Below are 248595 nucleotides of genomic sequence, written 5' to 3' on the forward strand. Positions count from 1 at the left end.
AGGACTGAAATACCTGTTTATAATCCAAGTGATAAGGTAACTTCTTTTTATTTTAACAGCCAATACCTTCCACAGTTAACATTACTGAAATTGAAGATCTGCCTGCCCTGTTTTGGGCAACCACAGTCCATTCCCCAGAATCACTGGGTGCTGCAGGGACAATAATCAGTGATTGGGTGCCATCTTCTTTAATGACTACTTTATGGGTGTAGTCATTGACAATTTGCTGGCCTATCAAAAAAATAAGTAAAAGAGAAAAGACGTTAGAATAGTTTTTTTAAATCGTTGGACACACATCTAAGCTTCTTTTTGTGTTTAATGATCTGTGAGCAAAAACATCATATTTACCATCATGAAACCAGAAGGTCTCTGGCATAGGTCTACCCACAACCTTCAAGTCAAATCTGGCAGTTTGTCCTTCTAAACATTTGAAAGAAGCAGGTTTTAACACGAAGACTGGCTTATACAGTCTCTCAAGTTGTGACTCATCTGTTTCCTCCAGCCTACGTCCAGGGGACATTCTTGCAGGGGACATCCGTGCAGGAGACATCCTTGCAGGGGACATCCGTGCAGGAGATATGCGTATAGGAGATCTGCTCACTGAACGTGGAGAGACAGATCTGAAAAACAAAGGCACAACAGAATATGTTTCAGGAGGCATAGAGAAAACTCAGCAAAAGAAGCAAACCTCTTTGTGTCTTGTTCTCTAATGTTATTTTAGAAATTACTTCCTGTATATATTAGAAGGCACCTCAAACTCACTGAGATCCAAAATGTAATACATTCTTATTGCCCCCAAAACTGCATTTTTCATGTGTCTTCAATCTCAGTCAATAGCCAGTCAACACAGCCAGGTACCCAGCCTCAAAATCTGGGAACAATCCTTAATGGTATCTGTCCCTCACCATCTGGATTTAATTAGTCACCAAACCTTTTTGATTTAATTACCAAAACACTTCAATAAATGCTGGTTGGTTAAATAAACCAATGAATAAATTTATGGAAAAAGAAAAATGTACTTCTTTATTCAAGAAGAGGAAAAAAATAGAAATTATACTTGAAGAAATCCAAAACCCTCTCTACACACTGCACCCAGACTGGCTTGGATCAGATTTCAAGTGCTGGCACCACCACCCACAGGGTGGGTGAACTAAGGCAATTTTCATAGGATCGCAGAAACTCAGTGTTCCCACTTCCAAAATAGTAACAATAATCCTTATATTGCAGGGTTGTTGTGCAAATTAGGGATAATGTATACAAAATCAGGTGTTAAATATACAAGAGCTTTTGTTACATCAACTACAACACGGGCAAAATGAATAGTATGCTATACTAATGAAAATGCTGTGCTCATCTTACATAGGGGCAAGAAATAAAAACTCTTGGCAATCATGGATACTGCAAATAGCAAGTTTCTGTGCTATCTCAGCCTTCAATTTTTTTTTTCCTCCACACAGTAGCAATATGCTACTGGGATATTTGAAGTTTTAAACAATTTAAATATTAATCGAGCCAATTTATTATGACTCTTACCTGATTCTGCTCACTGGCTCTGGTGTGGGTATGTAAGTCGGAGCACCAAGTGGTGCAGCAGGCTCCACATACAATTTCCCTGAGCAAATCGCATTTCCTTTAATATTGCTGGCAAATGCAGTATAGATGCCTTCATCTTCTGGAAGAACAACGGGTATGCGCAGACTGGCTCTGCCATCTTGTAGAAAGTCCATTTGGTATCTCTCTCCATGTTTGATGCGCTTGCCATCTTTGTACCATGCAATCTGCAAATAATTTCATGCATGTATGAATAAAATTTAGATAAAATAGCTATATTGTAACTTATTTGTGTCTTTATTGTAGCATGGAGGTAGGATAAATCTTTATGTTTTACCTTGGGTAGCGGATACCCAGACATCTTGCAATGAAATGTAACACCCATCCCCTCAAGAATTCTATAATTCTTGACTCGTAATTCAAATCCTGATTCAATGGCTTCAGATTCAGAAATGTCCACTGCCATTTTTTCTTCTCCATCTTCTTCAAGAAGTTCTTCTAATGTAGTCTTTATTATTCTGTATTCAATTTCTTTAATGAGTCTCTCTTCAAAGGAAGAAATGTGGAATTCCTATGTAGTAAAAAAGATGACAGTTTGTTAAAAAGATATATCCTCATTGATAGAAATTGTCTAAGAGTATTAGTTTCAGAAATAAGGATTGATTCATTTTTAACTGAAAGAAAACTTTAAAAGGCTTTTTCGTTTTTAATCTGCATTACAGTCATCTTTGCCAGTCCATGCTGTAGCATCTTGGGTCGATGGTATTCTAGAAGCATGGGTTACATTTGGGATGTTCATCCTACAGATGAAGGGATCTTGGCAGTAATGAACTTGGTCACGCTAATATTTGGCTTTTCCCGAATATGTATAATCCCTATTTCTAAAGTCATATTTTGTTGCATATATGTAATTCCTATTTTTAAAGTCATATATGCAATATCATGAAGATGAAGGAAATTTGTCAGCCATGAACCTGGACCTACAAGTAGCGGTCTAACCCTGACCCCAGGACTTAAAAATGAAAATATCAAACAAAAGGAGGGGTATCGTAGAGGAAAGTCTCATTTATGAAATGGCTTGCTTGGTCATTATTTTTGTACTCACCTGGTCTTCTACAAAAGTTCTGACCATTACAGTATCTTTGGCCATTTTCTTCCTAATTAAGGCCTGTTCTTTTTCATATTCTTTTTCATACTCAGAGTATAGAAATCCAGGTGCTATTTCTCCAACTTTAGGTTCTTGCACGAATGCAGTCATTTGTGTCTGGTAAAGCATTTCTTGCTGGGACTTCACCAGTGACTCATATTCAGCTGGGGGTTAAGAACATAAGTTACTTTTTAATGTTCTTATGAAAAAGCCTTCATGCCACTGTTCATTCAGGTAAGCCCTACATCAGGGAAAATTGATAACCAAAAGCCAGATTTTCCAAATTTTACTATCAGAGTGCTCATTAAATATTTATTAGATTGAATTTCAAAATCAAACTTACACTAACAAGTCAAAAGAGCCACTACTTAGAGTTGCACTTACCTTCTTCGAGCAAGGAGGCAGATGCAGAAGTTTCTCCATGCTTGTTACGAATAACAATCGTGTATTCTCCAGCATCATCAGCAAAAGTCATCGAAATCACCAGTCTGCACTCACCGGTTTGTTTATTGTAACTCACTTTGTATCTTTAGGGAAATGAACAAACAAAAGTTCAGTCGTAAGTAACCCCTAGGTGAGCAGAATAATCCTTCTGTGGATCCGTGGTATAAAACTCAATGATCCTAAACATATGATAAATTCCCAACATATAATACAAGGTTGTTGAAAATTGAGGAACATGCACAGACATGAGTAATGGGGACCAAATAACTTACAACTTTCATTTTAAATAATGTTCGGATAGTCTTTAAAATAAATAATAGAACATAATACGACTAGAATCAATCATATGGAAATAAGGGGCTTCAGTATTTATGTTAGGAAATGATGAGGTCATTTAAACATTTAAGTGTTTTCTCTTTGTTTATTATTTTGTTCATTTTTTTCATTTGAAGATCAAACTAATAATCAAAACGATAAATTATTTTAAAATATTTCAGTATGAAGCCTCCGGTACACTATATTTCTTCTTATTAAGATATGATAGCAACATATTTAGATTATTGCTCCTTTTTGTTTTCAGTTGCAGGAAATTCAAAGCTAAATTTTATATTAAGTTGCAGAAAATTTATTAGCATAGATTTTCAAGTATAACTAGCTTTCTTCTTCGTTACATGACCCTTATTCTTTTATTTTTTAGTGACTTAATTACTATGTATTTTTACTGAAAGTTGCCTCAGATCTTTTCTGGAAGAATGTGTGTGTGTGTGTATGTGTAAAACTCCACAACACTTTCTCTATTTCACTAGCACTATAAATGAATCAAGCTAGAATATAAAGAAATATATCTTCTATCCACTTTTGTCACATAGCTTTGTTTCTCCATAAGACTTTGTACAAAAATGTGAAAATATCTCAAACACACTAGGAATGCTCCATAATAGAAGAACCTAGATTTGGGGGATGGTGAGATAAGTAAATTCTATTTCTCTCTAGGCTTCATATACATATCATACAAATCACAAAGAACTCTATCATTCAGCCATCAAAATACCTGTATCCACTGGTTAGAGGAACCCCAGATTTTTTCCAGTAGACATGGGGCTTTGGGTTGCCGCCAACTTGGCATTCAAACACAATGCTCCCACCTTCCACCAGTTTCTGGACCACTGGTTTTGTAATAAAGAAAGGAGCGGCAGGTTCTCCGGGTCCTGCTATTTCCTCTGTGATGCTGGTATCAGTCATTACCACGTCTCTTGATTCCACAAAGCTGGAAAGAGAATTCCCTTCACTTAGCTTCTGGATTGCAATTTGCCAATAGTAAAGAGACTGAGAAATCAAAGCTGTCCTAGAACAGAAGCTTGTCAGCAAAAGAATGTCTTACCGTTTCTCTTCTGTGGTAACTTTCTCAGCCACAGCTGTTGTTTCCTTTTCAAACTCTTCTGATGCTAGAAGAAAACAGAAGTTTCTCATTTAAGTTAAGTGACCTCTGCTTAGCATGACAGTTAAGTTGATCCCATAATTTACCCCCCAATCCCAAAAGGGGACACCATTACGAGATGTGCAGGAACCATATTGTGGAAGGAAGTGTCAGGCGAGACTGATGGCATGTGTGGAAGGATGGTGGGCGTGTGGCCACTAACCCTGCACAGCTAGATAGCAGGATGTGCTGACGGTCCCAGCCTCGTTCACAGCACTGCAAGTAAACCGCCCGCTGTCTTCTGCAAAGGCTTCTCGGATCATCAGACGAGCAATTCCGCTCTGGAAGGTTATCTGGAAGTCAATGGAACTTTCTATTTGGTAGTCTTCTCTGTACCACGTCACTTTTGGGGATGGGTATCCAGATATATGGCACTCCAAGGTGACAGATTCACCTTCTATGACAGTCACATTTTTTAAGCCCTGATGAGAGAAGAAAAGGATATATTGGTTTGTGTGCATATTGATTAAACATCTCTATACGTTATAACAAATGTGGGGCTTAGAGCTTTCACATTCTAATTGCCATAAAGTGGTTTTTTAAGATTAGGACTCTAGAAATATTAGTAAAGAGACTCCTTTGGAAGTTAGAATATCCCCAATTTGAAAGAACTGTAAGGTGTTTCCAAGTTCATACGGTGGAACTGTATTCATACCATATAATGGGGCAGTTCAGTACCCTCTGCTGTTCTCACATATTCACATCCTAACAAAGCTTGAAGGCTCAGCAGCAAATGCTGCCTCTTCAACAAAGCTTTCCATGCATCCCTAACTGGAAGTAATCCTTTCTCTGGCTCTTCCCTCTGTTGAGGTGATTATCACCTTCTATATTTTATTATGCCCATTTATGTACATTTTCTCTGACAGTAAGACCAAGATTTCAAAGAGGGCTGGACTGGACTTTCTATCTCTATAGATCTTGCAATAATTTCTTACACATAATGGAAACTCATTAAATCTGTGGAATCCGTGACAGACGGTTGCCCATAGAATTTCCTTTTTCCTTGCCAAGTAGTGTATGGTCTTAAAATTAGTACTTATAAACACAGTAGTGCCATTTTTCAGTTTGAGAAACTGATATTTGCAAACATATATTAAAATTATTTGACTGGATATGCCTATGGTCCAACACAATCAACGTTTTTACTCACCGAGACCAAAGTTGGTGGAGTAACAGGAATTTCAACAGGTGCAGGCACTCTTGCTGCTTCTGTTACCTATGATTGTCACAAAGGATGTTACAAAATGCCCCTGAAGTTAGGGGAAATCTCATAAACTCTTAGCACATTCGAGATAATAAAAATAATTTGAGATAAAGAACTCTGACCTACACCACGCTCAATAAAATTAAGTCTGGGCACGGTAGAGGAGAAAAGCAAGACAATGGCTAACTACTTCCGCAGTACAAACTGGCCAGGTGCTGGCCCTGCTTGGTGGGATGGATGAGGAAACAGCATGCAATCCAGTGACCAACCTTGACTTCACGTCCGTGCAGTACTTCAAAGTGCTCTTCACGGACGGTGGCACCAGCGATGCTCACCCCTACTTCCTTTTTCACTTCAATGCCAGCTTGACTCTTGTAAGTCTCTGGTATGTCAGCAAAGGGGAACTGAGGCGAGGGGGTGGGCTCTGCTCTCACTCTGGTCTCAGCAGGCTTCACCGTGGGTGCCTTCACCGATTTGGTGATCTTCTGAGCAGGAGATGTGGCTGACAACTCTTTTTGTAATGTGGCAATAGCAGTACCGGCTATTGATGCCTATGGACATGACATCAGAAAATAGCGTCACTGAACTGTTATCTGAGTCACCATTCAATAGTGATTTGCCACTAGCATTCCTGGGGTGAGTCTGAGTCTATTTCCTATATGGTGTATTTTTTAATGTTCTCATTATCACTCTTACTGTTAATGAAAAGTCAGTTAGAGACAAGCCAGTTATAAAGCTCATTGTCATTCCTGCCAGTTTGTAAAATGTATTTGAAAATATCTTTCTTAAAGAGTTATACCGAGAGCTCCTTATTTTATGTGCTCTTCATAAAGGGACTGAAGGTCTTCTAAAGCTCAGCTATGAATTTTCACTTAACCATCCCCAAAATACTACAGTGGGAGATTAAAAAAATACCACAGTGGGAAATTCAAAATCGGGAAGTTATTAAAATACTTGGTAAATTCCTAAGAACTATTTTAAAATAGCACATTTAGGTTTTAGCCACAAATCTTTGTGAAAGGTGAAAATGGAGACATTCAGAAAAATATTTTAAAGGCTTCCTTACTGCTTTTATTCTGTTGATTTTTTTCATGGTTATTTGGTTTCAATAGTTATTTGGGATTATCCCAATATAGCTATTAAATGTACCTTACAATTCCTTGAAGGCATGTACGTTTGGATTCTATGTGTATTATAAGAACAATAGTGACTTGAGGGTTATTACTCAAATAATACTCAAATAATACTCAAATACTCAAATTACATGCTTCAATTTGTTAAGGTTTTTACATGTATTGACTTGTCCCAGATGACAGAGCTAATAAAAGGTGGAGCTAGGACACTAATTCAGGGTCGTGTGATTCCACAATTCAACCAACCACCACAAAAGACCACCTCTCCATCTTGCTAAATGGAGTATATGAATATATGATTTCTCAATGTCTGTCTTTATCATTGATATACATTCTCAGTTCTCTGTCACTCTGAAATGTCTCACGGCATAAGGAAAACTAAGCTGTGTCATACACCATCTATTATGAAATGTGAAACAGAAAGAAACCTGCATGGATTTGTGTCTTCTCAGAGGTGTAAGATAACCGCCTGCAACTCTAGGCTTACCCTGCTGGGCAAGTTTCAGAAACCCAACTTTAGGGGCTTCTGAGTCCACCATGAATGCAAATAGACATCACTAAAACGAGACTCACAACAGCCTACACCAAAGATACTCCACGTCACACACTACATACTTATCCCCTTTGAGCGAAACATTTCTTTGTCGTGCTCTTTAACTTCTTACCTCATATCCATGATCTGTCTTAGGAACAGAAATCTTTGAAACGGTAAAGTGAGGGCTTGCTGTGCGGGGGCGTTTATCCACATGGACTAATCTTTCAGTTGTTAGATCTGTAGTTTTCTTGATCTGCATTGAAATGAAACTCAGTGATACCACTGTTCAGCAGACGACCACAGCAGTTCAGCCTGCCTTCCCATATGCAGGGTGAGAAAATTAGTGGGTACAGACTCACCTGTGATGATATCTGCATTCCCATTTGATCAGTAGTTGTGACATGAGTCTCAGAAGGAACCTGGATTACTCTAGGCTTGACTGCTTTAGGGACAACGTGGGGTTCTGAGGCCGGACGCTGGGGATGCTCAGCTACCTTTGTGGCAGAAATGTGCTCCTTGTATCCATATTCCAAAGTAGTCTGCTGAGCATACGATTCTTCAAGATGCGCGGGTGCTCTGGGCTCTCTAACACGGGCCTGGTCTACTGCAGCAACAACTGTTGCTACAGCTTCTGCCTTTTTCCCAACGTCCACCTGGAGACAAGTTTCCAAAATTAATACATAGTAATGTCAAAGTGAGGCTGGGACATCTCCTCTTAGGATCATCAAGAACAGACAAATGCCTAAAGGCATGATAGGCAGATGGCACCCATGTTATACAGCTAAGCTAATGTCTCCCGAAATGTCACTTAGAAATGCATTAGGAACTTAATATTTCATTGATTATTATAGTGTGTAGACATCCAGTTACATACACTCCATATATACCTGCTTAATTAGACTAGATATTAAATCACACAGACACAGCATAGGACAACACAATACATATGTAAAATAGTAAGGAGATTTTGAGTTTTTCTAGTAGTTTGTCTGAGACAAGTGGCCAATTAACATTTGGGAAATCAGAACTTTGGGGCTGGTTATCTTCACTGATATTTTTATTATCTGGTCTATCATTTAGTTTGTTGTTGAGACAGTGAGAGTAATGATAAAAATGCACTCAAATACCGTCGTAGTCCCATCCAGAAAAATCAGTCACTAGAGTTGTACAACTGCATGCAAATCTGAGATAACATGAAAGCTCGTGAACACAGAGTGAGCATATTAATTTGCTTATAATTCCCTAGGGATAAGAATTTTTTAATCTATTAGAATATCTTTCTTAAAACACATGAATGAAGATATTGTGATTAAAATGAAAGTGTTATCATATTTGGATTCAAGAGAACAACCTTTCAGTGTGAAGTTCAACTTTCTTTCATTATTACTGGGAATAATGAAATTTCCTTCGTTATTAAAGTGAATAATAATGAAATTTCTTTCATTATTAAAGTGAAGAAGGAAACAGAAATGTTGTTCTCTCATTTCCATGAATCTGATTAGCATAAATGGGAATACAGTCTGCAGGGATGCTGCTCTTTTAAAGAAAGCGAACTGGCTGATGTGGCTTTACATGTTATGATTCTGTGCAACACTTGGAAACAGTGTACTTGTAACAATCACATTGCCATGTCCATCAGTGCTCTTTGAAAGTAATGCTGGAATATTTTATCAATGTCCAATTTTCTTTTCTGTTGCTGTGAATAGCATTTAGATTGCATCTGAAATGTTTTTCAAGTACTCTACCTGTATATCTGTTAAAATTATTATCTGAGCCATTTAAGATATAAATGAGGGTGTTCTGAGATGGGATTGGGCCTTTAGTGATCATGGGCTTCATCCAGTGCTTCCTTCTAGGAAGCTACAATTTAATCTGCCTCGAAAGATTGAAATGCCATCTTCACTTTAGACTGCCTTTTAGAAGAAGCTGTAAAATAAGTTAGGTTTATTCACCTGTTTATTTGTTTCTTTTTTTAACCATATAGGCCATTAGTTGACTTTAATTTTATAGATGTTTTGAAGTGTGAACATCTTCTACAGACAACACAAATATAGTGGAGTGATTGCATTTACGTTATATCTCATTTGACTCTTTCAACTCACCTACAAGGAGTCAGGTTGAGTTCAGTTTTATTTTAACAGTGAGAAAACTTAGGCTCAAAAAAATTGTCCTTTGCCAACTGAAATATACAAATCTTGTTCTTAATTTAAAACTTATGCAGAAAAAGAATCTTAATTACAATCGAGTCTGTTAAATTGGGGAAGTATCTATGTATTTTTTCCTGAGTTGATGAATATCAAATCCATATGCACATGCCGTTTGGTGGACAACTGCAAATGAGCACTCTATGCTGACAGCTGCTTTGATTTCTCAGCGGACTCTCACATCCCTCATAATTTTGGAACTTAGATAAGCAGAAAGAGGAATAGGAGACCCCAACTCATGCTAATTAAGTGCTGAGAATTAATTTAGGAGACACACAGAAACAGTGTTATTTAATCTGGCTTTTCACGACTAGAAATGCTAACTGTTCCACTGGAGGAATTGGACTGAATCTAATCATCTCTAATGTTTTGTTGATCAGTTAAGCAATTAAATGGAACACTAGGAGCACAATGACTCGCGATGGATGAGAAGTTATGAGAGCTGATGACGAAATGGGATGAAACAATGCTTTTCACCTCCACAGCATCTGTTTTCATCTCCTCATGAAAAAGATGTATTTGTTCTTGCTTAATAGCAAATCCTTCTCTAGTCCTTGGCAGTGTGGCTGGTTCCGTAGATTTTTGAAGTGGTGACTATTAATCTGGGTATAGACATTTTCTCAGCTTCCATTCTTAGCTAATTTTTCTTTTTTGAGGAAGATTAGCCCTGAGCTAACATCTGCCACCAATCCTCCTCTTTTTTGCTGAGGAAGATCAGCCCTGAGCTAACATTGGTGCCCATCTTCCTCTATTTTATATGTGGGACGCCTGCCACAGCATGGCTTTATAAGCAGTGCATAAGTCCACACCCGGGATCTGAACCAGCGAACCCCAGGTCACCAAAGCAGAATGTGTGAACTTAACTGCTATGCCACCGGGCCCGCCTCCATTCTTAACTAATTTTTAACAACAAAAATAAGATAGTCAAATTTATGTGATTCAGAACAAATACAAATTTGAAAATAATCACTCATGAAGTACGTTATATATTGGAATTTCTGTCATTGATGAGATTTCTGAAAGCCTAATATGCCATTCAATATTAGACTTGGGTAAATGTTTAGAAAGTTGATCTTAAATCACGTCTTAGGAAAAAACCCAAAGACGTAAAGATAGAAAACGACAGTGAGGGAAATACAGACAGGACTCAGTCATGACACTAGAGAAATTGAAAAATACTGTATTTCCAAATACTATAGTAGCATTAAAGAATAAAATTAGGTAGACAGCTCATGTGGAGTAAATGACAGGATCATGGGAAGTAGACTAATTCATGTAAATTTCAGAGCCACAGACACTACTAATAAGCTTTTCATGGCTTATGTGTGTTTATTCTGGTTGGTTAATTCCTTCTCTAGATTTTACTGTTGCATCTTGTTTAGCTTTAGTGGGAGGCATTACAGCCTGCACTATAATTTTCTCAGTTTCTTTTCTCATCTGATATTTACAGGGGGAAGAATGATAACTTTCATATGAAGAAAATTATGGGTAATTTCCTGAAATAAGTCCATACTTTACAACGTAATATAGTGAATTTATGACTCCCTAAAAACGTGCGTCTTCGTGACGATAAGATTCATCATTTACTCATACATTTTTTTATGTCATGAAGTATCTTAAAATTAGCCTGCATGCAATTTCAATCGTTAACTTCTGAAGAATTTCGAGACGTTAATAATAAAAAATAGAAAATAATAACGAAGAGATCAATGGGGAAAGGAACATGTAGTAATATTAACAATAAATAATTTGCCTTTTAGTTTCCAATTGTTTTATCACTTAAAAATAAATTGGGTTAATAATGTCTCATAATAAGAAATTCTGAGATTTGGTGTTAATGGATTATAACGGGGATTTCACGCTTGGAGGAGCAATCGTCACCTTTTCTTGGGTAACTTGGATTTGTTCTTGTCTAGTAGCCTTTGCTTCTCTAGTTCTCAGTATTGTTTCTTGTTCTTTGGCTTTAGTAGTTGCAACTGCTATTGTAGACAAGGCAGTTTTCTCAGCTTCCTTTCTCATCTGATTATTACAGTGAAATCAAGGTTTAAATTTACAGGGCTTCAGACACACGTGGTATGACCCTTCCCCCCTCTTAGTGGGGATGCAAAATGAAGTTATTCAGGGTTAACTACATAAAAAAAGTTAACTTTCACTTGGCAATGTTTGCATATACTGATTGGGAATCACAAACTTTAGAAGTGTTAACTATAAAAAAAAATCTCCAGATGATTCCATATATTGTTTTCAAAAATCAGGCTAAAAACGCTAATGTTCATGCAAAGAATAATGGTGAATAAAATGAATTACAAATGTTACAGATTGATGAAAATCAAATGTGCAGATAAAATTAATAGTCAGCAGTCACACATTTCCCACTTTGGTTTTAGTTTGAGATTCAAAAAGGAAAAGAGAGATTAATAATTCATACCACATCATAGTTAATGGTTTACTAGAAATTAGTTTAAAGATGACTGTTTCCCCATCTCAAATATCTGTATTCACCTTTTCCTGAGTTATTTCAACTTGCTCTCTTTTGGTAGTGATGCCTTCTCTAGTTCTTGATACTAAATCTTGTTCTTTCACTTTGGGTGTGGCAACTATGACTTTAGGTATCACTGTTTTCCTAGTTTCTTTCATTATCTGGTCATATGATAAAAAAAGGGGGGAAATGGTCATTAAATTTCATAAAGCCTCTGATAAAAGAAACAAGTCAAAACTGAGAAAGGAAGCAAATTTCTTCCTACTCAAGGGCATTTTAATCACACTTAAATATGTCATTCAAGTTACTTTGATCATTCATACTGTTTCACTGGTAGCAATATAAAAATAAGTCCAGCCTAAAAGAAAAAATATGATTAGCGATAAAAGAACAAAGGATGCATTTCTCTTTCTCACATTATTCTTATTACAATCTATGGAAATTCCAGTGCAGCCATAAATAACATATAATTTTGTCTTTTATCAATTGACTTGTACACTGGAGTCTTCAATAGGAAAATATTAAATACTGAAGTGAATTATAATACCATATTAGTAACAGTTCAAAGAAAATCCAAAAGTTAGGAATGAAAAGTGGCAGTGAAAGCTAGAAAGAGAGGTGGCAAAAGGTTCATGAGAGACTCTGAAGGTTTCTATTTGAGTTATAAGAAAAGGAGGAGGTGAAAAAGTGATGATTAAAACTCATGATGAAAATGTAGGTGGGTTGCAAATGAAATGATACAAGAGTGAATTTCACACCAGCAGCAGGAAGTTGTCACCTTTTCATGAGTTATGTGCATTTGATCTTGTTGTGGGGCAACTTCTTCTTGAGCTCCCAGGATTGCTTCTAGTTTTGTGGACTTTGCAGTGGCAACTACCATCATGGACACAGCTGTCTCAGCTTTCTGTCTTATCTGATTTTCAGAGTAAGATAAAGATTTGAGTTTCAAAAGGCACAAAAGAAATGGCAAGATATCCTTGCAACCTTCTGGACAATACAGAACGCTTAGTGATGAGAGAGAAAATAATCACATTTCCATTTTAAGAGCCTTTATTTGTGTTTAAAACACTGAATTTTGTTTTCCTGATGAATGGGCTTCTTTTCTGCCCACGTGCCCCTTAGCAAATGGTCCTAGAACCTGAAAAGGTCTCATCTTGTTGATACATTAGGGCACCCAGTGATTGGCCACTGGCAAATGGCTGGAAAACTATAGGCAGCTGCACTTGCCAGTCACCAGTATTGCATTGGCAACAAGGATTTCTATGCCTTTGATTATGCCATGTAGGGTTTTTGTGGAGTCAAAGTCTCTCACTCACTATCAGGAGAGGGAAATTCACCTAACAGCTTCTGGCCAGCCCCTTAAGTATATAGTGTTCTCAGTTGGACCTTTTTTAAAAAGTAGCTCTGTGATCAGCAAAGAGCTTGAGATCAAGAGAGGGGAGCACAGATGCCTCCCTGAACATGAAAGAAATCAACATAGATGATTCTTTCCAGACACCTTAAGGCTTGATTTCACACATGGGAAAGAAGTGGGGTTTGATGACATTGAGGTTGTTCCCTCATGGCTCTACAGCACAAAAGGAGCAAATGCTTCTAAGTTACTGTTTATCAACCAGTAATTAGGGCACTTTCTTGAAGAAGTACTGGTCTTCCCCAACATCCAGCATTTCCTCACTTCCCCTTGATTGGAGCGTTCATGGCTGTGTGTGTGTGTGTGTGTCTGTGTGTGCACATGTGCTCACACGTGTGTCTTACAACTATGTAGTTTGTGTGTTACAATGTAAGTGACTGAGGATTCAGCTATGCATGAGAAAGCTGACTGCACCAGTGGGTAACTGGACTGGGGTGATATCTATCCTATTTAAGAATGCTCTAGAAATGTCACAGATGTGCCCCCAAACTGTTCTAATAGATGGACGATCTCACCACAACTGATCAAATGAGTGGAATATTGTGCAATGACAACAGAATTTCCATCATGAAAGAGTTTCAATACTTGACATCGAGAAACCAAAAAGAAAATACACACAAAAGACTCCTCCACTTAGAGGTTTGGGTTATCGGGTGCATGCAGCTGGCTGGAATGTGACATTTGTCAACAAACTACAAGGTATTTACAAAACGGGACTTACCGTTTCTTGAGTTATTTGTTTTTGTTCTTGTTTTTTAGTAATTTCTCCAGTAATTCTAGTTTCTTGTTCTTTGGCTTTAGCTGCAGAAATTACTACTTTTGGTACAAATGCTTTTTCAGTTTCTTTTCTTATCTGAAATCAATGATAAAAACAAAACCTTATTATCTCCTGATCTCTAATGGAAGTGACATAATGTTTGTTAGATATTACAAAATAGGAATTTGAAGAAAGAATATCACTAAATAAAATAAATCATCTCATTTTCATTAATAGGACCATGTTCTTTCTCTGCCTAAACCATAAGTTATGCTGCTTAGAGGAAAAAAATTGGATTCAACACTGTTTGCTTTGAATCAGAGAATTGCCATCTTCTTAGAAAAGACTTCCAATTTTTATAAATGGGTATATGGCAATATTATTCTATGCTACTTCTGTCATCTAAAGGTGATCTTAGAGCATAGGATATTAGAATGAAAGGCCTTAGAAGTAATTTTGTCTGACCCTTTTATCTTTTATGTGGGAAATCAAGTATAGACAATTTACAATCTGCATTTACATGATGTTTTTGCTTTGAAATTTTTCCTAAATATTATGATGGTTTGGAATATCGAGACTTAGTTCTCTAAAATTGAGACACTATGGAGAGAAAATTTTGCACATATCATGGGCAAAATGTTTTCCGAATCTTTAACCACCTGAAGGGTGCTGTGTTTGGATCTGGACCACTAAGGGGTATGTGGCGGGCAGTTTTCCCCATTTGCCTCTTTGCTGTTCTCAGACATCATCACTGAAATTCAGGATCTCAGGGTTGAAAGAGACTTGAAAGTTCATCTTCTCAAACCACCCAACTGACATTGGCTCCCCTGGCCAGCGGTCCTACCAGTTGGCCTTATCTAATCGGTCCCTCAGTGCCTCCAATCACAGGGCTGTCCTTTTCACTTTTTCTGGTCATTTGACCTACAAAGGCCATGCTGTCCATTCCACTTCAGATCCATGTTTGAATGTTCTCCTAAGGCATCAGAGAGCAGTTGCTAAGCTATGTGTAAAGCAATGTGTGTTCAGGGTTCTTTTCCACTCTTCCCTGTTTCTACCTCAGTATATCCTTCTCCTTACTGGCTTTACCTCCCTCATGGTCACGTATTAGTTAGTGCATCCCCAGATCAACATAGATGCGAGTCCTGTTTCTACCCTCAGTACATGTCCACAGAGGTCCCTTTTGTCTACACAAGGGAAGCATTCGGTGACCCTAAGGGACTTCAGTATCCAGTGCCCAGGAATACGCAGATACAAAGGGATCTTATTAGCGTGATAACAACCACTTTGCCCAAGAAACCACACCCTTCACAGTAAACATTATTACATGTGTTGACAGAGGTAATAACCACCACAATTTCACATCGAAAACCATTTTCACCTGTTCGTGAGTTACATGCACCTGCTCTTGTTTTGTCGTAATTACTTCTCTGGTTCTTTTTAATTCTTGTTCCTTCGCTTTATCGGCGGCCACTACTACCTTAGTTACAGCAGTCTTCTCTGCCTCCTTTCTTATCTGATTTTCATGGAGAAAGGAAAGAAATAGGTTAATACACCTTATATAAAAAGTTACAATAGTAAATCAGGGTAAAGACAGAAATGTCACACAAGAGAGGATAAGGAGGAAAGTTAGAATGATTTTAAACTGTAACAAAATCTATTCAAATGTGAGATGGGAAATTATCCTGGATTTATAACACTTTTCAGCCATGAATCAAATGTCACGTTTGTTTTGAGCAAAGTAAAAGCAAAAGCCTTTTGGGGAAGCTTAGAGAAAGGTAATGTCTGCTCTGAATAACGGTTTCCATGCCTGGCTCCTGGTGCCACTGACCTCTGGATTTGCCGGGTCTGGATCTACAGCACTGAGTGCACACGTATCCTTCTTGTTCAGCTGACTTTCCCGGCTCCCCGTTGCCTGACTCGACCCAGGGGCACCTTGATACTTTGAATACCTTGTCTGACCTCCTGCATTGACTTTCTGGTAGTTAACTCTTGCCTGCCTACCTGCCTGACACAGAACAGGTACTTATGGCGTTTACATCTTAAACAGCTTTGGTGTTGCAGACCACTTTTTGCTCAGAAAGTCCTAAAAATCTGAGCCATGTTGGGCTCCATGCTGTCCTCAAAATGGTCTGCGTGTCGGTTCGCCACAGGCTGTGCGCATGCAGAGCCCAGGCTGCACGGCTCGCGCGTACCTGTTCTTGAGCAGGTTGGATGTGCGTGGCAGTCGTGGTTGTCCTCTGAGCAGTCTGCTCTACAGCACTGATAACTGGTTCTCTCACTCTGGCCATATCAACAGCAGCAACAACGGTCGCAACAGCTGCGCTTTTGTCAGTTTCTTGTTTCACCTGGATTAGACACAAAAATACAGTGGAAACTGAGCTACCTAGAGTAAAATAGAGATGTGCATAAGCATTTGTCACTGCCAAGAGAGATATGGTATGTATCATCAAAATCTGTATTTTATGAAAACCTCGCAGATTAGAGTCTTTGTCCCAGTTAAAAATGCTGGGGGCAGCCCAGTTGCTGAGTGGCTAAGGTTCCGTAGGCTCCACTTCAGCAGCCCCGGTTCATGGGTTTGGATCCTGGGTGTGGACCTACTCTGTTCATCAGCCATGCTGTGGAGGCATCCCACATGCAAAGTGGAGGAAGACTGGCACAGATGTTAGCTCTGAGCTAATCTTCCTCAAGTAAAAAAACTAAATAAAAAGAGGAAGACTGGCAAAGGATGTTAGCTCATGGCAAATCTTCCTCACCAAAAAAAAAAAAAAAAGCGCTTTTACAAAGCATGAGCCAAATTTGGTCTTCAGTTTCTGTTATATTCTTGAGTTCATATGCATTTCCCCTCCAGCCTATACAGACTGAGCTTCATGGCAGGATTCTGGTTGGAGAAACGAGATATGAAAGGAAAGAAAATGATACCAGACAGCTCTGACAGTACCTCTGCAGCACCCGTGGCGACAGCACCTGCCGCGAAGGCAGCGCTGACCGACACGCTGGCAGCAGCGCCCGCAGCTCCGCTGATGGTCACTTCCTCCTGGACTCCGTATCTCCCTTCCCATCTCTCCTCTGTCCTGATCTGAGTCGCGCTTGTCACCGTCGTTTCTCTCATCTCAGCCTCAGATGAGGCCACATAGCCCTCTTGCTTCCAAGGAGGAGGCACTTCAGGGCCTTGGGCCAGGGTGGAGGTCTGAGTCTTACGGACGAGCAATGGCGACTTCACAGATCTGATGGGCGACGTGGAGATCCTCCCAGCCGGAGACACGGACCTGAAAGCCAACGGCAGAGGTCAAGAGCGCCAAGGTGAGGAACTCCCCAGGTCACTGGATTTGAAAAATGGAAGCAAAACCTGGAAGTGTTTAACTGAAGGCAGAGTTTTAAAATGTGTGCCTCAAGAACCTATTCAAGGGCCAAATAATGTACTTGAAAGTAATATGTTTTAAAGCTCAGTAAGCCCTTTCCTTACCTGCTCTAACGCTGTAAGAGAATCAGCCTTCATTCTAAGCTGAAGAATTCTGTGCCCTGCCTCACCTTCTCCCATTTACAAAGATCCAGGCAGCAGAAGGTGCTTCCTTAAAATACAGCCAAGCCAGAGAAAAGACATGGCAAATAACTTTCTGCGGACTTCCAGTTCCGGGGGCGGGGGGGGGGGGGGGGGGGGGGGGGGGGGGGGGGTGGCGAGGGCATGTCAAACAGGTATTAATGAAGAAAGGTTTCTGTAATTAAAATGCTTGTGCAACTCTAGACTAAACAAGTTACAGCTTGCTTTCTCCCCGCAGGACTTCCCACTGCCTTCACCATGCCCATACACCTTGCAAATCTCCAGGCTAGAGGAAGCTTGCTCGTTTCTCTTTTTGCAGGACTTTTTTGGGTATAGGCTGCACAACGCACTTTGGAAACTGCCGTGCTAGTCAAGGTGCCGTGAGCTGCTCTTTTTAATTTCCTTTGTATTTGTTTACCCTGACCCTCATCGCACTGTACTCTGGACTTCTTTTAAATATCCTCAGCATTGCTAGCTCATTCGAAACCTGAGGATTCTATAGTTTTTTATTAAATTGATAATGTGGCCTCTTCCAAAATAGTTTTCATTGTTTTTTATGTGCGCCTGAAGTGCAAGAGCATCAGTTGAAGAATCTGGGTGCTAAATCCTGGCATTTATAGCCAATAAAGACAGTTCCTGATCTATAGCAATAATTCTGGGGTTGGTCAACTATCTTAAGAGAAAATTTTTCCTAATTTAATTCTTCATCAATAAAATTTATACATTTTTTCCCTCTAGGTGGCAGTATTGCCTTATCATTGCACTTAACTACTCCAGCCTATAGGAAAATGTGTATAAATGTATTCTGGCACTACATAGAGTATTTAACTTATACTGATCGTAAATGAAATAATTATTCTAATCAATGATCAAGGTACGGTTGATATTTTCTCTAAATTAGAATTTCATGAATATTAACAGTTTCCTGAAGAAATGTTTAATCATTTTCCCGAAGAAGGGTTTTTTGTGGAAATCAATTTACATTTTATAAATGGAGTTGTAATCAAACTAATGGGAGATCTGGGGGAACACGTCTCTACTTTGAAAGTGATTGCCTTAGAAATATAACAAAGAAGAGCTTAGACTCATGTAGGGTCTACACCAACTGAGGAAAAGCGAAAGGACTTGTACTTCCAAGTTTCAACCTGTACCTTGTTCTCGCTGTAGCTAGTAAAGTGGGTTTAATTCAAAAAGAGTTAAAAACATGATTAGCATGACATGAGTGATGAACAGCAGGTTGCAGGTAAGCCCATAACTGTGAAAATCAATTGTAATTTCAGTCATTATAGGAAAGTGCTTATTTCTGCTCTTAGAATAAAAAATAATCACCTGGTCGCAGCTAGATACAATGTACCTTATTCAATGAAATATGTTTGCCTTACTCTATGACAAAAATCAAGATTGAGCCATGAGGCATTTTAGGAAGTAGTCTATCATTATTTTCTCCACTAATTGGTATTTTTATTTCTTAATTATTTTAAAGCAAATTTGAGGGGCTAAGTAATTGGGATTATTACTAATGAACTCTCAGAACTGCTAAGTGGTCAAAACGCTCCGTGGAATCAGGAAAGCTCTGTAATTCTAAACGGTGCGCAGTCTTGGATCGAAAATACGGTCAGGTTGTTACCTCCCCCAGAAATTGAATTTGGCCCGTGTTGTGAGTTCACGGTGTGCAAACTTGGAGGTAGCCTGAGATGGAACATTTTATTTTTTATTTCATAGAAGACATATTTTTAAAACTGAGCTTTTTGCTCAAGGCTTTATGTTAGTTTTTGCCAATACCTTTAACTTTTTAAGTGGCCAATGTAGTAAAGATTGGAAGGTATGTAGCATTTTTTCACATATTTATTGGCTGTTTGCATTGCCTCTTGTATGAAGTGCTTGTCTTCAGTCCATTTTTTTCATTGGTGTTGCTTGTTTTTTTCATTAAAAGTTAATCTGTGGAAGCTTTTTTAATACATTTGGATATTAGTTCTTTGTCCTAAGTGTTGCAAACATCTCCCCCCAGCTCTCCTGTTTGCATTTTGCTTCTATCTGGGGTCTTACCCAGCATCAGCATGTAAGGTTGTGTAGGTTGTGCACGGTTTCTAGGCTTATTCAATTCACATTGTAGCCATTGTGCATTTGTTATAATACTTTTATGGCAGATGCAATGAAATATCTTGAAGAATATGCATCTTTGAAATTTTTCTCAAATGCGCTGTTTGGTTTAACAATGATCTTGCTTTGGCCATATGGAAATTTTTATTTTTATGTAGTTGAATCTGTTAGTCTACTTTTAAAAGTGCTCTTCCACAAATGCTTTCCCACATTTTCTTCACATATTTTTTAGGTTTTTATTTTTTAATTTGTCTCTTTAATCAAGCTGGGATTTATTTTGTGAATGGTGTGAGGGAGAGGCTTATGTTTGTTTTCTTGCAGATGGATAGCTGACTGGCCAGCATTCTTTATTGAGTAAAATACCCTTTTCCCCACCGAAATGAAAGGTGGCTCTGATTAAAAATTGACTTCCCTGTATGCCTGAATGGATTTCTGACTCTGTTCTGCTCCCCTGATACATTTTCTATTCATTTACCAATACCATACTGTTTTGAGTACAGTAAGTCTGAAAACTTTTTAGGTCAACTATCCTCTTATTATTCTTCTTTTAGAAATTCTTCTTGGCAGAGTAGCTTTATCCATATGTTTTTTACTTCATTTACATCGAACAAGAAACACTTTTTTTGTTTACTCCAAATTTTGCACATTTTTCAGTTCATCGCATTAAAAACCTCAGCATGCTAAGCCAAATCCCAAAGTTTCAAATCTGCTAGGATAATTGACTCTTGATTATATAATTTCTGAGCCCTCATGATACATACTCATACTCTAAAATACTCCCATATTAACTAAGCATAGAAATCCATTTTATTTTCTAGATAAAATAACATAGGCATATGCAAAATATTCAGAAGGGTTTACTTATTACTGACTATAGGAACATCTGTATAATTATTTTCTATTTACAAGGCACCTTCAACTAATTATCTGCTGTACCCTCACAGTGCTCCGTGAGATCATTCTTACTGTGATTCTTTTTAAGTAACAAATGACACAACTAAGACCTTAAGCAAATGATTTAACTTCTTTAGCTTCAGTCACCTTCTCGAAAATTATGGCTGATAATTCTCAAGAGGTTGCTGTGAATATTTAATGAGATGGCATACATGGAGAAAGTGATCAATAAAGTAGTGACTATTTTATTATTATAATTATTTCCCTGGACCACACTGTTAGCAAGTGATCAGGCTCATTAACTTGGTGCTTCCAACCCTACATTTTGTCTCTTCTCCTTTCACTGTGCTCTTTCTGGACCTCTAAAGCACATACTTATTAAGTGGCATACGAATAAGAATTCAGAATTTGAGTTTATAAAGTTCTCCAATTTACCTGTAAACAGTGAGGATTGGTGAAAATCTTATTCAGTACCTTTTTGGTTTACCTCCTTTATCACATGCTACGTTTTTTATTGCTTCCCTCTATTTCTCTTCTTATTGGATGAAACCTAATTCAGAAATGCATAATGACTTCATCTCTTCTAAAAGGCTTTACCTGACCGGAGATGGGGTCGGTGCTCGCACATGTCTGACGGGGGAAGGCGAGTGTCTTATCGGCGATGGGGACTGCTGTCGAGCCAACTGTGCTTTGGCAGCAATGGATGGTGGTGTGGGAGACCTTGACTTTGGCTTCGGAGGTATCCTGGGAGGTGTTTTATGTGGCAGCTGTTGCCCATCTACGACCATCTCAACTGTTGCGATTGATCTGGCATCAAAGTGGGCTTCAATCTTCTGTAAAAGATGAAAACAAGCCCAGTTGAGGAGCAGCACTTGGTGAAGCAACGAGCTGAAAGGCTTGAGGACCGACAGGATAGAGAAATACCTTTTCAATCCGGGTTTGTCTTGTTTCTGAAATCTGAGCAGTCGAAACAATTGTCTTTGTCTTTTTAGCGGGTACTACTTCTTCACCTGTGGCAAGGGGAAGATAAATAATTAGCAGGGAGCACGAAGACCCATTTTAAAAGAGATTGTGTTAATTCTGACTACAAAGTCAATAAGATTTTCTAGGTGTCCTGGTGGAGGAAAAGAAAGTTTTGAATTTTGTATGACTATAAATTGGGTTTAAAAATAGAAAATGTTTATTATATAAAAATTTACTTAGAACCTTTAAAAAAATTTCATTATTTGCCAATAATTTGAAAACCTAGATGATTTAATTGAAATACTTTACAGTTTCTTATAGGGTTGATAACTAGAGATTGCTTCAATGATTCTGAGCGCCTGCTTAGAATCTCAGAGACTTTTCTTTTTACGGATGTTGAAAAGCCAGCCCTGATTTGAGCTCTCAGCATCCCTAGGCCTCAGAGGGGAGGCAGGTGCACCCCAGCCCTCCTTCATTCTAAATCGTCCTCCCCCTTTCTCCGTGTTCCTCCGCCTCCAGCACATGCCTTGAACCAGCAATTCGGCAGTCGAAGTAGCTCTTCCAACGCTGTTGGTGGCATTTACTGAATAGGTCCCGGAGTCTTCCGGGTATGCTTCCGCAATCAGTAAGCTGTAGAGTTCGCCTTCTTGTGAAATTTGGAAATCAAGGGAGCTCTGGATTTCGGCTCCGTCCCGGTAGAACTTCACCACAGGTGTAGGGATTCCAGTCACTCTCACTTGGAGTCGCACTTGGCTTCCTTGTCTCACAGTCATGCTCTGCAGCCGTTGAACGAAGTTGGGTGGCGCTGTCTCGGCTGCAGGGGAAAGAAAAGAAAATCAGGACTGCCAGCCAGGGCGCTCCCAGCAGGCTATTTTTAAACAATCACAGCTCCGGTTCCAAAACCAAGGGATGACTCGTCCAACCAAACGTCCTTGACTGTCCTTGAGCCCAGCTCATCCAGCAGATGACAGGGAGAATGGAGCCAGGAGAGTGAAGAAGGCAATCCAGCCATCATATTGTATTTTATTTGCTTTGTTTTGTTGAGCAGTTCCAGGCCACTACTTTTTTTTTTTTTTTTTTAAGAAAAAGCTTCTGGGCTGCCCTGTGGTATAATGGTTAAGTTAGGCACATTCTGGTTCCATGGCCAGGGGTTTGCCGGTTTGGACCCCGGGCAGGAGCTATACCACTGTCAGCCATGCCATAGCCTCCACCCACCTACAAAATAGAGGAAGACTGGCACAGAGTTAGCTCAGGGCTAATCTTCCTCAAGCAAAAAAAGAGGAAGATTGCCAACAGATAGCTCAGGGAGAATCTTCCTCACCAAAAAAAAAAGTCTAGATCTTGTTATAACATTTCTAGAGAATCCTTCTGGCACTTTCTCCCTACCTTACATCTAGCACTATATTAACATGTGAAGGCACCTGTACATATTCTAGTAAGTTGCATTAAAATGAATTCCAATGGTTGGTTTGACGGGTGCACCTGTGACTTACAGAATCATTAAATTGTAATTTAATTTTAAAACCCTAAATTGTCTTCAATTTGATCAGTAGTCAAATAACCGAAATATTTACTTGCATTTAAAATGTTAATCCAAATAATGACATGATTTAATGCTAGTTCCACCACAGAAAAGGGATTTTTTTTTTTTTTGGTTAATTATGTTGAAAGAAATTTTTTATAAGATAAAAGCGAAGGGTAAATGGGATTAATTTTGACATGTCTTTGAGTAATAAACAACAGCAGATGCCATCAACCCTATACATTTTCCATTTCTGAATTTTCTGGATCTATGTTAAAGTTCATACCTGATGTTACCTGATGTGCCTTTTGTTTTTGGTAAAGATGGAGAAAAATGACAGAAGCCACCAAGGTTGGTGATAACTTTTCTGGGGAAACTGTGTCATGCTTTTGAATCAGACAAGCATTTGCTTTTTTCTGTGTAGGTTTACTGTGTAATATTTTTAGGACTGGAAAGTAAATGGAATTATTAAACTTTATAGCCTCGAACAATGTTTCTTAAATGGGTGGTCTGTGGACCACTTGCATCAGACTCATCTAGGTGCTTGTTAAACTGTGAGTTCCTAGAGATAGACATATTTCCTTCCTAGGTTTATAAACAAGGCTCCAAGCCTTGTTACTTGCTCAGAAAGACGATTTTTAATATTTCCTTAATATATTTTTGAGTGCTTAATATGTGTATAGAGGAACTGATTCTCAGCCACTTTTGTGCTGTGTTTTGAGAGGAAAATTAAATTCCACAGGGCAAACAACTTTGCTATCAATTCAGCCTCCGGGGGCCCTTCTCTTGACTTGGAGCTGCATTTGCCTGTGCTCAGTAGCTCTTTGGGAATCCCCTTCCCCAAGTCCTGGAGATGCCTTGGGGGGCAGGGGGCGCAGAGCACAGGCTGCGCCTCCAGCCTACCTGTCACGAGAAGCTCAGCAGTACTAGTCGCTTGTCCAGATCCATTGGTGGCTCTCAGGGAGTATCGTCCACTGTTGGCTTTAGTCACGGCGGGGATCGTCAGTCTAGCGCGGCCATCGCTAAAGGAGATCTGCACGCCGGGCAGAGTGGAAGTGGAAATTGCCTGGCCATCCCTAAACCAGCTCACCTCAGGAACTGGCAAACCTGGAGAACAAAGAGAGTCCATCTTTATGTTTGAACGGGGAGCTGAAAAAGGCCTCTGCTGTGTCCCATTATGTTCACGGCCTTGACCTAACCCATAAAAGCTATCCAGAGTGTTATGCTATTTAAGGTTGGTGAAAACTTGACAGCCAACAATAAAAGTATAAACTCGCAGATCATTAGGAGGGCCTATGGCTTCCTGTCACGGCCTGTGCCTTCCTTTTATCGGGGAGGAAACTGAGGCCCAAAGAGGCTCAATGATTTCTCCAAGGTCCCTCAGCTAGCATGGCACAGAGAGGCCAAGAATTTCCATCTCCTGCCTTTCTGCCCAGGGTTCAATATGAGGCAATTAATAGACATCATTAAAATCATGAAAGGGATTTATAAAAGTGAAGAGCCAAGGAAACTTTGAAGTAAAAAGTGACCATTGTCCTATTTGAAGACAAGCGAAGAGCAAAAGCAGCAAAGAGATCTAAAAGTTCTGCCAACAGGCACAGGAGGACGTCGCACCTCTGTCCCTCCTCTGCGGTTACAGGGACACTGTCTGCCTGAACTCTCCTGCCTTTCGGAGGTGCAATCAGTAACCATGCCAAACCGTGGACAGGCAGTTTCTCATATAACAAGAGACGAAACCAAACCTGGTCTTTCAGAACAACACGTGTGGTTGGAGTTGCAGTTAGAAAAGCCAAATTCTTGTCACTAGCCGTTAATTGCGGACCTAAGAATTACATGTCCATGGTTTGATGTTGTATACATATTACATCTCTGCATTCAGAAGGCATGAGGCGAATTCGGGGCACAGTTTATTTTGCATTTGGCATAAAGACTGGTGATCTATCTCCTTAAACTGAGGAAGTGAAGATAACCAAGAGAAAGTTTCTTTTGTTGTCCTTACATTAGCCGATCTCCCACGGGGGCCAAGGGAATAGTTTATTTGGCTAATTCATGGGTATCAAATATCTTCAGTGGTGTTTTTCTAAGAATTTATCAGCACAAAGTGTGAAGGAACAAGAAGCTGTGAAGAAGCCAGATTCCGCTACTCCACAAGCAGGCAAGATGCCACTGAAGCCGTATAGGTTCTGCTCAGTTCAGAAGTTACTGAGCGTTACAAGATAAGCACGTGAGTTATGTGGAGGTCAGTCAGAGTCTAGCCCGCATGAGAAGAAGGGAATTGGTCTCTATATACATTTACAATAGAAAATGAAGAATGAGTATATGATATTTGTGCAATGTAAAATAAAGTGTTATCCAGTTATGAATAAGATTGGTAATAAAATAGGCAGAAAGCAAAAAGAAACAGAAAGGAAAAGGAAATCTTATTTTATATCTTTATTGTAAGCCTTGAAATAAAAAAAAAAAGAGGAACAATGAACATGGAAGTGCATCAAGCCTGATTTTCAGTTAATCCATATAATCTTACACAGCCAGTTACCATACTGCAGAAGGAGACAATGTTGATTAATAATTTTGAGATTATTTGCAACCTAATTCGTAGATGACCCTCATTTTTTCCGCCTGTTGATAGGTCCCAGAAACCATGCATTTTCAGAAACCATCCCTAAACTGAGTTATGAAGAAGAAAAAGAAAGGAAAAAAGAAATAAAAAAACTTCCTTTTAAATAAAATTCTAGAATCACTGTTTCTAATATATCGACCAGAGAGGCATGTATTATTTTTGTTGTCGTTTCAAAGTGATTGGGAAATCTTTTAATTAACTAGAATCGCTTAATAAAGATTGAAGATCAAACAATAAAATACTTAGGGGTTAGCTCATCACTGACAGTTCTGCCTCTGGGGAAAGTTGGTTGTATTGTTATTTTCCATACAAAACAATGGAGGCTCAGGCGCACAGAGCAGTCAGCCCCAGGCTCCCTGCCCAGCAACTCCGTGGCTGGCCCCTCTTGGGCTGGAGTTCTTGGCTTCCAGTCTGGCTCTGCAGCTGAACCCAAATATAGAATGACCAAATTTGGTCCTACTTAGCAGCTGGATTCTGACAGCAGTTTTAATTCAACGCTAATTATTTTGCCTTGTGGATTTATAAATATGAATAAAACATTTCCAAGCCATTATATTGTCAGATTTTGTCAGTACTCTGTGAATGGTACATCCTTATAATGACCGTTCCATAGACTGGGACCAATTTTACAAAGTGAAAGCAGGTCTTAACTTGGTGTCAAGTCCTGCTGCAAAGTTAACTTGTTGGAGAAGAGGCGAAGAGAACAAAGGAAAGCGTGGACGTGAGAGCTTACCACTAACGTGAGCCTCGAAGGTTGCGGTACTACCCTCCAGTACCACAACGCTCTGTAACGGCTGCGTAAACGTCGGTGCTTGAGTTGCCATCTTTTTAGGCACTCTGAAAAGAAAGAGAAAATAAATTCCAATGTCACCACTCAGGGTCACTCTGGAGCTACTTTGTAGATGGCAGAGACACACATTTCCAAACACATTGCTTCATAAACGATCTGTGGGCCGAGTGATGGGCAAGCCTTCTGTTTTGTGGCTTGAATTTGGACAGTTGGCCTTTGAGTAGACTTGAAGCCTAACAGAGTAGCAAGTCAAAGGGCAAACGGAAAAACATTTAAGCAAGCAGAGCAAGGAATGTACCCTAGTGGACAAAGAGGGAAATTCAGTCTTAACCAAGGTGGGGAATCTGGGAGAAAGCTAGAGAAAGAGAAAGCTGGAGTAAGCTGGGATAGTGAAGAATAATAAAAGACGTGTGAAAAGTGCACGAGGAATCCTTGCATCAGTTCCGTGTTTGAGAGAGAATTATTTGAAAATGTATTTCCTTCCTCCTGGAATTTTTCACTCACTGTATCTGCAGTCATAAAATTGACATGATTCAGGCATTATTACTTTAAGTAATCCAGGTGGCAACTTAAACTAGTCACTGAAACAAAAAATCTCAACCTTGCAATTCCTTTCCTTACTTGAAAAGTTTTGGCAAGCCTTGTTGAATACGCAGACCTTTGGTAGACAGCTTCCAGTGCTTTCTGTTTCTTAATATTCCTTCTTATTGTAACTGCCCAATAAAAGTTGTTACTGCTGAAGTAAATACTTAGAAAAATTTCAGTTTAACTGAGCAGGCCGAAGTTTATTTTAGATCTGAAAGAAAAATTCCGACTTGGATTTTTAATAGGGAACAGTGTGCAAACTCTGAAAGATGGAAGGCTGGTGTGAAATGTAGATGAAGTGACAAGATCTATAATTTCAGAGCATAAATATTCAAAATCAAAGAAATGAATATGAAACTTGCAGTGAAGTCTTTTTGCTCAGTGGAAGAAAGTACTTTGTCCATCAGTTTCAGACAGAAAATGTGAGGAATTTTCTGATGCATAAGTACTTTATTATTCAATGTGACTATTCCACTCTTCTGATTTAAAAAGCAGATTCTCAATCATCAATTGCTTTATTGCTATTTTTCATAAAATTCTCTGTTCACTAGAGCTTTATGGAGCAATAATCTTCCTAATGATAATTCTGTAACTTATTGTAACTTTTTACTTAGTTAAAAAGAAAATGAACAGAATTCTCTGAGATGATAAAATTTATGTTTGGAAAATTCAGATAGTATCCAAAAGTTTTTGTGAAACTTCTGTGAAGAACTCCTTATTGTAGCCTGTTATCTTTAGGATGAATACATTTTTTGTGTTTAACTTTTCCTGTTTACAATCTAGTGCATATTCTAAAAATAGCTGTATTCTTTTACACCGTCTATATATTATATATCTACATATTAATAGGCATTTACAGTTAGTAATCTAATTCTAGGAAGATGGGAAATCAAAGTGTATTTAGAAATAAAAAGTCTCTAAAACTTTATTTCTTATCCTTCTTAGCATCAACATTTATCTCATATCGTATAATTTGATTGTGAGTTGAATTAAAATACATAATGAGATTCTGAGTATTTTAGAAAGCAATTACATAGCTTTATTCCAAGTTCCTAAAGATATTGCAATTAACTAGTCTAAGTTGGTCTTTTATTCCTACTGTCTAGGTAAATTTTGTTGCTTTAGCACTTGCTCTTCAGAGGCCTTTGTCTAATTAGGGCTGAAGGTATGCCTCTAAAATGTCATGTTCCCAAAATAAACTCTCCAGGGTTGACTGACAGCAGGCAAGTGTTCTGTCACTGTCCTGCTACTGATACCTCAGCAGTTGATTCCCTTAAAAAGTCATCAGGGCGTAGCTGATACCACATGCATTTTATCAGAGCTATTCTTGGTGTGTCTCACTTTATCACTGAGTAATATAACCTTGAACATTCTCAACAGACAAAAAGAGTCTCCAAAAGAAACAAACATTTCTATCACCATTTTGGACCGCAACTTTAGCAGTTTTAGACTATTAGATGCATTTAAACAATTTGAAACATTGACTGGGCTGATATGTCCAAGTATTAAACTTTTTAAAGAAAAATGTTGACATCTTTTAAGACAGAATTTAACAAGCAGATTCAAATAATGGATCAGCACCAGCAACAAGTAGACAAACGCTTCTACATAGGCATTTAGCAAACAAAGATAATCAGGAAGCAGAAATCAATAAGGAAGGGACTCTACCAATGAAAAAAGAAAAGATGCTGCTCACCTGATTTCTCAAGAGTGCCCAAAAAGGGTGGGACTAAGCCCAAGGTTGCTTCTGAAACGACGTCCTATCTAGAGTTGGTTTTTTCGACCATCTCCAACATGAATCGGTGAGCCTCTAAACTTAAAAGCAAAACTACACAGTGACTGTGTAGTTTTGCTTTTCTATGCAATCCCTACACCCGAGGCGAGGCTGGGAATGCACGACTGCTCAAGAGCCAGGGTCTGGCCCTGCCCTTATATTTGCCAGATCTGCTGACAGCCCCACATCCTTAGGGCAGGGCCCTGGGTGATTGGCTGTCTTAGGAAAGCATGATGGGAGAGGGGCCTATTTGGTAGTGTCACATACCACCTGTTCTTCTGATTGGCAGTGCTAAATTTAGCACCTCAAAAGAGGCTTTACCAAGGAAATAGAACCGTATTTAAAGAATAGGTCTGTTGAGGCTTAGAGAAGCGCATTTGTTGCCCATGTTAAAAACTGAAAACAGTGCTCTGAGGAGAATCTGTGACAATAGAAGACACTTGGGGGCAGTCATATAAAATAGCCCTAAACCTGAGGGCTCTGCCTTGTGAGTCAGGCCCCGTTCCTGTTCCCTTCTCCCATACAACCAACCAAATGGACCTGTCAATCATGACAACACTTGAGGGAATTTATCTCATGCATAAGACTTCACCTTTGAAGAATCAGTGTCTATAAACCGCAGCATTGAAGAGAGTTCATTTACGCTATCTACATTCTCCAGAATCCACTTGTACTTTGGGGAGAGTTAAGCCAATGTTAATGAGTTAAGTGTTTTTACAGTCTTGCAAGAAACAATGTTGAAAGACAAAGCCCAAACTCTGCTTAGATTTAGTCTATACAGTATAATGATTTCACTTTTTTCAGATTTCATTTTTTCCTGGCTTCAGTATTTGCAAATATGCGTGCACTGTTCCTTAATGAGTAGCCAAGACTTATGTTTAAATCATCCATAGGGTTCTTTTTCCAGGCGCACGAAAGTTGCTTTACTAATCTCTGGAGTTTGCTGTTACTAATGGGAAGTGGTTAGGAGATGATATAGTTGCTATTTTAGGACTAAATTTAATTTCAAGCAAGAGATATTTCAAATACAAAACAGCAAACCAAAAGATTTTTATAATGGTTCATCTGAGAGGTTTGGAAAACCCCGCTAAGAGGGAAGAAAATTGTTTTGTTGATAATGGAAAGAGACTTTTTAAAAATAAAATAGACTAAAAGTTTAACACTTAAGTTAAATTTATTTATGTCTGTAATAAAAATGTTTCCTGTTGTGGAAGAACTTGGTCATGCATTAGATTTTTCAACTTCCTTAATATTTCATATTTTGTAATTATTTATATAGTGATTAATTTATTAACATTAAACAGAGCTAAAGTCTACAGGACAACTGATCTAGTACAATTATATAGACAAGATGATACCATGTATTCATTTAAACATTTGTTTTCTTTACTTAAGTGGTGATATCTGTATTGGTGGCATCATTTTTCCCCTTATAGACTCTATCTGTCATAATCCTGTTTCATTGCTTTACTTAGAAGCAATTAGTTTCATGTTATATATCTTTAAAATATTCCCAATTAGCCTCATGTTACAGGCAAACTGCCAGGCATAAGGCAAAACAAAACTAGAAATGCTGTGTGATCTTTCTGTTTTGAGATGTTCACCAATTGACCTTCTATTTCAAATATTTGTGTTCGTGTGTGTGGTGTGTGTGTGTGTATGTACCTTTTAGGATTCATTTGACTTAATGTGAGGCTTGTTAGTGTCTTGTTACGCTTGTTGGAACTAAAGTCAAACCACTTTAATTCTTATGGAAACTAGAGGGAACGAGTAAATAGAATCTTGACGCTTGTGTCATCTTGACCTGGTGCAACACAGGGAGCTCAAGAGCCAGGAAGATGGACTGTATATTGTAGACATAAGGTCAAGTGTCTGTCCTCCAAAGCTTCCTGTCTATTCACTATTCTGGGACATTTCTAGACTATGCAATATTGTCAAAATCCTTGCCTATTGGTATTTACATCCTTAAATGACGTTAAGAGTTAAGAAAGGAAGGAAGGAAAGAAGAAGGAAGAAAGGAAAGAAGACAGAAGGAAGAAAGGAAGGAAGGGGCCAGTTAGTAAATAATTACTACACAACTCTGGAAAGGAGCCATGTTATTGGATTAGTGAACAGTAGTGGACAGTATGTGATATCATGGTAAGTATTCATTTTAAAATTAAAAATACCTTAGTTGGAATATAGTAAGCTAGCCCAGTGGAAACCAAATACTACTCAGATTTGGGGAGTTTGCTGATGCAGTAAGATCTTAATTTACCACTCAAACATGGGGAGGAGTCCCATAGATAATCCAAAACAGCTGATAATTCAAATATAATGCCTACTTAGTTTGGAATGCATGGTGTGATTCTCTTTTTGAATATCATAGTTAAGGTAATTCAATAAATATTTATTAAGCATATACTCAGTGCTGAATACTGTGCTAAATTATTATAATTCTGGATCCCTTCATTGCTTATTGACTTAACAAATATCTACTGTGTGGTGACTTTGTGCCAGGCGTTGTGCTGGATGTGTCTAGATGGCTAGACAGCGGTGACTGACCAAGCAGGCAGTTATGGTTCCTGCACTCTCAGAGGTCGTGGTCCACATAAACTGCTAATAAATTAGTAATCTATGACTGCAACCTACACTAGGATATGTGTAAGACCGAGGCAGTCACTCATCTACATAGTTGTGGTTAATGTCAGACTGTTTATACTACATAGGACCATTTAACAGAGGAAGGACTTTATTTTATTTATTATGGGGGTTATTTGAGAAATGGGTAGTTTTTAAGGCTAATGTAAGAGTCCTTTCTTAGAGAAAAGAGTAAAATAATGTCTTTTATAATTCGTTAAAAATTTTTTGTGTGCATTCTGACCGTTAAACACTGTTCAGGCACTAGGATTATAACCATGCAGACAGCAAAGATCTCTGACCTCAAGGAGTTTGCATTTCAGTAAATACTGTAATATCCAGAAATATTACATCTATAAAGTCCCTTCCACTCATGGAGTATTTCAAAGCTGAAATATAGGCTCATCACTGAGCTATTTTTACACAAGGAAGTAGAAAAGCAAATTCAGAAAGTGCACAGGGAAGAAAGTGCTGACCCAAACAAACCGTTCTGATGGGTTATTGGCCGTGTTCCTTGACTTACAAAGGCAGGCAAAGCTACACCGGGGGTGTGGGAGGCAGGAAAGTGCTGCTTAAGATTCAAGTGGAGACTTCTCTTTGTTCCATTTTTACATTTACCTCCAGTTACAGCTGCTTTTGTAGTAATATCAAATTAATTGATTTCTACTATTAATTACAGGTGTACTAATGGTCGCTAACACATTTAATGCCACATTAAATACAAAAAGATTATTTTAGATATGTACGATACTTTTACCAAAATAAGAAAGATCAGAAAGTAGGTCTTGCATTTCTCAGTGGCACTGACTCCAGGGGCACGTGGAATTTCACTCCTACCTGACATGGGCTTAGGCAACTCACACAAATCTCTGAGTCTCAGATGAGTCAGCTGTAAATTGGGGATTATAGTATCCACTTCAAAGGGTTATTGGGAAGATTAAATGACAGAATGAACGTGACAATGCCCAGGACAGTGAGAATCTGACACATGGTGGCCACTTACTTTGTTTGCTGCTGCCAAGCATGACACAAAAGAAAATCATTTCTGTGATTATAGTGGTTTGATCAATTATCTAACTATCTGGCTGAACATCCAGTTTAGTGTTTTCTAAGGAATCTTTGAAAAGTTTAAAAGTGAGCCCACAGAAACACATGTCATGTCCTTCTCTGAAAGACCTCAGAAGGTGACATGATATTTGTATGTGGATTAAAGCAAAGCCCAAGAACTACTGGAATCTTAAAGAACAAATAAGCTGGGTTTCTGGAAGCTTGGGAGAGGAAACCATAAACCAGATCAGATCTAACCACCAGCACATGCTCAATGGCAGAGTGATTTTGTTGTCTAACGGTCAGCTTTACACTCACCGAAGGGAGGCTGTCAAACTCATTTTTTCCAGTAACTACGGCAGGCTCAGGACCTAGGGATTAAGGACTCTTCCAAGGCCAAAAATGTGTTTGGGAGCTGAAAAGTAAGTTTTGCTCTGAAATATAGAAAGGAATCTGCAAAAATGAAAAATAATAGATGTTTATCAAATGCCTACAAAAGAAGACATGTCAGCTAGTCAGCTGCATTTATGATTGACGTATTTCAATATGTTTGATAGGTTAAGGGATGGATCCTCCAAAAGTAAAAGAGCCTGTGTGGGACAAAAACCTAAAAATGACCCTGAAGGCAGTTCTACTGTCTCAAAAAACGAAGGTAAGCTTGGAAATTTTTGAAAGACACTTTGAGCCTTAAATAATGGTTTATGTTCATATGGAATTCTGAAGATTTTGTGTGTCTGTTGAAGAGCTTTAGGCCTTTTTACCTCTGTGTTTTGCCCCATCTATTTCAAATTCCTAGGCAAATACCACCACCATCACTCCCATTTCCTCACCTAGTTATAAATATAGAACCCTTTTGAAGCAAGCCCTTACTGTGAAAGCAAAGTGTGGGGTGCTGGATATTTTCTGGTTGTGCCTCCATCCACTACCCACCCCCTTCCATCCTATGCTGTGCCCCTGGGAGGCTGATCCCTAGAGGGGTTCTCCCTTGTCCTCTGGCTTCTGATAGGGCTCAGCCAATGTGAAGTGCTGGTAGGAGCCCTCCTTGCCTGGCTATAGTTTGGCCATGACCTTCCTCTACTTGTGGCCATGCTCCTGGCAGGGACCTCATTCCTACAGGTATTCTATTTGGGTTCCAGTAACTGCTCCTTTCCTGTGTTTTTAACTCGGGCTTTGTGCTGTTGCTATTCCCAGAGATCTTCGCCATCCGCTGTTAGTGTTCATGATCCTACCCACACCTTGTAATATTTCCTTTGCTAAACTCTCTTCAGTTATGCTATTGTGTTGCATGTACTTCTTGCACTGTGACCTGACCTACTTACTTGGAGACGACAATAAAGACTTCTTTCTCTCTTAAACTAAACCGACCTAAGCATTTACCTTCAATGCTAGATAATTGTTTCAATTCCAATAGACTTTTTCCTACCTCTTCTTCCCTACAGTCAGCAGGTATTTTTCACATTAAGTTCAGACTTCTATTTCTTTCCTCCCTCTCTTCTTCTCTCCCTCCTTTATGTCCTTCTCAAGTGATTTTTGAGTGGCTTCCGCGTACCAAGAACTATGGGGATGTAAAAAATGTAACATCCTTCACTTAGATATTAGTTGGAAAGACAAGAGAGCTATGTAACAATGCAAGGAGCAACAATGAAAGGTAAGAGCCAAAATGATTGACAGAGACAAGTGCTCAGGAACCCAGAGGTGGAGAAGAGCAGTGCAGGCTGAACCAAAAGCAGAACTTCTCATGGGGGGATAACTTGGGCTGGGTGTTTTCATTTCATTCGATAAAAGAATTAAGGCATTTCCTCAAAAGCACATAAAATATGATAAAAGAGAAATGGAAATAAGGAATAACTTTCAGAGAAAATAGAAATAAAGTAGAAAACTAAAACCGTGTCAAACAACAACATAAGATCACAAACCAAGAAGGCCACTATATTTGCTATAGTTGGTCTTCAGGTTTGATGGTGAATTTCCTGGAAGTTAAAGAAAAAAGAGAGGCATAATTATTAATATAGAGAGGGAAACATTTCCTTGGGGAAGTTAAATTTTTCTAACACTGAATTTTAAAAATTTATCATGTGCGACTTTGCAGAGGGATCACTGAGTGATTTACAGAACATAAAGTGTTTGACAGTGTATCTATAGCAGGAGTAGTGATCTAATTTGTGTGTTGATATTTTTGATGGAAGTTTTTAACAAAAGTCAAGGGTGTAACACTAAAAGGCAACTCACTAAATTCAACTGAATGAGGGTTTAAGGAAATATAGTCCAAGTTAAAAAAAATAAGGACGAGAGTGGGGCTTCAGCCCTGATCCGTGGGTAGGATGTATAATATCCCAAAGGTCATCAGTAACTGTCACCTCTCTCAGGTGTTCCTTTGATAGGAGTTGAGACTGGAACACAAGATCCTCTGGCTGCGATCCTGGTGTGCTGTGTGTTTGACTGAGGAGTGATTAACAATACCTTTAAGAGTTTTTAACGAAGTTCACGTTCCCTGTTGTAATGCAAAAGCTTCCACATTTTCTCACGGGCATTAACAACAATCACTACTTTATACTTAGCAAGTAATTTATATTTTTGCAAGTAAATCTACTTCCAGTTTGACAATCACGCTCTTGGATTGCAGAATATTGATGTAGACTGGTCCTTAGACACGATGAACGGAGCTTCTCTTTGTAATGGGTAGGAGACAAGCAAACGTCGTGTGGAAGGTCAGCATGAAATGCAAATACTCTCTCTCAGGGTCAGACCCTGCTGCTACAGGAGGAGGCTGAAGGCACCAGCGACACATCGTTTTTCATGAGTTCATGACACCACGGGCTTTGAAGATGAAGCTATGCCATGTGTCAGTGTTAGAAGCAGCCCAGCCAAGCTGACTGCCTCATCCCTCTGTTTCTAAGACTTTTGTCTAGAGACTTCAGGGGATAATATTTGAGCAGGAATAATAGGGGATAATAGTATGAGCAGGAATTACCACTGGAGAAAGAAATTCAAGGGATTAGTCAGTTTAAGCGTTTGATCTTTAAAGTTCTGAGGATCAGAAGGCTGAGCATACTGATAATATAAGTCCAATAGGGTGCAAATTGTTAACATAGTAGGTTCTTAACATTGAAGATTTAACGTTTGTCGGTTTGACACATTGTAACACAATAGAATAACGGCAGTTAATTTTGGGGAAACGCGAACTTGAATCAAGTGTGTAATACAGCTGTGTAGCAGAGCGTCACCTACTAATAATTGAGCCTATAGCAGATCCAAGACACAGGAACGTGTGGTTTTTGTCCTCTACTAGTGCCACATAGAATTACATTAAATGATGAGAAACACTTGCTCGAGGAATTTGTAATAGTAACTATAAACTGGAAACAACTTATAAGTCTACCAATAGGGAGTATTTACATTGATACAATAGACTATTAGGTAGCTCTTAAAAAAAGAATAATAGTGAAAGAGAACTTGCCTTACCAGAAATTACAACTTACTATCAAACTACAGCAATCAAACTGCAAGCTACTGGCAGAGTAATATAAAAACAAATTATTAAGTAGAATAGAGTGTCCAGAAATAGATCCAAGCAAATCTGAGGAATTAATCTGTGATGGTTTAGTTCATAATGGTGCTGGCATAATTGGATATTTATTCAGAAGAAACCACCTCATACCATGTAAAATAAATCCCAAATGGATTAAATATTTAAGAGTAAAAAGAATATAATAAAATATTATAACAATATATAAGAAAATATTTGTGGAAACTCCCAGGTGGGAGAAACTCTCTTAAGAAACATTGGAAACTCAGATGCCATAAGGAAAAGACTGAACAATTTGCCGAGTAAATAAATTTTGGGTGGCACGTTCTACCCTAGTCAAATTCACAAGACTGAGGGAAATATTTGCATGCATATGTCAGCAAAGGATCAAAGGCTTCAAAACATAGAGGTATGAATATAAAGATGCTTATGTTAGCATTGTTTGAAGAGGAAACATTTTGGAAACAACCTGAACATCAATCAATGGGGGAATGGTTGAATGACTTATGGTATGATCATGATATGACTGTTATCCAGAAATTAAAGAAAATGAGTTAGACTCATATATTGCCCAAGAAAGACGGCCATAACAGTAGGTGAAAAAGCAAATTGCAGAATGATATACAAGGTATATTATTCTCAATCACAGCGATCTGTTTATTTCAGTCATAGTTCTTATTTGTTTATTGTTGTGTGTGTGTTTTGCTGTTTTCTTGATTATTGACTGATTCTCCCACTTGGCTATAAATTTCTTAAGCAGTAAAATCTGTTTGGTTGGCCTTTAAATTCCTGATTCCTGGTACAGTGTTGTACAAGATAGAAGATGCTTATTAAATATTTATTTAATGAAAATTCATAGTAAACTTTTGGAATGATACAGAAAAACTGTTGAGTGATTTCCCTTAGGTAGTTGGGCCTAGCCATCTCAAGGCAAGGATGAAAAACTTTTAATTTTCACCTTATACCCATCTGAAGTGTTTGAATTTTCACCATGAGCATATATTACTTTCATTTAAAAAAAAGACTAATTAATTATTATGGTAATGTATCCAAAATCAGTTGTGAAATTAAAAAATAAAATTAAAACTTACAAAATCTAGTTAATAAAAAACGAAACACATTAAAAAAATAAGTTTCTCCATGAAAGACATCCCTTTAAACTGCTATTCTGTGGGTGAAAGTGACCAGGGCGGAAGAGATCTAATCAAGGGAAATCATCTACATGCTGGGGAAAAATGACTGGAAAGAGGCTAGTATCCTGGAGTGTTAGTCATGTTATTTGGGCATAAAGTGAAAAAAAAAATTCAAACACTGACAAAAACCAGTTGCAACCATCACTCACATAAATAAGACAGTTGGGGGCAGGAAATGAGCCTTCTGGAAAAATCTTTCTTTGCGACTGGCTGTGTCTGTCTCCCTTGAACTTGACTTTCCCTTCCCCAAGCCCTCTGGAAACTCTATTCTGTGGTAAACAAACATTCTACATGATCAGTCTTCACAGAGTGCTTCTGCCACCTCCTTGCCTTGGCTCAGATGCAAGTCTTCCCAGAGGATGCTACCTCCCTTGCAGCCTCACCTGGTGGAAACTGCTCAGCGTCCATGCAGCTAAGTGCTGGCTTCCCCTAGTTTCCCAATACTGCCTCTTGGCATTTATTGTTTTACTCATAGACAAAGTCTACTCTTCCTTTGAAGGTAAGGTTCTTTGGCTACCACTTTCTGTTCTTCTCTTCCAGACTTTCAGGTCATTCTTCAACATTCACTGAAGACATCAGCATCAGCACCACTTCAGTAAGCCCTGCTGGAACCCCGAGGGACTCCAACATCCATGTGTAACAACGGTAGAGGAAAATGATGGACAGCACAGCTTCTGAACCAGACACACTTCAGGTCAAATCTCAGATGTGCAAGTTATTAACAGAATGACTGAATTAATCATTGAAGTTTGTTTTTTTCTTTGTAGAAGGAGAATATTCACTTCTTTTTAGTGAGCATTCTCCTTTTCTTTATTTTGTTTTATATTAACTAGATTTTGTAAGTTTTTATTTTATGTTTTAATTTTACAACTGGTTTTTGATACATTATCATAATAATTAACTAGCCTTTGTGGTTTCATAATACAGTATGTAGTAAATGCTCAGTGCGGTGCTTGTTATTTGAATGGCCTCTTCTACCCCTAAGCCACACAGCTCCTGTCCTCCAGGTCTTGAATGGCATTCACTTCTTCCTTCCCACTGCAACATTCTGCCCCTACAGAGATGCTCTGGGTCACACCCTCTCCAGCTCTCTTTTCTGTGGAGTTGCTTCTCTTCTAACAGCAACAGACATGTTGCAGCTGCATCTCCTATAGTCACCATTATCATAGGAAAAGCCTAAACATTTATTTTATAACCATATGTATGCTTATCTTTTCTCCTCCTGTCTCACAAGGAAACAGGTTTATTCTTCTTCAAGGCTAGAACAATATTCTAGATCCTTCCCCTCTTGTCTCTGCCCAGACTTGCACTATTCCATATTACTATGTTTAACTTCTGCTTTCTAGAAACTTCTGCCCCTACCTGTTAAATATATTATGGTCTTCCTTGTCTTAAAAAACAGCAAATAATAATAGACACAAACTTTCCCATTACTCTGCCTTGCCCTCTAGAAGCCACTCCACTTTAGTAGCAGTCTGAATTAATTGGAGATCTGTCTCTATTATGTACCCGCCACTATAGTTGACACATCACTTTTGTTTTCTCATTTAATTTATAGCTGAGCTTATTGCTGTACTATTTCTTCATTTCCAGTCATTTCTGAACCCTCATGTAGCTTCTTTTCCCCTTTTTCTTTTCATGCTACTCACATTAAGTTTTCCAATGACTTTTATCTGTAAGTCCAACAGGCATTGTTTTACTTTCGTGGAACATTTTCAGTTGTCACTTGTTTTTAATTCCTGATGCATCTCTGGCAGGTTGCAATGGGTACTTTAAAAAATAATGCATTTTTTATAATGCATAATAGATTATGATATATTAGAGAACTTCAAATAAAACTCACTAAAAAGAATACTGTTTAGGTTGAATGATTGAAAAGTTAGTGATTTCATAGCACTGCACTTGAACCATTCCTCAGACTGTCTTCCTCTGGCTTTGGATCCTTTTTTTGTTTATTTTTGCTGAGGAAGATTCACCCTGAGGTAACATCTGTTGCCAATTGTCTGCTTTTTTTGTATGTGAGCCACCACCACAGCCTGGCCACTGACAGGTGAGTGGTGTGGGTCCATGCCTGGAAACTGAAATCGGGCCCCCAAAGCAGAGTGTGCCAAACTTAACCACTAGGCCACTGGGGCTGGCGCCTGGCCTTGGATTCTTTAACAAAACTTTCCATCTATGAACAACACTAAGATTTTCATGTGTCCCATCACCTTCACCACTTTCCCTGCTAACATTTGCACTTCCTCTTCCAGCAGCTGTTTCCAAACTTGAATTTCATGGTGCCAATCTCTCTGGAGATGCTCTCCTCATGCATTCCTGACCTGTTCATGAGCAGTTCTTCCTCCTGCCTCTCCTTAAGTGTTGGTTTTTCTCAGGTTCTTGCTCTTACTCTTTGTGCTTTGCTTGTGTTCGCTTATCTACATTCAAGGCTTCAATTACATCTTGATGACTTCAAAACAATATCTCTGGCTCTCTCTTCTCTCGTGAACTCCAGATTCACATTTCACTGTCTACTGGATATCTCCAGGAGAATCTCAAACTCAAAACACCCAGATTGGACTCCTTGTAAATCTATTTCTCTTCTTGATTTTTTCATCTGAGTTAATAATGTCACAATCTATCCAACTTAGAGCACTGGAAGTTGTTCCTAAGTCTCCCTTCTCCCTCATGTCTGGTTCTGAGATGTCATTAATTCTTTTAATTCTATCACCTAACTATATCCTGAAACTTTGTAGTCCTGTTGCACTGCCATCCTCGCTCAGGTCCCTATTTCTTACTTGTGCTATTGAATTTAACTCTTAACTGTTCTTGTCCACCTCCAATATAAACTCCACCCCAAAACCCAAATGAGCACTCCACAATAGAAATTTCACATCACTTCCCTGATTGAAATCTTCAGCAACTCTTAGGGACCCTGCATCACTTAAGATACTGACTGAATTCATCATCCTCCACTCTTGACTTTCTGGCCTCCTGTTTTCGCTGTCCCCAGCCCATTGTCAGCCAGTAAGCACTTCCTAGAACTGTCTAGAACAATGATTGATATATAGTAGGTGCTTACTATGGGCTGAATTGTGTCTCCTCAAATTTATAAGTTGACATTCTAACCCCTAGTACCTCAGAATATGACTGTATTTGGAGATAGAGCCTTTAAAGAGGTAATTAAATTAAAATGAGGTCATTGGGGTGGGCCCTAATCTAATATGACTGGTGTCTTTATAAGAAGAAGAGATTAGGACACAGACACACACATAGGAAAGACCACGTGAAGACATGGGAAGAAGATGGTGATCTGCAAGCCAAGGAATGAAGCTTTAGAAGAAACCAAGCCTCCTGACACCTTGATCTTGAATTTATAGTCCCCAGGACTGTGAGAAAGTAAATTTACCTTGTTTAAGCCACTCAGTTTCTAATACTTTGTTATGGAAGCCCAGCAACCTAATACAGTACTCAATGAAATATTTCTTGAAGAAATGAACAATTTTATCACAAAAAGATATTGTTGACTATTTGGTGATTGACTATCCCTGAAATCCTGCAGCTTGTTTTAAGGAAATGAGAGTGGAGCAGGCTGGAGAAGACAGACCTTCTAACTACAATATTCCGGTATCAAAAGATTGCCCATCTTTGGGCCCTCATTTTGGATTTGTGTTAGATGTTAACTGCACTCTCCTATTAAAAAAACCTAAAGCATTAGCAGTAAAGTTTCACCTTCAGTAAGTTCTTTGCATCTTAGACTGAAGAAATATTTATCATCTGTATGTGAATCTTCATCTCCCCTCCATCGCTGCTGATAGATTGGGGTGTGGCCTGGGGATGTTTGTAGGACCCCAGAGGAGGAAAACAGTATTGTTAACCCTACAGAATCTACACTCATTGGAGGTTAGTGGAGTAGCAAGTATAAGACCTTATGTAGGTTTAAAAACTCCCTAAGTTTTGAAAAAGAACAAAGCAGACCCTGACATCCAAAGGCTGGCTGGGCTCTCACAGCTAGGTCATCTGTTGAACATAAACGATTTCACAGAACAATAACACAAACAGGGCCACTCTTGGGACCACGACAGATCAAGACAAGAACACAACCACTCCATTAGCTTGTCCGAACACAAACATGAACATCGTCCAAGTCACACACATGACCCCAAGATCTCTTCTCCTGGCTCATACGAGTGACTGTTGCTTCTCTACAAGTGTACAGCCTTTACCTCTGTTCATGTTTCCTGCCCTATAGTAAAATGTATTAAGATACCCAAACATAGATTCACCTCTGCCTCCACAAGGCCCTGTGTCCTTAAACATTCTCCAAAGTTACCTAACACAAGCCCAAATCCTATCGTAAGTCATTTCTAATTCCCTGTTACTGAGGTGCCCCGTGGTTTCCCATGGCATGTGGTCTCCTTTGTTGCAGCAAGCAATAAACCAAACACGTTTAACTACGGCTATGCTCCTGGTGGTCTTTGGCTGGAGGACACTGACGTTATATATGTTTACAGACAGTTATATACACAAGTGTAGGTGTGTGCATGCACAACGAAAAGCCAGGGAATATAAATATTAAAATGTTAATAATATTTGTCTCTGGGTGACAGATTATGGGTTAATTTGACATTCTTATTTTTTGCTTATCTATAGTCTCTGGGTTTTCTACAATAAAGATTGTTGCTATGTGTAATAAGAGAAAAATCTATTTAAAATGGAGAAGTGAACTTGTGAGAAATTTCTTATTCTTTAGAAATATTTCTTCAATGTGTTGGAAAAAGACAGAACATTCATGTTCAGACATTATAGCTTTACAAATGAAATTATTAGATAAATCTTATTTTGTTTAAATCATAATCCAAACCACAATTAACAGACACTTTTATAATAGAATGTAACTAGATTTTACTGATTTCACTATAGACACTGTGAGAAAAACACAGCAAAAAATAGGAGGCGATGGCTCACAGTAATTAACATTCTTTAATTCAACTCGTTCTCTGACAATTCCTTCCCCTGCTGTGTCCTTTTGAAAGCCTTTTTCAAGTTGATTAATTCATCAGATTTCAACAGTCAACATCTTTATTCTGCAAGTAGTACCTGAGAAATACACATAAATTAATGTCATGTCTCCAATTTTTTCCTTAACATTTTCTCATATAGAAAGTTCCAAATCTAACTCAATATATTTTTCTTCTTAGCTAATCTATATTCAATGACTCTAGGTCAGTGACCCATATAAGAATAGAAAAATGTGGGGTGGCCCCGTGGCCGAGTGGTTATGTTCATGTGCTCTGCTGCAGCGGCCTAGGGTTTCTCTGGTTCAGATCCTGGGCGTGGACATAGCACCACTCATCAAGCCACGTTGAGGCGGCGTCCCACTTACTACAACTAGAAAGACCCACAAGTAAAATAGACAACTATACACTGGGAGGATTTGGGGAGAAAAAGCAGAAAGGAAGGAAAAAAAAGAAGATTGGCAACAGTTGTCAGCTCAGGTGCCAATCTTTAAAAAAAAAGAAAAGAATAGAAAAATGCGATAATATTCAAATAGGAGTTGGGGGGATGAGGAAGATAGTCCATCTTATTGTTTTCTTGTCTTGAAATTCCTACAAATAGGCATTATCTCCTAAGGACCCTCTATTAAATGAGTTTTTAGAAATGTAAAAGACATAAGCTTTGTACCAAGGTAAGAATAACAAGATTAACTTCATACAGTTCCAAATTAGTGCATCATAATTTCAGAAATAGTGTGAATTCAATTCTACTTGCTAGGTGGACTGGCTATGAGGTTGTGGGTACAAGCAGAAGTCACTCTTCTAGGAAAGCCAGCGAAAGAACTTTGACCCAAAAATATCCAGAACTGAGGGATCTTTAAGTATGGCCCATCCCTTAACCTGGCCAAAGATGGACTATCTTCTCATGGGCCCCAATGCCTTCTCTGAATATAATCCATGACTTTAAAAATTCCTTCTCAGTTCTCAAGAAGTCGGATCTGAGAGCATGCTTCCACTGCTGGAGCATGCATTCTGCTGGAAGAGGGGAAGAAGAGATGAATGAGGTAGGGAAAGATCCTTCTTTTCCAGGCTAAAGCAGGGGAAAGTCCTCAGCCACAGACTTGCTATGGCTGGAAAGTATGAGACTGGGAGTTTGTAGATCTGGGTTCTGTCCTGGTTTTGTTTCCATCCAGTTACGTGATAACCCCTCTGGGTCTATATCTGACAATAGGGGCAAGAACGAGCCTCTTTGAAGAAGACCAGGTAGGGAGGCTGCCTTACCAGGCCAGAGCATGGTGACATTAGTGAAGATAAAAGAAGAGGTCAAATCTGAGATGATTATGAGTTGTTAGGAAATAGAAAACTTGGAGTGAGGGAAATGGATGCAAGGATGGCACCAAGATTTCTGGCTTAAGCAAGTGGGTTGTTAAACGTGCCTTCTACTGAGGTAAGGAGAGAAGCAGGCTTGGATAAAGACAACTTCTGATACAGGGAAAGCTGAGGGTCTAGAGAAAAATTCAACTGGAGGTGCAGGGTAGATAACAGAACCTGGAGCTTATACAGGAGTCTGGACTGGAGATAAATATTTAGAAGCTCTTGGCTCATTTGGTTGGCAGCTGAAACTTTGGCTGTGAATGATCTCTCACTCAGGAAAGCGAGGCCTAGAGGAGAGAACTAGGATGGACAACTGAGGAAGCGCAATGATTAAAGGAGATGTGCAAGAAGATGGAGTGGGAAGAATAACAGGAAATCTCGGCGAGAATACTAGCATGAAAGCCAAGGGAAATTAATATTTAAAGAATGAGGGAGAAATTAATGACTCCAAATGTTGCTGGAATGTGCCATTTGGATTCAGTGTCATTGTTAGCACTAGAGAGATGTTGTTTCCATACAGTGGTGGGGGACAAAAATGGATAAATCTCTTTCAAGAAATTTCTTTTGTGAAGGGAAGGAAAAGATAGAATGGTAACTGGAGGATTCTTCAGGCTCAAAATAGAAACATCCATCAATTCTTCCCAGAGAAGTGTGAAAGATCAGCATTTCTATCTATGAGTGTACATTCCATATTGAATGTCAGGGGCATGCCACTGCATAGCACAAGACACATGGATGTTTGAAGAAATAAGTCTATGCTTTCAAAGACATGTCACTTCATACTTGCTACTGATTGTAGAGAACGAACACTTTAATTGGGTTTTTGGTACTGAGTGAGCAACGATTGAATAAGTGCTGGCTCAATGAAGACCTCCACCGACAGTGAGTGGCAGAGGGTGGGGTGGCAATCTGTTTAAGAGGCAGAGGCAACACTGACGCAGACACCAGAACTCAAAAGTCTGAGAAAGAGGCTTGCTTTCTGAGCACTAGGCTGTTCCTGGATGGTGGACAGGTTTTCAAAGTTACCTTAACGAGACAGAATGGCTTTTAGACCAGAGTAGAATGCAAGGAAAAGAACCACTTCCAACAAGTCATGAACACATTGTCCAGAAATGGAAGGCAAAAAAGGGAGTTACCAAGGCAAACGTTGGCTCTCTCATCCTTCCAGCAACATCTGAAAGGCGGCAGGCAGGGCACAGTCTGAAAGGCCCACGTGTTCAGTGAACCTTGTATTGCGAAGATAAGCTCATCAGGCCACCTGAGTCTAGTGATAATGAATTCAAACTTATCCCTCTAACTCCGTACTCACTGAGCAATCTTTCGGATAGTAATTCGCTTCTCTTGTAGCTTGCTGTAATGATGCTGTAAAATCATATTCACATTTTAAGCAGTGATTAGTTTCAGCAACATGTCGTCTGTCATATTAATGAACGCTGATAAATATAACTACTGATTTCATTTTGTTTATCTTTTGTTTGCAGTTTTTCCCCCTAGCTTTATAAACATAAGTAACTTATATTTAGTTTAATAGTTACTCAAATTTAAGTAATAAAATATTAAAAACAACACAATAAAAATTCTTGGGGCCTGCAGTAATATTTTTCTCTTAAAATAGATTTATTACTAAAGTTTAGAGAAACAGTTTCACAACGGAAAAATCTAGGTGATGCTTAAAACAATCACTTCATTTTATGCCTACGAACCATATTTGGTTAGATTTCACCTTTTGATCACTTCAAAAATTAGTTAGTGGTTTTCTTTTCAGAGCCATTTAAAAAAATTAATAGACTTTTTGGAGAAGTTTTAGGTTTACAGAAATATTGAGCAGCAAGCCCTGAGAGTTCCCATGTATTCCCTTCCCACACAGGTCGCCCCCATTATTCACATCTTGTGTTAGTGGAGTACATTTGTCACAATTGATAAGCCAATATTCCGGACACTGCAGTGTGGAATCAAATCTCCTTTCTGGAGGTGGGAATGTTGGAATTTTGTCTAGCACTAAAAGAGGAAAAGATATTTGAAATTGCTGATATAAGCCAGGCAGATGCAATATTTTAAATGTGTTCCCTTGCAGAAGTGTTTATAAACAACGACAATCTCCTTTTTACTGCAATCTCATCATCCTCTAACATCTAGGATGACCCATAGTTTCACAGACTGAAAAAACAAGAGTAAAAGTAAAACAAAGCCTGATAAAGATAAGTCTTTATCCCAAGACTCTTGAATATGGTCACCTTGTCAAATTCAACTTTCCTCACATGTAACGGGGAGAGGACTCAACAGGAGGACCTCATTCTTAAGCTACCAAATTTCCACGCTCTGTCGGGGATCTGTCGGAGCGAGGGTTTACAAAGTAAAAAGCCACATTCTTGGAGACTATACTATAGGCACAGATTTAAACAGAATTAGTATCAACATTTAGAACTGGACATGAAGGCTGTGATTCAAATAGATTTTATAAAAAATAATATCCTCCACATTTTTTCCCCTATCAAATTCCAGGAGACCGTACACTCCAATCTGATGAATTTCGTGGGCTTTTATTTGATGCATTTGATTGAACGTCACCATTATCATTATACTGGGGGGTGAAATGTCAAAAATTTTAGCTTTCATAACAAATTAAACCTATCTGGGAACCTACCCAGATAGTGGTAATTCATTTAAGGAAAGATAAACTAATAAAGGAAAAAGTTAAATAATGAAGCAACAGTAAAATTGTTTTGCGAAGGGCACATTAATTGCTGGATTTTATTTTCTGAATTTTGCTGAACAAAGCACCGTGTTGGATCCATACTGCGCTAACTTGTGTCTTTAGAATAGTGCTTCCCACCAGGGACGATTTTATGCCAGGGTACATTAGGCAATATCTGGAGACGTCTTTGGTTGTCACTCCTGAGGTTGGGCGTGCTAATGGCGTCCAGTGGGTAGTGGCCAGGGATGCTGCTAAACATTCCACAACGCGCAGGACAGGCCCCACAACAAAGATTTTTCTGGCCCTGAATGTTAATAGTGCTGAGCTTGAGAAACCCTGCCTTAGAGGAATACACGTGGAAACCACATTCTCCTTATCTTGAAGTAACTTTAGTAAGTATATAGATATCCTATAGAATGCTCTCCTCAAACCCAAGCAGAAAGCAGTATCCACATAGAACATGTTCTGCTCAGTTTTCCATATGAGTTGTATATTTGTTAAAAAGCACTTTATTACATTAAAGGACATCCATGGAGTATATTTATTGCATACGTTTATTAAGCATATGCATAAGCATATTCACCAAGTAAAGCACACTATCCTACTTCCCCTTGTTTATCTGATACGTAATAGACATTAAGTCCTGATTTACTGCAGTTTATGTTCTATCACAGGGTGGCTGATTAGAACCATGTAGTTACTTCTGTTTGAAAATATAGCTGCTGCTCTGCCCTCTGGCTCACTTTGAAAATTGGTGGTTCTGAAAGCTTAAGATACTATTTTTACTCTTCTTATTTGGCTCTGACTTGTGTAACTCTGTTCCTGTTTCTCATTTTCCTTGGTTTGGTTACTGTGGTGGAGGATGGTTGTGTGTGTGTGTGTGTGTGTGTGTGTGTTTAGGATGGGGGCAGGGTTGTAATCACTCAGATGAGGCTCAGATAATTTCTTTCAGGATTATCTTTATTCTGAAAACCAGAATTTATAATTTCACAAAATCAAATTTTCCTTTTAGATATATATTCTTAATTAAACATACAGTCTCTTCCTGTGAAAATTTAAAAAACAAAAAAAATGATATCTAAATATGTTGGGTACTAAAAAATATTTTTATCCAGACTTAAGTTCAATTTAGAAGAAAATTATGAAGTGTTCTATTTGTGATTACTCTAGATGCAATAAGAAGATATTTTAAAAAGTGACTAAAACACTGTTGTTTTTCCCTAAAAATGAGAGCTAAAGTAGATCAAAGTGAAATCAAACAATATATTTTAAAGAAAACATTAATTTATATGAACCGTTCAGAAGCAAGCATTAGAAATACGTAAAAGCTTCTTTCAAAAGAGATCATAATAGAAAAATAATTTGACTTCATTTCAACACAATAAAGGCTAAAATTTTTAAATTACCTGCAACTGGTGCTGAGATTTTCTTTAAAGCAGGTTCTGTGTGGGTGGACATGTTGATAATCCTGTTTAGAGTGCCACAGTCTTATGAGGTCTCCTCTCCATGAAGTTCTGCAAGATTCCACATGCTAAATATGTCAAAATGACTTTCTATGTTCTATTATGCCACTGTGCATTTTTATATTCATTCCACACAAAAAGACTGTTCACTAGGATTATGTTTTCCTAAACAATGACAAGAGCTATGCCAACTGACTTTCTCTTTTCTGACACAGGGATAACTTTTTATCAACTACTATACAGTATATTCTCAGTAATTTTATCATTCCACTGAGTCATAGACTGCCAACAGGATTTCTGCATTAAAGGGCCTCGAGCCTGGGACTTTTGGTGGTTGAATAAGAGCCTGTCTGTGTTTGAGTACACCAGGTTTTTGGCTGACTCTCTGGAGTCCTACAGTTACATTTTTCTTTTCTTCTCTGGTCAGTAAAGAGAATATTTTTATGACTGCCGGGGAGTGTACTATCCCCAGCATGGGAAGCTCTTATCTTCTCTGCCTTCTGCCTCCCGGGAAATTTTCTTTAAGTTTTATTCTAAAGCTTGGCTGGCCTCTTGATCGTTTGGCTCCCAAATACCAAGTCCTTGGATATAGCATCTGCCTGTTCTAATGAGAAAACCAAAAATGAACTTGTGTATTTAATACCCCTTAAAGATAAGTGAGAGCTGAAAGCACTTTCAGAGATGGCTTAATTTATATGGTCATTCACAGGCAAGGAACAGAGATTTGAGTTGCCTAAATCCTTAGAGCTCTTCCGTAGCAGAGCTAGGATTAGAATTAGCTAGGATTAGCTCTTCAAAATAGTAACATTCAAGCGAAATAATACAGAATAGCTCGTATCTTTAAAACAAGTGCTCATTTATATATGAATGCAAGATGATTAAAACAGGCTCAAACGCATGCTATATGTTAAATCAGCATTCCATGGGGCCAGCTGGGTGGCGCAGTGGTTAAATGCGCACGTTCCGCTTCGGGGGCCCAGGGTTCGCTGGTTTGGATCCCGGGTGTGGACGTGGCACCACTTATCAAGCCATGCTGTGGCAGGCATCCCACATATAAAGTAGAGGAAGATGGGCACAGATGTTAGCCCAGGGCCGGTCTTCCTCAGAAAAAAGAGGAGGATTGGCAGCAGATGTTAGCTCAGGGCTGATCTTCCTCGAAAAAAAGAAAAAAACCCCCCAGCATTCCATGATTTTAACAAGCATTATTTAAAGATTTCAATTAACTTGTAAAAAGGTACCTGACAACCTCAATGAAAAAGCCTATATTTATCCAATTAAAAGAGGATTCAGATGTCTGTAGTTTTCTCAGAGCAACATCCTTAGAGGGGCTGAGTTTTATCTCATCTACTTTAGTCCAAATGGCAATTCTAGATTAGATATGTAAAGTCACATCCATCACTAAAAAATTAAAAAGAAAGTGAACCTTGGCTATAATTTGTTTATTTCCAGTAATGTATACAGCCAACATCACATAATTTAAATATCAATGATACTCATTTTAAATGTGTGTCATTGTTATCAAAATAACCATATAAACTTTGTATTTGTACTGTATGTGGAGTCAAAACATACTTTCATCCTAATATCATGAACAGCACAGTTTCCTCGGTAATCTCTATTTACACAAATGGTAGGAGTAGATGTTAATAATCTTCTAAAAATTAGATTAGTTGCTTTTATTTCAAAACATTTAAGTGAGAACACTGTAACTCAAGTTTTTAGGTCACTTGAAATAGTATGCTCTGGGAACTCGTATTGCTAAGCTTTCCAAAGGGCATTTGATGTTGGCATTGACTTGTTGGCTATTTATGCTCATTAGTCAGGCCTGGAACTCTGACTATAACTGCAAGTGCTATCTGATTTTTTTCCCCCAAAGGAGTTCTAAATGCAGAGAATATTCTTCTCATTCTGGATAAATCTTGGGCATAGTTTCAGACAAGCGCTATAGCAGTTATAATCTGGCAGACCTGCTTTAGTCCTAGGAGACTTAGTTGGGCAGCAATGTGGGTTTTGAACATGAAAGTTTGCTATTCTTCTGGGACCTATTTTGCAGAGTTCTTAGCAGCATTGCGTACACACAATATATTGTCAAAACTATCCGATTAAACATATGATGCCTAAATTTGAATTCATTTTCAAACAGGACCTCTACAGGTTTCACATTGGTCCATACCACTCTAACTTCTTTTACTGTTTTTACTATAGAAATCTATCAATCCATCTCAGGGTTTCTATGGCAACCAATGTTGACTTCTTCGACTTTGATTCTTACAAATTTGGAGCACAGATGATACCAATTTGAAATTGTTGCATACAAGGCTTGAATTCTTCAAAAACCAAGGTATTCTCTAAAACAATGTTTCTCAAACTTTAATATGCATAAAAATGACTTGAGAATCTTGCTAAAATGCAGATTCTGATTTAGTAGGTCTGGGGTGGAATCTGAGATTCTTCACTTTAAACAAGCTCCTAGGTGGTGCTGATGCTGCTGATCCTCCGTAGCAAGGCTCTAAAAGACACACCAGATAAAATCAAGCAATTGGCTTATAACAACTTATTTTTTAAGATGTGTAGTTCTATAGCAGTTGTGAAAAAATTTTTTTCCTACTTTATATTAACTCTTCACTTAAAAAAAATTGGGTATGAAAGGGAGAGGCTGCCAAATGTGAACACACAATGGAGAAATGTCCCTCTTTTCTGCTCATCTGAAACTTTGCAGGTTGGCTCAAACAGACTAAATCTTAGAGGTTTACATGACAGTGTCTGCATACTAAACTGGAGGAAACTTCTCGGAAGCTAGCCCAGAGATTCTTAGGGTCAGTCCTGGTGGAATGGTCATATAGAGACAGATGAGGATGCCTGAGATGACTTTCTACACCAAGTCTTTGTAAGATTTTCAGAGGACATCCATTATGGATATAGATACAATTAGATGCATCCATATGTGAATTTGCAGATATATAGGGATGTGTATGCATATGTATGTATAGTGTGTGTTTACTTCAAAACAGAGCAGAGAAAGAAGGAGGAGGCTACAATTTTTTTTAAAGCCAACATCACAGAGAAGGACATTAACACACAATCATAACTGGATTTCCGTTTCCTCTTCAGCACTGTAATGGTTCCTAGCCTCCATCCCATTTAATTTCATCGTATTGTTATAGTTATTGCTTGCCATCTTGTCTTTATCATCTCAATTATTTATTGCCTTAGATAATATTTCCTGTTTGTGTCTGACATGGAGTTTCACTTCAGTGAATTTCACCAGCAGAGTTCCATGAGCCTGAAAAATGTTTAATATGGCCATTGGGTAAAATTATTGATGCAGTACACAATTAGCTACTTAGTGCCAGGAAAAACAAATTCTTTATTATGTCACCTCTCCTAAACATTTTCCCATTAAAATTAATGACATGGTGAGAAGGCATAGGAGAAATGAACTCAATAGCTAGTTCCTTTTTTGTGGAGAAAGGATATACCATAGTGAGAAATCAGTACATTTGACTTTAGAAAACTGTCTTCACTTGCTTTGATTACTGTCCTATTATACAAAAGATCACTATTTTGCAATGAGATGTTAAGTAGAAGTATATTTCCTGTTAAATATTAGCCACCATGATAATTTTTCCTCTTGAATTGAAGCAATTGCACTTATTAAGAGCATTTGTGAGTCAATGTTCATACAAGAATAAATAGCCCCTATATGCAAAACGTTGAATGAGATAAACAGATTAAATTTATTACATTTACAAGAATTTAATGCTAAGTTACAGTTTAAAGAACTCCCAGTGGAGCTAAGAAATACGTAAGTAAATTCTATTGTTTCCAGGTGCCCAATAGATATAATATATATTTCATTATCTGCATGTATAAACCACCAGCAATAAAAAAGAAATGAACACACAAAACATTTGTTCCTGCAGTAATCATATATGCTTTAATAACCTTGAGAAATGAGCTGGAAAAATCCATCTTTAAGGACCCACATTCAGTGCTTTATATGGAAAATTCAAATACAATAGCCAATAGATTAAAAAAACAACCCAACAGCTGCTTCTTGACCATGATTTATGATACGGTTATTACATTTAAATAAAAGTAACCTCTAGGCTGTATTTAGAAATAACTCTTTTGATAGCTATCTATGACAAATTTAAATGGATTTATATTTGGAGTTGATATATATTTACATAGATATAAATAGTATTTTCCCTTCTCTGTCAGCTATCTCAGAATCCTGTTTGAAATACACTGATTTTTAAGTTTACATTTTTAAAATTGGAGTTGTGCTGAGTATTTTATCTTATAGAATGCATATAAATATATGTCTGTATTATACATTATACTACTGTTCAAATAAGAAAAGCCTATTTCTTCATTAACTCTTGGTCATCGGTTGCTCATGGCACTGGTACCATCACCATGAGGTGTTTTTCTAACCTGATGACATCATACATCACTTGGGCATTTTATATGTTACCTAATTCCTACAGATAAGAACACTTACTAAGAAATTGGTACATACGCACACCATTTGTATCACCAAGATGCAAAACTTTTGAAATGGTTTTTATTAATTCACAATGTTATTAATGACATGTGACACACTCTATGCTACGTAATTGTGATTAAGCCAACCAACAATTTTATGTTTAAAGAAACTATATAGATTTTCCTAATTCTGAGGTTCTCTGTGAGATGGCACCATCCCTCTAACTGATTGATTTTTCACCTAAGATGAGTTAGAGTCAGATCACAGAAGAATGGGACTCACATGCCAAGAGGACCGGTCCCTGTAACTTGGACTGTGGTCATGACACACACATGTACATTCTGTGAAGCCCGGGTCATTCTTCATGCTTCACTTTGGTGGCCCAGGGTTTCGCAGGCTCAGATCTTGGGCACAGACCTAGCACCACTCATCAAGCCATGCTGAAGCGGCGTCCCACACAGCAGAGCCAGAAGGACCTACAACTAGAATATACAACTATGTAATGGGAGGCTTTGGGGAGAAAAAGGATCAGTAGTGATGACCCTGTCATCATTTCTGATATTGGTAATTTGTGTCCTTTCTCTTTTCTTGGTTAGCTTGTTTAGAGATGTATAATTTTACTGATCTTTTCAAAGAAACAGGTTTTGGTTTAATTTCTTTTCTCTATTATTTTCCTGTTTCCAAGGTCATTTAGTTATATTCTAATTTTTATAATTTCTGCTTGCTATAGGCTTAAATAGCTCTTTTTTTCCCTTAATTTCCTAAAGTGAAAGCTTAGGTTATTGATTTTAGTTCTTTCTTCTTTTCTAAGATATGCATTTAATGCTATAAATTTCTAAGTGCTGATTTTGCTGCATCCCAGACCTTTTATAAGTTGTATTTTTATGTATTTCAAAATATTTAAAAATTTCTCTTGAGATTTATCTTTTGACCCATGTGTTATTTAGAAGTGTGTTGTTTAATTTCCGAATATTTGGAGATTTTCCATTCATCTTTCTGATTTCTATTTTAACCCTATTGTGACCTAAGAACATACTTTGTATGATTATTTTTACTTTAAATTTGTTAAGTAAGGTGTGTTTTATGGCCAAGAATATAGTCCATCTTGGTGAATGCTCCATGTGAACTTAAGAAGAATGTACATTCTGCTGTTGCTGAGTACATTATTCTATAAATGTCAATTAGATATTTAAGTGAGTTCTAAGTGGAAAAAGAGCCTTAGCAGGGAGCCATCTGAATATAGATTGAAAACTTCAAATTATGCAACTATTATTGTTCTGGTTTAAAGAAAAATCAAGTTGGATCAATGTTTTCCAGCTACTCTTATGGTTAAAATAAGTTTCTATTTTACCTGGTTTTTATTGTCTAAATGGAAATATATGCACATCAACATTCTTGTCTTACAATTCTTTCTGTTCCCTTATCCTTTTAGGAGGATAGGATATTGATTTTATGGTATAAAAAAGAAGATCTGAAGAATTGGATTTGCCAGATCCTGGCTTATGCAAATGAAACTGGCATTGAACAGAAGGAAGAGCTATCTGGCCAAACACTCAAACTCCAGAATTAAAGACTTGTTCATCTGGAGGAATGTCATGCATTCAACCTTTACCACTGATGCTTGGGTAGTTCACAATGTTTTACAAACTCTCATCAACACAAGGATTAGTGGTATGAGCATTCAAGGGTCAAGGCCAAATTAGCAGCTTTGTGCTTTCCATTTTGAGGTTGAATTCATACACAGCTGATAACATTCAAATCTCATCTCAAGTGATGAGAGCAGAGAAAATGAATTGTTGTTGCTTTAAGCAGGACACTGTCTCATTTCGTGAATGCAAATGTGTCGCTCTCTGGTGCAGCTCAAGATTCTGCTTATTATAAACCTAAAACAGTCTGCCATGCTTTTTGGTGTTTGCATTGACACATACAATATCAGAGTGCACTAGGAGGAGACATTGTATTTTGTTTCAACTAATTTATTTCGTGGACACACGTAAAACACCATTCGTACAACGGGAATGTCAAAAGCTTCAGATGGCAATTTCTAGTAAGGAATGGTCATGAATAAAATCAAAGTGGAACAAGATGTGATATTTTTTCCTTTCTTCATTTGGAATTCAAATAATCTTAAGTTCTTGGATTTAGCTTTTTTATATTTACATGTATGAATGAAATGCCTGTTTCAAATAAGATCTGTTCACGACCAGGTTACTGAGCCCCAACTATAATAAAATATTGATAATTTGTGTAATCTTCTAAAGAAGTACATAAATCCAGGTTCGGGCAGTTTGGACTTAGTCACTGAGAGTGGAGTGGAGACACCCACTGCTCCACTCACACCTGATGATGATTTATGCCTGATTACCTACACTTTACGTCAAGAACAATGATCCTGGAGGTTGCCTCTTCTCTCAGTATTGTTCTGCCACTAGAGCCAGCATCTATCTTTAAGTTTCAATTTTCAATCAGGGTCTATCCCAGAGGATCTGGAGGGTTTTCATTTAAGTTTTGTTGATTAGATGAGAGTGTTTTATGCATACTTCACAGATAGAAGCTAATCCTGATTGGCTAATGTCCAAAATGAGGACGAACAATCAGGTAACAAACACATCTTTCTCTTTTTACATTCTCCACAACCCTTCTCTCCAAAAAAAAGAAAAAGCAAGCTAGGCTTATCTTTGTTTACCTCTGGCAATTCAAGAAATCTTCCTTGAGTGTGACTATGTCTTAGGTACTGGGAATATAATGATGAAGAGGGCTGTCACAGATCCTGCTGATAAGGATCTCAGGGTCTAGTCAGAGGAGACGGATGCTCAAACATGCAATTCTGATGCTATGTATTAAGGGACATGACATGGGCAGCTCAGGTGTTGACACAGCACATAGCAGAAGCATCTACACTGGACTTGATAGGTCAGAAGGCTTCCTGGGGGAAGTTGTATCTCAAACGGAACTGGAAGGATAAGCAGGAGTTAGGCCAGATGAAGATAAGATAGAATACAGTAAGGGAGTTCCAGGAAGAAAGGACTGCAGAGAAGAAAGAGTGTGATAGAGTAAAGCCCTGAAATTAAATGTTGCTCTGTGGGTGGATCAGAGGAGACACAACAGAGGCTGGAGGCCAGGTACTAAAGGGCCTTGCGTACTACTTGAAGGAATTTAAATTTGAGTGAAGAGTTAGAAGGTTCTTGTAGTAATCTATTTAATCTATTTTAAACCTGTGTCTTGATGGTAAGTGATGGTTAGCATTCCTGAATGAAATTGCTAAATTTTTCATGCTTCTTTTTCTATTTCAGGTATTATAGACTATGCAGAGATTCAAATGTAAGGATTCCTATAGTAAATTTCTCCTGAAGGGGCTGGCTCGAGGCACTGTGATTAAGTTTGTCATGCTCCGCTTCAGCCACCTGGGTTTGTGGGTTTGGATCCCAGGCGCAGACCTATACTGCTCATCAGCCATGCTATTGCAGCAACCCACATATAAGTGGAGGAAGATTGGCACAGTTGTTAGCTCAGGGCTAATCTTCCTCAGCAAAAATAAATAAATGAATAAATAAAGATTCTCTTGGTATTGAGTGTGAAAAAAACCTTACCACTAAATGTTTATACATCCTTTTATTAGAAAAATCAGAAGTGGAAAACTCAATGGTTTTGCTTTTAAGAAGCTAAAAGCACATTTTGTGTTGCACTCCTTCAAGTTGTCAAGTATATATTCTTTTAAATCTTTCTTTTCATTTTCATTTTCTTGTTGTTTTGATATTGCTGTCTAGAATTTTCTCTAGAAGTAAATGAGTAGAAATCATGTATACATCTTAAAATAAAAACATTATTTGAATTTCCTGTTTTTCCTTTTTAACTAATAATCTTAGTTCATACTTCCTTGAAGAGAATTCTTTGATCAAGACAGAAATCTTAGCAAAAAGGAAAATCACACTTAAGTCTTTGAAATTAAAACATAACCAGAAGAATAAAGAATAGCAAATTATTCTTCTCTGCTGCGGGAATTACTAGACAGTCAATCAATAGCCTAGAAAAATAAGGTAGGTAGGTAGGTAGGTAGATAGATAGATAGATAGATAAATGGATGGATGGATGGATGAATGAGTGGATGGATGGATAGATGATAGATATACAGACAGCCACCTGAACTACATGTTGAATATCAGCATAATGCTTTTTCCCAATATTTGAGTCTATATATGTGTGTGTACATATATGTGTGTGTATATATATACATCTTATACTTGCTATATACATCAAATATATCAGGGCTGCATATGCCTTATTTGGTCATATACCATGGATATATGTATATCCCACGCTGCTCCCCAAAGGATTAACATTCACTGGCATGCAACAGGTAAAGCAAACCAGCAGTTCCCATGCCCTAACAACTCCAAACCACAAATTCAACAAAATGGGATAGGAGATCCTACTCAATTAACAAGAAAGAGAAAGAAAGTGGGACGAGAATTTGTTACCTGGTCCTGTCTGCTCTCTTTGGACATGAATAGGTTTTACCCTTTAGCTTCAACATGGGAATTAGGGAAGATATGCAAAATACTTAAAACTGGAAAAAAAGGGTAAGAGAGTTAAGAGACTATGAGTTCCCTAGGATGCTGTACATATAAGCTTATAATAGGTTTCTGTCAAAATTTGGAAGAAAATTTAGAGATTTAATTTTTTAATTAAATTGAATACGCAGCACAAGAAAAAATATGCCAACTTTTTACTCAACCACACACTTGACATCTTCAGATAACATCCAGTAAGCATTTAATATCAACTTAAATATATTACATTTAAATATTTTTATTATTTTTAGACAGTCTTACAGCAACATAATTAACTCAATCTCTTCATCAATAATCTATAATGAATTATTCTTTCAACTAAAGATTTGGCCCTAGCATGACAAGGCTATGTTTAAAACTTAAAAAACAAATGTCTCCTTTATTTATGTTTATTTTTTAAAAGAACCAAAAAGATGATCATCATTTCTGAATAATATGTTTCACAGGAAAGCACAGAGTATTCTTCAATATTACACTGATAATTACAAGAAAAGGATAGAATTCATCTTCTGCCATCTTATTACATACTTTTCCCCCTTAGATCATACTAAATACATCCTCCTAAGTTTAATTTCAAGTCTTTGAAAAGGATATAGTCCTAAGAAATTAGGAAGAAATTTAATCTCCAACTCATAAAACATCATTTTCCCACATGGAATAGTCGGAAATCACACACTAACACCACTCCTTTAATTTAATATTCTAAAGAAACAGCATCTGAAAGAGAAATAGTGGTCAGGAGGCAGTGGTGACAAATTACATGAAACAATATAATTACCCTTAGCCTTCATAGAGTGCTTTCCATTTTTCAGATCTTACAAGATGTGAAATGAAACTCTCAATTGCCCAAGAGGTAGATGATCAACCCATTTTCCAAATAGGAAACTGAGGCATGGGGATGTCCTTCCACAGGCTGCAAAAATGGGCAGCAGCAGAATCAAGATTAGAAACAGGAGGAACCAGTTGCAGTTGTAGATACATGGCTTCCCAAAATATGCCAATGGAATGACAGGAATACTGTCGGTCCATCCCTGCAGCCTGTTCCATCTTGCTCTATGACATGCATAGCTGATGCAAATTTGAAACTTCATTTAAAGTTGATGGCACATCTATTCTCCAACGTGAAACCCATGAGATCAACACGAGGAATGATTATCTACATCGGCATCCTCAGACTCAGGAATGTAGGCTATGTTGAAACTACATAGAATGTATTTCAATAAATGAGATCAAGACATGAAAAACAAAATTAAAGGACAACTAAAGCAATAATGAAAATTACAACTTCAGTTCAAGATTTCTACTGTTATTCTACAAAGAGATGTTTATGAGTACAATTAAAAATAAGTTATCAAACAATTGGATTTGAAATTTAACTTAGTTCTCTACGCTCAGCATGGTCTTAAATTAGGAGGGAATAAATATAGCATAATTTTACTTTTTTATCTAGAACATATCTCTTTTTAGAATACAAAAATGCGTCCTTATTCACTGCTAGTAATTTACCAAGCTCCTCAAATACATTAAAGCACTAAAGAAAATTTGATTATTTCACCAAGCAGTGGTGTTAACCCAACAAGCCATATGGCCAGAATGCAGGTATACTTGGTGGGTGATCGTGCAGGAAAATCAGTATCCGTGTTGTCCTTTAGGCTCACGAGAATGCCGTCCACGAGTGCCAAGCCCACAGTCACTGTGTGAGTAGCCAGTACATTAGGAACACACTAACATAGATGACACACAGCGTTATCCAGTTTATTCTTGTGATTGGCGGCCTGTGGTTACCTGTCACATGGAGGATGACATTGGAAGAGAGAACGCCACTAGAGTTTTGGGCCTGAGCCACATAGAGGCCTGCGTCTGCCTTGCATACCTTCGGAATGGACACCAAATGTCTCGTCTCCTTGTGTAAAACCTGTAAGTGCCCATCTGCAGACAGTTTCTGGCCTTTCTTGTACCTGAAGCAGAGAGTCAGTTTTTAAAGTCAGGACCACTGTTTATTCACATGATTTCCAAGTTCTAATAACCATTGCAAATAGGCCCATTACTGCTGCAATATTCGCTAGTATTAGCAGGAAAATTGTAGCTGCCACAAATTCCAGTGGGGCTGTTTATCCTTCAAGCAGAGGTTGGCAACTGGGGGCCAGTGAAGTTTGATCACCTTGGATCATGTTTTTAAAAAATTGAATTTTTTGACAACGTTAACAATTGGATTATTGCATATGAAAATTCAGATAACCAACTACTCTTAAAAACACCAGACCATCTGGTCACACTGGGCCACCATTTGCTCGTGGCAACAACTATGTAGAGTGTGAAATGGCACCCCCTACTTGGCCTGCGTCATTCTTTCAGCTGCTATGGTACAGCAACTTGTGACTTCCTAGAATCTGTATTGGAGTGAGACTCATCTGGCCCGCCATATTCATTCCATAAGATCCACATGAGAAGACCAGCGAGCTGTTGTAGGGGAAGGTACTTACACAGCATTTCCTGGTAAAATGAGTTCCTTTAATTTTTGTGAATTAATTTCATTAGAAGAAAATGATTTCTAATTATAAAAGGTATTTATGCAATTGGATTATTACTGTTAATGACATGTTTCTAAGTTTCCTATAAACATGAGCACTTAGCTTCATCTTTTTATAAAGCAAATAATTTGTTTATTTTGCATATTCTAGATTCTTGTTTATTTATTTATATCCATGTTCTTCTACATAAGAAGTGATGACAAACCTGAATCATTCTCTGTTGCCATTGTCAAGTGATAATTTTGCATTTTTCTGTGTCGTAAGAACGTATGATTCCCTGATAACTTGCCTATTGCTAATTGAGCAAAATTGTTGTAAATCTGAGGGCAAGATATTTTTCACAATGTTGCAATAGTTCTTCAACGCAATATACTGACCAAGTTATTTGTTGTGTCAACAAAAACAAGAAACACTTCAGACAACATTTTTCTTTGATGTGAACTGATATTTAATAATAAATTAAATATCTTTTAAATTCATAAATATGAAACTCCTGATCTGTAAAAAACATGCAATTGTAAAAACAACAAAATGAAACAAAAGCATGAATGGTGGCACCGTAGCACAAGTGCAGTTTCTTTGAATAATCTGAGAAACCAAAGTTTTCTCATAAATTCTTTAGATAACCGATTCACGCTTCAAGTACCATCAATGGGCACACACGATAATTGAAACTGCTAATTTAACATCTACTGAAATATTATGATAAATAAATGCTATTTTATTTATCTTAAAATATAAAATTGTTTTCTTCTATTTGTAACTTTGCCCTCAAAACTACTTAAGGGTGAAAGAATTTCTAAGTGTTTAAAAGTAACTCACATGTTGAGAAACTTACAACTGTTTTTATAACAACAATAGGTAATTCAAAACCTGTATTCTGCACTTTACTTTTATTAAAACAGATAAGCTTAAAAAATAGTGATGTCTCCAGAGTGAACTCAGACTGTTCACATCTCAGTTATTACACTACCTTTCAAAAATGGACTATTACTCATCACTGGGAGCAACTGTGAAAGAAATATTTTTATTCCATCTCTCACACTGAGGAAATTTATAAAAAGAATTCTTAGTGAAACAAACCAATATTACAAAGGTGGCATGTGTGACTGTTGGGAAGAGGGAAGAGATGAAATAAGTAAATGAAAGAAAAGGGGAAAACCCAAATTCTTATCTTTTTAATTGAATAGGAGATGTTAAACCAAGAAAATGTCATGCTTATGTAGAAATAAACCATAGGAAAGAATTTCAACCCATAATCTTTATAATGTGGAATGTTAAACTGATAAAAACAAAAACAAAGCACAACAAAGTTGCGGTGCTTTTAGAGTTTGTTAAATTATTCTTTTATATAGTTACTTTTTTCTTAAGGGTGTTAGCCATGCTGCTACCAAAATGAGAGTTGGGGGTTTGATGTGAGGTTGAATCATGCAGTGGGGCAGTGTCCTAGAATATTAATAAGCTGTCCCTAAACCTTTAAGTTAGTGCACACAGAACGGTTTGCTCGGGGATCCAATTTGTTTGTGGTTATGGCTTGTCATTATAGGCTACCCACCATGTCAGTGTAGGCTCTGGATATCCTGTTACTTCAACTTCCAAAGTCACTGGAGAACCTTCCATGACAGTGACATTAGACAGGAGCCTGGAGAAATTAGGTGCCTGGCCAGCTAGGCTGACCATGCTGTTCTTTGCTGAGGTACCTTTAATCTCTTCTCGGGGAACCATTTGCCTCTGATAGGCCCAGCTGGGGCCTGATGGAAACCCTAGGTCCGAGAATGCATCCTGGGAAGCATGCAGCCTATCTCGGGTTTTAGTGATGTTATTCTCAGCATGCATCTTCTCCTGTGTTTCTAGCGAACTTCCCTGAGCCTGAGGGTGCTGCTGGAAAGCTCTCCCATGCACTTCACTCGGCATGCTCTCTGGCTGTTTAGCACTGATTTTGCGGAAGCCAGTAGTACTTTTTTCCAGAAATCCTCGGGAGGTTAATGGGAGCTCAGTTTTGACCTGGGGGTACGGTCTCTCAAAATGACTTGAAAATGTTTCTCTGTTATCATTGCAAGCATCAGCAAAAGCAGCAGGTGGTGGAAGACCAGATTCCTGGGCCTCCCCTAGACTGCCGGCCCCTATCTGCATCCTGTGTCTGCTTATATGAAGGCTGAGGGAGGGGCTGGCCTGCTCCTCCACTTCCATGTCAGATGGTGCCAGGGGGGAATCAGGGCTTCCTGGGAGTGGAGGCAAGGAGATGTCATCAGGTGAGACACACTCATATTCTTCTCCTGAAAGTGTGTCTGCAGGCAGGAGCAGGTGTTGGACACTGCTCTCTTTGTCAGGGGACAGCTGCTTCAGGCCCTGGAGAAGTTGACCCTCTCTGGTTCCATTGATGGCCAAAATGTCTGCTAGATGTGCGTGCTCCTTCAAAACAGAAAAGCCAAAGCTCTGAATTAGGCATTGTGTTTTCTTTTTTCAGGTCTCAAACTCAACTCCAGAGAGACAACTTGAGAAATTCTACAGTGAGTTAAAGCTCGGAGCCCTGGCACAAGCATTACGGAACTTGAAACCATTCGTCCGTCTACCCTGGGCAGAGTCCCATCCCATGACTAAGGAATTGGTAAACTGACCTCAGGTCTCTGAGTGAAATGTGATACAGCTTGTGAAACAGAAAAGAGAAGGCCCTAGTTTTCATCTGTGAGGAAGGGGTTGGCCTGGATCAATGTCTTTCAAATCATAATCTGAAGTGTCTCCTTCCACCAGCAAATTCTGCTTGGGTTGATCGCCTATACTCCATGGGAACACATAGCTCCTAACATTGGAGACGCCCTTGTTAGGTGATCTCTCAGATCCTCCTAGAATTACCTCCTCTCCTTTCTCAGGAAAGCCATTCTTTTTTAAAATTTTTATTGTGGTAAAATGTACATGGCATAAAATTTACCACTTTAACCATTTCTAAGTGTATAGTTCATGGCATTAAATATCTTCACATTATTGTGCAACCATCACCATCATCCATCTCCAGAGCTTTCGCACCATTCCAAATGGAAACTCGACCCATTAAACACTAACTCCCCATTCTCCCCTCCCCCTAGCCCCTGGCAACCACCATTCTGCTTTCTGTCTCTATGAATTTGACTACTCTAGGAACCTTATATGGAGAAAGCCATTTGTAATGACTGATTTTGTTTCTTCAAGTCCCTTAGTTTTGTCCTTACATTGAAAAATATTGATTGAGCACCTGTTATATACTAGATAGTGTGTTAGACATGTGAGAGAGGAAACGGTAAGTAAAAGTACAGTCTCTGCCCTCGTGAAGATGACAGCCTAGTGGCAGAGGTAGATATTAATGCAACAATCACACGTTGTGGCCTTTCACAAGAGAACACACTGGGATACAACAGAGGAACACCTGCCGGTTATCCTTCTGCCCCATGTGGAGCATAGGTCATGCTAGGATGCCATGAACAGCCGTACTTCACCTCCTGCTGACACTGATCTAGTGTTCCTCCCCGTTAATCCACATCTATCTCTTGGTTAAGAAGAGGCTCAAATATCCCTCTGGCATAGACTCAAAAGAACACTGAAGCTGAACAGGCTCTCATCTATCCCAACCTGCTTCTTTTATATCTACTTCTTTCTTTGCCTTTCATCAGCATTTTGGGTGCATTTTTACTTAATTAGCAATTACTGGTTTTGGTCCTCTTGCTACTCCTTGCACATAAGAAAGTTACATCTTGCCTTGGCTTTGAGTTCTTCATTTTAGCCCATAGTCCTGCTCCTGACATCCACTTTATAAATGATTTCTGAGAAATAAATGCGTTTTCAGATCGAAGGTTAGAAGCCAAAACAAAACAATGTTATCCCACAGATATGCCGTCCTCCAAGAAAGCATAAACCCAGCTTAGAGAAAGGAGTTTCCTTCAGCCATTTAGTAGAAGTTTAAATTCTGAGTCTAAAAGCTAGAAGTTCTTAAAAGTCCTTCTCATTAAAAAAAAAATTACTAAATAGACACATACCCAGTAAGGCACGCCCCTCCTTCTTTGGGTTTTCCTACTACAGCTCACGCTGCCTCTCTCTCCATTTCTTCCTGAAGGTAGAATGCTTGTTTCCCTTCTCAGAGGGACTTTGATCTGACCTCTCGTCAGTCTAAGAATCTCCTCTATGACATTCTGGCAGCCTCTGTTTGAGCACTTTTCCTGAAAGGGTGCTTTCTTTGAAAAGGATTTTATGCTTTACTTGTATTAAAAATATCTTCCTATATTTAGTCAAGATCTGCCTTCCTGTGGTATTCACCAATGGATCTGAATTGACCTCCTGGAGCAACATAGAAAGATATCCAACTGTTTCCTTTTTTAACAGCCCTTTGACCATTTGGAGAAATTTGGAGAACTGGAACCTCTCAGTCTCTTTCTTTGTACTAAACACCTCCAGGTCTTCTTCTGCCCTGCTCCCAGAACTTTCACCATCCTGGTCACTTTCTTGGAGGTCCCATTCCTCCTGGGCTATCAGCTCCTTCAAAGGAGAACATGGATATTTGTTGATCTGAGGGTCATCCAGGGGCAGGCTACTCTTTAATGACTTCTTTGGGTAACCTATGCCTCTCTAGAGAGGAGCAACGTTTTAAAATTGTCTGAAAATTTGCAGCAAGTTTAGGAGAGAAACTTGGGTAAAAGTCCATGCTAGTCCCCCACTCCTCTCTTCCTCCTGGGGAGGAATTGATGTAGCTATCTGAGGGTTTGGAAGAAGACACTGAGCACCAGCTCTGTCTCTCTGAGGCCCTCTCTGTTGGATCTGCCTTTCACCAAATGGGTACATTCACATTGGTTCTAAGGCATTAAAAATCCAGGTACAGAAAGCCTGTGGTCGTTTAGCTGTGCGCCTAAGTGCCTAGGTAGACAAGTCTATCTAAATCAGAGGGAAATCCACTAGGAAAATCTGAGCCATGTTCTCCCATCCAGCCTTTACTGGTTACTCATTCCTGAGTCCTGTGTGTCACTTTCACATGGTGCCAAACTCAAGAAGGGAATCCAAGGATATAAATTTTTCACTTCCTACAATTCCTAAAATGGAAACAACACAACTAGGTTACTTCTACTGACAATAAGAGATACAGTTTTCTCAAATCTTTTTCTAGGAGCATTTCTACTTATTAATGTTCCCCTCCTAAATATGTTTATGTCCAGGATTTATTTACTTTCCCGATAGAGAGTAATCAGTGGAATCATCATCTCCTTGATCTATACGATATGTTTTCATTGTAGTAATTATATTAATTCTTTTTTTTTTTATAAGACCCACTTGGGACTACTGACTCATACCAAGTTTTTAATCAACTTAAATTTCCCACCTCCTCTGTCCATTAACATTGTTGATAAAAATGTTGAAAACTACGGAGTTTAGGACAAAGTCAGATGTCTCCTCAAGGCAGACTGTCTTCCAGGTTGACATTGATGAACTAGTTAATACTCCTGGGCACAATTATAACCTGACCAAACTCTCATTCAGTTCACATTTCTCCACTTATCTTAAGAGAGATATCATGAGTATGTTTATCAAATGACTTCCTGAAATCACAATAAATTTTGCCTCTGGCACTAGCCTAGAATTACTCATTAAAGAACTATCTCAGAAAACAAAATAAGGTGAGTTCAATACAAGTTTTTCTGAGTAAATCCATGTTGTCTCTTGGGGCTTCTGCCTTTATTCCCAAATGCAAATAAGCTTTCAGTTTTGGGGTCATCATGGAATTTTACAAAATTTCCTTTTGAAACTCACAGAGCTATAGTTTCCTGGGTCTACCTAGATATCCTTGATGAAAATGGTTTCCAAACATTCACATATACCAGCTATTTTTTGTATTTTCCCACCACAAATCCATCTTTGCTATTAGTAGAAATCACATGTGTGTGTGTGTGTGTGTGTGCATGTTTCCAGAAAAGGGTAGTAAATCTATACATCTCAGCACGGACAGGGCATATTTGCATCAGTCTGATGTGTTCTGGGAAAATTGCTGGGAAATTCTGATCTGAATCACCAGAACATAGCTCATTCTCAATTTGTTTCTCTTGCAGCCTTGGCTGCTCTTTGTCTTTTTCATCGATTCTTTTTTCTCTTCCCACCTTGTAGACTTTTGAATGATGTGTGATCTCATCTTTAAGTTATCTAATCTTCTCTATATACTTTTCCTCTCAAAAATCTCACCCACTTTCATATCTAATGATCAATTAACTTTTTTTATTGAGGTATAATTGACATAACATTATATTACTTTCAGGTATACAATGTAATGATTCAATATTTGGATATATTGCAAAGTGAGCACCACAATAAGTTCAGTTAACATTCATCACCATACTTAGCTACAAATTTTTTTTTCTTGTGATGAGAACTTTCAAGATCCACTCTCTAGCTACTTTCAAATATGCAATACAGTATTATTAACTATAGTCACCATGTTGTACATTACATTCCAATGACATTCATTTTAGAACTGGAAATTTATACATTTTAACAATTAACTTTTAATTAATCTTAAATCTATAGCTTCAGATCTTATCTCTGTCAGGATTTCTGGACTTTCATTTCCACTGATGGACATAATCACTTGGATTTACAATCATTGTCATGTAGGCAAACAATGTGATTATCTAGAAGAGAGACTATAATGATATTTTATATCCATTGAACTAAATATGTAGAACCAATTCTCAAAGTATATACAGAGAGGAGCCAACTACGTGCTAAATTTAAGGGACCACCACAAGACTTTACCTTCCCAAATATCTCCACAATAGATAGGCTTATCTTGGGATAAATAAGATTTAATGAAGGTAAGTGGAAAGTGGAGAAAGAAAGCTACTGAGCATGGGACTTGGTCTATGAAGGTGTTTCTGGGGAAGGCCTTTGGAAGAGGCTTGGGGCAGCTAAGGGGTGACTTGGTACTTTTGGGCACTTGGGGTGGAAAAGGTAAAAGAGAAGAGGACAGAAAGATGGTGAGGAAGACTTTATCTCTTTCCCATTTTTTTTCCGAAGCAAGTGTCTCAAGAACGTTCCTCCAACCCCCACCCCACCAGGTGATCAAAATTAGTGGAGGAGGGCCCAGGGACCGTCCTCACTCAGTTTGATAACAGCGATCCACTGAATTGTTTGGTACAAAAGTAGCTCCCTGCTATTGCTTTATTAATCATCATGTAAACAGATGAACAGAAAGAGGCGAAAGGTTTGACCTGGGAATCTGGTATCAGTACAAACCGGCTTACTTATGCGCAGCAGTTCCTTGCAGCTCTCCTTCGGTCTTGTGGAAAAGTTACATGGCTGAAATTCAGGAGAATTGGGCTGCCTGCCCAGTGCTGACACTACTTTCTGTGATTTGGGGAAGGCAACTAATTAATCTTTTTCGGCCTCGGTTTCCTCAACTGTAAAATGAGATTTGATCAGATGATTGTTAAATCCCTTCCAGCACTAGAATTCTGGAACTGTAAATGCTGGCGGCCCAAGCCTTCATCTTCTCCCGAATAGTTTGTGACTTTAGGCGAGGCTCTTCATACTCTGTGCCTCCATCTACTCTTAGGAGTTTTTAGATATTACTATAGATTTAGCTTCGGTGCTCACCTTGGGGATAAAACTCCATCGCTAATCTGTTAGCAGGGCAAGAGGCACTGCATTCACTAAATTGCTTAATTCTACCTGTTGCATTTTTAGGTCAGAAAAATGAGAAGCACTTTACTCTCTCCAGGAGAAAATTCTGTGATGAATATATTCTTGTAATAGTTTAGTGGAATTGCTCTTTCTGACTCAAATAATTTTCCAGAGAAGATCAACACCATTTAAGGGAATCAGAAGTGAACACAGTGATTCCTGGACAAGCTTTTTACGTCGTGCTTCTTGTTATCTGCCCACATGGTGTTTTGGGGAATTATTACATCTGACCTATAATATAAATGATAGAGATAATAGAGGACAAATGTGATCGAGTTGTTTAAAAGTGAAGATTACTGCCACCCTTTCATTTTGCTTTCTGTGCCAATTGCACTGGAATGTATATGCGAAACAACGTCAGCAACAGTTCCTGACAGCTGTAATTGGGGACCTTCACTTCTGTCCTAAATAATTGATGATCTATCATGTCTTTTAATTTGTAGTAAAATAAAAGTGATTTATCAACAAAAGTAAATCTTGCTTTTTATTTAAAGGACTCTATTCCTTTAATTTTCCTTCTAAGAAAAATAAATAAAAGCAAGAAAAACTATTTTTACTAAGTATAAATGAGTTTGTTTTCTTTGGTAGCAATAACATTCATTTCTAAGTAAATGTGTGTGGTTGACAATGCAGAACAATGTGCAGAATTGAAAAACATAATAGGCTGTTGGACTTAGTATCTCTTAGAAATTTAGTTAAGAAAATGGGATGCATTTAATATTATTCTTTATTAAATTGACTAGTCAGTCTCAATCGAGGGTGGTTTTGCTCCCGAGGGGACATTTGGCAATTTCTATAGACATTTTTGGTTGTCACAGTTGGATGAAGGAGGGGTGCTACCGGCATCGTTAGAGGCCAAGAATGATGCTAAACATCCTACAACGCACAGGGCAGCACCCTGCAACAAAGAATTCTCTGGGCCAAAATGTCAATAGAGCTGATGCTGGGAAACTCTGATTTAGACAAATCAGACTAACCAAAGACCATGTGATATAAGACTCACGTCCACACAAGAAGACCAAGGTTTGGTAGCTTTCCTTTGCCTTAGAGAGGAACCCGAGTTTAAAAGTCTCAAGTCCATGCCACAAAAAAAGTCAGCTTGCTTGCTGGTCCTTGCTGCCTGGTGGTCGTATGATTGCACTAGACCTTGACATAGATTTAACCTGTGGAAAAGGACCTATAAAGAAGCTCTGAGAACTGTATTGACTTCAAGGAAAGATAAATCTTTCTCCTTGAGATAACTGCAATAAGTGGGGAGATTTTTTTTTTTTTTTAACTCTCAGGTTATAGGAAGTATTTTTTATTAATTTGGGGGCAGTTGAGAATCACATTGACTCTGCTTGTTCTTTTAGTTCTTTGGGAAAGAGAGAAACATTGGGAGCAGGCGACTTGGCAAAACAAAAAGTCAAGAGCTAATTATAGTCCAGCAGCTATGAATAGATAGTGAGCAATTTATCCTGAAAATCCATAATGATGTGATTTAAATCATGCTTTTGAAATCATGATACATTTACATTTTGTGAGTATTTGTAGGTTTTGTTACATGCTTAATTTATTTGTAACGCATAGGTTTTAAAGTCATTTAAACATTTCTCTAAATAATTTCATATTTATATTTCAGTTGGATTCTATCTTTTAGTACATGTGCCTGGAAATATCCTCTTAGAGGCAGATTCTATGGGAACAAGATACAATCTAATTTCACGTATTAAGGTCTTCCAATGGGTAGTGCAAAAGAACAAAATCACAGCTTGGCGGTATGATAAAGAGGGAGAAGTAAAACCTGAAGTTGGGGTGGAATACAAAAGGACAATGGGAAAGGCAGCTAAAGATGGGGAAAATATAAGTGGTTTAGGGCGAGGCTGTGGTGTTTGAATAGCTGTCCCAGTGCCACTGTGAAATGCTTGGTTCCAGTGTTCAATAGGAGGAGCTCAGAGGGAAATAGCAGGGATAAGAGAAGAAAGACCAAGTAACGGTAGAGAGGAAGTAAGGGATGAGGACACTCACATTGCATTTACATTGGAAGATACAATTCCGATAGATAAGAAGGCTTCAACTCACTTCTTTTTTTGGAATGCACAATGACTCTAACCTCAAAACAAAAGTATGAATAGCTGAGGTTAAATAGTTTTCTTTACCTTATTCCTTTCTTCTTTCAATATTGTCTGCTTATTTCTCACTGGTTCTTTTAGTAGGCCAATACCTTCATCGTGGAAATCTTCCAAAGTCAGATTCATCCTTGTAATGTCTCCCTGCTACACAAAGTGATGGTTAGTGAGAACCTGGGCCAGGAAAGTTGGAAGAACACTGCCAACAATAACCGCTTGGAAGAAAACAGAGGCCACGTGTAACTTTTCAGTAAATGTATTCTACAAGAGACTGAAGTATTCCCATGATGTTCACGTCATGTTCCCTTCAAGTTCACAATTCCCCTCCTTCCTCATTCCTTTTGATGCGGGGTCGGTGAGCTGAGGAGTCGAAAGAAAGATTTCTTGGACTCTCAAGATCTGGCAGTAGTGCTCTTTTATTTAGAGAATAGTGTGGAATAGCATGGGGACAGGGCCCATGGGCAGTCAGAGCTTCTGCTGCTGCTTCTGCTGCCCCCGCTGGCATGGGGACAGGACACACGGGCAGTCAGAGCTCCTGCTGCTGCCCCGAGTTGAGGGTTAGGGCTAAATTTAAGGCATAGGTATGTGAGTCATCTCTTTACAAGACAAAGGAAAGAACATGAAAAAAAGTTAAAATGGTATCAGTGCAGGTGGGGTCTGGTCATTGGGTGATCCCATGACTTTTAGACAAGAATCAAATCGGATTAACTAAAGGTTAGAAAGGTTGGACGCCACCACCCTAAACCAGTTACATGAGATTGCCAGACAGCAACCATCTTAAGTTCTTGCCTTCCCCATTAAGAGCTTCTAGGGACAAGGTTATCTCTCCTCTTCTTCCAGGTACAGAGAGGGAGACACCTTTTACAGATAGAGATTTACCTTACAAATGTAAATGTGTCCCAACAAGGGCAAGTTCCATTCCCCAGAGCCTCCTTCCCTGTCCCAGCCCATCAAAAGCAATCAGCCCAAAACAATCCTGATGCCAAAGAGACATATCCTGGGGTGGCCAATTTCAGGTCCCTACAAGGTCATCCCCCCTTCCTTCACAAACGCAAATGTCTCTCAAAAGGGCAAGCAAAATTCCAGTCCTCGGAGCCTGCTTCTCATCTGTAGTTTTAAAAGTAACCAGCCTAAAATCCTCATCACTTTGATAAAGTTTATTGCCAGTAAATACTGGTTGTTCAAGGGCCTAGCAGGAAAAAAGTCATTGTTACGATAGATAGGATGCACCTCCAGGAGCATTCTCTAGAGAAAGGAACCATTGTGCATGGCAGTTTAAACCATTAGGAGAGTCTGGGGGAGAAGCAATGAGGTAGAAAAGACCAAAGATTCTAGTGGACAACAAAGTAGGAAATCCAGAGAATTCATACAAGCAAAATGTTTCAGAGACTCATGAAAAGTGGAAAGAAATATCGCTGAGTATGGTAAAGAAAAAAAAATAACTGAGAACAAAGGAATGCTTCATGTGGGTGATGATATTTTGTTCCTGTAGTTCATGGGGCTCCATTTTTGTCATGGAAATAGAGGGGATTTGCAAACAGCTGCATAGCCAGTGTCGGGCCGAAAAGACTTCATGAAGGTGAAATGAGCCAGAGGTACACAAAGTGAAAGAACACTGGTTTAGGCTGATGATTATACTGCAAGACAAGATTCTCTATTCCACACGGAACACAGTCATTAGATGGGCCTTAGAGAAACAAGCATGCTCCTCAGTGCACATGCTACACGGACTCAGAGGATTTGGGGAGACACTTACTGGGAAGATTCAGTTTTTAGTCTCAACTCTAAAACTTAGACTGGTTTGTATCACTGGTAAGTTACTCTGCGTTAGTACATGCTTGATACCTAATTCCAAAATGGGAGTGGTTGTGGAAAGAATGCTGGATTTTAAATTATACCTAAGTTCAAATTCCAGATCCACCACTACTCACTTTGGGCCCCAAGCAAAGCATTTTCATCCTCTTTGAACTTTACCTCTAAAACAAAGAAAACAACATTTGCCTTATCATCCTCACAAGGTTATTTGGAAATCACTGAGGTAATACATATGAAAATCCTTTGTAAATCTCGAATTGCTATACAAAAATAGAAAGGATTATTATGACTATTTCAGCCTTGACAGGGATCTCTGGGACTACTTTTTAATAACCCCTGCAAAAGAGAGCCATAGCATCACCTTAAAAACATAAAAACTAGACGTTTGTATTCTCACGCAACCATCTGTAGTGTGTTAGCGAGCATTCTTTCACCAGCTTTTGTTCAGGCTGTAACTCATAAAGGCAATGCTGGTGCCTATTTCTTTTGCCAAAAAAGCCCTTTCTCATTTTTATATTCACCCAAATCAAATCTTTTTGAGCTATTGAACAATCCTTCTTCTCTGTACCAATCCTTTGAGCTTTTCCTACAAATGCCAATACTCTTTCTGGAGAACCTGTTTTAGGCAAAACCCAGTGTTAAATGTTGTGTGGGATGCTAAACTGAGCAGAGCCATAGGGTTTCTTCGAGTGTCATCAAGTAGAGGGGTTGGGATGGGATCAGTAGTTGCATGCGATGACCAGGGTGGGAAAGAACACAGGTGCTGTGGGAGGTCAGAGAAGGGGTGACACAGCTAAGGAAGGAGTCGTGGAGGAGGCAGTACTGAGCTGGGCTCTTAGAGGTGGTCAAATTTAGATAAGCGGAGATAGAAGGTCACGCACGTGAAGTAAAGGTCCAGAAGCAGGAAACTCGGGAGCGTGGGGTAGGAGACCAGGGAAATAGGAACCAACACGGAATGGAGAAACCCGGTGATTTGAAACAGCGATCTGCCTCACAACACTGGAAGGTCTTGAGTCTGAACTCTATTTGGTAAGCAATGGAGAGTTTGTAGTGAAGTGTTTTGAAAGTAAAAATGACATTAGCAGAACTGTGTTTAGGAAGGGTGATCGCTGCAGTGGATAATTAGGAGGCTCTCGACTACTACAAAAAAGAATCCAACTGGTGGACTGGGAATGAGAAGGGGGGGCGTGAAATCCTGACTATGGGGCGGGTAGAAGGAATGGGGAATGAGGAAGTGGGGAGAGGGAGTAAAAACAGCTTTCAGGAAGAATAGCCATGAAGGCGAAAGCTAGAAAGAGATACAACTTTAAGAGAGGATATTTTATTAAGTGGATCTCTCTCCAAGATGTACAACATAAATGGGAGGGATGCTGCGGACAATAGAGAGCAAAGAGTCAGAGGGAGCAGTGATTTTCAGGCTGTGTATTGAAAGTCAGGAGAAGAAACAGATCTTCAAGGGGTGGGGAGGAAATAATAAATGTAGAAAAAGAATATAAGATATATGGCACATGCATACATTACCGGTGGCATTATAATTGTAAAACATTTATGGAAAGCAATTTAACACATACATATTATTCTAATTCCGTGTGTGTGTGTGTATATATATAAGGAACATTAACAACTTCATACCCGTTTACCCAAATCTGCTTTGGAGAATTTACACATAGGTAATAATACAAAAGAAAGAAAAAGAGTTATGCATTAAGATGTTCATAGTAGTGTCATTTAAAATGATAAAAAAAAAAACAAAGTAAAAAAAAATCCAGATCTTTAACCAAATGGAAAAGATAATTTGGTTGGGCATCCATTGATTTAAAAGCTTGACAAACTATTTTGAATGGAATGAGTACTCAAATTTATGGCATGGAAATTCACGCAGAAAAAATGGTTGCTAGAAATATACATAATTCTACTCTGAACTGCAAGCGCACCATTACATCTCAATGACAAGAATGACCACAGCAAGAACGAGGGGTGTCTTCTTAGTCAATACTCGGGCCTACCCTGTAATTAGGTTCCCCTATTTCCTCGATTTTATAGATCAGGAAACTGAGTCTTAGGGAGATTAAGTAATTTATTCAAAATCACAAATCCAATACTTTGAGGAGTTGGTACTCCTCGGTGGTGGCTGTGCTTCACTCTAGAGCCTGTGCTTGCCATTCCCTCCATACTAAATAACCAGTTCTTTCAGCCAGTTGTAAAAACTGCACTAATAAAACCAATTTTCGACCCACAAAGACAAAAGAATACATATATTTCTGTCTTTTAACTGGATTTTGCCTAAGCATGGACATCAACATATTTTCTCTATATTTTTTACCGTCACTTTTTTATTCTATGAAAGATGCATGCTTGGTTTAATATTTGCATGAAGCTAAATGTTCAATGAATATAGTACCTGAAGATTAGTTGTATTTTCTCTAGAGCCATGATTTGGAGGAAAAAAACACCCCTAACACATTACATTCATTATTTATGAACAAAAGCATAAGGCTACTTAATATAGACTTTGCTTTGATTTTAATGGCACACATTTATCCTTTAGGACATGATCCATGAAAATGTAAACGAGACACCTTAATTGTGTTTAGCCCTCATTCCAAGCAATATTTTTCTCTGCAGTGATGGAAAAGAAACAGAATTAATTATCAGAAACACCCAGATAATTATGTTAGAAAGCTGTGAAACAAATGTGCACATTATGTCCCTCGAGAATTTCCATTAGAACATCTTCGCACCAGAAGACACTCAATCAACACATTTTTATTTATATCACTTGAAAATACATATTCTGGGAAGAAGGAATTACCTTCAGTTTTTCTTCAAGCTCTGTTAGAGAGGCACATAATTCAGTAATAGATTCAAGAACCTCCTTGTGTTTTGCCACTATTTTCTCAGCATACTTCTGCCCTTCTTCAAAACCTGGGGAAGAGATGGGACAAAACTATTTTTAAAAGTCAAATCCTAGCAGGAAAAAAAAAAAAAAGCCCAGGCGTTAATTAATCTCCCCAGTGTCTGGTGTAAGGGCTGGTAGATAGTGAGTGCTTAATAAATACTTGCTGAACACATAAATAAATTAATATAGTCTTTTATGGTATTCTAGAAAAATGGTTACATGTGTTGTATCATGTCACTTTTATGTAACCTAAATAATGTTGCTATATTAATACTCTTAAAGCTTCATTCTAATCAGTTTTCTCCTGTTCAGAACATTCAGTGGTTCTTCCCTCCCTAGAAAAGCACACATTCAAGGCCCTCCGTGATATGGTTTCCACCTGCCTCTCCCAAATGTGTGTCACCCTGATTCCCTCACGTATTTCATCTCTGGCCAGACTGACCCAGCAAACTCTTCCTTCAAAATCCCACAGCCACTGAGTATTCTTTCCCGCTCTGGGAATGCCCTCTCCCCTCTCCCTATTTCTGTTCTTAAAACCCCACCCACTCTTCAATGCCAATATCTTTGTGAAAATGTTCTTAACCATTCCCAACTGGATTTTCTCTCTCCCTCTTGGAATAATAATAAAAATATGTGCCATGTAGTGAGTGCTTATGATTTGCCTGGGGCTAAGCACTTTATATGCGCTATCTAATGTCCTTGGGTAGGCTCTATTGGGTTTCACAAATGAGCAACCCGAGGCTCGAAAGAGCCTCTTCAGGTGACCCAGACAATAGCTGGAGGAGACAGGGTTTAAACCCAGGGCTATCACACTCTACAGCTGAGGCTAAACTTCATTGTGCATTATTATGGGCTGAAGTGTGTCCCTCCACAAAATTCATATGTTGAGGTCCCAATCCCCAGTATCTCAGAAGGTAACCATATTTGGAGACAATGTCTTTAAAGAGGTGAGTAAGCTTAAAAGAGGCCATTAGGGTGAGGCCCTAATCCAATGTTACTGGTGCCCCTCTAAGAAGGGGAAGATACACCAGGGGTGCCTGCGCACAGAGGGATGTCTTTGTGAAGAGGCAGCAAGAGAGGGACCAACTGCAGGCCAAGGAGAGAAGCCTCAGGAGAAACCAAGCCTGTCGGCGACTTGATCCTGGACTTCCGGCCTCCAAAACTGTGAGGGAATAAGTTCCTGTTGTTTAAGTTCCCCAGGCTGCGGTATTTTGTTACGGCAGCCCTGGAACACCAGTGCACACATTTTATCCTTCTTCACTGCTTTAACCACATCAAGACTTCTAGGCCTGGACTGTGGATCCTCCAATGAAAGAACTAGGTCTTATTTGTCTTTGTAGCAATCACAGCTCTTAGTACATAATAGGTACTCAAAATTTTTTTGAGATAAATGTATTTGCATTAAAACTTTGGATTCAGTAATGCTTGGGTGGCCTGCAAGAGTTGATATAACATTCCTAAAGTATCTCACTTGAAACAAATTCTTAAAAATGCATAGCTTTGATACTAAACAGATGAAGACACCTGCCATTCATTTATTCCTTCAATGATTCACTTAATCATCAAATATTTGTCAATCACTTAGTAAGCACCAGGAAGCAGTAAACTAACAGGCAAAATCCTTTCCCTCACAGAGCTTACACTCTGGTAAGGAAAGCCAGACAACAGACAAATAACCATACAGCGTGGCAGTTGGTGATCATGGCCAGGAATAGAAAGAAAGCACGATACAGGACCATGCATGATGGGAGGGGAACATGACTTTTATGGTGTCTTTGTGAGTATTTACCATGTCCTGAAATTGAATAGGCACTGAAATAAAGTGATAAAATATACTTCTTTTGCCCTCAAAGTGCTTATGGTCAGTAGAGAAGACAGACAAATGAACAGATAATTATGCTACAGTGTGAAAAGTACAGTAATAGAGAGAAACATATATAATATTATGGGAGCAGAGTGCCTCCAAAATGCTTTAGTGCACTCCTACAGTTACTATAGTAACAATCAGACATCAATTAGATTTCACGAATTTTTCAATCTGTATTTTATTTTTATGTTTCTACCCTTTTCCTTTGGAAAATCATTAGTAATTCATTCTCAATAATTTAATATTAAGTAGTACAGGATATATTGTTCTACAAAAATTGTATGGCTACCCTTGGAGAATACTTCATGTTGCAGGAGAAAATATTTATCTGGTAGCAGCTGTGGGCAGCCAAATGATGCATTTTATAGCAGCTGTTGCTATCCTCTTTCTGGGCTGGATTTGCCTGGTTACTGGGTATTGCTCTTGGCCTCTTAGTTAACAATATTAGGGAATTCATGAAACTTATCCCTTAGCACTCTCAAGGGCCATCATCACCCAAAGGGGCTTCTTAAATGGGGGCCTCCTTTAGATAGAAGGACTTCTCAGGCTGACAACTGTGTTATCTTTCCTAGCCATGGAGAAGAGGAAAGCAGTACCTGTGACACCATAAGTTGAGTTCTCCCATTTATTCTACAGGTGAAAGGAAGGCAAGGATAAAATTTCCAGCTCTCTCTCTTTCTTTCTCTCTTTTTTGGTGAGGGAGATTGGCCTTGAGCTAACAGCCATGCCAATCTTCCTCTATTTTGTATGTGGGATGCCACCGCAGCATGGCTTGATGAGCGGTGTGTAGGTCCGCACCCAGGATCTGAACCCGCAAACCCTGGGCCACGGAAGCGGAGCACACAAACTTAACCACTACGTCACCAGGCCAGCCCCTTCCAGCTCTTTCTTTTATCCACACACTGTAGCCCTCACAGAAATGAGAAAGCTGTAGACTTCGGGCTTAGCTTTATACCTACTTAAAGTTTCATGGGAGTTTTGTATGTTTTTCAAGGAATCACTCTAGTGGAAATTAGATTTTTTGGTCTACAGAAGCTGAGTATTGTTCTAGTTTTATTACCCTGGAGAAGATCAACAGGAATGGGGGAGAAAAGAGACTAGAGAAGGAGGGTTTACACAAGGAAGTTAAGCATCCGCAGGCTTCATCTCCTATGGTCAGAAGTTCCTTCCTCAGTTCCCTGCTGTTAGTTTTGCAGATGTGGGTTCTTATCTTGAGCCTTTTCCGTGAATAGGTTGGTTAGTGAGAATGCTGAGGACTTGCCATGCTCTGCTTCCTGCTAGATTAGTTTCACTATAGGTTTGTTCAATGGCAAATCACCGGGTATCTTAAAAGAGGCCTCACCATATAAGCGCTGAGCGAGGTCGCTGATCTCCTGAATCCTTGCCTCTTGCTGTGGCACTGAGGGTGTGATAAACTTATTGAACTGCTGGTGGAGAATTTCCACGGCTTCCTTTGTCTTGCACTCCGTGGAATATTTTCCAACTCTTACAACTGTGGCACTTGCATCTTCATACCAAAAGTGACACTAAATCAAAATGGGATAAAGTAGGATTAAAGAGACAGCATCCTTCTAAAGTTCTTCATTTTGACCGCCGAAGTATCAAATTTCAATTTCCTCAAACTTTATATTCTTATTAGTTTGACCTTTCTAAGTCCTAACAAAGAAAATATCAAAGCATGATCAAATACTTTTGCACTTGGATATTAGAGTCAGATAAGAAAGTAAAGTAGGGAAATTCGTTAGATATTCCTGCCTTCTTGGATTTGCCTGAAGTCTAATTCCTTAGAGCAGTGTTGCAGACTCACAAGAATAGGCAGTACAAAAAATATACGGCACAGAAAGAATCCAGATATCAGCTAAAGGAAAGAAAAAGGCCCAAACACACAAAATCCTGGCTAATTAACTGAAATCATTAACAATACATGGACAAAGTATTGCCTGATTAACACTCTAATAAAACAAATTCTCTTTGAAAAATGAGATTTAGTCTACGGATTGAGGAAATATCATCTAAAGAATAGCATTTGACCTTTTTTAAATCGAAGGTTAGTCTTATTGTCAAAGCACCGTGGAGAATTGACACAGTTTCTCACTAAGAATAAATAACTGTGGTGGTAGGAATGCGTCTGCTCAAGGCCAGGAGCACTTAAACTGAGTGAGAAATAGAAACACACGACTCTGTTAGGAGCTGGCTTTGAATAAGTGCCACAGAGCTACAGCAAACCCGTATATCAGACATAGAAGAACGAGCATCTTGATCCTCCTTAATGTGGTGTTAAATCTAAAAACTCTACTGCATGGGTGATAAAGAGAGAGGTTTCGTATCTCAGAATAATGGGCTACAAAGAACACTCGAGAACTTCAAGGGTAGAGCTTCTTCAGTAGGAAGTGTGCAAAATAATAACTTTAACTTGTCAAATTTCACATAATTTACGCATACTTTACCATTTATCCTCATTTTTGTACCTGAAAAATCTCAGTATCACCTTTTCTTTCGAAATATTTTCAAATTCTGTGAAATAAATAAGTAATTTTGAGTATTTTAAACAGATATGCAGCAGTGAACATAATTCCATGATGGCTAAACATCTTGAGTCGATGAGGTTATAGGGAAATGAGAAACCCTCACATGTTGCTGTTAAGAGTAAATTAGTAAAATCTTTTCAAAGAGCAATTGGCCAATACAATCAAAACCTTGTAACATTCATCCCCTTTGGTCCAGCAATTCTATTTTAGGACATTTTCCTGAGGAAATAATCATGAAAAAGAGCATGATACATGGATTTAATGACAATAATAGCTAATGCAGTAGTGTTTTAAAGCAGCAGAGTTATTTTTTAAAACAACATTACACATGGATACCATTACAACAAGAAGAGGTTACCTCTTCTATCATCTCCTGGAGATGCTCAGTCAGGTCCAAATTCTTCTTGTAATCTGTCACAACTCTGTCAAACTCTTTTACATGTTTTTGCAAATCCTTCATGGCTTCCAGAAGAACACTAACTTTATTATTTGGATAATTTAATAAAGAAGTTTTATTTTCAACTTTTTCCATTTTCCTTTTTAAAGTCTGTGCAAAAGGAGAAAGTTGTAAATACAACATTCAATTTTTACTTATGAGGCGAGCTAGTGATTTAATATTAAGAGAAAGATTTGGAAAAAAATTTGTAGCTTCCTCCATTATAATGTGTTAAAATCACAATTATTTCAAATGGATTTTCCTCCAGATGGTTTATTGATTCAGCATTTAGCAAACACATAGAAAATTTACCATATACCAGGATCTATTCCAGATTTTAAGACTGATACTATGATAAAGAAAAGACAATGGTCATAAAATTAAGTATTTTGTTGTCCTCAGTAAGCTCGCTGTCTCCTAGGAAAGACACTCAATCTAGCCAGGATGTGGGACAATCTGGATAGGTATAAGGGGCTATGGGAGCAGCAGGGAAAGTTCCTAACATAGGCGAGTACAAGAAAAGGAAGAGAGGTGTACAAAAGGTGTGTGCATGTGTGCCTGCACACGCGTGTTTGTGTGTGTGTTTGTGTGCATTGGGAGGAAGAATGGAACCAAAGAGGCTGGATTCTGGCTCCATTCTGGAGCTGCCTCAAGAGACAAATCAATTTATCATATATTTTACACGAAGAACCCAATTATTATAAAAACGGAAAACTACCTTTTCAGTTCCAATGCTGTAAAAAAGCCCAAGATTTAGGCATCCAAAGTTGACATACAAATGATTTTACAATCATTGTAGTAGTGCACACACACACACACACACACTTTCTCATTACCTGTAATTTTTCACCATACATATCAACTTGTTGAATTTGATATTTAAGAATCTTCAGATTCCGAGCTTTTTCATTTTTCTTAGTGTAATTAAACTTCAAATTGTTGAATTTCTTTTTGATATCTTTGAATGACTCTTTGAGCTGCAGTTCAATAAAAAGAAAGAGGTAATTTCCAAAATGGGAACACTAATATTCACTAGTAATAAATCAAAATATCTAACATTTCAAAATATTCATAATCTTAAAAATGCATTCAGAGTGACTGTCAATAGAAAAAAAGTCTGCGAAGTGAACACATAATGTGAATTTAAACATATCCTCAAAGTATAAGTAATTATAAATTGTTCTCAGTAATTTTTGATTTGTAATTTATAATTAAGATTACAGTTATAGAACATCTTTTGGCCTCTAAGTAAGAACATTTTTATCATATTATACACTATCAACGACTCTAGTTTTCTTATTTGTATTTATTTAACATCGTTTTCCCCATTCACTCTGTTCTCTATGTGCTAATATTTGTCCCAGACCCTCCCATCTCCCAACACTCTGTTAGAGCCATCAGGTACAAATTTATCAAGGCTCCAAGGAGCTGTTCATGTTGCAGAGGTCAATGAAGTGTTTACATTTAAACCACCAAGGACATTAGTGGGGTGGAAGAGGAGACCTAATTTGAGATTTAGCAGGAAAAGGACATTATTTGCCCAAATCCAGCTAAAAATTATCTTTCATGAGCAGTTTTCAGAAGAGATTTACTCTATAGATGTAGGCCATTCGCTTCAGAGGTCCTTCAAAAATGGAAAGTAAAGTGACAGTGTCACCAGTGATGGCATGCTAACTTGTATATAAACAGAGTATATGGCTATACATTGAGAATAGGGTATGCATTATGACAGTATTAAAAAATAGCTTGACTTTACCAGTGAACCAAAATTCTAAGCAGTCCATTTCCATTAAATGCTGCACTTTCTATGCCCTTCTCCATATTCAAGAAGAATAAATATATTGACAGGCAATGCTCTCTTTATATTATCAGCAAAGAGAAGTACAGAGAAAACATAAAATTTCTCAGATTATATGGAAGCATTTAACAGGAAGAAAGAACAATGTCATGGTTGATAAATTTGAGCTATGATAAGAAAAGTCAGAAATACATTAAAATTATTTTCAATGACAGCAAATAAATTATTTGGGAGGGAATAAAGGCTGTGTACATGCTAGATTTTAGACCCATAATGCAGAAAAACATATTTACCCTAGAAAATGTTTGCTTTCTCAAAAGGCTTATTTCAAATTCTGCATGTTATCAAAACAAATCTTTGACCTTATCTTTCACACTTCCTGGAGACAATTATCTGTAAAGCCCTAGCAGACTTGCATCCGTGGAAATTATTACACTGATGCAATTTTTGCATCTGACACACCTCTACTTAATCAGTTTTGTTTATCTTATATAGTAAATAAAATTGTTGAACACTAGTTTTAGGCTACAAACTAAACCTAGCACAGAGACCATATCAAACAGTTAAACTGAAAAATCAGTAACATTCTGAAGGAGTGGAAGGACCTATAGCTTCAAAATTTGAAAACTATTTCACCATTAGAACTCAGGAAAATATTTAAAATAACATATTTAGTGGGCATATTTGTGAAATAACCAATTAATATTTAAATTCTTTGGTATTTGGTGTTTTAATATGTATGTGTTTGATTTTAGAAGGAAAGGACAAATGAGGTCAATTTTATGGGATTCAGATACAAAGGGACTACATCCTTAGTTAGTCACATAAAAGTCTGGCAAGAACTTTCTCCCCGAAGTCATAAGCTGCCATGATAGGTGTAATAACTACCACATCTGAGGAAACCAGAGATTCTTATATTAAAAAACATGTCCTCAATGGGGAGTTATTGTTTAATGAGTACAGAATTTCTGCTTAGGATGTTGAAAAAGTTCTGGAAATGAACGGTAATGATGGTGGTACAACAATGTGAATGTACTTAATATCACTTAACTGCGTCCTTAAAATGGTTAAGATGGTAAATTTTATGTTATGTGAATTTTACTACAATTGAAAATACAATTCTTATTTATTTAATTTATTTTTTTGAGGAAGATTAGCCCTGAGCTAACATCTGCTGCCAATCCTCCTCTCTTTGCTGAGGAGGACTGGCCCTGAGCTAATATCTGTGCCCATCTTCCTCTACTTTATATGTGGGACACCTGCTACAGCATGACTTGACAAGCAGTGCATAGGTCTGCACCCAGGATCCGAACTGGCGATCCCTGGGCCACGGAAGTAGAGCATGTGAACTTAACTGCTGTACCACCAGGCTGGCCCCCAAATACAATTTTTATTTTTAATAAACATAAATAAGAGGTTGGCCCAGTGGCGGAGTGGTTAAGTTCATGTGCTCCGCTTCAGTAGCCGAGGGTTCAGATCCCAGGTATGGACCTACACACCACTCATCAAGCCATGCTGTGGCAGCATCCCACATACAAAATAGAGAAAGACTGGCAACAGATGTTAGCTCAGGGCCAACCTTCCTCACCAATAAATAAATAAATAAAAATAAACATAAATAAAATAAAAGGAAAAAAAAGTCCTGTCATTAACATCTATCCATTGGAAAATGAAATTTTATATTCCTTTTTTCCTTACTGGAACATGGCATATATTATAAACTTCAGACTAGAGAAAGGAAGTGGGGTTCTCTCATCAACCTGATAACCACTGGGTTGCATCTGCTTGTTTAAACGGGAAAGATCAACATCTATTTGAAAACTATGTGATGAACGCAGAAAGGCTGAGATTTAACACTTTAAACCATGAAATTCCAAGTCTACTTTGGATTAAGAAATTTAAGACTGATAAACGATGAGTGAAATTTAATTTCTGTTTGCTTCCGAATGTACGCACTTCTGAAGATGATTTATAAGGCCAAAGAATGTTTTGGTGCTCTGGATATGTGAAATGGAATCAGCTTCTTTCTGACACATGAGCTCCTTTGACCAAGTTGCTGGCACTTACCTCTTTTGGACCCACTGGAAATCCATTTTAAATCCTGTGCCTTTCCCAGCTCAGATTCAGGACTATTGCAGATATGAGTGGAAGGCAGCATGCATGACCTACCTTCAGCAACTGAGGTTTTCAGAAAAATCTAGCCATGCCTAATTTTCTTACCTGTGCATTCCAATCTGAAAACTTAACTTCCTGTCTAATCCCCCCACAACTTGTGATCATGTTTTTAAAGGAACTGAGTGTCATGGTGGCTTGGCTGTGGTATCATTGTTCATGCAGCTGTTTCTAACTTTAGTTAGCTTGTCAACAATGGAGAATGGTGGAGATGGCTAGGACAACTGCTCAACTGGGGCACATAAGCAAAAAAAAAAAAAAAAAGCCACCCAAAGCTTGGGGCAAGATAAGTTTTACCCTATTAGAAACCTTTAAATGTTGTCATAATTCATATTAATAAAATTTCTGAAAGTCTTAAGCAAATGAAGAGAAAGATATTTTTTTCTAAGGAATAGTGTGATTTTCCTGTCTTTCTACTTGCTCGGCTCCTCCACATTTGCTATGGAGTAAGTAGACTAAGTTAGTATAGCTATACTTAGGAAAAAAATTGTTAAGACTTTAAAACTGTAGTTCTTTTGAAACTAGTAGAATGAGCATCTTCACCAAATTTCCCAGGGAGCAGTAAGCCTCTTGCAGGGTTAGGAATGAGCAAAGCCTCTTTGAGACGAAGCAGAAGGGAAAGAGGCTGACAGTGAGGCTGGCTTGCTATTCTTAGTCTTGACGAAGCTGGTTGAGGCAACTTTGGCACAAGAATGAATTACTTGTGAGTCTGTTGCTGGCAAGGCCAATCTACGTGAGGGATATGGGACATTTTAAAACTAAGGAAATGTGTTTAAAACAGAAGCCTTTCATTAGAACTATGGGATATGTTTGGCCAAAAGCAAAAATACAAAACAAGTAGTCTATTTCTCTTAACATACACTTCACGAGCTTCATTTCTTGACCATTACTTTGCCCACTGCAGAAAAAAGCTTTTTAATATTCGTTTCCAGTCACAGAAGGTTGCAATGTTATCACCACCCAAGGATGCCTGAATTTAAAATGATGGGACCTAAAGACTCATAATTTAACCCAAATGATTTGCCACAATTATTAATGGCAGAATACTAAGCCTTAGTGCTGGAGAGACTCCAACACAAGACTTTCTTGACCTCCCTCCATTCAGCAACCACATTGCCATCTTCCTGTACTTAAGGCCAGAATTGTAGCGGCAGAAAGTGGGGCAGCTCTAAAAGAGGTGACAATTGCTCCATTTTAAATTGTAGGTGGCAGCATGTCTCAGTAACAGGTATCTTATCCACTCTGAAAATTCTGTGTGCTCCTAATATATTTAGGTTTTATTTTCTGGATGTGATAACTATGATTTTAAACTTCAGCTCTCTCTATTCTTCAGAAAGAAGAGTCCTGTTGCAGATGTTAAATGCTAAACTTTTAAGAGATTTTAATTCTATGGGATGAACGTTTTCAGAATAAATTATAATCGTTCCTACCTCTTACATATACCATCAAAATGGACCATGGTGGAGCCTGATAATGGGCAGCTATGACTGTGAATTCCCATGGGATTTAACTTGCCCTGGACTTCCAAGTTTCCTGAGGACTTTTGTGTTCTTATGATCTGGCACACAGTAGCTTCATTAATGATATTTGTTGAATACGATAAAAAATTTAGATTTTTTTCTTAAAATGATGAATTAGGGTTATCAATCTGGAAAATAATAATTATCCGTACTATCCCATAGTGCTGCCCTCATTGGGTGTTTTGCCCATTTATACACTCTTTCTCTGCTTCCTTTCCTGCTTGTGGGTGACTGTCCGTGGTCATTTTGTCCACAGCAAAGCACTATATGACATTAGGAGGTTTAATTTTATTAGTTGTAAATGTGTCTATAGCAGCACCATTCGCCTATCCTAATTTACTGCTTCTGATCTTCGTATCCTTAGAACTCAGATGACGGACACACAAATTGACAAAAGAATATGTGGGACTGGAACACAAGACTGACATACGGAATATACATACACTAAGTCTTCTTCTGTTTCCTTCCTGATGGACAAGATGTTGCAACAGTGTAAAAATTTCAGGCTGAAGTAATATAATTATACGAAAGCTTCTGTTTGAAAAATTTATTTTGAGAAAATGGATATCAACCCCATTCTGTCATTACTATTCTTTTCAGCAAAGTAGTTGTTTGTGACCCATAATGAGATTTCAGTTACAAATTTCCACCAACATCAGGTAAATGTAAAGGTAATTTTTTTGGTGAGGTTGAAAGAAGAAAACATGCTCAATATGAACTTATTACATTTCTAAATAAAGACGTGTAAAGAATGAGTAACTAATGACGTTCTGTCATGTAACAAGGCAGAAAATGTCTATAATGCTGTGTATTAACAACTTATTTATATTGCCAGGCAAGAAAATATATAGTGAAATTCAACATTCATGCATACAAATGTATCTTTGTGTGAAATGGATGGAAAAAACCTCAACAAAATCTGGCAGTCTGAAGACTGTGTTTTCTCGTACGTAGAAATGGAGAAAATGAGGTTTTGTAATTTCCTATGTCTTATGTAGTGTATGAAGTTAGAAAATAATAACATTTTACCCAAAGATAATCAAGGCAAATAACCATGGTTCCTCGTCTTTAAGGAAGTATCACATCACATTAAAAAAAAAAAAATCTCATTTAGAACCTCACTTTATTTTTCCTTAAGGCACCGAGTCCTTTTCTAAGGGTCTTTAGTGCAGTTAAAACCACGAACGTTAGTTATGGCATTGCCAAGGAAGTAATTTTGATTCAAATAGTCAAGTGAACTGTGCTATTATATCAGATCATAGAGTTTATAACAGATACGCTAGAAAATAAGGAACAGAAGAGGAAATAGAAAAAGGATATATGTAGCCTCAGACCATGAAGCAGTTGAATCGGCTAAAATATTAAGTAAATAATGAAATATGAGTTTAGCAAGTGACAAGAATGTTGGTGCCCAGCAAAGGTTGGTGCCAAATAAACGAGCCCCTGGCCCGACGCTGACTCCCTGAAACACTACGGGCAGAAACGCTGCAGTCCTGAAGCATATTGCTCAAATGAAAACTGTGCAGATCTCAATTTTCTCATGTGAAAAGTGAAGATGTTGAACTAGACATCCTCCAAAATCTATTTCAACTCAGAGCCCCTGAACTTCCAAGAAGCACTTTAAGCACATTGGAAGCAAAACAATGCGTTTTTTTAAATCAACTTAGACAATCTAATGCTATGCTTGGTCTGGCTCCCTGGTGGCGTATCTGACTTTATGTTATTTATACGGAAAAAAAAAATAGTATAACATGCTGCTTTTATTTTACATAATGTTTCAAGTACCTATACCAAACACTAATAGTGATGATAATAATAATGTCTAGGTGTCAAACATTATTACCACTTGGAATCTGACCATCTGTTTGTGCTCTGATATTCACAATACAAACTAGAACACACATGTTTATTTCACTAAAGGGCACTAAGTCTATGGCCATACCACCCTGAATGTGCCCGATCTTGTCTAAGGGCACTGAAAACATTCTTTCTGATTATTTTCTCATCAGGCTTGTGTTGGAAAGTCCAGGGCGTGTATGATACACTGTGATATGCCTACTATATCTCTACAAGAAAGGAAAGAGAAAAGTAGCAAAGATTTTCAAAGATCCTTTAAATGTGAAACTGTAACTTACATGGAAGATTACTTGGATTTGAAGTAGAAGCAAAAGGGAAGAATAGCTCTGTTAATATTGAAGATCACCTTAAAGTGATATTTGATTCCTAAATCGGACCCGCACGTATCTGTTTGCTCATTCCTATTATGGTACAGACAATCCTGGGGTGTCCCTACTATGACTGGAAGGGATATCTGTTGTCCCAGCCGGCTGGCTCCCAGCACCGCTCATCACGAGGTAGCCTTGTAAATAGAACCACAGTGGGAAGGGCCTGAACAGAGAGACCCAGCTCCGTAAATGCCACAGCTCTGCAGGGAGATGCAAACTGAACCATGGGGAGCTGGGAAGAACCCTTAGCCTGCCTGACTGTGGTTTCAGTAAACATAGTGCCGAACATCACCGCAGGGAGAGAGATTTTTGGCAAGACCAAAGTTTACCCCAAAAAAGGGAGGAAGAAGAAGAAGAAAGAAGATAACTTTGGGAAAGATAGTAAAAAAACTGTTTCCATGGCTGTGAATTCTAATTTTATAGCCTTGGGGAGAATAATGCTCTCTTTAAGATTGTTTTCCTCAACAAGACCTGACTGAAGTGCTTGTACACTTCAGTACAAGGAACGGGGAGAGGCCATTCCACTACAAGAGGGCAGGCTACAGCATGGATTCAACCCCCAATGAATTAACAAGTCTCTAGCTCAAAGTGACTCCCTGGAACACAGACTCTGAGCAGAGACTCTGCAGTCCTGTGGCACACTGCGAAATTGAAAATCGTTACTGGTGTTAGTTCCTGTTTCCCTCCTGAACAGGATGCAAGTGGCCTCTCCTGCTCTCTCCCCTCTCACTTTCCTTCCAGCCACGCTCCCTTCCTGCACTTGCCTGTGGTCTACAGAGTGTGGCCTGCAGGAAGGGGCACTTCAGAACTAGAACACCGTTCAAATTTAGCGTCATTACACTTTAATTCAGGCTCTAAGATTGTTTGATAATATTTGATACTCACTGGGCCTAGATTGTCTAAACAGCATACACAGAACATTAGAGAAGGTTTACCCCTTCGTTTTTCCTCCACTCTCTTTCCTAATGGACTTGTGACTAATAAAATCAGAAACCTTTTGCTCTTAATGGAGACAAATCTGGAATTACGGCAGCTGTGTTCTGCTGTCAGTCAAGAATCAGGACCCTTGTTATGCATATTTGTTTTCCCCCCAGAACAAGCAAGCCTTTGAATGGAAGTTTATCCAGGGCAGGATGGTTGCGGTGCAGGACGTGTCGGGGTGGGGTTCGGGTAGAATTGAGGGAGAGGAGGTGGAATTGCGTGTGTCTGTGTGTGGCCGGGGTGCATGGAGGCTGAGGACTTGCATCTGTTATTCCTTTCTCTCTAGGACGTGTTTTGCAGGAAAAGCCACTCCGTTTGAGTAAATACGAAACCAGCCACTTGACTTTGGTGATAATACTTTGTAGCCTCTGAGGCAAAAAGCCTGCTCCGGTGGCCCTCATCACCTCCGTCAGCATGAGTCAGTGGTACTTAAATAGAATCTCAGCAGCCTGGAGCCGGGCGCAAAGGGACTGTGTCACCCTTTCCGCCCTGATGAGCTGTATCCTCTTGAGCAAATGGCTGCTATAAGGGTTTGGGGGCGGGGGAGGGGCGGGCAGAAAGCAAACCAAAAAACTGGAATATTGCATTTTAGGTTTTTCTATGCATTGACAACATACTGACTCTTCAAAAAATTGGGAGCTTGAGGTTTACTCAAACTTTCTGAGCTCTGAGGCCATTGCTTAGAGCATTAAAGGTCAAGGGTGAAAAAAGTCTCCCGATTCATTGTGTGTATTATGTGCGCGTGCGCATGCGTGCGCGTGTGTGGCCTTTAAGGTACACGCTTTAGGTTCCTAGCGGGTTTTTTGGCAACGTGTCAGTTGTGACCCTTGCACCCCCACCTCGTTTATCTCGTCCCTTGTGGTGCAGTACTCCAAGCTGCAGGTCAGGGTCCTGTCATACTCCTCGGCCTCGGCCCGCCAGCTCACACTGTCCCGCTCAAGGGCGTCCAGCTGCTGCTGTAGGTTCTTCGCGGAAACATTAGAGCAGTTCTAAAAACCAAAGGGAAGCGGAAGTGAGAAGGGAACGGGCAAAACAGCCGCGAGACGAATATGCTATTTACCTGCATTAGGAGATTCACAAAGGACACTTTAAAAAAAAAAAGGCTCCTGATTTCTTTTACCTAAAGCATATGAACATAATGATTTCAGAAAGAAGCCAGACACCCAACAAGATGGGAAAGGCAAAAAGCTGCTACATTTCCCGTCTTGAAACTTCGGTTTTGAAGATTAGCTCATCACACCCAACTCCTCGGAGACACCATTCATTATAAGGTATAATTTTTACTTCAAAAAAGGCATAAAATATGCATTAGAAATATTCGCCTTCTGCACTGTAATTTTCCCGTCAGCTTGAGCTTCACCTCGGGTTCCTTACGCAAGCGCTCCAATCTCGGCTCAGCATGGAGGGCTGCTGAGGCCAAGGCCAGACTTGGATTGGAGAACAATTTACATTATTCGTGCGAAATGAGACTCTTACTTTTTTTTCTTTTTAAACTAATAAAATAAAACTCTTTAAAAAGCAAGCTCCTTCTTGGTAAAAGTTCTATTAACAGCAACAGATATTTTGTATTTCTCTTTCTTTCAGTTAAAAAAAAAACCACTTTAGGTTCGCTACCTTCCGTAAAGTTTGGTGGATATCTTAAATGATCTTTAAAATAAAATTGGCTATATGATTTTATTAAGTTATACATATTGGATAGAATTAACATAATCTTTTCTTTCTTCAAATTAGGAATTTGGAGAAAAATATTTTTTAAAAAATCAGTTAATCCAATGTTACTGCAATTAAAAAATAAAAAAATAAAATAAAATATGAAAAAAATCAGAGCTCGCTGTGCTATTTATGAAAATTTGATCTGGAATTATTTCCTTCTCTTTTAGGCTGCTTTCTTAAGGTCAGCCCAGTGGAATAAAGAGATGGAGTGACTGGTGCCTGGAGCCCTGCGTGGAGCTCCATTCTGGCTTTTATGCATAAAGCAGCTTCTCTGAGATCAGATTCTGCATCTATAAAATGAGAGTCCTAGGCTCCATGGTCTGTCGGATGGATACCCTCCAGATCTGGAATGCTAAACAGCATTGCCCAATTGAAACATAACGTGAGCCATATAAATAATTTTAAATTTTCTAGTAGTCATATTAAGAAGTAAAAAGAAACAGGTAAAATTAATTTCATAATATAGTTCATTGAACCAAATATGTCCAAATATCATTTTAACATGTAACCAAATATAAAAATATTAATAAGGTTTTTTCTCATACTAAGTCTTTGAAATCTGGTGCATATTTCACACTTAGAGCACATCTCAATTGTTTGCTAAATTCCTCTCAGAAATATTTGATCTGTATTTAAATTTCATAGAGTTTACAGTTTTTTTTTTTTAAAGATTTTACTTTTTCCTTTTTCTCCCCAAAGCCCCCCGGTACATAGTTGTATATTCTTCGTTGTGGGTCCTTCTAGTTGTGGCATGTGGGACGCTGCCTCAGCGTGGTTTGATCAGCAGTGTCATGTCCGCGCCCAGGATTCGAACCACCGAAACACTGGGCCGCCTGCAGCGGAGCGCGCGAACTTAACCACTCGACCACGGGGCCAGCCCCTAGAGTTTACAGTTTTAAAAGAAGATTCATTTATCCAAATTATTCCCAACATACTTAAAAGCTTTCCAATAACTATAGTGAGGATCAGTTTTAAATATAAATTAATTAGAGTTAAATAAAATTAAAAGTTTAGTTCCTTAATTGCATTAAGCACATTTTAAAAGTGAAAACCCAGCTGCCATATTGGACAACACGGCTCTACAATTTTATATTTTTCATTAGCGTGAGAATAGGTGTATTAAACAACTTTTATAGTCAGATTTTTTTCTCCTTAATATTTTTCTCTTTTGTTGTAGGTGGTAGAAACTCACCACAAATAACTACCCCAATGATTTAATATTTTTTTTAATGTAACATATGCTAAGCAATCTGCCTGGCTTCTTTCCTATGCTAGCCCACTTCCCAGCTACAATTAGGGATAAATGATGGTGTTCTCAGTTGCTTACAGGCCGCTGCACTGATGAGATGATCTCCACTCCCAGGGAAAGGGCCAATTTATGGAGATGGTCTATATGGGCCTGCTTTTCCCGAGAGCGACTGAGGTAAACCTGGGCATCATGAGCATCATCCACTTCCGTTGGCCGTTCTAGAAACTCCAGTCCTTTTGATTTGATGAGACGTCCCAGCTGGAATTTTGGGCATTCACAGTTAGCATGTTTCATATTTTTATTATGAAAACAGATTTTTTTAAAAGCCTATTTCCTATAATATATGTTACTAGCTGGTCAAAATGCTGCCAAGCCCATTGACAATTATTAGTGTTATAGCTAAATAAGTGTTACAATGCTGCAAATCAACAGGTAAAATTGAGGGACTAATATCATCATTTGTATTAAAGAAGAAAGTACTCTTGTTTTGGTCATGGCCTAAAACCTTAGCAAGATCTAAATGTGAGGTCTGAGTAAAATCAGAGCCTATTTTAAAAGGGTATCAATACATCTCCATTTTCTGTTAATAGACACTAATAACTGTGAAGTTTTTGTAAAAACAACCACCGCCATCAACAACAAATAAATATTTACTGAGCCCTATACGATGTCAGATACTTGAGATACAGAAAAATTGAATTTGTTTTCTTCCGTCAAAGAGCTTACACTCAAGTTGGTGAGAAAAGAGCTATGTTTATCAAAAAGTAATTAGGAATCAAGATGCTAAAAATAACAGCTGTGTGGAATAAGCAATGAGAGTTCTGGGAATTTAGAAGAGAGAGAAATCACTCCAAGTAGGCAGGATTGCTGGAAGCGGGGTCAGGGTTTAGACAGCAGAGAGGAGTTAGAGGCTCAGAGTTAGGAATGTGTGTGCCATCTTTGAGGGACAAAGAAGAGCTCTGTTGAACTGGGACATAAGGGAGGATGGGCATAGTGAGAGAAAAGTTAGAGGCCAGATTGTGGAAAGCTTCTAGTATCAGAATAAGCAATTTGGCCTTTATTACATAATAATTAATATTTAGTTTCATAGTTTAAGACAGAGGGCCTTCCAGACATCCATGACAAGTCTGACCTCTTCCTTTACTTGGTGGAACCGGACTGTCTTGTACAGGATATCTTCGTAATCTCGGATTCTCTCTTTCTGTTTCTGATGGAGGTGAATAAGGTCCTTCAGCTGTTGAGACTTCTCTTTCACAGGGGCTCCTTTGCCACTTAACTCTTCTGATTCTTTTATAATGTACTGAACCTCGTCACTCAGTTGCTAAAAAGTTAGAAGTGGTAAGAGGAATCGAGCTTTTAGAGAGCTTTTTACTTTACAGCTGACTATCTGAAGATCTAAATAACGAATCATTCTGTCATTTGTTAACATATACTTATTGTGAGCCTCCACTCCTGCAACTCCAGCCTTTGTGCTTGATGCTAGGGATATATTATTCCATCCCTATCTACTCAGAAATTTTTAAAAAATTATGAGCAATGCAAAAAAAGTGTTTCAAAGCTAGGTGGTGAAATGGAAAGTTATATATTTCTATGACACACCAAATATTCTAGTCATCTGTTAAATAAAAGTATTTTAGATATTTTATGAAGCCATGATCATCTCTGATATTTAATACGGACTAGAATCAGGTAGTATGGTAAGAACACCATGAGAAGACAATGTAGAAATATGTTGGGGGAATTACTTGTCCTTTGTGATAAAAGAATGATCAGAATGAACCACCAGCTGAGCAGCACAGTAGATATGCTGCTTTAAAATCAATCATCCCAGAATCCACAAATAGCTGTCACATGTAGGGAGGGGTAAACTGCCTTCCTTTTACCCAGCACTGCTCAGATATCCCTTATAGGAATTCAGATCCTGGGGTAGAACTTGCAAAGGGTGGACATCTCAAAGAGGAAGAAGCTATAATTTCAGGAATGGATTTTATATCAAAGATAAAAGTAATGGAAACGACTTAGGCTAAGAAAATAATCTTCAGAAGAATAGCTTAATAAGGTTCTTCAAGCTGAAATCAAGCCTGTGGGCATCAAATATATGCATGTCACAGGGAAAGAGCCAAAGAAGGTTGGGAATGGTCCTCAATTAGAGGAGTTAGGCGCACACACACACACTCGCACATGTGCAGGGGCACGTGCATGTTTGCGCACGCGAAATGCAAATAAACATATAACATAGGGTATATCGAAGAACCTCACATGTAGGCTAACTGAATTTTCTGAGAGTTTAGAGGAAAGAGTTCACTGTGGGTTACAATGGTGTGTGTGTTTTTTGTGTGTAGGGTGGTTATATATTACATCAGTTTTGTCTTAAAGGAATCTAAATTAGATATTCCCTAAATCTTCAATTGTCTGATTCTGGCATTCTCTAAAGCGAACACTAACGAAGTAGTGGCAAACAGAAATGCAGGTATCTTATCTTTGCAACAAAGAACAAGAATCCAGGCAGGAGGATAAAGCAACTGGCTACTATTTTCGGGAGTCGTGTTAGGTGTAGGGGTGGCAGGAGGTGCGGGATATGAAATGCATCTAGCAGTCAGGGGCTGGGAATATGACTTGGTTTTATCTCTGATATCCTGAGGGCTCCCTGAGAGGGAGAATGAGAGAGCACAGCAAAATTCCTGGGAGGGTGGTAGGGGTCTGGGGTGCCAGTGGTTGGGGGCAGTGACATCACAGTGGTGATTTCACACACGGAGGCTAGACTCTCTGTGTCAGAAGTTGCCCATCCTTACTTTGAGATGTTTCCATCTAAAACACGTCTATACCCCTTAAGAAAATACTTAGAGTGAAGACATGATAAATACATTAATAAGGAACTAATTTAATGCAAATTAAGATAATCTAAGATAAGAATATGTTAAAGATATTTTTTAGCCTGAATGTTCATGTGTCACCAAATATAGAACACTGAAGAAAAACAGTAAGAAAAATGTTTTTAAAGTGAATTTTTAGACAAGCAATGCTTTTGTTTAGAAAAATTAGTAATTCACCAGTCTGTGAAAATTAATTAGGTAAACCACAACCAAATAGATTTTAAATTTTTCTTCCATTCACCCAAGTCCATCAATCTATTTCTTCACCTGGAATTGAGGCTTCATTTCATTCCATTTTTTCCGTAGACCTAAAATGGTCTCAAGGTTCCCTCCAAGGTCAAGCGCAGACACAGGCATAAGTGCTTCCTGAAGAAGTTTTAAGCTGTGAGTAGTCTGAAATAAACATTGGATAGTTATGCATATGTATTCCGTGACATCGCCAGCAAATATGATATGATCATTCCAGTGATGATGTGATGTGTCATCAAACTTTTCAATCTCCATGAAAACACTCACCACCTCGGTGATCTTGTGGTTCTAAACTGCTAATGAACAAAAGCACGGGACCTGGGTTTCCTTTACCTTTTTGTTTTTATTGTGGTAAAATATACATGTCAAAATTTACCATTTTAAGTATGCAGTTCAATGGCATTAGTACATTCACACTGGTGTGCAACCATTACCACCATCCACCTCCAGAACTTTTTCATCCTCCCAAACAGAAACTCTGTGCCCATTAAACACTAACTCCTCATTCTCCCTCCCCGCAGGCCCTGGTAATCTCTACTCTGTTTTTTCTGTCTGTGAATTTCATTACTCTAGGCATCTCATATAAGTGGAATCATATAGTATTGATCTTTTTGTGTCTGGGTCCTTTCACTCAGAACAATGTTTTCAGGTTTTCTCCGTGTTGTAGCATCTGTCTGGATTTCATTCCTTTTTAAGGCTGAATAACATCTGGCGCATGCCCTCTCACCTTTCTAAGTTGCTCTTTGAATGCTCCCCACTGTTGTTTCACAGGCTTGCTTGCAGTGGCTTTAAGTTGCCATACCATCCGAAGGCGGCCGAGTTCTTCCCTTTCTGCCTTCTGTCTTTCCATAGTGTTCTCTATAATGTGCACCTCACTTTTCACATTTAATATTTCATTCTCTTTTGCCTGTTAAATTAATAATCCATATTATGGCTTTTCTTTCCCAAGAAGTACAATAGTTTTGCATAAAATGATTCTAGGAGGCAAACTATTGATCACAGCTGAAGCACAGCTCAGTTCTGATACCAAGACAAGGCTGAAAAGGCCGTGAGAGGCTCTCAGAGCCCATATTCTATGCTTGGAAGCTGGTCCAGGATTCTTCAAGACCCCAGTGGTGTTTGAGTCCCCTGCTAGTGTCTGGTTATTTCCTGGGCTTGAGGCATGATTAAGCGCTGGGATCTAGAAGTGGTGAAGTCAAGATTGTTTTAATGCATAAGTTTCGAAGTGTATTGCACTTTTTATTTTAACACCCTCATTAGAATATGTCAAAATCTCAATATCGTGGAATATGAGGGGGTAGCTTGTTTTGGGCCAGTTTTTCTCCTTAAACTATCCCATTGTATATCTTACAATTATTTTAAACTTCCCTAGTGAGCAGTTCCTCAAGTTACTCCCTTTTGTGAGAACTGAATTTTGCGGCTTATATATCTCTATATTTGTACCTCTGTTGTGCACCAGAAGCACAATATCTAAATTCAAAGACCTCTTCTCAACTTTGATATGTTCTGGCTGACTGATTTGAAATCCTTTGAAGAATGGTTTTAAACAAGGGGAAATTCAATTGGAGGATGAAAGATAAGAGAGGTAAAGAGTAAGACCACGTACTTTTTTATGTGCAAACATCAAAAAATGCAGAAGAATATTTGTTTGGCAAAACAGTGGTTTTTACTTTGATGGCCAGCCTTTCTCAATAAATCCTTGAATTTCTAAGGAGGAATTGTACATGGATTTCTATAAGGGCAGTGACAGCTAGGTATCTAAAAGCTAAGGAATCTTTTAGATTGTTGTCAGAAGATAGTATCTTAAATATGTAACAAAATAATTTAAATAATAAGCCATCTTATTTTTAAATTATTTTAAATGACATTAATATTGCACATTTGTATTTTTATCTTAATTTGGACATTCTAAAGTGTTAATTAGTTGCAAAAAGTATAACTGCAAGTGGTAAATGAGATTTCCCCCACGAATTTGGGGATCTAGTAATAAAATGATGTGTTCTGTAATTATGATTAATAAGATGCTACATACTATAAAAGATATTAGACAACTATAGCAAGACCCACAAATACATTTTTTATCTACTAATAAAGCTAGGGTATCATTCATGTATTATTAAGAAACTATTAATCAAAATGTAATATAGGATATAATCTAATGTAAACTTGAAAATTGCAACATGTAAATTACAACTCTAATCAAAATTGGTCTGAGTCGTGTCTAGGAAAGGGAGAACCGTAGGAAGATTGTTTGATATCTAGCTAGCAGGATCCAAGCAGAGTGATTACATATTTGGCAACTTAAGTATTTTGGCCACTCAGGAAGATTGAATAATTTGCTTGAGGTTTGGTTAGTAAACACACTATTCATTCTACTTCTGTATAAGGGCATGGAAAAATGTTCCATAATCTTGTCTAATTCGGGCACTAAATTATCCATTTTCCATTTAGATTCACACACAGTGAATGGTCTTCTGATGTCTTGCTTTCCAGATACTTTGATAACGGGAAGGCAGTATCCTGGAGAGCATTCTTAGTATTCACCACTATAAATCAGTAAATTGGCAGTTTCGTCAAGATGTCTGCCAGATTTCTGGCATAAATTGGTTTCTTTGATTGAGATGATATTTAGATGAACTGAAAAATTTTCAATTTCAGACTTGAAAATATGAACCACAGCAACCCAATCAAGAGTAGAACACTTAACGGAAAATGCCAGCTGGCCTCCTTCTTTTTTAACAACCAAACTGGTTACCACGTTTCAACAATAATGTTTGTTTAAAAGCTTAATGGTCCAAAAGGTAGAAAGAGAATAAAAATTGTGTTTTACTTGCTTTACCAACAATTTCATATCTCCCAATGTCATTGAACCAATAAACTTGACCATTATGTGGACCTTAACTCTTACCAATAAGAAGGAATTTATTTACCATATGACAGTGGTGAGGACCTTGGAATAAAGTGACAATGTTTCTAATACCAAGATAAAAGACTACCAAGGTGTGTAGTAAAACACACACTATTTCTGAGAACTTAAAACAGGCATGTGAATATTATGATAACATAAGTTTATTTAGACATAGATACAAAACATGAGTTGGAATGGGTTCCTTCTGTAGATCTTAAATGAAAATCTGACTGTACAGTCTTCAACCTTCTAAATAAGTAATAAAGGACTTCTGTTCCCGGGTAAGATGGAATAGCCAGTGGTAGAACAGTGCTTCCACTTAGAGCGATTAGAAAAGCTGGATAAAATGCAGAAAGCATCTATTTGAAGGCAGCAGAGGGCTGCTGTGACAATAAGAAGTAAAGAGGCTGAGACTCCAGAGAAGGAAGAACCTGAGCTCACCTGTCACCACTTTTGCCCCAGCCAGGGGCACTTCCCAACTCTGTGCACTGACGGGAGGCTGGTCATTGAGGCTTTGCTGGGGAACAGAGAAACCAACAGAGCTTTTGGCAGACACTTGGGGGGAGGGGGTATCGAGCACATAGCTGATCTTCTTCTAAGGACATTAACAAAATATGCAAGCTGTACAGGGCAGTGGATTAAAAAAAACTAAGCACAAGCCTCTGAAAAGCAGAGTGGAGGTTTTCAGCAGTTTTCCAAGACAAAGATTGGTGTTGGGGACCTGCTGGTGGCGAGATCTCAAAGAATGCACCAAGCTCTAAGCTGAAAACTTTGAGAGCCCAAGATCAGCAGAGTAGACTGAGCCTTGATAGAACCTCACTCCACATTCAACTTCACCAGCTCCTAACTGGCTTAAGTGATCCCACCAACATCCACCTGGGGAAAGAAAATCACACTATCTGGAACTCCTACGATTTTTTATACAAAATGCCTGACATTTGATAAATATTCACTAGTCCTGCCAAGACAGGCCTACATGACTGGAAACCAAGAGAAAAGTATGCAATAAAAACAATTCCAGATCCAGATGTTGGAATTAGCTTACACTTTAAAATGCCCATAATTAAAATGGTCAAGAAAGTATAGGAAAGATGGAGAAGATGGACAAGAAAGAGAATTTCTTCAGCAATATAAATCTAATAAAAAAGAACCAACTGGAAATTTCAGAACTGAAAAATAAAATTTCTGCAATGAAATTACTAATAAAAAAGATAGGCCAATAAACACAGTTTGCGAATATTTGAATGCCCTATGAGTATAAATTAGAGAAGTACACTCATCAAGAGTGGAAAAAGATACACTGAACAAAGTAAAAATGTAAAAGATAGAAAGAGAGATAGATAGCATATGTTCTAAATGTTCCAAGTAGAAAATTATTTTTTACAATAAATCACCTCTATAACTTAAGAACATGGGCAAACTGCTTAGCACGTTTTCTCTGCTGCTTAAGACTATTATCTGTTTCCACATTGATTTAGCAAGAATGGCCTTCAAACAGTAAAGACTGAAACAAAGAAGACAAAGAGGAAATTGTAGTTCAAAGTAGATGAGGATAGTTAGGCAGAATCTAACTCTTCTAAAGGAATTCAGGCTCCAGACTGGGATTAATCACATCTCAGAGAACTGGGAAAACTGCAGATGTCAGTTATCTTTGCAAATCTACAGAAAATAGGAAAACGGCCAGAAAATTAGAGAAAGGAAAATGCCCTGATTTTCAAAAGGGGGAAAAGGATGGCTACATAATTTACAGACTGGTAAGCTTTACATTGAAAACCAGTACGATAAATTCATTGTTGATTAAGCAGCTTGTGAGCACTTTGGAAAGAATGCCTTGATCGCTAGGAGTCAACCTGATTTATGCCAAATTCTACTTATGTAATTGATAGGATACTAGGAGGGTGGACCTTGTTTTGAGCAGTGTCTCCCATGATAGACTTAAGAAAATGGTTGTGAAATATTGGTTGAAGTAAAATACTACTGGGAGCATCCATGAATGTTTAAAAAACTGGTTAACCAACTGATGGCTTAATGGGTTGGTATGTCAACCTGCCCATCAGCCACTTTTATAAAAGATCTAATTGCAGCCATAAGAGGCTTACTTATCAATGTATAGAACTAAACCCGGGAGAGATGGCTAATGTAGTAGGTAGCAGGTTCAAAATTAATTTAACAAGATGGAATCACGAGTGAAGACTAACAAATGACATTAAACAGAAATAAATATAAAGGCCCACATTTGTATGGAAAAGATAAATAGCTGACACAGACATAAGATGAGAGAGACCCAGCTTGGCAGGAATTGCCATAAAAATGTGATGGGAGTTTTATTCCATCACAAGCTTAATATGAACCAGCAAAGTGAAATTCTTAGTAAAAATGTTAACCTAATCTTAGGTCTCGCTAGTAAAGAATGATGTCAACTTTGTTGTACTTTGTTTTGAAGTGATACTTCACTTTTTGGTTACATTTTATGATTGATTCTGAGAAACCATAGAAAATTCTGGGAGGAGGGATCAGGATGGAGAAAGAAATGAAGTTATCTCATAAATGATAGAAAAGATTTCTATGTGTTTAGCTGCAGAAAAGACTCGATTAGACATAGCAACTATTTTCAAAGTTTGAAGGACTTTCATTTGTAAGAGGAATGAAGTAAAAATACTACTTTATTCCCCAGTGTAGCAATAGAGGGTTAGAACAAGAAATGAATACCAATTTGACTTAACATTGAAAAAAAAATATTTCCTAGCAGCTAGAGTTTTCTAACAATGAATTGAGATACTTGAGGTATTGAAAGAGGGGTGGATTAGCCTTCTTTTAAGAATTCTGTAAAGAACTTTATATGCGTCAGAGGTTGATATACGGATTCTAGAACATTTAAAAGATAAATCGACAGCTTAACTTTAGGGTACATTTCTAAATACAATGGAGCTTCACTATAAAAAGATCTGCATAGTAAGAAATTCTTTAAAATGAAGATTCATCCTAGACATTGTCTTAAGCTGCCGGAAATTTTGTAAAGATCTTGATGCACACTCTCAACATAACTCAGAACTTTTGGTTGAACTTCTACTGAGGATTCTATGTAATAAAAACAATGTTGCATTTGGAATATACACACTTTTTCTTGTTAGTAATTAACATAGCCTTCATGTTGTAAACTAACAAGAGGTCTAGAACCAAATAAGCACATAAACGCTAGACTTCAGGACCATTCTAGGTTGAGTGAAGCTAAAAACTTTCTAAGCCAACATTGCTGATTAATAGACAGTTGAGCTTTTGAATTTATGATTTTGACTTTGACAAGTCATCCTTGCAGAAGGGGTGACTCATTTAATGTCATTCTCACCATATTTATTAAATTAAGGAACTCAAGCCCTAGGTCTTGAGTTAAAAAACTCCTCTTTACAAATAGCTGCCACTGCTTCTCAGCTGAGTCAGACCAATGCTTAGCTTTAGCATCATCCTCTTCCTTCTGCAGGTTTCCAGTTTGGTAAAACTCCTTAAGGCTCTGACACTGCTCGTCTACCTACAAAAAGGAGAATATAAATGAACGTTAAGAAGGCTTAGAAACATGTTTAAAGAAAATAACACTGGATTCCAATCAAAGCCTGTGTAAAAATTAAATGGAAACTGCATTTCGGAATTCTTTAAATAATTATCGAATACAGTCAATTTCCTGAAAAGACATGAAAATCTATTTAGGATGTTGACAGACAGGACCTCCACTGGGTACTAAATTGAACTGACAAGTTTATTACCCATAAGACCTACTTACCGTAGCCAAAATCATATTTATGTATTATATATGTGTATGTTTTGCAACTGGGGACAATTTATATCAAACACCGGTGTAGTTCCATTTAAAGCTGAGTTTTATAATTCAGAAGAAAGACATCTATATGTTTATATGCAATCAAGGAATACAAATCAGAAAGAAATGTAAGTCAGTGAAAAAATAATTAGTAGATCACAATTTGCTACTTATCAGTGATAAACCAGAACAAAAGAGTACAAACAATTGCTAATTTTCTGTACAAGTATTCATATTAAACTGCTTCCATGAGTTAATCTTATTGAGCTATCTTACTTCGCCTCCCTAGAATTGTGTTTTCTCATTTGCTAACCGAAGTAAGCAGTACTAGATTATTTTAAATCACTCTCTTTGAAGAGATCTTACATAAAAGCAAATGTGCCTGTGGAACTACAGAGTAACATGTAATTAGGTGATGTGGAAATAGTAGACAATTTTTGACGCAAGTTATTTGCATTTATGCATTTGAATAATGCTTAATGGACAATAGCACAAAACTCAAAGAGCTCACAACTACCAAAAGCAATCTAAATAGGGTGAGAAACTTCAGGAAATGGTTAGTCACTATATTTTACAGATTTTAACATCATTCTTAATTAAATGAACTTAATAGGAGAGCCTACAAATGACACTAAGAAACAGAGTTTTCTCCTCATTGCCCTTATTTCATTTATTCATGCCTCTGTTTTGCTGATGCTTGTTTTCTCAGCCCAGAATGATCTTTCCTCAATTTTCTGTTGCTGCTTATCCTTCACGAGTTAGTTAAATTAACTCAGTAAAAATTAAACATTTATTTCCTTGGGTTCTTAATCATAGTTCTGGGAGAAAGAGAACCATAAGCAGATTATTACAACAAAAGACAAGTATACACACAATGTTGTGGGCACACTGAGGAGGGACCATCGACTCTACATAGAGTAAATAGGGAAGGCCTTCCCACAGGAAGTGGCATTTGATCTGTCTCTTTTAGAATTGTCCAGGGTCAGAGAAAGTAGGAGAAGGGGATCCCAAATGGAAGCACTAACATGTGAAGGCACGAGTTTGAAAACACTGGCTGGTTCAGAGTATGATGAATGATCTTAGCGTGGGTGAAGTTCTTGTTGCACAAGATGAGTGGTGAACTTATTTGTAAAATGTGGGTAATAGTAACCGAATATAGAGGTGTTGTAAGGATTAAATGAAATCAGGAGTGAAAAGCACAGAGCCTGCATGAAACAAGTAATTGTTAAGAGAAGGCTTGAAAAAGACTGAAGCTTCTACCTAGGACTTCTGACAGATGGTGGGGTCATTAATCCAATGCCAAAATACAGAAGGAAAAGCATCTTTGAGGAAAAGATAACCAGTTGTGTTTTGTTCAGTTTTAGGAACCTACAGGATACATAGGTGATTAGAATGATTGGAAGTTGAAGGCATTGGTCTGGAGAGTTTGGGCTGAGGAACAACTTTTGAATTATTAGTGAATTGAAACCATAGATGGGGATGTGATGTTTTGTAGGGAAAGTGTGTAGAATGTGCAAAAGAGAGAATGTGCATATGCAGGTACTCTGTGACACATCATACTTCACGAACAGAGAACTGACTTAGGCAAAGGAGAAGGAACAGATAAAGAAGTAGACAGGATGATTCCATTTACGTGAAATATTCAAATACTGTAAATCTGTCTAGACAGAGAGCAAATCAGTGCTTGCTCAAGGCTGGAGGTGGAAACCAGGATTGACTAAAAGTGTGCACCAAGGCTCTTTTTGGAGTGATGGAAATATATTAAAACTGGGGTACAGTGATGCTTACACAACCCTATAAATATACTAAAAATTACTCCACTCTAAAGTAGGTACATAGCATAAAATTAAGTAAATTATACCTTGGTAAATATGTTCTTTAAAAAAAATCAAAGGAGAGGAAGCCCTGATGGCCTAGTGGTTAAAGTTCAGCACGCCCTGCTTCAGTGGCCTGGGTTCAGTTCCCAGGCGCAGAACCACACCACTCGTCTGTCAGTAGCCATGCTGTGGCAATGGCTCACATAGAAGAACTAGAAGGATTTACAACTAGAATATGTAACTATGTACTGGGGTTTGGGGAAGGAAAGAAAAAAGAGAGAGGAAGACTGGCAACAGATGTTAGCTCAGGATGAATCACTCCCAGAAAAAAAAAAAGTCATAGGAGATGAGAGTAACCAGGTTAAATGTGACAGAGAGATTAACCAGGATGAAGACTGAAAATACACCATTTCATTTGTTAACTAGTAAGTAGCTTACGAGAACATTTTCAGTGGAGTGAGCTAGTGACAAATGGCAGGATTGAAAGGGGAATAAACTAAACAGCAGTGGGATGAGGACTGGAGAGGATGACCAAGTAGAGGCAAGAAATGTCATCTTCCCACTCCAAGAGTCCAGATGTGAAGGGAAGGAAAATTATAGAGTGGTAGCCTTGGTGAGGGCAAGACCATTTGGACATAACTGTAGACCAAAAGGAAGGAAGCGATGGGAAAAAGCAAATCTGAAGTATTAGAGGATGGTTGCTGGTGCTAGATTCTGCATGAAGAAGGAGCATCCTGATTACAGATTAATGCTGGACACGAGTGGGGACTTTATTGGCAACAGTGGAAGATGAGTGAACACGCTATTAGGTTTGAAAGTCGAAGGAAGTCAAGGCAGTTAGGCTCAATGGCCTTGTGTTTTTCAGTCACGTATGAGGTAAGGTTATAAGCTAAGATTTAGGCTTGGAAACTGGGGTAAGATGTTTGGGCACCAACTAGGGAGCATATGGTGGACCCAGCTGAAGCAGAGACTGATACATTCGTAAGAGCGCCAATCAGCACAATTGTATGATTTTCTGCAGAAGCATCTGGAAGCTTGGAAAGAGAAGATGAGTAAACAGTCTTGGGTGGATCTAGTATTGGGAATTGGCAGGGTTAGTCAGGTTGGAAGGCAGAGAGTTGAGGGCATGGAGAGTGGAATGGAAATGTGTAACCATGAGCAGGTGAGGAAAGAAGGAAAGCCTGAGAGAGTAGGAGAGTGACAGATTGAGACCACTGCCAAGATTAGAAGGACAGGAGGCTCTGCCAGGCAGGAAATAGATTTAGTGAAAGCTGGGAAGATTGGAAGGACATGAGGTCCTTCTGAGAAAGTTGTTTGCAAAGCTAAGCTTCCAGCCCTAGAGAGGCTCTTGGTCCCAGAGGCCAGAGTGAGCCGTGGAAGGAGATGCTGAACTAGAAGCCAAGAAGGTACATTTTTGGCAATGAAGACACAGAAAACAAGCACTTCTTTGTACGTTCTCCACCATTTCAAGTTCTTAATAACAATGTTCGTCAACAGGATAATCCCATCAGTTGTAAGACCTCTGCTGAACCATGAGAGTTCAGGGCTACGAATAACTGAAAAAAAGCCAGAAATTACAAAACATGGAGTAAAGATGTGGAAAAGGAGGCAATGGTTTCCTGAGACTCCAGGGTCTGGGCATGGCCTTCCTCTGGAGTGGTGAGAATTCAGAATATTGTACAAGGAGAGCTAACAGAGGAAATGTGTGTAGGCAGGACGGTGGTGGTGGGAGGTAATCGTGAGAGAGTTGGGAAGGTGGGATGAGAAGATGGAATACGAGTGTGCTACCTAACTTTGGCTGGCTTCACCCTTGAGTGGACCCTGCTGGCTCCACCTCCCACTAAATCAGGGCCCCGTCCCTGAAAGGAGAGTGACCTGCATGCACCGAGGTGCACTGGGACCAGAGTTAAATGAGGTGGAATCCTAGCACTTTTCTATTACTGACGTCATCTTTAAGAAGCTGGGACCTCTGAGAGATGAAATCCTAGCCTACTAGAGGGAATTTTATGAATTATCTAGTACAAACCAGTCAAAACAATGCCTCAGAAGAAGCTTTCAGAGGAAGTTTGTTAGAAGTCTTCAAACAAGACAAATCTGAGACTGGACCCAACAGCCAGTAATTTCCACTTCTGTGTATTTTAAATGAATCACACTAATTACTTAGGTGTTCAAAGAGATTCGTGACATTTTAAAATAGAAAATAACTTATTTTTAAATCATTTTCATCTATGTTTAGGATATTGTAAATATTTGTAGGCTGTAGTAAAAAGTACTCCAACACGACTACTTTGCTTATTTGTGTATATATCTATACAGACAATTTGTAATTTTTTTTAGTAAAAGAACTTACTTTTTGAGTCCTTGTGCATTGCTTTGGAGAATAAAGGGCCTATAAGTGAGTACATGTGCGGGGGTGAAGAACATGGATTACCCAAGAGGGCTTCTATCCCCATAGGAAGCTGGAAGATGGGCAGAGGCCACCTTGCCAAAGAAGGTCAGCTTATAGGTACCGTACCTCCTCTGATGACTTTAGAAATGTCACATAAGTTTGCAGGAGTTGTGACCTGGAGCCGATCCTTTCACCGAGTATGTTTAATTCTTCCTCTAGCCATTTCACTTTAGAAGAAAGAGATGCTGCTTCATCAGGTTCAAATTCCTTCTTCTTTGTCATAAGTTTTGCAGCTGCTTCTAATTCATGTGATGTCTCCTATGAAAGCAAAGCACAGGAGGTCAGAAGCCAACAGTGGAATCATGAACATTCACATTTCATTACCTTCTGTACATCCATCTATTACGATTATTACTTGAACTCATACCAAGGCTCTCCTCAATAAAAGAAAGGCACAACTTTCAAAATTTAAAAAAAAGTCATCTTAAAATGAAAACCATCTCAAATTATTCTTTCACTCTATCAGCCACACCTCTTATGTAGAGCCTTCTCTTTTCTGGATCACAAATAGAAGAAAGGTTGTTTGGTATGAAAGGTTGTAAAACAAACTGGCAGAAATTTTACTTAGTTTGAATAAAATAATTATACACGAGAATTGCTCTATGAAACTTAACAATAGCTCTAGCAAATTCTTAAACTAATTTTGTTATATAAGAGATGGCAAATTTATAGAAGTCGTTTACTCATTTTTTAACTTATAAAAAATAACATATCAATTATGCAGTCATTTAAATCTCTCTAGAAGGATTTTAAAACAGGTGTAGGGGAAACACTCCATATGAAGTTTAAACAGCCTAAAGAGTCAGGGAATGTGACTTGCTTAGGGTTGCTCTCCTGTGTTTTCTTTTAAGTGCAATTTCTGGCACATGCAATCGAACTACTGACTACATGGAGGAGCAGGTGCTGTAGGCATCACATAGACAGTTGCCACAGAAAGAGCCGTGTAAAATTTCATGTGAGACCAAGCTAGGAATCAAGCAAAAATGAAAAAAAAAAAGCTTCACTCTCATCTGCAGCAAGAAGGGATTGCTTCCCTGCTTGTGTTTAACATGCTTCCCAAGGACTCCATTGAGTGAAGGCAATTTCAATTTACAAGCGCTGCTTCCAGACAGCACTCTGGGAAGCAGGAAGCAGGGGAGTTTCTTCCTTCTAAAATTTTTTAAATAAGGAAAAAAATTGAATTCAGACATATGGTTTATTTTAAACATTTTAAATAATTAATTAGAAACATCCCATTTAAAAAAATTGGTTTGTCTGTGAGTTTTGGGTGAGGGCGCTGTTTGTGAAGGAGGCCCTTATGGGCTGAGAACCGAGGGGCAGCAGGGCCGGTTACCGCCCACCTGGGCGCCAGGAGAGGGCCTGGCTCACTTTCCGCAACACCTGCTGGGGCAGCCTGGGGCTCAGGGCGGGTTTGGAGCTGCTAGCAGGAATAGTTGAACATAAGTCTCATGTGAAAGGGAGCCAGAGAAGGTGCCAGGGAGATGAGGGGCATTTTCTGTCCCTGGACACTGGGTGTGCCAGCAAGACGGTGTTTTTATTTGCCTCCTGGAATCTTGCTTTAAGGCATGCTTCTTCTGGTAATTTCCTTTTGTAACTTCCTCTAGCAGCAAATCACAAAGAGTCTCAGAGAAGCACTCTCCCTCCCTCCTCTGGCATCCTCAAAGGGGGTTGCCAACATCACCCAGGCAAGGAAAAGGGGCCAAGCGAGTGTTTAATACCAGGCTATAATGCTGAGTTTCAGTGAGCTCAAACGCCCTAATAAATGCACATGTACATATAAATAATTTAGATGCACATACTAGTAGGACTTGTTAAGTCACTATTTGCCACAATACTAATTTAAAATCGCAACCTTCAAGAGAACCAGGATTCAGTTTTATAGCTATTTAGTATAAAGACAATAAACCATATTTACCAAATCCTAACTGTAATAATAATTCTTATTTTGTCTACCTTAGCTTGCATATCTAGTTCCAAATATTTATTCAAAATCTTCTGTAATTCAGAAAGGCTGAAACCAACATCCATTGCATTGGAAAGTATTGGACTGATTTTCTGAATTGACATTTCCACCTTTAGGAATAAAGAACATATTACAATCTTAGTAATATGTATTTGCATATATGCATGCGTATGTGTAAAGAAAATAAATATTACTCTCTATATTCCCATTTTACTTTAAATAGATATATCAATTTTAATCTAAAAATAGTTTTAAGTATTTCAGATTTTATATGTAAGTTAATAATAGATGTAAATTAATAATTTATATGTAAATTAATAACGCTGCTCTTCATAGGAGGCAATACTGCTGACCCACCCACTGAAGGTAAGTGCTTAAAGATACATATTTATTAACAGACATAAATTTTATTAACAGCAGTGAGATAGAAGCAATCATCCATGTCTTCTACGAATTTTATTATCTACGTTACCTAGAAATAATAATGCACTTGATAACACATCAATAGAGATGAATTTATCTGATTAATTCACAATCATCCACTGTAAGTTGAATGGGGCCCAATTTATAGGCACATCACGAAGCAGAGGTCCAAGCCTTGGGTATTAGATCACCTAGGGACTGCTGTATTTAGGGGTGAGGAATCCTAGGGCAGCACCAAACCCTGTCCATGTGATGATAAAACACAGGGACTCGCTTAGGCCATTTAGTTGGTGAACGTAGGGGACTATGATTTGATCTTCAGTACACATGACTCAAAGAATAAAGTGACCTTTAAAGGATTCTATGCCATCCAAGTTACTTCCTTCATCCCCTGGCTCTAACTAGAGTCCATACTTCCCACAGTCAAATTGGCAGTAAGATAAGTAGCAACAGTTGTTTGAGTTCCTACTGTGTTTTCCACCATCACCAAATTAGCTTGAGTCTCAAGCTCTGGGGAATGCGTCACCACAGCTGCCACCATATTTGGAATCTCCCTGGACCCAGGCATCAGACCAAGGCTCAAATTCCCAGGGTTCTGGATCAATAACAGGTGGGGAGGCAATTTAGCTAGAGACATGGTTATTTAATGTCCTGTCCTGTGAAATCTGCCAGTTCTCCTTGTTTAAGTCAGGCATCTAAGTCCATTGTATCAAATGAAAACATCATTGAAATTTCAGACCTAACTTATGCGGCAAGGTTCGTTAGCATTAATGTCATTGAGATATCACTAGTTTTTGCTATATCCCACCTTTAGATAGGTAATTTTTTATTTAGTCAAATAGTAGCTTCCTGGTTTTATTCCTCTTTGAAAATGGGAAATAAAATTCTCCCATACCAAGCTGTTATCCTCACTCTGCAGAGAGAATTCTCATGTGTCCGCTTCTATTCAGAATGACCATGATCGTGTCATTTGTGCCAACCTGGTTCGATAAAGTATGATAATGGCAATTTATTCCTGGACCTCCCAAAACTTATCATTTTGGGTATCTATCTATCTGCAGTCCTCATGTTGTATGGTACCACGTGAGCTGAAACTTGTGCATATTGGAACCATGCATAGAACCATGTAACTCAAGGACACAATCCCAATATGCACATGGTTCAGTTAACACAATTCTGTGGAAAGCAAGGACTGCCTTGGTGTACAGGTGTTCAGGGCTGGGGTGGTTGGTAGGATTACATATCTAGTTTTGGCAACAGGAGGCAGGGATGGCTGATGATCAATAGTAAATTACAACTCTATTCTGTTCAATTATAAAACCTCATGTGGAGCGTAAGAGAAGCCTAAGGAGACACTCCCCGTCCTCCCACCATGCCAACATGCTGCAGTTGCCATACTATCTATTATCACCAAACAAGAAGCTGCATCTCAATAGTAACTTAGGGAGGACACATTTTATGAAATTACCTTCCTGAGGTGGCTATCCACTGAGGCCGTTAATTGCTGTTTCTTAAGAGCAAATTCCTTGTGCGCCGAACACTGTTCCGTCAGATGATCTACTCGTCGCTGAATGCATCTCATCATCTCGTGAATGCCCGTCCCCTGAGAGCTGAAAGGAACAAGCCAGCTGCCCCCATGTAGAAGCGCCAGGAATAAGGAATATTGGAAAACAGAATCTACTCTTTCGTGATAGGAGTGAGTTGAGAAAAGTTATCAAGCTTCAGGCTTTAGGATGATAGAAGTTAAGTAGCTATAGTCCTGGTACAGTAGAGGGCAAAACCAAATCACATTCCTTTGTTTAAGTCAGTCAATCCTGAGGGAAAAGATGAGTTGCGGGTTTTTGTAATCAGGTCTAATCTTCTTTTCTAAAGGTTTACTTTTTAATATTTCTCTGCAATACTTTGAGAACCTTATGGCAAAAAGCACAGTATGTCTGCCAAGAGTTTCCTGTGGGTGTTATTTAAAAGCTTCATTTATCTGAAGATGCTCTTTGAATAGAAATGTAGATCAGCCAATTAACAAAACATTTACTGATCCAATAGGGTAAAATATTTATGTAACACTAAGGACTTTGTTCTCGATGATTACGAATGCTTGAGGCTGTATTCATTCGATGAACACCAACTCATCACCAACAATTAGGAATCTAAAACACTTGCTCATAAAAAAGAAACCAAGCCTCACATTGTCATTTTTCACCTGTGTTGGCCTCAAGAGAAAAAGAGAAGGGACATGACAGCTCAAAAAATGAAAATGCCTTTAAAACAATAAATGAACTTAGACTTGGACCCCACTTGCTCTGGTCTAAAGATACATGGGCAAGTTTCCTAACTGTGTCCAACTTAGGCCTATTAGCAATGCAAAACAATGAAAGAACATTGCCCATGGGATGATCGCTTTTTAACTTTTCAACCTTTCTCTGAGACAGAGCCTGTCCTACTATGGAAGAACTTGAAGTCTTCAATTTCCCATCAGTCATTTCCATCAAATCCTAATAAAGATTAACATGATAACTCTTAAAATTAATTACCCAGAGTTTAAAAAGATCTTGAAACGAGGTACAGATTTCAGTAATTTTCCCTCAAATAATTAATTTATGACTCTGTAAAAATAAATGTAATTAGTAATGAAAGGAGGGCAAGATCCCAAGTGACTGAGAGTTAAAGTAACTTCACAAGAATGACAATGAAGCTGCTAGAGAGGTGAGAGTTCATCATCACCAGCTTGAGGATCCTGTCAAATGCGCATGGGATTCAAGTATGTCCTCTGGGTACCACTGGAGTCCCAGAGAAGTTTAATTGGGGGGAAAAAATGAAACCACTGTGAGAAATCTTGTTTCTGACACACAATGTTCCACAGATGTTACACTTAAAACAATTAGTTTTGCATTTTAATAACTCAGAGACAGTGAAGCGTATAATCAATAAATCAGGGGACTTTTAAAAATAATTCTTATGATATTTAAATCTGCAAATCCTGTAAAAGCAGTGTATCAGTAATAATAATTGTATTTTGACTAGGTTTAGACTTTGAGACATTATATGCTAAAAAGGCACTTAAAAGCCCAGTTGTCTTATATACTATAGGTTCGAAGTGTTCTGTAGAATATGCAAATCTGGAATTAGAAAGATAAATAAAAAAGAAAAAGTGAAGAAGTGAAAAGAAGGTATAGAGAACAAAGTTTGTGAAAGTAAATGGGTAAACATTTTCCAAAAACAATTATTGAGCACTTAGTGTGACAAGGCACCATTTTTAATGTTTTAAGTAGTCTCTTTTCTAATTCTCATAACTACCCTGTGATCTGGGTATAATTGTGATCTCCATTTTGCAGATGAGCCAACTGAGGAGGACAAGGCTCAGTTAATTTGCCTGGGTCACAATTATTAAGTGGCAGAGCCAGGATCTGAACCTGTTCATCTGATCTCAGCGTCCACACTCTTGACACATGACAGTGGGTGGAGGAAATTTGTCCTCTAAAATTTCACTTTCCTTCAGCTGAGTGTTGATGGAAACAGGATTAGTCTGGCCTGCATGCTCTTTTGAAATTGGCTGGCTTGTCCCCATAATGCAATGACTGTCTGTAGCTTACAAAGTGGCCACTAGAGGGGCACGGCACCCCATTCAAATTCATGTCTGAAAGGTCCCTCCAGCACAGGGAACGGGAAATGGCGAAAACAAAACCAAATCAAGCATTCCTTCCAAAAAATATTGCTCTTTAGCAACTTACAATTTTAATTTAGGTGAATCACAACCAACTGAATAGGATCTCTCTCTCTCTCTCTGTCTTTGGAAGGCTCATTCATTTCCAATTTTTCAAAGAGATTCCGTCTCATTTTATGGTGATTTGTGCCTTAGCATGTGTATCAATTGCATTGTAAATTCTTTAAGGCAAAAGACAACAGTCTATTCACTCGTACATCCTCTGCAGCCCTGAGCATATAGCCTTGTAAGTAGTAGATTAATGCATATTTTCAAATTAAATAAAATACTGTTTGATCAATATTTCAGAGGAGAGAAGACATAGATTTAAGGAACAAGAAGAATGTATGCACAGATAGTTATTGCATAAAAACGTCACTCATGACAGTTTCTAATAGTTTTCTAAAGCAATGATGACTTTGCCCTTCGCCCTCCTATAGAAGTTTCAGGCTATCCAAAGACTGCCTAATTTCTTCTTTGGTATGGTTCAGCATTTATAGTTAGGTTGCCTGATGCTTCCCTCCTCTATTAGAAGCCTTAGACAGACAGACTGAATTACCTTGTTCCGCTGTCTATTATTGCCTGTCCACTGTGCACCCCACTCTTACCTGTCGCTTAGACCCCATCCTTACTGCGAGAAGTTCTCAATTATCTTACTTACCCTAGCCAGCTCCTATTTTCCTCTCTCTGGTCCTCAGCCAAATCATCTCTGTCTGATCGGGCATTAATCTCTTCACTCTCCTGATTCCCAGTTGGAATATATCTGTCACACTCCGAAAGCCATGCCACTCCCTCTCCATTCCTTCTTAGTGAAAACCTAATCTGCAGGTCCCAACCAGCCCTAATTCCATCACTTTCAGTTAGAAACTTTAAACACTGATTTCAAACTTTTCCTCTGAACATTCTAAAACATGTATAGCATGCATATTGGCAATTTCCTCGGAGCTTGAAAAGATGGTTTGATCAAAGGAAAAGTATGACCTCACTCTCTGCCAGCAATTCTTACATGAACTGAAAATAAATTAGTAGAATTCCATCAGTCACCCAGGAATGAGTCCTATTACTTCACAGTAATATTAAATAAATGATGGGACAAAAACTGAGGGCGGGTAACAGAAACTTGGTTGAATGACATGCCATCATTTTGTTCTGATTCTGAAGCCACACTGCTAACGTGCTGCCTGATTGAGTGGGAGACTGGCTACCAGTGGACTAACTTCTAGGTCTAACAACATGTTGCTCTATAATTTGCCTTGGAAATACTGATTGACCTCTGGGCTTTCTCTGTAAGAAGGGATTAGATGGTGCCTGTCTGTAATGTGAGCACGAGGTACATCAGAATACTCCTGGAGTTGACTTTGACTTTTCCAAGCATCACAGATACTCAGAAATGACAGACTGAGAAGCCTTCTTCAGACATTTGTTAGAAACTCCACATGGGAGCGTTTTCTCCCCTATGCATTGAGCCAGTAGAGGAGAAAGATGGGGGAAGGAAAATGAGTGACATTTTTTCCCCAACGAGCAGAGACATACCGACTTCTGGCTCAAAAGTAGACTGTTCCATTTGCTGTATGGAAGCAGTTGCTGTATCTTTGCATCTGTTGCAAATTGGGGCTGGGGGAGGGGAGCAAATCCCAATGTTAATGTGTTCTAATGATTCTTTCCAGAGAATGGCAAGTTCCTTTCAAACCTTTCATAAATTACTATTGGCGGCCCATCTGGATTAGGAGCTGAACCAGATGGTAAGCACTTGACAGCTTACTCTATCTCATCAGAAGGAATCAGCTGATCAGAGTCTTCTTTCTGTCTACGGACAAACCATGCTTTGAAAACGAAAATAAAATCTTAGCTTCAGCTTGCTGCTTCTTTTGACAGGGAGGCAAACAGCGCCCCTTCATGTTTATGATTATTTTGGAGGAAACAATGGCTACTCTCTAGTTTTCATCCTTACTTTGAAAAAGAGCCATTGATATTATAGAAATGAAATGCATGTTTTTACAATATTTTTTCTGACTTAAGTTATATACATTGAGACTACATCCCCACCAAACAAATATCACACACACACACACACACACACACACACACACACATCTTTTATATACCATAACAATGAAGAAACAGAAAGCAGTAAGTTGGGCTGGAGCTACAGAGCTCCTAGGTTCTGGTCCAGATGCATGCAGAGAGGGCCACAAGTTCCATTCCTATGAGGCCACAGAGACCAAAACATGTCCTACGTAAAGGGTATCATAGCTAGGATTCTACCTGAAATCAGTAACCAGGATGGGTTTTGCCCTCCTTGTGAAGGGAGGTTTAAAAATGCTATAGACAACTGCTGCTGGACCCAGGCATCAGACACAGCAGGGCAGTCAGGAACCATCCCCAGCCTGGTTTTCCGGCTGCATCTCTGAGAGGCACCGTATCCCCATGGGAGCTTGTGCGACCTGATCAAACAACAGAAGACCGAGTCTGGACTGCCGACCCTGTGAGTTCAAGTGAATGTCATTGCAAAGCTGTCAGGAGGAAAGAGCAAAGACCAGAGAGTGAAGCAAGGAAAAGAAAGATGAAGAAGGCACGTCTCCCGCTCCAGATGAGAGTATCATCTAAAATTTCAGAACACACGAGGAAAATAAATCCTAAGAGAAGATAGGATGTGTAACATCCTAAATTTCAATAATCAAGAAATGAATGCAGTTTATCTGAAAGGAAAATAAGTAGCTCAATCTGAAAATGACTTGAAGATAAATAAGTCTGAGATCATCAGAGAGACAAGGGAAAACATCCGTAAGAACAGAACAAGAAACTCTGAAGCAAAAATAGTCAGAAATAAACCAAAATTGGATGTGAAAAAGAATGAGTTAGAAATCCCAGAAATGAAAACAATATAGTTATAAAAACTAAAAAAAAAAAATGAGTAAAAACAAAAGGAAAATTAACAAAAGAGAAAATTAGTCTGAAGGATTTACAAGAATGTAACACAAAGAGCTAAAGGAATGACAAATATGAAAGACAGTTCAGAGACAGACTGAGAGGCTCCAGCATCCTTCTACTAGGAGTTATGGGAGCAGAGAAAAGACAGGAAAAAACGCTTTTGATATTGGCGTAGAACATTCCACAATGTGTTTGCCCTTAAACTATTCAAATATTTCTCTATTTCCAGAAATATTCGAGTGGTTTTCAGGTTTGCACTATTATAAACAGCACTGTGATGGGCATTTTATTCATCAATGTGTCTACTCACATCTCGCCCCCTCTCTGTTTTGTGTTCTTTTCTCTCTAAGCCCTCCACTCTGAGAGAACTCTGCCTCAGCCACCCGAGGCACAGATTTCTGCCCCTGGAGTCAGGCTTCCCCCGCAGACTCCCCAGTTCCAGACCTTCTGACTCTGGGATCCTCGTGACTTCACAACACATCATCAGCATCACAAATAAATGAACTCATACTGCAATGAGTGACTCTAGATACTTTACAAGAACATAATCTCATTACTTCTAGATTTAATGGAAAGTGTGAACTTTGGGTGCCTTCCACACTAAGAGTTTCAGAATTATAAAAGTCTTAACAATGTTAACAGGCCCAGATAGCAGTTATGACATTTACTCAACCTCTAAAAAGAACAACTTAATATAGACATGAAAATATTTGGAAAGTGGCTGAGTTAACACTGTCATAAGAACTCAACTTTGTAATTTCCTAAATTTCAGTATCTGACATTTACCATCTAAACACATCATCAAACTTTTTTAAAAAAACAGTTATTTTAAGTTCTTAGATGCTTGGTAGAATTCCTATGAAACACAACCACAGATGACTGTATCAGGCAAAAGAAAGTTCCATTTTTGTTTCTTCAGTTTGTTTTGTTGGAGGGTGGGGATTGTTTTCATTTGTTTTCCACTTAAGACCTTTTAAAATATTTTTACTATGATAGAAGCTTTCCTTTAATGTCATACCAGCTCTTTAACATTTCAAATCAAGTCACCTACTATGTAAATGCTAAGAAACATAAAAGAGGTTTCCTACATGGTTGACCTTGAGGGCTGACCTTAAGGTGATGTCGTGGTCTGGCTGAGGAGAGGATGCTGCCACAAGTCAAACAACTAAGGAATGATTCAGAACACCACCGAATGAAAAGTGAAGCCATGAGATAGAGCTGACACATAAAAAAGAATTCAAAAAGTATTGTATGCTAGGTATTGATTCTGTTCATCTTGGTTAGAAGATGTAGATCCTTCACCCACCTTAGATTATCCGATTCAACAATGGTCCTCTCAAGTCTCACTTCTTCACTTGACCTATCCTGATTGCAGGGGCTTGGGATTGTGTCTCCCTTCTCTGAAGAAGTGGGCCACCCACTGTCCCCTTGGCTTTCTCATGCCTAGAGCACTTCCCTTGACATGTCGTTTCCTGACTGGCCATTAGTAAGGTTCTGGAGATTCGGGGCCAGGTTTATATATCTTTGACTGCCCTTGAAGTCCAGTGCTGGTGTGTCATATGAGATGCTTATATGTATATTCAGTAATTTTTAAATAAGCTGAAAGAAAGAAAAATTTTCCAGGGAAGGTGAGAGTTGAGTTGAAACCAGAAGGTAGATGGAGTACATTTTAAGCACAATTGAATAAAAAAAAAAAAATCCATGCTCACTAAGTGGCCAGGCTCCATGTTCTTAATTAAAGTTGAATGAAAAGAGTAGACAGACAGGGAGCTGGCAACCTAACGTAGCGGTTCAGACCTGCATTCCCGTGCTCTACCTCTTCCTACCCTGTGACGGGTAGTAGGGCAGGTTATGAAACATCTCTGTGCCCTAGCTTCCTCATCTGCAAAACAGGGACGATGATAGTGGTGGGACCCATATCACAGGGTGGTTTTGAGGATTAAATTTGCTAATATGTATAAAGCACATAAGTGTTTGCCATTATTGCCAATGAGCATTTGAACATAGTCTAACTTCCACCTAACTCTTTGATCTTGTCTTCTGCCCTTCTCCCCTTGTCACCCTCTTCTCCAGCCACACAATACTTCTTTCTGCTACACCTTTGCCGTTGTTCTGTCAGGTCCACTCATCTCTCAGCTATCTGCATGGTAGCTCCTTCTCCTCAAAGAATTCCTCCCTGGCCACAATGTCTACAATGGTCCCCTCCCCATAGTAATTCTCTATCCCATTTCACTTTTATATTTTTTTCATATACTCATTGCTGCATAAGAAGGTCTCATTTATTGATTTTTTTGTTGGTTGACTGTTTCTTCCTACCAGAATATAAACAGCAGGAGGTCAGACACTTCCCTTATTGCATTAGATGCTTGGGAATACTTGATTTACGAAAGACACTCAATCATATTTTCGGAATGAACAAATGAATGAACTACATTCTGTCCAAAGTTCATCACCATTCATACTATCAACCAAGGGAAGTAGTGGTAGCCAACATAAATGAAAATCATGGAAAGAGAATGCAAAATCCCAATTAACTCCTGTTTTTATTTCTCTGTAAAACGTGAAAATATAAAGAATTAACAGTAAAAAAGTAATAATGTGTTAAATCAAAACAGACAATACTTAAGGTTATACCAAAGCAAAATATTCAGACCGGATGAGGTTTATAAGCTTAAATTCTCCATAACAAGGTAGAATGAAAACCCGTACAGTCTTTTTATACAAGGATAGAAATGGAATCTACACTGGAGCCAGTTTACTTGTAAATCTTAAGTTATTTTTAGCAAACAAGAAAAGGCAAGTGAATACTTCACAGGGAATCCTAGTCTTGTTGGGTGTTTATATGTTTTTGGGTTCTGAATTGGTAGCTACACCGAGAAATAAAAAAGAGCTTCCTTGTTTTTGTCCAATTAGGGAAAACTTCACCCTCACACAAGGTCTCTGACGCAGCACTTCCAATCACCACAGCTTCCTGTGGCTTAATAAATGCAGAATTTTGCTTGGTGGCAGGCCACCTTTGGTCCATCTTTAGACTCAATGCTCAAAGATGATGCCACTCAAGGCCTAGGAAGAGATGAGGGGGCCAGAAGCCAGGAGCTTTCAACTTCGCTATAAGTCTAAGTTCAACCATTATCAGATACTTTTATAGGGAACTTGCATCATAATTAGGTACAAATGAATGCACTAAAATGCTTTTAAAATCAAAGCATTTTAATTCCTTTTTCTTTCTTTCTTTCAGTTATGTGACAAATATTATACTCTGAAAAGATAATAAACTATTTAACAATGACTCAGAATTATCACCCGATTATAGGGAGGAAATAGAAAGGGGAAGAAACATGTAAATAATCATTATTTATTTTGTGAGGCTGCTCCAATCTCTAAGGTGCTTGATTCCAGGATAGAAAAACAGTGTGAATCTGTTTCTAATAGGGTAGTAATTACAGAAAAATAATGACAAACGTCCCAGATTTACTGGGAAGCTTCATCTCAGATAAATGTGAACTTCTCAAGTCCTTTTTTATTGACTAATAGGAAAAAAAAATTAGATCTCAGGGTCTCTGAAATTCTGTCTTCCCCAGTACTAAATTTTGCCTTTTATTACCTTAAGATAAATGTTTATCTGCCGCCTTTCAAATATAACCTTCCCCAGTTAGTGAAAATGAATATGAATTGGTGCAGCTAACTCTGTTGCAGTCATTTAAAACAACCATGTGACTTCATATTTTGCTTTTAAAGCTCTTTGTATAGAAGGTATAAAAATAAGTGAACCATTTTTTTATTGGGTACTCTCTATGTGCCACGAGTGGTGCTATCTCCTTCGATTAAAACAAAAACCTCTATGAAATATATAGCTCCATTTTACAGATGAAGAGACTGGGGTTCAGAGAAGCTAAGTTTAAAAGTCGTGGCATTGTTTGGGCCCTCAGAATGCATGAAATAAAACTCCTTCGATTCTAAGTCTTAAGTTTCTTATCCATGCCAGTTTTCAAATGTCTGATAATAGGAACCTTAGTGGTTTGTGTCCTAGTTGTGTGGCTGGTATTCAGAAGTCTAGGAAGCCATTGTGATGTTCAATAACATGTAATTTGCCCTGTTGAAATTTATGTTCAATTCCATTGCCAGCATTCTAAACTCCACCCTCACTCCAGCAGTGGCTGCAACTTGAAATCCTCTTCTTAGGTTCTGTTTCTTTCCTATGATGGTGACCCAGGTCGTTGAACAGGTGAACCATTAGACGAGGAAGGGAAGCAAGTCCCAAATGGAATGCACAGGATTGAGGTCAGTAGCTATGTGTGGCACTAGTTTGCGACTGAGATTCTAATGCATTTCAATTCAGTTTTTAATGGATTTCTATTCTACATCTACCTTCTGAGTCAAAAATGTCTTTTGCCAAGTCACAATTTCACTTTACCTTCAGCTCCTCCTGCAAAATGGAAACAGTATTGATTTGTAAAATATTGTGAAATCTCAGGGCAACCAAGCACCTTGGAACCACTATGAAAGCTCATATATCTAGGATGTTGCAGAAACCATACTGTCAATTGTTCTTTCAAATCCAGTTAATAACTATTAATTCAAGTTTCTTGAAATGGTTCCTAAGTATTGCTGCTTCCCTTGAGCCCCAGTGTGCAGCCTGAAGAATAGAACTTACAGATGCTCCTTTGAAAAACAATAAATATGTAAAAATTGACTAGAAAGAGCAAAGAAGGAAAACAAGAATGAGACTTACTAAGTAAATAAACACGTCAACTGTTACAAGGTAGATGGCCAAACACAGTCACTAAAACTCTGAAAACAGAATGTAAGATAAGATAAAAGCTCTTCTCTTGTATTTAAATATTAAAAATAAAGCATTACTGATTAGAGCAAACAGGATAAAGTTCAGCAGTAATAAATTGTGACCAGCTTTGCAACTCCAGGAGTTAAGCATCAAAACTGAATTGGGAACTTCAGTTTCTGGCCAAGAAGCAGGGACTGGATTTACCCTCATGCTTCAATGACTAGAAAAATAGACATCGCATAAGAAACAGTGGTTCTCAGACATTGAACGGCAGGGAGCACAGGACAGGCTCCCTGAGAGAAGGGAAATGAAGGAGGTGAGCCTACGATTGCATCAGCTTACTGCCTGGGAGGTAATTTCCAGACCAAAGTTCAAGGAGGTGAAGCTCAAACAGAGCCCAGAGGTTTTGCTGAGTTGAGGAGGCAGAGATCAGACTTTGGGGAGGCCAACGCACATGGAATTTCTGGGGCAGTGTACCAGAGACAGATCTCCAGAGATCTGGGGAGGGGTCTTTGGCTGCCTCCTTATCTGCCCACGCGTGAAAGGAAACTGCCCAAGGCCAGGGAAGGCACCACAAGTAAAGAGTAGCCTGAAAAAAGTAGTATCTGTCTATGCTTTGAGATCCACTTGCTAAACTGACATGGGGCCATTCCCCAATTATAACTGGAGACCTCACCAGTTAGTCATCACATGCTCAGATCAATGTGCAGCATGTAGCCTGAGCCCGGGCACAACAAGTCTAGGCACCCCGCAGCGTATCTTCTGCATGGTCCAAGACAAATATGCATTCTGGAAGACTGGACCTTTAGCGGGGCGGGGGGATGAGGTGCTCTCGTACCCACACCGTGTGACCATGTGGCCAGGCATGGGCACACTGGGGCTCCTGGAGTGGAGAGGAAACATCATTGCCTGATACATGGCATGGAGCTAAAGTAAAGATTAGTAGCTACAATTATTATTGTTGGTTTTTCAAAGGGGACAATCCTTTGCCCTTCTCACTGCCTCCGCTTTTTGGCTCCTGCTGGAAGACCTTGGATGATGTCTAATCTCGGCTTCACATGGTCACATAGCAACCATCACATGCTCTGGTTAAATACCTGTCTGTGTTCAGACTGTCTTCTGAAAAGAAAATGCGCTAAACCAAAAAATACCAAACCAACACTTGTAAATGTGTCTAAAAGAGAGCAAAATGAAGGTTTAAACAGAAATAAAATAATTTTACCACATTTGACCTATTTCATTTTTCTTCAAATTGAATGTCTGAGTTTCAAAAAGGTTGTGGAGGGGCTGGCCCAGTGGCACAGCGGTTAAGTTTGCACGTTCCCCTTTGGTGGCCAGGGGTTCACCGGTTCAGATCCCGGGTGCGGACATGGCGCTGCTTGGCACGCCATGCTGTGGTAGGCGTCCCACATATAAGGTAGAGGAAGATGGGCATGGATGTGAGCTCAGGGCCAGTCTTCCTCAGCAAAAAGAGGAGGATTGGCAGCAGATGTTAGCTCAGGGCTAATCTCCCTCAAAAAAATAAATAAATAAAAAATAAAAAGGTTGTGGTTATGGAAGATAAAAAACTGGGCTCACCCCATTTGCACCAATCTTTTTGTCTCTCTCTGTCAAAGCACAAGCCGTACCTTCATTTCTTCCTAGTCAATAGCTGTCCCACCACCCACTCTATCATCTCCCTTTTGTCTTCTAATCCCTATTCTTTCTCATATGTTCCCACTGCATTCTCTTTTTGTTTCTCAAGGTTCTTCTCTCTCCTCATTCCCATCCAACTCTAAGCTCACACTGATACACTCACCGAATATGCTCATACAAACAATCCACCCTAGCACACTAGTTAAGAGCGTGGGGTCTAGGGTCTGTGCACTTGGATTCAAATTCTGGCTCTGCTACTAACTGGCTGGGTGAACTTTTGCAAGTTACTTAATTTCTCTGTCTCAGTTACTTGTAAAAGGAGAACATTAATAGCATGTGCCTTGTAGGGTTGCTGTGAGGATTAATGCGATAATGCTCCTAAAGCTCTTAGCAAGCACCTGGCACATGGTGAGCTCTCAATTAAAACAAAAAAAGTGAGCTACTATTATCATTATTAATGCCACCTTTTACTTAGGGTTTTGCTTAGGGAGCCACCAAGGTCACAAATGAGAGTTCTGGTGCTTTACTTTTTCCAGAAAGGAAAAAAGGAAAAAGGTAGACTGAAGGCTCATGAATTAAAAGGGAGGAAGAAAGTCCGTGGAGGTGCTGGGATATGAAAAGCACTGAGAACTGAAGCTCTGCTCCTTCTTCTGTCCTTTCTCCCTCCCCTTCTAGAAAACCCATAGAAAGAAGCTCTAGCATCCTGGGGTCCTCAGGCTCAGACTATGGCCTCACTTCTGGATAAGTAATGCTGTATTCAGAATCACTGTTGACCAAAATTCAGCAGATCCCTTTAAGCCATGTTATAATGCAGCAAAACATCAGAAGCAGAAGAAAAATCATGCAACTTATTTTTTAACAGGTTGTGGAAACTGTGACAAAGCTCGTTACACTGAGGAAGAAATAGACTTTACTTACCTGCAGGAGCCTACTTGGCTGATTAAGTCTTGTCCCTTTTGCAAAGCATCAGCTGTGCAGTCTTTAATTTCTCTGTTTAATTCCTCATGCCTCGCTGCCAAGACAGGCAGACTTAAACCCTCTGATTTAAGGAGCTTAAGGTAAGCTTCAACTCTTCCAAGTACATCAAATGCCTGCCAAAGAAAACATACTTTCATTTTCTGCTTTTCTAGTTTAAAATCTACATCAATGTGTACTAGAGATTAAGCCAGCCCGTTCAATTTATTAGTTTGATCATAACCAAAACCAACAATCTTCATCTTAGAAAACAGCTATGTAGTTTTATGGCTCCATTTAGGGAAACCGATCAAAGCTTAGTTCAGCATAGACAAATGTCAACACCGTAAAATTACCAAAATAGTTTACACTGAGAATGTTATCTATAAACCACAGTCATAACGGCACAGAATTTGGAGCCCCAGGTTTATTTTTTGCACATTCCGTACTGTATACAAATAATGAATGAGATATTTTTAAAATATTATGCAGACTCATAATCTGAATATCTGTGATATTCTTAAAGGGAAATTTCCCGACAAATTGCACTTTAAACCTGAAATATTGTAGGGAAATGTTCAAGAAAGTACTAATGTGCTTTTGCCCATTGTCTTTCAGGCATTAGACCTTCTGTCTACTCCATCCAAGGCATCCATCTGTCTACAGAGAAGATTAAAATAGGGTTCTGAAGCAGTACAAAGACTAAGACCAAGGTAATATTTAGCTTCTGACATGCAAAATGGGATTATGCAGAAAAAACACTGCCTTGCAAACCAAGATATTGTCTTGAGAGAAGATTTTTGAATTCCTTTATTTTCTTCCTTTATTGGCAGATCAACAACCAAGCATGAGGGATTAAGCTTATAGAATTAACATAGAGTAGAGAGGAACTATCCCTCTGGTCATGAAGGCTTAGTGGCATTAAGATGGAGTATATGCTATAAAGGCAGTAAAAAAGGACTGTAGTAATATGAGGAAAAGAGAGAGAGAGCAGACTGCAATAGTCTTCATAGGTTTCCTGATAGCGCATCTCAACTTGGGCCTGGAGAACAGGAGATGAGTTAGGTAAGTTGAAGAAATACTGAACAGCAAGGGAACTCTTGCCGTGTTGCCCTTTGGCGCTGTTGGAAGAAGCCACCTTATAGGATGCTCCATACCAGTCTGGAAAACAGTCCTATTCCAGTAAGCTTGACAGAGATATAGTCAGCAGGGGCCTTGAAGTTTAGCCTTCCTGGGTTTTTGAGTTGGAAGCCAGCCAGCTTGGCAGGGGCCCACCGGCTGGAGCAGGAAGACCCCACAGAAGACTTATGAGAAATGAGAGCAGATGATCTTGTGAGAGACCCACTAGTACCACTGAGACCTGAGAGAGACCAGAGGAGTAAGGCTGAGCTGATGCTGAGGGAATAGAGTTTAAGCCAAATGTAGAGACTACAGCCACAGAGCTGTGTGAAAGCATCCACGCCCTTGCACCTGGTGGCCATCTAATGGAGTGTGCTTTGATGGCAGAATTGGAACTGGACAAAATTTGCATATGCAAATAAAATTTCTCAAATACTGTCATATTACTTTTATATTGGCATTCTGTTCTCTCACCAATGTTCCCATGTCTCCTGAATCTGCTCTTTTTATTTACTTAGAATGTTTAAAACAAAATCATTCCCACATATTTAGTAGATGATAGGAAGTGATAATAATAATTACTACAGTTTGATGAGAACTTACTATGGGCTCCTTCTATATTATGTATTTCACAATTACTTTTCATTCAGTCAACAAATATTTTTGAATGTCTGCTGAGTTCCAGGCACATTGTCCTTAATAGCTCTGGGAGGGAGCAAGAAATTATTCCCATTACACGCCTGGGGAAACTGAGTGTCAGAGAGGTGAAATAAATAGCAGAAAGTGATATTTCTACTAAGTGGCAGACTTGGTATTTACACTCAATTTGTCTGGCTCTGATACTCATAAACTGTCATAAACTCTGGGCCCTGGCGCCATGTGGCAAATGATTGCTATGGGAGGCTTAAGAAAAAAGGGGCATTTCCAAGAAGCCTGTAAATCTTTGGTGGAAAAGATGAGATTTTAACACTTATTCTTTGTAAATAAGTATTACCTTTCCTTCTTACAGGTGAGAAACGATATAGAGAAAGTTTGAGCAATTTCTCTTATGCTATATAGGACTATACAAGAAAGATAACTTTATTAAAGAAACTTTGACGCTGAAGAACTCTTCCTTATCTGATCCTTTTTCTTTCCTGTAGTTGGCATCAGAGCCAAAGGCGTCAAGATGCTGATATTAGAAAAGATGATTTAAATTACTTTCTCAATCTTTCTTTAACACAGTGGAACACCGTTTGGCAATAACTACTGTTTCTGGAATTTTGTTTTATATTTTAAATTTTTATTGCTCACTTTAAAGTGGGGTCTGTTGTTAATCGAGGGTTAGTTTTAAAGTTAGCGCCTAAAGCAAAAATCTGGTGTAGTCAAAACTATCATAAACTCCCTTAAATCGTGCTTGAAGTTTAATATATGTGAACTAGTGCTTACAGTAATACATATTCACAGTTAGGATTGCGAGCCACTGAGCTAAAGAAAGAAAGAAAGGGAAAATCTGTATCTAGATGGCAGGACATTCACTTCTTTTTTCCTTTAAGATAATTCTCAAGTTCCTAGTGTGAATGAGGAAAGCATGGAGAATTCCAAAGTGCTTTTTCTCGCCCACAAATTTAACTCCACTCTGTTTTAATATTAAGCCACTATAACCTTAATACCTATCATGTCTGTTGTTTTGAGAAATAAAGAAGAAAAAAGTATGTAAGTAACTAGAGCATGATGGTGGGCGTGTAGTAAGGTTCCAGACAGTATTTTCTGGCTATTACTCTAAATTTTGATTGCTGACACACGTCTTTGAAAAGTCACTGAGAAGAGTGTGGCCACCTGCTGCTTGCCATTCATCCCACTTGGGCCTTCCCTCTTGTGGCCCCACTGAACAGCTGCCACTCTCATATGCTTAGGCATTGGTCTCATCTTCACAGGAGGTAGATTCTAAAGTCATGTGTACATTAAATGCATGTGTGAGGTGACTCCACCCTACTCCTGAATGTTGTCATAAAAGTGTTATTTCCTAACAGCATGGAAATAAACTGAAGGGCTAGTCACTAGATGGAGGAGGTGGTATGTCAAGGTCCTTGATAGCCCATAACTTAAAATCAAAATGGCCAGGGACGGCCCGGTGGCACAGCAGTTAAGTTCGTATGTTCTGCTTCGGCGGTGCGGGGTTCCCTGGTTTGGATCCCGGGTGCGGACATGGCACCACTTGGCATGCCATGCTGTGGTAGGCGTCCCACATATAAAGTGGAGGAAGATGGGCACAGATGTTAGCTCAGGGCCAGTCTTCCTCAGCAAAAAGAGGAGGATTGGCAGCAGTTAGCTCAGGGCAAGTCTTCCTCAAAAAAAAAAAAAAATCAAAATAGCCAAATTTTCTGCCAGAGTGTTTTCTCAAAAAGATCAAAGTGTTAAGAAAACAATTACTTATGAATTGCTCTTTGTACCACCCTTAGTAGAACTATGGTGGTAAGAAGGAAGAAGTGATTTCCTCCCTTCATTAGCTCAACAAATATATTTGCAAAATGCATACTATAAGTAAGTTGGGCTGGATGCTGTCAGAGAGCTTACTCCTTATCCTTAATCCTAACCTAACCCTAGTGGGAATAATCTACAGACGCAGAAATGGTTAAGTTCTTTGATTTTAAGAAGAGTCCTCTTTCAAGATTATATAGTCTGTGATTGTCTGAATCACACGCAAACTCATTTCTCTTATTCCCACGTAGAATTTGATGAGGAATCCATGTGCCAATTCCAGAAATGATCTAAGTATCATTGCTCTCACTTAATCTACTCCCAAAATAGAACTGCGTGCTTCTCTGTTTACCATATCCATAAGGAACTTGATACACTGGATGCAGCCTGGGAAGAATCTCTTTGTCGCACACGTAGTGCAGAGCAGGTTATTTCTGGCCAGAATACGGTGCCCCCATATAAACTCCTTTGGAATCAATGTTTCCCCTTTCTTTTTTCTCTTCACATCTTCCCCTTTCTCCAAATTTTGTACGTGCTGGTCAAATAAAGGTTTTATGATTGGAGGAAAAAACAAGGATATAGGCACAAGGATCGTATTTTCTCCCTCTGGGTTCTAGCTCTTCTTGGCTATTTTGTATTTCACCACTCAGTTCTGAGGTAGATAAGCAGGAGACGAATCAGCTCTTTTTGGCCCTAGTTTGGAAAAGACCAAAGGGTTGCTTGGTTTTTGTTCTTTAAGATGCTAATAAAGATCTTTCTTTTGTCTGAACTTGTTAAGTACAGAATCCAAAGCAGGCTGCACGAAATCAAATAGAGATGGTATCAGGACACGACACATTTTATTCTTCTTGAAATAGCTGTGAGAGTAATAAGTTAAGCAAGAATCATGAGTCATCCCGCATAATTCTTATATTATGCTGTTTCACAAAGATGTTTAAGTAATATTGTTTGTTTCTCGATTAATTAATTTGAAGAGCATCAACATCAAAAAAAAAAAAAAACCAGACCCAAAACACTGCAGAACCTTCAAAATACCCTTTCATGGGGCTGGCCCCGTGGCCGAGTGGTTAAGTTTGTGCGCTCCGCTGCTGGCGGCCCAGTGTTTCGTTGGTTCGAATCCTGGGTGCAGACATGGCACTGCTCATCAAACCACGCTGAGGCGGCATCCCACATACCACAACTAGAGGGACCCACAACGAAGAATATACAACTATGTACTGGGGGGCTTTGGGGAGAAAAAGGAAAAAAATAAAATCTTTAAAAAAAAAAATACCCTTTCATGACTCGCAAGGCTGGAGAATGAGTTTGGCTGGAACCTTTGTAATTACCACGGACACAAGACTGAGCTCAGCTTCTGCTTGGAGCACTGATCTCCACTCCCTGCAGAGACTGGCACTTCCTCCGGGTTCAGGTTTATGAAGACGGAAAGTTTCCGTTGCCCCTCCTAAACATCACCTGAGCTAATTTCTGGAGGCTCGCAGTTTAGTAAACTGCTTCTCAATTCAGGTCCTGCCCAAATCTGCCCAAGCTTTCAAATGCCACAAAGGCCAGGGGCAAAGGGGATGATTTCCAGTTCCCTATGTTTGCTGCCTGCTACTGGTGCTCTGGCTCATTTCTTGCCTCCCCAAGGTGGTGACCGCTGGGACCCGGAACTCCCTCTGTGGTACAAGTGTTACAAGGTGGATTAGTGGTGTTAATGAGGTGTTTAAAATCCTAAGTACCTAAAGCAGGTTTTGCTTTACAAGCTGAAAAGCTGAAAAAACATTGGAAAAGGAGTTCTGGACTGAAAATGGCACGCATCTGAAGCATTTTATCAACAAGGGAATGGAGGAAGTTTATATATCGACCATTCCTTACTTTTTCTGAGAAAAGCCCATCTTAGAAATGGATAAACTAGACCCATACGTAGAACTTTAGCTAGCTAATCACTGTTTATAATTTCTGATTTCTTTTTTTGGTGAGAAAGACTAGCCCTGAGCTAACATCCATGCCAATCTTCCTCTATTTTGTATGTGGGACGCCACCAGAGCATGGCTTGATGAGCAGTGTGTAGGTCCGCGCCCGGGATCTGAACCCAGAACCCCGGGCTGCTGAAGTGGAGTGTGCGAATTTAACCACTACACCACCAGGCTGGCTCCAGTATAATTTCTAGTTTCTTTTATCTAAATTGGCCTAAATGGTTTTAGGATGATCTTGGGAATATTAACATGGAAAATGTTTATTTACAATGTGCAAAGCATTTATTCTTTTCATTTATTCAATAAATATTTGTTGAAATCTATGGAGCGTGTACTCTGCTATGTGCTGGGGATATGGAAATGAACAAAAGCATGTAAGCATGTTAGAGAGGCTGGTGCAGTATTAAATGCATAGATAATGAGAACATAATGGCTAGCACTTAGTGAGTGCTTAGTTGTTCTATGCACGAGTCATGTATGAGCTCATTAAGATAGCTCAATGACTCTGGGAGATACGTATAACTATCATTTTTATTTTATAGATAAAAAAGCCAGATGCACAGGGAAGTTAAGTAACTGCCCAAGGTCATAGAGCTAATAAATGAGACCAGATTCATACCCAGGCAGCCTGGCTCCAAAATCTACTCTATTATTTTAGAAAAGTGTCATCCTAGCAAGTGTTTTTAAATTTTCACTTAATACTCCACAATTCCATTTATTTATTTATACTCCAACTCTACCCTGAAAAGATTTTGTACATTTATCACCAATTGCAAGAACTTTTATTACTGAATAATATTCCCTGAAGTAGATAAGGATTATTAGACCTATTTTAGAAAAAGAGAAAACTCAAGCTCAAAATGTGAATTGATTTGTCATGTGGCCGATCATTTATTCATTCATTAAACTAAATTTTTCGAACACTAGGTGGCATACAAAGATGACTAAGGTATAATCTCTCTATAAGAAGCACAGAGAAATACCATGAAAATAATAAGGAATAAGCAATTAATGCTGCCTGGAGACCTCAGAGGAGGTGATATAGGTGATGACAAATCTCTTTATACAACACTCCTCTCCTCAGATATGACACAGAGACTGAGCTTGAAATTTGCATTCCTTGTGTATGCAAGTAATTAAGCTCTCCTCTTTCAAAATGACCTCATCTCAGTTACCTTGGATCGATATAATCTCTTATGAAAATGTAATATAGTTGGCCTTGAAACTGCACAGTTTCTAATATTTCACTGCTTTGAGTCATTCACATAATTGTTGAGCATTTACTACCTGGAAAGCACTGTTCTAGATGTTCTGGTGAACACAAACTGAAATGGACATGCTTCTCACTCTCAAGGAATTTTAATTTAGCAAAGGAAAGTAAATCTACCAAGAAATACCTATCATACAAGGAAGAATATATTTACTGCCAATGGAGAGATGCAACAGTCTAAAATTGTGCATGGAAGGGAAACCAACTAATGCACTCATGACTCATATTTAGAGGTTAATTGATAGCTTTACTGTGAAAGCTACTCATGAGTGAGTGACAGTAAAATTGAGTGTCTTGATTATAAGACTATTAAATATGGGCTGAGTTGTGGGCTATCATGAGAAATGTAAGATATTAAAGGTATTCCTTGTTTCTGATCATTTTTTCTATTATTTACTAATAATTTTATGCTAATAGTTTAGCCATATTTATCAAATACTTGCTATGGTTTAAACAGTCTTGTCCCTGAGCTCTAAAGCCAAAGATTTCTAAACCATTCTCTCAGAGAGAGCACAAGAGGCGAGTAAATTAAGACATCATCTGCTTCTACAAAAGGAGGCTTGCCTTGTATGACTTTTTCAAATCCTTAATATCTCTGCATATTTAAGGACATGTTCAGCATAAGATAAAAACTTCTTAACAGCTATTCAAGACCCTTCCTGACCTCCCGCCTGTTTTTACCACTTTTGTCTCTCATCACTCTAGGCTTACACCCTACACTCTTGGCAGAATGAATTACCTTAGGTTTCCCAAACATGGCACGACTCTGTACCATCCACCCTTTCCCCAATCCCTTCTTGCCCCAGCCTTCCAACTTTAGCTCAGTGGTTCCCTTCTCTAGAGAAGCCTTCCTTGACACTTTTTCCCTGAGCCGTCTTCTCTGTGTTCCTGAATGCTCTAGCTTCCTCCATCATGGCTTTTCCCACAGCGCACAGCACTTCTGTTTCCTTGTCTCTCCTCTAAACTATTCAGAGGGTCTGGAAGGCAAGGATTATACCTAGCATTGCTTTAGCTCAAGTACCGGTATGATGCATGATAACAGCAGGTATACAACATATTTGCTGAATGCAAATGCGGAAGAAGGGAGGGAGTGAAGGCAAGTTGCTTTAGTTCTTTCTGAGAGAAAGGGAACTTGTTCTGGAAAAGAGAAATCTAAGACAGGCTACTTAAGAATTCTGAAACTGAAAATAATTACACTTTCCTCTGTGTCTAATAACAATTAGCTTAATTTCTTGAATTCATTTATATCACCTCAACAAATTCCTTCTGGATAATATGTTTTAGGTTCTATACTTGGACAGCTTTCTTCTTTCAATTTGTACAATAACTACACCTTTTAATTAATTGTTTCCCATATCTGGGCTAAAATGTATCTATTTTGAAAATGGTACAATAGAGTACATATAAATGAAAAAAAAGTACCAAACTCCATGTTTAATTATTTCGTGTTTTTCTAAAATAATTATGTTGCTGTAGGCATTACTCTTTTGCATCACTGTAAATATTTGAAAAAGCAACATCATCTTTTTAAAAGACATTAAATGTTCAGCAGCGATGGGCGAAGCAGTAGAAGCTATGACAATCGTCACATTTCAAACTGCTTTTGGTGTATTCCTCTGGCTGCCCCAACTTTTGCTCCACCTTTGCTTTTACGCTAACTACCCAAGAACCAGACCGTGTAGATTTGGCCTCGTTCTCCTCCACTGGTTTTCCCCAATCGAATCATGTGCCTGGGGATGGAAAGCATGGGATAGGAAATTTTGACCAATCAACCACGTTTTACAGCTTTGGGTTTGATCATCGTTGTCTTTTAAATACAGGCTCACACTGTTCTTCTCTTGAAACATATTATATATATTTATCTCTGATTCAAACCACATTCCCTCAACAATGATAAATACATTTGAAGTGATCAATGCATATTAACTAGAGCTTCTTTTTTGTGAACATGCTAGAAATATAATAAATAAGATAATCTATAATAATGAAAGATAAAAATTGGGGGGAGATGAAGATGAGTTACTCTAATAGGTGCTTTGTTCATATTTCATGTCATGTCCTCATGACTCTTAGCAACATCTGCTAATTAGAGAAAGTCTTCTCCAATCAGCTATCGTCCAATGTTGACAATCAACCCCTACTTCTATTTGTTGCTAAGTGATTTAGCAAATAGGTTCACCAAACACAGGAGATAACTCTAAAACAAAAACAAAGTATCTCAGGTTCTTGAAATATGTAGCTCAGTCTTCACTTGAATCCAGTGCATCACTAGCGATACCCCTAAGGTCCTGTGGGCTAACATCGCCACCTACTGCTCACTCCAGGTACAAACCGCCACACCCCAAGCCGAAGGCTGTAGACACTCTGGGTAAGAAACAGACTCTTGACCCTTGTATAGTCATCACCCTCTGGTAGGAATAAAAGGTAATCAGTTTCACTCCTGAAGCCACAGAGCAAAGGCAGTGGGGCACTGGTGTCAATGTGGACAATTAGGTGATAATTATATTTTATCAAATTTCACAAATGGGAAATATATTGGCTTTTAGATTTTTGGATGCTGTGTCCTCTCCTATAGCCCCAGCATTTAAAACAGCGCCTGACACATTGTAGTTGCTAAATAAATACTTATTAAATAAATGAATCCCTGACGCAGAAGGGTAATTATTCTCGTGAATTTGCCACATTACTTATCAGCAACTTCAGTAAAAGGAATTATTGTGATTTTTTTCTAATAAATAAGAATATCTCCATCTAGAATTAGTAGAGAGAAAGGAGGGAATGAAAATGAAAAGAAAGGAGGGGAAACGGAGATTTCTATATAATTGCAACAAAAATATCAGAAATGTATGATAAAAATCTGGATGAAAGGAAATGTCTGTGATCTGGAAAACTCCCTAACCACAGTCCATTCTGCAGCCCAGATTATGACATTTATTGCTTTTTATTTTAACAAAATTAAAAAAAAGTAAAAGGCTATTTCTTATGTCATATATTATGCTTTTTAGTGAGTAAACATTCAAGCTGTCACGTTTGCTCATTCATATATGACCCATGACACTAACACATTTTTTCACATGGTATTTGACACAGAAATTGAAGAATATTGACCTAGCTTTAAAAAATGCTGACTTCCTCTTTTTCTCACAGTGCTAACATCCCCAGTTGTGTATGTTGGGAGAGGCTCTGGTGCTCCCACCCATCTTACTGGGATGCCAGGAATACTGGCCCTGACTCTGACCCGTCTTTACCTGGGTCACTTCTCGTGTTAGGTTTGCAGTCAGCAACCTTCGGAGTTGAGGAAACATCTTCCTCTGAGACAAACAGCAGGCTTGCTTACTGTTTGCTATAAAACAACTGATTCCCCAAGTTTAGGATTCCTCTCTTGGAATTCCACCCGCATTGCCTCCTGGGGCTTGGGGAACTGTCGCGACATGCTGACACTCTGGCTATTGCTTTTGCTGTGAGTAACAAAGTTTTTCAAAACTGATTCAGAAGCCATGTGTCTTCTGTGAGCATCAGGAAACTGTGACACATCAGCTAGAACATGTGAAAAGTTAACTCACTAGCTAGAAAGTTGGGTGAAATCCCAGACCCTCACAGTTGTCGGCAGCATGACTTCATCCAGGGATGCGGACATTCACAATTAGGAAAACCCAGTGCACTCAAGGCACAATAAAGGGAATTTTCAAAGGGAAAGTTCAGTGCTTTGAAGATAACTTGATGATGTAAACTGAAAATACCCCTTCACTAATGTAAACAGAACTTTCAGACCAGAAAAAAATATTTTAAGGGATTTTGAAATTATATTAATTTTTAAATCCGGTACTTTAGCCAGGTTTATTTAAGAGTGTTATGCCAAAAACTGGGTAAAGTGGTGAGAATATTGTAAAATTTGGAGAGTCCACAATATAACTTTTTAAAAATACCATTTACAAGTCTTGAGAAGAATTTCCTTCTTTAACTGAAATGGATTTACCCACTAGGTTATTTCATCATTTATTGCTTCTTAATACTAATATAGTAAATAATTTATTTCCAGAGTTATGATTAAACATCCACTTTCGAAACTCTAGCTTCCATTTTTGCTGAGGTAAAAGTATCCATCATCTTTCACGTTGAATTCTTAGATTTGGAGTCGCAAATTATTTCCTTGATGCTTTGAAAAGGAGAAACAACTCTACACCTTTCTAAGTGTCACTTGGCTATCGAGAATGCTATAGTACAGATAAATACAGTAGGGATAAACCCTGAACTTATAAATTGTATGCTATGGCATTCAAAAGATGAAACAGAGGACCTCGAAGTCGAGTCTTTGGGGTTAAGAAATATAATTTCTTACAATTTGATCTGAATTACTGTATGAGTTTGAGAAAGCAACCACTCAGTTCTTCATTTTTTTTATTACTATTGCAAGAGATATCATTCTTTCTCCCTCAAGCTCAGGAATATTGTCAGCAGAAAAACCTCCCTGGCAAGTTACCAAATAATGAGAGCAGAGAAAGCAAGAGCAAGAGAGTGAGAAGGAAAAAGAGAAAAACTCTACGTTTTGCTGGCCTATAAACTATAGGGTTTGAGCTAGAAGTGTCGCTTTTTCACAACATATTCTATAACTGTTTTCCTTAGAAACAGCAATAACTGACTGGCAGATGACCCACTCATTTTGTAGAATGAGGGCGTGATGTAAGTTAAGAAGTTGTTTCTTCAACGACATGATTGTTGAAGAGAAACTTAACTAGCACCCACTGTTGACTAAATTCAACAGCTCTAGCAGTAGGCCAAATCTGTTTCTTCTGTTAAAACAAATAAATCCCAAGCAACAAATAATTTGACATAAATACTACTTTAACATTTTTTACTGTAATTCTGGTACCTCTATTTTGGAATTTTACTATTCATCCTATTCAAGTTTCCCATTAGTAAAGTCCAAAATTAAGTAACTGTTTTGATGTATACCAGGACATTGTATTCAGATTGTTGATGTCGTGGCTTGAAATCACAATATCTCTAGCTTCTGGAGGTTCCTATTCACTTCGTGTCACCTTAAACACATCAATTAAATTTAAGGTATTAAACAATTACAATAGGGCATTTTGAAGGTTTATATTAGATTGGGAAAGGTGGACAAAATTTTCAGGGTAGGTCGCTAGCCTCAGCTACCGAGCTCTACTCAAGCGATGTGAATAAGCGAAGATTACCACCCAGCAGGAGCCGCTAGCTACAATCAATGCGGAAGGAACCAACCAGGGGAAACAGAGCACTTCTCCAGCTTAAGAAGACCTGGAGACAGTCCAGAGCAAGGTTTCCCGTTGGCTGACTTAAAAAGCAAGACCGAGGCAGGGCGGTCAGGGCAAGGCGCGGCTCCTAGCTTTATGGTTTGCATGCAGAAGCCTTGCAATATTCATGAATCTTTACCTGACCAATGAAAGAGGATTAAAAAGTGGGGAAGATTTTTTTGGTAAAACTTTCAAGGGTTTTTTTTAACCTTGATGTATTTTATGATAATTCCCTTCATCGTTGAGAAACACTACAATGTCAGCACAAGTATCACAAACAGACCAATGATGGCTCGAAGACAAAACTCATGGGGGATTTTTTAAAGTGACCTTCTACATGTCAAAACATAGGTCTCTTAGTTTTGAGAACCAAATAATAGCCATGATGGGAATATATTTTAAAAGCTCTTTTTTGCTGCTATCAGTTTTGAAACTCTATGTGGAATCTAGACTTCCGTGACGTGCTCCAGTCTTTTGAAGTGACAGGTCTCTTACTGGTCTGCTCTGATCACCTACAGTTACCAACGTGACCTCACACTGACCTTGTTAGCGCTGTTAAAAAAGTCGTTTGCCTTTTTCAACCAGGTTTTCCTTTCCACCATGAGCCGACCACATTCTTCCTGAAGCTGATTCAGTTTCTGGTTAGAGAGCTGCAGGTGTTCTTTCTCCACATGGTCCTTGGAGAGCAGGATCCCAAGTGCTTCGCTCTTCAGCTTCTCAACAGCCAAATTCCATTCCTACAAGAGATCACTCTCTTCAGTTTATTCTACACAGCCTCCCCTTTGTAATCTCTGAGAAGACTCAGAGAACATGTAGATGTGTTGAACGTATCAGAAACCTGTCATTATATTTTCAAATCATGAAGGAGTAAACGCTACATTCCAGGTTGGAATACCAAGATGTAAATTTAAAAAAAAAAAAGAAGGACACAGAAAAGAGGCTAAGAAGAGAGAGGCGATGATAGTAGAAAGGGGTAGGTTGGCTGGGATGTGTGACAGATAGAGTATCTGGTTGCCCTGAATACAGGTCACTTCCATTTCTGTTAATGCTACCTGAAAACATACCCAAAATACAGTCAACAGTGTTTTTCAGTCTCTGACTCATTTTGACCTATTTTTATTCATTCAAGTATAAACAAGTCTCTCTCTCACAATTCAGTCTCCTTGCCTATATGGGCAAATGTGTACAAGAAAGGAAGGGAAATCTCCTATTTTATGGCTGTTGTTTGTCCATCTGCCTACACTTAGAACTTAAATTAAGACCTGTTGCTCTCCACAAAATTAATAGCTGTTATTGTGCAGCATCCCCTCCTTCCTGACCCCAGTTTCACCTCTCAATGTTTCACTCTTAATGATATACAAACATTTCAGAAAAAGAAAAGAAGTAGCTTTTTACTGTCTGTTGCACGAGGATGAAAAACAGTAAGTAGAGAGGAAATAAAAGTTGGAGTAAATCAAACATATTAACACTCGAAGGGAAATTCAGATTTCTTGCCGAAGAATTGAAGCCAGACCCAGTTGCATAAAATTATGTTTCTCTCTAACATGGCAGTCTTGTTAGTGAATTTTCTGGCACCCATCTCGGCTGAGATTCAGGGGTGAGCATAGGCTGTTTGTTAGAGCATCAGCAATTTAGCACCAAACTTTAAAAATCGCAGTGTGACTCTATCCTGGCTTGTTCCCCAGAGCAAATGTCCTATTATTAAGTTGCATTTGTTATATTATCTTGTACAAAATAAGTATCATTTTAGTGCAATTTACCACTACTATTTTCATTCATTCATTTCACAAGACACACTAAATGCTATGTACCTGGCACCACGCTACGATAGATGTCTTGGGGGAATATAAAGAAAGAATAAAACGTAGTTCTTCTCTTTAACAACACATAAACATCTATTTTATATAGTTTTCATATACCTACATTATTAAATGGATTAAATATATGCTGATACACACACACGCACACACACATAATACGATGGTATTTTAAATAACAATTAGTGGATGTTGAAAGTAGAAATTGTATGCATTATTTTATGGACTCTGTAGAAATTGTTCTAGTATTTGTGCAAGAGAAAAATATTTTGATCAAAGGATGCAAGAGTATGGACTGTAAATTAAGGGATTGGCTTGTTTTTGAGCAGCTGTTATAAGCTTGTGGTTTGTGAGTATAACCCTCACAAACGTAGGTTAGATATTATTATTTTCCCAGTATTTACACAGCCTCTGAGGAGTATGTTACTCAGGATTACATATCCAACAGGTGGCAGAACCAGGACTAATGTACAGGTCTGTATATAATGCTACATTCCAAGGAGTTGAGGTAGAGAGAATACAAAATCTCCAAATTTCTCAGTAGGTGCAAAAACAGTACATATTAGGCAAGAATCTGGGCTACGAGAGTTCTCAAGATCCTTCATTTTTTGAAGAGCTATTTTGCACCACTTTAGGACAGCTAATATGTGCCGTGACGTTCTTTCATAAAGCACTGTAAATATCCCTCCCACTTAAAAACCATTACCTTTACCCCATTAGGAAAGAGCAAATATTTTTAAAGCAGTTAGCACAATTTTTTGCACACAAAATAGGCACTCACTAAATGTTAGCCCCACTTTTCTTCCCATCAGTTTTATCATGGTTCATTAGCACCTCAAAATGTGTTCTTTATTTATGGGAGTTCCTGTTTCCCAGTTTTAAAATAACAATAGTGGCAGGATCCTCCAAAATCAGTGTTATGATCAGTGTTATGTATGGATCAGTATTATGGGATAAACAAAATAAAGCAGGTTTCTTTACTGCAGTACTTCTCAGAATCCTTCATATGTTAATGTGCATTGAGACTCCCAGAGGGAAATGAGTTGTGAAATATTTTGGACAAACTCTTTTGGCCAAGAAACCATTTGTTTGGTGACCATCTCAGGGACCCACGCTCCCGTTAGAACAATGTTAGGAAACATTGTTCCTGTGGCCAAGAGCAGCTGAATCACCTATGAGTTCACCTGTTTTCACAAGTCTTCCCGTTTCTTTCCTTTTTTTTGTTTTGTCTTTATCCCTCCAGCTACCCAGTTAGTCCATTTCCTGTCTTTTATATCCGTTCTCTCATTTTCTGTCTGTTAAGGTCTGTGGGGCATCAATCCTCAATGAACTCAAGTGAAGAGATGCTTAATACACATAGCAGGTAATTCTTCAAAAAATTGGCATTGACCAGAATCTTCTGTGCTCATTAGAGGAAGATTACTTACCACATGAAGAATTTGGGGAAGGCCTGGAAAGCTAGGGGCAAGGAAAATGGAGAGGAAGTTAGGATATGGAGAAATAGGTTACCGCCATTATGAGCTCAGCTGGACAACACTAAGCTCCATCGTGGTCTTGTCTTAACTTCTGCAAGATAGCAGGGGTTGATTCTCCTGTCTATATGGTGGCACTCTGCTGAACACTTACATGTACTATCTCATTTAATCCTCCCACCAACCCTACAAGGTAGGAACTATTGTTACCCCCATTTTACAGATGGGGTGACTGAGGCTGAGTAGGGTGAAGAGCTTGCCCAAGATCTCAACACTAGTAGGTGAAAGAGCCAGAATTCAAACTCGGGTAGTTTGATTCTAGAAACCACTTTCTCAACCAGCATCCCAGCCTCCACTCTTCAGAGAACTGATGGCGTTTTTTATACCACAGAAAGAGTAAACATATTAGCTTAGAATTACAGAGGTGAAACTTCCATAAGGCCTGGATAAGACGAAATGATAAAAGTCTGATATGACCCTGGGATTTTCTGATTTGAAAATCAGAAGCCTCATCATTTCTAAGTGAATACAATGCTATTACATATATAACAGAATTTACAGCCCATACTCAAGCTTAATTTTGCTTAGCGACTAGACCAAAATAATAAAGTTCTTCTCTGTGAATAAGAAGAGAAATATCTGTTTTCTAATAGCGTTCATAAATCTGCCTTTAGCATAAATTGTGCAAACAACATTAAAGAGAGACCTCCGGAGGAGAGCTAAGTCTTTGAAAACCCATTTTAACCTTATACTTCACATTGTGTTGGAAAAAGTGGACTGTGACCTTCCAAGGAAACTGTAGAGGACCATTTTGTGCCTCTTATCTTTTCTTATTCTCCATGCCCAGTTTTCTTAATTAAATTTTCACCTGAACTCTGTGGGTATTAAATGAATGGGTCCATTCAATATTTCTATTCAATCTTCTCAGAAAATTGGTTCTGTTTTCTTTGGGCAATCTATAGGCGCTTTCTATACCATTCTAATGAAATATTTCCCCAGCCATTTTTCTAGGGGATGCTTCCACGATTTTATTTTTAAGGTAAAACTGTCAGAGTCATCTGAATCCATCACGCTATTTAAAAAACGCAGCTGTCATTGTTGTCAAGGCTGGAGGAACCCAATGGAGAAAATCTTGGTCCATTTTCTCGAAGCCATTGCTGACTGCCTGCTAAGTGTTAACCCTCTGGCTGAGTTTCAGTTGCTTTGCAGTAAAATATTTCCAGTACTTACCCCCCCAGCAGAAAGCCAAAGCCTGCCATCTCCTTGGCTTTTCAGTTTGACTGAGATCCGTGCATATCTCTGACCCAATAAATACGCGTGGCGCTGTGTGTCCCTGGGCTCGGGGTGTCGCCACAGGTCACTCCATTATCTTCCTCTTTCCCTCACAGCTGTAACCCTTTTAAACTGGACCTTTCAGTCTTCCGTTTGCTGAGGAAATTGAGCTTCTCTTGGATGCCTTGATTGAAAGGGCACTTTTAAGAGGGTTAGTGCTGATAGACAGAAGGCGAAAATGATTTCTTCTTTCCTTTCTTTTAGGTTTTACAGTCCCAGGTTAGCTCTTCAAATGAAGTTATGGATTGGCATAAAAATTACCCAGCAAGTAGATTCAAAAAGGAAAAATATTAGCTACTCCATTTGCAAGGAAACAATATAATCACAGTATGTTTAGTAAGCTGTTATTCACTTGAAAACTTCCCTGTGGTTGAGGGGATTTAAGGACCCAACACTATGTGGTAAATTATTTTCATTATAAACTTGAATTCAGAAGGTAAGTTTTAGGTGGGAGAAGATGGACAAGCAGCAATAGGAACTGTATTTGTAAACTACTAAGAAAACACCAGTTGTGGAGAGGATTGGCCAAAATCGCGTCTGGCAGAATCGTGTGTGGAGCTCATGGGCAGTTCCCGTCTCACGGCCATTTCCTGGGACAGCTCATTAGCTACAGCTCATTTCTTGTTCAGTGTCTGTGTCTACGGACTCATTTGGTTCAGCGCTGAAGAGAATTAACTCACTGACACAAAAATCATAGAATTTTACATGATTGCATTAACAGATGGTACAAACAAAATAAACCTGGCAATTTTAATCAGAGAATATTTGAAAGTCTGCTTGGAGCAGGAATTTTGTAAGAAGAAATGTTTATGTTTTTGAAGAGTGGCTGTGAGCCCTTGAAAAGCCAAAATGCTCTGATTATATCGAGTGGGACTGCAAACTGAGCTGCAGTTTCCTCTCATGCTCCCTTCCCAGGCACTTCGAGCTGACCTCTACACAAGCAAGGGTCATCCTGGAGAGGTGGGTCTCAACCCGCTCTTGGATGAGTGCCGAGTTCAGTGCCCACAGGCCATTTGAACTTTGCCCTCACTGTGATGCATTTCAGCAAAGCACAGATTGCAGACAGGAAGAACCTGATTTTGTGTGTCACCTGAAGATGAAAAAGCACGACAGTGTTTCACCTCCCAGCCACAAGACAGAGAATCAGAGCCACTGAATCAGGGAGAGGTTCTGAGTAAGAGCGAAAAACTGCAGCTAGAAGTACGCTTTTTATTCCAAACTTAGTAAGTGGTCTCAAGCAGCGCACTTTGCTTTTCGGAGCCTGACTTCCCTGCAGGGCAACGACAGCCACCCCCACTTCATCTAAGCTTCTGCTTCTCTAGTGAATGATCTGTAAATTCAATGACGAACTGGCTAGGCTGCAAATTCCTGGATTTCAGGTCCTACTAAAATTTGGGTGTTTTGCTATATTTTCCCTAAGATAAACCTACCAGGATTGGGACTGATGGTCTATGGTAGAAATGACAGATATCACCAAAGTAATTTTTGAGTAATAGTTGCTGTTTTCTTTTTTCTCAGTCAACTCAAATATTCCAAAAGTCACAGAAAAAATCCTTGGCTTGGAGTTTCTTGATCCCTTATTCTGTTCAGTGCTTGGCCACCAAAGTGTTGCCTGCCATTCAGCTGCAGAGCAGGAGGCTTGTTGCTAATACTGAAGCCAATGGATGTGGGGCAGAACAAATTTTTAGAATCAAATCAAATCATAACAAATTAGACTCATAAGCAAATCTTCAAACTAATGATTAGAGAAGCAATACATTTTTTTTTTTCTTCCTTAGTTCAACATAGTTTTTAGATGAAAATTTAACTACATGGGAAGTTGGGGAGAAATTTTCCCAAGATTTCTGTCTTGTTCTTGTTTTCGTAGATTTCTTGTTCCTCTTACATTTTCTTCCAGTCAATTAAGTAAGGAACAGAGCCAGATTTGGGGGTATTGGTGTTTCCATTTTTAATCAAAATTAATAAAGTCTAGCTGACCAGTGTTCGTCTGATGCAATTTGCTTACAATCAAATTGTGCCACTGGCTGAGTAGGTGGTCCCAGTTTATGTTAATGTCCTGAAAGGATTTACTTTTTAATTTTCTGGAGAATCTGTTGGAGATATGTTCAAGATCTTCGAGATTCAAGATCTCAATTCAATTATGGGGAGAATTATTGGGTTTTGATGTTCACTTCTTGTGAAGATTTCCCTAAATGAAAAAGGTTAAATTGGGAAGGGGGAGATCTATTTATTTTACCCACCAGGACCATCAGACATAAACTAGAACACTGGCTCTTAAATCTAGCTGACTATCAGTATCTCTTGGGAAATTTTTTAAAGCACATACTCTCACACCAACCCCACATCCACTGAATTGTGATTATTATTGGTAAAGTAGAAGAATATGCATTTTTAAAAATCTGCAACATTTTATTTGAACAAACAATAATACTTATAATCAGTCAAATTTTGAAAACACAGGACTAGAATATTCTAAGATGTTTAGTGAATAGATAAAAATAGGCCTACAATAGTTTTCATGTAATCATACCGATAAATGAGAGGAGGGATGAATTAAATAATAAGTGTAGTTTTAACTTTAAAACTTCCAACTACTTTGACTCTGTGAAAATTACATTATGGTATTAATGACACCAAAATCTACAATTTAACTTCAGTTTTACAATTACTTCATTCATTCAATAAGTATTGTGTTGAGCTGTGGAAGACACAATGACAAGTAAACAAAATCTTTACCCTTATAATCTTTAAATGATTAATATACCAATCCTTCATGAGTTTAAAACAGTCCTGGCGCAATGTTGGGTATCGTTAGTCTTACTTCATAAAGAACCAGAAGCATTTCTTTCTACTTTGTATTTTCTTCACATTATTGTGTCAGGCAAAGCTGCTGTTGACTTAAAAGGGAAGTAGAGAGTTTATAAAAAAAAAAAAAAAAAAAGCTGGTAGAAGGTACAAACTGGTCAGGATTTTCTTTCCCAAACCTTTCTATACTGCTATATGATTGTCTAACTTTCCTTGCAAACTTTTTATAACCATATTTACAATACCTATATACTATATCTTTGTTATAGAAAAAACTTCACCTCTAATGGCGTGGAAGAAATTGTCTTCTAACAAAATCCAGTCAATGCTAGAATTTCTTCATCTCATCTCCCTTTGTATAGGCTCTGGTTTTCAGCTAATCACTATGTATATGCACAGGATTATCCTTCTAAACTCAATAATCTGTGAACCAGCAGCAAATCATACTGGGATGGGCACTTTATAATTCCCCTACACTGAATGTAGTATGATCATTATTGTGGTTCAGGCACTATTTAGCACCCCTTAAGAACACCTAACTAATATACTAATACAGAGACCATTGTAACTAAAATGGAAAACAAAACTAATGTTTAGAGGAAGGAGAAATCAATTCTGATTTGGGGAATCATGGAAGCTCTCTTATAGCATCTTCAGTATGGCAAGGAGTTTCAATTGTGAGTATAGAGTGGGAATGGGAGGAAGGCAAGGGGCTTATTCAAGCAAAAGAGACAGCCTGAGCAGGAGCACTGAGGAAAGGGAGTTGGTTATTACCAAGGAGATGTGGAGGATGATTCTGGATCATGAGAGAGATGGGACTAATTTGGGAAAGTAATAAAAGTTTCTCATAGGAAGTGATGTCTAAGCTGAGCTGAGACCTAAAACAAATGGGTGGGAGTTATCTAGGCAAAGAGTGGATGTGGGATGGAGAGTGAAGAGTTGAGTTCATGGGCAAACGTCCAAAAGAAAACTGGTAAGGACCAGATAAGAATGGCCAGCACCGAAGACATCAATTTGTGAGTAACATTCCCTAGAGAGAATTTTTGAAGGCTAAGCACCACTCACTAAAGGTGAGTGTGGCAAAAGAGAATAAGAGAGAGCTAAGGACAAATGGAGGGATGAGCCTGTGCTTGTACCATGTCTAGAGAAGGAAAAGCCCACACCAGAGAAAGACAAATATGTGGGAAAAGAAATCATCACACAAGCCAAACCAGCAGAGTCCTACCAAGAAACGTGCATGACAACCAAATGCAATGCATTATCCTCAATTTGAAGACATCTGAATATGGACTATACAGTAGAAAATACTATGGTATCAATGTTAAATTTATTGGTTGTAATGATTAGGTTAAAGTAATAGAAGAAAGCATCCTTGTTATTAGGATATATGTTGAAATACGTAGGGTGAAAATACATGATGCTCACAACTTATTTTGAAATGTATCTATGCAAATACATATAGAGAGATAGAGAAAGGAAATGTCACAAAATTTTAATAATTGGTAAAGTGTATATGGACATTCCACTGCTGGGTATTTATCCAAAGAACTTGAAAACACAAATGCATAAAGATACGTGCACCCCTATGTTCATCGCAGCCTTATTCACAATAGCCAAGACTTGGAAGCAACCTAGGTGCCCATCAAGGGACGAATGGATAAAGAAGATGTGGTATATGTACACAATGAAATACTACTGAGCCATAAGAAACCATGAAATGCTGCCGTTTGTGACCACATGGATGGACCTTGAGTGTTTTATGCTGAGTGAAATAAGTCAGAGGGAAAAAGTCGAATACCGTATGATCTCATGCATAAGTAGAAGATAAAAACAATGACAGTCACATGGCAACAGAGATTGAATTGGTGGTTACTAGAACAGAAGGAGGAAGGAAGGATGGCAAAAGTGGTGATTAGGCACACGTGTGGTGATGGATTATAATTAGTCTTTGAGTGGTGAATATGATGTAATCTACACAAAATTCGAAATACATTATGATGTACATCTGAAAGCTATATAATGTTATAATCCAATGTTACTGCAATAAAAATAAAAATTAAAAAATTTTTAAATGTAAAAATAATTTTTAAAAAGTTAAGGAAAAAGAGTTAAAGTTAATAACTAATACATAAATAATAATAAAAAGTTAAGGAAAAAGGAAAACTTTTTAAACAAAGAAACTAAAACACTGTCTTTGAAAGTAATCCAAAAGGTCAATCATCTGGGGGACAGTTCAAACAAACACGTCCACACAATGGAATACTCTGTAGCAGTAACAAAGGAATGAGAACACTGCCTGTATACTGATAGGGAAAGATAACCAACTTAAAAAAAGCAAGATGCAGAGCAGTGAGCTTTGTAGGCCGCCAATGAGGTACAGAAGGGAAAAAATAAGGACATATGGTTGCATTTGTTTACATAACATAAAGAAACTTGACAGATAATAAGAAACTAATATCAGTGGTTACTTTTAGCACGATTGAGGAGGATCCGGTACGTGGAAACAGAGATGAAAAAGAAAATTTTTACTACAGGCCTTTTTATGCACTTTTTAAAAATAATGGGACTATACTGGTCAAAAAGTAAATTAAATATATTGAAAAACAAAGAAATGTAATTCACCAAATAAAATAAAAGAGAAAAGCCATATGATAATCTCCATTCTTTTTACTGGAGATCTTATCTAATGTACAATAGAAATGATGAAACCTTACTAGCACTGTTTGTAGATGTATGATTTTTTACATATAAAAACCAGGGGAATCTAAAACAATAATTTAAAACAATAAAAGAGTTCATTGAAGTTGCTATATACAAGATCAACATTAGAGAATCAGTAACATTTCTGCACAGCAACAATAGTCAATTTTGTTTTCTAATAAAAATCCCATTTATAAAAGCAACAAAAATTCTCAGGTAGTCATTCATTCATTTAATCAACAAATTTCACTGGGCAGGCCTATTCTATGGCAAGCTCTTCTAAAGGCATCATCTAGGCCAGTGAACTTAGTAGTGGGTGAGGAGGAAGCTCCAAGGTTAGTGGTGGTCGTGGTGCACCGTGTATTTTATGTTGTTTATAACCAATAAACATAATAACTCTATACGTTATCCAGTTTGTTAGAAGCGTTAAAGCTGTAGAATAAGGACAAGTAAAGCAAGGTAGGGGACTTAAATGGCTCGGTGCAGAAGGGGAGTTGGTATGCAGTGTTAAACATGGTGGTCAGGGTAGGCCTCCTTGAGTAGTGAGATTTGAACAAAGATGGGGAGGGAGTGAGGAAGTGAGCTAAGTGGGTCTCTGGAGAAAGAGCTTTCCACGTAGAGGGCACAGCTCGGGTGAAGCATCTCAGCTGGGAGTTTTCCTCTCTGCTTGCAGGAACAAGGAGACGGCATGGTGGAGCTGAGTGCCAGCAGGAGGAGAAGCAGTAAGAGAGGTGCAGCGGGGCAGAGCAGGAGGGCACGTCAGCAGGGGCTTCATTCTGAGAGAAGTGGGAAGCCAGTGGAGGATTCAGAGCATAGGAGTAACATGATCTCGCTTAACTTAAAAAAACAAAGATGAAACCACTGGGCTGTCATTTGCTAACATGTTCAGGGGAGGAATCCAGGGATGCCAGCTCTGAGACACATGAGGAGGCTACTGCAGTGAGCCAGGCAAAGATGGATGTGGCTCGTTCCACAAGATAGCAGTGGAGATCACGAGAAACAATAAGACTCTGGATCTATTTAGAAGACACAGCCCAGGTGGCTCCCGAAGAGGATGAGGAAGAGGAATCAAAACTCTTTTGATCTGAGTAACTAGAAGGATTGAGTTTGTCCTCAACTGAGATGAGGGACACCAGGTGGAAGAGATTTTGAGAGGGAAGATGAGGAATTCAGCCCGTGATATCCCGTTGAGCCTGTCTCTCTGGACGGGCTGTGCTTAAGCTGCTGAAATCAGTACTCACCTCCCACCTTCACACACACACACTCTCACACACACTCACACACTCACATTCCATTAGCAAATGCTCTCACGGATTCCACCCGGATATGCCCTCAGCCTCTTGGCTGAGAACAGCCTGTTCAACAGGACTATGAAGAAAAGAGGCTTCTTCTTGCCTATGAGGAAATAAGATCCCATATCCAAAGTAGCAAGAAGAAACTAAATACCCTGTGGTTTTCAAATACATTCTTTAATGTGTAGATGTGTGTGTAACATCCACAGCCAGTGGTTCTTCCTGTTCCTGGAATGCAGAAGTAAAACGACGGCAAAGGTCAGGGGACCCTGCACATCCATCCCAGATTGCAGGAAGGCCTCAAAGACATGGTTTGAAGCCCTTAACATATTCAACCCACTCCTTTTTCAAAAGCACTGCATAGAGGCAAGGAAGAAGCGACAGTACTCTTCAAGATGTGAGGGTTTGGGTAGGACATGAATACACAATGGTGACATCAGACACTCTGATCCTGTTAACCGTTTCCCTTTACTGTTTCCTGTGAGAATCCATACAAACGGAGAGGCGTCTAACCCTTTCTGATCACTCCCCAAAGCCGCCTTATGAGCAGTTCCTTTAAGTTTTTCTCAGTCTGGGTTCCCAGGGACTTATCATACATGTGAATGAAAGTTTTGTCTCTTTATCACTTAGCTGGGGAATCTAAAAAAGGATCAAACATAGAAACAGAGGGCTTGGGGGATAGGGAAATGTGGAGAGGTAGGTAAGAGGGTACAAATTTTCACCTATAAAATGAATAAGGTCTGGGGATCTAGTGTATATCAGTAGTGACTATAGTTGATAACACTGTATTGTGTAATTAAAATTTGCTAAGAGAGTAGAACTTAAATGTTCTCACACACACACAGAAAAAGATAAATATGGGAGAGGACAGATGTGTTAATTAAGTAGATGGGGGGAATCCTTTCACAATGTATACATAGATCAAATTATCACGATGTAGACCGTATCTTACACTTTTATGTGTCAATTATACCTCAATGAAGCTGGGGGAAAAAAGAAAAAATTTAAATCTCCAGATTCACAATGCAGTGAATCCGTGTACTACAAACAGCAGGTTTACAAGTATTCCAAACAGCCTGCGCCACCCTTTCTGTGCCTGTATTCCCCATCAATGGCCTAGTTTCATCACAGGTTCAGCCTCTAGGCTGGAGGCGAGACAGGGAGCTTTAGATAGACCCTGTCTGCCCAAAGTACTGACTTCAAAATATTGTGCAGACATCCTAAATGTGCATGCTACTACTCTCTCTGTCTTGCATCTTGGTCAGTTTCTGTTGGGCCCAGTGTTGAATTACATACGAAATTGTGTACAGCTTCTGTCTCTGCTTAGCTTTTCTGACTCAGTGCTAACACTTTACCCTGATTTCACTTTGACAGCACACTCTATTTTCACTCTAATCTTTTCCCTCTTTGGTAACCAAATTATGACCTCAGGCTATGCCTGTAAATAAGGGAAAAGAAGGGAGGAATGCTTTATTGTTAATAGTAGGTGCAACTTAGAGGCAGTGTTGGACTCTGCAAGCACGTCACCTGTCAACACTGCCTGAAATTCCCCTCTTGTGTTTGGGATAATTAACATTCACTTTCAAAAACTAGAGAGGGGTGTCGGGTGGTGGAGAAGAAAGAAAACTAAAAGAAAAACAAAGGTCAAGGATGGTCAAGAAGTTGGCAGACAGTCACACGTTAGTGTGAATCAGATTGCTTTCCTCCTAACACTTGAGAACTGCAGCACTGCATGCATCTTTCATGGAATTTTGACCATTATTTCTCTGTTGCCTAGAATCAAAAGTCTTTCCATACAATTTTGTTTAATCCGTAGTCTTGATGATGATAATCATGCAACAGACAGACTCCTGATTTCCCAGCCAAGCTGAAAGTCACTTTTTAAACAACAGCAATTTAGAAGTCCACCATGTGACTCAGGGCAACATTCTCCTGCCAGCTTCCTTCTCAGTGGAGTTATCCATTGACCCAGAAAACATTAGCTGTGTTTAACTCCTAAGTCCCAGACCCGTCTACGGGGTGCCACAGGACATCCAGAAATGAATAAGCCATGGCCCCTGTTTTTGAGAAATTCACAGCTGTGGGGAAATCCGACATGTGAATGACTGAATCACCACGAAGGATGGAAAAGATACTTTAATAGAGTAGTAGGCAGTACTCTGAGAAAAAGAAGGGAAAGGCAAGTGCTGGAGGGATCAAGAAGCTTCCCAGAGAAAGAATCTTGACCTGCACTGAGCCCCAAGGTCATCTGACTAAGACCTACATAGGTTCAGCCTCTAGGCTGGAGGAGAGACAGGGAGCTTTAGATAGACCCTGTCTGCCCAAAGTACTGACTTCAAAATATTGTGCAGACATCCTAAATGTGCATGCTACTCTCTCTGTCTTGCATCTTGGTCAGTTTCTGTTGGGCCCAGTGTTGAATTACATACGAAATTGTGTACAGCTTCTGTCTCTGCTTAGCTTTTCTGACTCAGTGCTAACACTTTACCCTGATTTCACTTTGACAGCACACTCTATTTTCACTCTAATCTTTTCCCTCTTTGGTAACCAAATTATGACCTCAGGCTATGCCTGTAAATAAGGGAAAAGAAATTCTAAGATGAGGGGACAGAATAAATCAAGACTCAGAGGTGAGAATGTATGTGGTAGGCATGGGAATGATCAATGGTCCAAGGAAGCTTGGATTCAGAAAGACTTACAGGTGGAGCAGGCAGGCAAAGGACAGATCATGGAGGACTTTTAAGGCCACAATAAAGAATTTGTACTTTATTCTGTACCCAAAGGAAATTTCAGGAGATGCTTAAGAGAAAAATGGCCTAGTCTCAGCTTGTCCAAAAGTAACCTTGATGACGTCATCAAGGATTAACTGTAAAATGGAAAGACCAAAGGCCCAGATGCCACTCAGGAATGAGGCAGGAAGATTTATTGTCTTTTTCCTATATTGTCCTATCTTCTCTGTTTCAAGAAGATAATCAGTATATTCTGTGTCCCTTTTGCTTTAATGAATTTATATTAAGACCCAAAGCAGAAGTTACCTGCAAGTCATTTCCCCTCCTGTCTTTTGTAAAATGATTAAGTCCATTGATGACATTTTGATATATGTGGTGAGGGAGAAGGAGATGAAGGTAGGGCCATCAAAAGATGGGGAGATCTGGCCAGATCCGGCAGTAGAGAAAAGCTGGCTGTGAGATGAGGCATGAGGAGGTGCATGGTCCTCTCAGGACAGTGTCATGAGGAAGTGCAAGGCTTCCCTGGAGATGGCCATGTGTTCCCTCCTGGAAGACTGAAAGTTGGGCCAACCTGGGGCCCCAAACAGACACAGAGCAGCAGAGCCTCTGAAATTATAGTCTCCATACAGGCTGAGACGATGATTGTTCCAGAGGGAACCAGAGTGAACTGATGAGTAGAGTGGCTTCCCCAATGCTATGCTACTGTAGGGGCTCAGGAACACTTGTAAAACCCTGGGGAAAGGGAGCGCCAATAATGATGGAGATTGAATGTTCCACCAGTCAGGGGATGAGGGTTCAGAATCAGGCTTATACTGATTAACAAGAAAAGAATTTAAAAAACAAACAAGCAATATTTCATGCAAGTATTGTAGTTTGTAGGCTCAGATTCATATTACTATACAACATAATTGCAATGTTTTAGCCAAAGATTTTGAGAACCCAAACTAAAGTGGTGGGCCTGGGATGAGAAATCGAAAAGGAGATAATGAGGTAAGAATTCACTAAAGCTGAGAGGTGATCTGAAGTGAGGGGAGAGGAAGGATGAGGACTCTAATGTGACTCTGAAGTCTCTAGCCTGGGTAGCTGAAGGACTGCAATGTCTTTAATCAAAAAAGAATATGGGGGAAGGTTTGAAAGGGAAAGTAATGATTTTAGTTAAGTTAGAAGTACTGGAAGAAATCTACATGTAAATCTTGCACAGTAATTTCTAAAAAGAAGCCTGGAGTTGAGAAAAGATATATGGGTTGGAGATTGAAAAAAAAAGTCTAGAAATCATTAAGATAAAAGTGATACTGTCACGATGGGATTAGATAACTCCACGTGAAGAATATATGAAAGGAGAAGAGAAATGAACCAAAGATTAAGCACGACATGCAAAGGGAGGATGGAGGAAGAGATGGCATTGAAAGAGATTTGGAAGGGGCCAGGAGCCATCAGAGAGATGGGAGAGCTAGAGAAAGTGGCATTTGAGAGTCCAAGTGCATAAAGGATTTGTGGGTGGGGAGGCCAGGGAGGCAGGAAATGAAGTACTTGTATTCGTTTCCTAGGACCACTGTACCAAACGATCACGAACGTGGTGGCCTGAACAACAGAGCTTTATTCCCCCTCAGTTCTGGAGGCTGAAGTCTGAAATCAAGGTGTCAACAGTGTTGGTTCCTTCTGAGGGCTGTGAGGGAAGGACCTATTCCGGGCCTCTCTCCTGACCTTGTGGATGACCGTCTTCTCCCTGGGTCTCTTCCTATCATCTTGCCTCTACGTGTGCCTGCCTCTGTGCTCAAATTTCCCCTTTTGTAAGTCATGTTGGATTAAGGTCCATCCTAATGACCTCGTTTTAACTAATTACATCTGCAATAACTCTATTACCAAATAAGATCATGTTCTGAGATACTAGGGGTTAGGACTCCCGCATGGGAACAATGGAGGACACAATTCAACCCATAACAGTAGTCAAAAAAAAAGGGGGAAGAGTGTCTTAAGGGTTGAGCTGCAATGTTTTTGTTTTGGATTTTGTGAGAGACTTAAATGCAATTGAAGGAAGTAGAGGAGTGACTGAAAATGAGGCACGAAGAACGATGAGAGATATGAAATGAAGACAACATGGGAAAGGCGGGGTTTACAACAGTGGATGAAGCCTTAAATTTTGAAAAGAGAGGAACTGGAAGTAAAAGGGAGAAGAGAAGTGAAAAAAAGACAAAAAGCTAGGAGAGAAGAAAAGAGTCAAGCCATTTCACTATGCGTGACCCAGCCACTCTGAGGTTAGGTAAAGCCCGGCTGAGAATTTAAAAAGAGCACAAAAGTTTTGGACTGGTTGTTATGGAGACCGGATCAGAGAATTAACAGATGAAAAAGAAAGGAATTTGTAAGGCCAACTGATAATAGATCATTTTCTTCTTAAATAGATCTAATCAGAAAAATTATGCTAATTGTTTCATCTTCTTTCCAAAGTAGGAAGAAACAGAAAAAATGGATGATTGAGTTTGCTCACAAACAGCCTTGGTCCCTGCTGAACAGTCTGAGGAGGGAAGCCGAGGGGAAAGGGAAGGGGGCTGTGAGGAGAGCAGTTTGGGGTGATGCTGTGGAATCAAGTGTGGCATCAGGAGTGGGAAGCTGAAGGGAAGGCCTTTGGAGAACAGAATGTCAAGGAAATCTAAGCCATGGTATAGAATGTCACCAAAGGGATACTGAAGTAGCACAGGAAAGTTATAAGGATTTAGGGCATGCCTGTGTTAAGTCATAAGAAGATGGCTTCTCAGGTGTCCTGTTCAAGTAGACCCAATTTCACTTGTGATGATGATAACATTACCTTGAGTTATATATTAGTAACTATAAAAAGTCATGCTCTCTGGCAACTTTTACGTAAGGGCTGACAAATGACCAGAAAACAGAATAAGGAGGAGGAGGAAGACAAGGGGAAGGAAAGAAAATAAAAGAATACGTATGAAGAATTTTTGTAAAAGTCACAGCTGAAAAAACAAAAGGAAAAACTTTTTCTAAGCATTTAAACTTAATGAGCTGGTGAAGATTCTGGAAGCAAAGTGACAGCAGGTAGTTTTAAACCTGGTGATCATAGAGTGCAATATTCTTTATTTGCTTTCTTAACTCATCCCCTTCTTAGAAGGGCGTAAACATTTCCGAGGGATGTTTTAAATCAAATTTCCCTTGGAAATGAAAGCACATGGTTCACTAAGCTTTAAATGACCCCGCAAGTTAAGGCTAGAGCAGGGTTACCAATGTGAGGATCTCATCATCTTGTAGATTTTCATGATGCTTGCAGACAAATTCAATACTATTTATATATACTTTGCCTGTTAGCAATAAAATTGTTTCTAATTTATGTTCTGTGAAAAATGACATCTGCTTTTAATTGGGATGTTCATTAAAAAATCACACAAGTAAAACAAATTATTCACTAAAGTGAAGACAGAGGAATTGAAATGCGCCAACGCAGGTGTCTTTACTGTTTAGAGACACACTAAATTTCTGCCTTGAGACATTTCAGATTCAGACCCCAGTTTATTTTTTAAATTAGATGAAACATTATAAAAGAAACAAACTTGGCTTCATTTTATGGATTTTCCTTATAATCATCAGAGATGATGTGAACTGATTTACTGAAGCAATACCTTTTAGAGTGGTTTTACTATTTTTTCACATATCTTCAGTGAGGGAATTTGAGGATGTAATGGAAGTTCAAATAGCAGAATGGACACTTCTTTATACAGGTTAATATGTGTCGCAATGAGAAGAAAATAGCTCAACCATGCTTGTGAAATACTTGGAAAATATTTGGATAACTTAGAAACTATGATTATGTGAACTCTGGGTACTGCTAAACGCCCGCAACCAACCCAAGAGACATATAAGTAGCTCCTTTTGTACTAAATACCTCCTATACGTGCTATTTCTATTTTAAAAAGTAACAATAAGAAAATGGAAATGTTTGTCTTTTGATCTTCAATTACTTGAGTAATGGGTCTAGAAATAAATGCAAACAACAAAAAGAAATCAAGTTCTAAGCTCAGACAATTTTGCACACACCTTAAGAGACTCAAAGCTTTATTTAGATTTACATCTTTGGAACTCTTACAATGACCCAATATTACAACTCTATCACTTAAACTCTCTTTCAATCTTCTGCCATTCTTTTCTTCATAATCTTTGTTACCCAAAGGGTGGTCCAGAGACTGACAGCATCAACATTACATTGGAGCTTGTTAGAAATGCAGACACTCAGGCCCCACCTCCAAGCTGATGAATCAGAATCTGCATTTTAGGATCCCCAGGTAATTCATTAGCACACTAGAGTTTGAGAAGCTCTAGCCTAGAATACACTGAAAGAGTGCCTTTTTATAATTAGACTGAAGAGCAAGAAATAAATGTGCAAAGCATATGGAAAGGGAAATTTGCAGATGATATGATCTTATGTATAGAAAATTCTAAGGAATCCTCAAAAAACTATTGGAACTAATAAATTAATTCAGCAGAATTGCAGGGTACAAGACCAACACACAAAAATCAGTTGTGTTTCTATAGACTAGCAATGAATAATCTGAAAAGGAAATCAAGAAAACAGCTTCATTTACAATAGCATCAAAAAGAATAAAATACTTAGAAATAAGTTTAACCAAGGAGGTACAAGACCCATACACTGAAAATTATAACATTTAAACATTGTTGACAAAAATTAAAGACTTAATAAGTAGAAAGGCATCCTGTGATCATGGATCAGAAAACTTAACATTGTTAAGATGACAATACTCCCCAAGTCATCCACAGATACAATACAATCCCTATCAGAAGCTCAACGGCCTTTTTTGAAGAAACAGAAAAGCGATTCCTAATATGTAGAACTGCAAGGGGCCTGAATAGCCAAAACAATCTTAGAAAAGAACAAAGTTAGAGAACTCACATTTTCGTTTTTCAAAACTTACTACAAAAGCTACAGTAATCAAAACAGTGTGATACTGGTATAAGCACAGAGACATAGATCAATGGAATAGAAGTGAGAGTCCCAAAATAAACCTATACATGCGCGGTCAATTACTTTTGATAATGGTGCCAAGACCATTCAATGGGGAAAGAATAGTCTCTTCAACAAATTGTGCTGGGACAACGGGATATCCATATGTGAAAGAAGGCAGTTTAACCCTTACCGAACATCATATACCAAATTTAACTCAAAAACCTAAATATAAGAGCTAATGCCACAAAATTCTTAGAAAAAAAAAAAATAGAGGTAAATCTTCATGACCTTGGATTTGGCAATGGTTTCATAGACATGACACCAAAAGTACAAGCAACAAAATTAAAAATAGGTATAGTGGACTTCATCAAAATTAAAAACTTTTGTTCATCAAAGGACACTATGGGCACAGGGCTTGAAAAGACCTTTCTTCAAAGAAGACATAGAAATGGCCAACTAGTACACAAAAAGATCTTCAGCATCGCTAGTTATTTAGTTATTAGGGAAAAGCAAATAAAAAATCACAATGAGGTAGCACTTCACACACACAGTAGGATGGCTATAAAAACTTTTTTTTTCAAGATAAAAACAGAAAATAATTTTGGTGGGGGTATGGAAAAATTGAAACCCTTGTACATTGCTGGTGGGAGTATGAAATGATGCAGCTGCTGTGGGAAACATTAGTGATTCTTCAATAAAATAAACATAGGAATATCATATGACCTAGCAATTTGACTCCTAGGTATATACTCAAAAGAATTTAAAACAGTTGTTCAAACAAAAACTTCTACATGAATGTTCATAGCAGCACTATTCACAATAGCCAAAAGGTGGAAACAACCCAAATGTCCATCAACTGATGGATGGATAAACAAAAGGAGGTATATTCATACAATGGAATATTATTCAGCCATAAAAAGGAAGATGTACTAACATCTGCTTCAACATGGATGAACCTTGAAAACATGCCAAGTGAAAGTAACCAGACACAAAAGGTCACTTAACATGTGTTTCCATTTAAATGACATATCCAGGTATTTCCACAGGTAAACCCACAGAGACAGAAAGCAGATTAATGGTTGTCGGGGGAAGGGGAAGAGAAGAATGAATTGACTATTTAACGGATATAGTGTTCCCTTTTAGGTTCACGCAAATGTTCTGGAACTAGATATTGATGATAATTACACATCACTGTGAATATACTAAATGTCTCTAAAGGTAAATTTTATGCCATGTTTGTTTTACCAACATACAAAAAAAAGCCCATGTTACGTCGTACTTGTGTTGTGTGAGGCATTGTGCTAAGTACTGTTGTATGAGAACGCAATTAAATCTCACAACAATTGTATGAATTGCGTGCAATTATTCCCTCTTTCATAAAAGTGGAGACCCAGGTTTAGATATACAAGAAATTTGCTCAAGAGCACATCACAAGTAAGCAGGGACACTGGAATTTAACTCCAGACCATGAGCGTGTACCATTCACTCCACTGCCATATTCGGAGATACAATGTATTGCTGCCTCAAATGGTTTATGAAAATCTGCGTGGTTTAATAACATGCAATCATTAAAAAATATATTTAAAATATGCATTCAAATGGAGACATGTTTATGATATACAGTCATGCACTGCATGACGATGTTTCAGTCAACGGACTGCATATACAATGGTGGTCCCCAAAGATTAGTACCATATAGCCTGCATGTGTAGTAGCCTATACCATCTAGGTTTGTGTAAGTGCACTCTACGATATCCACACAGTGACTAAATCACCTAACAATGCATTTCTCAGAAGGAATCCCTGTCGTTAAGTGATGCATGACTGTAACGCTAATTGGAAAAATCACACTATGAAACAACGCATGCACAATTTTGTATATAAACACACACACATGTAATCTATACCTATATACACACACACACACACAGATTAGGGATACTCCATTTTACATACGTTTTATATTTCCTTCCCACTCCCATACACACCCACACACTATGAGTGATTTTAATTTTCTTTAGTTTTATGTATTTTCTAAATTTTCCAAAATCAGAATGTATTACGTAATCAGGAAAAAAAACAATAAACATATTTTGAAAGAGCCACTTTCATGTAGTGGTTCTATTGATGATAGTTATGCATTTAAATTTTCAAATAAACTTACAAGAGATTCTGCTTTACTTTCTTATCCCATAGTTATAAATATTTTGTAACTTTAAACTTGACTTTTTCCTCTGAATAAAGTTTCTGTGGGAGCTAAGCACTGGTATTTTTTAAAGACCTCCAAATAATATTATTTGAAGGAACTTGAGGCCAAGATCACAAATCCAATTTATGAAATCACTCAGCAACAACGGGAAAACATTTTCAATGACTTGGAAAATCAGATTAGATGATGAATCATGGAAGATGGTTTTAATCTTGAAGCTGAGGAATGTGAATCCTACTATATTAAAACACTGAAGATGAGATTTCTATACACGAGTTTCAGTTTGCTTCTCTCCCAGAACTTCAAAGATTATTGTTAATCAAGGACTTTATAAACTACATATAGTCATCTACGAAAATTAAGGAAAATATGGACATACATGAAATATATGGAAAAAACCTCGAAGTTAGTGCCTTTTAAACTTTACCGTCAATTCAAATCTTCTGGAGGAATTGTTAAAATGCAGATTCTGACCCAATAGGCTTGGAAGTGGAGTCAGAGATTCTGAGTTTCTAACAGCTTCCAGACGCTGCTTCTGCCTGGGAGTTTCACCTTGAACAACAAGGCTATAAGTCTCCTTTGAGTCTTTAAAATGGGAATTAATAACCTCCATCTCAAAAGACATCTTGCCTCACCTAGAGTCACTCTCATTCAAACTGCCAGTAGTTTTCAAAGGGGCTTTCCTGTTTTCAATATCATTTCCTCCCATTCTTATCGTTCACATTGTTTTCAAGGTAATCTTCTAAAATGGAAATCAGTTTAAGCTACTACTCCACTTGGATAGTATCTCATTGTCTGTTGGGTCTCAAACTCAAATGCTTACAGGGACCAGGCACATTGTGTGAATGAGTGAAGCAAAGGTGGGACAGGAGGTAGGTAATGAGGAATGGTGGAGATTGTGGCAAATTGCAGTGCACATACCTTTTCTAAAGAAACAGCTATTACTAGTCTCCAGCCAGGAGTCGTCACTATGTCTATATGGAAAAGTGAGCCAGATATTGCCAGATCTTCCAGCTTTTTAGAAGGAACAGGAAATCTGGGTTTCTTTTTTTCTTTTCTTTTATTTCTTTTCTCAGGAAGATTAGCCCTGAGTTAACATCCATGCCCATCTCCCTCTATTTTATATGTGGGATGCCTGCCACAGCACAGCTTGATAAGCAGCGTGTAGGTCCATGCCCAGGATCCGAACCAGTGAACCTTGGGCCGCTAAAGCAGAGCACGCAAGCTTAACCACTATGCCACCGGGCCAAGCCCTGGATTTCTTGTTTGATAAAAACTCCAACATTTTAAGATTGGCAATTTTTTTTTTTTTTTTTAAATCCTGATGCCCCAAACAAACTACACAGAGTCTCTGGGCATGAGATCCAAATTTGGGCACTTTTTCAAAGCCCCCAGGTGATTCCAGTGTGCACCAACTACAGAGGGCCTGAGCTGAACCAAGGGTTGGAGCTATAGAAGTGAGGGGATTAATAGCCCACCATGATGGTGGTATGAAAATTACTTAAAGTGAAAACATCTGAACTATTAGCAACCACAGAAAGAAAGGTTAGCTCAACTCAAGAAAAGCCCTTTGAAAATACAGCTGCTAGTGACACTTTTCCCAGGGAGTTTCCTGATTGAAAGAAGACTGACCCTTAGCACCAGCAAGTACCAATTTAGCTGCCATAAACCTTCCCACAGGGAAACTTCCAGCCAGGAAGATGACAGACTGCCCATTTCATTAGCATCAAAAGGCCCCGTAGAACCCTCCATGCTCTCCCACTGAGGCCCTAAAAGCCCCTCTTTTGGTTAAGTTGATACACACACAATTTTACTTTGGGTTATTCCTCAGTTTCCCATTATTGGGAGGTCCCATGTGCACATGTGAAAATAAAACTTGTCTTTACTCCCGTTAACTTGTCTCTGTCAGTTAACTTGCAGGCTCTAACCACTGGACCCAAATTAGAAGAGGAAACGTGTTCCTCGCAACAGAAGTACAGGTTGGTTTCTGAAGGCTGTTCTTGTATGAATGTCATTTCTCACGTGTGAAAGAAGGAATGATTATGCCTCCTCAAAGGAGATAATAAGGAAGTGTATATTTACATATTATTTTAATACGTCTTACAACCAACTCTGAACTCCTAAGGTTGAATTCAAGCCTTGGGGCGTCAAGTTGGTACATGACACAATCTAAGAGTATTTAAGGTTCTTAACCAAAATGAGATTTATAATCATCTAGTCTGCTATTTCTTTATTTGTGACATACATAAAAGGAAAATATTTTTCCTATTTAGAAAAGAAGTGTAATTTAATATAATTACTCATAGTCAAAGTTTGTATTAAAAAATCTTTTAGTTCAATTATTTTGACACATTCTGAATAAGATATCACATTTATTAACAGATATGAATGTTGCCATATTTCTTATTTGAACGTATTCCAGTAAGGAATTACAGGCATTTTCAAAGTTTATTTAGAAGGAACTTACTGAGTAGACTAACAAATAATACAGAAAGCTCCTGCTGTTCCATTCAGCCGTGAGGAGCAGAAACACCTACTTCCTCTATGTTACCAGATTACTTATGTGAGTTTCACTAACGAATCCCCAGCTTGAGGCTTATTTCCATGTTCAATCTCCTTTGAAAGGAACATTTCCCCTTCTTAGCCTCATACCCAACCCAAATAAAAGTCCAAAATGTAATATGCTGCTTCCTGTTTAAAGACATAGAAAACTGGATTCCTTCTCCAAGAACAAGGAATGAGATTGTTGAAAAACCACAGATGAAAACTACCGGAACATTTACACCGTGTTCCAATATGGTGGAAAAGAAACAAATTTTTGGAGCCGCTACCAAAATGTGGGTGCTTTCACAAACATTTCCTAATTGAGTTTTCAGAGCTCCTCCTTACAGGTGAGTAAGGTGAGGCCCAGAGAGGTCAAGTGTACCAAAGTTTACAAAGTTGGTGACAGAGCAAGGATTCAAACCTGTTTTTTCCATGTAGATACAACCCATTATAGCATTACAATCTATTTTTAGAAAACATGCTAATCCAGGTGAGAAGAAGTTAGTAAAGATAGCTAAGGAAAATGTCTACCCTGCAAAGGTTGCTAGGTCCCTCCAGAAATCCTAACACTGTAACTAGAAACAGTTCATGGGTGAGTGACCTGGGTCATGACACAGGACCTTGTGTTTAGAAGGGCCCCATGCTTGGTTTAATGCTCTGCTGTTGCTATATTGAAACCTCAATAATTTTTTAAGAAAGACCTCTACATTTTGCACTGAGTCCCAAAATTATGTAGCTGGTCCTTCCTGTAAAGGCCAACAAAGTGAGAGTAATACAGAAAACAGAACCACTCTTGAGGAGCCAAAAGGTAGTTAGGTCTTGTGTCAGGGGCTGTCTGGAATAGAATAAGGTTGGATGCCATAGGCAGGAGACACGCCAGGGAAAACTTTCTAAGTAAGATGCTTGTTCTTCTCACCTCCCTGGTCACTGCTTGTCAACATGCATTTTCAGGGTAGAAAATAGTAGCTCCAGCCCAGTACCAGCCAGAAGGGAGAAACAACATCTGGACAGCACGGGAATTTGACCGGGTGGATAGCTATAAATGAGAGGTAAGCAACTTGACCTGCTCCTCAGTGTGCCCTCTTCAACTCTCCACCATGTGAGCTGGATGGAATATAATCCAGGGAAATGGGTCCTGGAACAAAGCAGAGTCAAGAGCCCAACCAGTGGGAGGTCCTTCAAGGAGTCCCCTCCTTTGTATGTGCCCAAGGTATGGGGGCAAACTGGGAATGATTAGCCCTAATTACAACGGAATCTCTCTGCACTCAGGGACACCCTCCCAACTCACCCAGAAGGGGACAGGTTACAGCACTGGCTGTCATATCTCCCATACCTCACCAGTCAAAGTTGCTGATATGCCAAGAGAATATTAACTTACAGGAAAAAATAACATCTGATGAGCACAAGCAACACACTGAAATACCTAAATCAGAGGAAGCAGAATTAGTACACTGGACAGACCAAAATTTAATACATGAATAAAGTATGCCTTAAGATATAAAGAAAGACTTTAGACAGATGAAACAGGAAAAAAAACAGTTATGAAAAAGAATCATATGAGAAATTGGGCATGAAAAATAGAATAGCTGAAAGAAGAACTCAGCAGGAGGGCCGAATAGCAGAAGGAGAGCTTAGAAGAGTCAGTGAACTAGAAGACCAGGTAGTAGGAAGGGATAAAGAAATGGGAGGCAGTTAGAATTATGAGAGATAGATGTAGAACATCAATATTTATGTAATAGGACTTTCCAAAGTTACACTGCATCTAGGAATTACGTAATGAAGAACACAGAGAACTGTGTAAACTAGATGCAAACAGAGTGGAGGGAAAAAACACAATGAGATCTATGCCTTAGTACCATTTATGTGAACTGAAAACATGTAACTCTGTAGATATTTTAGGAATGGGAATTTGTCTAAAGACACATATTGAACCCATTAGAGTGGGTGTCTGTGAGAATGCGAATGTGAGTAGATAGAATGAAGGGAGAAATAATAAAATAAACCAAGAGAGTGGCCAAGCCAGAGGCCTATGATGAATTAAAGAGTTTGCGTAACTCCATTCTGAGGGCCAAAAGTTTTTTAAAATAAAGAAATAAAGATAATGGATGGATATCTTTTTACAGGCTAAAGGAGGCTAAGTGGTGATCTAAAGTCATCAGAGAATCACAGAAAGAAAGCAAAAGGATATTTCTTTCTTCTTCACAGTTGAAAGGGCTTAATAAACAGACAGGAAGCAAACATCCTTTATATACCAGGCACTGTCCCAGGTGCTGAGAATACCAAATTGAGTAAGATACCGTCTCGACTTTTAAGAAATGTTGTTATTTTCCCAGGCTAGTCCCACTCCTTTTGACCAGCTCCAAAAAGGGGTTTTTACACTCATGCTGCTTTAAATATAACAAGCATAACTGATATTGTAATCTAAATCCCGTCTTCTTTATCGGATCTGAAGGTTAAAGAGAGTTTTGAGGTCACCTAGGTCCACTTTCCATGGCCTCAGGAATCTCTTCTATTTCCAACCTTTGGAAGTTTACTTCCTTGTAATGACCAGGCATTGTTAGCCTTTCTTTCCTATGGAGTGGCTGTGGATAAGTGTTACCTCTGAGACAACCTCCCTTAGTCTCTCTTCTTTGGGTTAAACACTGCTAAGACCTTTAACTCTTGTAACAGACAAACTAGTCTTGATCCTTATTTTGCCCTATTCCGGAACAACCACCCTCTCCTAACCAACTGCTCATACCCAATCCATCTGCTGAAACCACATTCTTATGGAAAGTCATCCTGGATCACCCCCGTACAGAATGCCACGTTATCCCCTGCATTTACACTGATGGGCTCTCTCTCAACCCATATGATTCAGGGACCCCTGCTGCCTTGAATAACCAGTTATCTTGCCATTGGATTAACTCATATCCCAAATTTACGGAAAGCGTTTTAAAAATCTTTTCATCAACAAGTTGTGTTTAAGTATTTATCTCTATTTGGTTGATCCCATCTAAATAGTTACTCAATATTTTGGTAATCTCTAAAGATGGCATTGAGATTGAGGGCTCCCTAGGCAAGCCCATAGTTTGGGAAGAAAATCTTACACCGTAAAGAATGTTTTATGGGAAGTAACAAAACAGGAACTCTCAGCAAAGCAAACGAATACCTTTTTTTTAGAAAATAAATGTATTCTTAAGGGTGATATAGAGAAATAGGTTTCTCTGTCTCGGTTTCCAAAACCATTTCAGGTTGAAAACTGCTTATTGAGTTCATAGGGTAATGCTTAGCTTCTGCGTGAGATCTGCAACTGGTCCCTTAGTGGCTCAGGACCCTGACAGGAAGCAGTCAACTTGTCTGGAACATAATGGTGTTTATCAGGAGTTTGCATCCTTTTTTATATTTACTTGGATATTCATATGGTTTAGCTTCTACATATAATCAAAATGTGCAATCCTGCACTATGAATTCATCCGTATAATGATGTATTTTGCAGCTAACGGATATTAGCTTATGTTGAAAAATATTTATGATAAAGCTGTAAGTGGAAAAAAAAAAGCATGACTAATGCTGTGTTTCTAGGGCTGTGTATGGAAATATTGAAAGGGAATGCATAAAAATATTAATAATGGTTATCTTTGGGTTGAAAAACTCACTTTTATTTTATTTTTCTTATAGTTTTGAAATTTTCTATGATGCATTTTTATATGACAAAATATATATTAAAAATTCATTTCTTAAACTCCTTATGCCTGCAACATAAGGATAATGATGGAAAGAATATCTATGTCTTTACATTTATGCACATCAGAGCCACAAATGTGAACCATAAACTACGATGGAAACTGTGCCCTGCTAGAACTGAGGTTATATGTTCACAAAAATTCTGCTCCAAACTGTCCTCAGGGCTGGGAGAAACCATAATAAGTCTACAGTTACAGTGAAGATAACCCCAAAGTATGTGTCAGTTATTGACTATACCATTTCGTTTATTTGTTTTAAAGGAAGCAACCATCCTATGCAATTCAGGTCACCTCTTGTGCTTAGCACTTAAGGATTTTGGTAGAATTTTCACTGTAAAACTTGAGTTTGACACACAGAATAAATTCTTGCATAACTTCAATGAAAAAAGCCAATTTCCTAAATAGATAAGCCAAATGCTGAAAAATTTTAGAGAACTTAAAAAATCATCGGTCATAGCAGTCTTTTGTAACTGCATCTTTTATCAGTCCAGTAAATGTTCAAACCAAACACTTTGAATACCTGTGTGTACTGTGGTGTTCGAAGAGAAGCAAAAACCTGTTTTAAACAAACAAAAGCATCATGACTCCCACGAGGAGATTTCAGTCTAGACACATGTAACCTAGGCCCCCGCCCGCCCACCTCAAATCTCATCCTCCTGAACATGTAAATATTTATTTGGTTTGTCTTCCATACTTTCAACCATGGTCTAGTAGTGTTGGCCTCTTGTTTTACTGAGCTTCATGACTTAGCTCCAGAAGCTGTTGTTTTGTTCATTATGATTCTAGAAGCCCCGTCAGTGGGCAGTAGTATTGGCCAATGCCATCAGAATCTTTTCTATGTAAATAGTGGATTAGTCAAAGAGCGTTTTTAGTATTCCTCTAAATTACATATAGAAGCATATTCAAGAGGAGTCCATGCATTTTTCAATTATTGTTTAACATGTCTCTTACCTTTGCTTTTATTATCAGTTCCTCGTGCTTACGGATTAGCTCCTCATTGTCTGAAAGTGATGAACCTAGACTTTGTTCCTGTAAATCTCTTATGGTTTTCTGAAACCAACAAGTAACCTAGGTAGGAAGCAACAAAGAAAGATCAAATTTCAAATGATTAGAATAAGTGAGTAAAAATTCAGAAATCTTTCCTTAACCTTTCAAAACTTAAATTCCTTCAATTTCTCTTTGTATCAACTCATCTCATGTATTAAATTAATATGATTGGGTTTCTGTTTTTCCTTCATTTCAATCTCTATGTGCTTAAGAGAAAAAGACAAAATAATCCCCTAAAAGCATGAAAATGATATACAGTTCAGTAGATTACACGGCATGAAGAAAATAATTCAAAATCTCCTAACAAAGAAGAACCAAAATAGATTCCCATGCAGTCTATAAGTCATGCACTCTTTTGGAAAATAAATCTTCTTTCCTGGGTAAGAATAAAAAATCTGAGTATAGTTACACAGACCCAGATGAAGATATTAAAACAGCATATATGGAATTATATTTCTACAATAAAAGACAGTGCAAAAATAATTAATTTGCTGCAATTTCTGGAAATATATATTCGGAAAATAGAGAAGTTATTAAAATTCTGTTGACATTATAAATGGCTAAGGGTTTGACTCACATTCATTTACGCTTGCTTTACAATACATGCTTATACAGTGTTAAAACAACAAACGGTAAAGAACTTGAGAGAAGCTGTACATTTTTAAATGATGATATAAGTTGACATGGGACCAATGACATGTGGCCCCTGGAGGTAGATTCTTTATCCCAATTAAAGGAAAGAGACTTAGATTTTTACTCTCAAACCCTATACAGCACCATCCTCACAAACACGTCACAACTACTGATTCCTAAGAGGCCCCCACATGCCAGACTTTGCTAATTGCTTTTTGTGCATCATCTCTATTTGTCTCGACAACTTCATAACAAGTATGATATCATCATTATAGAGATGAGGAGAGGGTAGCAGCTTAGTCAGGATCATACAGTAAGTGGTAGAATCGGGATTTGTCCTAAAACCTACATTATTCCAAAGTCCGTGCTCTTTCCACTGTACCCTGCTGCCATCCTTGGGTAACTTAAGTCTTACAGCCTTGGTCATCAGGAAGAATTAATTCAAACCTGGAAAATGAATCCCAGAAGCCCATTCAAAATGGTGGGCCTTGCTCAATCATTGCACTGCGTCTTTCTCTAGCCTAGGTTGTCTTGCCTGCTGCAGCCTCAGAATTTCTCTGAACTCCTACAACAGAGAAATGTGTGAAGCGGGTAGCTAAGGAGAGAGCCAGGTTAATCCTGAAGCGCCACATAATAAATGTACACCACAACACACACACACACAACTATACAAAAGTCAAGTTAGAGGTTACCCAGAATAGGAGATTTAATTGCCATTACAGGGCTCATATCACAAAGCTGATTCTGAGATCCAATGGTCCATACCAATCCTTAGTACTCCCAGCATGGAATAGGCAATAAAAAAACGGGGCAAGAGGGTTTCTCCAGCTTTTGGCTAATTGGAAATCTTTGTTAACCAACATTTTAAGCCACTATCAGTGCAAAGGAAAGAATAATGGTGACCCTGTAGCAGTTTTCATGTGAAGCACGCCTCATTTTCTTCAGAATATTTGGTTATCTGCACATAGTACGCACACTAGACAGTCCTCATATCTAAAGCATTGTGTTTATGCATTTGCAATTATTTGAAGATAGTCTGTCTTTCTGGTATCCCAATTAGAACTAGATGATATGTATAATGTGCATATTAGAAGTTATAGACAGTATTTTATCAAGTTATAAAATTTTTTAATTTATTTAATTTTTATAAAAATAATTTCTCACAAAAGATGCAGCGAACCCACATAAAAATACAACCAGAGGGATAACTTAAGGGTTTCATCAAAGAAAAATGGATCATGAATATAACTAACTTTCAGAGTTCATTTATTTTATTAAGTACTGGGAGTGAGTTTTATCTATTCTTAGCTAAAGCAGGAGGAACTCAGAAATCTCAAGAATGCTTTAGTAGGGAAGTTAATATAGAATCAGAGTGAATAAAAATTGGGTATAAACAGGTGTTCACTAATCTCTAAAAACAGGTGAGAAGCCTGGATCCTCAGATAATCCTATTTAATTTTGTGAGTCAAAGACTTGTCATCTAGCACCTGCCAGCAGTTATGAAAGCCAGGAAGGAGTGAGTTGTTTTGATTTTTAAAAGGTATCTGCTGATCTCATCCCCTAGATTTGGCAAATACTATTTCAACTCACAAAGGATACTATTCCTGTGTGGCGATACTCTTTCCCAAAAGAGAATGTAGTTAAAGATCTATCGTGGTATTCTGTATATCCTAACCACATACCTGCCTGATGAAGCCTGCTGATTCTCTAGATCCACACATTTTTACTACCAAACACACCCTGGGAAGAAACATGAACACAAGTCGGCATAAAACTCAGAAGTAAGTAGCTCATCGTGGGAGTGTTACTTCTCATCATGAGGCATTCACACACATGAGCAGCCTCTTAGATCAGATTTACTGTGTGTGCTGTGGGATGCACGCAGAAGAGGCTCCCAGAGTCCTTCTGATGTAAAAGCAAAACATCCTAAATAACTGAGAGATGTCAACCATAATGCTCTGCCATCCAGTAAATCAGTCATTGCGTCCTGCGGGTAGCTACTGCAGACAGCTGCACAGATATTCAAAGAGCACTTTTTTATAAGCGTTTAAATTGTATCAGCTGCTGTCCAAAAGCCTGAGTGATAAGTACGGTAAATGATGCATCAGGACATTTTGTAGAACGTGGTCCCTGCAAAAGGATGATAGCATGAGTCAAGGGTTAGGGGGATGTGGAAAGGAAGGAAGAATAAAAAGCATTCAGAGTATGTGCTGGAAATTGATTCTGGGCAATGATGGATTAAGGTGGAAAATAAGAACATTTTTCCTCTCTTCCCAGTTCCTAGCTTTCAGCTTGACCTCAGTGATGTGTTCATATTCATCCCACCGCTTTGACATGACATGCCAGGTACACAGTACCCAGAGGAGGTAGAATTAAGGTAGAAAATAAGTGGGGCAGATATTTTTGGGGGTGAAGGGGTAACACCTATCAGAAATGAAGGGAGACAGAGAGAAAGGGAAGGGATATCAGCAAAGATGCAAAGAAGGAGCAATCAGGGATGTTCCATGAAAACCAAGAGCTGCCTTGGAAGTTAAAGAGGGGTCAGGAAAACTCAGCCAAATGGTGTAGACCTGCACTGTCCTATCTGGCAGCCACTAACCACACACGGCTATTGAGAACTCAGAATGTGACAAACACACAGTGAGATGTGCTCTAAGTCTAAAATACACAGCAGATTTCATAGACTTAGTATAAAAAATAATGAAAACATCTCATTAAGAATGTTAATATGGATTAAATGTTGAGATACTATTTTAGTTATGTTGGGCTAAACAAACTATATCATTGCTTTTCACTTTTTTACCTGGTTTTTTACTTTTTAAATGTTTATTTTTCACTTTCTTAATGTGGCTACTGGAAAATTTAAAATCACATATGTGGCTTGCATTATATTTTTATTGGATGGTTTTGCAATTCAAGGAAATTCAGAATATCCTTATTTGTTAAATGTAGATCTAAGGACTGAGTTTTAATTAAGAGCAATTTAAAACAGCAGCATCAAAAGAACGGTGGAATGAGACATCAATTGGTAAGCATTAATGGACCCCTGAGTGGGGGTGGGGGAGGGCAGTGGTAAGGAAGTAGAACTGATGACTCTTCCAAAGAAATTTATTAGCTAAGGAAAGGAGGGATCAGATGCTAACTTTAAGGAAAGCAGAGGTAACAAAGAGGCTTCTCCCCACCTCTTTTTTTCCTTTATTTGATTAGATGAGACTTAAGCATTTCTTTGCAGGCACAGGGAACTGAAGATGCATGCAAGAGAGTTGATGCAGGCATCTGCCAGAAAGAGGGGAAAGTCAGAAGGGAGCTCTACTGAAAGTATTAGCTTCGGGCGAGGAAGGACTAGTTTATTCTTGTTGGATAGCCCATCCCTACCTCAACCCCCTGCTGGGAGATAAGAATAAAGTAAGAGAAAGGAACACAACCTTCACAGAGATGTGTCAAGGACTACTCTAGGCAGGTTACAAGTTATCTCATCCAATTTTTATGTGCCTCCTGTGATGGAGATAATTGCTTTTTCAACAGGTGAGGAAACTGAGACCTAAACAGGTTAAGCTACTTGTCTATTTCACACAACCAATAAGAGGAAAGTCCCACAAGTAGAGGCAGAAGTGCCATAGCCAAAATTCACGCTTTGCTGTCTAGTGTTTTTTCTTATCATCATAACCATCTGCAGAACCAAAGGGTCCTGGAAAAGAGAAATGGTTCTTATTAAGATATATTTACAAACATTCTTAAAGTAAAAACCAAAATGCAACACTATAGTTACAGAGCCTGATTCTAACATGGAAGTAGGTCCTGTGTACAACCAGGGAGGTTCAGTGGACATATGGCACTAGAGAGAACGATCAGGCCATCAGGAGTGCCCCAGAGGAAGAGGCTGGCTGCAGGCAGAGGTGCCAGCAGGCACAAACTGAAAATTCCATTTCCCAAATAATATACACCAAAGACAACTAAAACACGGGGAGCGTGACAATGGAAATGCTCTCTGGTGGTAGGATAAACAATGCAGGTGGCAAGAAGCTGAGCTTCTACTGACACTCAAAGCGATGCATCAGACTGCCATAAGCCTTCAGCCTCTTTTTCTGCAATTTGTTCTGCAATCCGAGATCAGATCTTATTTTTTGATCTTTGTTTAAAACTACACTGGAGGAGGCAAGCCAGCAATAAGTAATTCAAACCACCGGAACAGAAATGCTTAAGGGAAGATGAAAATCTCTTCAAATTACTTTCATTTTCTTTTCCATGTGCAGAACAGTTCTTGCCAAACAACCAGTTACTATTAGAGACCAAAAAACCGATAAAGGGAGAAAAAGGCATCAGTTATTTATCTTCTTTAACGCAAGACTTTTTGACAGTCTCTCTTCCAATTATCAAAAATGCACATATATGTACAGAGGTGTTTTCAACTATAGTTGATGGTCACAGGTGACAGTTCTAATGTCTGTTTTGAGTTTGAAGGCATATTAGTATTATAACTACCATTTTAGCTCCCAAAGTTTCTTTCTTTTTCTTTTTTACAGTAGAGAAACCAGTTGTCATTATTTTGCTTTAGGCATTCTGGTCAAATGTGCTCCGTGCTTGACTCGGCAATAACCAGACTTCGAATATTTGCTTCATTAGGTGAAAATGTACATTAGGAGAAGAGACACTAAAGCTGTGTCACTCATGTTTGTACCTAAGGACTTGGGAGCAGGGGAGGAAGAAAGAATTACTGCCAAAAACATGAATCGGGTTTCTTTTAGATACATTCTGGGACTGATCTAATTATTGGCTTGTTACCATTTGGACTTCATCTCAGAGATTCCAGGAGGACAATGTTCACAATTTTCTTTTGTAGAATTTGGAAGCCCTCCATGAACTATTGAAGTCATCTGGCAGGTATTAGCATCCCCAAACAAATTATTGGGTTCCTGTATTCTCTGTTGATGGGCAGTAGGACAGCTAAAATATGTTGTTGTCATGAGGCAAAATTTGTTACTTTATAAACAGCTTCACAGATAATCTATCTCCCTGTCTGGAATCATAATTTTGTGTATTTAATTATTCTGACCGTGTTAACAGATCATTTCTCTTCCAACATCTGTACTGCAAGAAAAATAGCACTAAGGACTTCTTCCCTTCCTGAGATTGTGCTCAACTCTTGTTTGTGTTTAGGCAGGCTCTTTACTTCCATCTACTTAATGGTGGAAAACTGTTCAGTCCAACGGAAGAAATCAGTACGATGGACATCTCTGGACCTAAATTGTATTTCTAGCATTACCTCTGACTCATTGGGGGGGGAATCGTCCCAGCAGTAGAAAAAAGTCTTTTTTTCTTTTTTTCAGAAAAGAAACAGATGTTTCTGGCCAGTGTTCTGGCAATGTGCATCTCTGCCAAAATATTGAAGGCAAGGTTTTCCCAATATAATTTAGGGTTCTGCTCTAAGTGATCTGCAGCCGATTATATTCACAGTGTATGTGTGTGTGTGTGTGAGAGAGAGAGAGAGAGAGAGAGACAGACAGACAGACAGACATTACAGGGCTACTTAGGAGTGGGACCAAAGTTTGACACTTTCACATTACCATCCCAGTTCCTGGATCAGGCAGCCTAATGGATTTCATACTGAAGCTTTAGCCTAGACCCCTGGTGGTTGGAAAAAATGAAAGTCAAAAACTATCATATTGACAAGAAAAATAACTGCTAAATTTTAAAAGATGTTTTAATACTTCCAAAGTGTGCCATTTATTTTGTTTGTTTATGAATCTCCCTACAGAAAGCATTAAAATTAACTGGGCCCCTTTGCTTGTCTTTGGGGACCATGAGAACGAGGGTGAGGAGAGAATGGGTCCCACTCCCTTGGCAGTTTGGGGTGGTAGCAGTATTGAGGAGAAAAGGAGAGCCAACAATCTCCAGCACCAGGGTCAGGGAAGGAAAAGAGCTCCATGTAGTAGGAGGAGACACACAGGCAGCCCCGGGGCTCAGCAGACAGCTCAAGTAGCAAAAGTAACTTTGTCATACAATGGAAGGGAGCAAGGGTCAGAGAGCAATGCAGATGCAGCAATGCAGGGAGCAAACATATCGAACAGCTTTGTCGTCAGTCCTACTGCTGCTGAGAATGTAATTTAGTCACAGTGTGTGTCTCCCAACCACCTTATCAACTAATTTGGGGGTTTAAATAATTACACCTAATTACAGTGTTGTTGAGCCATCAGTCCAATTGAACAGTATATAGACGTGACAAACTAAGCCTAATGGAAATGTAATCAATTACAATAAATGTAAAAGAGGTAAAGAAATAGCTAAAGGATGGAAAAAATTAGGAAAAGGAAAATTGATCTTTAACTTTATCTTAGAGATAAAATTGACCTTGTGAATAAACTACACTGGATACCAAGCCATGAAATGGTATTTATTTCCCCTCCACATCATAACATTTAGAAAGCTAAGATTACCTATTGATTTAGAGAATCGGTGTGGGATGGGGCCAATACAGAGGATTTTCTGTGCAGGTGATGATCCAGTAAAGCTCAGAAAGTGACCACTAATGTATGTGGTAATACAGTGAAGATCTGAACATTTACCGAGGACTTACCATGTGCCAAACTGTGCTCTTAGCAGTTATATATAGATGAGGTTTATTTTTACAACAAATCTATGGATAAACACTATTATTATTCTCATTTTACAGAACAGAAAACTGAGGCACAGAAGCCAAGTAACTTGCCCAAAATCACATAGCTAGTACATGTAAAAGCTGGGATTGATATCCATGCCATCCGTACCAGAGTCCCTCTATTACAACATTTGACATGCAGTGTCATTGAAAACGATGGCGGTTAGCATGCATTCTATTTATGAGGGGTTTATACTGCTTTCAAAATCACATGCTTCTCCCACAAACATTTAAGATACTTTGCATTTACTGCTGGCATGCCTTAAAGTGAATTCTAGAGACAGTGTGTGTGCTGAAACGAAATTCTGTGATAAATTTTAATCTATGCATGATTGGAAAGTCACGCATGTTGTTCCTAGGCTGAATGATTCGATACCACTATCACCAAGATAATTCAACTCTTATTTTGGTCTTATTCTAGCTGGTGTTAGAAAGCTACATTCAAAGAAAGATTTTTTTAAAGTCCTTACTATGTGTTAGCCACTAAACTAAGCATTTTTTTGTTATATTAATTTAAGCTGACCATTCAAGCTCTAAGTCTAGTTAGAAGGGAGCATCATATAAAGGAGAAGAAACATTCATGTGTGCATTCACACCCACACACACACACACACACACACACACACACACAGAGCTTTATAGCTGCCCACCAGGTACAAGACGAGTGCCCTGAGGCTGTGCTTACGTCTGTCATCTCTGATATCTTTTTAATTGTCTGTTGACAAGGAATATGATTCCATGTGGTTACATGATTATGATATACATGGTACTCAAATTATAAAGCCTTCCAAATGTGAATTCTATTACCCATTTTCCCCCCACAAAGATGAGTATTTTATAGCTATATGTGATCTGCGCAGTGAAAAGAGATTATCTGCCCTCATGTCTTACTTAATACTCCTCAATGTCCTTGACACTGTCTTATACAAAGAGACCATGAAGAACTTAGTTTTAATTTATTTGTTTGTCTCACTTATGCCTGATTGGAGCAATTGAGAAAAATTACATTCATAAATCCTCTTGTCAAGATAATTAATTATGCACAAAATACTCCAAGCTGCTTCTGATTTTCATTAATGAAGCAGATTATCTGCAAAATAAGATGCTGCTGGAGTTGGAAAGAAAGGTCAGCTGCTCATCTTTACATGTAAAACAAGTGCACATTTTTACATCTGAAAAACAATGATACAGAAAGAACCTGCTATGATTATGGTTATCAGACTATGCCATCCCAATAGAGATAGAAAAGTATGATGGTTTTCATTTGCTTCTTTTCCCGCGATTGATGTAAATCTTAAATCGTCATCATTCTGCTCACTTCATTTCTTTTCCAAAGGATAATTAGCTCAACTATTATAGTTCACAAGCATTAGGCCAGAAGCACTTAGAAACAGAGAAGCACCAAATGCATCTTTTAAATGGCCCTTAGGAGAGAAGACGCATCGGAAATTCAGACACCCACATTATTATTCGTCAGTAATTTTTGCTTTAATTTGCCACTTAATTTTCCTTTTGCTTAAGTGGTTAAAAATGATTGATAAAACTGCTACTTTATTAATGTGAGGTTTGACGGCTCCTATGTTCCCTTAAAATTAGTACAGAACTGACAAAAAATTTTTGCACTTCAATGAAGCATGAGCCGCTGTATCAACCCACGGTTCCATAATGTCCTACGATTATCAGTAGATCATCCAGGCACACGATAATCATAAAACCCAAATTACTAACAGAGTCACACCCAATTTGGTGTCCCTGTTGCCATTCTTCACCAGTGCATGATCAACAAAACTTTAAAATAAAACATTCAGAAAAACTTAAAAACTTAAGTGAGATAATTATGCTTGTACCTACTTGGATTTTTAAATATTGCCTTGTTCACATAATTACCAACTCGGTAAGCATTAATTATTGTTTACAGTATTGAGAAATTGAAGAGACTCTACTTTCTCATCAATAAGATATTGTTTAAATTGTGCTACATTCAAATAGTGAAATGCCACATGAAAAGTATTTATTGTACTTTTGACACAAGATTATGTCTATGATTTGTTCAATTTAATAATTATCAGGTGATAAGATAGTATGCACAGGTTAATCCCATTAGTTTTTGTTTGCTTGTTTAGTTGTTTCTTTAATAAATGTGTTTGGGCCTGTGACTATGCTCTTGCTTGGATAATGGTCTAGAAGGTGGCAGCATGTCAAATGCTAATAATTATCTGGATGGATAATGACGTCACCTACATTTTTAACAAATGAGCTTTAGTAACTCACAAGCAGAAAAAAAGTACAACTGTCTTTTTGTTTTAAGCTATTAATTGAGTGCCCATTGAACAAGTATAGCTAAGATCACCAAAGTGAATTTTATTTGATCATACCTTGTAAATTCAAAATAAATAATGAAATTAACCTTTAATGCAAGACCAGTCTTCACCTGAGCATGGCTGTGGAGGGGGGTGAGAGGGGGAGTACGTAATGTGTTGGGTCTTCACTGTCCTTTTCAGACACGATGATAAAAAGTATTAATAATAATGTAGCAGTTACTATGTGCCTAGTACTGTTCTAAGCACTTGACATATGATAACACTCTGAGGAAGGTATTATTATATCTACATTTTACAGAAAACTGAGCCTCAGTGAGGTTAAATAATTGCCCAATTACTATCTGGTAAGTGGTAGATCCAGGATTTGAACCCAGCCAACAGTCTGGCCCCAGGATCTGCGCTCTTACAAGTACATAGAAATGACAGTTACCTTTATTAATTACTCCAGCTGCTGTCACAGGTTGCAAGAGAAATGCAACATGGGGTATTTTAAGATTGATCCTAAGTTTCATATTTAAGGAAATGATTATCTTACTTATTGACTGATTTTATTAAAAATCATATTTATCCTTATCATTATTATTAAATTGATTTTGGTTCAAGACTGTTAGGAGTGGAGTCTAAATGAAAGCCTGGTTCTCTTACCCACGAATGTGCACTTAGAGCCTTACTGTACCTACAGCAGCCTCCGACAACAGTATTAAGAGATCTCAACATGCATGACAACAGTAATGCTAATCCCAGGGGAAAGAATAGGGGCTGGATGAGAAGAATTCATGAGTTGTAAGGTTTAACCAAGGAGTGGGAGGACAAGGAACCTACTACGTGCCTCTTCGAATGATAGGCATTGTGCTACATGTTTTACACGTTATTTCATTTAATCCTTAGAACAACTCCATGAATTATTAGTCCCAATTTAAAGACAAAGCTCATTAAAACAACAATGAGATACAACTACACACCTATCAGAATGGCCATAGTTCAAGACACTGATAACAACCAACACTGGCAAGGATGTGGAGCTGCAGAAACTCTCTCATTGCTGATGGGAGTGCAAAGTGAAACAGCCACTTTGGAAGGCTACTTGGCAATTTCTTATAAACATACTCTTACCATATATGATCCAGCAATTTGGTTCTTTGGTATTTCTCCAAATGAATTAAAAAGCTTATATCCACGCAAAAATCTGCACCTGGATGCATACAGCAGCTTTATCCATAATTGCCAAAACTTAGAAGCAACCAAGATGTCCTTCAGCAGGTGAATAGGTAAACTGTGGTACATTCAGACAATGGAATATTATTCAGCACTAAAAAGAAATAAGTTATCAAACCATGAAAAAACATGGAGGAATCCTAAATGCATATTACTAAGCAAAAGCAGCTAATCTGAAAAAGCTACCTACTGTACGATGTTAACTCTGTGACATTCCAGAAAAGGCAAAACTATGGAGACGGTGAAAAGATCAGCGGTTGCCAAGGATTAAGGGGGAGAGAGGCATGACTAGGTGGAGCACAGACGATTCTTAGGGTGGTGAAATTATTCTGTATACTGCAATGGTGGATCCATGTCATTACATTTGTTCAAACCCGTAGAATGTACTACACCAAGAGTGAACCCTAATGTAAACTACGGATTCGGGCCGCCAAAGTGGAACATGTGCACTTAACCACTGCGCCACTGGGCCGGCCCCATAATTTTTTATTTTTTTGCTGCAGAAGATTCAAGTGGATGATTATTGCCATAGTCATGGAACAGAAAGGCAAAATTGCTATCTTAAAAATAAATAAATAAAACACTGTAAATGCTTTTTCATTTTGGGGGAAATTGTCCTGTGTTTGAGAAGCCTCTTTGAGGAGCCTTTTCTTTGCAGAGAGAAGGTCTCTGGATTAGAGAGGTTGTGGCATAAAAGGGATAAACTGCTCTGCATGATAAAGGAAGAGGAATTTTTAGTGTGTGCTTGGAAGCACTAGAGGTGGGACCTTGGGCTTGTGAACTCAATGAAAAGAGAGAAGAAGAAGGTGTTTTTAAGGGGACAGCAGCTCTGGGAACACAGTGTCAGGTCAGGATTAGGGTAGAGAGAAAGAGACAGAGGGACAGAGAGAGAGTGCTATAACGGACCCACTTATGGCAGGGAGGACAAGGCACTTTGAAAACAGTTCTCTGATAAACAATTTTAAGTTGTTTCTTGTCCTGAGCACAAATTCTCCTTTGTTATGCCAGAATCCTCAGTAAAAGATTACTGCATTGGACAATAGCATTCTGGGTAATGAGCATGTGAAGGGAGGTGGGGGAACAGCTAAGCTGGGGAAGAGGGAGGTGTTGGCAGGCAAAGCACAGCAGAAGCGGGACAGCAGTTGGCAGTAGTCAAGGCAAAGGGCTGAAAGTGGAGGTGGCCTGGAAAGTGTATAGCGACTTGAAAGGGGAAGCAAAATAATGTAAGCAGAATATATGACTGGAGGCATCTGCATTTGAGTCTCTGCTCTATGCCACCTCCTCAGAGAGGCCTTCTTTAATTCCTTCTCCAATTTAAAGTAGATCAACACAAGTCAAAATTCATTGCCCTATTTGATTTTCTTTATAGCACTTTTCATTGCTCATTTGTTTATTATGTGTCTTTCTCATCATGCTGGAGCAGAGATTTTCATCTAGAGGTAATTTTGCCCCACAGGGGACATCTGGCAATGTCTGGAGATACTTTTGTTGTCATAACTGGAGTATGTTCTACTGGCATCTAGTGGGTAGAAGTCAGGGATGCCGCTCAACATCCTAGAGTGCATAGGACAGCCTCCAAAAGGAATTACCTAGCACCAAATGTCAGTAGTGCTGAGGCTGAGAAACTACATTAGAAGGGAAATTCCTAGAGACAAGGACTCTGTCGTGTGTATTGTGTATCCCCAGTACTTAAGATAGGACCTGGTACGTAGTAGGTAATCAATAAGTATTAGTTGAAAGGTTGACCATCAGTTAGGCCCTCATTTTTCCAGCTTGAAATAAGAACCAATTTCTCCTGGACTTATATTTGCTCCAAGTTGTATGTCTGCCTCTCCAATTTGGATCAGAGCAATCATATAACACATGTGAAGAGACTCCTTTCCTACACAACCAGACGGGGAGACCTCCTTCCACATTGTTTCTCCCTGAAAATTCCTTCCACTTAATCTATACGGATTTAAGCATAGGATTGGGCAGTTAGAAAAATCCAATAAATATCCCACCTATGTGAGTTAGAGGTTTGTAAAGAGAGTTCTATTTACTTTCACCCTCGAGTGATTGGGACAGAAGGAATGCACGGCAAGTACATTGACAACTGATCAGAGCTGTGCCTTCTGTCTGGGTAATGAGCTCTAACAAGCCTGCAAACTCATCAACCTCCCACCCAAAGCTCTCTAACCATGGAGCATCCAGACAAACGCTAAGGTCATATTTCTTCATTGGCACGAGACCACTCCTGTAAGAACACTGCCTCTACTTGAGCTAACAGAATTTTTCCCTGACATCAGCACCAATCTAGTACAATTTAGCACCATCATGCCTCTTCAATTTTCAAGTAAATTGCAATTAACATTTCAGAATTTCAAAGAAATGTTTCTAAAAGTAGTGACCTGGAAGGAAGTGAGAAAGAGAATCCAACAATAGAACACAGTCATTTTCAAAGTGGCTCATGGGTATTCTCCCATTTATAAAATCAATATTATAATCATAGGAAATAAAAGTCTTTGTTTTTATGCTGCTTTCTTGGAAAAACAATATGGTAGTTTGGACCAGAGACCAAACAATTTGACAGTGATGACCGAGAAACTGTTCCAGGAAACAGTTAATCCACATAACAAACAAACTTCACTAGCCGAGGTCAGGACATCAACAGGGCCCCTTGGCGGTACCTGATTTTCTTGTTGGTCCCACTGACATATCTGCAGAACCTGACCCAGTTCCTGCCGCTGCTGCTTCAGGTACTTGTCGAGTTGTCGTCTCCTGTCTTGTAGAAGTTCAAGAAGACTGTCAATCTTCAGGCAGCTGTTATGAGCTCCCTGAATCAACTCAGGATTTACATTAGGGCCATCACACTTGAATTTTTCTATGAAGTCAGTGAGTTGTTGGCTTTTGTTTAAAAGGGCTAGAGATCGTTCTAAGAGTTCTGGAAGAAAATTTGAAAGAAGAAAGAATAGTGATATGAGCAACCTTTTACAGTAATATTTGGACTTCATATAGATTTAAAACACATGGAACCTTCATATTAATAATAAGGAATTAAAATGTATAAGCATGAAACGCCTAAAATATAACTAGTCAAATACCTCGGCCTAACAATTGCTACAGTGCTGACTGCCACGTGATGAGATGCTGAAGTTTGGTGATAGTGTGACTCAGTATAGGGAGCGGAGAGACCATGGGATCTGGGCACCGGTTCAGCCGGTTTTTAGTGGTGTGATGCTAGCTAAGGTGCCTACTCTCCTTGGAGTGTTCTATATTCTGAGATGATTGGACCAAATCTGAGGTTTAAAGGATATTGCCTGTAGTGGCCAAACAAAAACTCAGTGAATGTGGTGGCCAGGTACCCAGTGCCAGGGACTATAGCAAAGTGGAGAACGCAGGCTCAGTCTAACAGGGTCAGCTGTTACCTAGTTCTGACCATCTGTTGACACGAGGGAATATGAGTTCAGTGTTGATGGAGCTTCCAATTTATTAAAGAATTATAAATATAGATTTTTATGTGAAAGCTTCTGATTTTTAAATGTTTTGTAATTTGCATTTTTTTATTAAAAATACTGAAGGATCAACAAAACATGTTTCTCTGCCAAATGGGCTACCAATTTGCACTCTCTGGAGTGCATAGCATTGTAGGTTTGGGTAACATCTTGTAGAAAAGGGAGTTTAAGCCTGAAAATTTAAAAATCGGCAAGGGAGAAAGTATAGGAGGAGTTAGAGAAGAATCCACATTTGGGGATCAATTGGAGGAGCAGTTGGGGAACTGTCTGTGCTCCACAAGCCAGAAACCCAGGAGTCATCCATGACACAGCCCTCTCCCTCAACCCACCATTATCAAGACCTGTCAATTTCACCCTCTATCTCACTCATCTATCTACTTCTTTCCATCCCCACCACAGAAAGCATCATCTGCTGACTGGATTTGTGCAGTCATGTCTTAATTGCATCCTCTCTCCAATCCATTCATCTATTCTCCATATATTTGCCAAAGAGATCTTTTTCTGAACACACCTTGTCACACACGTGCCAGTGCACGTGTGCACACAGGCACAAGTGAAACAATAGCTTCCCATTGCCTTTGAACTAAGGACAGACCACCTAACGTGGTTGACCAGATCTGGCATGGTCTGGTCTTTATCTTCCTTTTCAGATTGTTTCAATCTCTCTACCCTTCATCCCTATCTTCTTTAAATATGTCACATATGCCATACTCCCTCCTGTCCCAGAACTTTTCACTGTGTCCTCTGCCAGGGACAGCATTCTCCTCAACCTCCTCCTTCTTTACCTTTATTCTACTCATTTTCAGGTCTTAGTCAATTTTCAGTTCCTCAAAGGACAAACCAGACTGGATTAAATCCTCCTATCAAGTGTTCTCATAGCACAGTGTTCCTCTCATTACAGCTCTTATCACGGCTATAGTTTGACATTTACATGTCGGGCTAGTTGCATAACATCTGTCTTTGCTGCTAGGCTTCAATGTAATATGAAGACAGAGACCATGACTGTCTCCCAAGCACTTAGCATAACGACTGGCAAAGGGGAGATGTTCAATAATTTTTGTAGAATGCTCAAATGAGATATAACCTATTAAAAGAAGAAGCAGAATTAGGAGAGCTATAAATGCTAGGGATCAGCAATCTTCCAGAGATGTAAAAAGAGACATTGAGAAGACTTGGGGTTTTGTGATGGGTAAGTGATGCAAACAGCAGCCAAGTTACCAGGTTGAGAAGTGAGAAGGTAGTGATGAAGAGAAGTCAACAATACAGGACAATCTTTGGGACATTTGTTGTTAGGAGAAAAAAAGAAAGGATAGAATATCAGTAGGGTTGAATATACTGCTTTTTTTTTTTTTTTTTTCAGGATGGGGAGAACTGTGAAGAATATCCAGGAAGTAAGCACCTTACCAAGCATCACACTGCTAGAAATGGACAAACCAGTGCTAAAAGCCACGTATCCTGACTGGCAGCTCAGTTCTTCCCACTATGCTGTGGCTCTGTCCTTCAGCATCCTAACATGTGACAGTTATCTACACAGCAACGATTAGGCTACAGTAGTTGGGCCAGTTGTCTCTTTTGTCTGACACCTTTTTGTGAGAGCTGGAAGAGAGAATGAGATAAGAGAAGATACCATAAAGAGCTATTTTGAAATGAAAAGGAAAGAATTTGAAGTAGTTTATGTCACATGCCTTAGATCTGTCCAAAAAGTATTAAGTGGTGCTATTGGCCGGTGACGAAGGTGTGATTACGTGCACTGGGCAATTCGACTGCGAGTCAACAACGCAAAGAAACAAACAATAAAAACAACCACAGGCTGGAACCAGGACAGAGGATGGGATAATTCAAATAGGATAAGAAAAGTCAGGGAGAACATTAAAACTAGAGTACCTCTCTTAAACAAAGAAATAGAAATAAACATGAGTAAAATGAGAGGGGAAAGGGTAAAAGAAAAAAAATCTGACTGTCTAGAACAAGGTCTTATGTGGAAGTGAAAGAAAGAACTTGAAAATGAGGTGAAAACAGGTTATAGAGGGCCTTGCCTATCAAACCAAAGAGTTGTAATGTGTATAGCCTTAATATAATATTCAGTATGACTGAGTCTCCATATAGATGTGTGTATATTTCCGTTGCATTGAAGAGCTTGTTATGATATTGTGAACAGTTACACACACACACACATACACACACACACAGGAAGTATGGGCAGGTGGCAGGCTTTCCACAGAGTATGTTTTTCCTTCCTTTCCATAACTCGCTCTTACACACTAGATTTTTCAAATGAGAGAGGGAAGCACAACTTTAGCTGCTCAGGGTATTGCAGACTGACAGTGGACCAGGCCAACCTGTTCTGGTCCCCACAAAAGACATATAATTAGCCAAAATTTGAAATCTTTTTCTGGTTTTCTATTTCAACTTCTGCCAAACTAGTTTAACCACTACCACAGTACCAGCAGGCATGCAGCCTCCTGAGCCAAAGTTACCCTGGAAGAGGTACCCAGACTGTCATCGGCCTGTAACCTGCTACAATGGCTGTTAAAGGGGAGGAATTGTTCCTTTAGTTCCTTCTGTCGGTTCCTTCGGTGCTTCCTCTGTCAGCTTCTTACGTCTTACTTTTTTACCGTTATTGTTTTCCCAGCTATTTGTTCTATCAGTTGATCATACAATGTGATGTTATTTTTCCTCAAGAGTAACTGTCTAAACATATCATGACCTTCAAGAATTACAAAATCTCTACAGTGCATTTATTTTAAAGGCTGTATTTTTCTGCATATACAAAGCCCTACTTACTGACATAACACCTTTCTTATAGCAGATATTTAATAAATTTTTATTAATTGTTTTGGTTAATTGTCATTATATCTAAAAAATAATATTAAAGTACATTTTAAGCTAATACCTACATAGCTTGCCATAATTATTAAGTATAAATAACAAATTCAAAGTGGATGAATGAAGGCGGACACAGTTAAATGAATACATAGCTTGCTACACAATCTTTCTAAGTGAGTATTTTCTAAAAAGTATCAGTGACAGTCTTGGCATTGAGATCATGGGTGATATTTCTTCTTAACATGTTTTTAAATATTCCAAATTTCCTCAATGGGATGGTGTTTCTTAAACTCATTCAGTGAGCATTTTCAAATAAACACAAAAGTCGAGAGCATAATATAATGGACTCCAACGAACCTATATTTCAGCTACACTTAAAATAAATATAACATCCAAGAAAAAGGAAGTAAAATATGATTGTTCCTTTGAGGAAACTTCTTAGGTATTGTGTTCGTTTTAAGAAGGCCATTGGAAAACTGGAAGCTGCGATTGTGATCCTTCAGAGCTTAGAATCAATTTTTTCTTCCTTAATGTCCCTGTAGTACCTTGTTTATTTCTCAAGTTTGCATCATTCTATCCTGTCTTACATCAGAATTAAATACAAATAACACTCAATAACCATCCTGTGGGGTGGACGCTATTCTAAGTCCTGGAGATTCAGAGATGTGCTAATGCCTGTCCTCCAGAGTCTCACAACCTGGTGATAGAGACAAATAAGGAAATAAATTATTACTACACAGGGTGCCGGGTGGTGTAACAGAGGGACCCAGAGGAGCACAGAGGGAATTCACCAATAAATGTGTACATGCCCAATCAAATTGTAGGCTTCCGGAGGACAAGGGCCATGTACTCCCCTGAGACAAGACTCTGGGTTTCTCACCTGGTATGGGTTCAGAAAATATTGTTTAACTATGTGTTGTTGAAGCGAAGGCACCCAGGCTGGTAAGCAGTCTGGAAAAAAAGGATTTTAACTAACTAGTCACGTTTCACCCAAAGGAGAGAAGACTGGAGAGGACATTATCCAACTATTTCAAGGATTGTCGTGTGGAGGAGGGAACAAACTTATCCTGTAACATTCCAGAGGCCAGAAACTTCAACCCATTCATCCTGGTTCTGATCTCCACGACGTTACAGAATAAGTTTCTTGCATGCAACATACCCTTAGCATTGCTGAATAAGGAAAAAGCACAGATGAAGCTAATTGAAATAAAGTGAACATTAGGGATAAGTTTAATTAGAGTTTTTCCAGTTACATGATGAACACATTCACATTTTGTGCTACTCACTGATTAATATCTCAGAACCTAATTAGAATTGCTAACTGCACTTATAGATCTATTTTATCCCCTTAAATTTAAAGACAATGGCTATTGCTATGGTCTGAATGTCTGCGTCCCCCTAAAATTCATATGCTGAAATCCTAATGCCCAATGTGACGGTATTAGGAGGCAGGGCCTTTGGGAGGTGATTAGTTCATGAGTGTGGAGCCTTCATGAATGGGATTAGTGTTTTTAGAAGGGGCCTTGAAGAGCTCCCCAACCCCTTCCGCCATGTGACGATACAACGAGAAGTCTGCAGCCTGGAAGAGGACCCTCACCCGGCCACGCTGGCACCCTGATCTCAGACTTCCAGCCTCCAGAACTGTGAGAAATAAATTTCTGCTGTTTATAATCCAGCCAGTCTGTGGTATTTTGTTACAGCGGCCTGAACGGACTAAGACAGATATGAAGCCCTTAACTGAAAATCAGAATTTTGTCTTTGAATATTCATTTCAACTCAGCTAATCTTAATCAGATCCCACTGAATTAGCTGGTTACTAAATTTCACCAATTCCCATTTTAGGAAAACAAAGCCTTTGAAGTCACCATTGGACATACGAATTGAGACTCAGATATCCTGACCAGAGTCCCCTGGAATCCCTGTGCCTCCAGTATCACACAGAGGGACACAGAAATGTCACGATCAACATGCCATCAGGATGGAAGAATATTTCGTATCACAGATATAAATATAAACTATGTTTCCTGTCTCAGCTAGCATTTTTCTCTGTCTCTTCAGGTTAAAAGGAGGCCTGGTGGACTCTTGAAGGCTGTACCCTTGAAAGGTAGGACACTGGTCCCACTGTCAGCTGGATGCCAGGGTACCGCCGCCTAAGGCCTCAGAACAAAGCAACGTGTGCCCTGTGTAAACTGGCTCCCTGGGCCGCGGATCCTAGTAACCTTGAAGGAGCCGACAACAACAACAACGCAGCTGCATCCCCAAATATTTATGGAAAAGTCCCTCATTCCACAGCTCCTCAATCCCTCTGGAAAATGCTTCCATTTGACTGCCTCAGCACTGAATCTCTTCAACAAAAGCGTCAGTCACTGTCAGATTTCCGGAGGTAAAATTGCTGTGTGGTGATCATGTTGGTTGGATGAAGATTGAATTGAGACGGCAGAACCCGTCTCAGTGACCTAGACTCCATTCACTTTCCACTATCCTAAGAGGAATTTCATGGGATTCTGTTCCTCCCCTTTGGATCCAGCTAGATTGCTGCTGCTGTACAGAAATGCGTAGGCCATTGCTTTAACGCTGCTACTTTAGATGCTGCTTATAATTCCTGTTAGTGAAAGGAACTATAGAACAATAATCAGTTAAAATTGCATGTGTATATGTGGTAGGATCTCGTAAAAATTTACACAGGAAAGACTGAGTCCTTTAATCTTTGAGTTTCGGAAAAGTAATGGCCTATTACCTAGAGTCCTTTGGAAGGTGATATAAACACAAAAGCTCTTTGTGGATTTAAAAACCACTGTCCAGCATGCTCAGGCTTGCGGAGCTAGACGTAAAGCCGGAACTGTGACAAGTGAGTTCAGGAAGCCATCTGCTCGTACCCAGTTCTACTTGGCAGTAATAGTTAGAAGAAGACCTTAGGAAGAGAAGAAGTGATCGTTCCTGTCTATGTATCTAACCTGCTTCCGCAGAAGAACATCACAGTAAACAGCTACTCTTCCACAAATGCCTTCCAACTACAGTCCTGCCCTCCCCAAATTCTGCTGCAAAAGGCCTAGCATACAAATCGTTGGTTAACAACCAGACAATCTTTATAGCTGTTCAAAGGGAGTTGAAATCATTTTGTATAGTGTTTTATTACATTTTTATCTGGAGAAACTTCACTACTCTTTTTTTTTTAACTGCAATTTTGAAAGAGGGATTTTCTTTATCCAGAACTATTATTTAAAGGCCGGCCTTCATTTACTGGCCCTTAAAAAGAACATTCACTGACTCCAACCATTTATTCAACCAAGAAATATTTCTTGATGATCCATCATGTGCCAGCAGCTTGCTCGACACTGAGGATACACGGATGAGCACGGTGGAAAGGGCTCCCGTCTTCAGGAATGTGGACATATACACTGCTAATCAAGCCATGCTGTGGTGGCATCCCACATAGAAAATGGAGGAAGATCGGCACAGATGTTAGCTCAGGGACACTCTTCCTCACACACACACACAAAATCCAGCAGACCAAACAACTGAATCTCCCAGAGTCTCTTCCTTTACCATCCCCTTAGAGTCATTGATAATTACCTCTTTCTTGCAGAAGATGACCAAAAATAAAGTTTTATTTAACCTTTTTTGGAACAAGTTGGGGAGCAGATAAACAGATAAATTAAAAATATGCTGTCATACATGAGCATTCTCATATTAACATCTCTTAAAGCCTTTAAAAGCTCATGTGAAGGGGCTGGCCCCATGGCCGAGTGGTTAAGTTTGTGCGCTCTGCTGCAGGCGGCCCAGTATTTCGTTGGTTTGAACCCTGGGTACTGACATGGCAATGGCACTGCTCATCAAACCACGCTGAGGCAGCATCCCACATGCCACAACTAGAAGGACCCACAATGAAGAATATACAATTATGTGCTGGGGGGCTTTGGGAAGAAAAAGGAAAAAAATAAAATCTTTAAAAAAAAAAAGCTCATGTGAGAAATAAACGTATTTCTTGCCTTTGGTATGATGTTCATGGAGGTGAAGCAGCAATTTCAAGGACTCGGTACTCTCAAACTCCTGAGAGTTCTGGAGGAAATCTTCGGCTTGGTCTATTTTAATGGCAAACTACAACAGAAATACAGGGGAAAGACAGTTGAAAAAATAAAAATCAATATGCCACTTTTAGTTATTTGTAGACGTTTTTCATAAATTAATGACCCAGCTGACTGTGTATGTGTTTGTGGGTTTGTGTGGTGATGTGTGTGTTTGCGTGCACTGGCTTAGGTTGTTTGTGTGATGGCGTGTGTTTGCATGTAGTCAAGTTACAGAGTGCCAAGGTAAGGACTTTCTGCTCATTCCTTTGTATTCCTTTCATACCTGCAAATATGTCATATATGCTAAAATAAACCAACTCATTTACTGTTCAAATGTCTGTTAAAATTTTCAACTAAAATTATTGCATCCTATGTAATTAATACAGCCACTTTCAATATTCTAAGGCAGTTTGTCACAGAATAATGAGAAATTTTTCTAAGAGAAACCAATAAATTTTGGCCAACAGGTAACCCACATAATTATAAGTAAATTTAACTTAAGAACCATTTAGAGAGAAGGATGAAATTTAGGGTCTTTTCCTCTATGGGCCCTAGAACTGAAAAATGCAAATTTCAGAATAATACATAGTCTAATCCCATTTCTACACTTGATCTTAGCCAGGAGGCCAAGAAGCAACGTCTAATCCCATTTCTTACACAAAACAAAAATATGTCTATTTGTACAGAAAGTGGTCTGAAAAGATACACACAAAGGGTTACAATTATGAGAAGGAACGGGATTAGGGATAGGTGAGGGGAGGTAAACTTTTAGCTTTTAAATGTATAATTTGTAATTTTGTTTGCATTTTTATCAATGACTTTATGGATTATTTATATAAATAAAAATGGCATTAGATGCAGCAAGAATGGAAAATTTGTCCTCTATTTCAAGAAAACAAGGAACAGCAATTTGACATCCTAAATGGTGAGCAATATGACTGGTCTCTCTTTTTGTGTTTCTCCATGGAGGAAGAATGAAGGGGAGATGGCTGAAGTGATGGTAAAATTCTCAGGAGAATAATCTTAGAAACAAATTTTAGAAGAGGGCAAAACGTATTTGGTTATGCCAGTACAGTATATCCATAGTGAGAGACAAATAGCAGTTTGTTTTAGCACTAAGTTTCAAAGGTAATTATGGCAGTTTATAAGGACATTTTATCAACATGTTCAGCTTTAGATCAGGCATAGAATAAACTCATAAAGGCAAGGTATCAGTGAGACAGACACAAAAGCCTATCACAGTGCTTGTCTTCTTTCTCAAGTTTTCTCCAGACTATCATCTTTAAATTTGGGCATTTTTAATATTTTTCTGTATCTACTTGGTTAACACAATCTACCATATTTTGATTATGACAATAGCCACATAAATCCAGTTACAAATAGCATGGAATTATAGGAGAGAGACTGATGAGCATGTCCCCTTTGGAAATGCAGAGACGGCCTCCCCCATCCTGTTAGAAAAACTGGATGGACGCAAGCCACTGTCAGTTAGGGACAGTGTTCCTAAACTGTAGCACAGTGTTGAGAAGAGAACAACCTATCTAATGGCTAAGTCTGTGAGCCTGAAACCATATTGTAATACTACCAACCACGCAGAAGAAGTCATTTTGTATTTCTAAAGAACTCCCTCACGCACATAGCTCAATAACGGGATCCTAGCCACACGTCATTTACAACTCTAATTCATTCCATGTCTAGTAAATAATTTTAAGGACATTCCTTAAAGAGAAACTTCAAAGAGAGGGGGGGAAAAACCTCGTAGGTGATTTGATTTTTCCCTTGTAGAATATTATGAAAAGTTTTAGTTATTGTATAACTTAAATCTATATTTCAACTTATTTGAAATTTTAAAAAAACAAACCAACAGATAATCCTTTACTCAGAAAAAGCTTCCCTAAAGTTTTAACTTTTATCTCATGGGTATTTTCCTTTGCTTACTTTTCTTCTTTCTGCAGCTTGTGTAGGATAAAAGCGGCACCAGGAGGACACTTTCCAAAGACCCTATTCTTAATTTCACCCTCACCTTTTTTTTTAAATCACTAAAGTAAATTGCTTTGGCAAACACAAGGGGCAGGGAAGCTTACATAAGAGTTTGCCTTCAGCTTAGCATGAAGTGGTCCACGGAATTGGAAGCAGAATAATACAAAGAACAATTTGTCTTTTCACTAAGAATCAGAGTGCTATGTTGAGTTAAGCTGACTTAGTATTTCCTTTGATTTCATGTAATACATGGCAGTAATTTCTCATCATACAGAAAATCAGCTAGCATTAACGCTACTACTCAGTGAGAGACAAATATTGGGCCTGATGTCTGAAAAAAGATAATTTCCTGTGCTCAAACTAGCTGAATTTTAAGGGAAGTTGACACTCATATCCCACATATTAGGATGAAATGAATCAGATGTATCTATAAGTCGACCCCTGTAGATATATTTCACCTGGTTTATTTCTTTTCCAGAAAGAAAATTGTGCATGGAACTCTTTCCCAAGAGGATCTGTAAAATGAATTGTGAGCTGCACTTCAGTGTCCCTTGTAGAAAACAAACCTTGAAAGTTACAATAAGGTTTTTGCTCCTTCCTTTACTTTTAAACGAGTTCATGATGCATGAGATTGTCTACCTCAATTTTTGTGTTGTATTACTAATCTCCTCTCCTTCATTATTTTGGATTTAAGTCCTGAATTTTCAGTTTGGAAATGTCATGTTTTTCAAAGCTAGTGCTTTATCATAATGAAGCAGGGCTCTCACATCAAAATGAATGTACCGCCACTTGACAGAGAAGTTAAAAGCGAAATTTCCAATAACTGTCTTACACCAAATATAACACCTCTTTTGATAACGTTCTTTGAGTCTCACATTTTGAAATTGGGAACCTCAAAAAAATCACAGAATTCAAGAAAAAATCATAGGGAGAAATGACCTTCTTAGGCCCAGAACTTTTTCCTTCCCTTATATTTTAATGAGTTCTAACTAAGGAATCTCAACCGTATGCCTTAGAAAGTACTCTCTAATGTTATGCTTACAAGTCAAACATTCTATGGAATATTCTGCAATTGCCTTTTCATAAGCAGCAGAAGAAATTCTATCCTCCAATTTTTAGTCAACAAGAATACTTTAGACCAACATTTCCTAATAATCCTATAATCAGGGATAATTGTTTAATTTTGTAACTGTATTACTATCTTCTAAAGAGGGAAATAAATCATAATGACTTATGGGTAAGAGTTCCCATTTTCACTTAATATTTTACTTAATTTTAATTAAGTGTACTTAGTTTTTGTTTGAAAGGCTACATTTAAAATACTAATAATTTTATTTTTTGACAATCAAAAATTAAATGTATTGTATATATCTTGGTTATTCTGCCATATTTTTTAACTGATTGCAATGACTATTTGTGGAAATAAAACATTTTCAGGAGTGCTAATCATTTGCTCTGATGTGGAGGAGGGAGAAATTTTTTTCAACACAAACCTCCAAGGCATTTTCAAAAAATTCAGAGGTCAACCTGAGGAGCTGCCTTCTTTTCTCAAGCATGGAGACCAGGGCTGCCCATGCTTCCCCCAGGGTGTTGGCCATGGCATCGTACACCTGACTCTGATCCTTGTTCTCTTCAGCTGTCTTGTCTGCTTCCTCCAAGAGGTCCCATACCTGATCTTCCAAAGCCTGAGTCCAGGAAAGAAAGGGCATAAGGCAGAATGTCACTCAGCGTGAGAACACAAGATCACATTTTAAACGTTTGGATATTTGAATTTTATGTGGTCTAGGAATGTCTAGAAGACACTTTATAAACACAAAGTGCTATGTAGGCAGGCCAATCAAGCAGGCAAGAGGGTGCAGTGGAGATCGTGGTCAACTAGGGAGCAAGGCCAGGTGAAAGGCACACACGTTTAAACATTGTTCAGACACTGTAGAGATTTATTCCCAAGAATATAGAATATTATGCTGACCTCACATTTCAAACAAAATAAAACTAATTAGTACACATCCAGAGGGAGTGATCAAGAGAAAAATTGTGAGAAATGAACCCAGCAAAACTTACAGTTTATTCTAAATAATTGTTATGGTGGATATGCTCGTGAAGCTTGATGTAAATGTTAAGAATAAGTTCTTGAAAGAGAATATTCATAATGTAAAAATGAAGACATCTGTAACTAATGTTACAGATTGTCTGAACAGAATGCAGAAGATGAAGGGGAGCACGTGCTCAGGTAACTCTGTCAGTGGGGTTAGGACGAGGCTCCCACACATTCTGTTTCATTCTCGACGTTGGCACCAAAATAAACGCACAACTTTAAAAAATATAATAGACTAAAAATAACATGAATAAATTATAAAAATCACAGAAAAGGGGACTAAAATGTGATAAAGCCAAATACAAAAAGAAAACAAAAGAAAGAAGAGCACATTTATTAGGATACACACAAAAAACAAAACACGATGGTAGCAATACGATTGACTATCAGTTAAGACAAAAAAAGTGGATGAATTAACTTCTTCAATTAAAAGACAAACATTATCAGATTAAGGTTTTTAAAAATTCAACTAATTTATGTTTGCCAGAGTCACCCCTAAACTAAAAGGATATGATTTTTGAAAATAAAGAGACGAGATATACCAGGCAAAGACATATACAAAGAAAGGAAGACTAGCAATATTAATCTCAGATGAATTCAAAATCAAAACAAAAATCATTCAGATTAAAAAATGGTATTTTATATTAATAAATAGTACAATACACAGTAAAGATAAGGTACTCACAAACCTTTACATTTGTACCACTGAAATATTTAAAGTAGATAAACCCAGTCAGACGACAACGCAATAAAAGTAAAAATAATGACAAAAGCCCAGAAAATAAAACAAATTTCTTAGAAAATTTAAGAAAACACTTTAAAGAATAATGCTTGAGGTCCAGCCTGTTGGCGTAGCAGTTAAGTTTGCGTGCTCCACTTTGGCAGCCTTGGGTTCGTGAGTTTGGATCCTGGGTGCAGACCTACACACCACTCATCAAGCTATGCTGTGGTAGCATCCCACAGACAAAATAGGAGAAGACTGGCATGGATGTTAGCTCAGGGACAATCTTCTTCAAGCAAAAAGAGGAAGATTGGCAACAGATGTTAGCCCAGGGCCAATCTTCCTTACACAAATAATAGTAATAATAATAATAATGTTTGGATTAAATAGAGAATTATAACTGCAATCACAGATTGCTTTTAAAAAAGATAAAAATGAGGCTACTATGTTTGAAAACAAGATAATCTTACAGCTGATTTTATGCTCAGATACAATTCATAGCATTAGACAATTTTGTTTTTAAAAAAGAGGAAAATTAATTAAACATTCAAGTCTAAATTATACAAAAAATAATAAAATTAAACAAAAATTAAAGATTAACTGATTAGATACAAAATGAGAAACTAACAAAATAGAAAATACATAAGAATTTATTTTTTAAAAAGTTGGTTCATTGAAAAGCCAAATGAAAGATAAAAATATCTGACAGATGTCAATGAAAATAACAAAATAGATACCTCCAATAGTTCATCCCTTTATAGAAACACCAAAAAAGCAAGTAAAACTGTCTTAACATTGTGAAAACTCTGGAAAATAATCAAAGGTTTATAGCAATCAAGAAAGCAAAGCAAGAAAAAGCCAACCTAAAAATGGTAGGAAAGAACTGTTTTCGCTTGCCCTTGTCCATCTGCTCCTGGTTCATCAGAAACCACCAGTGTGGATAAAAAATAAGACCCAACTATATATTGTCTACAAGAAACCCCCTTTAAATATAAAGGCATAGATAGATTAATATAAATGGATGGAGAAAGATATATTATGCTAAACTAATATAAAGAGAACTGGAGTAGCTATATTAATTACAGACAGAGTATATTTCAGAGCAAGGAATATTATGAGGGATTAAGATGGGCATTCCATAATGATAAAGGGGTCAATCTCCAAGAAGACATAATAATCCTAAACATGTAAGCACCTAACAACTGAGCATCAAAATATGTGAGGCAAAAACTAATAGAACTGCAATAACAGACCAATCTACTATTATAGTTAGAGACTTCAACACTTCTCTATCAGTAATCGACATATGCAGCGGGCAGAAAATTATTAAGATATAATTGAACTGAACAGCACCATCAATCAACTGGATATAATTGACATGCATAGACTACTACATCCTGCAACAGCAGAATACACATTCTTCTCAAGCTTCATATATATATATATATGAAAAAAGATTTAAAATCAAACTCTGAGCTTCTACCCTAGGAAATGAGAGAAAGAAGAGTAAATTAAATATAAAGTAGGCAGAAGACACGAAGTAATAAAAATTAGAGGAGAAATCAATGAAATGAAAACAATAATCAATGAAATCAAAAACAGGTTCTAAGATCAATAAAATTGATAAACCTCTAGCCAAGCTAATCAAGAATAAAAGAGAGAAGAAACACATTACGAACATCAAAATTGAAAGAGGGACCATAGCTACTGATCACATGGATAATAAAAGGATAATAAAAGAATATTATAAACAACTCTATGGTTACAACTTTGATAACTTAGATGAAATTGACAAATTCCTTGAAAGACATAATCTATCAAAACTCACAAAAGGAGGAATAGGTAACCTGAATAGGTCTATGTCTATCAAGTAAATTGAATCACTGATTAATAACCTCCCAAGCAAGAAAGCACTAGGGCGAGATGGTTTCACTGGTGAGTTTTACTAAACATTTAAAGAAGAAATGACACCAGAACTAATAAACAAATTCAGCCTAGTTTCAGCGTACAAAAACCACAACTATACAATATTTAGAAGAAAACATAGGAGTAAATCTTCATCACCTTAAATTTAGCAATAGTTTTTTAGATATGACACTAGAAGTATAAGCAACAAGAACAAAAAATGGAGAAATTGGACTTCATCAAAATTAAGAACTTTTGTCATCAAAGGACTTTGTTAAAGAAATGACACGAAAATGTATAGAATGGAAGAAAATATTTACAAATCATACATCTGATAAGGGTCTAGTATACAGAATATATAAAGAACTCTTCCAACTTAATAAAAAGGCAAACAACACAACTATAAAATAGGCAAAGGACTTCAAAAAACATTTCTCCAAAGAAGATATGCAAATGACAAACAAGTGCGTGAAAAGATGCTGAACATCATTAGTCATTAGAGAAACGCAAATCAAAACCACAATGAGATACCACTTCACACCCACTAGGATGGCTATATATGTTTTTAAAAATGGAAAATAACGAGTGCTGGCAAGAATGTAGAGAAATTGGAGTCCTCATACACTGCTGGTGGGAATGTAGAATGGTTCAGCTGCAGTAGAAAACATGTTGGCATTTCTTCATAGAATTACCACATGACCCAGCAATTACACCCCTAGGAATATATCCAAGGGAAGTAAAAATATATGTCCACATAAAAACATGTACATGAGTGTCATAGCAGCACTATTCACAACAGTCAAAAGGTAGAAACAGCCCGTGTCCATCAACTGATGGATGGATGAACAAAATGTGCTACATCTATACAACGGGATATTATTAGCCATAAAACGGGATGAAATACTGAAACATCCTACAACATGGGTGGACCTCTAAAACATTATGCTAAGTGAGAGAAGTCAGATACAAATGCACATAATGTATGATTCCACTTGTATGAAATATCCAGAATAAGTAAATCCACAGAGACAGAAAGCAGACTGGTGGTTGCCAGAGGCTGGGAAGAGGGGGAATAGGGAACGACTGCTTAATGGGTCCAGGGTCTTCTTTTTTTTTGTTTTTTTTTGTTTTTTATCTTTTTTTGGAGGAAGATTAGCCCTCAGCTAACTACTGCCAGTCCTCCTCTTTTTGCTGAGGAAGCCTGACTCTGAGCTAACATCCGTGCCCATCTTCCTCTAGTTTATACGTGGGACGCCTACCACAGCATGGACGCCAAGCAGTGCCATGTCCGCACCCGGGATCCGAACCAGCGAACCCCGGGCCGCCGAGAAGCGGAACGTGCGAACTTAACCGCTGCGCCACCGGGTCAGCCCCTCCAGGGTCTTCTTTTGACGAGATGTGTTGGAAATGTTTTGGAACCAGACAGAGGTGGTGGTTGCACAGCACCTCTGAATTGTACACTTTTAAATGGTTAGTTTTATGTTATATGAATTTCACCTCAATAAGAAAAATTCTTAAAAACTTCTAATGCATTTAAAAAGGAGCAAAATGATATACAAATAACAAAATATATAAGATTGAGATTAAGAGGCTGTAAATGAATATAGCAAGTTTTGGGTTTTCTTTAAAAGAAATATTTCTGTTAATAAATTTTAAAACTGGGATAAAAATGGAAAATTCCTTAAAAATGTGTTAACAAAATTGTCCTAAGAAAAGCTTATCATTATCTTCCTCATCATCACTATCATTACTACCCTCGTCACAGTGTATATTGGATAATTTCTCAAGAAAATATGTCCCCAAAGGTACCAATCCTGGAGAGTTTTCACTTTCTTAATTTTTTTATCTTGCTTCATTTTAAGACAAATATCAGCAACCTTCAGGAAACAGAAACAGACATATTACGCTGCTTAACCTACTTCAAACATTAAAAAAAGAATCATTCTAATTCATTTAAAAATACTAGCATGTTTCAGATATCAAAACTTAAGACAGTACCAAAAATTATAGTCCAATGTTATTTATGATTATATTATTCTAAATAAAATATAATCAGATTAAATACCACAGTATATTAAAGTATAATACACATACAACCATATGGATTTTCAAAACTCAGCAAGCTGTACACTTAAAAAAGAGTGAATTTTACTGTATGTAAATTCCATCTCAATAAAATCAACTTAAAAAAAAATACCACCACCAAGTACGGTTTAGTCTCAAAGAGCAAGGTTGGTTTAATATTAGCAAATTAAGTTAGTAATTTAATACCTTAACAGATTTAAGAAAACTTACAGACACCGAAAAGATCTTGGGAAAAATTCATCATTCATTTCTGATTAAAATTTATCTCAAGAGAAAAAACGGCTATTTTCTTAATGAAAAAGAACAGTTATTTGACAACAAGAGCAAGCATCTTCCTAACTGGTCAAAATTAGAATCTGTCAAGAATCCATTCCCCTCATTAAACATTGCTTTGGAATGGTCAGACCATGTGATAAGCTAAGAAAAAGGGTGATATGATTGCCTAGCTAGTGTTCCCAAGAAAATCAACTAAAAAATTAAATAACTAATTTTAAAGTTCAATAAGTAATCTAATTATAAGATAACTAAGAATCGGTAAGAATCTGTGAAGATTTTTTAGTAATTTAAAATCAGCTTTATTGAACTTATAGTTTGCTTGTAACAAAATGTACCCATTTCATGTACTGCTCACAGAATTTTGACTCATGTATACGTCTAAGGAACATCACCATGGTAAGATACAGAGAGAACAGTTCCAACACCCCGAAAGTTGACGTGTAGCCCTTCCCAGTCAACCCTGCCCACTTCATGCCACAGGGTGCCACCGATCTGCCCTCTGTCACCTTAGGTTCCAGTTGCCTTTTCTGGAGTTTCACAGAAATGATATTGCACAGTATGTAATCTTTTGTGTCTGGCTTCTTTCATTCAGGATGAGGTTTTTGAGATCCACCCATGCTCTTGCATGTATCCTTTTTATCATGGAGTAATATTCCACTGAAAAAATATATCACAATTTGTTTATCTAGATAAATGTTGACATTTGAGTGTTTCCAATTTCTGGCTACGATGTCTAAACGTGCACTGAGTTTTTCTTGATATTTACCTGGGTGTTTTCTAACGAGTTTTACTTTCTTATTTACACCTTCTTGTATACTTTGAATTTTTTTTTTTGCTTGACGATGATTAGCCCTGAGCTTACATCTGTGCTAATCTTTCTCCACTTTATATGTGGGTCGCATGGCTGATGAATGGTGCAGGTCCATGCTTGGGATCTGAACCCATGAAGCCAGAACCGCTGAAGAGGAGTGCTCCAAACTTAACCACTATGCCACAGGGCTGGCCCCTGTTTTGAATTTTTTAATAATGAGAATATGTTATTTCTATCATTGGGGAAAATGTCCTGTTCATTTTTGCAATTACATAAAATAGAACCATTCTGAAAACAAAACCTGCCATTGCCATACCGGAACAGGGGACCTGAGTTATCTCCAATTAGAATTCTAGGACAGTTCTTTCCTTCCTTACACTTTCAAATTATATCCTAAGACATATTAAACCATTTATTTGTATTGTTATTCCCAATTGTTTGCTGTTTCTCCCTGTAAAAGGATTACAGTCTCCTGCCTCCTGGCATCAAACTTGTCCATGTGACTTTTTCAGACTAATGACAGGAGTTTTGTGTGCTACTCCTGAGCAGAAGTTTTAAGAACCAGTGAAAGACCCCATCATTTTTCTCTTCATAGAAGGGAATGCTCCTTCAGCCTGAATCCTATAATAAAGAAGACATGCAAAATGGAACTGCAATTGCCATGAAGCCAACATGAAATGTGAGGAAGAAGGAAAATCTGTCACTGTGAGCCACTGCCATTGGGGGTTGTTCATTACCCTCGCCTGGTCAGATAAATTCACAAATGTAAACTCATTTGTTGTGCAGTATATATCCAAGGTTCTCTCATGCTTAATAAAGAAGGAAAATAAAATTCATAATGCAACAAAACAAAAAATCTTGCCTGATAATTTCATAGCTAACTCAAGAAAGTCTCAGGCAGAGTGGGTGGAACACACCAATGAGCTCTTCAGAGACATCCACGAAACATGAGCAGCTCTGTTCTCTTTGGTGTTTAGGTTAAACCACACAAATGTTTGTCTAAATTGCCAGGAGAGTTAGAGCAATCATGCATAATTTCTTCTCTAGATATTCAAGAGCATAATATCTGGGCACTTCCTTCTCATGTGACACGTTTTAGATTATCTTGAAGGCTGGTTAATTTTGTATATGTGTGTGTCTTCATTTTATGCTTTTTGTCGTTGCAATGAAACACCTTGGCCTTGATTTCTACTTATAATGGGTGTTATCTCAAGAATATATAAGGAGAAGAAAACTATTATACTAGGAGTTTTAAATTCTAAGACGTCTCATTCGTATGACAAAGACCGTAACAAGAATTGAAAGCAGGAAACGTGATAATTCCACAGCAGAGATGCAGGGCAGATCAGAAATATCAGGCAGTGGATTTATTCTAGAGCAAAGCAAGTGAACACAACTTTCAGTGATATTTCTCGGGTTTGACATGAAGGTGATAAGAGAAGTCTGAAAGTTGGCTATTTCTATACCTAATAGGGTCGTCTGCAGAAGTGTTTTCAGTCTTGTTAAACACATAAATAGTTCCTCTTAACACTACTCTTTTCCCACTGAAGTGAGACTTTACAAATCAGCAAAGCAGAGGTTTTGGGGATAAGCTGCTTGAAGGACTACCAACATTTCCTTAGGACTCTCCCATGACCTCCGGTGTGAACCACAAAAATGTTCTACTCACTGCAATCCCAAGGCCAGAACATTCTCGCAGAACCCTCCGGGTTTAATTTGGTACAAGCTGCACTTGGGACTTTCTCCAAGAAAGCCAACAGACATTTTGCTTTGAGGATTGGCAGAAAACTATCTGCTGCACATTCTCTTGGAATGTAGGTCACTCTTGGGGTGCTGGGATCAGAGGCCACGTACGGTTCCAAGCTCCCCAGGGCCTATCAAACACCGCCTGAAATACTGAAGGAGAGAGGGGCTCAAAGAGAGTGAACCAGGCAGGATTCAGGGAACAGGGAGATTTCTCAGCCAACCCAAAATCTCAGGATAATGATTAGTTGAAGTATATTTCTGTGAGACTCCTAAAATGGAGCATGATCTGAACCCAAAGCCAAAATTCGCCATCCGGGTGTTTGATGAATAGCCTGTATACTTCTGCCTCAGCCTTGGTAAAGGTGTCAGGAAGGCTGCCTGGTTCTTTTAGTGCTCTCTACCTTTCTATGGTTGCCCATGTACCACGTCACCCTGCTGGCCAGGCCTTCCCTTCTGGATCTGGTGTTTACTCATATGCTGCCAACACTCAGGAAGTATTGTTCTACTTTAATGCCCATTGCTAGGCCGCCATGGAAACCACCTCTTTCTTCTCTCTTCTCCTCAAGGAGCAGAGTATATCAGTTAGGGAGCCTGAAACACAAATGCAAATAATGGACTAATGGAGAGGGCTAATGTACTATGCATGCTAATAGTAATGATTTCAAGTCTGTAAAAGAGACACAGGAGCCCTAAGTTCTATCTTAGTCGTATTTATAGCTCCAGCACCTATCAGCAGTTCTCAACTAGAAGTGCCCCAAAGGAATGTCTGGAAACATGTGGAGGCATTTTTAGTTGTCACAGCATGCTTGTGTGATGGGGAGGGATTTGATGAAGGATTGTCTCACCAAACAGAAACCCTACTGAGAAACACTGAGGGCCCTACACATAGTAGGGCTCAGTAAGTGTTTGTGGTAGACCGTGTGGGAGAGGGCTAACAGGTTTCTTTCACTTTATCTTGAAAATCATTTCCAAAGCTGTTGGAGGAGAGTTGAGAGGCCAGTTGTTCCACTCTGACATCAGCTTTAGGAAGCCTCCGTTAACAAAACTGCAACACAGCAGCCATTCAAGAGCAGCAGCGCTCCGTTACTTTGGGAGCAAATCCTTTCATGGTTATTAGAAAAAGTTTCCTTACACCAGACCAAAATTTGCCTCCCCTTTCCCCAGACTGACACACCTCCCAGCTTTCCAATTGTGAAAAACCCTGATGACACCCTGTAAGTCTTTCTCCCTCACTTCTTATTTAGCCCTGAAGAGTTCCTTTCAAAAGATCACAGGATTTATGTACAATGGAAATTAAAGCCAGGCAACCTTGATGATACAATTTTGAACACTTGACGTGATCCCGGTGCTGCTCCCACCTTCACCCCGTCTCCTCAAATTGCCTCTCAGCTGCTGTTGGCTATAGATGCCTTGCTATCTACATGGCGAGAAGCAGCTCTTCCAAGTTGAAGACTATCAAAAACTATGAAGTAAAAAAGATAATTAATATCTGAGAACACACCTAAAAGGGAAGAAACCTCATTTTGGCATGTCTTACTTTTCAATACAGTAATAATATTGCAATATAAATAATATTTATATGGTGATTTGCAGTTAAAAAATATATTCTACCTAAAGTACTTGCAACATCCTCGATCAACAGGGATCTGTAGAAAGTATTTCACTCAAACGGGAAGGGTTGTCTTTATCTTCCATTAAAGCTAAAACTAACCTGCCACTTGTTCAAATACAGTGCAGTAATATTCTCAATGATTCTTATGGTTCAGAGAAGATAATACCTAATGGAACCCGAAGTTATTCAAGAATGGATTCACTGATCCATCCTCTCACTCATTCAGCAAGAAGTTTTCAAGCATCTCTTAATCAAATGGTACACATTGTGGCAATGGGCATGAAAGATTGGGGAGAGGGGCATCTAGTTGTTATTGTCTTATTTTCCTTTCTTCGATGCTTCAGCTTTTTCTTAATACCCATCCACTTTCTCAACTCACTCCTGAATGGCTTCCCTCTCCACCGTCCTACTGGAATATTCTTATATAGGTTTACAATGACCTCACATTTATCAGTGCCAACAATCCTTATTTAATCACTTCTTTGTAATTAATACTCTTGCACTCTCCTTTAAATTTTTTTTTATTCCATTGACTTCTAGTGCACTCTGATTTTCCTTCTGTGCTTTGGTTCTCTTTTACAGGTTTCACTTTCTCTGCCTATTTTTAAATGTCTAGGTGTTTCAGGAAATCAAGGTCTTTTCTCTTTTCTTCTCACTCAACAAGTACATTTCAAGATTGGGGCTAGAGAGATTATATCGAAATCATTTGTGTGACTTTTTCAAACTATCCTCAACTTCTTCCGGAAACTTTGATGTGGTCTTGCGGGCAGAGGGCAAATGACCCCAAAGTTTGAATGGACTATGACAATGAGCCACTGGTAATGGTTAGATTGTGTCTCCATATAATCCCAGGTGGGGGCGAAGGAGAAAGAGTAAGAATCATTGTTCAACACCTCTTTCCAAGAGAATGCACAAGCTCTTATAACTACAACCACTGTCTATATAATTTATTCCTCCTGACTTTTTAACTGTAGTGAAAATCTTCACCCAACCATCCAACAACTGCCTCAAACTCAAAACATCTGAAACTGATCATGCCACCATCTCCAGCAAATCCTCCACTCACCTGGCTTCAGGAGCAGAGACATGGACGGCCCTTCACCCTTCTCTCCCCCACATCTCCTTCAGCTGTAAGATCTAATCAGTCACAAAGGCCTGTGGAGTCAATTTCCTACATATCATTCAAATCTTCTCCTTCTGTTTCCACTCCCTTACCTCAGTTTAGTTTCTCATCACTTCTCACCTGAATTCCTACAACAACCTCTCAACTTGTCCTCCTGCCTCCGGGCTCACCCTTACCCAATCCATTCTCTGCCCTGTTGCCATGTAGATCTTTCTAGATCAGAAATGTGATCATCACATCACTCAGAAACTCATTAATCTTTAAATGGCTTCCAATTGATTTTTTTTTTTGAGGAAGATTAGCCCTGAGCTAACATCTGCTGCCAACCCTCCTCTTTTTGCTGAGGAAGACTGGCCCTGAGCTAGCATCTGTGCCCATCTTCCTCCACTTTATACTTGGGACACCTACCACAGCATAGTTTGCCAAGTGGTGCCACGTCTGCACCCGGAATCCGAACCGGCAAACCCGGGCCACCGAAGCGGAATGTGCACACTTAACCACTGTGACACCAGGCCGGCCCTGTGAATTATTTTTTACTTTTCTGATCCTGAAAATAATGTAATGTTGTATTAAAAACGGAGAAAACACAAAAAAATCATAAAAAATAAAAATTACCTATAATCTCATTGCCCAGAGATAACCACTATTAATATTCATATGGTTTTACAAATACACACACACACACATAATTCAAATCATATGGTGTAGACCAGGGATCAGCAAACTACAGCCCACAGTCCAAACCCAGCCTGCCATCTGTTTTTATATGCTCTACAAGCTAAGAATGGGTTTTATATTTTTAAATGGTTGAAAACAAAATTTTTAAAAATACTATTTCATGACACATGAAAATTATACGACATTGAAACTTCAATGTCCATAAATAAATTTTTATTGGAACTCAAACATGCCCAGTTATTTATATATTGTCTATGGCTGCTTTCATACTACAACAGCAGAGTTTGAACAGATGCAGCTCACAAAGTCATATGACACACAAAGCCTGAAATATTTACCATCTGACCCTTCACTAGAAAAAGTTTGCTGACGTCTGGTTTAGAGAGCTATGTGTTGTTTTTCCGCTTAACATTATGAATCCTTTCTTTTTCAATATTTTGTAGAAATATTATTTTTAGTGCCTGTCTAATGTCCCATTAGTGGGATGCCATAATTTAAGTATTCCTCTATTATTAAATATTAAACCTGGTTTCCATTTTTAACTATTGTAAGTAATATTGGGCTGAGTCAGTTCCAACATCCTCATTTCCTTTGACTTCTTGATTCTTTTATATAAACCTTTGTCAATCTCTCTTATTTCCATAAAATAAATTTTGAAGAGTGGAATGATTGGGTCAAGGGTTCTCCCACATTTTCACGGCTCTTGATGCGATTGGTAAATTGTTCTCTGGAAGGTTCGTACCAGTTGACTAGCACTGTCACAATGTATTAAAATTGTCTTTTTACTTATCTGACCTCCCCAATTATCCTTTAAGACCGGAACTTTTTAAATCCCCAGTGCGTAACTGAGTGTGAGGCTCATGGGAAGTACAAAATAGATGTATGAGGAATGAGTAGCCAGGCCTGAGTGATGGCTCACTTGTCCAGGCCTATTTCCAGCACTGTAGAGCAGTGTTTCTCAATCTTGAGAACTCAGGAACTCAGAAAACACATTTGTGGACTCCCAGTTTGAGAAACCACCAAAGTAAGTCAAATTGCCATTCCATTGGCACCAATAAAACAAGAAACACAAACTCAAGTGTAAGCACTGAAATTTGGCAACTTATATTAAGTACGTTACGATAATCATCAAAAAACTGAAATTATTTTAGATGTATTTCTGAGAATACATCTCTGAACACCTAGGGAGCTGGGGAGCACCGTTTGAGAAACAATGCCATAGAGGAAGAGGAGGGATGACCAACAAGAAACCGCTTCTGCCTTTCCAGCTGTGATTGCATCATTTGTGAAAGGTGAGAAGAGGGGAGCAGCTTGAGGTGGAAGAAATCACAGGGTTGTACTGAAAAGGTCAGAGGAGGAAGTGTAAAGAGGGGAGAGATGTGCTGGATAGCAAAACACCTGGAAATGTGGAAACCTCAGAAACAAAGGCAGAAAACAGCTGGATTAACAATCAGGAAGATGCACGTCATTCCAGACTTTCATGCAAGGAGGTTGAGACCAGAAAGAACAGTGTAATGGATGAGGTGAAGCTCCCAGGAAGCATCGCAAACACATCAAAATGATACATCTCACAAACAGGCAGAGTATTGATATTCTTCTTGTGGAAACACGACTGCTGTGAAGTATATGCTGCCAGGAGACATAAGCGAACACTTGAGCAATTACTCAGATAACATGATTGATACAGTCAGCCAATCTGGAAAACGGGATAAAGATCTTTTTTGCTCAATGCTTGTTTCTGGATTAAATTACCCTCATATTTTTCACCTGTCTATATTAACATTTCTTGATGAAATTTAAAAATTTTTTTTCACAAAGAGGAAACAAAGTTTGCTCATGAAGAAAATTTTGAGGTAATGTCCTAGCTTTCACACATAAAGTTGATATTTTCTGACCAACAAAAAATCGTGCGTATTGAGGTGTTTTTCCAACGGTGAAGATGAATTTGCCTCCAGTGGCCACATTACAAAATAACAATAATGTTTTCTTGGTGATGCATGGTATGCAGTATAATGTAGTGATTTCGACACAGAATCTGGGGTTCACACTGTGGATCCACTTAGTAGCTCTGCACATTGGACAAGATACTTTTTCTCATTAAGTCTCAGCCTATTATAAAATGGGAACCATAATAATAACTACTTTATAAGGTTTTGTGAAGATTAAATGAAATTGTCCATGGAAGCTCTTAGTACAGCACTTGGTAGATAGTAAGCATTCAATAAATTTTAGCTATTATTTTAATTGTCTATGTGTACCTTCTTACTAGTATTGCTGTTATGTATTTATAAAACCACTGCATAGAGAACACATTGAGGTCCTTGTAGGAATAAAGTAATTGACTCCATACCCATAAGAAGAAACAGCTATTTCTGATTTGAAGTGGCTATACGACACACCAATCACTAGAACCTGTGATAATAATTTCAGAATTGATAAAAGTTCGAAACACAAGATATTTTAATCTGAGTCCAAATAACAGTGACTCAATATCAAGGAATATATATGTTAAAATATATTTTTAAAAGAATCGTTCTTTCAGAAAAATTCTCAATGGCTTATTTTGTCCTTAAATTTTGCACTAATTTCCTACGGTGAAACGATTATTTTTTCATGTGTAAAAATAATTAATTGTATCACATAAGCTGATGAGATGGATAGTACAAACATTCACTATTTAAAATTGAATGTAGAAATGTAGCAAACTTGACAAAAGTCTGTGTTGTGTAAAGTTCAAATCTTAGCATTTTGGGCTTCATGGTAAATCCTACTGTCTGATCAAATTGGATCCAGTCGTTTTAGAAGTCCATGTTTAAGTAAGAATGGAATGTTGCATTGTGGGATTTGTAGTTCCCTTGGGCTGAGGACTGTACTAATGATTAGGAAGACATCAACATATTCCTTTGGATGCATCTCTGGGGCATCCCTCACTAAAACAAACTGAATATATGCAAAAGCAAACATGTTCTGTCATTGTTGCAACCAGATTGCCAATGCTCATCATAAAATGTATTTTAAATCAATGTTTCTGCTCATCTTCTGCTATTTCTTCTAATGCTAATAATTATCCTAATAAGTTTGTTTCAAAACTCATCACACGATGCATACTAATGCTCAATTTTTAAGAATAATAGTCTTTGCTGATAGGTAGTTTGTGTGTTAGTCTATAAATATAACAGTCTTTGAATCAACAAATATTTTCGTTTACTCTCACTCTGATTCTAATTCTCCTGCCAAGCATTTCTGTTGTTAACCACTACTTTTTAGGGTCAGGAAAAAGATGTTATCTGAATTTTCTATTCTAAAGATAAGATCTGAATATTGATTTCCTGGAGTTTTTTTTAAAACCACACCTCCTTCTCTCTATCAGGTAATCTAAAATACCTCCTAAGCAAAGAAGAGCATAAAATTTAGTTTTAAAACCACAAAAGATGTTTTGGCTTCTTGAGAGTCTTTAACTTACCAAACTGAGCAAGGTTCAGAGAAGATTTTAGGGGTTCCATTAAAGCCAAGAATAGAACAAGAGCAAGTTAATCCCAAAAAGGGACGTATTTAGACATTCCCTATGTATGTGATTTATCTATGGAAAAAATAACGACCAAAAAAGTAATATTGCTATGAACAAATGTATTGCACTCTAAAGAACCTTTGTTACTAGAGATAACAAGTAATACCACAAGAGGTATGGCATGTCTGCCTCCCACCCCTACCCTTGCTGCAATACTGTGTGTGTTTCTTAATAGAAGCCACCTTTCTTGGACGTTTTGTAATTTCCTATCTTCCAGATGAAACAGCTTTCATTTGCCTCTTCTCTATAGTCCTGGCTGAAAATACACCTCCTCCAGCCACAAGGAAGCCACCCGTGCTATTGGCCCAGGTATCAACTACCTGGTACAGCCATGACTGCAGCCTTCCTCTCAGGCAGCTCCAAGGCCACCCTTAAGGGGCCTATACATGAAATAATGCCCCATGGCCTCCTCTTCTGTCTCCCCTCAATCAATCCCGTGTCCAGAATTCTCCCCAAATTTCCCTGAACAAAGGCCAGCTTGTTCATTTGAGTTTCTCTGTCAGGCAATATTACTTGAGCTATCACTTAATAATTTATCTGCATCTTACATTGCATAGGGGGTGGGAGGGAGAGAAAAAGAAAAGAAATTAAACAAACAACGTGAATGCTCCTTCGTGCAATGTTATCAGCTTCTAGTTACCTTATAAGATGCTAGTATATGGTAAACAAACCTCCTGAGAGGAAACGAGTGGAGGTTTTCAGATGAAAGTGTTCAAATAGCAGTTCAGTGACCGAGCTGAGGACATGGTAGGGGGTGTCCACATCCATCTAAGAGATTAACTAGAGGACTGCTAAGGTCCCATCAAATTCCACGGGTCTGTGATACAATAATTAATTAATGTGCTCAACATTTATTGAGTACCTACCACTTGCAAGGTACAAGGAGTAGCTGAAATCTAGAAACTTTGTATGTGAAATGCTTAACTTTTTTTTCTACCACATTTCATCCAAGGGTGTAAAATTAGATTTGGGGTTGGCGAGAGACTTATAATATCTAAAACCTTATTGAAATACAAAAATAAAACCATTGTTTATACTGTTGAAGAAATACATTTTTTTCTCACTTGATACGGCATAATTTGTTTTCGCCATTGAAGACTATAATTTTTCTTCCTTTTCTAGACATATAAACGCTAATGGGAAAATCAAGGCAGTGTGGCAGGCTAGTTGCCTTTCTTCTTTTTTCTTTTTGCCAATAGAATAGACTTTTCTTCTCTGTCACTAGAACTTCTCTTTCACATGAGAAAACCATGACATGTGACTTTGGGAAGAGGCAACCCTGCTCCCTCACCCATCGACAAGGGAAGATAACGACATCGGGCTAGTAAGTGTTACCCAGCCCAGTTATGGATTGGTCGGCTGGTTCAAGGATGAAAATGTGTTTGATTCAGGGATGAAAGATGATCCCAGCCTGGAAAATCTGATTCCTTCAGAGTCTTTTCTGTGGAGCTATCTGGAAGGACTTTTAACCAGAGTTTCTAAGTTGGTAGGACATGAGCCTGATGTAGCTGACTGGCCATCTTACAGCCTTGTGTAGCTTGCCCAAGAGATGAAGAGACAAAGCCCAGACAGCTTTATTGTGCTTCTGGATCCAGCCATGCCTGACTCTCCTATTTACACAAATAAACATATTCAGAGATTTAGTGCACATTTTTCACGGCTTCTCCAAACTGAACTTACTTAATGAATATATGAAACAAATTAAAATCTTAACCTCTGTTTTTGAATTGAGGGTTAGCAAAAGAACTGCATGGGATAAGCATCATTATTTAGCTACTTTAAAATGCATGTCACTCGGGAATATTGTTTCTGAACAGAGTGAAGTGTCAGTCCCTGAAAATCAGTTCTTTTCCCAACACCTGCTCTCTGACTGCCTGTTCAGCTCCTCCCCATATCCATGACGTCTAAATAAGACTGTTTTACTTTAAGTAGTTGAGGGTCAGAAATAAAAGACTTAAAAAATTTTTTTAATGTCTAACGGGAATCTTGGTTTTGACATCCATAATGAAATGTTAACTAATGATTATGCAGTCATTTTATCTCTTCTTTTGCCAAGCAAGAAGATGAAATGCTTCATAACATTTATATCAAAACACTTTTGAAATAAACATCGGAGGATAACCGTCAAGTTTAGTTTTAAATGATTTTCCTATCTCCGTTATTTAATACCTGTCTGGATTAACTCCCATTATTACCTGTCATCACTTAGACTATCTGTCACAATCACAGTGATGATCGTTGATTCAGAAGGAGTATTAGGGAATACATTTTCTTGGTTTAGCCCACAGAATCTCATTGTGGCCGTGTTCACAAGGTGACTGATGTCACCTTTATAGTCTCTTATCTTCTTTACAGCAGATATTTTATCAAAATAGCTGAGTCTTGATTTTTAAAAAAATTAACAGAATTGCTGAAAAGTCTGAGTAAATATCTGGGCTTTAAGGTACCTATATCATTTATTTTAATAAATTAGTATTTTTAGAGTGTTTGAGCCAAATGAAGATACACAACCACATGGCTAGTCATCTTCTTTGCTAACTTTAGGGTTAAGCAATGTCCGTTCATCAGTCTGACATTTGTGGGGCCCTACCTTGTGTCTGACTTTGCGATACTTTCCAAGGATGCAGAGACATATGACATGCGGCTTGAATGATGCGGGCTGATGAGATAAATGTGCTCGTCTCATGGCATTTGGTAGAGTGGTCCTGGGCACTGACCAGTTCTGAGCCCTTTGCAAAGACCTCTGCAGCTGAATCCTCCCTATCTTCCCTCTACAGCACAGTGCTCCCAAACCTCAGGCAGTGAACTGGCCCCGCCAGTGCCACCTGGGGGAGGTTTTGGAAAAATGCAGATGCCCAGGTCCCACTTCAGAGGATTCGGACTCAACAGATTTGGAGTAAAATAACTGGAAATCTCTATTTTTTTTAAAAAAAACCTCCTCACTTGATTCTGATGCACTACCGTGTTTTGGAAGCACCTTTTCACACATCCATTCTTTTGGGTAAGGAAAACAGGACATCTATACATGGGTGAGTATTAGGGCTTTTAAAAGCCCACCAATTCCCAAAACATTTCTATCTCTAGGCTTACCAGGGTGCCTGCATATTTGTCCTTTACCTCGTGGAAAACAGGGTGAATTCAGACCGTGGTAGGAGGGTTGGGTCGGCATCATGGTGGAGGGGCAGCACTAGAGTAGGTTGGACTTTATAAGTTGCTGGGACCCCCTGTTTATAAAGTGAAGAAGGTGCTAGAAATGGTGAAGTTGGGGTGCACTGGCCCCCAGGCAAATCGCGGGTACACAATATATTCCCTATGTCAGGCCTCATGCTGTGAGAATTTTTAATTTTTTTTTTAGTGGGGGCTGGGAGAGATTTTACACACACATAAAAATGTGTCAGTCTATTCACTTGGAATTTCAGTTTTCACACAGCAGAAATACTTATAAGTTATAATTATCAAACTTTTATTTGTAGCCAGATATTTTGCACCTTTTAATAACTACTTACAACAAAAGTAAATGCCTACCAGTGGCCTATTAGTCCCACTTTCCCCACATCTTACTTTCTTGATTTGTATCTGAATAATAGTTGACCTTTCTAAAAAGAATAATAATAATTCTAGTTCTAGCTTTTGACAGTGACAGCTGCCCTATGGAGCTACGTCGTTCCATTGTAAACAGGAGAGACCCATCTTACTAACAAGCTGCCACTTCCTACTTTTGCCTTAATTTGGGAGAAAGATGTTTTATAAGGGTGTGTGGTGGGTGGTAATCCCTCCCTTCTGTCCCTGAGGAGTTAAACACCCTGGGTCCCCAGGTCCCCACCTCTCAAGTCCTCTCTGAGCCCTTCTTTAGGCCCTCATTCCCTGTCACCTGCCTTAGAGCGTAATAAAGCCCTCCCTTCACCTTGGTGTCACCTTTAAAGTTGAATGAAGTGGCAGTTGGCTTACACAAAATTTCACAAAGAAAAATCAGACACTGAGGTGCAAGAAAAAAATACTTCAATCTATTTCAAAGTCTAAAGAAAAAAATCAATTTCTTGTCCTTACTTTAAAAAAAAAAGACATATTTTCAGATGAAAATATCCATTCTCAGGTTGAAGAAGGCTCAGGGAAGTCACCAAATAAGGCATTTAGATTGACAGTAGCAGGAATAACATGTTTTGGTTTGGTTTGGTTTGGTTTGGTTTTAAAGCTAGTTATTAAACAGAACAAAATGGAATGCCCAGTTTACTGTATAAGCAGACTTTGTGTTGACAATGAGATATGGAGCTTCTAAGATGAGCAATCCAAGAAAAACGGCTTGCCTCAGGACTCAGTCAAGGCCAACTTAATTTAAGCTTTCCTCTCCTGCTTAGTTAGTCATTAAACTCTGGAAAGTATTTTGGAATTGGATCTGAGGAAAAGATACTCTAGCCAACATCATAAAGCTGGTTATTTAAAGCGATGCTAAAAGGCACTACTTTCCCTTTGGGTTCCAAAATAATAGGAAGCCAAGGCTATTTTGTGATACTTGAAAAATGCAGTCTGTCTTTTTAAGTGTACCTTTGAAATCGCTGATTTTAAGTATAGCATATTTTATAGACAGTACACCACCTCCACTGCCATGCAGAGCACAAAAAGGATTATGGATTTTCTCTTCAGTGAAGCATTAAATGGTCCCCTGAATAGCAATTTTCTAAAAGAGCAAATATATGTGGCATATCCTGCATACGTTTTCCTGACACTGTAGAGTTTCTGGAACATGGGCTGTGGGATACAGGTAGGGTCTCTGGTTCGTAGAATAATCTTAGTTTTACCACTAAACTGAAGGCAATTAATTTAGGATACTTGAAAGCAAAGAATGAAAATTTTGGAAGCATTTGAGACTAGTCTTTTGTTAAGTTCTCTTATTTTTGTCAGCCTCTTGCCCGTGACATCACACTTTTGTTCTGGCTTTTGCTGCTTGTTTTTTTCAAACTAGAAGACTTTACACTTCCAGTGTTGCCTTTCCAAATCCTGTTAGCCTTCAAGTCCCAAGGCCAATGCTGCCTCCTCCATGAAACTCCTGGTCACCCCAGCCAAAGGCAATTCCCCCTTCCTCTGGACTCCTTTGTCACTTTACTTCCACCTTTCTAGTTTGGATGCTGCATTTCACTGTAGAGTACAATTGTGAACGAGCAAGTTTTAAATATCCTAGCTTATAAGCTAGCTGAGAGCAAGAATTGTTTTGTTCATTTTTGTGTCTCCTATAGGACAGTATAATGTTTCTTCTTTTTCCTTTGTTATTCAAGATGAATTCACTGCAAAAGGTAAATAGCACAAAAGGTAAATTTAGTGCTTTGAAATTCATATTCTGAGAAGATGGGTCTTTGAAAAGAAATTCTTTTTCAGATAATAATTCCTTAAAAGCAAATTTTAAAAAACAAAAATCCAGTTTCCAGTAGATTATAAATTCTCAAAGCCCAGACCAGGCCCCTCTTTTTTTGGCTTCCCCCAGCTTCAAGTTCAGAACATTATGCTTTGTCAGTGTTAACTATTATTTGGTGATTCAGAAATATAACTGTGGGAGCTGGCCCCATGTCATAGTGGTTCAGTTTGGCACTCTCCACTTCAGTGGGCCGGGTTCACGGGTTTGGATCCCAGGCTACTACTCATCAGCCATGCTGGGGCAGCAATGCACATACAAAATGAAGGAGGATTGGCACAGATGTTAGCTCAAGGTGAATCTTCCTCACCACAAAAGGTGTCCACTGAGCTGATTTTACATAGTTTACACGGCTCTGTCTATTTACCAGTATAAGACAAAAGTTTCTTTGTATCCCAATATTTAATTCAAAACCAAATACTTAATACACATCCCTAATATTTCTGTCAATCTTGATGGGTCTCCCTAGAAACTCCAGAAATCAATAAAATATAGTCATGGTCTACACTGCTGATAAGTGAAGCACCTTCGTATTTAAACAAATAAGTGACTCCTATAGCTCTGACTTCATATATGCAGAATATTAACGATGAGAGAGACGCATTCATCATAAAGACGTATTGACACTAAGGCCTCACTACTCTACATTTAGATTACTTAATATCACACTGTTCTTTTTCTTGAATCAGTAATTCCAGTTTAACTGCGTAATATTTATTTCACATGGAAAAGTTTTCAGCAGTGTTCAGGTAGGCAAAGCTACTCATAAACTATTACATCTTTTCTTTCTCTTTTTATTCTTTTTACTTCACACCTTGCTTTATATCAAAAGTAAAATAATTATTATATAGTAGGAGACTACACTTTAATAATTACTATTGCAGCACACACCCAAAAGAAGGGCTTAAATAAAAAAATAATGAAAATACTAAGTGCTGGTGAGGTTGCAGAGAAACAATCTGTCAACATCGCTGGTAGGAATGTAAAATGGTGCAGGCACTCTGGGAAACAGTCTAGCACTTTCCTATAAAAATAAACGTGGGACCACCATAAGACTCAGCAATTGTATTTATCCCGGAGAATTAAAACTTTACGTCCATAGAAAGCTTGTACATAAATGGTCATAGCAGCTTGATTTGTAATAGCCAAAACTGGGAAACAACTAAAATGTGCCTCCGTGGGTGAATAGTTAAACAAACTGTGGTACATTCATACCATCGAATGCTACTTTGCAATAAAAAAGGAATGAGTTATTGATACACAACTTGATGGATCTCAAGGGCATTATGCTGCGTAAAAAAAAACCCATTTCAAAAAGTCAAAACTGTAAGCTTCCATTTACATAACATTCTTGAACAATGAAATTATAGTGATGGAAAATAGATTTATGGTGGCCAGAGTTTAGGGATTATGCCAAGGAGGGGGATGAATATGAATATAAAGGGGTCACAGAGGGGGATCTTTGTGGTGAAGGAACCCTCTGCGTGTTGGCTGCAGAGCTGGTTACATTAATCTACACATGTAATAAAATGACATAGAACTGTGCACATACATTGTATCATTATCAAATTCCTGGTTTGGATATTATACTATAATTGTGTATGTATAATGGTTAATTGGAGGAAACTGGGTAAAGGATACACAAGTCCTTTCTGAAGAAACTTTGCAACCTCCTGTGAATCTAAATTTACTTCTAAAGATAGTTAAAAATTTAAAATATATTAAAATAAAATAAGTAAAGTTAAATCTTGTACATATGTAAAACTGGATGGAATTCAATGACAATAAGCATATACTGAGACTCTCCTGGGCATCTGGGTCCATATTGTTGCCCATATTTATTTTTTCTGTTACTTATGTTATCTGTCTTCCTCTACTAGATTCTAAGTTTCAGGAGAGCAGCAACTTTTGTCTGTTTTGGTCACTGTTGCATCCCTGGAACTTAGATCACTGCCTGCACACACAATGTATTCAGTCAAATCTGTTGAACGAGACAAGTAAGACAGTAGATCCATCACTAGCATGTATAGGCAATTATTTATGGTAATAGATTAAATGATACTCACAGTCTTAGATCCTGATCATGAGAATTCTGATAATCATACCAAAACACCTTTTTGTCACCTACTTTTCCATTTGATCTTGTGTTTCATTTACTCAAGTAATTGCAGGCTCACAGTTACTCTAGGTGTTCCTTTTGTAAGTTCTAAGTAAACAAAAAATGCCTGTTTGCCTTCAAGTATATATCTCAACATTGTAAAGCACAAAAATAATTTTAAAAATATAAAGTTCTATTGTATTTTAAAAAATACTAATAATCAAATGCAATCAGGAGAGCTCTTAGTCTCTTTCACAGTGATGAGAAGATCATTTAATTAGATAAGACATGAGAAAATAACTTTGTGTTCATTAGTGATAAAGACTTTTTTATTATTATTATCACTTAGAATCCAAAGAGTTCCAAGAAAATATTTGTGTGATTCAATACAAGGACATATTTTGCTTACCTACTCGACCATACAAGGAGCTTTACAGCTGAAATCCGAAAGTATAATTTTACCTAATTTTGTCTCTAACCCCTGTATGTGTGTTGCGTGATATCCCCCATCAGGTGCCACAGTGCTCCTCTGGGCCAATCCACACTGCCATCACCAGGGGACCTTAGAATTCCCACACCAGTATCCCCCATGCTGGCACTGGACTGGACTTAGATCACAATTCCCCATTGGGGACCAAGGCACCTCCATTGTCAGCTGTGATGTGACAGCACTTTTTGTGGGATCAAGTATACACTTCTAGATAGGATGAGGCTTGAGTGCTCAGCTTATGCCAGGGGGACCTCAGAATACAGCACAGTAGAAAGATCATGCCAAACCGGATTTTAATCAGAGTAGGAGTCCCAGCTCAGCCAGTTACCAGCTCCGAGCAAGTCATCAAATCTCTCTGAGAACAGATTGGTGCATGCCAGAGGCAGGGGATGAGTGAAAAAGGTGAAGGGGGGCAAAAGGTACAAATTTCCAGTTACAAAGTAAGTAAGTCATGGACTTGCAAAAAAAAACAAAAAAAAAACCTCTTTCAAGACTCAGTTTCCTCACCTGTAAAAAGGAGTCCATACCACACTGGTCATTATGTAAGCAAAAACAAGACAATGTCCATGAAAGCAGTCTCTAAAGTAAATATGTACACTACGTAAGTAATCTAACCTAGTTGTTGTATTGGTGTTTTATGGAAATATTTCAGCAGGACAGCCCAGTTACATGCAACTCTTATTACGTTTCTACAGGCTTCAACGTTTCCTGATGGCAGCTAGAGTTAGCCGTAAATGTTGGTAGAATAAATAAGCAGATATGTGGTGTGATTTTAGGGATGTGGGAGAAACCCTAATATTCATGATAAATCCTTTTTCACATGCTGGCTAATACCAGTAACTCGATTAACAGAGAATATTTACTTTAATTTAGGCTTTATTTTTGTAGAAGTATTCACATTATTAACCCCCTATTCTCCTACACTTTTAAAAAAGCATCCAGCTTAAGTGTCAACCAAGGACAAGAAAGTTTTTAGGGCCTGGGGAGGTAGAGTGTGAGGAGAGCGGATCCATTAGCGAATGTAGCTGGATGGAAAGGCGCTTGCTCCGCTATTTGTATTCGAATGAAGAACAAGTGACAGATAATTTGAAAGAATGATTCTCTGATGGTGAAATTTTGAGGCATCAGAAACTACCTGGATGGGAAGGGCATGATATGTGAGGCATAAGTACCTTCTAATTTGTCGCCCAAATCACATCCTGAGTAGGCTCTGTCACTTCCTGACTGTGCAATCTAATGCAACCACTCTGTTTTTACAGCTAGAAAATGGGCATAGTGAGTGCTTTCCTCATAATATTGTTATAAGGACAAAATGAAGTGATGCATGCAAAGTGCTCAGCACAGTGCCTGGCCGCTGTGCAGTCTTCCATAAACCATTATCATCATCATCATTACTAATGGTAACCAAAATGTAAGGTAACGGTAAGAGAATAAACGCTTGCAAATTACCTACTTCTTTTCACAGGTATTTTATACCTTTTTTCTTACTATCAACATAGGTTATACCCTCATCTGCAATCCATACTTATTTAACTTAGTTTTTAGTTTATACATACAGTATGGAAGCAGAATAGCTTTCTGGCTTCTTCTGATGCAAAAGAAACGAACATGCCACCACCTAATTCTGGCTGTGGAACCCTCACTGCACGTGCTTGTTCCATGGGGTTATTACTCTGCCCTATTTGTGTGGGCTGCCCCTAATCCAAACTGGCACACAAATAACAGAACTAGATTTCTCAGTGGCTTCCAGTTTGAAATAGAAGATGCAGCTAATGGGCTGCTGAAAATGCTGAGGGCCACAGCTGTCCAGAGTGGAAACTGAAAACTACACCACAGCCCTCACTTAGTGAAGAATTCTTGTGTCAACCCTTTAACTTCCAGGGGCTCTTGTGGGAAAACTAAGTTAGTAAACTATCAGATGGTTCTGTTGTCACTAGGAAATGTCAGTAATGTAAGCAATGACAGAAAGAGACAAAATTAAGAAAACCAACTTGGAAAATTCTGACGTTGTATTAAATCAGTCAATTTGGATTAAAAAAAATACACAGTTCTTTTTTTTTTGGTCACTTTTCAAACCAGAGCCATTTACTAAAGGACCAAAAAATCCATACATAATGGAAATGCCAGAACAACCCTTACCTTTCAAAGTTACAACTTAGTCCCTTTATAATTAAATGTAAATAGAATCAGATATTTTCTTTTCCTCAATTTACGGCAAAAGAATTGTTGTTCAAAAAAGATTTCTTTTGTACAAACCTAATAAAAGATGGTATTTTGAAACAGATTTTAAATGCAACCAGAAAGCTCTACAACATTATTTTTCATAAATGTGTTTTCTTAATTTTTCTTTCTTGGATATTTACATATATATGACTCTTTCATGTCTGCTCTGTGAAATGAAGTCAATAACAGGATTAGCAATAATCTACAGGTGCATGGGTTAGATTATTAATGGCGGCTTCTGTTGTCTGCAGGAGTTGTGGGTACCCTTGGATTTGTTCGCATTTCACTACCTTCCCCTCAGAGTTCTGTGGCCTTTTATGTGACCAAGAAAAAAGCGTCCTGGAGGCTTATCAAGAATGCCATCCTGTGTTTTACTGGAGAACTTGAACTCTACCATTCTTGAATATAAAACAAAAACAACAACAAAGAGAATGACACATTCCCTAAGACGTGAGGAAAATGAAACACTGAGAAGTTTTGTACCAAAGAGGAGGATAAATAAATATGAGTATTAAGCTAACATTTGTTCACAGGAAGCCAAAGTAGAGGAAAGAGACAGCTACTTCTGACTTGAAGAACTCTCTTCCCTGCCCCTGAAACTTTCCTTCTCACAGTGCTTACTCCCACAGCCCCATATTTCAAGGTTGACCTTAAACTCCATGAAAGATTCCAGCTAAACTAATTTGTCTTTTCCCCTGAACTTGCCCATAGTACTTTCACTATCAATGTCTTTCATCTGGGGATTTAGTTAATCATCCAGTGCCTTGATGTTGTGATTTCACTGTTCTTTAATTGCTACACAGGTCTACCAGGGTCATTTTTCCCCATGTTATTATACTTTATAAACTTCTGAGGCCGAGGGTGTTTCTTCCATTTCTTTTGTGTCTCCCCACCTCCAAATGCCAAGCACAGAGTCAGGAATGCAGGAGACAGGGAATCCAGCCTGGAAAAGCAGAGCATCCTGATGCTGCTTTCACTTGATTCCTGCAAATCCTGTAAGACCCACAGCTGGAACATTGATAAGAAATTATTGAGTGGTTCTTTTAAGTCAGCTGAATTGACATATAACTTATAGCTCTTATCACTTATAACTCTCCCAAATGAGCGGGATTTTACAGTAGAGAGATGGTCGCAGGGCAGGCAGTGTGCCGAGTACAGGCATGGCTCAGAGGCACGTTGCTGGAGTTCGAGTCCCAGTTCCCCTGCTTCCCAGGTGTGTGACAAATGACTTGACCTTTGGGTGCATTCATTTCCTCATTTGTAAAATGAGGATTAAAAATAATAATAGCTAACAATCAGTCAACACTTACTATATGTGAAGCTCTATTCTAAATTCTTTAAATCTTTCAGCTCACTGAATCCTCACACCAACCTTATGAGGTAGGCATTATTCTTACCCCCATTTTACAGGTGAGGAAACTAAGAGAGAGGATAAGTAACCTTCCCAGAGTCACACAGCTAAGCAGCAACACTGGGATTCATACGCACGCAGGCAGAGCTTACAGGCTCAACAGCTATGGCACGTCGCCTCTCAGAAAATTCCCTTTATATGGTTACATTAAATATTAAATCTTCAAAAGTGGTTGACACCTAGTAAGCACTCAATCAAAGTCCACTGTACTATGTCCATACTTATGTCATGATTTAGGTTCCAAAACTCTTACAAGTAAATCTAGACAAAAATTATCCAGATGATAACTTAACATATGCCAAGACAATCTCTGGCAAAATAAGCTTATGTCTTAGGAAAAATATATACATATGTAAAAATATTAAGCAAACCAAGGTTAAAAGCGACACTAACCGATGAGAAAGAGCCTTTAGAGCTGCAGGTGGCAGGTGTGGATTACCCCTTTGCCCTACCCACAGAGATTCTTACCTCATAGGGGCCCAAATAGCTCTTTTTATAGGTACCCAAGAAGCTTCTGTGATCAATACTCACAAACCACACTTTAAACACATTATATAGGCCACAAGTACCACATTAGAGTGTAAGACTGCACTTGCACAACAAGATGCTGATTGAGAAGCCCAGTGGAAACCAATGGAGAAAGATGGGCCTAAGGTGGGGCCAGAGCTCCGGGAATACTTCCCAGAGGAGGAGAACTTAGCATTCCAAAATGACGACATCAATAATTCACTCGGAAACTCATCCCCCAGCTCAGTTACAAGAAGAATAATGACACAAATCAGAAAAACTAATAGTATTAATATTTTATCAGTTCCACCCTGTTCTCTTAGGAGCCCAAATGTTCCATACATTAATAAGTGAGGCTTCTTAAAACCCTCGGACTGTTGTGAGCAAGAAGAGGGAAGTATATGAATGTCACTATTTAAATCGCTATTTCCTTTCTTTACCTACAGTCCTTTTTTGCATATTTATTTTGTTACTACACAGAGATGAATGGCTCCTGCAGTTATGTAATGAATAGATGTATTCTTTCCTTTCTTCCTTCGTTTATTCATTCATTCTACAAACATTTATTGAATATATAATCCAAACACAGTGCTAAGCCCTAGGTATAGAAACATGTTCACACTTTAATGAAGAAGACAAAAATGAAACATACATGAGTTTTCCATAAAACAGATCTGGTATTAGAGGTAGGCAGGTTCCAAGTTATAGAGGGACCTCAGAGGAGGATGTGGCCAATACCATAAATGGGGAGCATTCCAGAAAGCTTTCAGAGAGCAATAATTTCCTCACTGTCAAATCTAACAGCAGATTCCTTAAACATGCTGCTGCTTCCAACACTATTCAATACCTCTATCTTGAAATTTTCTTTCCCCAAACTTTTGTAATGGGACCCTGAATATTTTTGCCTCTAGCTCTCCATGGCCCTTTTTCCAACTGCATCAATGGCACCTCTGTTCAAACGCTTTAATGTAGTTGTTTAATGGTAGTTGTTTCTTCTAGTTTGGGCCAGAGCTTCTTATTCTTCATTGTGTATCAGAATTACTTCAAAACTTTTAAAAACATACAGATGTCCCAGCCTTCCCTTGACTCTTTGGTTTGGGGACCTGGATATATGAATCTCTTGTTTTCTTTTTAAGCTACCAGGTGATTCTGATGACAGCCTTGCTGAGAACCACCCACTTAGTCCTTCCCTCTTCTAACCGTTCATTTTCAGATCATTCCTCTCACTAGTTTCCTGAACTGCCTAGAGTTCTGGGCCTGGAAACAGTCATCAAACTGAGAACAACTGGAACAGGAAGACACCATCCCAGACTTCTCCGCCTAGGATACCATAAGATCGACTCAACCGTGACCATTTGGAAGCTCAAAGCTGCCTCATACTCCTCCTGCCCTTGGTGACTTGTGTAAGACCCTTGGGTCGTCTATCCTCTTTATAATATTCCTCTCACTGCCCCCCTTCCTTCCAGACTTCACAAGTGTATGTCATGGAAATTCAGATTCATAGTAAACAAACTCTTCACTAATTCTCATGCTCCACTACTTACGTGAAGCCTGCTCATTTCCCCTAATCCTGGTCTCTCCCATCCTAATAAAGCGTCTCAATCGCATCACCCTCTTGCTTCAGTCAAATTTATTAGAAGAATGGCCTACCCTGCTTCTTCTTCTCCTCACATTTATTCATTAAACAACTGAAACATGGTGTCCAGAATCACTGCTCCCCTGAAACTACTCTAGCAAATCATGTCAGTTAGTGACCTCCAGTCTGTCAAATACAAAGAACGCTCCACTTCAAAATGGCAGCCCTTTGACAATTATGTAATCGTATCAGTGGGACATCTATTTTTCTTCTCCTACAGGCTTTAAGGTTTGGGATTATCATTGACTTTTCTCTCACTCTCTATGTAAAATAAATTAACTGATTTTTATAATACCTTCTTTACAATTTATTATTTCATCAAAACTGTATTTCTGTTATACCTAATATACTGTGCTAACTGCTATAACAAAGACTTTTAAATTTGATTTCTTTTTACTTTCACACTCAGAACTCTAGCCTAAGTTCCAATGTCTGTAATAGCCTCTATAGCCATCTTTTAACTCCAGCGACTTCTCATTCAAGTCCACTCTGCATGTTGTTATTAAGATAGTCTTTCTCAAACGCTACTTTTATTAAATCTTTGTCCTGCTTTAAGAACCCACTATTGGCCATAATCAAATCAGTGTAGCCCAGCATGTCCTGCCTTTCAGGCCAAGCCTTTACCCTTCATATCAGTTTCGTCTCATCTCGATACCTCCTGGCAGGGTTCTTCACATGCCCATGTGTATCTTGTTTACACTTGTCTCAACAGCTTTGCTAACCCCATCATCTGATCTGGAATGTCATTTTGACTCCAGTCTTTACCCATCACTCCCTTTGAGAGCCAAATAAATACTCTCTTCTCTTGGGCGGATGTTTCTTGTATGAGCCATCTGTCAGTCTTTGTATGTAGTTTTCCATGTAATATCTTAAAATGGCTATATTTTGAATATTAATACTACCTCTTTAAATAAATTTAAGTGGCAGTGACATTTAGTGACACAAATCATCATGGGACTTAGGCAAAAGCCATTACTGAACTTGTTTAATCATCTGTTAAATGTAAATACTCCCTAACTAATAAGGTTGATGTGAGGAGAAAGTACTTAATGCCAGTATGATGACTGACATGTATTAGATGATCAATAGACAGTAAGCATTATTACTTCCGCAAGCCTTTCAAGGGGTAGGAACTTCTCTTTATTATGTAACGTTTCATGCCCACGACCCTTTGTGCACCCACTTCTAAGCTGTGTACCCAGAGGATGTCCTATAGCTATATATTGGGTTCCTAAGTTAACGATGAAAATTCTGGTAACTACAGCAAAATCCTATTTGCAAGTTTGGCAGGTTTTTTGTAGAGGTATAAACCTAGTTTATTGAAAAGAATCTCTCATGATAACTAATGAATTGGTCAGGATGGCAATTTCATGATTGAAAATGTCGTTTGGACATAGATATGGAGAACAGATTGGTAGTTATCAGAGGGGAAGGGGGCGGGGGAGGGCAAGAGGGGTAAAGGAGCACATACGTATGGTCAGGGATGGAAACTAGACTTTTAGTGGTGAACATGATGCAGTCTATGCAGAAGCCAAAATATAATGATGTACACTTGAGATTTACATAATGTTACACAATGTGACCGCAACAAAATTTTTAAAAGAGAAAATGCTGTTTGGTGTTCCTGTGTTTAATTTTTTTGGAGGCCAGTTGTAGTTCTCAGGTAAGACAGGAAGCTTTTTTGTTCTTGAAGAAAAAGAAAATCCAGAATTTATAATTCTTTGTCTTTCTAAACTTGATTAATTATTCAACACTTTTTCCAGGTGAGTGGCTTAGTTCCGGAAAGCAGGTTTTACCAAAGATTTAATTTTTACCTCATTTATATAAGTAACAGTATACAGACCATGATTCCCTCTTCTCCAAGCACAAAACATGAAATGATAATAAAAATTGGTGGACCACTCAAGAGATCACATTTTCTCTGTAACATTTGTATCCTCTCTTTTGTTTATTATTCAGAAGTTAGGCCATTATCTACAATCACAAAGAAAGACTAGTCATATGTGAAATATTCATAAATGAATTAAGCAATAAAAGAAAAATTATTAGTCCAAGTTTTACAAATATGCTAATGAAAACATATTCTTGCATTGTATTATATATTCATCACTCAAATAACAAAATATGCAATCTTTAATGATCTGTTAACCAACATTAGGCAAAATTAACCAAGGCATATTAACAGAATCCTTTCGGTTATTTTTAGAATTTGAATTGCATTTGGCCTCCCAGGTTATTATCATTATTAAGCAACATAACCATAAGAAGTCCATTGAGCAGTATTTGAGCCATGGACGAACAATGAACAACAAATTAATTACGTATAAAATTATTAATGAAATGTGCCATAATGCTTCTAGAACTCGCAACCAGACACTCACCATTTAATTACACCTTCTACTGTCAGCCTTTACAACTGAATTAATACAAGGTTTCCTTTCCATTGTTTCAAAATTCTTATGTAATTCATTTGTTTTAAAGAAATTACTTTTTCAAGTAAAATCAATTGCAATAGTTACCAAAGATGTTTATACACATACATATTTTTTGAAATATTATACCAGGAAAAATATTTCTACTCCTGTGACACTGCCTAATAACATTGCTTTATTAATGCCTTCAAAAATTTGCTATCAGAAATATTTTAGCCTAGTTTTCTTTCATTTCTTGTCCCTGAAAGAAATCTCATCCCATAATTATTCTTTTTGGGTCCTTCACACACTGGCTTGGTTATAAGTAGACTTCTCCTGAGCTAAAAAATAAACAAAATATTTTCCTTCCCAGAAGATTTAGTCTTCTTTATTCTTTAAATCTGCATCCAATATGGCAACCACTAGCCATTTGAAATGTGGCTAGTTCAAATTGTCACGTGCTATAAAGTACATACTGGATTTTGAAGATTTAATACAGAAAGAGTTAAAAGATCTTGTTAATAGTTTTTACAATGTTAAATGATAATATTTTAGATATATTGGGGTAAATTAAGTATATCATTAAATTAATTTCATTTTTATTATTGGGTAAGTTTTGGTAATTTATGGTTTTCAAAGAATTCATTTCATCTAAGTTGTTGAATTTGTGTACATAGATTTGTTCATAGTATTCTCATATCATTTTTTTTTTAAAGATTTTATTTTTTCCTTTTTCTCCTCAAAGCCCCCTGGTACATAGTTGTATATTCTTCGTTGTGGGTCCTTCTAGTTGTGGCATGTGGGACACCGCCTCAGCGTGGTTTGATGAGCAGTGCCATGTCCTCGCCCAGGATTCGAACCAACGAAACACTGGGCCTCCTGCAGCGGAGCGCACGAACTTAACCACTTGGCCACAGGGCCAGCCCCTCATATCATATTTTTGATGTCTGTGGGGTATATAGTGATGCTCCATCTTTCATGCCTAAAACTGGTAATTTGGCTTCTCTCCTCTTTTCCTTTCTCAGTTTACCTAGAGGCTTATCAAGTTTATTGACTTTTCAAAGATTTCTGCCCTTACTTTTATTTTTTCCTTCATTCTGCTTGCTTTGGTTTCAATTCGCTCCTATTTTTCTGCTTTCTTAAGTTGAAAACCTAGATTGTTGACTTGACACATTTACCCTTTTCTATATATGTATTGAATGTTCTAAAATTTATATGTGGCCATTAGAAAATTTAAAATTACATCTGTGACTTGTATTTGTGGTTGGCATTATATACTTCTATTTACGGCTGCTCTAAGAAGTATAAAACGTTAGCAAAGTGTTTCCTTTCCAATACATTAATAAAAGTTTAATAGCCTATGGGACCACCAAAGCAAAGGATCTCAGGCTCAGAAAGCAGTCAGCAACAGCCTTGGGTGGTTTGGGTTTCTCTCTTTCTAATTATGTAAAAACTTGAGATATGTTTTGAGTTGAAACTTAAAGTAAAAACTTTCCTTGTGTCCTGTGAAACTGAATTTAAGAGCTTGTGGTTCTTCAGAGTTCCCTGTCTCCTGACAGAGTAATTAGGATTTCTTTTAAGAAAATCAGGTAGCTATCTATGTAACATGAGTTATGGAGCTGATAGGTGAGACCACTCTCTTACCTTCTCTGTCCTCTCATTTCACTCGCTTGATTCAGTGCCCCAGATTTGTACCATGGAAGCCCCCACTACTGGTCCTCTGACCTGAAACCTGGGCCTTTGGTTTCCTGACTCTGCCGTCCACTTCCCGCCACTGTGTCTACGGACCAAGCAGTGGGGGGAACAGAGGGAGGAAGGAAAGCAGTGTGAATTCACAGCAAGCTCTGGGAACAGAGCTCCGTCAGAGAGAGGTTTCGCTCTCAGAGGTGTAGGCACCTGCCTGGCTGCCACCACCTTCAGCATCACCACAGCCCAGGAAGATTGTCTGGGCTGGGGCAGAGAGAACAGAAAAACAGAAAGCAGAAACAAAAGCAGGGTGGTTTTCCCCCTCTCTCTGCCTGACCCAGGGAAGTCCTCTTTCTCTTGCTCAGACCTAAAAGAGAGACTTTTCTGGAGGTTTTCCTGGTCCAGATCAGTGCGTAATTCAGGGTGTCGACTAAGCTGGGCAATATTGGAGGGAAAAAAAACAACACTGCTGGTTGGGTGGTATTTGGAATTCTGATCTCTCCCCCTAATCTGCCTGCTAGCCCTTACTTTTCAGTGTCCTCAGCCTACCCACATTCTGCCAGGGTTTACAGTTGCATTTAATGGAGACAAGGTGGAGGTGTTTATACCATCTTGCCTGGAACTGGGTCCAGTATTCCATTTTAAGGCAATTAAAAAAAAAGAGAGAGAGAAATTCTGGCCTCACTCAAGTCCCTAACTTCAAATACACGGTAGGAGGGAGATAGAGGATACAGGTAATTTGACGGGCAGAGCTAACCACAGACTCAGAAGCTTGCCTTATGTTCCTGAGGACTGATAGCTACATGAGCTAGTCATCTAGTCATGAGAATGATATAACCATGTCATTTGAAAAACTTTTGAGTTTTGCACATTTATATATTATAATATATCTAAGATAAAGTCTATATTTAGAAAAGATACATTCTTGGTTAGGCGCAACATCTACTTACATCTTTCCTAGAGCAGAAGGATCTATTGCCATCTAGATAGAATGCAAAAGGGAAATTTTTATCCTAATATTTAATCGAGCCCAGCAGTACTGAAGATGGGGGTGGGAGTGAGTGGGTCCTCTGCCACCCCTCATCCATATTTATTGAACTGTCGGAGTTTTGTTCTGTGAGTCCAAATCTCAGACCAAGACTCTTTTCATCAAAGCTAATAAGGACTATGGGTTCTACTTTCTATGGAAAACTTTTGTTTGTAGACTTATATTTTAAAGAAGGACTACTTTCTAAATAATAGTTTGGAGTCTACAAGTCTATGATCTCAAAAATGCTAGTTGTGATTCTGACTTTTGACCCAGATTTCAAATAGGAATGTATTTTGTGACAAAGAACATAAACCCCAACCAACACAGACTTAAACGCCTAATAGGTTATCTCCATCACAGCGAGAAGCCTGGGTGCAGCATGATCTTCCTCAGGATTAAAGAAGCATAAATGATCGACTTATAAATGTATTCCCCTATTGTTGGACATTGTTTTGTATCCAGTTAGGTTTTTCTATTAAAGCATGTGAAAAGATGCTCAATGTCATAGCAAAAGCATCTTTATATCTACATCCTTACTAGCGCTTTCATTTCTGAGGAGATTCTAGGAAGGGGGGTTGCTGAGTCAGAGGACGTGCATTTTACATTTTCATGCTTGTCAGTTTCCAAAATGATTCTGTCAATGCAAACTCTCACCAACAGTATAGTAGACTGCCCCTATCCTCACATTCTCACCATCATTAGATATTATCAATATTTCAAATTTTTAATGGCATATTAGGCAAATAATATATCTTTTTATTATTATTTAGTTTCACTTCTCAAGTCATTATTGATGTTAGCATCCTTTTACATGTTTATTGGTGGTTTGTGTCTCTTCTGTGATTTTCTATTTTTAATTGATTTTATTGGTTTATTTGTCTTATCAATATGAAGGATTATAACTCTTCGACTGTCATATAAATTGCAAACATTTTTCTCTCAGTATAACATTTATCCTTTAAATTGATCTATGGTGTCTGGAAAACTCATATTCACCTCCAGGGCAGCTCAATTATCACTTTTTCTGTCAACCTTCCCTGGTTGCCCTGGCAGAATTTGTCATTCCTTCCACAATATACCCATAATATTTTGTGCATATTCCTGTGTGCCAAATTATAACTACAACCTTTTCCTTCTGATCAAAAAAGCATATCAAAATGAAAGTCAACAAGACTAACACTATAATAGATAGGTCTTTGAAATCTGCTTGGGTTTTTCCAAAAGTAAGTCATTCACAAACTTCAGAATTTTTTTTTTTACTTATCATTAGTACTATGACACCACTTTTCGTTTTAGAGAAACTTAGTTGCACGTCTTGACTGTCTCTCCGTGAAAACCCTATTTTCTTCTGCCTGTGCCTTTTCGTTAGTGAGTGCTGCCTTCAAAATCCCAAGAGGATGCCACCATTGCTGTTGCCCTCTGCTCCAGTTATCTGTTACTGTGTGACAAACCACCCCAAATTCTAGTGGCTTAAAACAACAATGATTTATTTTGCTCACGAGTCTCAATTTGAGCAGGGCTTGGTGGGGAAGATTTGTCTGCCCACACAGGTCAGCTAGGAAGCTCAACTGGGCCTGGAGAATTGACTTCCAAGATGGCTCATTCACATGACTGACAAGTTGGTTGGCTGTTGGTGGGAATATCAGCCAGAGCTGTTACTAGGAGCCTCAGGTCTTCTCCACATGGGCCTCTCTACAGTGCTGCTTGACCTCCTCACAAGCTGGTTGAGTTCCAAGACTGACTATTGGAAATTACAGGAAGTAAAAGCAACCAGTCTCTTGACAGTGGGCCCAGAAACTGGCACAGCATCATCTATGCTATATTCTATTGGCCAAAGCTTTCTCAGAGTCTGTCCAGTTTTAAGGGTAGGGACATAGACCCCACTTCTCAATGGGAGGACTGCCAAAGAATTTACGGCCACCTTTAACCCACCATGATCTTCCTGTGTACTGGGTCCTTCCAAAGTTGTCAAAAGAATTGCCGTGCTTGCTATAACCAAGCCATGATCTCTTCCCTGCAGAAATGTGGAGGATGCCTCTCTTTCTTGCCAACTCTGAGACACTTGGTGTCCCAGCCACAAAGAAATATGGTGAGTGCCTTGTGTTTCCCACAGGCCCTTAAACTTGTACCAAAGAGTCCAACCTTGGCTGCTGAACCAAATCAGGGATGGGATAAAGGGCATCCTCTCCAAATTTTTTACTCTTCAGTCTCTGCGCCTGCAAAATTGTCTCCTTATAGAATTCCTTCCCCTCGAGTAAATCAGCTCACGCTAACATTTCATTAGGTATGGTCATACTCTGAACTGCTGCTTAGCTGGAACTAGTAACAAATTATTTGTGATATTTGTGATATTAATGTGCCTTAACTCCGTGTCTCAGAAGTCTATTGTCATGGACTCTCTAGCTTCTCTTAAATCAACTTCTCCTATAAAAATAATATTTTATAACATTGTCTATGGCACTCTCCAAATCTAAAGATTGCTATTCAAGGGGCCAGCCCAGTGTTGTAGTAGTTAAGTTCACACATGCCCTTTCAGTGGGCCAGGGTTTGCTGGTTTGGATCCCGGGCACAGACCTACACACCACTCATCAAGTCATGCTGTGGTCGTGTCCCACATACAAAATAGAGGAAGAGTGGCACAGATGTTAGCTCAGGGACAATCCTCCTCAAGCAAAAAGAGGAGGATTGGCAACAGATGTTAGCTCAGGGCCAATCTTCCACAAAAAAAAAAAAATGCTATTTGAATTTTATTTCACTCCACAACGCCACAATTCCATACTAGTCACTGAAACTGAACATCTAGGAAAAGAAACATCTTGTAGACTAAGAAGGTGCCAAGTGACACAGGGAAAATCACCAGGTAGTTTTGCTGTTTCATAGTGGTGAGAAACCTATTTTTGTTTTTTGTTTTTGTTTGTGAGGAAGATTGGCCTTTGAGCTAACATCTGTTGCCAATCTTCCTCTTTTTGCTTGAGGAAGATTGTCACTGAGGTAACATCTGTGCCAGTCTTCCTCTGTTTTATGTGGAATGCCACCACAGCATAGCTTGATGAGTGGTGCTTTGTCTGTGTCCAGTGCTGAACCTGGGAACCTGGGGCCGCCAAAGTGGAACACATGAACTTAATCACTATGTCACCAGGCCAGCCCCCTATTTTTGTTTTTTAATGGAAAAAGTTCTCCATTTTCAAAAGCCTAAAAGAGAAATTAAACTGCCTACTAGTTATCACTCCTCCTGGACCATGGCATTGTTCCCACCTTAGTTCCAGGACCTTCTTCAAAATGATCAGTGAAAAATAGGACAGGTACTTTACCTGTGTGGAGCACGAAGACACAGATCTTTCGAGCCCCAGATCAGTGAAGTGGTGGAATTTGGAAAGTGCCAATTAGTCTCACCTCTCTCTCCTCAAGATTCAAAATCAATTGAGAAATAGACATCAAGATCAGATGTAAGTCAAAATATCTGCTTTTCTTACTGGTAAAGCTGGACTGGAAGATGGGGTTCATTTGGCTTTCTACTTTTTCCTCCCTAAAATCTAGTCTTTGGGGCCTGCCTGTGAAGACAGTTGTGTCTGAGGCACAGAAACATCTTCAGCTGCCCTGGGTCAGATTGTGGCCTGCCTCTGCCAGACAGGGATGCCTGGCCAGGTCAGCAGAAGCAGACAGAGCAGAGAACCTGCAGCCCATGGGCAGTCAGGGTCTCCAGGCAGAGCCCTTGAGGCTGCTTCCCCATGGCAGCCACTTTTCTCCTATCTCACCAGCTGGGTAACACAGCCCCCCTCACTCCTGTATGGAAGAGAAAGGGAGGAGGAGAGGTGGCTGGAAGCGACCTCCTCAACATTTCTGAGAGTAGAGTTTTCTAACTTGGGAGTCTGTAGGAGCACAGGGAAAGACAGAAAACTGATGTCCTATATGAAGTAAACGTTAAGGGTGAAACACTGCTATGACACAGATCATGTAAAATAGGTTAGTCCTCTTCCCATACCGTCCTAGAGGGTTTCATCACAATCATGGCACACACGCTATAGAATTTCCTCTAAAATGCAAATATATATAATTCAAGTCATACAGCTTTACTTTATTAAAATATATTCTTAAAGGACATTATCCAGAAAGTGAAAAGACAACCTACAGAATGGGAGGAAATATTTGAAATCCTATATCTGATAAGGGATTAATATCTAGAATATATTTTTAAAAAACTCTTACAACTCAACAGCAAAAATCAAACAAGCTGATTTAAAAATGGGCAAAAGATTTGAGTGGACATTTCTTCAAAGAAAATACGCAATTGTCCAGTAAGCACATGAAAAGATGGTAAACATCATTAGCCATTAGGGAAATACAAATGAAAACCACCAGGAGATACCACTTCACACCTGATAGGATGGCCATAATCAAAACAAATGAACAAAAAACAGAAAATAAGTTTTGGCAAGGATGTGGAGAAATTGGAACACTTGTACGTTGCTGGTGGGAATACAATATGATACAGCTGCTGTGAAAAATATTTTGGTGTTTCCTCAAAAAGTCAAGCATAGAAATGCTATATGACTCAATTCCTGGGTATATGCCTAAAAGAATTGAAAACAGGTACTCAAACAGAAACTTGTATGCCAATCTTCATTGTAGCATTATTCACAATGGCTGTAACGTGGAGACAATCTGAGTGCCCATGGTTGGATGAATGGATAAACAATATGTGGTATATCCATACAATGGAATATTATTTAATCATAAAAAGGAATGTTCATACTGTAATGTGGATGAACTTGAAAACATTGTATGCTAAGTGAAACAAGCCAGACACAGAAGGACAAATATTATGCAATTCCATTTATATGAGATACTTAAAATAGAAATTCATAGAATCAGAAAGTAGAGTAGAGGTTACCAGGGAAGAAAGGAATGGGAGTCATCACTTAATAAGTGCGGAGTTTCTGTTTGGGGTGATGAAAAAGTTTGGGAAATAGTGGTGAGGGTTGGGCAACATTGTGAATGTAATTAATGCCACTGAGTTGTACAGTTAAAAATGGTTGAAATGGCAATTTTTTGTTATGTATATTTACCACAATAAAAACAATTTAAATAATGCATTCTTAGTAAATACTCCGGTTTACAGAAAACCACACTATTAATTAAGGCAAGTCTTAATAAGACATTTAGCTTCACTGCTAATATATTGTGACTGTAGTGCATTCATTTCTAGCTAAGTAAACAGCAATAGGACCAAAACAGGCATTCTTTGTGTCAGAGATTTAGTCAGAATCAGGGAACTGATAGATTTGTGAGTCAAATCAGAGGTGAAATTTGAGTATTTATTCTCTAGACGGTCATTCTTCACTGAATGCTACCACCACATATCAACAAATAGAGAAGCTGGAGAACAGAGGTTTTCTTGGTTCCTATAGTTGTAATTCCTTTGGACAACAGCAACGTAGTCAGTTGCAAGACACATGCTGAGGGGAAGAACGTCCCTAAGGTATTCTCGACTCCTCTGCCCCTCCTTGAACCACTTGAGGAGGTAACGTCAATAGGGCCACAGGCAGATCTTCTCTATCCGGCTTAAATCTCCTGTTCTCTTTCCCCAATTTCTTATTTCTCATTAGAAATAATTTGCTAATAATTTGTATGTTTTGGGAATCTAGATACCTTTTGGGAGTTAATGCTTTTTCACATGATTATGTTTTCCCCACTAAAAATAGGAAAATATTTTTTCTCTGGACACTCCACTGGAATTGTTAAGTGCTCTGCTGAAAGGAAAATAAGATCTCTGGGGTATAGACATTACCAACATTAGAAACACTCATAAAAATTCTGTTCCCAGAATTTTTCCCTTTAGTCTAAATTACTAGTATTTGAGATAATTTTCAATGGAGGGCAGAAAATAGCTTTTCTATCAAATTAAACATCCAAATTACCCTGGTATATTAATTTTTAACAGAACAATTATGCCACTTTTTCTTTTAAAAGCAGGAGGCCCTGCCGTACATCATGGTATTTCTCCCCTAAATTTCCTTTTTGGATGTTTGATGGTAAATGTTATTACCATAGTTTTTCAGGTAAAGAACCTGAGACCAAAGAGGCTAAGTGCTTTGCCCAAATCAGAGTAGACTCAGCGTTGAATCCTATACTCGCCCATCATCTCTTCCAGAGCACTCTTTACAATTAGAAAACATTGCAGCGTGCTGTGCATAGGAAAAGGACTAGAATGAACATTAAATATTAAATATTATTGGCTTATTGAACTACTAATAGCCCTACCATTCAAAAGTTCATATTAAAACTAACTTAGGGGGACTGGCCCTGTGGCACAGTGGCTAAGTTCAGTGTGCTCTGCTTTGATGGCCCAGGTTCATGGGTTCAAATCCCAGGCACAGACCTACACACTGCTCATCAAGCCATGCTGTGGCAGCATCCCACAAACAAAATAGATGAAGACTGGTACAGATGTTAGCTCAGGGCTAATCTTTCTCAAGCAAAAAAAGCAGGAAGATTGGCAACAGATGTTAGCTCAGAGCGAATCAAAAAAAAACAAAAACAAAAAACCCTAACTTGGATCCAATAATTTTGTTCTAAAGGTTAAGTTGTGCAGATCCTGACAGCATAGTAACTAGTAAATTGGTTGAATTAGTGATCTATCCATTTGCAATGGAATTCACATTTTTGTTATTTTAAAAAGTCCTTTGTCAGCAAATCTAGAACAGACTTCAGATCCCCTGTTTTGTTTTGTTTTGTTTTGTTTTGTTTTTTAAAGATTTTATTTTTTCCTTTTTCTCCCCAAAGACCCCCCGGTACATAGTTGTGTATTCTTCGTTGTGGGTTCTTCTAGTTGTGGCATGTGGGACGCTGCCCCAGCGTGGTCCGATGAGCAGTGCCATGTCCGCGCCCAGGATTCGAACCAACGAACACTGGGCCGCCTGCAGCGGAGCGCGCGAACTCAACCACTCGGCCACGGGGCCAGCCCCTTGTTTTGTTTTTTAACCAATAACATTGGAAGATGATGCTCCTACTTAAAATTTCTTGGGGGTGGGTGGCTGGATTGATAGCGATGGGTGGGGTCGGGCCGGGTATGGGAAATGAACATCAAGAGGTCACAGCTAGAGCCTATGTGAAGCCAAAAGGCCTTTTGACTTGAGACCTTATGTTCTTAGACCCATGCGGAGAGGGAGAATGGTCCCACGATCTCATGGCACATTATGGTAAGATCACAATAGAAGAAGCTTTGACCATCCTCTCCCCTCATTTTACCGATAAAAAGCCTGAAGTCCAGAGGCTAGTCCATAGCCAGAAGACTGGAATACAAGGACAGCAAGATGTTAGAATCCAGAACCACAAGCACCTTCAGAGGACAGATCCCGTGAAATGGAAAATTCTTTTCCCCTGAGCTCCTGGGTGGACTTAGGTATGCAAATTTGAGCATAGTTGCTGAAGAGAGCTGACTTGCCCTGCCTAAGAAAGTGTTCTCCCTGGCGTCGTGGTCCTGGACAGGAACAGCGTTAGGGGGAAAAGAGAGGCAGCCTCAGCCACCCAGACTGCTGTGAGCTTCCCCCACACCCCCACCATTGGTCCTCGGACCTGAGAACACTGCTGGGTGCGGGTCTCAGTGGGAACCGGGGACGGCATGCAGTTTTGAGTCTGGCTTAGCTTCAGCAGAAACAGTCGGCAGGTGCACCTGAAGGAGCTGGGCACGCAGGAGGCTAGGAGAAAGGACACCTCCGGGGATGGACACACCTTGTGATGGAGTATTGGTTCATGGAATTGAGCTTTTTATGCAGCAGCAAGACCCTGGGGTGTTAGCCGAATTACACTGGATAGTGGCATAATTCCTGCTAAAATATAGGTCTTTTAATTCCTGGTTCAAAGCTGTTTTACAGCATAAGGTGTTTTTTTTAATATACAGAGAACTTCCTGGTGGCCAGAGATTCTACCCTGAAAAACAGCCCAGAGCAAGGAGCTGTCTAAACAGGAGGATAAATTCTGGATTCTAACGGCACCCAGCTTTGACACTAATTCTTTCTCCAACTTCTCAATTACTGTTACTACTGTCCAATCAGAAAACCACTGTCGGTATCTATCAGACGCAGACCAGGTCTGCCTCTAAATCTAGGAAGCGAGAATAAATTCCAGCCTAGCTATTCAAAGAAGCCAGTAATAGTATAGTACTCAAAACACAGAACATCCTGTCATTGCAGGCCCCTGAATCAAGCCCCTTTGATCTGACTCGTTATTACTCACAGGATTGGCTATTACTCTCAGGGCTGGTTGCGCCACAGGGCTCCATTCTCCAAAGGGGACACCATTGGGTTTAATGCTCTGCCTGTTGTGATCTTGAAATTCTTAGCAATTTTGCCTTTGAATTTGTGTTTTGTAAGCCAAGTCCGAGGGACAACAGAGCAGTTGCTGGGGCGCTGGAGCCTCACCTCACAAGCAGTCCCGCCTGCCCGGGAGAGGCTCTTTGCTGTCCTGTCTGCTCTCCTGCCCCCGCTCAGTGATCTTTGCCATGTGCCCTGGCAGGGGTCAGGGCACAGCTTGGGAAAGGTCAGGGTCAGGTCCACATCCTGTGCATCAAGCCACGGCCAGGGCCCAGCACCTGTGAGGGTCTGCATTCGCCCCACACACAACCCCATGACTGACAAATCTAGACATTACATAGCAGATAAAAAACACCATGACAGGTCAAGAGAAAGCTTTTTCTTGCTTTTTGAACAGGGGACCCCACATTTTCATTTTGTCCTGGGCCCCACAAGTCATGTAGCTGGGCCTGACGAGATACCTTCTCTGGCAATCTCAAGCCAATGTTATTTTTAGATTCTTAACTAAATAACCACAACATACTAGAATAATAACTCTGATTTTACTAAAAGTATTATTTGGTTTCAAGAACTCTTAATATTAAACACAAAATGAGATATTTTCAATAGTTTAACAGAGGAAAGAAAGCCTCTATATTATTCTTGCCAGCAGGTACCATTGACAGTAGAAAGTTTAGATCTGTTGTTGTGACTTGACAGTATAATGCATGAAATGGAAAAATGATGGATTATTTTTTTTTTACTGAGGCAGCCAGGAAAAAAAAAAAAACATTGCTTATTTCTCCACAGTGAAAATATTGTCACTCCATATTTTCTATCACATTAGGGAAGGTTTAAAAAAATCTTGTCACTTCCCTCCAGGGCTGGTATTTGCTCATGAATAATGATAACATTTTTCCATTATCTATCTGGCACTGTGTTAAAATGGCCATAGGCCAGTGACATCAGAAGAATCAAGAAAAAGTGCAAGAAATAGCTTTTTATTTCTTTTTAATTTTGTGTCTGCTTCATATCTGAATGTCTTACCTTGAGCTTGGCCAAAAGAAGTTCATGATCATGAAGAAGTTTTTTGGTTTCATCCTGACTGCTACCAATTTCTAGAAGATTGGGCTGTGATTCAGCCAATTGAAGTTGTACCCATTCGCCACACTAAAAATAAAAATGAAATAAATGCACTTTTAGTTCCTCTTGCTCCTTCCCCTTTACCCTTCTCTTTTCCTTTCATTCCCTTTTTTTTCCAGTTTCCGGTTGCACTGTGAACACTATTCTTTCCACAGAGACGGCCCTTACTTAAACTGAACTATAACAGGTCTAATATAAACCCATGCCCTGCCTTTTCTTTTTTATTCTTAGGATAAGTTGTTTTTCTTGGGAAATGGATTTAAATGAAAAATTCTCAAATGAGGAACACGTACAACAGATTATGTATTATTAAGTATTACGAAATTACAAAATAATTCACGTAATTGTACATTCTTTCACTCACAAACTGAATTCCATAAAAAGAGTGAAAGTTCACTTGGGCAAGTAGGATGCAAGCTTCACCGTAGGGGAAAGGTTTTATAAATATAATTTAGGCTGGTTAGTGTCTTTCCACTGACCCTGGTGGTTCAACCAGAAAGAATAAACAGTAGATGAAGCAATTGATTTTTATCTTATTTCAAGGTTAAAACATAACATTTTCCAACTTTTGTTGTTGAGTATTCAATGAAGTATGTAGGCAAATGTTGATAAAATTAGATGTGTGACAACTGCCATTCGAATGCAGCCAACTTGTTTTCTACACTCAGGACTTTTTCACTGCCCTAAGATATAACTCATCACTGCATTTCCTGAGGATTTGCTTTTCTAAGAAGCAACTGATTAAGCAGGAGGAACTACTAACTGGCACATGCACGTGGATAAGTGGATTGCTGAAGAGAAACAAGAAAAACGTGGGACTACTCTAGAGTAGTGCCCCAGGACCATTTGGAAACAAGAAGCCTGTACGGGTCAGACACACGCACTTCTATTCCTCTAGGATGGGCTTTCTGCTTTGAATAGCTTGGAGTTTTATATGGACGGAGGTGAGGCAAGACAGCTGGGGAGGGGAGACGGAGCGAACATTCTTAGAAACACGGTTCAGTTAAAATAAGAGTTTCCACTGTCATTTTAGAGACTTTTTTCTTACTGTCCATCTACCCTCTGATTCTCCTATGATTTATTCCATATGTATTCTTCCTCATCCTGCCCTAAGAAATCCTTCATATTTGAGGAAAAGCAAAGTCAAATTTTTTTAAACTGTGGGTTTTCCTCTTTTCCCTCACTGCTGAAATTTAGTTACTCACAGCATCATAAAATCACATGCAAATTATTAAGTTTTGTTACTTCTGCTTCAGGCTTCTTTCCAAGTCCACTCATTGCCTTTGAAAACACTAGAGGGCAAGGGAATGAGCCGCGTTCCCGTTTCCGTGGGGCAAAGCCTCCACAGCACTGGGAGATCGCCCTCCGGAGAAACACTTTGCGTTCCCGTTTCCGTGGGGCAAAGCCTCCACAGCACTGGGAGATCGCCCTCCGGAGAAACACTTTGCGTTCTGTGATTCTAGAGTGAATCATTTTGTTCAGTGTCAAGTGCTGCTTTCCTTTTACAATTTTCACATTAACATAAAATTCATAGCGTTTAAGTGAAATTAAACAAGCCTCGTTGTCTGACCTCTAACAAAAGGCCAGAAAAGTCATTCAATTAAACCTGGTGGGGTCCTGAAAGGAACTGGCTGGTGCGCACCAGCTTGTTTGCCAGATTCCCTTCATCAAATACTGAATTCTTTAGGGGGTGAATTGTCTAAATCCAAGCATAATGCTTCAGGGGTTTTTGCAGGGCATTTTCATAGGAAATAAAATCATGGCTGTCTTCTTCACCCTAAAGATGTGTGGTCCTCTTTGCAACTGGGCAAATTGCTTAACATAAAACATGCAATAACCTTAAGCCCCAAGTGGCTTCAACTGCCTGCTGTTAAGAGCCAATTTGACACATACCCTTTTCACCTTCCCTGGCAGGGTCTTCATGCCCCCAACAGCGTCCCAAGGATTTACTAGTGCCTTTACCACGTCAGAATTTGTGCTGTGGAGGGCACGTGTCAGAGCCTCTTGTTAGGCGTTCCCTGCGCTCCATCATGCTCAAAATAATGCCTCCGCCTGTCTGCTGGGACCCCCCCCTTCCCTCCTCCATCACACCACTCTCAAAAATCACAAACATTTCACAGGTCCACTTGACTCTTTAGCCTGGCAACCATGAACTTGTAATCACGAATGCCTTGCCTTTAGAAACCAAATTGAAAGTATATGGTCGAGTTTTGTTTTTTTAAAATCAAACTGCTATAGATATTTTCTGACTAACTGAAAGAGAAACTCTAGTAACTGGCTGAAACTTCATAGAGGTTTCTCTTAGTTGCCGATTTAAGAAAGCAGGAAGATGTTCTTGCTGTGTTGTAGTCTATATGCTGTGTACTGCTGATTGTGTGGAATGTTCTTTAGGACTATCAACATAACAGCAAGAAGCTTCCAGCCCCACAGAAAAAGGAAAGTGGTTAGCTTACCTTTATGACAGCTATAACGATTTTGGAGTCCCCAGCCTGCACAGCTACTGAACTGACTGTTGTCGTAGAAAACTCCACACCAGGACTTCCTTGGCTGGACATGGTACTCTAGAAACAGAGTTTATACTTTGGGCAGCCTCTGTACAGATGTGTGTCTGCTGGTCATTTCAGAAGGCAACCACCGGGGTTACTTGGATTCATTCAGGGAAAGAGCTCAGCTCACACTGATTCCTCTGCCAAAAGGAAAGAACAGGAGGTTAAAAATAGACAACCCCATTGAGTTTATCATGAGAGAGAGAGAGAGGAGAGAACGGGAGAGAATCGCCACACCCCTAGTATGGTAACACTAAGCGCCTGTTATTTCTGCCATTATCTTAAATGCGGAGGGCAGCTTCTAGCTCTCTGCCTATCAGCTGAAGTGCGATAGCAAATGGAAAAAAAATTACATCCTGACAACCCGAATTAGTTTTGCCATTGAAACTATACAGTTATGGTGGACTTTGAAACTAGCCAGTCATTGACCTAGGTATCAATCTTTTCAAGATTTTTGAAGTCTTCCTCATGCAAAGAAAACTCCCAAAAGTGTACTTTAAAAATAAGTTCTGGTATTTGTTTCGGGATTAAGCCACAAAATTGTTTGAAATACATTTTTAGATTAATCTGCTTTTCTAAAACTCACTGTCCTTTGTCAAACAAAGTTTATACGGGATGGTCACCTTTTCTCAGAGCCTCAGATTTCTTAGGAAACTTTAATAAATATTTCAACCAGCATTTATCAATAGATATATATCATTTCGAGATTTCTTTGTGACTACTGTCCTCCTCTGAACAGCATTTTCAAATTCAGTTATCACAACTATTGGGAAGCGACACACTTTGCAGTTACCATTTAATTACAAGAAAATGTTTGTTCTTTAATTAAAGGTTCACACTATGTATATTTTGCTACAATTTTTTTTAAAAGGATGACACTGTACTTCACGTTTGGTTTTTATTTCCTCCCCTCCCCCACCCCCAAGTCTGCGAAGGAAAATTATCGACGGCTTCAGATCAGAGCCCACAATCTGCAGATTAATCTTATTGCTAAAAACTCAGCGTGGGTCACAAGTTGTCTGTGGTATTACGCAGCAGCTGTTGGATGCCCTGTCAAAGAACGGCTGAAAATAACACTGAAGTTTAGGTCAGAGGTCAGATGCAAACACATCAGAGACACTGACTGCAAAGCTGCTGGAGCCATCGGAAATCTCTGGGACAAAGCCAGAATGGAGGATATAGCAACAAACAGAACTAAATGAGTCCACTTGCTGTTTAAACCCCTAGCTCTATTTTAAAGCACGTTCAGGTTCAGGGCCAATGTTCTGAAGATTGAGTCAGCCCCATCGCTCTGTTTTGCTAAGGTTCATGATAATACTGTATTCTTAAGTCGAAGAAGAAAAAGTGCTTTTACACATACTTCAGTGTTCAGCAATTATTTTTTGTTTCCCAGAGCATATCATGGCTGCTCTACAAAACCGTGTAGCCATGACCCACGTCCTCGCGCTCGGCGTCTGCCTGCTGTTCCAGTGGATGGAGACCATGCCTGGATCCCAGTTCCTGGGCTCCATGAACTTTACCTGATGCCATGAAGGGAGCAGTTGGAGGAAGCTCGGGAGCGTAGACACCAAGAGACAGTGTGATGTAGAAAATATTGTAGCTGGTTTCATTTTATGGCAGGGGTTGAGAGCTTGCAGAGACCCAACCAACCTCTTTGTTGAGGTTGCCTCACTGTTGAAGGCAGGCTCCTTCTGCTTGGGCAAATTGTTGGTCTAAACAAACCAAAACAAACTGAGTGAAACCAGTTTTCAGCTACTTGCCCTCAAGAAAAACCAAGAGTTGACAACTGTGTCACATAATATCCACACCCGAAACTAAAATGCCTCAAGGGGCATTGCTTAATTCATTGTGTACACTGCCAACCAGAACAGCAAACAGTGACCTGCACCCTAAACACACAGTGCCCTTGCGCTCAAAGTTAATCCTATTGTTAGAAACTGTGTGTCATAAATTGCATAAAGGGCCTCAGGAGGAAAGGAAACGTTTGGCAGCAGGCTGCAAAGACCACGGCTAGGAAAAGAGTGGTTATGTCCACAAAGCCCCACTTAAGATGGATGATTGTGCAAAGGGTGTGGAGGGCAGCGTGGAATGTGTGGAATTGCAGGCACACCAATGGAAAAGGTGAAAGAGCTGGCGAGGAGAGAGAACGTGGTTCAAAGTCTGATTACTTCCCAGGTGTAAGGGAAAAGGGAATTAGACATATTTAAGACTGTTAAAAGATTAATCCAGCTACTTAGCACCAAAGGTAGTGCCTTTTTGTGTGTAGATGACCTTTCTTTCCGTTAATTAGATGGAGCAGGCTCACGGTGTTGCATAAAGAAAATGTTTTCAGGACCGGCCCGATAGCCTAGTGGTTAGGTTTGAGTGCTCCACTTTGGCAGCAGGTGGGGGTTCGCTGGTTTGGATCCTGGGTGCAGACCTACACACCGCTCATCAAGCCATGCTGTGGTGGCATCCCACATGGAAGAACTAGAATGACCTACAACTAGGATATACAATATGTACTGGGGCTTTGGGGAGAAAAAAAAAAGGAACATTGGCAACAGATGTTAACTCACGGCCAGTCTTCCAGAAAAAAAATAAAATAAAATGTTTTCTACATTGATGGACATACGCAATAATGCAAACTGCACACATGAATTTAAGTAGTTTCTGACAAATTTTTCCAACTCAAACTCTTGGCTTTAAAATCTTCAAAAGACTTGAATCACTTTTTTCTCCCCTTCCTTTGCTTTCTATTTTCTTCAATTTTTTAGTCCTTTCTCCTACAGAAGCTCTGGTGTTCGGAGCTCTCCATCCACCTCTAGCCTATTTAGAACCCAGCCCTATGTTTCTTTATCTAGCATAATATGTAACTATAAATTGCATTAACTCCGGTAAACAGCTTGCATAATAGTTAATATAAAATATATTCGACTAAAGAAATCGGTACACTATAATTAGATGTATCTCTTTCAAATGTTAAACTACTAAAAACTTTTTGAGTTACGGTTTGTTTATACTCTGCCTCCCCTATCATCACCAAAAAAAAAGAAAAAAAAACAAAGCAAGAAACCTTACAGGCATTCTCATATCCTTTGAAGTCGATGGAGGATCTTGCCGAGGTTATTATTGCCTTCTCTGTTTATCCCTCTGGGAAATGCCTGTTTTTATACCAGCTGAATGTTAGTGAAATAGTCTCCATAGGGAGTCAAAAAGCTATAACTGGATTCTGTAGAGTTGCAAATCACACATTTTTTCCATTTTTTTTATTGTGGTAAAATACACATAACATAAAATTTACTATCTTAATTATTTTTGTGCATAGTTCAGTGACATTAAATACATTCATAATGTTGTGTGACCATCCCTACTATCCATCTTTGTAACTCTTTTCATCTTGTAAAACTGAATCTCGACACCTATTAAACAATAACTCTCCATTGCCCCCTCCCCATTGCAAGCACTCTTCCATTTTCTGTCCCGATGATTTTGACTGTTATAAGTATTTCATATAAATGGAATCACACAGTATTTGTCTTTTTGTGACTGGTTCATTTCACTCAGTATAATGTCCTCAAGTTTCATCCATGCTGTAGTGTATGTCAGAATTTCCTTCCTTTTTAAGGCTAAATAGTATTCCATTGTATGTATACACCATATTTTGCTTTTCAATTCATCCATCAATGGACACTTGGGTTGCTTCCATGTTTTAGCCATTGTGAATAATAGTGCTGCGATGAACACAGGTGTACAAATTATTCCTTTGAGACCCTGTTTTCGATTCTTTTGGGTATATACCCAGAAGCAGAATTGCTGGATCATACGGTAATTCTATTTTTAATTTTTTGAGGAAACACCACACTGTTTTCCACAGTGGAAAATAGCACATTTTAATGAAATACAGGTAGCTAGTATTTTAAAAATTTTATCATGTGATTATTTTTTAGCTCTGTCTATGGGTATGCCATTACAACAATGCACTTTTTTTGCTGGAGTATATGTGGGATATGCTCATTTTTTCATTCCCCAGTGTTTGTCTTAATCAGTACTACTTTGCGTTGAACTGTATTCAACTTGATAAAGACAAATTAGACAGACCAAATATAAATAACCCAGAATGAGTCTATCCAGATTAAAAATTGAAGGCAAAACTTTCTCTGCTGTTTTTATTATTAGCAGTAATAATAATAGCTACCATTTCGTGACAGCTAATTATGTGCCAGGAACTGGGATAAGTGCTTTTTACTCTTTATTCCATTTAATCCACATAATAAGACTGGAAAGACTTATTTTCCCGACTTTGTAAATCACACACACACACACACACACACACACTCTCACACACAGTGATTCCCTGATTCTAGTCTCCTCTGGTCCAATCTTTTTTGCCTGGGTTTCAAAATTATCTATGGTCTGGTCTCACCTACCTGCCCAGTGACAATTACCATTATTCCCAGGCCATCAGAGAGATCATCCTTGTTCTCTACTGAATTAATTCAGTTGTTCTATCCAGGAATATCATCCCCTTCCTTCCTTCCTCTGCCAAATTCCTCCCATTGCTAAAGACCAAGATGATGTATCAACTCCTCAAACAGACTGGTTTGTGCTAGAGGGGCAGGAAGTGGAGGGGGGATGAAAGGGGTAAAGGGGCGCATATGCGTGGTGACAGACAGAAGCTAGACTTCTAAATAGAAGCCGAAACAGAATGATGTACACCTGACATTTATATAATGTCATAAACCAATGTGAACTCAATAAAATTTTTTTAAAAAGGTATCAACTCCCTTTAAAAGTTGAAATACCTACTTATATTCCTCTTTCCTCAAAGTTTAGTTGTAACTCAAAATTTAATAATTACATGCTTGTATTATAAGTGTGTATTGTTTTCTAATGATTTCACTTCCATTCGTATTATTTCTCAACTAGATTTAAAGCTCCTTATGTATAGGAGCCCTGTCTTGACGTATTTTTTTGGATCTTTGCAGACCACCTCATAGGTTATTGCAGAGATTCAAAGATTTGCTTTATATAAATTGCTTAGAAGAGAACCTGGCATGTAGCAAGTGCTGTGTATGGAGCATGGAACTAGGGACAGAAATGGCACTTACAAATATTGGCTGACTGATTGAATCACATTAGTCATATTGGAAAAAAAGATAGTTTTACTATGGCTCATTCCTTCAGTATTTATTCACACAACCAATAGTCATTGAGCATTTGCTATACAGCAGGCACTTATGCATTAGGAATATAGCGGTGAGTGAAACAGAGGTCCCCACCCTCAAAAAGGTGGCATTCTAGTGAGAAAAGACAGACCATAAATAATGAGATAAAGAACCAAGGTAAATATACACTGTGATAGAAGCTAAGGGAAAAACAACTGGCAGTGGGTTAAGTAGACTGAATCACAAAAGGTTACATTTAGAATTTGCCAGAGAAATCAGGGGATGCTTTCAGGGTATGTCTATTGGAATACAGAGATTAACAGGAATAATAAACCGATAGTGATTACAAAACAACAATAAATAAATCACACAATATGGCAAAGGCAGTGGGTTAGAAGCATGGGCTCTGAGGTTAAACTGCCTTAACCTCTATACTTCGGTTTCCTCACTGCAGACCGGGGATCATGGGAATACCTACGTCATATAGGCTTGTCGGAAGGATTGAACAGGATAATATTTGCAAAGTACTTAAAATAATGCCTGGCATGTAGGTGTTGTTCTGGTAGTTATATATTCTTATTTCTAAGACAACAACAACACCTGTTAAGGGATTTCCTAAATATTGTAACTGCCACAAAATTTGAAATAAAATTTTTAGAATTAAGTTAAATTAAAACACATGGTAGGCAACACAGCTGGATAAACGTATTAGAAAGACATAAAACACACATTACCAGGGAGGAAATTATTTCACTACAATCAAATGATAAAAACATTTCAGTGAATCATCATTTCTAGAATACTGTTTTTACCATTCTGTTAGCCAAAATCTTCCCTAATTTATTCTTTGTACCGTGTAACACCCCTCCTGGCATCTCTCATTTGTTTCGTAGATTACAAGCATTCTCACTTAATTGCCATCCATAAGTCAATGGAAGTTGCTCTTTCCACTTAAAACAGCCTCCATTCTAAACGTCAACTTATACTTCTACGCATGCATTCATTTGTTCATTCGTAGAGTATAATTAAATACCTACCAAGTGTCAGGCACTGTTCTAGATGCCAGGCACACAGCAATAAACAAAACAAAGTTCACCCAGTGATAGAGCTTGCCTTCTGGCGGGGGAGACATAACTAAATAGGAAACAAACAAAAAGTACATATATAATTATGTCAGGATGTAATAAGTGTTATGAAGAAAAATAAGGTAGGCTAAGAAGAAGAGAGTGAACAGGGAAGAAGGGTTTAGGAAGGAGTCAGGAGAGGTTTCTCATATAGATGATATCTGAGTAGAGACCAGGATTAAAGACATGCAGGTATCTGGGGAAGAACATTCCAGGCGGCTGGGGCACGCTTGTTATGTTTGAAAAGCATCCAACAGGCTAGTGTGGCTGGAGCTCAGTGAGGTTTGAGATGACACTGATAGAACATGAGAACTGGGAGGTGGCGGTTGCTAGTTCACAGCTTTCTAGGTAGGTCCCTCTACATCCTGGTTTGCTTGGGAGAACCATGGTTTACACCTGTTGCCCGGCATAATTACTCTTAAGGTCCCTTTCACTCTCCAAAGAGTCCTGTTTGGATGATAAATTAGGTGGTAGGCTTGCTGTTAAGCTAAGGTAAGAACTTTGTATTTCATTCTGAGATGGGACATCATTGCAGGATTTTCAGCCAAGTAACAACATCATTTGACTTAACATCGTTAAAGAAGCTCTTCATGGAGAAGAGACTGTAGGAGTTAAGAGTGAAACCAGGAGGTAGGGTGAATTCCAGTGCACAAACACCAACACAATGCTCCTTGGGGAAGTTTCTTTACAGACACTTAAGTTTTACTTAAGAATAATAATGTATCCAAAATATGACTCTTGTTAACAGAGAGAGTTTTACTCTCTCTGTACACTGACTTCCATAGATTTCCTTACAATTGAACGTGTTTAATGACATAGAAATCCTTAGCTTATCTATAAGATCTGGGAGAAGAATTATAAACAAACAACTTCTACATCCAGCAAATTTCCCTTCAATAAGTGGCAAGGAAAACAAAACAAAACAAAACTTGAGCAAGTTCAAAGAATACTTAGTTTGGTCAAAAGATCAAAGATGGCTGTATTTGTTATAATTTTAAGCAATGGTATTTATGTACATGTTATCTTGAAAATTCTCTATTTAGAGCCATGTTTGATCTGGAAAACTGTCAAATGTATGTGTAGACTTTAGTTAAAATGAACAGTAATCATGTGGCTGTTACTGATTTGGGAGAAGTCCTTTTTGAATGGGAGAGATGCATGAAATATCTCAAGCCAGAAAAGATTTTTAAAAATCATGGAAAAGCTTTCACGTACAAAGTTTATTTTATAAAAATTTTAAGTCACAAGACTTCCTACCTGCGTTGAGCTGTGCACCTAGGCTCTGACGTAGCAGGGTTGTCTCTCTGATACAATTCGTCCCAACATACGAAGTGTCCTGAGAAGCACCCTTCAGAAGGGAGGGCAACTGTATGAGAAGACAGGAATCTTAGTCAACTTGATTTCGGAAAATTGCATTTCTTTTGTTTTTCCTTACTGTTGCTAAACTCTTCTTGAGGCTGAGAATTTCCATCCGAGAGTAATCCCCAGGGAGGCCTCGAGAGCAGCAGGCATTCCAGCTGCTTGGGAAGCCAGTGGTGACACTGAGGGTGAGCTGTCACTTCTCGGAGCAGCTATAGTCGTCGCCAAAGAGAGAAAAATAATATAAAACCCTAGCATATGAACATCAGACACTCTAAACAGGATGGTGTTATCCATGGATTCTAAGCAGGAAGTATGTGAAGAGTTAAAAAGAGAAAAGGGTTTTTTTTAAACATGAGGTTTTATTGAGAAACACTATGACATAAATAATGCATATATGTATACATTTGTATAATAATACGGGTATGTGTGTATATGTTGTATTTAATAAGACTTTGAAGTAGTGTTATAATGGGCCATCTCAGTTGTATGAGGTGGTGTTTCACGATTTACTGAGAGTTTATTGGTATCAATTTAATGACAAAGTCATCTTTTAACAGAATTCTACCATAGACAATACTTTTTAAAACTTAAGTGAGTTTCTAAAAATTTACTGTATGTTTTTTGAGATCCACATCCTCATTTCAAGTAAGAACCCCCCACACCAGTGTTCACACAGAAGTCCTTTGCTATGGGAATCGTCGTTTTTGTTAATACATCACTCACCGGAGTCATCGAACCCACATGAAAGGCAATGATTACCGAGAATGTCCGGAAGGACAAAGAAGTTACTAACACCTGCAGGAAAAAAGATATTCGTATACTCGGGCTTTTAGGAAAAACAGGAAACAAAATGAGAGAAACTCACAGAAACCTGGAAATCAAAAATGGAAACAAAAGTAGCAGGTCATTTGTGCCCCACCCCACACAACTCACACCGCCCTAAGCAAACCAGTTTCCTATCACAAATTCCACTCTCACAAAGGGAGGACTTCAAAAGGAAAGTCACTCTGCTTTATGCAGAGTTCAGCTTCTGGTTCTGGCGTGTCCCTGCCTTGAGCTCCTGCTATCAGGGTGAGCTGATAGCTTTGCCACAAATGTTTGCTGAGCACCCACCAAGCAGGCCCTGATTTCCCTTGTCAGCACCATCCTCATTAAATCCCTCTAGATTTGTAAAATTTGTAACCATTTATTTTGGTTGGGCCTCTCAACAACCTTGTACCGCGGTCAGGGCAGGACTATTACTTCTGTCATATGAGTTGGAGAATTGAGGCAAAAGGAATTAAGTGGTTTCTTCAAATTCGTGAAGTGAGCGAGTCGAGAACCCAGCCACTACCCTCTTAGTCACTTGTTCCAATGCCACAGGGAGTAAGTTCTTCTCTCCCAATGTTGGATCAAAAATTACACAGATGTCCACACACACCCATCACTCAGCTAGTCCACACGGTTGAGCACTTCCTAGACAGAGCTCTCTGAGTCAGAACACTGCGCCAAGCACCCTTAAAAGGCAACAACAGAAGTACAAAACTCCATTTCTGTTCTCAATTTTCCTCATTAGAAAACCAAAAATAAAATACACACACAGACTACTTTGACCAGAAGGCTTTATATACAGGAAATGTATCAAGCTAAAATGTCCTGGAAATGAGAAGAACTCTCTTAAAGAATTTCCCAAATCAATGTGAGCAATCCTAATACAGAACAGTTTTACACATGGGTGTAAATTAATGTTCCAATAAAACTGCTTTGGGTTTGTGTCATAGTTCTTCTTCCTACTTTTTCTTCGGTTAAAATGAAATCACATTATTAAGAATTTGTCACATAGGAGATTGGAAATCAATTCTTCTAATACTAGTCACTATAGGATTGTTTAGTGATTTGTATGAATTATGCATTGATAATCATTCTTTTATACTTTAAACAGAAAACAAGAGCATCTACTGTTCAAACGTCTGTTTAAAATCTATGTTATGTACTTTTAACTTCTCAGGTTCCTAATTCTATTTTCCTAATTTCTCCAAATTTTACACAGGTAAGTTTAAATATGAGTAATAAAAATAAGATACATGATTTCCTTGGATTTTCCTTTTTCCTCGTACCTCACTGGTATTTAAGAAAAGAAAATCCATGAGGAAAGGAAATAGCTGTATTTGGCATTCATTTTGTAATTTACCAGTATTTTGAATATTCAATCTGTCTTTACTTGCCATTTCATTGGATTATGTATCTATTCAATATAGATAAAAAGTAGAGGCATGTAGGACCAGGTTTAAACACTGGATGACTCCCTGAAAATCTGAATTCACTAATCTTGGTCTTTCCACTCGTTTTTCAGATACTATTTTAATGTAATGATTTCCAATCTTCTTTAAACTACCACACTCTGTGGTTCAATCTGTGAAATTACTAACCCATCACTTCCTTCTTCTTGCCAAAGGGATATCATGGACTAAATTGTGTTGTAATATTAATCAGGTTTTTACAGGTGTTTTGGAATTCCTGTGAAGATTTTTGAAGATACTTTGAGGTACAACAAACTTTAGACTTAGAAATATTAGTATTCCATTTATTTATTTTTTCCAGCCTCACTGAGATATAATTGACACATAAGGTGAACAACGTGTTGATTTTAGGATTTAAAATAACATTTTAGGATTGTTGTTTCCATTTGTGTGAAAAATGTCATTGGAACTTTGATAGAGATTGCATTGAATCTATAGATGGCTTTGGGTAGTATGGATATTATAGCAATATTAATTCTTCAGATTCATGAACATAGGATATCTTTCCATCTGTTTATGTCATCTTCAATTTCTTTCATCAAAGTCTTGTAGTTTTCAGTTTACAGATCTTTTACCTCCTTGGTTAAATTCATTCTTAAGTGATTTATTGTTTTTGATGCTATTGTGAATGGAATTGTTTTATTTATTTCTTTTTCAGATAGTTGGTTGTTAGTGTATAGAAATGCAACTTATTTCTGTATATTGATTTTATATCCTGCAACTTTATTGAATTTGTTGATTAGTTATAACAACTTTTTGTTGGAGTCTTTAGGGTTTTCTGTATATAAGATCATATCATCTGCAAACAAAGACAATACTTCTTCCTTTCTGATTTGAATATGTTTTCTTTCTTTTTCTTGCCTGATTGCTCTAGCTAGGATTTCTAATACTATGTAGGAGTGGTGAGGGTGGGCATGCTTGCCTTGTTCCTGATCTTAGAGGAAAAGTTTTCAAGTTTTCACCATTAAGTATGATGTTAACTATGAGCTTGTCATGTATAGTCTTTATTATGTTGAGGTATGTTCCTTCTAAACTCAATTTGTTGAGAGTTTTTATCATGAAAAGATGTTGAATTTTGTCAAATGCTTTTAATACGTCTATTGAGATGATCATGTGATTTTTGTCTTCCATTCTATGAATGTGATGTATCACATTTATTGATTTGCATATGTTGAGCCATCCTTGCATCCCAGAGATAAATCCCACTTGATCATGGTGTATGATACTTTTAATGTGCTGTTTGCTAATGTTCAGTTTGCTAATATTTTGATGAGAATTTTTGCATCTATATTCATCAGGGATGTTGGCCTATAGTTTTCTTTCTTATAGTATCTTTGTCTGGCTTTGGCTTTCAGAGTAATGCTGACTTTGTAAAATGAGTTTGGGAATGTTCCCTCCTCTTCAATTTTTTGGAAGAGTTTGAGAAGGATTAGTGTTAATTCTTTAAACATTTGGTAGAATTTGCCAGTGAAGCCATCTCGTCCTGGACTTTTTCTTGTTGGGAGGTTTTTGGTTACTGATTCAATCTCCTTACTTGTTACTGGTCTGTTCAGATTTTGGATTTTTTCATTATTCAGTCTCAGTAGGTTCTGTATTTCTTGGAATTTATCTGTTTCTTCTAGGTTATCTATTTTGTTGGCATATAATTGTTCACAGTAGTCTCTTATAATCCTTTGTATTTCTGTGGTGTCAGTTGTAATTTACCCTCTTTCATTTCTGATTTCATTTATTTGAGTCTTCTCTCTTTTTTTCTTAGTCTAGCTAACAGCTTGTCAGTTTCGTTTATTTGTTTAAAAAACCACCTCTTAGTTTTGTTGATCTTTTCTGTTGTTTTTCTGATTCCTACTTCACTTATTTCTGTTCTGTTCTTTGTTATTTCCTTCCTTCTGCTAATTTTGGCTTGGTTTGTTCTTCTTTTTCTAGTTACTTGAGGTGTAAAATTAGGTTGTTTATTTGAGATCTTTGTTTTTCTTAATTAGGGATTCATTGCTATAAACATTGCTTTTAGAATGACTTTTGCAGCATCCTGTAGATTTGGGTATGTTGTGTTTCCATTTTCATTTGTTTCAAGATTTTTTTTTTATTTCCCTTTTGATTTCTTCTTTGACCCATTGGTTGTTCAGGAGATTCTTCTTCCTACTTTTAAAATCTCTTTTAGGGGCCAGCCTGGTGGAGCAGCGGTTAAGTTCGCACGTTCCACTTCTCAGCGGCCCGGGGTTCGCTGGTTCAGATCCTGGGTGCAGACATGGCACTTCTTGGCATGCCATGCTGTGGTAGGCGTCCCACGTATAAAGTAGAGGAAGATGGCCACGATGTTAGCTCAGGACCAGGCTTCCTCAGCAAAAAAGAGGAGGACTGGCAGTAGTTAGCTCAGGGCTAATCTTCCTCAAAAAAAAAAAAAAATTAAAAAAAAATAATACTAAAATAAAACCTCTTTTGCCTACCTTGGTTGGTAAGTACATGGGTAAGATGGGAGAGTGACTTGGTTGTATCATCAGTCACCCATAGATCACAGGTAGAGTTGGCTGAGTGGGCCAAATAGGTGGTAGAACATGTAAACAAATAATATGGTTAAACAAGAAATTTGAGTCGTTACTGAACTGTGATACCCCCTCTGACCACTGGCATCTACAGACAGGTTAGGCTTGAGGACATCTGGGTTATATAGCATTTGGACAGTTTCCTTAATTTTCTCCTTTATGGTTGTCAGGATGCCTGAGTAAGTAACATGGCTGAGGCAAAAGTACATTTCAATCAAATGCAAGGATGAATTCAACTCATTTCTTTAAAAACAAAACCTTGAGATCAAGGAACTGAAAGGAAGCCCTGGTGGTTTAGAATGTATGCTCTAGGATAATGAATAGTGTGTATTTTATTTAGATCCTCTCCACAGAATTCCACCTTCTAATTACATTTGGATTTGCAAATTTTGTAGAATGAAATAGGCCAGTTCATAAAGAATTGCAAGGTAGAGGTCTGTTTTTGTGCCCTCACACTCTCTGTTCCCTCTAGTCTCCTCTGCCAGGGTGCACTTCACTTGCCATTGGTCTCTTGTCTCAATGCCATCCGCTCCTGTCCTCACCTCGCTGTTAACTAGTCCCCATGGGAGGGCTGTCTCTTAACCTAATATGTTAGTTGATGCTGTCTTAAAGTTTGGTCCCTTTTAGATGAAGCTGCATTTAGAGGGGACTCGACAAGAAGAGATGGAGTTTTTACATTCAGAGTGTGGACCCTCAAAAAGCAAACTTGTAGTCTTGTCCACTTTCTCTTTTCCTGTCATCATATTTGTAGTCCTTAAGGAAAAGCCATCTAAAGGGCTCAAATGGGTTAGAAACAACACACACACAAAAATCGATGGCATTTTAGATTCCATGCAAATATTCACTTATTTTTTCAACAAATATTTATCGAACACTTATGATGCTCCAGGCATTAATTTAGGCACCAGGGAAACATCAGGGAAAAAGACACACGGTGTCTTTGCCCTTGAGGACCTTGTGGTCTAGGAAGCTCACAGAAAAAGTTTCAATACAGGGCACTGACCACGTGCCAGTTACCCTGCTAAAGATTTTACAACCTCATCTAATTACCAGAAAAACACTTTGAGTATTTTCTATTCTTAATCTTATTTTATTGAGGAAATTGACCTAGATACATTAGATAACTTATCCAAAATTACAAGGATAATATGGCTTGACCCATGCCAACCTGACACCAGAGACAGGACTCTTAAGCACTGACTCTAGACTGTGGAGCCAAAGCCTGTGCACCTCCAAAGCTGTGTTCCAGTTTCTGTGTCACTCGGCCTAAGCAAATCCGATTTTGAATAGATATAAAACAATTATAAATAAATTTACCAAGCTGAAAAATTAAACCTATATTAACAACATCAGGTATGGCCAAGTAAGCTCTACCCTTGGGAATTCTTTTGACCATCAGTCTGACCACAAGAGAGAACTGGTTGTGGTTTGCTAGTCTGGGGACCAGGGTTCTTGTCTCAGTCTATTTCTTCTGTCATTAATGTTGATACATCATTCTGTTCTTGTACTTCTTTGTTTAGCCTATGGGTTTGGCCTTGTTGTGTGTGTGTTTTGCATTTTATATGCAAATATACTACTGTAAATATACTTTATATATTTGCAAATATACTATTGTAAATATGCTCTGTGAATATACTATAATCACTATTCCCTTCTTCTCGCAAATCTTCATGTTTTCCATTCCTCCTTCCTCTCCACTTTACTATTTTCCTGCTGTTTTGTTCTTCCTTTCCCTCGCGCCTTTCACCTCTGCATTCTGCGCGCCGTCTTGCTCTCTCTGTGTTGTGTACTGTGCCCATTCCATTAATACCCTCTACCCCTACTGCTTCTTCGCTTCCCTTCTTTTGTCTTAACCATCTCGAAGCCTATAACCTTTTTTCTTCATTCCCCTAAATCTGCTGGTATTTATACTAATCCATGGAGTTTCCTTTATTTACTGATGCCATCAAAAAAATTCTTTCAATAAGAATGAACTGTTTCTATGAAATGCTACTAAAAAGAACTTCTGATTTTTGTTTTGCTTTGACAGCAGTCCTAAAAGTAGTGGGTACCAGCAAAACAATAGACACACCAATCGACAGAACAGGACAGCTAGCCCAAAAGCAGGCCCAGGAGACTTAAGAACTCAATATACTTTCAAAGGAGAATCAGAAATCAATGGGAGGGATAGATTCTTCAATAAGTAATGTTGAGAACATTTGATATTTGAAAAACATCTATCATGTTAGATCATCATCTCACATAACTCATCAAAATTGCTCTGGATTTAAGACTTAAAGTAAAAGATAAAATTGCATAAGAGGAACAAAACTTAAGCTGAAGGAGGATTTTTCTAAGTATACTGGCAATATAAGAAATCAAAAAGTAGGGTGATTAATAGATTTCACCATAAAAACGAACATGATAACATCACCAAAATTCATAAAGATAGGAAAAAACAAACTAGGAACAATACTTAGTATGACAAAGGATTATTATCCTTATTATATAAAAAACTTCTACAACGAAGTAAGAAAAAATGCTGATTCCAAAGGAGAAGTACACAAAAATAACAGACAAGTCACCAAGGGGAACACAATGAATAATACTAAATTATTTTCAGCCTCACTGGCAGTTGAAGAAATGCAAAATAAACTGCTTTTGTCCAAAATTTGCAAACCTTTTTACAAAGAACACTTCGTGCTGTAAAGAGAGGGGCACTCTAGCTATTGATGGGAGGAGCATAAATTTGCCTAACCTTCTGTAAACCAATTTGGTCATATCTACCAAAAGCCTTAAAATATGGATACGTTCCGATCCAACGTTTCCACTTTCAGGAATCAATCTCAAGGAGAGGTGCAATCAGAGCCAGGCACAAGGATGTTCATTGTAGCATTATTTGCCAGAGCATTAAGAAAGAAAGAGAAAAAGAAGGAATTAAGTGAAATGTTTTTCCTAATAATAAATTATGATATCTATTTATCATTGAATATTATGCAGCCATTGACTTGCACTAGGAAAAAAAGTGAATAGAGAAAATTTTATGATAAATGACTGTAACAAGGCAGGACAAGTTAAATGTTGGTATAACTTTGTTAGGTAAAAACAAAGGAAATACATCAAATATTGACCGTATGTTTTCTGCATTGAAGAATTATGGGCAGTTTTTACTTTTCATATTTTTCTCAATTTCCTAGGTTACTTTTTGTTTTTTAAGATTTTTTTCCTTTTTTCCGCCAAAGCCGGTACATAGTTGTATATTTTTTAGTTGTGGGTCCTTCTAGTTGTGGCATGTGGGATGCTGCCTCAGCATGGTTTGATGAGCGGTGCCATGTCCGCGCCCAGGATCTGAACCGGTGAAACCCTGGGCCGCTCCAGCGGAGCTCGCGAACTTAACCACTAGGCCACAGGGCCAGCCCCATCCTGGGTTACTTTTAATAACAGTAACTACACTTTACTCTTGAATTTAAATAGAATTTTGAAGAAACAAGACACAGTTGAGCACAATCAGCAGTCACGAGATAGTAGAAATGGCAGTTCAGGCTTCACTCTGTTTTGAATTTGCCAAAATTTACAGTATATGGGATGTGCTTATTTTCCTGAACCTGGTGATTTTATATATTTTGATATATATATCAAATATAAATATAT

At 38.5% G+C, this 248595-nt stretch overlaps 2 protein-coding genes across 4 annotated transcripts in view; both read right to left on the reverse strand.

Moving 5' to 3' along the window:
• TTN (titin) overlaps positions 1-29245 on the reverse strand; it is a 265933-nt gene extending 236688 nt beyond the window's left edge. Inside the window, 26 exon segments of the mRNA XM_046658450.1 lie at positions 67-231; positions 349-620; positions 1534-1778; positions 1889-2122; positions 2657-2862; positions 3083-3225; positions 4194-4409; positions 4524-4587; positions 4783-5041; positions 5770-5835; positions 6093-6374; positions 7622-7744; positions 7851-8144; positions 11577-11714; positions 12198-12335; positions 12953-13087; positions 14307-14438; positions 15721-15855; positions 16535-16687; positions 17281-17608; positions 21472-21707; positions 21799-21884; positions 22364-22651; positions 24263-24466; positions 26713-26816; positions 29051-29245. Coding sequence (XP_046514406.1) covers positions 67-231; positions 349-620; positions 1534-1778; positions 1889-2122; positions 2657-2862; positions 3083-3225; positions 4194-4409; positions 4524-4587; positions 4783-5041; positions 5770-5835; positions 6093-6374; positions 7622-7744; positions 7851-8144; positions 11577-11714; positions 12198-12335; positions 12953-13087; positions 14307-14438; positions 15721-15855; positions 16535-16687; positions 17281-17608; positions 21472-21707; positions 21799-21884; positions 22364-22651; positions 24263-24466; positions 26713-26803 — 4633 coding nt within the window. The 5' untranslated portion in view covers positions 26804-26816; positions 29051-29245.
• Positions 29246-57457: 28212 nt separating this feature from the next.
• CCDC141 (coiled-coil domain containing 141) lies at positions 57458-240106 on the reverse strand. Of its 3 annotated transcripts, XM_046658984.1 has the most exons (27): positions 240042-240106; positions 238698-238794; positions 234034-234225; positions 232421-232653; positions 229872-229994; positions 186511-186702; positions 182960-183068; positions 175320-175573; positions 161731-161847; positions 133734-133928; positions 121076-121248; positions 108577-108718; positions 106676-106795; positions 104789-104980; positions 99992-100171; positions 94465-94644; positions 93756-93881; positions 91748-91936; positions 90694-90873; positions 88493-88642; positions 79794-79934; positions 78880-79068; positions 77336-77519; positions 74040-74152; positions 69443-69559; positions 61171-62027; positions 57458-59042 (listed from the first exon to the last, which is right to left on the reverse strand). In XM_046658984.1, the coding sequence occupies exons 4-27, from the start codon at positions 232520-232522 to the stop codon at positions 58775-58777; spliced, it is 4593 nt and encodes a 1530-aa protein (XP_046514940.1). In that variant the 5' UTR covers positions 232523-232653; positions 234034-234225; positions 238698-238794; positions 240042-240106; the 3' UTR covers positions 57458-58774. The 3 variants fall into 3 exon arrangements, with proteins under 3 accessions (XP_046514940.1, XP_046514939.1, XP_046514941.1); XM_046658983.1 differs by lacking the exons at positions 238698-238794; positions 240042-240106 and having other exon boundaries at positions 108577-108736; positions 234034-234230; XM_046658985.1 differs by lacking the exons at positions 175320-175573; positions 182960-183068; positions 186511-186702; ... (3 more) ...; positions 238698-238794; positions 240042-240106 and adding an exon at positions 172549-172952 and having other exon boundaries at positions 108577-108736.
• Between the last annotated feature and the right edge of the window lie 8489 nt (positions 240107-248595).

Source organism: Equus quagga, chromosome 4 (assembly GCF_021613505.1).
Source record: "Equus quagga isolate Etosha38 chromosome 4, UCLA_HA_Equagga_1.0, whole genome shotgun sequence".
Taxonomy (NCBI): domain Eukaryota; kingdom Metazoa; phylum Chordata; class Mammalia; order Perissodactyla; family Equidae; genus Equus; species Equus quagga.

What these genes read in the sequence shown, in the direction of transcription:
- CCDC141 (XM_046658983.1), bottom strand. Translation starts at nt 232,522, where the DNA reads ATGTCCAGCCAAGGAAGTCCTGGTGTGGAGTTTTCTACGACAACAGTC. An exon ending in TTTTTGAAAATGCCTTGGAG is followed by an intron (nt 183,069 to 186,510) that starts GTTTGTGTTGAA and finishes TTTCTGTTGTAG; the next exon opens with TTTGCCATTAAAATAGACCA. An exon ending in TGAAAGAAGAAAGGAATAAG is followed by an intron (nt 62,028 to 69,442) that starts GTAAAGAAAACT and finishes TCTGTTTTGAAG; the next exon opens with GAGCACGCACATCTAGCAGA.